This window comes from Eubalaena glacialis, chromosome 14 (genome assembly GCF_028564815.1).
Source record: "Eubalaena glacialis isolate mEubGla1 chromosome 14, mEubGla1.1.hap2.+ XY, whole genome shotgun sequence".
NCBI classification, from domain to species: domain Eukaryota; kingdom Metazoa; phylum Chordata; class Mammalia; order Artiodactyla; family Balaenidae; genus Eubalaena; species Eubalaena glacialis.
The window spans coordinates 39,496,793-39,785,150 of record NC_083729.1 but is presented as its reverse complement, the minus strand read 5'-3'; the positions used below and the strand labels follow the sequence as shown (position 1 = coordinate 39,785,150).

The 288,358-nt window shown below is 47.6% G+C and overlaps 3 protein-coding genes and 1 long non-coding RNA gene across 4 annotated transcripts; 3 read left to right on the top strand and 1 right to left on the bottom strand.

The window, feature by feature from the left end:
- Positions 1–78,673: 78,673 nt before the first annotated feature.
- Positions 78,674–92,479, top strand: CALM2 (calmodulin 2). Its single transcript, XM_061168601.1, has 6 exons — positions 78,674–78,757; positions 84,612–84,642; positions 90,190–90,333; positions 90,426–90,532; positions 90,951–91,086; positions 91,827–92,479. Exons 1-6 carry the CDS (start codon positions 78,755–78,757, stop codon positions 91,853–91,855), a joined length of 450 nt encoding a protein of 149 aa, XP_061024584.1. The 5' UTR covers positions 78,674–78,754; the 3' UTR covers positions 91,856–92,479.
- Positions 92,480–96,591: 4,112 nt separating this feature from the next.
- Positions 96,592–135,678, top strand: STPG4 (sperm-tail PG-rich repeat containing 4). Its single transcript, XM_061168506.1, has 7 exons — positions 96,592–96,627; positions 98,462–98,518; positions 99,662–99,919; positions 112,772–112,836; positions 113,642–113,696; positions 132,805–132,909; positions 135,550–135,678. The coding sequence occupies exons 1-7, from the start codon at positions 96,592–96,594 to the stop codon at positions 135,664–135,666; spliced, it is 693 nt and encodes a 230-aa protein (XP_061024489.1). The 3' UTR covers positions 135,667–135,678.
- A 13,410-nt stretch (positions 135,679–149,088) lies between these two features.
- TTC7A (tetratricopeptide repeat domain 7A) lies at positions 149,089–278,962 on the bottom strand. Its single transcript, XM_061168743.1, has 20 exons — positions 278,491–278,962; positions 256,642–256,805; positions 250,922–251,090; positions 236,425–236,555; positions 233,789–233,904; positions 219,754–219,832; positions 218,786–218,943; positions 218,094–218,157; positions 208,004–208,141; positions 206,326–206,409; positions 202,415–202,519; positions 193,688–193,805; positions 192,147–192,204; positions 190,890–190,962; positions 188,059–188,219; positions 175,579–175,695; positions 172,094–172,191; positions 170,236–170,370; positions 164,189–164,391; positions 149,089–151,356 (listed from the first exon to the last, which is right to left on the bottom strand). The coding sequence occupies exons 1-20, from the start codon at positions 278,672–278,674 to the stop codon at positions 151,135–151,137; spliced, it is 2,577 nt and encodes an 858-aa protein (XP_061024726.1). The 5' UTR covers positions 278,675–278,962; the 3' UTR covers positions 149,089–151,134.
- On the top strand, positions 167,674–169,651 carry LOC133074775 (uncharacterized). The gene is made up of 3 exons (XR_009697233.1): positions 167,674–167,756; positions 169,388–169,494; positions 169,610–169,651. It is a non-coding gene; the product is annotated as an uncharacterized LOC133074775 (long non-coding RNA).
- Positions 278,963–288,358: the final 9,396 nt, after the last annotated feature.

The following is a 288,358-nucleotide window of genomic DNA, read 5'->3' as shown; positions in this document are numbered from 1 at the left end:
AGATTCAACTGGGTGAACTGAGAGGGAAAAAACCCCAATCTTCCAACTCTACCTCCACCCAAAGCCTGCCCCCTAGGCCTTTTCTCCACATCAAACCTGATCCTAGCCCCATCCCAGTTTTCCACTGGCCTCGCACTGCTTATCTCTAGGCTTCTGGAATTTAACACCTGCTTGACCCTCTGCCCCCTCAACCACCCAGCAGGGCCTCCACTCAAGTTTCATGCCTCCCTGACAGGGGAGCAGGCCCATGTTGAGCTGTCTGCCCTCCAGCTTCCCCACCATTTACCTTCCCTTTCTGGAGACTTTGAGTTTACACTACTATGGGACGGTGGCCAAAGAAAGAGACCTGCCTGCAATCAGGAGGTGCAGTTGTATGACCTTGGGCAAGTAATTTAACCTCTCAGAGTCTCAGTTTCCAAAACTGGGATTTTCAGGGGTTGGACTGGATTAATGATTTTTCAAACTGTTTTTCCCAGGAGGGTTCCTCAGAGACTTCACAGACGGCTGGAAGTTGGGGGTTGGGGGTGGGAAGTTGGGTGGTGGGGAGGAAAACCAAGTGGACAGGAACTTCAGGATCTCCCCTACCCGCTTTGATCAGAGAACCCACCTTAATCTGATTAATGGACCAGGCTTCTAAAATGCTGCTGAAAGAGAAAGAGAGAGGGAGAGAGATCGAAAACTCCAGATTAACCATAAGTAGATGATCCAAAAAGATGCTTACAGCTTTAGCATGGTGGAGTCAAAGTCTTTTCTCCCCAGTGGGTTACAGGCCACACAACTGGGGCCCAGTCAATGCCTGTGGAAGGAAGGAAGGAAGGAACAATGGAGACTTTCTGTGGTGTTCCACGTGTGTCTCCTCTTAGCAGCCAGACTGAAAGACTTCATCTTGCATTTCTCTTGCATTCTCCAGAGAGCTCCCAGCACAGGCCTGCAGTCTGGTGTCAAACCCTCTTCCTAATTGGAAGTTGGGGGAGGGGGTAGAAGTTGGGGGAAGGACCTCTGGGAGACAGAGCCTGTAACCCTGACCATAATGTATAATAAAACAAATGCCAAAGCCCAGGGGGCGAGTCCCACCTCCTTTACTACCCCGTGATCTCTGACAGGGGGAAAGGAAGAAGGAGCACCCTAGGGGCAAGAAAGAAAGAGTGCATTGGAGTAGCACTCCCTCCTGGAGAGATTAGGGACCCAATGTGAGACCTCTCTCAGAGGGGGCTGCATCTTCAGGGGATCCTGGAGAGAGGAATTCCCAAACCAGAGGCCACGTGTGACCCACAAATGCTTGCGGGTTTGGTCAGATCATGATAACATCAAGAGTTTTGTTAAAAAAATAAATAATAATTTATTGCTGGTATTAAAAAACAGGTATTTAAAAGAATTTTTTTAAATAAAAATTTAGGTTTCTGGCTTCTTTTGGAAAATTGGAAGAACTGAAAGTGCTGGTCATATATTCCCACTGGGTAAGAGTTGGTTGTACTGAGCATCTGCTACTTTCCTTAAACCTTCACTAAAACATCCGCTTGCTGGTTTGCCACAGTCCCTACCACTCCCTACTGCTCCCTATCGTTATGTCTGGTCTCCTTCTCCCATTTATGCCACTGCCTGGCTCCTGTAGCATCTGAGCTGTGACCTTTGACTTTATCCAAAGAGATTACACCGGCACAGAGAACCATAAGGGCAATATTCCTGGACAGAGGAATATCCCCCTGCTCCTAACACCATTTCATTAGGGAGGCCCCCTTCCTGAAAGAGGTAAATCCTACCACACAGCCTCACAGATCGTGAAGAGCATTCGATTGCCAAAGGGTTTGGAAAAAAATTTGTATAGATCTGCCCAGCTCCCTGTCCCCACAGCCTGCCCCCTCCAGCATCAACAGCTGCCCATTGCATCATCAGTAGCAGCAAATTCAGGCCCCAGTTGCTCGTCCTCTGTGACCCAGGAGAGAGTCAACCTCGTGCCCGGGCCTGGCCTGACCTTGCAGTCTGTTCCATCATCAGGGCCCTTTGCTTTGTGCCTGCTGACCATCATGTTTGGGTAGCCCCTTGCGTGAATACCTGCCTTGGTTTCCTACCAGCCCCAAAAGGCTCTGGGAACTGAGTTGTGCCCTGCCCTCTCATGCGAGGTCTTTGCAGCTGAGTCCCGTCCCTGGAACACCAGCTGCTGCCACCAGACTCCTTCAGCTGCGAGACTGCCTTCCTTCCGCCTCTGCCTATCCCAGAGGCTGGCCTGCTCCCACCCCTTAGAGCAGGCCTTGTCCTGTTGCCTGCCTGGCCCTGTGCAGGATGCTGCCAGCACAGGCAAAGCTTGTTTAGGGAGTGGGGTTTAGGTGGGATTTCAGCCCCCACCCACCCCCCCCTTCAGCCATCACCTTTGTGCACGATCGCACAACTCTGAGTAAGTTCGCCTGGGTCCTGAGCCTGGGCCATCTCTGTTTGGCTTCATCCTCCCACTGACCCAGCTTCATTTCTGATATCCATCCCCCAGTTTCCCAGCATTTCCTTTTCCTCCTCATCTGACACCTAATCCTGGGGCAACAAGAGATGACTATAATAATAATTAACATATTGAGATTCTATCTGAGACAGTATATGAAGCACTGTACATTTATTATTATATTTAATTCTTACAACAACCAGGAAATGTAGAACTGCTGTCCCCATTTTCCAGATGAGGAAACTGAGGCATAGAGAGATCAAGGAATTTTCCCAAGGCCCACCACCAGTGAGTGACAACACTAGGATTCAAACCTAGGTCTGTCTATTGCCAAAGCTTAAGCTCTTAACCTCTCGGCTCTGTCTACCAAATCAAAGAAAACTGGAAATGAGACTCAGAGAAGCCAATAATTTGTTTAAGATCACACAGCTCATCAGTGGTAGAGCTCGAATTCAAAACTCAGGTATGTCTTCTGTCACCAAGTCCAAAGCTCTTTCACCTGCTGTCTCTTTCACGGTTCTGTTTGCCTCTCAGCTCCTGGTATACGCTGGGGCGTTCAGGAAATACTTGCAGACTGAAGGAGTTACCTCATCTAATTTGATATGCCTAGTTATGCCTACTTGTTTTCTCAGAAACTCTCTCCCAATTGCTTCCATATCAGCCAGACTGGTCTTGTCTACAAACAGGTTAGATCTTAACTCAAGTCCCATCCTCCCAAACTGAGGACCTGGAATTCCACCATGGAACAACTTTCCTGTAAGGGGAATAGATGATTATAATGTCCTAACATCTTAGGATAAATGTGTTTTTCAGAAAGTTTTCTGACAAGAGGACCTCGGCGGTATGAGAAACTGAAGTTCTGGTTGGGGGTAGGTTGGGAGAGGACTCAGGGCTGAACCAGGACGTGAAGACAAATTTCACTTAAAGTGATTTTCTGGAGATCAGAGCCTCTTGATCCTGCTTCCCTGAACTCTGAATCTCTGCATTTGACCTCGTCTTTGGGCCCTACAGGCCCCTGGTCCAGGCCCCTCTTCCCAGCTGGGGAGGTTAGCTCAGATATCCCTGGAGAGGACCTGGGGACTGGCAGGGCCCTAGGATAGGGCCAGCGGAAATGCCACCTTCACACAGCAAGTCTTCACACCTGTCCCCTTCAGGTGGTCCTAGGCTTGGCCACAGCCCCCAGGAACAGGCCTGCCAAGTGGCCCCTCTTGTTAGCCTCTCTAATGGACAGTAATTGTGTGAGAGCCTATAAGGGCTGTGGATCCCCAGCTTGCCAGGTGAAAACTGGTTTCTTAGAGGCCTGGGCCAGATTTAGTTCCTGGCAGCCTGGTTGGGATTAAAGACTTTCCAGAACCTTCACTCAATTCAGTTTAAATGAGCAAGGATTTACTTAGCCTCTCTGAGTGCCGGTGCTGTTTCTGAGCACTTCATCTCTCTCCTCCTATTCCAGTCCATTTTCACATCCTGATAGCAGCTGAATTTTCTTAAAGTCAGCGCTGCATAGTGCTCTGAGGCTTCAGAATAAGACAGACTTGGGTTCAATTCTTCTGCCACTCAGTAATTGCATGACACTTACCATAACTGAGCTTCAGTTTCTCCATCTGTAAAACATCAACCTCAGAGGGCTGTATTTGAGAATTAAATGAGATTGTGCATGAGCTTAGAACAGGGTCCATCACCTGGAAGGCCGTGATCAGTCAATGGTAGCAATCAAACCAATAAGCAAATAAAACCATAAAGCCTTCCTGCTCCCATAAAACATTCCTTTGCTCAGATGTCTCCTATAATTCCCTACCACCCCTAGGACAAAATCCTGCCTTCTTCATCTGGCACTCAAGACCTTCCACGTAGGGCCACATTTCAAGTGCTTAACAACCACATGTAGCTTGTGGCTGCCATATTGGACAGCACAGAATAGAATATTTCCATCGTTGTAGAAAGTCTGTTGGGCAGCCCTGCTGTAGGTGATACTATAGTTCACTCACTAACCTGAGCCCCTTTCCTTGGAATAGTTTTCAATAGAGGTATGGGGTAAAAATGGTCAGCACGAGGGTCCTGGAAGGTGGGGAGTGGGCACCACCAGGCCAGGAAAGGGAGTAAACAGAGCTCAGGGAACCGAGGTCAGATCACAGGGGTAGCCATCAATACCCTCACTCCCCAACATCTTTCTTTTTTTCCCCCCATTTTGGCCTTAGCCTCTCCAGGGGTGCCCTTGGAGAGTAAGGAGATAGGGGGCAGTAGAGGGTAGCAGCAGGGGTCTTGGACCTTGTGGGCCTCTGTAATTTACTGTGTGTGAACTTCCTCTCACTGTTTAATTATCTCTACTTCTCCAGCTGTTGGGAGGAGTAAACAATTAACACCCTACCCCTGCCCAGGCACATTGGGAGAGTTTAACCCATGATAGATCCTTTTCTCACATTTAAATAAGCACTGTTTATGAAAATCTGTCTGTCAGAGGGGGTGTGCGTGCATTTGTTTTTAATAAAGAAAAAAAAAAGAAGAAAAATGAGCAGACCATTTTTTACAAGAGCATGTTACCTTAAAGCGCATGCTCCTGCCCCCCAAAAGTTGGGGGAAGGTGGATAGAAGACTGACCATGAGGTGATCATTTCTGAAGCTGAGCTATATTAGTATGAAGGTTCATTAGTCTATTCTCTCACTGTGTATGCTTGAAAATTTTCATAAGAAAACAAGTTTAAAAGCTAAGAGCGTCATCCCACTAAAACTTAATATATCCAAGCAGACCACTTGCCCCCAGATTTCCAAGGAGGTCTCTCTCTGTAACACAAGGTACACCAGTTCCCATGAGCCTGGAGGGGAGCAGGGAGAGTGGGGAGGGGCAGAGGGTGAATGTTCATCCTGGATGTTTCCATCCTGGTATCTGTTTATTTTACAGGGAACCTGAGCCTGTGGTCTCTCAGGTGTCTCTGATTCCTGATGAAAGGATCTGGGGTGTGGGCCCTGGTATCCTGGTGTCCTGGCCCCTGGCCAGGTTTTCCAGTTGCTTCTAGGTCTCAGCCTCCGCTGGTGAGAGCTTCTGTCTCATGGGGCGGGGGTGGCGGGGAGCGCAGCTTGGAGTCCCTCCCAGGCTCTGTCCTGAACCTGCTCAGCCTGCACCTTCCTTCCTTCCTTCCGCTGCAGTTGCTCCTGTTCCCACCCTCCTGCAGCCCGCCGGTAGCTCGCTTTCCTCACCTCTCAGGGCTCCTTTGCTTCCCTAGGCCTTACTTCTCACTTCCTGGGCCACAGCGGGTGTTTCACGGGGCTGGGCAATCAACCCCTCGGGGATCATTCCCTTGAGACCCTGTGCTGCACCCTATTTTGCTCTGTTTCAGTGGCCAGTCTGGTCTCTCTGGTTACAACCTCAGTTCCGGGGCCTAAGCTCTGTTATCTCCTCTTTATTTCCCACAGCACCTACTATAAGGCTGGGTACCCACAGAGGAAAAATGAGTGAATGAATGAATGGGTCTGACAGGCAGTGAGCCCCTCCTTTTTCTACCTGCCACCCGCCACCCCCACTAGGGGCTCTGAGCCAAGATAAGAACCATGAGGGATGGTCTTCCACCCTAATTCAACTAGGCCAGGAGTCAGCCACGGTGATGCTGTCATTCTGTCTGCCTGCCTGTGCTGGTTGGAGATTGAATGATTGCAGCCTGGGAAGGGTGGTGGGTACCCTGAGTCTCCCCAGAGGGATATTGAGAGAGAACTGGAAGAGCAGGAGAGAAGAAAGCGGGGGCGGGTAGAAACAAGGGAGGAAGGGCTGGGGAGGCACAGGGAGGAGGTGGGAGAGAGGGAGAGCTGGGCACAAAGAGAGGGAGGGAGAGAGCCTGGCCTTGCACGTCCCCAGCCCTCTGACGTAGCTGTGCTGATATCCCCTGCACTAATTGCTTCAATTAATAATACTGCTCTATAAAATTTCCGCAGCTGAGAGCGAGTGCAAGGAAGGATGACATAATGCATTAATAATGCAGGCAGCCGATCGAGTTGGGCTCCTGGGGAGCTCCATTAAGGAGCCCGGCTGCCATCTTCGCAGCAGCTAACCCTCGGCCAGGGCGGCCGGCGTCCTTGGGCCTCTGTAGACCGCGGGGCTGCAGAGCTGGAGCCGCAGCGGCGGCGCCAATGGTGGGAGGCCGGGGACGGCTTCAGCCTCCTCTTAAACTCCGGAAGGCACCCCTCCCCCATTCTCTGATCCGGACAACCGATGTAAGTGCTGCTCACGGTGTCCAGATCCGCAGCCCTAAACCCCGCACCTGCCCCTTCCCGGACCCCGGCTCTGATTAGCTACCCCTCCCCCACCGCCACAATGACTGAAGTTCCGAGGCAGCTCTCCCGATGGTTTTTTGCTTTTGTTCTGAAATCTCCGTGCCATTTTTGATCTTTCTATCTGCGTCTTTGTCTTCTCGGCTTTGCCTCTTTGTCCCTGTATTCTTAAGAGCTCTTAGGGAGGTAATCGTCACTCTCAGGACAAAGAACCCGTCGTCCAAAACACATTGAGCTGGTTTCTCTTAAGTCAGCAAGAGCGTCAGCATCACCCAAACCCTCCCTAAGGGTCGGCGGGTGCACAGTCCATCCCCCAGACTGTGCTCAGGCCAGTGTGAGTGTGGAGCCAGGAACAAAGGAGCCGGCAGCGGCGTCCCCATCCTGAAGCTGCAGGTCACTATGCGGGGTTATACTGGTGCAAAGCCAGTTCTCCCATTTACTTGCAGAAACCAGGCCTGGACCATCCCAAACAAACTCACTAATGCAGGACTTCTCATTCTGGGGTTTAAAGAGATACTTTAGAGTGTCCCAGAACCTGTGGAAATTACATGCAATAATATGTAATAATATATGTACAATAATCTTTTTACATATGTACATTTCTCTGATAAGAGCATCTACAACATTCTCTGATTCTCTCGTGGGTGTGTGATGGCCCCAATGGTCCTGAAGCACAGCTCTAACCTCCTTGGGCAGTCAGGCCCTTAGCTAGATCCTTCGTTAACCGAGGCACTTAGATGGACCCTTCTTTCCATCTCTGCCTCCGTGGCTCTAGATAAGGTCCTCTGCTTCTCATCTGGATTTTTGCAGTCAAAGTTTATACCACAAGGGGTCAAGGGTTAGAAATAAAGAAGGCGAGAAGAGGCCCAACATTCATCTAAGACTAAAGTGAGAAGTGAAAGCTCGTGCTTCAATTCTTGGCATCAGAGCACAGGCTGGTGCCTCTGTTTCACAGTAGGACTGAAGTTTGTGTTGGCAACTCAAAGTGTTCTCTAGAACAGCCCTCCTTTCCAAGGAAGGAGAAGGTAGGAGAAAAACATGTGGTGGGCACTTTCTATGTGCGAGGTTCTGTCCTGAACAGTCTGGTGTGATCCCGATCGCATTCCAGGGAGGCAGACCCTCCAGTCCTACTTCACTGGGGAGGAAACGGAGATTCCAAGACGTTCAGAAACTCAAGTAGCAGAGCCAAAATGTGAACCTAAGCCTTTCTGCCACCGAAGTCCAGCTCTTTCCATTACACAGAATTGCCTGGGTTTAAGTAGCTCTTGAGCTCTTGGTCTCTTGGGGGAGGCATTTTCTGGGTGCAATCTTGGCTAATTCCCACCTCCAGGTTCGCATTTCTCGTTGCCTGTTCTCCACCCGTACAAGTCCTACCTTTTTTAAAAAGACCTAACTTAATCTTATTTCCTCCATCAAGCCTTTTTTAGACAATTTCGGCACAGGGGGACCTCTTTGTATGGTGTGAGTAGACGTTAGATATACAAAGGGGTGGGTTGCAGTGGACACTGCTGATTTTTAGCTAACATTCATCTTCCCATTTATTCATGTCTAACAGATTCTAATTTCTATGGGATATTTACTCCTCCATTTAAACTCAGTGGATAGTGATCCCATCCCAGCTCCAAGAGTGGATTGTGGCTGGTCTATGCTAGTCACAGAATCCTACTCCCCTCACCAGTAGTCAGCCTGGGATTGAGCATGTGGCCCAGCTCTGGCCAGTGAGATGAAGGGAGAAATTGCTGGAAAGCTCCTGGGAAAGAGACATGGGAAGAGACAGTTTGTGCTTCTTCAGTAGGATGTTTCCATGTCTGGAATTGCTGTGGACATCCTGCCACCCGACATGAGGATGAAGCCCACTCGAGGATGGCAGAGCAGGAGGGAAAGGACTCCTTGAGCTGTGGTGTCAAACACTCTGAGCCTGCCCTTCCTCTGAACCTGTGCTATGAAAGATAATAAATTCCCTTGCAGTTGAGGACAGTTTGAGTTGAGGTTTTTTGTTACTTGCTGACAAAAACATCATAGCTGATACACTCTCCCTGCTTTAACACACAGTATTTGCACTGTTTGCCTGACACGTATCACATACTGCCTTGTCGTCTTTATTGTATTGTTGTCTTGTGTCGTTACTTAAATTTTTCTGTGTTTATGTCTCGTCTATGAAGTCTACACCACCTTTTCCAGCCCACATAGATGTTCTCTGAATTCTTATAGAGCTTCCAAATAGCAGTCAAATCTCTCATCCATTCATTCCAGAAGTATTTATTGAGCCCCAGTTATGTGCCACACTCTGGGCAAGGGCTGAGGATACAGCAGTGAGCAAGACAGACATGGTCCCCACCCTACAGAGCTTATAATCTGTTATGAAATGTTTGTGTCTCCCCCAAATTCATATGTTGAAATCCTGACCCCTCAATGTGATGGTATTAGGAGGTGGGGTCTTTGGGAGGTATTAAGCAGGTCATGAGTGTAGAGCCCTCATGAATGGAATTCGTGCTCTTATAAAAGGGACCCCAGAGAGTACTCTTGCCTTCTTTCCACCGTGTGAGTCAATAGTCCTCATAGCACTTGACACGACTGATCCCTAAATAAGCATTCACATAAGTGCTAAATTAATGAAGGGATGAATGTGTAAATGGATAGATGGAGCTAAATAAACAGTTAAACATTTTCCTTCCACCTCTCCAGTTGGGAGGTTACAAATGAATCCTTCTCTTGCTGCCAGAATCCTCGTGGTTGGGCCTCAGGAAAAAGGCTTCCTTCAAAAGTGAATGTCCGTGGGGAGTTCCCTGAGCTTCTTCCCTTCTGGTGGTACCCTGACTCCTTTATTGCCCAAGCTGGCTTCATCCTTCTGGCTGAGGGATCTGAAGGAGGGGAGATCCTAGGGTTCCCAGGCACATGTGACCCCGAGCTTTCCAGGCTGGAGCCTCACCTCATTCTCCTCCCCAACTGCACTGATTGGTGGCTGAGTAACCCTCGTGGATTATGCCTCAGGAGCTCTGGCCCTTCTCTTTCCCACTGCGGTGGCTTCCTCTGGCCCAGGAGACCGGATGTGCTCCTGCTAATGGTCTGGAAGTGCTCTCTCCTGCTGACCCAGACTCCCAGGAGGTCTTGAGAGAGGCAGAAGTCTGGAGAGATAACGCAGACTGCTCACTCGCTCCTGGGGTCTAAACTCTGGAAATACTGAGCAGGCCCATGCCTGAAGCAGTCCAGATGACAGCCAGCAAGTTTCGCTGAGGATTATCTAAGTGGGCTGTTAGAGCCCGGACCCTGGGAGGCGGGCAGGGAGGAGGAGCCCAGGAAGGAAGCATCGAGTCCCCTGTGATGTGTCCCTTAAAAATCCATCAGCCAGGCCTATTTGCAGGCAGGAGTGAGGACTTGCCTGCGGCTGGACACAGAGCCTGCCCCGGGGGCCCAGCTTAGCACCTGGACTGGCCTGTGCTCGAATGCCTCCAAGTGTGACCTGGGCTGGTCCTGACCGTCTCTGAGCCTGCAAGTGTTGCAGAGGAGCAGGACAAGTTATGTAACTTCTGGGGCCAGTGCAACATGGAAATGTGGGGTCCCTTATTCAAAATGATTAAGAATTCCAAGATTGTGACAGGATAGCCTTAAGCCAAGCGCAGGGTCCATCTAAGCACCAGCCCTTGGGCAACAACAAGGTCGCCCTCGTGAAGCTGGCCCTACAGAGGGGTTACTGGAGAAAAGTGTGAGTGGGGGGCGAGTCTGTACTAACACCTGTTCACAAGTTAACCACCAACCCTGGGTTTAAAGGAAGGGGCTTTTTTCCCCTTAGGTCTCCTTCCTGGGACCCAGAGGTGCGCACCATTGACCAGGTGAAAGTGAGGGGTGTTTTAGTTTTGTCGGCCTTGGAGTAGAGATTGTGTGTGGAGTGGATCCAAAATGAGGGGGTCTCTGTTAGAGGTCACAGAGCCAAGACACCTTGAGGTGGCCGTTTGTCCCATTGCCTTTGGTTTAAGTTAAGGCACCCAGGAAGCCCTCTTTAGAGTGTAATTCACCTCTGTGCCAAGGATGAAGTAACACATTACCGCCTTGGTGAGAAACAGTCTATAGGACCTTTGGCAATGAGCCTTCAAGGGAGGTCATACAGAGCCAATGTGGAGTTTGTAAAAGTCCTTGGATAGCAAGGCTTTATTCAAATGGCAAAACGTGCTCATACTCTTGAATAGAAAGACTCAATTTTGTAAAAGTGAAAATTTTTCCCTAAATAAATCTAATTCAGTGTCCTTCTAATCAATGTTTTAAATTTGGCCAAAATAGTATTAAAATTGATTTGGGAAAAATAAAGTTGGGAGGAGAACCAGGAGAAATTTAAAAAAAATTTTTTTTAGTAAGAGGATAGGACTTTAGATATTAAAGTACATTTTCAAGGGCACATAAAGGGGCCCCTGGGACCCTCAGCTCGAGCAGGTCCAGAGGATGGTCCTCTTTGTTCCTGTATCCTTGGCCGCTGAGCCCCTGGACCAGGGCTTGGAGGCTGTGCTGCTCAGACCCCAAGCCGCTCTGGCTGCTCTGCCCCGGTGCTGGACAGGGCATTCCGGGAAGCCAGAGGAGTTGCCCACTGCCCACTGCCTTCAGGTTGCTCACAGACACACAGGTGGCTTCAACTCACTGCGGGGCCTTGTTGCAAAACCTCCTCTCCTACAGATGAGACTCATACAGAAATTTGCACCAGTTCCTGGTACCTGGCCTCGCCCTCACCCCAGAGGCTAGGGGAGTCATCCGGCCAAGGAAGGTCTTGAGTAGGAAGGCAGCCTGCTGCGTCAGGCACTGCCGACACATGGAACTAGGCTCCTCTGGGTTATTGGGTGTGGTACACACACTGATTATGACCTGGGTCCTTGTGCTTTGTCTTCTTTGTCTCCACCCAAAATTCAAAGCATTAATGTAAAGGATGGGGAACAATCAGGATCAACATGTGGTTCAGAGGAAAGCTGAACTGATCGAGACTGGGTGTGATGTTTCTCTGCATGTTGGTGGCCTGTCCTCCCTCATCCCTCTCCCCACCCTCCCCTCATTCCCACGGATAACTGAGAGTGAGGACTATTCCAGAAAGCAGTGGGGATCCAGACACGTGGACATCCTTAATCCCTCCAACAGTGTTCCTGGTAGCCCTGAGCTCCATTCCCACAGAGGTCACTTGATTCTCTTGCTTCTCTATGGATTTGCTTGGAGGGCAAATGGTTTGGAGTGAGTGTTGGAAGCAAAATCCCACGGCAGAGGTTTCTCCCCCTTCTGGAAAACATTCTTTGTTTTTGTCAAACACCAAGCATTCAGAGAAAGTTGCCTTTTGTCTCAACTGGGAGCAGACTTTGGTGGGCCTGAGGTGGATTTCTTTTTTTTAAAATAAATTTATTTATTTATTTATTTTTATTTTTGCCTGCATTGGGTCTTTGCTGCTGCACGTGGGCTTTCTCTAGCTGCGGCGAGCGGGGGCTACTCTTCGTTGCAGTGCACGGGCTTCTCATTGCGGTGGCTTCTCTTGTTGCGGAGCACGGGCTCTAGGTGCGCGGGCTTCGGTAGTTGTGGCACGTGGGCTCAGTAGTTGTGGTGCACGGGCTTAGTTGCTCTGTGGCGTGTGGGATCTTCCCAGACCAGGGCTCGAACCTGTGTCCCCTGCACTGGCAGGCGAATTCTCAACCACTGCGCCACCAGGGAAGTCCCCTGAGCTGGATTTTCAATCTTCTTTGCCTGCCTCTGACTCAGGACTGGTGGATGGAGTCATTGCAGGGTCTGGGAGAGAAAAAGCAAATTAGCCGGAGGTATCAGCCCTGCCCCTAGCAGAAGCCTGAGTGGGGTCTGGAGTGTTGACACTCACTGGCTGAGGCTGAGATCAGCTGTCACTGCAGACAGAGCTGTTTCTTATTTTAATACTGCGGCATAAACTGAGAGACTGCAAGTGCAGCTTCCAGCAGGGGCTGCAGCTCAGGGCTCTTAATAGGTCCTTAGAACAGGCCTGCAGAGACTGGCTTCCTGGGAGCCGCAAGAGCTGGGGGCCTCGTGCTCAGCACCACACCCCCTCCTCCCAGTCCCTGCCTGCTGCATTGCGCCATTGATTCAGTGAAGACATCATCCTCACCCCCTTCGGAGAGCAGCTCGCTGCTCTGCTCTGACAATTAGACTAGCTGCTGCAAAGAAGCACTCATCCCCGCTGACATATGGCTTTTTAAAGTGATCAATTGCATTAGCAAATTTCTTATTAGCTCTGCTGTCAGGAGGGAGCTCCAGCCACATAGCTTGCTGAGGTTGATGCATAACTTCCCGGCTGTTAATTACCAATGCCAAGGACTAAAGAGATTCAGAGGCTGGTGAGTGGATGGGTGGAGGCCCCCATTCTCTCTTACCCCTCCCGTAGGAGCTCAGGGAAGCTGGGGCTTGGTGTTGAGCTTCTCAGGTCTGACTCTGCAGTGGCTCTGCACTTTGGACTCCTGATCTTGGGGGGTAGGGCCCAGGATGCCCAGTACCATCTGGGTTGATGGAGGTTGGGTTGTCCAATAGGGCCTCCGGGATTTGGCAGCTTGGAATCTGCACAGCATCTCTTTTGGAGCTGCATTTTCGAGGCAGAGCCTGGACTGCATCCCAGAAAGTTTCTCTGGCCTCTCCTTGTGGGGTTCAAGGCCGCCAATCCTCTTCATTCCTCGTCCCCTCACTCCAGACAGCTCAAGAGTCTCCTCCCTGAAGGTGACCTCATGTCTCCTGCTCAGATCTTCTTTTGGTGACTATCCAAAGAACTGTATATTCAGGATGTTCAACCCCCGACTTCCATGGGCTCAGGCTTCCCTTTTAGATGAGGAATTGCATAAAACTCACACGCATTGGGGAGCGAAATGAGAGGAGGCAAATTTCAATTCCTTGTTTTACCTATTGCCCCAGACTAGTAAAACCATTCGGAGGGTCTCTGATTCCTTTGAGAATCAGACAGAACTAATAGATCTTCGTCCCCAGGAAAAATGCACATACGCACACGTGTGCATTCAGTTTGGGGACCCTCTGCATCCTGTTTATGAATCCCCATTTTATAAGTGCCCTTCCCAAGCCCATGGGAGCAGCTGATCCCTGGGAAGGGACCAAGCAGCTCCTGCCACAAGAAGTGAGGTCGGCTCCTAAAACAGCGGCAGAGCCAGCTCCCCGGGGCAACCCCAGGCCCTGTTTGGGTAAAAGCTGCAAGATGCAATTGCATCATTCTTTGGGTTACATTAGATGTGGTGAGACTGAGACATGGGCTTAGGGCAGCACTGACTTTGTGGTCAGGTCTGCATTAACTACTCCTTCTGAGAAACCTGTTCCTGTGGTTGGGAGGCTGCTGGTCCTGGTGTGTTCCTGCTGAGATGGGAGGTGGGAAGGAGGAGAAGGAAGCAGAGACTGCGGCAGAAAAAAGAGAAGATTCTGAGATGGGTGCGGGGGAGGGCGTGTGTGTGTGTGTGTGTGTGTGTGTGTGTGTGTGTGTGTGTGGAGAGAGAGAGAGAGAAGGGGGTAGGGAAGAGTGCTGAATTCCTCATTATTCAGCCTAAGGATGCTTGAGATGGAATCTCAGAAAAATTGTGAGGATGGATTTGCACTCTTTCACACACACGGCCTCAAATTCTGCATCATCTTGAGCTTTGGTAGGTAGGCGTAATGCTCTGCTCTGTGAAATCAAGAAAACGCTCTCCTTTCTTGTCAGCTCTCAGAAGGCTGGGCTTTAGGAAATCCCCCAGGGAGAGTGGAAAGGTGGAAAGAGGTCCTCTAAGCATGTGACGGGGCTACCAAATTATTTTCCAGGGCCCCAGATTGTTTCCATGACTTCCTGAGGGAAGCAGGAGGGCAAAAGTGCTGTGATAAGACCAGACCCAGCGGGATTATTTTGAGGGATGGAAGACACTGATGGCCAACATGGATTGCCTCCTTCTCTGTATTTAGGAGCATGTCTTAACTTTAGCCCAGACCCTGACACAGCCTCGGGGCCGCAGGCTGTCCAGGGCCCATCCTCACCCTTCCCTCTTGTTCCCTCCTCCCTCCAGGTTGATGCAGTCATGAGCTAGGCTCTTGTTCCAAGCCTAGCCTAGCATCTGCTGGCTTCCCAATCTCCTTCCGGGATGGCCCTGCTTGGGATCCAGCCCCACCAGTCTGACCTGCTCGCCATCCCCTTCAGGCATGTAGTCCCCGTCCCATCATGTCTGTTCCAGTTCTGACACTCGGCTCATTTTTGAGGGCCCCTCCTTTGGTTTTCTAGGTCCACACCGTAGCCCTATCGGCTTTTCCAGCTCCATGTTCCAGAAAGTGGGGCATGACAAGCTCCCCCTCCCACCCCCCCGCCAGTATCCCACGTACTCCTCCCTCACGCTCAGGACAAACATCGATCTGGCCACCAAGGGCGGGTAATCAGAGATGTTGAAAGGGCTCAGGATTTTATGAGCTTGTGAAGAGATGACTCAGGCTGACCTGGTTTCTCTGAGGACCACTGGCCTGGGTTTAAGTCTGTCTTCTCCCTGCCTGTGAGGAATGGCCAAGACTGGGCCCTGAAGCAGAGGGGTCGGTTCAGAGAAAGAAGAACCCTGTTGGCTGCCAAGAAGATGAAATTCTGTAGCGGCTCATGGGTGAAGGGAAAGAAACCCATCTCTGGAAGTGGGTTCCAAACATCTACCATCTGTTCTGTGTGGTCTCTGTGGTCCTCCTTTCCAGCTCGGGGATTCAGGGACTGCTCCCTCTGGCTGCCCCAGCCCATGCCTCTCGCTGATTTATAAAGTTAGGTGTTCTTTGCCTGGGTCTGGGAGAGAGGCAGCATCAGTCACCCAGGAATGTTGGAAGCATGGACCATGGTTCTCTAAGAACTTAACTTCCTTTCAGAAGAGAATTTGCAATGGGGGAAATTGACCCCCCCCACACCCAGTTCCCTGTTCTAAGACCCCTGTTCCCCATAACAACCGGAGCTCCATGGACAGGAGAGAAAACAATTAAAAGCAGCCTCCCCTCCCCGCCCCCAACTCTCTCTGTCCCCTTTATGTGTTTTATTTTTGTCATAGCACCTATCATGATCTTTTATTTATTTGTGTATTTGTTTACTAAGTATTGTCTTATTGTCTCTCTCCCTTTACTACCCCCTCTTCCATTAGGCCTTGTCTTGTTCACTGCCACATGCCCAGCACCCAGCACAGCGCCTGGCCCACAGTCGAGGTGTACAGTCAGTATCTGTTGATATGAGGAGCAGTGGTTAGGATTTGGAGAGGAGACCAGGACCAGGGAAGCCATCAGTGCAGAAAGAGTTAGTGGGACATTTGGCACTGTCCTCTTCATTACTCTTCAGAGGCTTTCCACGGCCAAGTGGATAAAGTCCAGATTTGTTATCCTGACGTGAAAAGCCCCAGTCTGCCTTCCTAGGCTCATTTCTTCCAGCCTCCCCTTAAGCCTCCAATGCTTCAGCCTCTCCAAATTGCTAAATGGTCCCCATATTCCCAAGTTCTTTCGTGTGTGTTCCTGTGCACGTTCCCACCAGAAATGCCTTTTGTGTACACAATTAGGAATTATCATATCTAGTTTTACAATGACTGTGAGGATTGAAGGCTGTAGTATAGAACAAACTCCTAGCACGGTGCTTTGTCAAAATGAAGTCCTCGCTAAATGCTGGTTAGCATCCTTTCCCTTCCTCTCTGTCCAGGGAACCCATCAGCACAGGGGGCCAGTCCTCTGTGAAGTCTCAGGCCCAGGGAATTGAATCACCCCCAGGACTCCACAGTGCTTTGTTCTTCCCACAGTTAGAGACCTGTTAGAGGGTCTGTGTCCCCAAGCTGCCAGCCAGGGCGGAGGCATCTGTGTCTCCTTTGTGCTTAACATGATGCTTGGCACACAGTAGGTGCTAAATAATGTCTGTTGAGTAACTGGAACCAAGGTGGGTCTGGAGGTGTTGGAAAGGAAGGTCAGTATCTGTGCCCTCCTGGGCTGGGAAATTTGGGGGAGGTGGGGGGCGGTGTCTCCCCCCTCCATTAGGAGATGGCCTAATCAGCCTAGATGTACCTAATCTGGGTACACTGGCCATGAAATCAGAATCTGCATCCCAGGCACTACAGCCACATCCAATTTTCCATCAATGAAATATTCAGCCGCTCCACAGCCACGGTCTGCTCTGCTCCTGAAAGGGAGGGGCTCGCACCTGCTCAGTGCCTGTCTCCCACTCTTCCCCTGCACACACCTGCCCTCGATCCCCAGACCAGGCCCTTTGTTATCCTACCTCTGTGCCTTTACTGATGCTCTGTGCCCCAAGCGTCACCCCCCCAAATAAGGACTACCCTTCCTCCTCCTCCTCCTTCCTATCCGGCTCCAACCCACTCTTCCCCAAGGCCTACCATCTCCATGAAATCTTCATTAGAAGTGACCTTTCCCTCCCCTGGACCCCAAACACACATCTGAACAGCAAACACACACTTCACCATCCCAGCCAGGTGGGATTAGTTCTTAACTGGACGCATCCTAGTTCATATGAGATAAAGACCTTTGGCTCAAAACGATGGTTTGCTGCTGCTGAGGCTTTCCCCTCTGTAGACTGGGATTGGGGCTGGGGTAGAAAGAAGGAATGGGAATTTCCAGTGAAAACAATAGGAGACTTTCAGGGACCTCTGCCTGGCTTGGAACCCTAAAGCCTCCCCACTTTAACCAAGGACAATTCTCCAGTCGCCTACTCTAGACCAATTACTCTGCAGGGGCAGGGTGGGGGAAACTTTTTGGTTAAACACACAGTGATCTCCAGCCACAATGCGCTGCATCCGGGAGCACGGTGACTGCTGTTCAATGTGGTGAGTTTGGGGATGTTGTGAGATTGCCAAGTGACACAGCGATGAGCTGAAGGCCATACATGGCAGAAGAAGGGGCATCAGTGAGGGGCCCCTTGGCCAACCCTGTATGATCAGAGCAATAGTACCTGGCTGCATGCATCTTGAAATTAGGTGTGAATAAGATGTTTGAAATCAAGTCTAGTTTTCACACACTACTCGTATGATTTTGATCCTATGGTTCCTAGGTGGCGGTGCCGGCTAGCACATTGCCGCAGAATGGCGTGTGGAGAATGGGGATAAAATTTGGATTTGGAATCAGGGGGATGGGGCTTGAATCCGGGCTCTGCTCTTTGCTCAGCCGAGTGATCACAAGGCAGACCTTTACCTCCCCGAGTATTGGTGTAGACACGCATGTTGAGTGTTTATGTGTGTGATGTGTTTAGCTCTATCCATACAACACTTTCATTTTTTTGAGCATTCTTTATGTGCTAAGACCTATGTCGAACATTTTCTGTTTGGTACCCTCATTTAGTCCCCACAACAACTCTGGGAGGAAGATATTATTATCCCCATCTTAGAGTTGAGCAAACAGAGAATTAAAAGAGAGGTTAAGTAACTTGCCATAAAACCCATTAACTAAAGGGTAAGTCTGGGATTCCACGTCAGGGTTCCCAAGCACTGAAATTTTGCGCTCCTGTAAATGGGAGTAAAAATCTCTCCATCAGTGTGTCTGAAGAGGAAATAGGATAATCTATATGAAAGAGTCTGGTAAACTGTAAAGTATTACTTTCCAAAGGAGAAGACTCAGTTCTTGCCCTCGAGCACTTTATAATACGGATGAACTGATCAATAAGATCTGCGCGGTGCTTACTTAGATGAAACCAGGTGTCAAAATGTCCAGTGCACACCTTCGCTAAGTGATAACTTCTCATCATCACCAATGGGACAAACAGACATGGCATGACTCCTGACACCATGGCATGCCACGGGAAGGACACCGCCTCACCTTCGTAGTATATTCTTGCCTCGGAATATTTAGCCTGGATCAAATCAGACAAATGCAGTTTGTGGGACATTTTTTAAGACTCTTTAAAGATGCCAATGTCATAAACAACAACAACAAAGGCAGGGAGACTGTTCTAGATTAAAGGAAACTAAAGAGACATGACAATTAAATATACTGTGTGAATCTTGATTGTATCCTGGATTTTTTAAAAAAAAGCCATAAAGGATATTTTGGGATAATCAAAGAAATTTAAATATGTTCTATAAGCTAATATTACTGTATCAATGTTAAATTTCTTAGGTGTGATAAGGGTATTGTGCTTATAGGAGGAATTATTGGTGGAATGGTTCTTAAGTGTTTGGGATGAAGTGTCAGGATATCTGTGAATTTTAAATGCTTTTGCAAAAAGAAAGTGTATATATATATATAGTATATAAATATGTGTATATTTATATAAATATTTATATACTTGTATAAAGACAGAAAAAAAACCAAATGACAATGTTAACACTTGGTAAGTCTAGATGAAAGATTTATAGGTTTTCCTGCATTATCTTTTCAAGTTTTCTCTAGGTTTGAAAATTTGCCAGTAAAAATTGAGAAGTTGAGCAAATAGGTTTAATAGGGAGGGCCAGTAACTTGCCATAAAATCCATGAATTAAAGGGCAGATCTGGGACCCAATGCATGTTACAATGATGAGGGGCGATAGCTATTGAAAGAAACCTAGAGCTGAACACCTTTATCATATAAAAAATATCTCCACCAAACATTTCTTTGTTGGCTCCACTTTTTATTCAGTGGGATAGCTTAAGAGGGGGCCCACAGGGTCCCAGGATCTAAGGTAGCTTCTCCACTGTTCTACAGGTGTAACTCTTCTATTTTGTTGTTCATCGGGACTGCTTTCCCTTTGGCTACTGCGTAGTCAAAATAATCCACTGCCCCAGCCTCCGGGTTCCTAGGAGACAAGGATCAACATCCTCACAGAAGCTGGGAATCCTCTGTAGCCCCATGGTTTCCATGGTGCTAACAAAGCCCATCTTTACCCACAGGAGGGACAAAATGCCGAGAAGAGGACCTGCAGCCACCTCGCCTGTGGGCCACTATCAGAGTCACCTAGGATGCTTGTTTAAAATGCCCCATACATAAAGGGCCAGGGCCTGGGAACCTTATTTTAACCAGCACCGCAGGCAACACTGCAGCGCACCAAAGTTTGAGATCTGACAGTCTAGGCTAAAACCCAAACCTCTAAAGCTGGCATTCAATGCCTGCAAAGCTTGGCTGCTCTTACTCCCCAGCATTACCTTCCCCTCCAGCCAGGCCGAAGGGTGCCCTAATCTGCCCTCCAGCCTGGGCCTTTGCGCAGACCCACGCTTCCCTGGAATCCTTCCTCTCTCCCCTCAATCCATGTGATGCCAATTCAGCTTCAAGTCCCGCCTATTCCCAGGAGCCTTCCTGATCACCCCGGCCCACATCCCAAGCGTTGCTCCCTTTCTCTGATTTCATTCAATGTGAAATTGGTGGCACCTGATTTAATACTTTATGATACACTATCTACTACGGTGTTCACTTGCTTTGGTTGAGTTAACGTCATTCTCCTGCCAACCTGTGAGGTTCTCGAGGGCAGGGATCCCATCTTTATCTCTTGCATCCTCCTCAGTTCCTAGGACAAGGTTCAAGTCCCAGGTAGGTCCTCAGAACCAGGTTACTAATAATCGAATTGAAGGAAATTTGGGAGAAGAACAGTGTGAAAGAGAGGCTGTAGGGGAGAAAGAGGAGGGAGAAGATGTGCTCCGGCCGTAGCAGTTTTCATGCAGGGCGTGGCCACTTCCTTTGAGCCTGGGATTCCAGGCTCTGTGGGTGGATGTTGTTAGGGTGACCATCCCTCCCCTCCCCCATAACTATTTGCATTTGGGGCTGGGCTGCTTTGGGGGGTCTCTGCCCCTCCTGCCCCCCCGTAACAATTTGCATCCAGGAATTTACAAAGACGTGAAGGAGCTTTCTGAGAGGAGGCAGGGCCTGGCCACCTTGCCATTTTCCTCCTTTGTTGTTCAAAGTCACCTGTGGTGAACCTGGACCTGGAGGTGTGGGCAGTGGAGCCAGGTTGCAGAATAGTATGGCTGCAGCCCTGAGTAACTGGACTTCTCCCTGAGGCTCTCAGTAATAGTAGTCCTGTAGCTCCTTGGTGACCTACCCGGGATTCCTCCACCGACATCTGCCCAGCTATGCTAGAAGCAGTTGAGACCAGCACGTAGGGCTGCGTGGGGAGAGGGTCACCGTGGATATTTTATCGTAAATGTAAACGGGATCTCCCTTGTAGGCCCAGGAAGGGCAAACCTGCCACATTCACGCTGTTCCCAGATCCGCTTAGGCTGCTCCCTGTCTGGACCGCCCTCTCCCCTGGGTGATGCTTGGTAAACTCCCCAGGGGGACCTGGCTGGATTCCCCACAGTGGGGGAAGACTCTGCTTGAAGGCCTCTGTAAGCAGCTCCGTCTCCTGAGTGAAATGGGAACCATGACTATCTCCCAGGGCTGCGAAAGAGGAAAACCAGATCTTATTCAGGCCAAACAAAGGGCTTGAAATTGTTTTACTTCTGTCTCCCCACATGTCTCCGATAAGGCTGGCAACCTGGAGCCCTCCATCTCGGAGCACCTGGACCAGCGGGTCCCCCGATGGTGCTAAGGGCATGCATCCCAGGCAGAGGGACTGCTCCGAGCCGTCTGGGATGCTTCTCAGCCTCGAGTTCCGGCTCGGACAAAGGATGTACTCAACCATAACGCCCATGGGACCAAAGGCAAGGTGGCAGGAGGAAGCAGAGCTGCAAAGATAGCAGTCGTTGGAGGAGCACGGAAATGTCAGTGACCCTGTGAAACCGAAGCACTGCTTGGAGGTTTGGACAGGGAGAGCCAGGAAGCACCGAGCGGGCTCCTAATGGAAGAAAGGTGAAAAGAGAAAAATCAATGATGCGGGAAGCTTCTCCTCACATCCTTCAAACGGCTGCTGGGGGAAGAGGGGGAAGGCGAGCAGGATCTGGGAATGTATTAGCTGCCTGATCGCGTTACCAAGGGAGTTGTGGAACCCCGGTGCCCGGCGGCCTCTCAGGAGTTGGCAGATAATTACGGATGGATCTCTGGTTTGACACAGCTCCGTCTCAGGGAGAGGGATGGAATATATGACCCCTTCAAGGTCTCCTTATCTGTACCAAAGCAGGTTACCTCAAGACAAAGAGAATTCTGGCAGCTATCATATAATTAGTTGTGTTGTATGCTTCCTTTAGCTTTTAAGAAAATCTCCCAACGAAAGTCCTAAGCGCTCAAGACCACAATGAATTTGGGGAGGTCACTACCCATCCCCAGCTGTCTTTTATTTAAATAATAAAAGCTCCAAGCCCCTGAAATCTTGATGACAGTGGCTTGATGGGTAACAAGAGCAGGATCTTTAGCTTTCATTAGAAACGTCTGTGTTTCTCTTTGGTTAAGGGAGAGCCGAGTATGTTGGAATACTAATGCAGAGTATTTAGATGAGGCTCTTAATTTGAAAAGAATGTGAGAATTAATGCTTGAGTTTAATCGGAGCCTGAATCATCACAGATAGATTTTTACCCTCTTCTCCTTAATCAATTTCACCCTAATTAATTCTTCTGTGGCTAAGTCTTGTTGCATTAGATAGTCTGCTGATTATTTCCACAATCAAGAGACTGTATATTCATGCATTTTTAATAAGGGACGACTGCATCCTTTCTCATAAGTGATCCTGCTGGTTGGCAGTTGCAGCAGCTAAAATAACTATAGAGCAGATTACTTACTTTTAAAGCATTGTTTGCTGTCATATTCATGCTAGGTGACAATTTGGAAGAGCTCCTAAGGCTGCTGTAATCTGGCAGAGGAGCTGGGTATTTAAGTGGCAATTTTCAATGTCAAGTGCTGTTTATTCATAGGTCAATGCCTTTTTTTAAAAAAAATAAACACAGGGGTAATTTGGTCCTGCTGGCTGATGAAGCCATGTGCTACAGGCTTGCAGGCCATTCTAATTCTATGCTTAGTTTAAAAACTTGACTCTTAGAAGGACCTGCTTCTGAAGGCTGCGGGGCACCTTCTGCCTTCAACCATGACTGGTCCAAACGTGGTTGTTCATGTCTGATTATGACTTGTGTGATGGGGTGCTCTCATATCCGACTCTGCAATCTAGAAGGCTTGAAGCAGGGGACACAGTAATTTCAAAGCCTCAGCTGTTTTCTGTTTAACAAGAGGACAAAAGGAAATCCACCTAAGGGAATAGACTGCTTTTTATTTTGGGAAAAACACTGGGCTTTTTGATTATGCAGAGGGAAGGTTGGCATTATTCCGGCATGGACAGGTTAAGACAAGGGGAAAGCAATGGTTATGCATACCAATACAGAAGGCTCTCTTTCTAGTGGGCAGACAGAGCCACCACTCGTGGCAGAATTTCACATGGTGGAGGAGAGGCTTTCCTCTTCTCTCTTGGGGAAAACAGAGTTGGGGCCTGAACTCCAGGCAGGGGAGATCTGGCCAATGACCCTCCTGCCTGTGAGAGTTGAGTTAGCTCTGCAGTCTGATGGTGGCCTGAAGGCAGTGTGGGGCTGGGGGGAGGCATGCAGGGCACCCCAGGCCATGGGTCAGTGGACTCTAGGAGAGCCTATAGGCAATCTCCGACTTAATTGTTTTCCTTCTGTAATTTTAACTCTCTTTTGTCAACCCCAAGCCTTCAGCGGTTTTCTTAACCTTACAGCCTTAAAAAAAAAAAATAAGAGAAGAGCCCGTATCCACATTTGGAACAAAGGTGGGGCAGGAGAACGTGATTTTCCTTTTGACCCCCTACTCTAAAGCCTGTTCAAGGAGACATGGTGGTCCTGGAGCCCACGTGAGGGGCCACAGATTGGCCTCGGGGAAGGAGGAGACTCATGGGATCCAGGGGACGATAGAGGCTCGGGCTGAGGCCTTGCTCAGGTGGGCAGGTGCAGAAGTGGAAAGGGACAGACTTCCTTCCCCATATCCTGGAGAGACCTTCAGAAGGAGAAAGTATGGCTTGCAAATTACACAGCACGGGTTGTTGGCTAGCGGCCATCTGGGTTGCCCTTAATATACACTGCAGTTGGCCAGAGTCTCAGAGGTTCTCCTGCCCTCCCTGCTCTCCACACCAGCTGTTCAGGGAAATTGCCAAACTGTAGTAGCCTCTAGCTCATTTCCCAGGAACGCCACCGCCAGCTGCTCTGCAGAGCTCAGAGCCAGCAATTAGAGGCGCCATTGAACCTTAGGTCATAACTCCCACCCCTACTGCAGATAAGGACACTGACCAATTCTGGGGCCATTACTATCTGCAGTGAAATGATCAAAGGAGGTGAGCTGGCCCCCCAACTCCAGCTCCCACTTCACTGGTAGGGAACCTGGGCTCAGAGAGGTAACATGACTTGTTCAAGGTCACTCTATTGATCAGGGACAGGTTTTTGACTTGGGTCCTAGGTCCCCCAACTCCTAATTCAACACTCTTTCTGGATAGCCCATCACTCAGGTGGATTTCTTTTTTTTTTTTTTTAAGAGTTTTTTGATGTGGACCATTTTTTTTTTTAAGTCTTTATTGAATTTGTTACAATATTGCTTCTGTTTTGGTTTTTTGGCCGCAAGGCATGTGGGATCTTAGCTCCCCGACCAGGGATCGAACCTGCACCCCCTGCATTGAAAGGCAGAGTCTTAACTGCTGGACCATCAGGGAAGTCCCCTCAGCTGAATTTCTTTTTCGCTGGAGAAAAAGGGGCTGGCTCAGGACATCCAGCCAGCTTGCCCTTTATTTACCAGATCGCCAAACACTTGCTCAGGTCTTGTCCTTCCAATCTCCTACGCTCCTTCAGGAGTCTTAAGGACACCTCCTTTGATCATTTCACTACAGATAGTACCAGAATTTTTCAGTTTTCTCATCTGTAATATGGAGATAATAGTAGGAGAGGTGATTATTAATTGAGTTAATTCCATGTAAAGAACTCAGAACAGTGTGTGGCACATAATAAGTGCTCAAAACAGGGTGTATGTGAACTCAACTCATTTTCATTATGTATGAAAGGCTGTGCCCAAAGGAGGCTGCAATCCAATAAGAGTCAAATTTGAGTGGGGAAGGTACTCTGATCCCCAGCATTCATCCGTCAGTCGGTGGTCCCAGAAGCTAGGAAAGGAACAGCAGTACCCTAATAGTTCCCAGTCACCTGCTCTGGTCAAACCAAACCACAGTGTGAAGCCCAGCCCTGAGGCTGTGGGGTGCAGGAGGGGAGAGCGAGAGCAGTGGGTGATGCACTTACACTTTCATATCAAGCCTCCTTGGGTGCTGGCCTCACTTACCAGGTTTAGTTCTGTAACTTCTGTCCTGCGTTTCATAACTGGGGAGCCTCACTCAGGGTGTAGGACCCCAGAAAGGTAAAGGTGTAGTATGGGAGTGGAAGAGGGCAGAGGACCTCCGTTTCCTCTGAGCAGTAGGAACCTCCCAGGCTACATGTAGGGAACTCATTTTGTTTATGTTTTCCTTTATTCTTTGTTCCCCCTTCTCTCCTTTCCTTCATTTTCTGCCTTCCTCTAATGTTAAGTCCCTCACTCCTTGCATCCCAACCCCAGAGCTTATCACAGAAGATAAATCAGACTGAAGGGAGGGGGCAGTTGCGGAGACCATTTCAAGGAAGTGGTTTGACCCCCTCACCAAGGTAAGTAAATCCTTCAGAATTAGCTTGTAAGGTGGACTGGAGAGGAAGGAGATCTTCCAGGGAAGCCTGTAGCCCCAGGGCTGTTGGCTGAGCTCTAGGGCCCCTGGAGACAGATCCAACTCTGTCCCGAGAGCTAGGCTGGCTTTTAGCCCGAGCTGCCTGGTGGTGCTGGAGCACCTGTGAGGCGGTCTCAACTCCGACCTTTGCTCTAAGCTCCCTCAGGCCAGGGACTGGGTCGTAGGTGCTTTTCTTTTCTTTCATTTTAATTTTTATTTTATATTGGAGTATAGTTGATTAACAATGTTGTGTTAGTTTCAGGTGTACAGCAGAGTGATTTGGTTATACATATACATGTATCTATTCTTTTTCAAATTCTTTTCCCATTTAAGTTATTACAGAATATTGAGCAGAGTTCCCTGTGCTGTACAGTAGGTCCTTGTTGGTTATCTATTTTAAATGTAGCAGTGTGTACATCATAGGTGCTTTTTTTTATGTTTTGTTTTTAGAATCAAGTATTTTCTTCATTTTAAACTAGGTTTGTTACTTTTATATATATATATATTTATTTGGTTTCATTGATTCTTAGTTGTGGCATGCGGGCTCGTTAGTTGTGGCATGAGAACTCTTAGTTGCGGCATGCATGTGGGATCTAGTTCCCTGACCAGGGATGGACCCTGGGGCCCCTGCATTGGGAGCGCAGAGCCTTAACCACGGTGCCACCATGGAAGTCCCATCATAGGTGCTTTTAAAGCACAGGATTGGGAGTCCAAAGATCCAGCTTGGCCTGGGGCTGGTCTACATTTGGGCTGTGTGAACTGGGGTGAGCCTTTAACCTCTTTGAACTTCAGCTGTCCTCATTTGTAAAATGGGGAAAATACCTACCTCCTGGGTCTGGCTGAGATAATGTACACTAGTGTTCTGTGAACCGTGAAGTTCAATACTAAGGGTAGTTATGAATACTTTTACTGATTTAAAAAAAAATCATCATTATCATTTCCAGCTCCTCTTGAGGGGCTTCATACAGTGTAGGTGCTCAATAAGTAACTAATTGTGATACTGTGATTTATAATAAGAAATATATATTTCTTCTTCTTCCTTTTCTGGTCTAAGAACTCCTTAAAAACCTTGAAATTTCCTAAGTGATTAGAATGATAAAGGTGCATTTTGTTATTCATAACAAGCCTCTTTCAACCACTTTTGAGTTTATGTGGTGACTTTTAGAAAGCCCATAGGTAACCTAATGCTGGGGGCTGGTTGCCAGGGGAACCAATGTGATTAGAGGGTTGCAACTTTTAGCTGCCCCTCCACCTCTGGGGGAGACTGAATTCAATCACCAATGATCAATAATTTAATCAATCGTGCCTCTGTAACGAAAACTCCTTAAGACCCAAAAGGACAGGGTCCAGAGACCATTCACGTTGGTGAACACGTGGAGATTCGAGAGAGTGGCCCCCCCAGAGAGCAAGGAGGCTCTGTACCCTTTCCCATGTATCTAGCCTTGTGTATCTCTTCCAGCTGTCTGTTCCTGAGTTATATCCTTTTATAATAAACCAGTGATCTAGTAAGTAAAATGTTTTCCTGAGTTCTGTGAACCTCTCTAGCAAATGAATCAAGCCTGAGGAGGGGGTTGTGGGAATCTCTGATCTATATAGCTGGTCATTCAGAAGCACAGTGACAACCTGGACTTGCAACTGGTATCTGAAAAAGGGATGGGGGACAATCTTGTGGGACTGAGCCTTTAACCTGTGGGATCTGATACTATCTCCAGGTAAATAGTGTCAGAATTCAATTAAATTGAAGGATACCCTGCTGGTGTCACAGAATTGGTTTTTAAAAATCTTTTATATAAATATGTATATGTATATATATATATGTATACATTTTTTGAAGCATAGTTGATTTACAATGTTGTGTTAGTTTCAGGTATACAGCACAGTGATTCAGTTTTATATATATATGTCTGTGTGTGTGTATATATATATATATATAATATATATATAAAATATTCTTTTTCAGATTCTTTTCCCTTATAGGAGTATAGTTCCTTGTACTATGCAGTAGGTCATTGTTGGTTATCTATTTAACATATAGTAGTGTGTATATGTTAATCCCAAACTCCTAATTTATCCCTCCCCTGCAAACCTGGATAGTTTGATGGGCGGAAAACCCACACACCTGGTGTCAGAAGTGTAACAGTGTTGTAGTGTAGTATTGAGAGTATAAGAGACATGCAGGACGAGTGCATGTTTTATTTTACACTGACGATGTCAGCTTTTTCTGCATGAAGCTTGCATTGGTCAGCTTAGACTAAATTATTCTGTGTAACAAGCAGTCTCAATCACAAAGGGTTATTTCTTGCTCATATTACTTGTTCATTACTCAACTCTGTTCCATGTCTTCATTCTTAGACTCGGGCTATAGAGGCAGAACCTCTCTGGGGCATGTTTATCTTCTGGGAGAGGAAAAGAACAATGAGGAACAACTCAATGGCTCTCAAAGCTTTATGATGTACATCACTTCCATTGGGAAATGAAGTCACATTCAACGCTGACATCAGTGGGGCAGGAGGTATACTCTTCCTATAGGGAAGAGCACCAGGAAGGGGCAGTGTAGGAGGGGGTAGCAAATAGTTTTAAACAAACAGTAATCTACCCACATAGCAGTTTCATATTTTGAATATACTATGGCTGTAAATATACTAATGTTTAGATAATAATAAACTAAGTATTACAGATTTTGCTGTACATTAAATCCATATGACTCTTGTCTGTCCACCTACATTTTGCCTAACCTTCAATGCCCACATCAAGTCTCACCTCCTCCATGCAGCTTTCTTTACTGATCACAGCATTTATTGCCTCTACAATTCATTCTGCTACTCTTGCCAGCCTTTATTGGCTGCTGTTCTATATGTGTCTTATTTCCCCTAGTAGACAGGGAGTCTTGAGAACAGGGACTCCATTGTATAATCCACGGGGGATCTCAATCTCTTCGTGGAAAGTACTCAGTACATTCTTATGGAGACAAGTTAAATACTTTAGTATGGAATTTTATTTTTAGGAAGTAGTCCTCCATGCTAATGTGACACAATTCCCATTTTGACAGATGGAAAAACTGAGGCTTCAAGAAGTTTAGGGCACGGTCACAATCAGGACTGGCCTCCCAGACTCCTGAGACCACCCCAGCACTCTTATCCCCCAAGCTGCCTTTCACTGCTCCATGGTGTGCATGTCTAAAACATGTTTAATCTTTATGAATCATTTCTGAGACCCATGTTCAGGTCTGTCTGTGATCTGTATCACTGAGGTAAGATAAATGGCATCCACTGGAAGGTCAGCTGCTGAGTATATTGGGTTAAAGGAGCTAAGGAAGTAAATCACTCGGTAAGTGAACTTCGAAAGGCTAAGATGTTAAACTCCAAGCCAACCAGGATTTAATTTATTTGTTCCTGAGGTCAATGCCATTTTTATTGCATGCTAATAAAAGCCTGAGCTCTGTTGCCAAGATTCAAAAGAAATCCTAGTTGTCATTTTTCCCTCCATCGGTAATAAAATGGAGACTGTCAAATTCAGGAAGCCTAGAAGAAAAGGAATAGCGGAGAAAATGCAGAGCATTTCTCCCCTCCCCTGGTCTGTCACCTCTGTATTCAGGACGGATGGAGTCATGTCATCTTCCTCATCTGGGTTGTGGTGCTCTAGGAACAGAGATCCCTTCCTGGGGCCAGCATCCCCCTTTGGGTAGCCAGTTACTTTGGGCCAGAAGGTGGACAACTCGGGGTTTCTGCAGATGTCAAGCTCAGTAGAGGAGCCCCCTCCCCCCAATCTAGAGCCCTTGATTCCCTATCTTTGCTCATCCCAGACTTCTCATGCCCATTCTCTTTAACTAGCAAAGCCACTGCCAACTCCACATGTGCCCAGTTCACTTAGACTCTAAGTCATTCAAAAAGCTTCTTCTCCCCCTGGAATTCGCTCTTCAGTTCTCAGAGTCATGCCATATTCCATGTTTCCTTCAACATCTAATGTAAAGACTACCTGTTCCAGGAAGGATGCCAGGCTTGGATTCATCTGGATGCCATCATTCCAGGGTACCACCCCACTTGAGGACAGTTACACAGAGCTATGTACATGGGATCTGCTTGACATCAGCATGGCACAGGGGAAAGCACACCAGTCAGAGGAGTCAGGAGACTAGGGATCTAGTCTTTTTTTTAAATTAATTAATTTATTTATTTATTTATTTTTGGCTGCATCGGGTCTTTGTTGCTGAGCACGGGCTTTCTCTAGTTGTGGCGAGCGGGGGCTACTCTTCGTTGCGGTGCACAGGCTTCTCATTGCTGTGGCTTCTCTTATTGCGGAGCACAGACTCTAGGCATGCAGGCTTCAGTAGTTGTGGCACACAGGCTCAGTAGTTGTGGCTCACGGGCTCTAGAGTGCAGGCTCAGTAGTTGTGGTGCACGGGCTTAGTTGCTCTGCAGCATGTGGGATCTTCCTGGACCAGGACTCAAACCCGTGTCCCCTGCATTGGCAGGCAGATTCTTAACCACTGTGCCACCAGGGAAGTCCTAGGGATCTAGTCTTACTCTTACAGTTGCTGGATGTGTAGCTTTAGGCAAGTCACTTGATGTCTCTGGGCTGTTTTCCTTATCTACAAATATAAGAGTGCCTACCTTACTGACCTCTTCCAGTGGTTTGTAAGAATCAAGAGCAATGACATGTTCCTTCATTTAACAAATTCTTAATGAGCGAGTGTTCTCTGCTAGATCCTAGGGATACAGCCGTGGATAAGAGGAGCTCAGTTCCCATTTTCTTTTAGCTTACGCTTCAGTAGGGGACATAGGGAATCAAATCATCATCGAAACAACCACGTGTCTTTGTTATCTCTTGCTGTGTAACAAATCACCTCAAAATTCTGTGGCTTAAAACAACAATCATTTTATTATTCCCTGTCTCAGCTAGGTGGTTCTTGCTCAGGGTTTCTCATGCAGTGTCAGCCAGACATTGGCTGGAGCTAGAGCTAGAATCATCTCAAAGGTTTCCTCGCTCACATGTGTGGCCGTTCATACCTGCCCTGTTGGCTGGGATCCCAGATGGACCTGTTGGTTGAAACACCTACAAGTCGTCTTTTCATGTGGCCTGGGCTTCCTCACAGCATGGCAACTGGTTCCCAAACAAGAGAGCAAGGCAGAAGGGCATGGCATTTTTATGACAAACTTGAAAGTCATTTGGCTTCACTTGTGACATGGTCTCCTGGTCAAGGCAGTCACAAAGGCTCGTCTAGATTCAAGGGAAGGGACACAGATCCCACCTCAATGAGAGGAATGGCAACATCATGTCATAAGAAGAGCACATAGGATGGGATGTATTGTGGCAACCATTTTTGTTGGTTTTTTTTTTTGATTTTTTTTTGGCCGCGCTGCGTGGCCTGCGGGATCTTAGTTCCCTGACGAGGGATTGAACCCGTGCCCCCTGCAGTGAAAGTGTGGAGTCTTAACCACTGGACTGCCAGGGAAGTCCCATGGCAGCCATTTCTGGAAAGTACATCTTGTTTCATTACGATAACATGTAAATGCTTGGATGAGTGCCAGGCAAATAGGAAATGGTCAGCCAGTGTTAACTGTTCGCTCTTAGATGCTTTGAAGGAAAATCATGTGATTTCTGATGATTCCTAGAAAGGCCAAAACATTGTGCAAATGTGAGGGATTGGGTTTTTTATTCTGTATTCCATGTACTTTTTTTTTTTTTTAAGCCATTTTAACTTTAAGTTTCTCAAGAGCAGAGACCACACCTTCTCACCTTTTCTGGATTATTTCACTCTTTTGATTCATTACCAGAAAATATCAGCTCCCTCATTGATTGTATAGGTGAGATATAAAGGAGATGTTAAGAAGTGGGGAATAAGGTTGGCCTGTGAGAATGAAACTAGAAAATCAACACATAATGGATGCAGTCATGTGTGTGTGTCTGTTTTATGTATTTAGTTATTTTATAGATATATAAATATATACATACTGCTGTAACATATTGCTGTGTAGCAAACCACCCCAAACCCAATGGCATAGAAGAACAGTCATTTGATTGTTCAGGATTCTGAGGCAGGAATTTAGGCACGGCTCGGCTGGAACACTCATCTTTGCTTCCCTTGGGGTCAGCCGTGGCATCTTAAGAATCAAGACGGCCTTACTCACATATCTGGGTTCTGGCTGTCTACTGGGGCATCTTGGTTCTTTCCTATGTGGCTTCTTATCTTCCACACTCTCTCCATCTGGCCTCTCCAACAGGTTAGCCCAGATTTCTTTCCATGAAAACTAGTTTCCTAGAAGTCAAAAATGGAAGCTGCAAGGACTGTTAAGGCCCAGAAGTCCCAGAATGTCATTTCTACCCTAGGACCAGCCCAGATTCAAGGGGAAGGGAAACAGACTCCATGTTGGATGAGTGGGATTGTTGCAACCATCTTTGGAAATGATCTACACAACATATAACAACAGTGGACATCTGGACCCCCACCATGTGCCAGCTGCTGTTTTAACAGCTTTATGTGCATTAACTCATTCCATCTTCACAACAACTCCATTAAGTAGGGTCCATCAGTAGCCCCATTATGCAGATGGGTAAACTGAGGCAGAGAGTTTCAATAACTTGCCTGATACAGATCGTATGCCCAGAGCCCATGCCCTATGGGCCATTCCTGTGCTCTACTGCTGTTCCTTAAAGAGCTAACAAGGTTCACGGGCTGCACCAGAATAGTCAAAATAATATGAATAACAGCAATTAAACTAACCATCTCTTGAATGGCTAATATCAAGCACAAGGGGCTTTACATAGTTTGGTTACCTCACTGAATCCTCATTTCCATGCCAGAGCCCTGCAAGCTAGCTCTTATTCTCCTTATTTTGTAGATGAGGAAACAGACACAGAGAGGTGAAATCATTTGGATAATTTGCCCAAGCAAGATTTAATAGTAGCCAACTAAGTTGCATTAACCAACCTGGGGACATGTGTGGATAGCAGGGGCAAGGGGGCAGACTCCCCAGCACTGCATGTGGGGCGCATCCTCAGTCCACAGACATCCTGGCCCCGGGCAGGGAGAGGCCTGGGCTGGCAAGGGGCCATCGCAGCCTTCTGCCAGTCACTACCTGGAGTCCCTTCCTCCCTTGCTGTGGCTCCTTGCTCACCACACGGCCTTCTGCCTATAACTCACCTCCCTGCACCGGGTGCCTGGTAAGAAAAGGGACGCAGGCCCGTAGAGGCAGGGGTCCCAGTCTGCTGGGCAGTTTACTCAGGACTCCCGCCCTTGCTGTTCGCTTTGCCTGGAATGCCTCTGATCGTGGCTCTGAGGAGGTGGCCTTACCTTAGCTAAGTGGCCCCCCTTCCTCATATTCCCCACACCTAACCCCGGTGCTTAACATGCTCTATTAATTATTTATAGATTAAAAATATTAACAGACTATTTTTTACAGCAGTTTTGGGTTCATAGCAAAATGGAGCTGAAGGTATGGAGCGTTCCCACATAAGCCCTCCCCTCCGCACCTCCCCCATGCCCCAGTGTGACACCTTTGTTTCCTCGTTATTGACCAAAGGCCATAGTTTACATGAGGCTTCACTCTCTTTGTTGTACATTTTATGGGTTTTGACAAATTTGGAATGGCATATATCCGACATTATAGTATCATACAGAGTAGTTTTATTGCCCTAAAAATCCTCTGTGCTCTGCTTATTTATCCCTGCTTCCCCCAAACTCCTGGCAACCTTTGATCTTTTTACCATAGCTATAGTTTTACCTTTTCCCGAATGTCATGTGGTTAGAATCTTACGGTGTGTGGCCTTTTCAGATGGGCTTCTTTCACTTAGTAATACGCATTTAAGGTTCCTCCACGTCTTTGCATGGTTTATTAGCTCACTTCTTTTTTATGGCTGAATAATATTCCATTGTCTGGATGTTTCACAGTTTATTTATTCATTCACCTTCTGAAGAACATCTTGGTTGCTTCCAAGTTTGGGCAATTATGAATAAAGCTTCTATAAACATTTGTGTGCAGGTTTTTGTGTGGACATAAGTTTTCAGCTCCTCTGGGTAAATATCAAGAAGCTTGACTGCTGGCTCGTGCAGTAAGAGCATGTTTAGATTTGTAAGAAACTGTCAAACTGTCTTCCAGAGTGTCTGTACCATTATATAATCCCACCAGCAATGAATGTGAGTTCCTGTTGCTCCGCAGCCTCACCAGTGTGTAGTGTTGTCATTGTTTTAGATTTTGGCCTTTCTTAATAGGTGTGTAGAGGTATCTCATTGCTGTTTTAACTCACAATGACACACGACGTTGGGCATCTTTTCACATGCTTATGTGCCAACTGTATTTTCTGTGGTGAGGTGTCTATTTGTTCAGATCTTTCCCCCAGTTTTTAATCGAGTTGTTTGTTTTCTTATTGTTGAATTTTAAGAGTTCTTTGTTAACATTTTGGTTAACATTCCTTTTCAGATATATCTTTTGTAAATATTTTCTCCCAGTCTGTGGCTTATTTTCTGATTCTCTTGATAGATGTTTATTTTTTTCTCCCCAATTAAAATGTATGTTCTATGAGATTAGAGGCTTTTATTTATAGCTGCCTAGCACATAGTAGGTATTCATTAAATATTAGAAAGAAGGGAAGAAAGAAAGAGAGAAAGAGAGAAGGAGAGAAAGAAAGAAAGAAAAAGAAAGAAAGAAAGAAAAGAAAGAAAGGAAAAAGGAAGAAAAGAAGAAAAGAAAGAAAGGAGGAAAGAATGAGCATTCTGGTCTATATATCAGTGTTTTATTACTCTGGTTGATGTTAGTCTATCCCTAAAAGACAATCCACCCTCAGCCTGTTGACATCAAGTTTTGGAGCCTGATGAGGGATAGCCTCAGACTCTGGAAAAGTCATCAAGGGATGGTATGGCCTTGGGAACCCTCTTGGGAACCAGCTGGCTTCTTCCCTTGGCACCACTCTCTCTCTTGCTACACATTTTCTTTCTAACATCAGCAGATTGTATTTCTTATGGGTGATTATGGGTCTTCAAAACGGAGACCCTCTCCCGACTATTTTGCCTTCTACAAATGAGTGTGTGGTCATGTCCAGTTTTGCCAGTCTTGTGTCAAAGAGTTCCTAAGGCACTGCCCCAAAGGGACCACTAGCCACTGGCACTGTTGTGGGCCATTTGCATGTAGTTTACTTGGCATTGGCTGCTTTACTCTCCCCAGTTTCTGCCCTTTCCCTCCAGCAGCCTCTGGACTCTGCTGGGCTGTGAGAGTTGATCTGGACCTGGAATTTGTTTTGCTGTATCACCTTCCCCAAAATAGGTGTCAAGTTATTATGTGTTAATCCCCTAGGGACCCCTGCTGTCTCTGGAGCTGGGAAAAGGGTAGATGGGAAGAGATGGGAGTGGTGGTAACATTCTTGATAATACTAATTTTTTGAGCACTTACCCTGTGCTGGCCCCATGCTAAGAACATAATATATGTTATCTCATTTAATGATCAAAAACTCAATAGGACAGGCATATTATTACTATTATCATCCCCATCTTACAGGTGTGACCAAACTGAGTCATAGAGAGGGTAAGTACATTTGCCAAGGTCAGACAGCAAACAAATGGCAGGGCCAGGATTTAAGCTCAGGACCCGTGCCATGATTTGACCACCACAGTATAGCCCTCTGTCTCCCTGCCTGCTACAAAAAGTAATGTCTCTCTTCCTCACAACTCTGCAGAGGACACAAAATTAGCCTTTAGTGCCTGTGATTCCAGCTGCCTGCCTGAACCCTGGAGTCTTCCCCAAGGGTACCCCCCTCATGGAATCCTCTCCAGGCTCTGGTGCTTCCCACGGAGCCTCCCTCCACCCCCAGAGGAAACCTGCAGCTTCAAGGCAAAGGTGTCCCCATCTCACACTCCAGTCCTCCTGGAGCTCTTATTAGCAGTACCTTCTCAAAAGCTATTCAAGGAGACCTTGTGGGTTCCAAAATAGAGTATTTAAATGGTTTATCGCCTCATAAACAGCACTCCGCAAGGACACTGCAGGCCCATGTTGACTGAAATGCTCAGTTCCTGTATTTTCGGGTTCGGATTTACCTTTCCTGGCTGTGGGTACTTCCTTATTCCAGGCAGGCTGACCTTTGTCAGGGGGAGGTTGATGTGCTGGGCTGGCAGACTGCTCCTCCTGCCTTTCTGGGTCTGTGTGATGAGGAGCCAGAGGGACGTTGTTCCTCTCTCCTTCAGTCTGAGTGAGCAGGGTTTATCCAAGGGATAAAAGGCTTGGTGGGGAGGGGAGCAGGAGAAGGGACTAGGAGACCTACAGAATCCAAGAGCCACGTCCTGAGGGTCCTCCAGTGGCGCATCTCCTGGGATAACAGCAGTGGCTAACCGTGTACATTAACCTCCAAGTCCTCACAGCCTCTAGTATCCCCACCCACAGATGAGAAAGCGGAGCCCAGAGATCGACTGTCCCCGGTTATTACACAGCTAACAACTGGATCCACTATAGATGGTTCAAGGAGATTTCAATTCGAGAGGTGAGGGCAGGGTTAAGGGACAAACAAGACTGTTGAGTTACCCAGAGACAAGCAACCGCAAGATGTTCTGAACACCCACAAGCCTAAAGGATGAAGGAGTGGAAGAGTGGGGCCAGAGCTGGGTGAGACCTGGACCCATGCGGGTCGGCCTAGAGTCACAGAGGGACCCAGCCACTGCCAGTACCAGGATCCAAAGCAAGGAGGGAACAGGGAAGAAACACCCCGACTCTCATTTCTCCTGCTCTCCCATCCCTCCCGTGGCTCCCATTGGCCAAACCCATCCAGAATCCAGGTGATGCAGCCTAAAGGGGTCAGTCATCGGGGCACAGAGCAGGAGGGTGGAGGAGGGGATGTGTGTGTGTCTGTGTGTGTGTGTGTGTGTGTGTACGTGAACGGAGTGCAACCAGCATAGCAGTGCAGCCGGATTTTGAGCCGTGAGCTCTTAAGAGTCCTTGTCCTTTGCTGCAGTTCTTTCAAGCCGAGATGCCCTTTTACCATGCAACATCAGATGCACGCACTGGCCTGGCTCACCTAGTTATTAATTAGGATGATCCTTCTCCCACTTTTCCCTTCCTCCTTCCTCCTGTAGGAACCTCTCCCAGAGAATGAAATTGCCTGAACCCAGGCTTCTGGCCAGCTGGATCCCACCACGGCCCTGACTGCTGATTTCATGGTTTTTTTGTTTGTTTTGGGGATTTGTGCTTACTTGGCTCGCTGATGGATCCTGGAGAAATCTCCTCCAGTTTCTAACCAGCCATTTCCCCTCCTCACCTTCCACCAGTATCGGCTCAGTATTTCCCCCTAAGCCTTGTATTTCTCTATGGATTTTGCTGCCCTTATCATGAGCGGTCAGCTGCTGGTGGCATTACCACTGCCCTGTCGCTGTTCTTCTGGGCAGGGACTAGGTGAGTGTTCTGATCGTCCAGGCCAGACAGAAGCTGAGTCAGTGCTGACTCTCTTGGGTGGCACCCCAGATCTGGTGTGAGCCACAAGGGGTGGTTGACTGGAAAGCACTGGAACACTGAAAGGTGGTCCCTCTGATATGTCAGGAAACCACTTTCAGGGCAAGAGGGATGGAGAAGAGTTTATCTTCCACCGTGTCGAATGTGGCACCAACAAAGTGTTGGCTAGAAACTCAGGAACATTTGAAAGGGCCCCCACGAAGTCTGTGAAACTGTATTTTCTATCCGCACGCTTTCATCCAGGTGCGTCCACGTGTCTCTCTTTCCCCTGCAGCTTCTAGACCTGCTAAACGTGGCTGCTCGGAAGGTTGCACCACAACACCATTCCTTGGGGCGGTGGGACTTCTGGTTATCCCTGTCAAACCTGAATTCTTTTTTTTTTTTTTTTTTTAATTTTATTTATTTATTTATTTATTTATTTTTGGCTGTGTTGGGTCTTCGTTTCTGTGCGAGGGCTTTCTCTAGTTGCGGCAAGCGGGGGCCACTCTTCATCGCGGTGCGCGGGCCTCTCGCTATCGCGGCCTCTCTTGTTGCGGAGCACAGGCTCCAGACGCGCAGGCTCAGTAATTGTGGCTCACGGGCCTAGTCGCTCCGCGGCATGTGGGATCCTCCCAGACCAGGGCTCGAACCCGTGTCCCCTGCATTGGCAGGCAGACTCTCAACCACTGCGCCACCAGGGAAGCCCCAAACCTGAATTCTTGACTTCTCACCTACTCCCTTCCACCCACCCACCTGGACACTGATCTCTAGTATCTGTCTGCCTTGCATTTCAATCATCAGCTTTACAAATGATGATGATGATGATGATGATGACGACGAGGATAGCCAACATTTTCCATACTTTAGCTGCTATTCCAAGTACTTTATAAACTCTAGATAATTTTGTCTTCACAACACTATTATTATCCCATTTCACAGGTGAAGATAGCAAGGCTTAAAGAGATCACATGATTTGGCCCAGGTCACACAGCTAGTAAGTCATACACAGATCCTGAATCCAAACCTAGAGAAGCCTCCAGAGCCCACATTCTAGCCATGACTCTGTATTGCCTATTGATGGCAGGGGGTGGGTTCTTCCTTCTTTCTTTTTTTTTTTGAAGGCTTTATTGAATGATAATTGGTATACAATTAATTGTACATATTTAACAATACAAATTGATGAATTCTGACATATGTATACAGCCATGAAACCATTGCTATAATCAAGATAATGAATATGCCTATCACTCCCCAAAGCAACCTTGTGCTCCTTGGTAATCCATCCCTCACTCTCCCCTCCTCCGTTCCTAGGCAACCATTTGTCTGCTTTCCATCTCTATAGATTAATTTGCATTTTCTAGAATTTTATATATGGAAGCAGACAGCATGTCCTTTTTTTTGGTCTGGCTTCTTTCAGCATAATTATTTTGAGGTTCATCCATGTTATTGCGTGTGTCAATAGTTCATCCCTTTTTATTGCTGAGTAGTGTTCCCTTGTACATATATACTAACTTTGTTTATCCGTTCTCCTCTTGATGGATATTTGAATTGTTTCCAGTTTTTGACGATCACAAATAAAACTACTAAGAAAACTCAAGTACAAGCCTTTTGTGGACATGTGCTTTCATTTCCCCAGGGTAAATACCTAGGTGTTGAACGGCTGGATCATATAGTAGGTATATATTTAATACAATAAGAAATGGCCAAACTATTTTCCAAAGTGGTTGTACCATTTTACTTCCCTCTCAGCAGTTTATTAGGAGTTCTTGTTGCTCTATTTCCTTGCCAACATTTGGTATAGTTAGTCATTTTAATTTTAGCCATTCTAGTAGATATATAGCAGTTTCTCATTGTGATTTTAATTTGCGTCTCCCTGATGACTAATTATATTAGACATCTTTTCAGGTCTTATTTGCCATCTATCTATCTACTTTGGTGAAATGTCTGTTCAAATTTTTTGCTCATTTTAAAAATAATTGGATTGTTTGTCTTATTATTGAGTTGTAAGTGTTCTTTATATATTCTGGAACATGTCCTTTGTCAGATAAGGTTTTGCAACTTTTCATATGCAACCTTTTCATTTTTATAACAGCCTCTTTTAAAGACCAGAAGTTTTATTTTATTTTATTTTTTAATTGAAGTATAGTTGATTTACAATGTTGTGTTAGTTTCTGGTATATAGCAAAGTGATTCAGTTTTATATATATATGCATATATATATTCTTTTCCATTATAGTTTATTACAAGATATTGAATACAGTTCCCTGTGCTATACAGTAGGACCTTGCTGTTTATCTATTTGATATATGGTAGTTTGTATCTGCTAATCCCAAACTCCTAATTTATCCCTCTCCCACCCCCTTTCCCCTTGGTAACCATAAATTTGTTTTCTATGTCTGTGAGTCTGTTTCTGCTTTGTAAATAAGTTCATTTATATCATATTTTAGATTCTACATATAAATGATATCATATGATATTTATCTTTCTCTGTCTGGCTTACTTCATTTAGTATGATAATCTCTAGGTCCATCTCTGTCGCTGCAAGTGGCATTATTTCATTCTTTTTTATGGCTGAGTAATATTCCATTGTATATATATACCACATCTTCTTTATCCATTCATCTGTGGATGGACATTTAGGTTGCTTCCATGTCTTGGCTATTGTAAATAGTGCTGCAATGAACATTGGGGTGCATGTAGCTCTTTGAATTATGGTTTCCTCCAGGTGTCTGCCCAGGAGTGAGATTGCTGGATCATATGGTAGCTCTATTTTTAGTTTTTTAAGGAACTCCATACTGTTCTTCATAGTGGCTGTAGCAATTTACATTCCCACCAACAGTGTAGGAAGTTCCCTTTTAAAGAACAAAAGTTTTGAATTTTGAATTTTCTTTGACAGTTTGTGAGTTTTTTTCCCCTGGCAATTGTCTGAAGAGAAGGTATTCTCTCTTTTATTATTATGATTATTGTGGTAAAATATGCATAACATAAAAGCAACATAGTTCCCATTAATGGTTTACTATACTTGAGACCTTAAAGAGATTTAACTAACTGTTCATTTGTTGCAGTTTCTGCTGAATTATTACCATTTTAACTATTTTTAAGTGTACAGTTCAGTGGCATTAAGTACATCACACTGTTATACTTTGTATTTTTTCAATCCTTTTAAAGAATTTTTGGCAAGCTAATGGTCACTGAGACTTTCTCCTGTGTTTTCTAAGGTTTCACAACTTTAGACCTTATAGATCAATTTGAAGTTAAATTTTGCATATGAAATGGTCAAGGTTCATTTTTGTATAGGGTTCAACACTTGTTCCTGTACCATTTGTTGAAAAAATTATCCTTTTTTCATCGAGTTACACTGATACTTTTGTCAAAAATCAATTTTTTTTCCACTATTTTTCTGGTTTGTTTTTCGCTCTAACTCTTGACAGGTTACCTTCTGACTTCACATACTGTCTTCCTGTATAGACTCCCCCACTTGTCACTCTGCACTGATCTGGCTCTGACCTTCCCTCCTCACGGGTTGATAGATTTTTAGTGGTATTTTCCAGATATGACCTAATTCTTGCCTGTCCCCTAAACTGCAGCCAGCCTTGCTGCAGCCTCCCTTGCCTGGGCTCTGTGCCCAGCACCTGGGTCCCACTGCTGCCCACAGCCTTGGTGCCGTCAGAGTCCTGGAGGGCAAGGGCTGCAGATGGGCCCAGCTCAGGGCCCAGGGAACTCTAGCACAGCGGACTTTCCCAGCCAGTTACTCAGGAAACCCTGATACGGGAGCCCAGAGAACCAGCCCTCATAGCAAATGACCTTCTCAAGACCTCCCTGGTCATTGAGGCCCCATTAAATCCAGAAATAAGATATTGCAGACAAAATATTGATGGATAACCTGAACAAGGGAAATGCAGAGCCTTGCAGATCAGTGTTCTCCCATAAGGAAAGAAAACCTTATTAAGCATATCTTTTCAAGCACTATGGAGCCCATGTATCCTTATATGATTTAGAGGCAGAAGAACCGCAGTGGTGATTTCTGCCTAATCAGCCATCATGTCTGATTAACAAAACCTGGAAGAAGCCTTGGGGTGACTTCTTTACATTGTTTAGACTTCTCTGACAATCTGGAAGACTGGGAGAGTGGCTCAAGTTTGTTGAGAGACATCACTCTGTATCCATCAGGGTGGACCCAGGGGATGTTGATCTCAGCAGGGGCTGTGCAGCTTACCTCCCAGACTGTTCATGTTAGACCCTCAAAGCAGTCTGCAAGAAGGACTTCTGGAAGGGTTTTGTTCTGAATTCAGTTAAAAGAGGACACTGCACAGAACATCCAAATCAATGGTAAGGCTTTATCATGTGGCAAAAACATTTTCCACGAGGAATAAAGAATCCCTGTAGTAGCATATGTTCAGGGGAACATTTGAGGGAGGCCATATCCTAGTACAAATATCCCTCCATATCCAAGAGGCTGGAAGGGCAGACACCATGAATGAACATGTCTTGCGTGGGTCCTGGGCTCTGAGTTGTTTCTTCAGCCACTAGCCGCCCTTAGGCTCTTGCCTTTGTGAGCCAGTAGCTCTAGTCTGGGAGGTGGTCAGACGTGAAACAGAGTTTTATGTTAGTGTTGTCCTACCTGGTTCATTCAGGGATGATCCCATTAACACCAAGTCCTAACTCAAGTCCCCACCACCCCTGGCAGGAAGTGGGGATGCACACAGCCTGCTTCGCTTGTGTAGGCCTTGTCAAATGGACAGAGTACGTGGATGTGACTGGGGAAACAGAAGGAAGGAAGGAGGCATGGATTAGCATCATCATACACTCATTTGGCACTTGGCCCTGGGTCTCGTCTCAGAGAAATTAGAACAATGCTCGTCTCTTTCCCGGCTTGCTTGGGAACAGAAGTAAATCAAAGAGGCTTATGCTGGCGCTTGACTCTGACATGCCAGGATGCTAGGGACTTTCATCTTTTCTCAGGCTGTCACTTCCCCAACAATAAGTGCTGTGAGTACCAGGGGGGAGAAATAACCTCCCCTGTTCTGGGAAGTGGTGCGGGTGAGAAAACTGATAGAAAAGTTTTTCATGGTAAGTAAAGTCTTATAAAAAATGAAGCATTTTACAAATGATATGACCACTAAAGGGTTAATATCCAAAATATATAAACAGCTCATACAACTCACCATCAAAAAAAACCAGTCTGATTAAAAAATGGGTAGAAGACCTGAATAGACATTTCCCCGAAGAAGACATACCGATGCCAACAGGCACATGAAAAGATGCTCAACATCAGTAATCACCAGAAAAATGCAAATCAAAACCACAATGAGATATCACTTCCCACCTATCAGAATGACTATCATCAAAAAGACCACAAATAGGACTTCCCTGGTGGTGCAGCAGTTAAGAATCCGCCTGCCAATGCAGGGGACATGGGTTCGAGCCCTGGTTGGGGAAGATGCCACATGCCGCGGAGCAACTAAGCCTGTGCACCACAACTACTGAAGCCCGTGCGCCTGGATCCCATGCTCCGCAACAAAAGAAGCCAGCGCAATGAGAAGCCCACGCACCACAAGGAAGAGTAGCCCCCGGTCTTCGCTAGAGAAAGCCCGCACGCAGCAACGAAGACCCAACGCAGCCAAAAATAATAAATAAATAAATAAATTTATTAAAAAAAAAAGACCACAAATAACAAATGCTGGGGAAGATATGGATTAAAGGGAACTCTTGTACACAGCTGGTGGGAATGTAAATTGGTACAGCCACAGTGGAAAACAGTATGGTGGTTCCTCAAAAAACTAAAAATAGAACTACTGTATGATCCAGAAATTCCAATCCTAGGTATAGATCCAAAGAAAATGCAAACATTAATTCAAAAGATATATGCATCCCAATGCTCATAGCAACATTATTTACAAGTGCCAGGATATGGAAGCAACCTAAGTGTCCATCAACAGATGAATGGATAAGGAAGATGTGGTGTATATACACAATGGAATACTACTCAGCCATTAAAAAGAGTGAAAATTTGCCATTTGCAACAACATGGATAGACTTGGAGGGTATTATGCTTAATCAGACAGAGAAAGACAAATACTATATAATATCACTTACATGTGGAATCTAAAAAATAAAACTAGTGACAGCAAAAAAGAAGCATACTCACAGATATAGAGAACAAACTAGTGGTTACCAGTGGGGAGAGGGAAAAAGAGAGAGGAAAGATAGGGGTAGGGGATTAAGAGGTACAGACTACTATGTATAAAATAAATAAGCTACAAGAATATATTGCACAGCACAGGGAATATAGCCAATATTTTATAATAACTATAAATGGATTATAATCTTTAAAAATTGTGAATACTATGTTGTACACCTGAAACTTATATGATATTGTAAATCAACTATACTGCAATAAAAATAAACAAATAAAATAAAAATATGAAAAAAAGCATTACACATTTTTAAAAAAATATTTATTTATTTTTGGCTGCTTTGGGTCTTCGTTGCTGCACGGGCTTTCTCTAGTTGTGGCGAGCGGGGGCTACTCTTTGTTGTGGTGTGCGGGCTTCTCATTGCAGTGGCTTTTCTTGTTGAGGAGCACGGGCTCTAGGGTGCATTGGCTTCAGTAGTTGTGGCACGTGGGCTCAGTGATTGTGGCTTGCGGGCTCTAGAGTGCAGGCTCAGTAGTTGTGGCACACGGGCTTAGTTGCTCCGCAGCATGTGGGATCTTCCCGGACCAGGGCTCGAACCCATGTCCCCTGCATTGGCAGGCGGATTCTTAACCATTGCCACCGGGGAAGTTGAAGAAAAAGCATTTTACGACACTTCCCCGTGTGCCCAAATTTCCGACCAGACTCACCGGTAGGCAGATTCAGCTGAGGCTTTTGTGATTTGAAATCCAAATGATGTTATAAGAAGAGCACATCTTTGGAGTCAGATAAATCTGGATTAGAATCCTAGCCCCACATCTATCATCTGAGTGTGTTTGGAAAGTCATTTACCGTTGTTTCTTCATCTGTTAAATGGAGTTAATACACAACTCATTGAGTTGTTATGAGGATTTTTTTTTTAAATAATAGCCACTTTTAATTGATTATTTATTTTGTGCACCAGGTACTGTGCTAAACACTTTACATATATTAAATCATGTAATCAGAGCCCATTACTTAAATGGTATAATATTTGCAAAGTGCCTGGTATGTATAAACTCTACAGTATTTGATGCTATTGTGTTATTTCAGAGGTACAAGGAAGGCCTCTTGCTCCTCTCGCTTCCCTCCTCCCCAGACTGTTGATGCTTAATCTGAGAAATGTGGTTGAAAACATAATCATCTCTGGAAAAGAGAAAACACTGGCATTGAAATTAATCCCAAAGTGTAAATGACTGATATATCGCAGAACCTTTCCTGAGAGTAGGTTTTGATGGGGGAAGGATGAAGAGGAGGGCATAGGTAAATACGATCCACACTGAAGATAAAGTGTTGGCGGGCCCTGCCTGAATCACCCACCCGCAATAGCGTTAAGGAGTTTCAAAGCGAGTTTTCATGGGCCAAGAGGGAACTTCCTGTACTTTTTAAAAAAAAACCTGGTTGAGTGGAAATGAAAGGGAATGTCATAAAGAGCTCCGGAGAATTCTGTTTTTGCATCTTTGTTTTTGAGAAGCACCTGGGATGAGGGAGAAGGCAGTCCCTGAGTCTAGGGGAACCTCTGGGGGGTTGCTTGGGCCAGAGCAAAACCTATCTCAGAGAGGTCTCTGGCCATTTCAGTCCAGACTCATCCATCCACCTTGGGGACTCCAGTGTATAAACATATTAAAACTGTATGTTATCGTATTGTATATGGTCATATTTAATAGAATTGATAATACTTCTTTTCGTTCATAATTACTGCTTTGACTCTACATGCACAAACCTGTTTTGTGGTAAGTAATAGAAATCAAAATAGTGTTGGCCATGTAAGAAAATGGTACATTGAAGCCTTGTGGGTTTGATTTGAGACGAATGCTGACACCATGCTTGGAGACCATGTTAAACTATGTGGGCAAGTCTGGCAAGTACTGGCCAAGCATGGCTGCTAACCTGGGGTCAGAGTGGACCACAAGTTGGACAAGCTAAGGATGTACATTGTCACTTTTTAAAGCTAAGGGACCCTGAAAACTGTCAGAATTATCCAATAGTAGAGACCTGAAGGTCTTCCAGTGGGTTTGCAGCTGGGGCAGCTGTCTCTCAGGTGCTTGCCACGGGATAGGATGAAAACATCCTAGTTGTCTGTTTTTATAACTTATAATGTGCTTCCAGGAAGCAGACATCTTCAAGGGCAATTAGAAAGCTTGTAGATTTCTCCAGTGCAAGTCAGTATTGAAGCAAAGTGAAACATTTCCGAGAAAGGGTTCTGGGGAATTTATGTAACGTAATCTCCAAAGATCATATTTATATATTTTACACGTATATATAAACTTCTCCCTACCAGCTCTGCTCTCCTAAGAACCCAGGTCCCACAAAGTCCATACCTTTGGGCTTTTTCGGTTTAGAAAGACATATTTATATGTGTATGCCCTTTTATTTAGGTTTCTTTTCTTCTCTTTGATTTTAAAATTATTTTTTGTATATATTTCAGTAGCCTTTGAGTTTCACCTCTAGAAACAAATATAAAAAGTGATTGTTTACATATCTATTAAATGGCCAAAATCCAAAACACTGCTAACACCAAATGCTGGTGAGGATATGAGGCAACGGGAACTCTCATTCATTGCTGATGGGAATGCAAAAAGGTACAGCCACTTTGGAAGACAGTTTGACAATTTCTTACAAAACTAAACATGCTGTTACCATATGATCCAGCAATTGCACTCCTTGGTATTTACTCAAAGGAGTTGAAAGCTTATGTTTACACAAAAACCTGTACATGATGTTTACATCAACTTTATTCATAATTGCCAAAACTTGGAAGCAATCAAGCTGTCCTTCAGTAGGTGAACGGATAAACTGGTACATCATACAATGAATGATGCTAAAAAGAAATGGCTACCAGGCCATGAAGAGATATAGAGGAAACTTAAATGCATATTACTAAGTGAAAGAAGACCATCTGAAAAGGCCACATACTGTATGATTCCAACTATATGGCATTCTGGAAAAGGCAAAACTATGGAGACAGTAAAAAGATCAATAGTTGCCAGGGATTAGGGAGGGAGGGATGAACAGGTGGAACACAGTGAATTTTTAGGGCAATGAAACTAACTCTGTATGATACATGGTAGATAAATGTCATTGTACATTTGTCCAAACACGTAGAATGTACAACACCAAGAATGAACTCTAAAGCTATGGACTTTGGGTGATAATGATGTATCAGTGTACATCCATCAACTGTGACAAATGCACCACTGTGGTGGAGGGTGCTGATGATGGGGGAGGCTATGCATGTGTTGCGGTAGGGAGTATATGAGATATATCCTCCTAGTCTAGACATAGCCTCTCAATTTTGCTGTGAAACTAAAACTGCTCAATAAAATAGTCTTTTTTAAAACAAAAAAAGTGATTCTGGTTCTTATAGCTGCAGTCAAAAAGTAACACAAGGCAGACTCCTCCAATATTAAAATCATCCATCCAAAGTTCCACTGTCTGTCAGAAGATCTGCAGGTTGGGGGTAGCCGTGAAGAGAAAGAAGGATGAAGCACCGGGCTGCCCAGTTCATATTTGATCACTCATTCATTCATTCATTCATTCATCAAATCCTAACGGAGCACCTATTTTGTGTCATACACTCTGCCAGGTGCTGGGGATACAGCAATGAATAAAACTGACAAAAATCCCTGCCCTCATTGGAGCTTTCTTTCTTTCTTTCTTTCTTTCTTTCTTTCTTTCTTTCTTTCTTTCTTTCTTTCTTTCTTTCTCTTTCTTCCTTCCTTCCTTCCTCTCTTTCTTTCCTTCTTTCTTCCCTTCCCTCCTTCCTTCCTCCCTTCCTTCTTTCTTTCTTTTATTTATTTTTTTGGCTGCGTTGGGTCTTCGCTGGTGCACGTGGGCTTTCTCTAGTTGCAGCAAGTGGGGGCTACTCTTCGTTGTGGTGAGCGTGTGCTTCTCATTGCGGTGGCTTCTCTTGATGCGGTGCTCGGGCTCTAGGCGTGTGGGCTTCAGTAGTTGTGGCGCACGGGCTTAGTTGCTCTGCGGCACGTGGGATCTTCCCGGACCAGGGATCGAACCCATGTCCCCTGCATTGGCAGGTGGATTCTTAACCACTGTGCCACCAGGAAAGTCCCGGTGCTTACTTTCTAGTGGGGGAGATGGCACGGGCAGAGGCCCTGCGGTGGGAGCGTGCCTTGGGTGTTGGAGCAACAGTGAAGATGTCTGTGTGGCTGGGGCAGAGGGGTCAGACAGGGGGAGGAGCAGGGGAGGTGGGAGAGGGATGGGGCCAGACCATGTGTGCTGTGAAGGTCATAGTTAGGGCTTTGGATTTACTCTGAGTGGTGGTATGGGAGCCACTGGGAGGACATGAGCAGAGGAGTGACATGGTCCAAGCTACACTATCACAGCATCCCCCTGGCTGCTGTGTGGAGAATAGACTTCAGGGGCACAAGTGGAAGCGGTGCCTCCAGCGAGGAGGCTGCTGCAATAGTCTGGGCCAAAGACCTTGATGGCTGGACCAGAGTGGTGGCATCGGGTTGGTGAAAAGCATAGTTCCAGTTATGGACGTGCTTTAAAAATTTTTTTTTAATATTTATTTATTCATTTGGCTGTGCCAGGTCTTAGTTGCGGCACGCGGGATCTTTGTTGCCACGTGCGGGATCTTCGTTGCGGCATGCAGGATCTAGTTCCCCGACCAGGGATTGAACCCAGGCCCCCTGCATTGGGAGCACGAGTCTTAACCACTGGACCACCAGGGAAGGCCCCAGATGTGCTTTGAAGGTAGTGCTGGTAGGGTTTGCTGACAGATGGATTGTGTGGCATTACCTGGTCCTAACTTGGTCTAAACTGTGTTTTCATTTAATGACAAATATTGGATCTGCGGGGTCTTCAGCAAACATCAAATCCCACTTACATGAAGTTACAAATGAGGATTTTTCTGGAAGAATATGCAGACCAGAAGGAAAAACTTTAGAAATGGGTTCTGAAAGGATGAGTCTGGGATTTTAGCCCCAGGAGTTATCCTTCAGGTAAGGCCCCATTCATGGGACGAATAGCTCTAGCAGTCTCAATTCAGGATTCAAATTTCAGCGGGAGAGCTAGTAAGGCTACCCTGGGCCACATGGTTATCACTGGATGGAGCCACCAGATGTATGGATGGGTGGGGAGTGGGTAGGGAAAGGTACTTCACACGAGTCAAATTAGGGGCTGAGATCAAAAGAAAGAAGGGGGAAATAGGTACTGGGCAAAAAAACCACCGTTACTTACACTCAATTCCAGCATAGAGTTTAAGAGGTGAATGAAATAGAGGCTCTGGTTTTGACTGACCAGGAAGTGGGCAGGGAAGGAAATCAGCTGGCTCCCTCTGAGCTGATTTGAGGAAAGAGTGCTGGCCTGGTCTGGGCTCTGCTGCTCGCTGGCTGTGCTACTTCAGGCCACGGCTTAACCTCTCTGGCTCCAGGCTCCTATGGACTAGAGCAAATGTTGTAAACCTTGTCTTCATCAAAGACCACCTTGATGGTTTTTCTCATCCCCCCTCCCAAACCGCGCCCCCTACACATTCATGGCCTTATCTTATAGAAATGTACAACATGCATTAGGCTTCTTGGAATTTCCAGACTAGCTGAGGAGGGGGGAGTGTGGACATTGTATTAAAGGGGGCTTGAAGCAGGGAGCGAATGAAACAGGCAAAGTAAATTTCAGGATGTACTGAAATTTTACAGCAGCATTTCATAGGCAGGATTAAGAGTATTTTAATCGTCTCTCCTACTGTTCATTTTCCACCTCTATTGAGACTAAAGAAACTGTGTCCTCAGAAAGGTTTCATCCACCCAGTGCTTTCTAGGCTTCAAGATTCCATTTGCTACATTGTCACCTTGAATTCCCCACTGGGGGTGCCACGCCAGCTGTAAATGTTAACGCAGCAAATTGCACTGGATTTCTCCCCCATCCGCACGGAGCCCTCGGTTTGGAACACACCCCCTCCTCCCCAGCACTTATGCCCACTTACATTTCATATCATCCTATTTAGCACTTGATTACATATTGCCTCGAATTTTCTCCAGCCCACTCCCATCAGAGCCTCCCTCCTTCCAGCGCACCCACTCCTACCTCCCAGGATGCTGGGGTTTCAACTTCCTCAAAACCTGCAGTCTCTTTCCCTTGCCATGTTCTGTCCTTGCATCAGAACCCTACCCTCCTCTTCTTCATTTCCGTCGCTATTTAGCCTAAGCTTCAGGAGCCACGTCGTCACCCTCCTTGGCCTAAACCCTCCCTGCCCTCTGCAGGTCCTGCTGCCGCTGCTTCTGTCTGGCCGTACTCCAGCCTGCTCAGGTCGGCTCTTCCTTCTCTCTGACATCTGGGCTCCTGAGCTCTGCTGGAGAAATCACAGCCCACGCAGATTGGCGCTACTACAGAGACGTCATCTGCCGGCCTCAGTGGCGCTGAGCAGCCTGGAAACCCTTTCAGAGTCCCTGTCAGCAAACTCGTCCTTCCCCACAGTGATTCTTCTAAGCATTTCCCACTCCTTGAGTTTTGCTGAGAAAATAGAAGCCCTCAGGTAGGAATTCCCTCACCCTGATGTATCCCCCCTTCTGCCCTCTTTCATCCTTCCTGCCTCTCCTCCTCTGAGAAGGTGTGGGACTCCCTTACTTGGCCAAAGTTAACCCCTCCTGAGAGCGCCACAGCTGTGGCCCCTCCTTGGCGTCATCAGTTCTCTCTCTTCTCTACCTTCTTTTTCTCTGGCCCATCTTGTCTTTCTCCTGAGCACATAAATACGTTCCCTCTCCATCACACTGAGACTTCCTTCCCAGCCAAACTTCAAGGTATACCTGGTGAGACCATAGCCTGCCATGACCGAAAGTGTGCAAAGGACACGTTGTCAGGTCCATGGTCACTTTCAGCCTGTCTACTTGACTTTGCTGAAGTCATGACACCATTGACCCCTTTCTCTTCTGGCTTCTCTCCCTTCTCTCCACTGTCACCCTCTGTGAACCCTGGTTCTCCTGCTTCCCACCCCCTCACATTCCAACCTTCTTACACTCTGCTTCTCCCCCTCATGCTCTCTTGCTCCTGGCTCAACCCCTCTTCCGCTGGCCACCTTCTGTCTCATCATGGGCCTTAGTGCATTTCTTTCCTCTGTCCGGAATGCCCTTCTCCCTCCTTGCCACCTCACCAGGACAGGTCCTATTCATCTCTTAGGGATCAGCTCAGGTGTTGCCTCATCCCTAAGTCAGTCTTTCATGATCATGCCTCATCTGAATTCCCAAAACACCCTGAGCATGTCTTAGTCTTAGCACTTATCACATTATATTGAAATTATCTATCTATCTGTATCTGCTCCACTAATCTGTCAGCCCCTTGATGCTGGGGACTGAGCCTCTTAGCTCCCATATGCCTGGCACAGCTTGATACACATAATACATGCTCAATTCATTCATGTTTGCTGAATGAGTGAATGAGTTAATGTATTAGTTATCATTCTCAACTAGGCTACTCCAGGGTAGTAGATGTGATCAGTCTTCTCAGAGCATTTTTCGGTGATTTTATATATCTAATATACTTTTTTTTAAAAAAGATTTGTTTATTTATTTATTTTTGGCTGTGTCAGGTCTTAGTTGTGGCACTCGGGATCTTCATTGAGGCATGCGGGATCTTTCGTTGCAGCATGTGGGCTTCTCTCTAGTTGTGGCGGGTGGGTTTTCTCTTCTCTAGTTGTGGCACGCAGGCTCCACGGTGTGTGGGCTGTCTGTAGTTTGCGGCACGCGGGCTCTCTAGTTGAGGCGCACAAGCTCAGTAATTGTGGCACTCGGGCTTTGTTGCCCCGTGGCATGTGGGATCTTAGTTCCCTGACCAGGGATCGAACCTGAGTCCCCTGCATTGTAAGGTGGAATCTTTATCACTGGACCACCAGGGAAGTCCCTATATATCTAATGTACTTTAATTGCAGTAAAATACATACAACATGAAAGTTTAAAGTGTACAACTCAGTGACATTTAGTACCTTCACAATGTTGTGCAACCATACCCACTTTCTAGTTTCAGAACATTTTTATCACCCCAAAAAGGAGACCCTATACCCGTTAAGCAGTCATTCTTCATTCCTGTCTCCCCCAGCTCCTGGCAATCAGGGATCTGCTTTGTCTCTGTGGATTTGCCTGGTCTGGATATTTCATATAAATGGAATCATATGATATGTGGTCTTTTATATCTGTTTTTTTTTTTCACTTAGCATAATGTCTTTCAGGTTCATCCCTGGTGTAACATGTATTACTTCATTTCTTTTTTTATGGGCAAATAGTATCCCATTGTATGGCCAAGTAGCTATACCACATTGTTTAGCCACGCATCAGCTAATGGACATTTGGGTTTTTTCTACCTTCTGGCTGCTGTGAATTGTGCTGCTACAAAGATCTGTGAATGAGTTTTTGTTTCAGCACCTGTTTTCAGTTCTTTGGGATGTATACCCAGGAGTTGAATTGTTGAGTCATTTGGTAATTCTATGTATAATCTATTCAGGAACCACCAAACTCTTTTCCATAGCAACTGCACCATTTTACATGTATATTCATATACCATTTACATTACATGAGGGTTCCAATTTCTCCACATTCTTGCTAACATTTTATATTTTCCTTTTTTTTTTTTTTTAGCGTAGCCATGCTAGTGGGCATGTATGGTAGATATATTTCAAAGTACATGCTCAGCTTAAATGATTCCTATCTATAAATGCTTTATTGTCATCTGTAGAGAGTGGCTCCCAACAGCTGTTTATGCCTAATGGGACCCTGACTCCTGGTCATGGTTGATTGGATCAGGGATTCCTGAGCCAATTTGGGCCAAAAGAGTTCCTTCCATGGGGGCATTGTTTGAGAGAGAGGGATGAGAGGAGAGAGCCTGGGTTCATATGGCTGAAATATGAACTTTAGGAGCTGTGGCAGTCTGTCTTTGATCCCACATGTAGACAGAACAACAGGGGCAACTCCCCAGAAAAAAAAAAAATGGACACAAATACTCAGAGAGAAACAGAAATGAAAGCTGGGGGGAGCACATATCCCCTGAGTTTCTGACAGCCTACAAGTTCCCAGTTCTGGATTTTCCTTGGGCCTGACACATTCTTGCCCTTAGGGCCAATAAATCACCTTTCCATCCTATTGTGGTTAAGCCAGCTCCGGTGAATTTCTATTTCTTGCAAGTAATAGAATCCAGGGCAGCAACAACTCATTGGCACTCTCACAACCTACTTGACTGAAGGGGGGCCTTCAAACTGTAGGCCAAGAGAAAATATCTGTAAGGTTACTTCCATCTTTTTTGTCATTCCTTGTGCTCTCACTGACATTACCTTTGCCCACCAACCCAATGTAAATTTGGAGGCAATCCAGTGTATTAACCTCACCTAATATTCATGAAACATCCTCAAGGGCAGGGTGTCCAGCACTTTGCTACCACCTTGATATGTCTTTTGGCATCTGTTCTAGATTTTTTTCCCCTAATAGCAGAACTCTTTCGTTCAGCTCTCCAAATGTCATGTTTTCTTGATTTGGTGGTCACTGTAACTTTTCCCACTCTTATAGAGCTTTTCAAGGGCAGCAAGGTAACACAGCATGGAGGAAAGGACACTCAGCAGGGAGTTTTGCAAAACCCAATTCCAGTCCTATCCTGCACTTGCTTTGCTCTGTAATGCTGAGTAAATCATGAAATGCTCTTGATCTGTTTTCCCATCTGTGGAAGTGGGAGAGAAAAATAATACTTTCTCTGCCTACTTCACAGAGATGCAAGCTAAAATTAGGTCATGGATGTGAACATGCTATGAGGCAAAGATATATAAACTGCTGTATCTAAAATGGCAATGAATTCCCTTGATTTCTATCCCACTCTCAGACACCAAGTTCGAGGTCCTCGTTTAATAATTACTTGGATTTAACTCTAGTTGTTTTTTCTTTTCTTTTTAATAAATTTATTTTATTTTGTTTTGTTTATTTAGTTGTTTTTTCTTTTCTTTTTAATAAATTTATTTTATTTTGTTTTGTTTATTTATTTTTGGCTGCGTTGGGTCTTCGTTGCTGCCCATGGGCTTTTCTCTAGTTGCGGAGAGCGGGGGCTACTCTTCGTTGCGGTGTGCGGGTTTCTCATTGCGGTGGCTTCTCTTGTTGTGGAGCACGGGATCTAGGTGCGCAGGCTTCAGTAGTTGTGGTGCATGGGCTTAGTTGTTCCGTGGCATGTGGGATCTTCCTGGACCAGGGCTCGAACCCATGTCTCCTGCATTGGCAGGTGGATTCTTAACCACTGCGCCACCAGGGAAGCCCCTTTTCTTTTCTTTTAAGATACATAATGACTATATTAAAAACCTAGAGAGCCCCTGAGAGGTAGAGGCACGCTGCAGACTCCCCTTCGGCCTGGGGTGTCTCCGAAGGCATGCTGGGATGGGACTGATGCCTTTGAAAATTCACCATAGTTCCAACTCTGTAGGGAGACATGACAACTAAATGTAATGTGAAATCGTGGATGAAAATGCAGGAAAAGGGGTCGGGCTGGGCTCTTCTGGGCATGGTGAGCAGTGGACCCCCCATGGGTGCATGACAGGGATGGCAAGCCTGGGGCTCTCTGCCTTGTAGTTTTTTGGTCGTAGGTTAGACAGGTGGTGTCAGTAAGTGGAGACTGAGGAAAGTCATTTTTATGATTGGAAAGCGTTATGCCTTTTCTTCTGCTAGGCCTTTAGTGTTGGTTTTTCATTAATTCTTCATCAGGAGTTAGGCTGCCTTGGAGGATTGTTATTGCTATTGTTACCCTCAGCGTACCACAGACCTCAGATCATGGAGAGATGTCTTATGTTTAGGGTAGAGGCTGGTTTTCCAGAGGGTTTTAATTCGTGTGTCTTTGAATTTCAGTTTTAGCTCTTGGCCTCATGCTGTGCTTCAGTTTAAGAGTCTTTCTTCCAACTCTGCTAGCAGCATCCCACTGCTGTTTGTTACTGATGCTCCGTGGCCTAGTGGTGGGGAGCAGGGGAGAGTGTTTCTGAGGACCTGGTTAATCTTCAGTCCTGGGAAGGCCCTGCGTTGCTGGTATCATGGCGTGGCCTGTTCAGTGCTCCAGCCTTGCCTGTCGTAGTTCCTCCTGTACGTGTTTCTGCCTCTTCCCTGGGAATAGAAGCGTGTGTGTGTTTGTGTGTGTGTGTGTGTGTGTGTGTGTGTGTGTGTGTTTCACCTCCCCTTCCTCGGGACCTTAAGGGTGATAGTCTCTATTACCCTACCCTCTCAGATTAAGACTTTGTTTCCATCTAGGAGATGGGGAGAAAGGTCCAGGAGTGCTCTGTGTCCCAACCACAGCAGCCGCATTGCCTTTCCCCACACCAACTCCATGAGGGAAGCTTCCTCAGAATCCACTGCCATCTTCCCTGTGAGCAATGGTGGAATACTAGGTAAAAAAGCCTTCAAGATGACGTGAACCTCCCACCTTACATACTGTCCCGAGGGGTTGAACACTTCCCAGATCTCCACATTTAACATCCACCGATTCATCACCTACTCTCAGTATATCCAGCGTTGACAAGAAGGGAAATGTTGTGGTCCTCACGACTGGCCTAGTGCAGGAGGTGAGACTAGCACTCTGAAACACTGCATTGTCAGGACTTCCCTGGTGGTGCAGTGGATAAGACTCCGCGCTCCCAATGCAGGGGGCCGGGGTTCGATCCCTGGTCAGGGAACTAGATCCCACACATGCTGCAACTAAGAGTTCACATGCTACAACTAAGGAGCTGGGGAGCTGCAACTAAGGAGCCACCTGCCGCAACTAAGGAGCCCACGAGCCGCAACTAAGTAGCCTGTCTGCCACAACTAAGACCCAGCGCAACCAACTAAATAAAAAAAAAAACAAAACCCAAACAAACAAAAAAACCCCAAAAACAACAAAAAAGAAACTGCACTGTCCACTTCCCAACTTAGCTTGTTAGCCACTTCTTCTGTGTGTTAGGCATAGATTTTTTTACTTTATCTTGAAGAAGAATGATACATTGAAGAATGCTGGTATATGTAAAAAGGAGCAAAGATAAGATGAATCCACACTAAAAAAGACATCTTTATCTTAATTTGTTTGACCAGGTAACAGTTTCTGCCTCTAGGTATAATTTTTTGCTGAAATTCAATGCCTCATGGATCATGTGTTATGGGGAAGACAGTGAAATTAAGGATGTAATCTCCATGCCTTTCTTTGACTTGATTTGCTGCCATGCCCTCTACACATAGTAGAAAACATGTTTTCTAGAAGTGCCAAGATTATATGGTTTTTACAGCTTGAACCTCAGAAAGAGATAGAACTTATCAATTCGAAAATCTTGCCCTGCTTCTTCTGCAGGGATCATTATACTTAGGTTGATTCTATGACATCTTATCATCATTTGTGGTTTGGGGATGGAGAGAATGTCTGTAATACATGGAATGTTCCTTACCCAAGATCACATCCCTCAGTCTAGCTCCAGAGTTTGTGCTCTTAACCACGTGATGCCACTGACAAGATTAAAATGGAGCAAACAGGTTCATTTCCCCTTTCTAAGAGTTGGATGATGTTGAACTGGGAGAGATTACATCTAGACAAGATAGTGACTGTGTTGGATCCACACAGCTCCCTTTCTTGGTCCACAGTGTTGTCGTAACCAGGGAAATTCCCGCTCATCTTTAGAGGTGAAACACTCCAGGCATTTTCCTGCTGCAGTGACACCAGCTTCAATGTGGGTCTCCTCTCCTTTGCCAGTTGCGTAGGAGTCACTCAGCCAGTTCTGAGGCTTTTTTAGTCAGAGGAAGTTGTTCCACGTGTAGCTGTACATTCGGTGTGTTTGTGGGAGGAGGTGAGTTCAGGATTCTCTTACACTGCCGTCTTGGACCCCTTTTTTTCTTTTTTGAATGTGGCTCTGTCTCTTCATCCATTTCTCTTGGACACTGACACACACTTTTAAAATTACAAATAAAGGAAATGAGAGACATGCATCCTGTTCTGTTTTAAGGCAGGCTAACTTCTTGCTATTTCTTAACGACTGTATTTAATTTTCCTTTAACCTAACACGCCATTTCCCAACAAATCTCCACAGTGTACGTATATGGTCCATTAGACAGTGGTTCCCAAACTTGTCTGCACCTTAGACTCAAGGGGAGCTTCAAAAAATACTAATGCCTGTGTCCCACCCCTAGAGATTATGATGTCACTGAACTGCAGTGTGTTCTGGGCTTTGGAAATTTATAAAGATCTCTAAATGATTCCAGTGTGTAGCCAGGTTTGGGAATCACTGTCTTTAAGGTTCTTCTTCTTTTTTTAAAAAATCTAATCATCTTGGGGTTAATTCCCAACTAGGCTCTCATCAGAAGCATTTCCCTTATAAATTAGTGTAGGAAACAACAGGAGATTAATCCTAAATCCATCCTTTCTCCCTACTGTGATTGCCTTGGTCTTCATCAGGTTAATTGAAACCCCTTCTGATAAGTGCAGGGAAAGCATTAATGGAGGCTTCACTTATCTGCACACACATTTCCTATTCTGCTATGTCTTCCCTGCAATAAGTTAGTTATGATTTGCATGATACCTTTTTTTTTTTTTTCCAATTCAAATGGCCTCTCACTATACCTGAGTGGCTGGCTGGGTCTGTCTACCTACTGTCTTCACTTCTGAGTGGACACAATTTCCCTCTCCACTTATGTTATCTCCATCTTCTGGATCTAGCCAGCCAGCTCGGCAAGCTTGTTCCAAGGGTTGCTTGAGCTACACCTCGGACTGAGACATTTCACAATTTGGAGCCAGACTTGGTGAAGCAATTCTACACTTCTGTGTTTGTTTATTCCTCCCTGACTGGGGGCAGACTGAATGTACTGTTGATTCTGTAATATAAGCAAATCCCATTAGGGACCCTCTGGTGGTTATAGCCAATACTATATTGGCTTTCATTAGGAGCTAGGGCAGATACAAACCTGAACACAAATTCTTTGGGACTTTTTGGGCCACCCCCTGACCCAAGGGAATATGTGAACATCATCTCAAATGTGAATCTGTATTCTAAAGTAAAAACTAAGACTACTGTTTTGTCAGGGCATCATCCCCATTTAGCATGAGTCACTGTGTTTCATCGGCCTTGGCCCTCCGGGTTTATAACACCATCTGATTTCCAGGGAGTGGGGATGACAGAAGAATAGATGCTTTCAGTCAAACAAGCGTTACTGAGTTCTGGACTATTTTAGGCCATATGGTGCCACAGCCCATAAAAGTCCTTATTCTCTCCCTTCTTCTCTGGTTCACTACGTCTCTAATTGGCTAGAACCAGAGCATCAACCCCAACCAAGGGTGAGAGTTGAAACTCACCCATGTCATCAATGGAGGGCCCAAATCATTCTTTCTCTTTTAAGAGCTTCTTAATTTTTTTAGTTGCTTAAATTCTTTTATTCTCTGTCTCTTTGAAGAAAGCTATTTTTACATTAAACCATAATCTTAGGTATTTTAAAGAAATTTACCATTACGTTCAATGATTGAAATATAAAGCCATTTTCTCCCACTTTATCTTTGCTTCAGGGACCCAAGAGAAGTCCAGAAATGTATGTGATGCACAAGGCCACAGTTGCTTCTCTAGATTAGGGCAAACAAGGGACATTGTACTTATGTATTATTAATGCAGTATCACTATTAATAATAACCGAATCTATTGAGCATTTACTATGTGCCAGCCACTTTCCTAGGCTCTTTCCACAATTTATTTCAATTACTTCTTGTCCTACCCTATGAAGTAGGTATTATTTATTATCTCCATTTTACGTATGAGGATGTAGAAACTCAGGGAATTTAAAGCTTACACAGCTAGTAAGTGGTGGGATCAGAACTTGAACTTATCCTGACCGCTGCAGAGTCCATGTTCTTAATCTCTAGAGTCTTCTGACATGATCTCGTTCCATGGAAATGTTGTCCTTAAATCCCAGTAACACAGCTTGCTCTGATTGTAAAAACTAAGACCAACCTAGCACAGGGAGATCAGCTCGGTGCTTTGTGGCCACATAGAGGGGTGGGATAGGGAGGGTGGGAGGGAGACGCAGGAGGGAGGAGATATGGGGATGAATGTATACGTATAGCTGATTGACTTTGTTATACAGCAGGAACTAACACACCATTGTAAAGCAATTATACTTCAATAAAGATGTTAAAAAAAAATAAAAATAAATACTAAGGCCAGCATGATTGTTGGGGTTCTAAATGTGAGGGATCAATATTTTAATGCACATATTAGTCACTGGAAGAATCATTATTGATGGGTTCATTGACAGACAGCATTTTATTCACTCAGATTCTGGACAGGGTTCTGGATGTTAGGAGATGATGGAAGGGGGGCTGACTTGGCCTCCTTGGGGGTTCTTCAGCCACGCCTGTGCCGTCACTGTTCATTCACATTCTGCTCTAAAACGCTCCCTTATTTCACAGACCTCACATAAAAGCGATGGAGCTGGCTGACAAGTCTGAGGACTGCTGATGCTTTTGAAGGAAGAAACAGCAATTTCAGAAAATGAATCCTGTGGTTTAGAAAGAAATCATCTGAACTTAAATAAAGAAAGAAAAGAAGAGAAAAAAATTGTTCTCATCACAAAGAAAACAATTTCCTTAGGCCTAGAGAATTATAGTCTATTTATGAAGGCTTCAACCCTCTGAGATATCTAGATTTTGAGTGTCAAAAGGAACCTTTAAAGATAGCTTTTTCATCTGAGTCCTGAATTTTACAGAAAGGAAACTGAGGCTCTGAGAGAGTTTGGGACCATATAACTAGTTAGTGGAAGCGGACTCCCAGTTTTCCTGCCTTTATCTTACTCCTTTTTACTTTTGCTCTTTAAATGACAGGGTATTCATAGGCCACTGGGAAGAAAAAAAACAAGATAGCTTCTGCTTCTGCAAGAAAGGTCAGTGAGAGCTCCGAAACTTCTAGAAAGAGGAGAGTCAAATTATTTAATCTAATTTCAGGAATAGTCTTGATCTTATTAGCTGAAGGACTGAATAAGGAGGCAAAGGCCTTACAAAGCAAGATTTATTACTACTTTCCGTAAAAGCACAGGGAAAATGAATATTGGCTTAATGGGGATTTGGGTCTATAATTTGATTCTTTGCCTCAGCTTAGAGAAACAACCCACAGACAAAAGGTCAATGGATCCTAGTAGTGATCTCCTGAGCCAGTGAGGAAAGGGATCACCTGCCATTTCTCCAGGGACCCCTAGGATCAGAAATCACCTCTGTGGTATGGAAACCTAGAAAGGAAGAAATCCAGTGGACTCTTACTGGCCTGGAAAGTGTGTTAAAAGTGCCAGTGCTTCCTCACCTGACCCTTGAAGCAATTGATAAGATTTTCTTAGTGAGAAAATCTCTAGCAAGGATGTGGCCAATGGTACTAATATTAGTTCCCAGAGGAAGAATTTGGAGGTGAAATGGAGAAAAGAAAGAGGGCTGGGCTGTGTCAATTCAATAAGCACTTACTGGATGCTAACTATGTAGCAGACACCAAGAGATAAATAAAACCTCTCTGTCCCTGGAAACACTTGCAGATGAGTAGGAACTAGCAACTACAGAGGAAATTCTTCCCAGGATTCAGACACCAATATGCAAAACTGTCCGGCATCCCAGCAGCTCATTTCCATTCTGAGACCTTGTTCTGTTACAATTATTGGGCAGCACAGTTCACTCTGTGGGCTACAAAACTCCCCAGCTACTTAGCAGCTCACAGATGTTAACCCAGCAGCTGGGTGCTAGATGAGGCACACACAGCCAGCCAAAATCTCAGGATGCTTGAAAGGAAAAAGAGAAATTCAGAGTCAACTGATGCATCCAGATGTCATTGGTGCAAACAGGCAGCAGGACCTGTCCCAGCCCAGCTCAGAAATTCAGTTCTTGATGGCAGCCTCACTCTATCAAGACTTCAGTTATTGGGACTTCCCTGGTGGTGCAGTGGTTAAGAATCCGCCTGCCAATGCAGAGGACAGGAGTTCGAGCCCTGGTCCGGGAAGATCCCACATGCCGCAGAGCAACTAAGCCCATGCACCACAACTACTGAGCCTGCGCTCTAGAGCCCGCGAGCCACAACTACTGAGCCTCTGCGCCACAACTACTGAAGCCCGTGCACCCTAGAACCCGTGCTCTGCAACAAGAGATGCCATCGCGATGAGAAGCCTGCATGCTGCAACGAGAAGCCTGCACGCTGCAACGAAGAGTAGCCCCTGCTCGCCACAGCTAGAGAAAGCCCGCGCAACAAAGACCCAACGCAGCCAAATAAATAAATAAATAATAAAGAAACAAATTAAAAAAAAAAAAAGACTTCCGTTATTGAGAAAAGGGACTATTTGCTTGTGTTAAAAAAAAATGCATTATCCATCGGGGATCCAATCCAGGCCAGTGCCAGCTGGATCAATCAACCTTTTAAAAATCTTCTTAGGGTAAAGATTCAGCTACAGTCATGAATTAAAGATGTGAGGGAGAGAAAAATAGTGCACAGCTTACAGTGGTTAACACTGGGTTTAAAACCAGTGACACTGCATTAATCTTGTTGAGGCCTAATAGGAATTGAGTAAAATTTGTTTTAACCATTTCTGTTCTGATTGATAAGCATTAAAAATTATTGAATTTTGTGGAAGGTAAGAAGGGGAATGACTTCAGTGGGGAAAGGGGAGGCAAGTCATGGCTAAATCAACTTCTCTTTTTTTTAATTAAAAAACCCCCAGAATTTTCCACCAAACCTGTGTATCTGTTTGCTAAATATTAAATGAGTGCCTTATTGGCCAATTTTACTCATCCCCCTACAGATATATTTTCAAGTCACGAATCCTCCTATACATACACGACAGGAGAGGTAGTAACTGGGGGTATCCATAGCTGTTAGGGTAACTTTTTGTATCCCTAAGTGAATTACCCATTGTTCCTCTGTATTTTTACAGGTAGAGTTATGGCAGAGGTTTCAGGAAACCACAGGCTGGCTTCATAGGTGTGCCTCCAGTGCAGTTACACAGGGCTGCACACTCAAAAGGGACCCACACTTGGCAGTTAATGCTCACCATTCACCGTCTTGAAATTGTTAGTAATTTTATCTTTGATTTTGTTTCTGTAAGTGAATGAGACAATGGAGCATGTGCCCAGGGATTGGTAGCCTTTACCCTCCTGCAGTCCTGTCTTCCTAGCCTTCCTGCCTCCCTGGGATGGATTTTTGACTACCTGCTCCCTATCACCTGGCAACCTGAGCCTCACCTGGCCTCCCCTTCCCCATCCCTGCCTTGTGATCACTGCCACCCTCCACCTGGAGTGATGACCAGGTTGCATCGGTGGGGGGAGGCCTGCCTGCCACTATTGCCTTCTGTTCCTGGCAGGGGTCTGGGTACAGGTGTGGGGAGGGTCCAGGTGGGGTGTGTGCTCATGGCATCTCATGGCAGGGCGAGGTGGCAGCAATCTCTGCCCTGGGCTGGCAATGCCACAGTGGGCAGCCTCTGATCTATGTACTGAGTGCAGCCAGCATGGAGGCTGCAATCTCTCAGGGAGTCACCTGTTGACTGTGGGTTGGGGCAGTGGGCCTATGGGAAGGGGGAGATTGATTTCCTCATCCCTGACCAGGGCCCTGTATTTTCGTTTTTCAATGGACCTGGCTGGCAAGTGGTCAACTTCAAAGACTGTGGAGATGGGAAGAAGCCAACTTCTTGATGAATAGAGTTTTTATATGGCATCTAGCTTGGTATAACACCTGTTAGTAAAAACATTAGTAGAAGAAAATACGTTCCTGCTCTCAAGGGATTTTTAATCTAGTTGGAAATAGATGAAATTGACATAGATGAAATAGCAAGAAGGTTTCATCAAGGATGTGGAATTAGAGAGTGGTCCTGAAAGTAGGATTTAGGTATGGAGGAGAGGAAGGAAGATACCTGGTCTATGTGTTCCAAAATGTAGGGAAGCCACCGGGAAGATCTCACATGCCACAGAGCAGCTAAGCCCGTGCGCCACAACTACTGAGCCTGTGCTCTAGAGCCCACGAGCCACAACTACTGAAGCCCACGCGCCTAGAGCCCGTGCTCCACAAGAAGAGAAGGCACTGCAGTGAGAAGCCCGTGCACCACAACGAAGAGTAGCCCACGCTCGCCACAACTAGAGAAAGCCCGCATGCAGCAATGAAGATCCAACGCAGCCAAAAATAAATAAATAAATAAATTTATAAAAAACAAAACAAAACAAAACAAAATGTAGGGAAGCCAGCGCAACCTCAGAACTTATGCTGACTCGATGACTGTTGCATATTTTGGTTCAAGACCACTCACTCACAGCATTCCAAGGGCAGGACTATCTTGGTAAGAGGGGAAGATATGGGAACAGGCATGGCTGATGTGGATCACTGAGTGAGAGGCCTGACAGAACGGAAGGTGTGGGGTTAAGGTGGGAGGTTGTCTGCACCAACCCTGAATCGTGTCAGGCAAAGGAGGGAAAATGGGTTCAGAGCCTCCCAGCTGTGTGCACTGAGGTGCTTACAGCAGGCTGCTACTATTCAGCACAGCAGGCCACTCCAAGTTCTTCCTAGACCATCTAGGAAAGAACAAAGGGAACTGACCTTGTGCTTAAGATGTAGCGAACTCGAACTTCACAGGGAGCTCAATGATGAGAGGAGAAAGCAAATATTCTCTGGTGAAGGTTGACTTAATTAGCCATTTTAATAATTCATGAGTCTTTAAAATGTTTGCCAGAAGATTCAGAGCTCAGATTCTGCTTCTGGTGTTTAGCTCTGGGTTTTCTCCATCACAAGTTGTGCTGCCTCATGGATCAATGACAGGAGCCTGGGAATGTGAGGTCTGGTTGGCCAGACCGTGCACAGTTCTTAACCCTTTGGGGCTTAAAACCTCTTTGAGAATCTGATGAAAGTTCTGCACCCTTGCCCTAGAAGAATGTTTGTATACACACATTCAGGGCTTTACAGGTTCCCCTGAGGTCCACCCTTGAACTCCAGCTTAAGATCCCTGATTTAGATGATCTCTAAGCACTCAAACATTCTCTTTTAACTTACCCACAAGCACTCTGTCAGGCTGTTAGCTGGAAATGCCGTGACTCTTTGGGCTTGCAGGCAAGCAGCCTCATGTGGCTGTTTCGCAAAGTGAGAGGTGCATACTGCAATATCTGTTCATCAGGCTGAAGTAACAACGCTAATGCAGACAAGAGAACTGGACGAATCCAAAGCCATGAGTCAGCTCCCTCCTGCCACCTGCTAGCAGGCAGTCTGCTGAAGCTGAGGGGGTCAGACAGCCTGGGGCCCTCAAATCCCAGCTCAGTCACTTTCTGGCTGTGACTTGGGGGAGGCACTTAGCCTCTCTTAGCCTCAGTTTCCTCATTTGTAAAATGGGGCCAGTCAGATTTACCCTGTTTCCTCGTGTTCTGAGGGTGAACTAAACCAACCTCTGTAAATCATCATGCATAGGGCCTGGGCCACTAGCGCTCAGGAAAGGGAGTTCGTTCCCCTGATTTTACCCATAAGGAAGAAGAGTGCTGTGAATTTGGGGACACCGTCTTGATTTGATGGTGGGGGAGGGCACAGACTGAGGAGGGGCAGGAAACTCTCTCTCTCTCTCTCTGAACCCCTCCATATGTGGCGCCTCTCCCTTCCCTCATCTCCCATAGGACTCCACGAGGGAACCTAGGAGGGGTGCAGCTCAGGAGGCTGGAGGGGGATCTCGAGTAGCAGCCATGGTCTGAAGCGGCTCCTTGTCTCAACCCCTCTGCCACTGTTCAAGCCTGTGGAGGCTGTGGGAAACGATGAAGGGAGATACTGGGCTTTTTCTGGCTGCAGGCCTGACTGCAGCAGAGGAGAGAGAGAGAGAGAGAAGAGGGGGAGAGATGGATGGCTTCCTTCTCCTCTGTTTCTGAGCAGACAGTCTGTGTGTGATTCAGAAACCCACAGTGAAGCTGGGGCTGGTCCTGCGGGACATGCAGAGCTGGGCATGATGCAACTCCTGCTCTCAAGGACCTTGCAACTTTGCCATGGAAATAAGATAAGCCCCAGGAAGGAAACTGACAAAGGGCTACATTGCTGGATGCAGAACATCCTGTCCAATACAGAGTCCGGGAAGGGTGGGGACAGTGAGGGCAGGATGATGGAAAACAGGTTTCTGCGGTGCCGGGCAACTGACAGGCACTGACTCAGTCTCACAGTCACCCCGCAGCATAGATGCTCGTAGCCTTCGCTGTGCAATGAGGAAACGGAAGCTCAGAGAGTCAGTGACTCAAGCAAAGGCAACCACAGTTATGTGGTGCCAGAGCATTCAAACCAGTTCTTCCTGCCTCTGAGATCCTTTCTTCCGTTCCCCAGCCAGGCTAGCTAGGTGAAACGGGAGACCTCCGAAGCCCTAACCTGAGGCCTGCGAGGCCCTTCCCCAGCTGCCTGCAGTGCTACGCGCGCACGGAGTCCAGCTCGGTAAATATTTGCCCTGTGATTGGGAAGGGGAGAATGCTCCTTTCTTGGCTCTAGGCAGGTCTCGGCAGTTCACGTGCACTGATTACCTTTCTTCCCACATTCCCCCCCCTCAAGGAATCATCATCCCTTCCTTCCCTCAACTGCAAACCAGGCGGAGTGGACTGAGGTGCCTGGCTTCTAGAGAGCCTGTCTCAGACCTGCCTTATGCAGCCCCAGGTCTCCTTGGTCTCATTTCAGATAGCAACCTCTATCCGAAAATCCTAGTTAAGAGAAATACCTTAATAAGGCCGACTTAGGAGGAATAAATGTTTTGAGGCCTTCGCAGCCCCAGTGCCATGGAAGACTGCGTGTGTTTGAGCTCCTAGGAAGGAAGGCATTTTGGATTTTCTGGGGGAAGCCGGCATTCCAGAGACTGACAGTGAATCAGTGAGAAGTAGGTCTACAGCCAGCAGCAGCAGGGAAGCTTCAGCCCGGCTTGGGCCTCTGCCGAGCAGGAACCCCGTCATCCTAGGGAATTTTCTGAGAAGTCTCCTGACCTGATTTGTAGCTGGTGATATGAATGCATTACCCAAAGCTGGGCACCAAGCAGAGAGCAAAATGAGACCCTCTCCATTCATTTCCAGCCATTGATTCAATGATGTTGATGAACTGTGATTTTTAAATGGAAAGGGCTTTGTCATCACGATTTTTCAATAAAATTCTAGCACAGCTCTTTATTTCCTGACTAAGGCCCTAGGGATCTTTTTCACATGTTGGGTATGTCATATTCCCCCGGGTCAGCTTTTATTTCATTGCCATTTTAAGGGTATCAGAGCATGTGGCTAGAATTTACATCTAAATAATAGATTTCTGGATGGTAAAAGCTTGTATTATTACTTACACTTAGTAAAATCCCTTTGGATGGTAAAAACCAGCATAATATTAATTTTTCTTGCTGTCACTTGACAACATGAATTGGTTTTGTGTAAGGACAAGGAGCTCACTGGATTGAATTTAGGAAATCGGCAAAACAAATTTGACTTCAGCGGGTTTGAATGATTACAATGTAATAAACATATAAACGCTAGGAAGCTAATCTATCATTGCTTTCAGTTTTATTTATTTGAGACTCCATCATCGTTGGTATAAACAGGCTTTATGAAAGATTATGGATTCAATTTCCAAATGACCTGTAAATGGCTTTCTATAGAGAGATTACTTGATTTGTTGTTTTCCTGAATAAAACATGTTTTTGCCCAGTGGGATTATACAGCCCATATATTAACATTAGAAGATTATTCTGTTGAGCTTGGCATCTCTGATGTGCAACGTTTGATTTGCTCTGATCTATTTGTCTTCACTCTCTTTAATGCACTGGGACGGAATGCATAACCTCTTAAGACCTGCACTTCAATGAATCATAAGAGAATGCCTGTCTGTGTGGCAGTTCATCATCTGAATGATAATTCTGGTTCCCTTTAAAAATGTTAAAGTGTCTGCTCTTCGAAATAGACTGCAGTGAAAGGCATGAGAGCTGCTCTGGGTCACTGATGGGAAATCATAATTGACCTCAGCTTTGGTCGCATGGTAACAGACTCCCTGGGTATTAGATCATTGCATACCACAGAATTACCAACACACTGCCCTCAAAGTCAGGGGAAATGTTTGCATGTGCAATTCAGAAAGTTACATAGAGTGGACCCTTGTAGAGAGAGGCAGCCTGTCAGGAGAGCTGGAGCCTCTGGGAAGATGGCCTTCCAGAAGCATGCCATATTGTAAAAACCTGTTCAATTTCAATCTTTTCACAAAGGGATTGTAACTTTCACAGCCCTACTAGACTAATGAAAACACTGAAAGGGGAATTAGTATCTACATGAAGTACAGTATCTCAGAATGCTGAGACTGGGGAGGACCTTGGGAGGCCATTCATTTTCATTTTCTGGAGGCCAGTTGGCATATTTTTTTTTTTTTTTTTATAAATTTATTTATTTATTTATTTTTGGCTGCGTTGGGTTTTCATTGTTGGGTCTTCGTTGCTGCGCGCAGGCTTTCTCTAGTTGTGGTGAGCGGGGGCTTCTCTTCATTGTGGTGCACAGGCTTCTCATTGCGGTGGCTTCTCTTGTTTAAGAGCTGGGGCTCTAGGCGCGCGGGCTCCAGTAGTTGCGGCATGTGAGCTCAGTAGTTGTGGCTCGTGGGCTCTAGAGTGCAGGTTCAGTAGTTGTGGCGCACGGGTTTAGTTGCTCCACAGTATGTGGGATCTTCCCGGACCAGGGCTCGAACCCGTGTCCCGTGCATTAGCAGGCGGATTCTTAACCACTGCGCCACCAGGGAAGTCCATCAGTTGGCATATTTTAATGTATGAAAGCTATTGTCTAAAGGGCTAGAAAAGCTAATTGCCCAAAGAGGGAAGATTCTACCTCTCTCCAGGAAACTCCGTTTGTTGCTGTTGTTGCTATTTTACATCATAAAACTCCAGATTGAAGGATACAAAGTTCCAGTGGAGAGGAAGTCATCACCCAACATCAGTTTTGGAAGAAATGATTCCACTGTTAGTGACAGTAGCATGTTCATTCCATAACTCAACAACTTTAACGCAGTCTCCAGTGAAGAGACTTGGGTGTCTCAGATCAAACTAAATCGGGCCACAGGCCAAACTGATTTTAAATGTATTGACTTTAAGATTTTAAGTTGACTCAATAATTCCAAAGTCTAGCAAAGGAATACAAATAGTTAAACTATTCATTCATAAATGTGTGGCGACCTAGGCGTGAGTCAGTACAGATTAGTGCCATGAAAGCAAATCAAATTCCCATCTTAAGGGAGCCTGCCCCTGGATGTAGAGGGTGGTGAGAAGGCTGGAGGACTGCCTGGCTTACTAAGTCCTCACTTCAAACCCCAAACTTCCTCTCCTCTTCTTAAACCCCCCAAATACTAAGTTTGTCATTTTCCACTTCTCCCTGGAAGATAATTCTCTTTCCCCAAGATGCTTTAGATAATCCTAAAGCCCCTCCGGATCACATCAGCGATAAGGCACTACACGCACCCCAGTCTGGCTTTACTCTGATTGGTCTGAGTGTTCCCGTTGTCTTCCTTGTCTTTTTATCTTACAGGTGCCCATGACTGTACCTAGCACATAGTAGATACTCAACTTTTCTTGTTGCTGATAGTTTGTTGACACAATTTTAGAGGATCTGCAAATTCTATATGAACGCAGGACTTAGGTTTGACTCTTAGCAGTAAACCTGCTTTTTCAGCCCCAGCCTCTATTTTCTGTCTGACAAGAGATTATTCCCTTTATCCATCTGGAGCCCACTGTATTCTAGAAACCATAGACTGAAACCCTGCCTTCAGAAAGTTTTTAGGATATTGACATAAAAAAGAACTACTTGGAATTCCTATAAAATGTGTGTTGCCTTGAATTGTATTCTAGTTGTTTATGTTTATAGATTTTGTATCTCCAGTTAGAACAGGGTCTTCCATTTCTTATTTCACATAGTGCCCAGAACAGTGCTGGGCACTAGTAGGTACTTAGTAAGAACCTGGATAATGAATGTATGAATGACTGAACACTGTATTCACAGACAGAAAAGTGCCGTGAATAGATCTGGAGGCCAGATAGAGATGAGTTAGAAATCTAATTCTGAGATCTACCAGCTTGTGTGACTGGGAAAATTATGTAAATCCTTTAAGCTTCAGCTATTCCATCTATAAACTTGGATGGTTGTAGAACTGACCCTGAAAGTTTGCCATGAGGATTAAAAGTGATACACTGTAAAATGCTTAGCACAGAACCTAGAATATAGTGTTTGAAAAATATTAGCTACTATTATAATCAGAAGGGACAAAAACACAGACAGAAAGGTGAGGAGGGTGGGAGATAGGAGTTACTATGGCTGGATTAGAGGGTTAGCAGAATTTTAAAGAGGATGGAGATGGGAGCCAGCCGTGTATAGTATATAAGGGACTAGATTGGGAATCAGGGAAACTGGGTTTTAGACCTGGCTCTTCCTTCAACTAGAAGCAGGACCTTGGGCAAATCACCTCATTTTTAGGGCCTTAATTTCCTCATTAGAAAGTTACATTAAATGACCTCTGAAATCACTTCTCACTCAAACAATGTATAATTTGAGAAAAAAGATTTCTAGGATGTCTCTCTCCCTCTCCTTTGCCCTCCCTGCCCTCACTAAAAGGAACCTTAGAATCAAAAGATTACGTGACTGTTTGCAATCTGAGGTCCAGAGAGGTTATGAACTTACCCCAAGATCACAGAGCAGGTTTGTGGTGACTTCGATACAAATCCCTACCTCCAGAGTCCCTGTGCAGTGATGGGCCCTCTATATGATGTCAAATGACTCAGAGGCAGAAGAGGGAATAGCCAGGAGGCACTTGCTGGGGCAAGGAAAGCATAATGCAGGGCTTGCTGGAAGATAATGCCACAGAAAGGCACAGCTGAAGGAGACCTTTGATCCACAGCTAAGAGTTTTAATAAGATGAAGATAACTAGGAATCACTGGTACATACTAGTATTCTAGTTTTATTTACTATTGATACTAAAAATATAGGAAGTCCAGATAGAATATTTTCAAATACAGAAACTTAAACATGAACACAAGAGAAAAATTAACAAAGGAGTTTTCTATACAAATAGCCAAAATGATAGTCTTATGGGTTCATATGAATATTGGAGTGACCTTTGGGGACCTAGGGCAGTAGCTGCCTTCCTTTTTTCTCTCCTGATCTTGAGGTCACCCTACCCCAAGCATTGAACTCTGAGATTAAAGCAGAGCTTCTGCTCTCCCCCAGTCCTCGCTGTCTTCTTGGAAGCAAACATGTGTGAGGATGAGAGCAGGGGCTTCTGGAAGACGTGGCCTCTCTGTCAAGGGAAGTTGCTGCTGCATCCTGCTGGTTGAGGGTCTGTGCTTTTCTCTTGCCCAGGCCCTGCTTGTTTAAGCTTTCACCTGCAGCTTCCCGATGGCATTTGGAGATTATCCATTTTCCAGTTTGACTCAATGCTCACTTTTTACACCCACCGATAAGACACCTTGGGAGAGGACTGAAGGAGACTCTAAAAGCTGTACAGAGACAGCACTGAGAGCAAGGGTCCAGGATAAGGGCTGAAATGAGAAGGAAAACTTCTGAGGACCTAGGGAGAGCCATTGAAGTGTTTATTGATTGGCTGAGTGCAACAAATACAGAATGATGACTTTTTAAAAGTTTGGAATGAAAAACAAAAAAGGATGCATTTAGAATCTCTGAGGATCCTTGAATAAAATGGCTGATTCCAGTTCTGAGCAGACAAAGTACAAGGTAAACCTGGAACATTTTGTGCCAGAAAGCAAGAAACAACTCAAAAACTGATGGAGATGTGTCAAAAGGACACAGGAGCTGGCATGAACAGTGCATGCTGGCCAAATTTGGGACACCTTGAGCACAAAAAAGTAAAATGCATGTAATTGATAACATTTACACTCAATTTTTAAAAAATACACCAGTTAATAGGAATACTCAGAAAAGGAAAGAAGGGGAGAGGAAAGTACTTCTTTACAAAAAGAATGCCAGCTAATACATATCAAAGGGGTCAAAGAATTAGAAAAACCATTTTACAACATGCAATGTATTTATATTATTAAGCAAGGACCATCAATGGTCCTTTATTTATTAATAAAATTTATTTTATTTATTTTTTTATACAGCAGGTTCTTATTAGTCATCAATTTTAAATACAGCAGTGTATACATGTCAATCCCAATTGCCCAGTTCATCACACCACCATCCCCATCCCCCCACCGCTTCACCCCTTGGTGTCCATACGTTTGTTCTCTACATCTGTGTCTCAATTTCTGCCCTGCAAACTGGTTCATCTGTACCATTTTTCTAGGTTCCACATACATGCGTTAATATACGATATTTGTTTTTCTCTTTCTGACTTACTTCACTCTGTATGACAGTCTCTAGATCCATCCACGTCTCAACAAATGACGCAATTTCATTCCTTTTTATGGCTGAGTAATAGTCCATTGTATATATGTACCACATCTTCTTTAGATGACATCTTAACTAAGTGATCAAATTTATAATCACTAAGAGTGGAACAATGGCTATTATGTGCTCTTGAGATGATGCAGTATGAAATACACAATATTACCTGTGAAGTATTTTTGCCAGAAGTCTTCATCCTGAAACTGTGAAGCCTTTAGAGGAACAAGTTAAATGACACTAGAAGGAAACAATCAGACAAATCTAGAGTGTGGACATTGTGAAAGAAAACTGTAAGGGATTCTTCAAAATATCAATGTCATGAAACAACAAACAAAGGTGGGGAAACGGATCTAGATTAAAAGAATTAAAAGAGTCTAAAGAGACATGAGCTTGCAAAGTGCACTCCTTGTCAGATCTAGTCAGGAAAAATAAAACAGCTATAAAAAACATTTTAGGGACAATTAGGGAAATTCAAGCATAGACTGGATCAAAGATAAAATTAAGGAATTTTTTAAAAATGTGGTAATGGTGTTGTGGTTTTGTAGGAGAATATCCTTAGGAGAAATATGCTGAAATTTAGGGCTGAAGTATAATGTCCATAACTTACTTTCAAATGGTTCATCCAAAAAAATTGCACATCTGTGTGTGTGTGTGTGTATGCACGCGCGCACGTGTGCATGCATGTGTGCGTAGAGAGACAGAGACTGAGAAGGAGAAAGCAAATATGGCAAATGTTAGCCATTGTTGAATCTAAGTGGATAGTATATGAATGGTTTATTGTATTATTCTTTCAACTTTTCTGCCCAAAGTTTAAAAAATAAATTGAGAATCAAATTTCTGAGGAAATATTTGGCAGTTAGAAAAAAAGCTTACATCTGGAAAAACAGAAGCTCTTTTATTCCTGATCAATCCTGTTGTTGTAATAGGGGTACATCTATGTCTTCCCCAGCCTCTACATGAATGGCAGGGGCTGTGACTTACTTCACTTTGGACCCAGTGAACGTGAGAATGTGGCAGTAAGATAAAGGAGATGTTTTCCCTGAGTGACTCCCTTTTTCTCAGGCAGAAGGGAGTCACTTAGGGAAAACATCTCACCAAGTTTAGTTTAGAATATTGAAAAATCTTTTTTCAAAGCAGACAAAGGTTTACTCCAAGTTCCGTGAGCAGAACCTAGAAATATTGGCTAGTCAGATGGGGAATGGAAAACAATGAGAAAGGAAGAGAGGACCCCCAACAATGCCAACTTCCCAGTCTTGAGAATGGGAATCCTGATTTTTACCTGGCAAACCAGACAAAGGATAATAAAAAACCAAGCTAGCATGAAGAAAATGAAATTAAAATTTGAGGTACCACTGTAGAGAATTCAAACATCCATGGAGGCTCCCACACTGCCAACACAATGTGAACCACAACATCAATTACTTCTTTTCTGTGAAACCATTCGAAGTTGAAAGCACAATTTCTTTTAGCTTAATTACGTGGTGATTAATTGCTTTAATTCTTAATTGCATCAAGCTAATATAGTCTAAACGATAAATTCTCTAAATGAGAAAAAAATACAATCCAAAAATTGTATAAACAACTATTGTATAATGACATCCAAAAAATTCCAAGGAAGATGAAAATTACATTTGACTAAGAACATATTTAGCATTTTCAATTTGATTTAACTTACATAAGAAGATCAGAATTATCCTCTGGCTACTTTCTTTTATAAAAAAGATTTCAGTATTCATAAGACAACTCATACTTTGTAAAAATCTTCTGAGTGTTATTAAAGCCACATGAAAAAAGCATATACGAAACAATAATATCTTTGTCTGTCATCCACCTATTCATTCAACAAATTTACTGAGCATCAACTATGTCCCAGTACCATGCAAGGCGGTGAGGGTACTAAGATAGTTAAAGTCCCTGAAGGAACTCAGTCCAGTTGGGGCAACTAACCTGTAAGGAAATAGTACCATAAAGTGTTATAAGGATATTTTTGAGAGAGAGTGATTCTTTCTCTTTGGACCAAGAAGAGAGGGCTGGTGGGGTTAGGAAGACATTACAGGGGATATGATGCTTGGGCCAAGTATAAGTGAATGTGCAGCAAGCAGTGGGAAAGGGAAGAAGGACGTTACAGGCAGAGGGAACAGCAGGAGCAAAGACACAGGTATCTGCAAGTAGTGTGGCTCAGGTGACGGGGTGGAAGGAGGCACTTTTCAATGAGGCCAGAATAAAGGAAAGCAGATCTGGGTGAAAGGATGATGGGTTCAGTGTTTGATGTGATGTTTTAGGGCCTGAGGGCCTCCAGGAGGAGTTGCCAGTAGACATTTTCAGGACTGCAAGAGAGGACCGTATCCTAGCCTCACTTTACAGGGCCCTGCTCTGGCCCTCTTCTAGATGCACACCTCCATACAGGGCCAAGGGGACCTCCCTACCCAGAGCCCATACTCCCCCTACTCAAGACTCCTCTAGGTCCCCAGGATCACAGAACTCCTTGCTCAGGTAGCACAGAGCCTGCTTCCAGGGCCTGTTCTGGCTTCTTTCTCAGGTCTACTCTCCAGGGAGCAGACTGTGTCTATAGGGGGCACGCCCCTAGACCCTGAGGGATGGTCGAAAAGCAGCTATTTTGGGGGCTGTTGATGGACTTGGTTACAAGGACCAGAGTGAGTGCACATATGGATGCCAAACCCCTTGTAGTGTATGTTGGGGCTGAGAGTGAGAGGAGAAACGGTGGGCTGTGGGTTAGAAGATGACTTCCTCACACTTCATGATCTGGTGTGGAAATCTGAAGTTCTACAATTAACCACAGCCTTTGGGTTATTATGAAAGTTTATTTGTCAGGGTAGGAGGATAGAACATATTTTATTTGTTAGCTTGATTTATAACTTTAACACATTTAACATATGCTGTATAAGCCTCCGTTTGTACTCTTGGCTGAGTCCACAAATGTTAGGGTGGGCCTGAGCAGCTGAAAATACTGACCAGGATTTGAGAAGAGATTTTACCTCGGGCCATCCACATTCGGGGGTGATCAGCACAGAGCCACTGCTGTGGGAGTGGGGAGGGTGCCAGAGCGGGCGTCAAAAGTCACAAGAGAAGAGAGCCACAGCCTAAACCTGGAGGCATGCCATCTTTTAAGCAATAGGTGAAGGAGCCAGCCAAGGAGGCTGCAGAGAAACTACCACAGAGGTAGGAGAAATACTAGGGTAATATTCCAGAAGCCAAGCAAGAAGAGTGTTTCAAGAGGAATGGAATGGTCAATAATGTGGACAGTGTACATAAAGTGATCAGCACAGGGCCTGGCCCATGGGGAGCATCAAATCACCAGTGGCTGTGAATGTCATGATGATGACAGAGGTGATGATGGGAGTGACGATGTCTCTGTTCATTTGTGCTTCTTCTCTCTGCTTCAAACACCTTTTCCTCTTTCTTCCCCTTAACCCAAATTCCTATGGATCACATTCTCTAGGAAGTCTTCCTCTCGTCCATGAGGTTGTCCTCCTATGTGCTCCCAGAGTCATTCTTATCATAGCTCATTCTTCTCATTGCACATTTACAGCACATAATAGACTGCTGGTATTTATTGAATAAGTGGTCGTGGTTTCTAGGGTGACCAACCATCCTGGTTTGCCTGGGACTGTGTGGTTTTAGCACTGTAAGTCCTGTGTCCCAGGACGCCCCTTAATCCTAGGCAAACCTATATGGTTAGTCACCCTAAATTGACATCTCAATTTTTTTTGAATGAATAAATGAATGAATGGCAGAGTGTCAATATCAAAGTTAATGACCCTCAACTTTTCCCACATGTATATGAGCATAAGCCCATTCAGTAAGTCTGGAGGATTCAGTGCTTTCTCTGTACTCTTCACTCCTCATCATACTGAGGATGCTGTGGGCGAGACATTCTCATGACCTGGTTGGATTCCTGTCCCAGCTCTGTTTTTCCCCATAGCCCTGGAAGGGGATAGCTTAACTTTCTCAACCAGGGCTCCTTATCTGAACCACAGAACAAGAAGATCATTTGAGTACTATTTTCTGAATTCTCTCCAGGTTGGCACGTAACAAGTTCCATTCTACATGCATAGGAGAGAAGTTGATGCATACTGTTGGTGTCTTAGGGCATTTAGGGCTTAGTTCTTTCACCTGTCGAGAATCACATAGGGCCTACAATCAAGAATGCAACTGTGACTGTCCTCTGCCCTTGTTCATGGCACAGCTGGCTGGAGGAGAGAAACTATGGGAAGGAAGTGTCAAAGGATGGGGCTTGTGTTATCTCTATTCTGCAAATTGAGGAACTGAGGCCTGGAGAGGAAGTGCATTCTCATTTTCCCAGGATGGACAAAGGTAGAAAGCTGTAATATCTCACCAGACAGGAGAGGAAAATAAACAACCAACCACCTTTTAGGCCTTGATGTAATGGTGGTCACCAACTTTGCTTCTCAGCTGGAAGTTGCCAAAGCCAGGCTGTACTGTATGTCATCTTGTGGAAGACAAATTCTCTACAAATAAATTGATTTGGAACAGGCTCAAATACACAAAAACCACAATGGCTTTAAATGTACGTCTTGACTTTTTTTCTCATTTTCTTTCTCTTATTGGAGAGGTCAGCAAGGAAGTTTCTGCAAGAGAGGCCTTACTGAAATTCAACCTAAGAAACCAGAAAGAACTTTTCTGTGTTCTCTTTAACAGACATATTTCATTACCAAATATTTGTTTAAAAGCTCCTTGATTCAATACATACGTCTCTAAGCATGCACCTGTATATTATACTCAAGCTTGTTATACGTTATGCATCAATCCTTTTAAAAATTCATTTTCTAAGATGAGCCGGTTTGCAGGGCAGAAGTTGAGACACAGATGTAGAGAACAGACATATGGACACCAAGGGGGGAAAACTGCGGTGGGGTGGGGATAGTGGTGTGCTGAATTGGGCGATTGGGATTGACATGTATACACTGATGTGTATAAAATTGATGACTAATAAGAACCTGCAGTATAAACAAACAAACAAAACAACTAATACTAAACTTTCATTGGGTTATTTGTATGGAAATATGTTAATATAAATGTTTCAGACATTACATGAAATTTCTAAAAAAAAAAAAAAAAAAAGAAAGGCCATTTGGAATCAATGAATAAACTGAATTATAACATATTTATAAAACATACAACTCTATTATGTACTTTTCCTATACAGTTCATCAAACTAGGCTGACAATATTGAGAAAAGAATTTAAATATAAAAGCCTGTAGCATCCTTTATTATACTGTATGCTAAAGTCCACGCTACTAAATGATTTATTGAAAATAAAAAAAAAAAAAAAATTCATTTTCTAGAAGAAGTGATTATTCGTTTTGTCATTCAATTTCCCATCATTAAAAATTTTATATGTAAAAGCACTGCATACTGATGGGGTAAAAAATTGTTGATAGCCCTTCCATCTGAGGAAGAATCAGGGACAAATTTCTGAGGAAAATCTTGGAAAGACTTGGGCGCCACCACAATGGAGAGTAATGGAATGGTGGCCTTAGGGCTCTGTTTTCAGCTCAATTCTGAAGCAGAGGTACCCACTTTTAAGTAACATTCTCAATGGTACAGTGTATTTCATTTGTGGGGTAACTTAATTAAGCCCACCCTCTCACCCTGTGAAATCATTATATCACATTAGCAAGGACAATAGAAGCATGGGGGTCCTGAGTTTTTACTGAACAGTCATTCATCTGAAAGGAAGGTCACAGGGTTGCCAGTACTAACTGAAAGAGCACTTACTTTGTGTCTGATTTGTATGACTGAAAGAAAGAGAATCCATCTCCGGCCTAGTAAAGGAAATACTTTAGATGGCTTGAGAAAATGCCTAAATTGTTCAAAGCAGGTTAAATTCCACTGAGTCTTTCCAAGTGGGTGCAGATAAGCTGTTAGAGAATATCTTGGTCTTGCTGGGCAGGAAGGTGTTCTGGAAGGATCCTTCTCAGTAGGCAGATTTTACCTTGGCTTGCTGAAAATACTGTTCACTGGGTTTCAAGGGTCCACATGGCTGTGCTTTTTACTGGAAAATTCTAAAGCCTTGATGTAGCCTAAGAGGATTCTTTCTGGACAGTGGTTCTACCAACCTTCTTGAGGAACTGCAGCTTGAGCATGACCCTTAGTTCCTTTCTAACTTCCCAGCACCCTCTCCTGAGATCGGCTGGCCCTGGTAATGCCTAACCACTGACACTCCTCCATTGTGCCATGCAATTGCATGCCTCTGGACCTTTTGCTCTGTTCTTTCTTTCATCTAAACTTGCTTCTCTCTTCCTCCCTGGCTTTCCACTTTTTCCTAGCTCATTATCACGTCAGACTCAATTTAGGAGTCATGTTCTTTGGGAACCCTCTTTGGAACCTCTGTGGTGAGCAAAGGTCCTCTCCTCTGTGCCTTCTAAGCCCCCTCTAAGGTAACAATTACATTATATTCGAATGAGTTTACACAGTAGGTAAACTATTGCTATTCATTTGTTAAATATTCCAGGTTATGCACACCCTTGCTTATTTTGGGTGGGACCAAGGAGTTAATTTTTTTTTTAAATGGGGGGAAATATATGAAACAAGAATGACAGAATGCTGTTAACTGGTAAAGTTGAGTGATGGCTACTTGGTTAAGTGATGGTTATACTTTTCTCTCCACTTGTATATAGCTTATGTCTAAAGTTTTCCAAATAAAAAAGTTCAAAAATTAAAACAAAATTTCATGTGTGATAAAATCCACATAAAATTTACCATCTTAACCATTTTAAAGTGTAGGGTTCAGTGGTACTGAATACCTAATGTTGTGCAACCATCACCAGCATTCATCCCCACAACTCCTTTCATCTCGTCAAACTGAAACTCTTATCTATACCCGCTAAACAATAACTCCCCATTCCCTTTCCCTGACAACCATCATTCTACTTTGTTTCTGTGATTTTGACTATTCTAAATACCTCATATAAATGGAATCATACCGTATTCGTTTTTTTGTGTGAGTTATTTCACTTAGCATAATGTCCTCAAGGTTCATCCATGTTGTGGCATATTACAGAATTTTTAAGGCTGAATAATATTCCATTGTATGTAACAACAAACGTATACCACATTTTGCTTATCCATTCATCCACTGATGGACATTTGGGTTGCTTCCACATTTTAGCTATCGTGAAGAGTGCCATGAACATGGGTGTACCAATATCTCTTCAAGATCCTGCTTTCAGTTCTTTCGGGTATATACCAAGAAGCAGACTTGCTGGATCATATGGTAATTCTATTTTTAATTTTTTAAGGAACTACCATACTATTTCCCACAGTGGCTGTACCATTTTACATTCTCACCAACAGTGCACAAGGGTGCCAGTTCCAAAGAGCTAACTTTTATGTGGCTTTAGAAATGTTCATTTAAATCTGAGAGGTTAGCGACCCAAAGGGGCAAATTCATTATGAAATTCATTGTGACCATATGTATTATGGTTTTATTATAGTAACCACTTGTTGGGTGCCTACCCTGTGCCAGGTACTTTAACATTTTACCCGAACGCCAGACTCTATATGATTCTAATTCTTACAATAATCTTTCAATATAGGTATTATAACCTCCATTTCACAAATGAGGCTAAAGATTAAATAGCTCATCCAAGGCCATACATCTAAGAAAGTGGCCCAAGCGATACTCATACCCAGGTCTCACTCCAAGCCAGAACCCTATTATTCCACAACATCAAGGGGCTATTGGGAGTGACTAACCCCACAGAATCCGGGATACTGCGCTTTTTCAGTGATTTTTTTTTTCTCCCCCGGTAAATTACCCCAGACAAACGCGGCGAAGGGGAAGTATAAACGGAAGACCCTTTCAGATTAGTCAGCTGAGCAGGTGCGTTCGCCCTTACTCAGATATTCGGATTTTGTGAGGGAGTAAAATGGTAAGCGTGTGGCCGCCACGAGGCCAATAACCAAAGCTGAGAAAAAGAGCGCGGGGTAGGGGTTTCACTGGGTCTTTCAGCTTCATTCTTAATCGGCGTTTTCGTAGACCCCTATACCAGGGGCGGGAAAGTGTGCGTACGACTGTGGAGAGAAAGGATGGGTGGAGGAGGAAGACTCTCCAACCAAGCGCAAAACAAGCAACTCCGCCGCCTGGCGCAGTTGCCAAGACAGTGCGGCCAGGGCAGCAACGGCAGCAACGGCAGAAACCACACCGCGTCCCGGCGGCGGTGGCTGCGAGCCCCAGTGACGCATTGCAGGTACGAACCAGCCAATCAGAGGCCGGTTCAACGATCGTCGCGTTACGCGTCGCTACCACGATGCTCTTCCGCGCCGCAAAGTAGCGCCTCTCAGGCGCGACTCCACCGGCCTTTCAACGGCTCGCTGGGAAGCGACACCCACTTACGCCATCCGTTCGCCCCCCTCCCTTTATCTCTTGTATCGTCGACCACACAACTGTGGATAAAGGGGTCTCGAGAGGAGTTGGAGTGGAGGGGGTTGGCCGGGACTCGTTTGTGATGTTCCGTTATCTGGCGTGCGGCGGAGGGATCTGGCGGAGGGAGGTGTTTATGAGGCGCTGGGGGCGGAGGGGGAGAATTAGTCCGAGTGGAGCGAGCGAGCAGAGTGGTTGTGTAGTCGAGTCCCGGAGACCGGTAGCGCTTGCAGCATGGTGAGTGCGTCGCTAAGCTGCCGGCGCTCGGCCTGTGGGGGGAAGAGGCTGAAGCGAATTGACGAAAGAAAGGGAACTTGCCACCCTCACACCCTCCAGGAGTGGTTTTCGCCAGGGGGATGGCGCACATCAGGCTGGGGGCGCCCGCGGCCGTTGTGTCGCAGGTGCTTCCCCACCCCCCATTCTCCTCAGGGTGGTGTCCCCTAGTGTACTGGTGGCCGGGCACACCGCCCCCGGCGCTGCGGAGCTCCTCAGGGGCTGGATGAGGATGGAGCCCGGACGGGGGGCAGGTCGGCCCCCGGGGGAGGCGAGAGTGGAAGGGCGGGGGGGAGCAGGAGCGCAGAAGCTTTGGGTCGGGCATCTCAAAAGGTCAGCCCGGGGCCGGATTCAAAAGCCCAACGGACGGTTGGTGCGGACGCCAGGAAGCGCTTTTGTCCGCGCGCGGCCGCCTTGCGCCGAGGGGGCGGGCGGGAGCGCGCGAGGCCGTCAGCCCGCAGCCCCGCGGGTCGGGCCGGGAGGGGGCGAGGGGCGGGCTCGCTGTGTGGGCCGAGCCCGCGCGGCGCGGGGAGCGGCCGGGGGCGGGGCGGGGCGGGCGCGGGGCTGGGGCCGCAGCCCGCCCGGCTAGGCTCGCGCCTCAGCTGCTGCGCTGGCACCTGCAGGACTGCGGAGGTCTGGGCGGCCCGCGGCGCTGCGAGGCCGGCCGTTCCGGCATAGGTTGGGGAGGGCAGCCTCGGCCGGTTCCCATCCCCCTCTGGCGGCGCGAAGGAAGCTCGGTGAATCCTGATCCTTTTGCTCCCTCTGCGCCTTGAGACCTAATTCCACCTTCCAGGCTGGACATTTAAAATAAAAAAATTTTATAAGTGGTTTTGTCGTTGAAGGAAATGGCTGTATATCTGAAGTCAGGCGCAGCCTCCCGCTACTCATCTCGTTAGAGAAAGCCAGAGGCTCCAGCTAGGGTCTGAAAGGCATTTTCTGTTCACCTACCGAAAGCCAGCTCCGGGGTGACTGTCGTTCTGTTGTGAAAGTCGGTCTTACTCTCTTGTAACAATTAGAAGGATGCCTTTGAGAAGGGCCACAGCCCTCTTCTTGAGTGCTCACGTGCACGCCGAAATGTTAAAGAACCACTACCACACACAGTGTGCCCCGCTCCAACCCCCTTGAAAATAACTGGTATTTCCGTAGAGAAAGTGCCAGATATCTTAACGTGCAGTTTAGTTAATTTGTACAGTAATGGCTGTCAAAGACCGTCGTGAAAGAAGGGGGACAGGGAATTTTTAAAAGCATTTTCCTGTCACTAGAGACCGGAACTCCAGTTCTTTCCTGTTTAAAAAAAAAAAAAAAAACTAATGAGGGCGGTAATTTGCAATACTTATTTTGTCGTTTCTTCTGCCAAGTGGTTACGGGAGATGGGTGTGTCCAGGAGGCAAGGTGACATCTTAAACAGGAGTTGGGAATCCTTGCCAACTGAAACCTCCAGCATGTATGGGTGTGGGGAGAGGAGTTCGCATTTGTTTGATGCACTCTTCCATCTTGATATTCTAAATTATTCTAAATTTGAATGTGCTGGTTGAGTTTACTTTTAGGTGAAACAGGGTGTACACTATAGGCATGTAATTAAGATTCAAAATTGTGGGGTAAATTTTTTTTTTTTAATTTCTCATATGAAAGGAAAGGTTTCTTCCTGATCAGTCTGATAATTGAATGAAGAGCTCAAATGGAGTTTCTTGGTGAGGCATAGAGTTTGTATCTACCCTTCGGGGTCCTTTGCCAAGGGTAGGCTTTTGTAGTTACTGTTCACATCATTGATGTTTGGGGGGGGTTTCAGTTAGTTAAATTGACAGTCATTGTTAACTAATTTGGGAATTGTCCTCAGGTAATTTTATAATTACAAGACCTGACGATTTAAAATCAGGACTCTGTAAAGTCAGAGAATGAACATGTATTTGTTGTGGAAGTGGAATAAGTTTGCTCACATGGCTCTTGGGTTTACATATAGTTGATGCATGCTCATTGAAGGGAGATTGATTGCATTAAGAAGACTTGAGGCTGGGGTGATAAGTAAAAGATGTGAAGAGGTAGAAAATTTGGTCACTTCAGTCTAAATAAATATCCCATCGAACAGCAAGAAGATCTGTTTCTACTAGACTGAAGAAATTCACCAAGGCTCTATTAAAATATAGAAAGTTCTAGATTCAGCTAGAATGATCAAATTAGACCTTTAGTAAAGGTAATTTTTAAGAAGTAATATCTTCTAGCGTTTTCTCTTTTGGGCCAAGATGCCATATAAGTGCTGTTCTATCAGAATGAAAGGTATCTTAAACTCTACTGAAATAATTTAGAGATTGCTTTTGATATAGATAAAACAAATACCCTGATTTCTGAAATTGTAGAAAAATTTTTACTTATGAAGCCTTTGTTGTATCTAAGTAGCACTTGGAGTAAACAGGAATCAATGAAGGGTGGAAGTTTGTTTCATTTCAAGCCTATGGACTGATACACTTACTCAGATAGGAATTTTGGATTATTTTTATTACCACCTACCACTAGATATGCTCCAAGGGTATCCATACCTACTTTTGAATGCCATTTGGAAAATGTTTAATAGGTAAGTAATTTCCTTAAGGTCACACATGTAGTCTAGATTAGTAGTGTTTTTATCAGTGTTGACAAATCACCTGCATTTCTCCAAAATGCAGATTCTAGTCCAGTAGGTCTGAGGTGGAACCTGAGAGTGTACTGATGCCTGGGAGCTTTCTCTAGAGTTGACAAGAGCAATAGGAAGAATTACATCAATATTTGTAGAAACAAAGGAGTAAGAACTAGTCATCTCTCTAGTGAGTTATTTACTGAGACAAACACACATTTTGATGAGCTTGAGTTTTCCCAAAAGTATAATTCTTCTAGTTCTTCTACCAAGAAAATGACTCTCTCCATAGACAATTTATTTGTGTTTCATTGGAAAAGGCTTACAAATTACAGTGCTAGGGAGCTTTGTGTTCTTGCTTTTAGTACGCTTTAATCTGAATGTTGCTGATAAAGGTTGTTTTAAAACCTTGAACTCTGGGTTAGTAGTAAATACAAAAAAATTGTCTTTAAGTTTCCTGAAACATTACAAGCAATATCCAGCACTTTCAGGCTATGTAACTTAGTGTCCTGTTTATTCCTTGAAGCTCATTTGTGGTCTTTACTGAGATCGCAGACAGGATGGTGTGGGGCCATTAAAATTTTGACTTTTCAAGCAAAATTGGATAATTTTAAAGTTTTCTTCCTGAGGCCTTCTCAGCTTTCATACAAATGAGTCTTCTCAAAATCTCTGCCCGCACAACTTGTCGAGAGAAAAATCCCTGCTGTTTCTGCACATAGCAGTCATTCCTTCAGCTTTCACACATGCTGCAGTGTCTTCCACACATTTGGCTTAACTAGTCCTAAACTGATGTGTCCTGCCACATCTGTCCCTGGGCTTGCAACTTGTGGTTTCAGTTTGTGGAAGTAGATTTTCTCATCTTAAAGTTAACATGGAATGTGGTGAGTTTGCTGTAAAGGGCTTGATAATGCCCCACCTGTCTACCTCTGTGTGGAAGTTGAACTAGTCAGGTTGGTGTTTAACATTACATTGTAGGTTCTTTGGTTAATTAATTTATATAAAATAGTTATCACTGAACTCTTTGGGCTAGCCCTTTACATAGCTTCTCACTTACTGTGCACAATAACACTGCAAGGTAGGTATTAATATTCTGTGTCACAGGTGAAGTTGACAATGAGAGGTTGAGTAACATGTCCAAGGTCACAGCTATTGAGTGGCAGAGCTGGGATACTAGCCCAGCGATGACTCAAAGCACCATGCTTTTTTCTTCCACCATGCCATGTTGCCCTTCTTTCAAAAATGATACACGTCCAGCAGAATGGAATGAGACTAGAAGTAAATCATCTATAGTCTCTAACAAAGTAAAAATTAACTCAGTGGATTTACTGGGTTTTAAATCTTATTCCTAGAGAAAACAATCGACTGATTTTATACCAAATACTTGGAGGATTGGGATTTGTAAGGATAAAAGTAGATAATTTTTATTTTATAAACTTCTGCATTTGAGCTTAATTATTGGTTCTTCAATTTTAAGTTACTAGACTTGGCTTTTTTTCTTTTCTTTTTTCTAAAGCAACGAGTTGAGTTTGCATCAAGGTCAAATCAAAATTGTTTATCAGGGAAAGAAACTTCTTTTCTGGGTTTCTTCTCAAATGTTCTCATGCTGTCTCCTAGAGAAAAAAATGTGATGCTATCCTATATTAAGGTTTTATCCTTTCCAGGGGTGTGTTCATTTAAAATGAAAGAAACCAGGCAGGGTTTATTATTCTTCTCATACCAATAAGTGAATGGATTAATCATAGTACACTTGACTTCTGTAGGTAGGAATATTAGATAGGAGGCTATTTCTTGTCAGTGCCTCTGGATATATGTACCAATAAGCAATGAAATGTCCAAGGATGAAGGCCACATGAAGAACAAGGAGGCTTGTTACTTTGCAAATACCTTTATTATATTATGGTGTGCTCTGAATTTAAAATTGAAGGTATTGGATATGTCTGACACCTTAGTGTTTAATTCTGAGTCTACTAGTTAGTAGTTTTGTACTCCCGCTCGCTGAAATTTAACCTGAGCCTCTCTCCCCATCTGTGAGATAGGGTATTAATGATATTACCATTGAGGGTTGTTGTGAAGATTGAATAAAAACAACATATATAATGGGTTTTAGCAGGTGCCTGAATGTGTGTTTTTTTAAGTAAAAACAAGTAACTTTACTCCATTTGCTAAAAACATCACAAATCTTATGCTCACTTTGGAATTTCAAACATAAAGAGAAAATAAGTAGCTGGACTTAACATTTTGTAAGTAATGTACTTCAAATATTCAGAATCCTGGATTCTCTGCAGTTGCATGGCAGGTGAGGAGGAGTAAAAACTGGTACCTTTCATGTTGCTCCAACCAGGACAGCTTGGGTTTTTGTCTTTTTGATAGTTTTGCTTAGTAATTTTTTTGTTGTTGTTGAGGTTTTGAAAATCACATATATGTCCAAGTGAAGTATTTAGCCACTTACAGGGGAATTTTAAATGTAGTCCTTGTTCATTATTTTTGATTCAATGGAGATTTCTGGTGTTAATGGTTTGTATTTACCTGAGGAGGTGAGCTTAAGTTTAGATATCTTAATTTTGAAAAAGGAGACATTTCTATTGGATCTATCCTTGCTTTAGAAGAATACCAATTCCAATTAAACTTTCTAGTATGCTAGATTTGCTTTTTAAAAATTTGTGTAAAATTAGACTTTCAAACGTATTCTGAAATATTTTTGTATCTTAAACTTGGGGGCGTGTTAGCTTAGCTTTGAAGATAAGATGTGTGCATTTTCTGCCCACCTGTTTTTGGTACTAAGGAATGTTGAACTAAGTAAAGTTTATGGAACAGGGTGAACCTTGAATTTTTTTTTGTTTTTAATATTTATTTATTTATGGCTGGGCTGGGTCTTCGTTGCTGCATGCGGGCATTCTCTAGTTGTGGCGAGCACAGGCTACTCTTCGTTGCGGTGCGCGTGCTTCTCATTGTGGCAGCTTGTTGTGGAGCACGGGCTTTAGTAGTTGCAGCACGTGGGCTCCATAGTTGTGGCACACGGGCTTATTTGCTCCGCAGCATGTGGGATCTTCCTGGACCAGGGGTTGAACCCTTGTCGCCTGCATTGGCAGGTGGATTCTTAACCACTGCACCGCCAGGGAAGTCCCACCTTGAATGTTTTTAAACTTGTTTCTGTAAGTGTTAAACTACATACTCTCAAGCCACTTAACTATTTCTTTGATCTCTTTGTAGGCTGACCAGCTGACTGAAGAGCAGATTGCAGGTGAGAAATAACTTTGCTAGATTATACCCATTGGATTTTATTATAAATTGATTCGCTGTTCTCAAAATAAGGTACTTGTATGACAGAATTAATTTTGATCTGTGTAGTAGATGGTAACAAATGAGTGTAATACAGTAATTGAACCTACTCTGGCAAGTGAGAAAGTAAACTTGACTATGAAAGATGTGTGGGGCTAAATGTAATTAAAGACATGTTTTTAGGTTATGTGGATATACTTTTGAGCCTGGTAGGGGTGGTCTTTGTTTTTCTTAAAGATTATCTTGCTGTAAAACATGAATTCTGGGCAGTTTTTAACACTTCAGCGTCATATCAGTCTCCATAGGAAAAGAGGCCAAATAGTAGTTAATAGGTAACTAGAAATGTTATATCAGAAAATGAATGTTGAATTTACCCTGGTTTAAAGTAACTAATATTTTAACCTTAGAATTGCATATATGGTCATTCAGGGAATAACCATTTCTCTAGTGAAAAACTTAGATCCAAAAGTTAGCATTCTGCTTTACAGATGTAGTAATTTGAATTTTATCTTAAAAAGCAGTGATAGCTGTTGAAATCAGTTGTAAGTTTTGTATCCTTTGATTTGCTATGGAAGTATGTGAAATTGCTACATAAAACTTGATGAGATGTTGTCAATATGCCGAACCATTAGTACTTTTGATTTTATTCTACTACTTTGAGAAGGCTAGTTAACATCAAAATGTTGGGGAAACTTAATAAATAGTGTTTTGTTTTTTTGATTGCAGTGTTGAAATGCTTTTCAAACTCTATTCCTTGACTTTGATTTATAGATTTATTAACAAAAGCATCAAGCAGTTTTGACTGCCATAGTTTTCCTGGTAGGCAAGGAATTTCAAGAGCTCAAAATCACTAAAGCTTTTTTTTTTTTTTTTAATGCTAGAGTAAACTGAGAAACCCAGTTGGAACTGAGCTATGTAGCCCATTTAAAGTAAGCTCCACCCCTCATACACAAATTTGGTGGAGCCAGAAATCATTAGTCTCCTAAAATACTCATCACAAAATAGTATTTGCTAGGACTGTGTAAAGTAGAAAGCTATTAGCATTAAGGACCAATTTAAGCAGGTTTTATTTTTATTTCTTACTGTGTGCATTTGACTTAAACTGGGAATTTGCTTTTTAGGGTTGGTAAATTTGCATGTATAGGGTGTGTTGAAGTAGTCAAGCACAGCTTTGGAAATAATTTCTTTCTTCATTTATAAGTGTATTGATGAAATGTAAATTATTCTGGAATAGTTTTCTATATAATGTCTTGAGGAAATGACTTGCGGTATTATTTCCACTCTTAAGTTCTTACCTTCTCTAATACCCCTGTCTTTGCCTTTCATTTCTCGGTAGTCCCAGTCAGGTAGTTCTGCATGGCACAGCATGTTCACTTCAGGATAGAAAATGTATTACTCAAGGTGCCAGTCACATAGTTGATGCTCATTACTCCTCTCCCAAACACACATGCAACTCTTTTAAAAAGTAGTTTGTGTCTGTTAAATATAAGAGGATCAATCCTCTGGCTGATTGCATTTTTGTAAAGAATACTTGTAGTTCATGGAACATTGTCTTTAAGATAAATTCTGTCTTTTCATTGGTTCCTATCATACAATTAAATTTCTAGTGAGTGGTAGGAAAATCTGTTTTAGGTTCTTTCCATACTCTGCCTTTTTCTAGGCTTTTAATAAAGCTGTTCTTGGACCCTAGGTTTTAGTGAACCTTTTAGGTAGAGGAGCCAAAGGTTTTATGCTATTAAAATAAAAATCCTGTGAAATCGCGGACCTTTTTATTTCCTCTGTATCCCCAGTACCTCCCACACAGTAAGGACTGAATAAATATTTCTTTTTTTTAAAATTTTTTTGCCATTTACAGTTTTATTAAATTCCCTTAAACTTTGAATAAATATTTCTTGAATAGATAAATTTTCAAAGAGGTGGGCCACACATATATGTTCTAGAACAGTACCTACCCTATTCCTAAGAATTATTCTGCCTCCTCCCAAAGTCCCCTCTCAATGTCTACCTTTGAGGTGAAGGCAAAAAATTTTTTTAATCTGGTAAATTGTAATTGCTGGTAACCAGTAATATCTTAGAGTCTTAGCTCTACTTGTGCTAACAAGCTTCATACATATAATGCAAGGTTGAATATACTAAGGTACTTCTTCAGTTGGCTTTATCTTCATCTGATAATCATTACTACTTCAGATTTGAAATTCCTCTAACAAATAACTTAGTCTAGAAAAAAGTATGCTTATTGTTTAGGTGAAGTTTCTAGAGTTGTTTACGTTACCCTGGTCTTAAAGAGCAATCCAGAACAGTCTAGTGTGACATCACTAACAAGTTAGTTTTGTTGATGACTCTGCCATGATGTCATTAGTTGTTGGTATTTAATATTTAAAGAAAAAATGTAAAATAATTTTTTTTTCTTTAAAGAAATTTATGCCTAAACCATTAAACTTTTAAAGTTCAGTGTAGGGATAAAACTTATTTGATAAAAAAGTACTAATCTTACTCAACAATAAAGGTCTGGTACATGGCCTTTAAAGGATTAATAAGTTCAGAATTTTATAAATAAATAGAAATTGATAAACAGGCATTTGATTTTTCTTGTGATTGTTTCATGATGACCTGTTTTAATAGAATTATAAATTTATGTAAAAATATTTAGAAAGGTATCCTGGGGTTGCTAATGAACAAATAAAACAAGTAATAGTATGATTTCTGAAAGTTTCAACTTGGGCATAACTAGAATGGATTTTGGGAGGTTCCATCAATTATGTTGAAGATAGCTGTTCCGTGACATTCAGGACCTGTTGTTTTCTTATCGTGTATTGAGGTTTTGACTCCTAGGTTTATATTCAACTCATTCCTGGGAAATACTGTTTAGAATGATGTGCTTCTATACATTAAGATTAAACTGTTCTGAAGCACAGGTGGTGAGCTATAAAAGCAGGTGAAATAAGATTGTACTTTTCAGTTTATTCTTATTTTAAGTTTTTGCAGGTGTTTCTGCCTCTTTAGTGTAAAAATACAAATAGAGATTTGGAATAAACCTTGACCTTCAAAGTATTTTTATTTGTTCCTTTTTGTATGCATGAAGTAAACACTAGTTACAGCATAGAAATGGTTTTATTTTCTGCTTTTCACTTATTCCAGCAAATATTTTAAGAGTTATTAGATGTTTAAACTTCTTGAAATTTAGAACACACATACATAAACTTATAGCATGCATCTTTCAGAATTTGTCCTTTAAGTTAAATCATTTAGTAAAATGATCATGGTTAGTTATACTGGGAATTTTTGTACATAATGGTGGTGTTACACGATAACTGTATTATAGCAGAGAATGTAATGTAAATAAATACAAATCTCTAAGTACTTTAATTTTCTTGGAGCCTAAGTTATTAGGTGATAGATGCTACGGTGTTCCAAACCTAGTAGTTTATATATTTCTAGACAGTATTTGTACATCCTGTTTTTTTAAAAAACCTGAGTGTAAAATGGAAATGTTTTCATCAAATTCTGCTATTTGTAGGACTCTGATTTATTTTTGTCATTGGGTTGGTCTAGGTTAGTACTGCATATTTTCGTAAGATCAGTCAGTAGTTTGGTACTAAGCTTCTGATATCAGGTGAGTTCCTCTGAAGACAAGTAATATTTAAATGGAGTGGAATGTTTAGCACTCAGTAGTAGTAAGTGGCACTTACTACTTACTGAGTGTAGCAAACTATAACTAGTCAGTGATACCTGGTCTAAAGCTAAGCAATTAAAAGAATCAAAGCAGAAGAAAATAATGTGATAATCCAAAACGGTAATAGGACTCAGGTAGTTGTGTGGGTAATTTTAAATAAAGAATCCATTTGGAGGCTATTGTGATAGTCCAGATAAAAGATGATAGGGTCATTAGCCAAAATGTTGGATGTAGAGATGAGCAAAGAATCAGGCAGTATTTAAATAGCAGAATTCAGCAGGCCTTGACAGGTTTCAGGGAAAAAGAATTAAGGTGGCTTTTGTTTGCATTCCTAGGGTTGCTGAGGAGTATAGAATTGATTTTCATTGTCTTCCTTGAGGTCAGCCAGGGAAGATGTCCTGTAGGAGTGAGAAATAAAAATATCATGTTGAGAGAGATGAGTGGACTAAAGATGTGAAGTCTTCATTATTAGTGGGCATAGATGAAATGGCCAAGGAGAGAAAAAAGGATAAGAAAATTGGTCACGTCTATATGTAAGAGACAAATAGGAGCAAGACCCTTGTAAGACCCAAATAGAGCAAGGCAGTAGGAGGTAGAAGGTAAATTACTGTTGTGAAAGCCAAGAGAAGTTTGAGAGTTTTCCAGTGTAGTTGTGGATGCTGCAGGAAAATGAGACCATCTTTTTCTTGACATTTATTAAGTAGTTATTTGCCAGGCATAGTTCTAAGTGCTTTACCTATACTAATTCTTAAATTTAGGAAGTAGGTACAGTTATCCCCACTTAACACACATGAGAAAGCTGCGGCAGAAAATTTGCCCAAGGTTATTTACATTACTAGTAAGTAGCAGAGCTGGAATTTTTTAGCCCAGGCAGTTGAGTTCCAAAGTCCGCTTTTAGTTTCTGTGCTGTATGCTTTTGTGTTTGCTTGTTGACTGGGCCTAATATCTTTGCTAGCTTTGTTAACTAGCTCATTTTTATGCCCTTGCACTACCAAATTAAATCTCTGCTTTAGTTTCTCTGTATTCAGGTATTCTGGACTGTTGCTCCAGTAGCTTTCCATGTAATCTAGTGGTGAATTGAAAGCAACATAATTTCACAAGAAGATCTAAAAGATTTTAGGCAATAATATATCTCACTCTGTTGTAAGCTTGGGATTTTATATTCTGAAGAAAGGTCTAAATTTTGTTTTCAGTGATACAGCACTTAGTTAAAACTGGCCATTCATATCTTGATCATCCCATTGTTAACATCATTATAGATAATTTGGTGATAGTCCCTTCTATCTTCCAGAAAAGGAAGCTAGCCTATTGCAGGTTGTTCTGAAGTTTAAAGTTTTTTGTTTTTAATTTAGTAGGTGATTAAATAGACTTAATTTTAACTTTGGGGATTACTGTAAGTAGTACAGTTGCTATATAGAAGTATGTATTTGGTAACAGTTTTCCTTTTCTATTCTGAGTGTAGGTTAGATATGTAATTTTGAATTGTGTTCCACAGAGCAGCTTCAACAGAAAATAGAGAAGCCAGTCATCTGGGGCTTTGAGTGTTTTCCTCTTTCAACAATAATTTGACTTTTATCTGGACTAGATTTTGGAGTTCCTTGTAAGATTTTAGATGAAAAAACTCTCAGGTAGATCAATATATGAGCATATGATAAGCTAAAAATGTTTGAAATACCACAAGGTTTCCCCACCTAATCCTTCAGGAATCAAAATCCCATTTCAGGTCCTATATCTATATATATGTTTGCTTTGATGGTTGATTAATACATTTCATTTAGGAGGTTACTTTTTTATTGTTAACCTGTACATTTGGATTGTGGTCTCTCTTTCAAACAGAATTCAAAGAAGCTTTTTCACTATTTGACAAGGATGGTGATGGAACTATAACAACAAAGGAGTTGGGAACTGTAATGAGGTCTCTTGGGCAGAATCCCACAGAAGCAGAGTTACAGGACATGATTAATGAGGTGGATGCTGATGGTAAGTCTTTAGTTTTAGGGTTTGGGAAGGGGGAGTTGAAGAAGTGGCATTTAAGTTCTGTTGTAATGTTTCAACTAAACAAACCATTTCAGGTAACGGCACAATTGACTTCCCGGAATTTCTGACAATGATGGCAAGAAAAATGAAAGACACAGACAGTGAAGAAGAAATTAGAGAAGCATTCCGTGTGTTTGATAAGGTAAGTATCCAAAGACTGGATTTGTTCAATTTTAATTTGAGGATTAAAAGGTATCAGGACATCTTAATCTGTGAAGACTTGTTTTTCTGATGATTTACCAACATACTTTAATATCAAGCAAAAGCTTTTTAAGAATTCAGTGTAGACGGAGGTTTCCTAATAACATATATATTGCATTAGTTTTGTGGCGAAAGAGGCATCACTTGACTTTGGAACCAAGAAATTGTGATTTCAATATAGGATATCCTGCTTGACTCTCAGTGACATTTAATATATAGGTCAGCTATTTGTAAACTCTCTTTAGTTTGTATAGATTACTAAAGTATATTTTGCTCCCTAATGTGAAGTTTAATAAACTTCTATTCCAACTCGTTACGTCTATAATTTTGCTTAGACATTTTACTAAATTTTTTTGTAGGATGGTAATGGCTATATTAGTGCAGCAGAGCTCCGCCATGTGATGACAAACCTTGGAGAGAAGTTAACAGATGAAGAGGTTGATGAAATGATCAGGGAAGCAGATATTGATGGTGATGGTCAAGTAAACTATGAAGGTAAGTCTTTCACTGTCACTGCCTTATTCTGTGCTTTGACTTTAAGGTAGAGGTTCTTGTTAGGTATCTGATAGGTCAAAATTAGTGACTTTTCCCCCCCCCAGAAATGGAGATGCTAAAACAGTTACTGATATTTACCAACCTTTTGCTATTCAGAGTGTTGTGTGCAGATTAGGCAACATCATTGTCACCTGAGAACTTTTTAGAACTATTTATTATCAGATCTTACCCCTTTACTTAGAATCTACATTTTAATAAGATTCCTGGGTGATTTCATAATGCACATTAAAGTTTGAGAAGCACTGCACTCCAAACTATGATAAAACAATTTTTGTTAACAATTGTGGAACAGTGTGAAAAGCTTCTTCAGACTAATTTCAAGATCCTCAAAATTAAGGTGACTTTCTTTCATTGGATTCTCCTTCCCTCTAATTAGCTTTAAGTCTAAAATTGTACATGCTTCAGTTCAGAAGTATCATATGTGATATTGAACTAAGAGCAAGAATGCTTTTTATTTGTAATAGCTTATCTAAAGCATTAATTTGGTTTATTCATTAATAATCATAAATAATTTTGGTTTATGAAGGTCCAGCCTTGGCAGTAAACTAGCTTTCCTGTGTACTTTATGATAATTTTGAGGAAAGAAAGGGGAATGGAGACTGCTCAGTGATTGAGTAAATGTGATTGGTTTTGTCAGACTTTTGCCATTGACTCAACATTTTTGTGTACTTCTTTTTCAGAGTTTGTACAAATGATGACAGCAAAGTGAAGACATTGTACAGAATGTGTTAAATTTCTTGTACAAAATTGTTTATTTGCCTTTTCTTTGTTTGTAACTTATCTGTAAAAGGTTTCCCCCTATTGTCAAAAAAAATATGCATGTATAGTAATTAGGACTTCATTCCTCCATGTTTTCTTCCCTTATCTTACTGTCATTGTCCTGAAACCTTATTTTAGAAAAATTGATCAAATAACATGTTGCATGTGGCTTACTCTGGATATATCTAATAAGCCCTTCTGCACATCTAAACTTAGATGGAGTTGGTCAAATGAGGGAACATCTGGGTTATGCCTTTTTTTTTTAAGTAGTTTTCTTTAGGAACTGTCAGCATGTTGTTGTTGAAGTGTGGAGTTGTAACTCTGCGTGGACTATGGACAGTCAACAATATGTACTTAAAAGTTGCACTATTGCAAAACGGGTGTTTTATCCAGGTACTCGTACACTATTTTTTTGTACTGCTGGTCCTGTACCAGAAACATTTTCTTTTATTGTTACTTGCTTTTTAACCTTTGTTTTAGCCACTTAAAGAAAATCTGCTTATGGCACAATTTGCCTCAAATCCATTCCAAGTTGTATATTTGTTTTCCAATAAAAAAATTACAATTTACCCAACTGTTGCTCTGAATCTGAGTCATTTAATTAACTTGAGGTTACATAATTTTGAGAATCAAGTGGGGAGGTGGTTTCTACTTGGTATAATTTAAGTTTAGATAAGTAATTTTTTTGACTACTTAAGACTGTTTGGTTTTTAAATTATGATACTTCCTTCAAAAGGTTTAAGTGAAAGATTAAGAAACCTTTTGTAAGTGTACCTAGCATGGGGACTGGCATAAGGTAGGTATTCAGTGTTGCTGCCTACCTTTTTAATATATTTTTCAACTTTGGCATTTGTTTATCCATATAGACTTCAGCCATGCAGTGATTTTTTTAAATGTTTGTGTTTAAAAACACAAAAAATCCAAATGGGGGGGTGGGTCATTATGTTTTGCCTCTATTTTTTAATGTTTTACTCAGTGCTTTTTAATTCTACTACCAGAAAACAAAGAATTTTCAGTTGTGCCTGCCTATCTGCAACATACTTTACAAATAAGTATCTTTAGTAGTGGATTGACAGTAACTAAACCTTGTTTTAGTATTTGCTTGCTTCTAAACTATTGCTTTCTCTATAAACTACTCTAAGGTAGTTATCAGGGTTTCTGTTTTTCTAACTACCTTTTAAATACTTAAGGAAAGATTGCATAGCAAAGCAGAGCCAAGATTAAAACATTTAAGTATAATAGTTACTTGATTATTACAGCCACAAGGTTTTTAATTTCCCAGGGGCGCAATTTGTTTACTGTGCATCTTTGACTATTTTAATATCACTGTTACTAGTTCTACAGGAAAATGGAAAACTTGATGGTCAGTGAAGGAAAAGAGTTAAGTATGTTTTAGGTAGGATGAAGGAAGTTAACAGGAATTGATCATCCTAACAGGGTATTATTACCTGTTAGGCAGGCAGTACTAATTAGGAAGAGCTTCATTAGATGTAAGAGTTTAGTCAAAGGTGGGAGAAGATTCATGTGTCTAGCTGTTGAGGCACAATAATCTTGAATATTAAACATGGGCTTTGGAGTTTTACTGCAACAGTATTCAGATCATTGCTCTGTATAACTTTGAAGAGGTCAGTATTACCTGAGCCTTGGTTATCTTACCTGTAAAATGGGTGTAATTTACCCAGCTGGTTTCTAACTTTGTTTTTATAATAATGTTAGGTAAAGCATTTAGCATAGTTCCTGGTATTTGCATTAAGTGTTCAATCTATGCTGTTAAATCAGTTATGATCCTTGTAAAATGAGGGAATTGGGCAAAGTTAATATTGGTGCTTTTCCAGTTCCAATGGTTTGAAGTAAAGTTGTTGATAACAAGGTGGAAGGGAAAAACACGTTTTTGGGGTACTTTCGTGTGTCATGTTACTGATTTTATATTCTTGTAATCTTCATAAAAATCACACAGTAAGCATTACATAATCTTACTCAAATCAGGACTATAATTTTAAAACCTTATCTTCAAATCGTACCCGTATTACCTGTTTTATATTAGCAGCATCATGGTAATTGATGATTTTTTCCAAATACTGTCTGTAGCATGTTTGCTTTCAGATGATTCTAACCTAAACTATCACTGTTGCAGTTAAAAGTGATCCTGGAATATGTAGAATATGAAGTATTTTACCTAGAATTTTTATTAAAAATCTGATGCGTAGCAGAGGCACTGTTGATCTCTACGAAGTGTAGTCTCGTATTTGCAAAGAGAAATGGTTCCTCCCTTTAAAACTGCTGTAATGATAACCTGAAAATAAATCTTAAACTTTTCTCAGTGATATTATGCAAGACAGTGTTTTCTTAAGGGGACATTTTGTTTATTCTACATACTTAGTCTGTTTGATTGGTAAAGTCCTTGAAATCATTTACCCATGCTGTTTCTATTTTTGCGATACCCAAAACTATTTTCTCATCTAGGTGTTTCCTTATATTTCACACCTTGCATGGGTTTCTGGACTTCTCTGTACCTTTCATCATATTCAGCCTCTAGGGTACCAGTCCCTAGTCTGCTGAGCCAGTTTTACAGGCTGAGCCAAAATAAGAAAATGAAATGAGGCACAGTGACGGACTGGCTTTATCAGTTTTGTGAAAGTTCTGTTTTTTACTTGTCTCTTGGTCTTACTATTTCAGTTTTTGACTTCAAACCTGGTGCCTGGCTCCTCCCCTCCCCGTTTTTCCTGCTATTTTTAAGGCTGTGTTAAATGAATTCAGAATCCCAGTATTTCAAGAGAGATTTAATGGCGTCCTCCTGTCTCTTGCTACTCAAAAAGACACCCACAGAATCACCTGTGAGAGCTTGTTAGAGATGCGGAAGGTTAGGCCCTGCCCTAGAATCTCAATCAGAATCTTTATTTTAACATTATTTCCTGGTATCTGTATGCACATTAGTTTTTGAAAACCACTGCTGTAGTCCATCCTCTGGTTTTATTTATAAAAGGAAAACTTAACAAATACTCAATTCTTCCTGTGTTCAAAGGGCTGAGAATTAAGACAAAAACCTGTGTTCTGGATATGTTTAAAATTAGGGGAGACATGATTTGTCACAATGAGTCCTGCAATAAAGAGAGGAACAGGGTCCTTTGGGGTATGAGGGATTAGGCCTAGGAGGACTTCTCAGAGGAGGTGACCCTTGAGGTTTGCCAGGCCATCGAAGAAGAGAATAGCATTTCAAGCAGAAGGGCAAGCATATGGGGAGACAATAGAAGTGTGAAGATGGCATGTTTGGGATTTGCAAGTATACATCACATCATGAGGTTCTAATGCGGTGAGACTGGATTGTAAATTTGTAAACTTTGCTTTTGTCCTAAAGGCAGTGATTATATGTTTTGAATGCATTGTGCCAGATGTGGTTCCAGACATTTCACTCAAGTTAATCACCCCATGTAGGTACCAATATATTATCACCTCCTTATAGACAAAGAAGCACAATAAATCAGCAAATGCAGCCAGGGAGAGGAATAATCAATGCAATGATGACAAATAGAGGTCAAGTTTGCTAAGAGCCTGAAAAATCCCCATTGGATTTGGCAACTAGATAACTGGCTAGCTTAGTTACTAAATGCAATTTTAACTGAAAGGTGCCTGCACATGTCAGATTAAGATGGTTTTAGGAAAGTATGGGGGTGGGGGTGAGGAAAGAATTGAATCCACATTACTCTTGAAAGTTTGTGAACGGAAGCAGAAACTCCGTGGTGTAGTGGACAGTGGGGCACTGGAGTCAGACCTGGATTTGAACTCTGGCTCTGCCACTTCTGTGTGATGCAGAGTAAGCTGTGCTAAACTGTCCAAGGAAGCTTGTTTCCTTGTTCATAAATGGGATTAATACCTACTTCACAGGGTCGTTTTGAGGATTAAATATATGTGAAATATTTGGAACACAGCAGATACTCCATAAAATGGAACTGTTAAGCTTAAGGGGACGTTTGTTTTTAAAGATGGTAATGTTTATAGGTTGAGAAGCTACAGCCAAGAGGTTGAAAATGAAGAGGGTCTATACGGATGGTAAAGGGTAATCCGTGGTTTTACAGCCTGTTGTGTCTAGTACTCACTCCACTTCTCAAAAGTGACACCCCCAGAATTTACATCTGGAGGAGTTTAGAAACAATCTTAGGAAGTGGGTGCTATCCAAGGGGGGAAAGTGGTGGAGGGGTGGAGGTGGTGGTGGGATGAATTGGGAGATTGGGATTGACATGTATACACTAATATGTATAAAATAGATAACTAATAAGAACCTGCTGTATAAAAAAATAAATAAAATTCAAAAAATAAAGTGGGTGCTGAGGTTGATTTTTGCCTTAAATCTAAGTATGCGTATCAAGCATGAGGTGATCTGGGAAAGGGCTGATGGAGATCCTGGGGCGCTTAAGCCTTTGCAGGTCTCCCTTGGCGCAGATACTTGCCGAGGGCTCTCTGGCGACTTCCGCGCTCTCTAGGTTTCCTTACCACGCGTGTGCCTGACAGTCTCGACCCATTTCCTCTGCGTGAGGCTTGCTGCGGGCCCTCCAAGCGTGTGCCCGCCTCCCTTCCCCCACATCGGGAGACGAACCTGGCGGGTGCCCTGCGCACGCTCAAGAGCCGGCGGACTGAGGCGCCTCCTGGCAACCGGACGCCAGCCTCGGCCTAGGGAGCGAGGCGGCAGCAATGGACCAGCCAATCATGGCCATCGCCTCCGCCGCAGTAAGGGAAGAAGCGAGGCGGGGCGGCCTCGGTACCGCCTTCCTTCCCTACCCTCCCACCTCCACAACAAAGTTCCCCTCGCCGAGCTCCGTCCCAAGTCCCACCTCTCTCTAATCCCGGGCTCTGGCGGCACTCCGCTTCTCCCTACCTTCACGTCTGCACCTGCAGTCCTTTCTTCCCGATCGGTATTTGAGTGCCACTTCGTTTGCTCTCCTCTTCCCTCGCTCTCCCTTATCCTTCCCATTCGCCCTTTGTTTTCTGTGTTGTTTTTTCCCCCTCTTACCTACTGCTAATTGCACTGGACAACTGTTTTAATAGGGTAATTAGATTTCTTTCACTTTCCCCTCTGTCTGCCCAGAGAATGCGTTTTTCCTTCCTTAGTCTATTGGACACGTTTTTGCCCTGCTTCCTACTTTAGTATTTATAAAATATTTGAAAGTATCTTTGTTTAGTTTTTAAATAAATTTGGGCAAGGGATGTCTAGCCCGTCTTGTGTAAAGTGATTCACCCCTGAAGTGAATTGGAAGTGGGAGATAGGTGAAGTTGAGATCACCTGTCTTGGGCAAAACAAAACAGCAGCTGCCAATTACCTTCCTTTAGATGTATCACGTTTACTTCTCCCTTCTTCCCACCTCATTTCCCTGGTCCTAGGTAGAGGTGGAGACCTGTCTCGACCTGCCTGAAAAAGTTTGATTTCTGTGACTATAAATGTGCAACAGAGAAGATTCAACATAAATCTAATAAAGGGAATGTATAGGAAGAAATTCAGACTTAGCAGTGCGTATGAAACAATGCTTTTTTAGAGAAATGCCTATATTTCATAGTAAAACTAAAGCCCAAGGGTACTTGTAAGTGGATATAAATTGCTAGACAGGAATAATTAATTATATCCGTTGACTGATTAGATTGTTTATTATTTTTAATGCCTTGTTGCTTGAGATAACCTATATTTCATAGTAATAACAGAAGTATTCTAAATGAAAGTAGAACTCAATATTTTAATGATTTTACCTAATGGAAATAGCACAAAAGGAAAAAACAACCATGTTCTGTTGACAGTGAAGCTGAAACAAATATGGGATAATAAGTGGGTGTAAAGTACTTACTATGGAAGACAAGAGCGTCCTTGGAAACTGAAGAGTATCAAAATAATCTGCTTCTTAACTTGACGGATGAGATGTTAAAAATAAAAGCTGCCACTTACTGAGCCCTGGTTGTGGGTACAGGTTTTACAATGCCTTATTTTCATGCCAGGCCTGGTGCCGTTTTTTGTATTCCTAAGAGGAAGCTGAGGTTCATGAGGGTTAACTTGCCTAGTGCTCCTAGCCAGTGGCCGAGCTGGAGTTCAAGCCCAAGTCATAGCATATGTAAATCCAGGAAATGGCAGTGTTCAACATTTGCCATGTCGCCAGGAATTTGTATCCCAATATCCCATTAATTTAATGACTATACATTTTTACCTTGAGCTCCCTGAGCCATAAATCTTAATAACAATTATACTAACACAATTTTGGGTTTATACAACTCTTTTCTTCCTAAGAGCACCAAATTTTGTCACCTCTAATTATTCTCATGACATCTCTGTGAGATGGGGATGTTTATTACTCTAATTTACCCAAAGGGAATTTAGATGTTTAAAAAGCACTTAAGATCATAAAATAGTAATTTAAGGAAATATTACAGGCAAAATTTATCATTATGTAGCTTTTATTTTAATTCAGGCTGACCGGTTTGGTACTGGTATCCATTTCTTCAAGTACATGTTTTATAAGTGATATTTAACTTCCAGGGATCACTTCTAAAATGAATAAGCACATTTTATGTTTATTAATAGAAACCAAGCCGGAAGTCATCTTTTGAAAGAGAAGGATGGTGGAGAATAGCATTAACAGTATGTATATTTTCATCCTTTCCTATTCAAAGTATCCTCATTCTTATTGGTATTATAATCAGTCTAACCTGATTAAGTCACTAATACTTAATTTTAAGAAAACAATGGTTGTTCAAATCTACATGGGCCTTATTTCATATTTATAATTTTAGTATCAGCATATGACTGAGAAACTAACTTTAAATTTTGAATGCAGTAAAAGCTTGGAAGTAAAACAACTCTAGGAATCCAGGTGTTTTACAGGATCTCTTGATAAAGTCAACCTAGTTTATGACCTTGGTGAGATTACACAAGGAAGAAAAAGCATGCATTCTGGAAATGTGTTTGATTTTGGTTGTTATTTTACTTAGATAAAAAGTAAGAGTCTATGATAACTTTTGTTAACATGGTCAATGTATGAAAACAAGACGGTAATATACGAAAGAAAGATGACTGGAAGATCTGCCTCTCAAGATACAGTGTTTCTATATGGCAGAAATATTTTCTGTTCACACCTTTCTATAACAGAGGGGCCTCAGGAGCCAAAGCCTCCTTGGAATTGAACTAATTTTAATGGTAGAACTGAGCTGAGTTCTCAGTGGGAAGATGGCCACAAAAGCAGCAGCAACTAAACTGTCAGGTCTGGCCCTTCAGCCATACTGTGGTTGTGATTTGAAAGTACCAAACCTCTTATGGGACTAATTAGGCCATGTGTTCTGCCAATTCATCCTCAGTCTCGTGTTATCATCCTTTAGCTTCCCACTTGAGGGCTAGAAAGAAACACGTGGTATCTACTAAGCAGAAGTAGGATAACTTCTGTTTAGTCACGAAGCTTATCCTGAGGGGGTCTCATGAGAGGCCTGACATTTACAGTCAAATTGAATCTCAAGATTAAGTATCTCTGAAGCTACTTTTTAAAAAGTTAAAACTTCAACTATGGCCGTAACCCATTTGCTATAATTTAGCGATTGTCTCAGAAAGGAAATCATCATGATTGTCTTGAAATATTGTTCTGGGGGGAGTGTTTACTCTATTTGATAGAATCTTATTAAACTGTAAAACAAAGAGAAATGCTACTTAGGAGTGACCTTTGCAAGAATGATGTTTCAAGAGATGTTAACCAGTTTACACACTGACTTTAAAAATGATGTCAATTCTCCACAGAACACTCCTAATCCTGGCACTTACCACTTGAAAACTTTTATTGAAGAATCTCTATTAAATCCAGTGATAGCAACATACAGTTTTAAAAATGAAGGAAGGAAAAAACCACCTCTTCTGCAAAGAAACGATCTGGTACTAAATGACCTTCCCCAGTACATGCCTCCTGACTTCTTGGACTTGTTAAAGAAGCAAGTGGCCACCTACTCGTTTAAAGACAAACCACGGTCAAACCTCAGCACGCTGGTTTACAGAGATCAGGTAAAGCACTACTAGCAGCTGCTTTTGTATGGGAAAGCTACCAAGAAGCCCCGAGGAAAATATTCTCTATACTTAAGAGTGTATCTTCCCCAGGAGAAACTGAAAACCTGTAGAATGCCTTATTCTGTCCAGAAATCAAACAAAGGGCTGTCTCATTTGCAAATATATCCAGCAAGGTGTATCCCTGTGAGACCTCCTCAACCTAAAGTGAGTACATGCGGAAATTTTTTTTCCCTCGCTGGGAACTGTTGGCAGGATTCCCCTGACTTGGGGTCTTATCTGTGATGGGGCCATGCTTCTGGGGCCATGCCCCATCTCTTCTTTTAAAGAGAAAACTTTGCCTTTCAGTCAGTGGTCCTCTTATTAGAGCGTGAGTATAACTATACACCATAGGGAAGCTTTTGCAAGAATTTCTTGTAGAAATGAGCACCCTGGTACCAGGAGGGTCAGGGTGTACTCTCAGCTCCACCAGTTCATGCATCACATTGAGAATTCAGAGAACTGCTTGCTTATAGCCCTGGGCTAGGCTCTTCTGAGAGAAGATGTTCCTGACTTGGAAATATTTAAATAACAACACAATAGCCCATAGATCAAGTGCTGAGATAAATAGTGTAAGAGGAAATGCCAGGGGGTGGGATTGAAAGTCTGGAAGGCTCCCTGGATTGAGTAGGACTCAAGCTGGACCTTGGATAACATATGACATTCGTGTGGTTCTTAACGGTTTGCTGTGAGTTTCCACATATATTCTCCTAGTAGTTCTTCACAGGCATTCTGAGATAGGCAAAACGGATGTTAATCCCCATTTTGCAGATGAGGAAACTGAGATGAATAGAGACGAAGTAACTGGTTCTGAGGCACATAGCTAATAAAGAGGGGAGGCAGTACTTTTAACGGAGGGCTTCTGAGCCCCAATTTGATGCTTTTTCCAGTCTACCTTGCGCCTCTGGCCTTGAATGAGGGACAGGGTTTCAGGGGGTGGAATCCGAGGGAGGCGTTTCACGGGAGGGGCAGAGCACTGTCTGGGGCCTGCCCAAGGGCCAGAGTTGGGACTTGGACTTTGTTATTTGGGACTTTGGGCCTTAATATCTCCCATTTATAAAGGAGCTAATAATAGTATCAGTCTTCACCACCTTATCAGAATAATATGGTGATAACCTGAGAAGATACATTGCCACAGGAGGTTGAATTAAATGGAAGGGGTGTGGTTAGTAGGGTGGACAAGAAGTCTTCAGCAGGACGAGCACGTGTCGTATCCAACCGTGAACCTTCCTGCAGCTTTGCAAATTATAGCTTTGAAACAGGACAGGATGATAAATGTTCATGGGATAAATCTTATCCCGTTTGGTTCAGTGGATGAATACAAACACTAAATTAGACTTTTATGACTTGGTATCAGGTAACCAGGCAACGTGTGAAATCGTTCTGGCCACCTCCAATACAAAATCATTCTTCGTTAGCCTCCCTCACCATTTACTTCTCTTCTGCTTCCTCTCTTCTGGCTTTTAGAGGTTTCTAAGGGTAGGCCCAGGCCCACTTCTGAAAGGAGAAAACATAGATGGTTGGTGTTAGGCAAAATTTAAAGCTTTAAAAGACCAAAAGAGTGTGGCTTACCCAGAGGGATGGATAAAAACCTTCTGAAAACATACTTTTCCTGTTTCTTTCCTTTCTTTCTCCTCTCTCCCTACCTCCCACAAAGGCTTGAGCTCCAGAAACTGGAAGAATTAAATGTTTTCCTAATTTTCTGTTTCAAAGGCATATAATAATATATTCACAAGAGGAGAGCTATTCAGATGTAACCCTGTTTAGTCACCAATAAAATTCATAATTCTGGTAAAGCAACTATACTCCAATAAAAATTAATTAAAAAAAAAAAAAGAAATCCCTGCCTACTCTAAGGCTGTACACATATTCTCCTATGCTTTCTTCTAGAAACTTTATAGTTCTATCTTTTGCATCTAGGCATATGATCCTGCTTGCATTAAAGTGTTTGTATGAAGTGAAGTAGGAGAAAAAAATTCATAATTCTGTTTTTTTAATAGCAGAACTCAGTAAAATAATAATTGGAATTCGAGGTAGATACAGTATACATTATTGTTATTTATTAAGATAGAACAGCATTCTCAAGCGTCATAATTTTTAATAGAATATTCACATTATACCTTGTTAGTGCTGTTCTTCATTTGTAAGAAAGTTTTTACTATTTTTAACACCTTTATTCTGAAGCATGTAACTCAAGAGGAGAATCTATGTCAAAGAATCATATGTGCATGGATATATTTATATTTATATTCACATTTGAATGTGTATGTGGGTATACTCATCTATATCTGGCTCTTTCCAAAGAGTATTTGATATAGACCTACAACTTTTACAGTACTTTTTTTTTTATTAGAGAAATAATGTTTTTATTTCAGAATATATGTACAGAAGTGGGGCCTTTTCTCTCCATTATATAATTTTATGACCTGCTTTTTCCCAGTGTTGCAGTCATCCCAGTAACCCCTGTGTTACTCCACCTTATTTCTGGATGATTTTAGCTCCCTTTGCACCCTGTCACTCTTTCCACTACTCCTGTCATAATTTCAGTACACGCATAGATGATGATTTTCCAACAATCTGGCTTCTCAGTTTCTTGAACTCTCCTGCACTTCAGCCCTCACTCCTTAAATTTTTTTCAACACCAATCATTTCAACCCTCCTTAATTTCAGTTGCATGCATCCCACTCTGATCACTCTCCCCTGATCTTCTGCCTTACCCACTCTAGTATCCCAACCTCAACAAATTTTCTGTTCCCACCTAGTCTACAATCCATTGATCCCACTGTTGCCCGAAAAATGAGTTTGCCTCCTGGTGGGTGTCGAACCAAAAGATACAACTAAGCCAAAGAGCGGGAGGAGGAAGGATTTATTACTTGCAGCGAGTTAGGAGAAAACAGGTATCTTTCCCAAAGCAGTGTCTCCCCAACACCAAAATTGGGGAAGTCTAAAGCTAAAGGTACATGCATATTCATGAGGGGGCTTGAGCAGAGGAGAATTCAGCGTAGGATCAGGGCAAAGGTCGACAGAGTCCAAGCTTTAGTCGACTGAAGTCAGGAGGGTCAGCATCATCCTTCTATCCTCCACCTGGGTGGAGGCCTTAGTTCCTGCAGAACTCAAAGACGTGTATCAAATTGTTACGTATATCCCTTGAGGAGGAACTGGGACTCTGTTTTATTGCTGACCTATTGTTCCTTGACTGCTTTTCCTCTGTTCCTGCATTTCCTCACTTCCCTTAAGATCATTAATTACCGAGGCCAGGCTTAGATCACAAAATGGCTTAGGCCAAAAATGGCTTCTCTTATGTCAGGAAAGCCATGCCTGGTTCTCTTCCTCTGGGGACTCCCTACCCTATCTGCTTATACTACCACCTTTCATTGCCTCTCAACTTTCAGTGCTTGCTTTCCTTTCAAAGCTGAAGTTAATCATTAGAGTTACTCCCTGCACACGCCCTCAATTCCCTGGCCCCTGATGGTTCATCTTACTTGTTTGGCAAAGCCACAACCCTGGTCAAATCTCTCTTCGAACTTTGAACCTGCATCTGTGTAGCCAAATGACTAGTCTCATTTTAAATTCTTCACCTCCTGTGGGCCCAGAATGGACTTCCCTAGTCTGTTTACTCTCCCATTTTCCTGGGTAGCTTTCTCTCACATCTCCCCTCTTTCCAAACCCCTGACACCTCCTCCTCAATCCTCATTCTTGTTTTCCTCTTCTCAGCCTTTTGGCCGGTTCAGCCCCTCTTCCCTGCCCTCTTCCTGTTGGAGCGCCAGGCACGCAACACCTCTTCCCCATCTACACTCACTCCCCGCTGATCTGATTCAGTCTCAAGGCTTTGAACACCAGTTATTTGTTTGTGATTTCCGAATGTATATCTCCTGCCCAGCCTTCTCTGTTGAACTCCAGACTTGTATATCCAACTGCCTTTTTGACTTCTCCATTTTATGTCGAATTTAGGGTTTCTCACCCTTGGCACTATTGACTCTTGGGTCAGGATAATTCTTTGTGGTAGGGGGCGGTTCTGTAGGATGTTTAGCAGCATTTCAGAATAATTAGATGCCAATTAGCAATCCCCCCTCCCAGTTGTAACAACTGAAACTGTCTCCAGACATTGCCCAAATGTCCCCTGAGGAAGTGGGGAACCAAAAACCAAAAAAACACTCCTGATTGAGAACCTCTGGGTTCAGGCTTTGTGATAGTCGGCGTGATCTCTGAGTGGCTGTTTTCAGGGCCAACACGTTGATGGTGGATAGGCTTCATTTGTGACCTCATCTCTTGTGTCTCCCCTCACTCTCATCCTGCCCCACTGGCCTCATCCTGGCTGCTTCTTGAATTTGCTACTCCCACTCTGACCTCAGGGTCTTTGCACTGGATCTTCCTTCATATGCTCTTATCCCAGATATCTGCATGGCTTACCCCCTCTCCTTCAAGTCTTTGTTCAAGTGTCACCTTCTCAATGAGCCTCATTTAAATTGGCCACCTGACACTCCTGACCTTCCTACCCTGCTCCTTCATTGTTTCCATAGCACCTAGAGCCCTCAGTATACTATATAATTTATTTGCACTTTGCATTTATTATTTGTTGTCTGCCTCCTTCCGTGAGAGTGAAGCTTCATGAGGACATGAATACTTATCCGCTTTGTTCACTGTTATATCTTTGCCTCTAGAACAGTGTCTGATGGTTAATATTTGTTGAATGCATGAATGAATTAATGATTGCTTACATTTCTGAAATCTGACTCGGCCTTACTCATTTTGGTTCCTTGGATGTGTGATTATCTTTGACTGTGTGTTGCTCGTTCCCACTGAAAGGTTGTTTTCATGAATTCCCTAAGATGAAAGCCTTTTTCCTTCAGAGAAGGTTTGCTTTTGGTTCTGCTAATACTTAGGGGAGCTACCAGTTTGGTGCCACTTGAAATACACTGCTTATGTATTCTTGGATCACTCTAGTGATGGGCATTTGGACTGAATCCATGAAAGGAACCAGCCCACGGTTACAGTCTCTCAAGGGTGTGTTTCTTCCCCCTCTCCCAATTCTCCTTAGCACCAAGACAACTCTTTTTGCAGTCCCTAGCATTGGGGTGAGGTGGTAGGTTTGCTTTCAGGAAGTTCCCTTTTAGGGCCTCCAATTCCTGTTGGTAGGACTTCCATTAAATCAGCAACATTGATGGTCCAGGCTTTGGCCTCTGGATCCTTATAGGGCTCTGAAGTTCACTCAAACCCAGCTCTGTTCCTCTGCTGAGTTTGGTCTGGACCAGCATACATCCTCTGAGCAAAACTGGGCCATTTGCCTGTCTGGTTTCTTGCTATCTCTTGGTTTGGGGGGTTTATATTCCTTATTGTCATCAATTTCAAATCTTTTTAAAAGCTCTTGTCTATTTTTATTATTTCAACTCTCATTTCTAGTAGTTGTCTGCAGTGGGAATTTTCATCATCCAAATAACCTAGGCTGCCATTAGCAGAAAGCAGAACTCTTTTTTTCCCTTGGAAGTATATTGTGAATCTTTTCCACACCATCATGTATTCTCTACATCATTTTAAATAGCTGCATAGTGTTCTACTGTAAGGACATAACCTAATACTAATACTGCATAGTCAGGCATTTCCTGCTTTTAGTCAGAGAGTGGAGTTGTTGAGGAAAGGGCATGTAGATGTCTAAGTCTTTTGAGATGCATTGCCAAAATGCCCCACAGAAAAATTGTGCCCCAGTGCCACTCCACCTTGCAGAGTATCAGTCCAGGACCATTTAAAATGCACTGTTTATGTTTTCAACTGGAAACCTGGATCCAGTGATTTAAATGGGAAAGTTTAAAGCCTAAGCTTGAAATCAACATGGTAGGGGAGTTTCAGAGCAACCCAAAGTCAAATAAGTCTGTGCCAGAGTTTCCCTACAATGAAGGGGGCGAGGAGAAGATGGTGACTCTGCCCCAGTCTGTAGGCAATGAGTCAGTACTGGCCAAGGTCAGCCAATGCAGAAGAGTAGAGTGCTATCAGGGAGTGAAGGTGCAAGGGAGTTTCAAGAAACACTGACCACTAACTGCATGGCTTCAACACTCTTGCATCAAAGGGTAAAAATGAGTCATGCTCTCTTATAACGCAATTGAAATGGACATTCTGGTTTAAAAATGAGCAAAGACACCAAAAAAAACTATTAGAACTAATAAATGAATTTGGTAAAGTTGCAGGGTACGAGATTAATATACAGAAATCTGTTGCTTTTCTATGCTCTAATAATGAACTGTCAGAAAGAGAAAGCAAGAAGACAATCTCAGTTAAAATCACAGCAAAAAGCATAAAATACCCAGGAATAAACTTAACCAAGGAGGTGAAAGGCTTATACTCTGAAAACTATAAAATACTGATGAAGGAAATTGAAAGTGATACAAAGAGATGGAAAGATATTTCACATTCATGGCTTGGAAGAATTAGTATGGTTAAAACGTCCATACTTCCCAAAGAAATCTACAGATTTAATGTAATCCCTATGAAAATACCCATGACATTTTTCATATAACTAGAACAAATAATCCTAAAATTTATATGGAACCACAGAAGACCCTGAATAGCCAAAGCAATCTTGAGATAAAAGAACAAAGCCAGAATTATGACTCTCCCTGACTTCAGACTATACTACAAAGCTATAGTGATCAAAACAGCATGGTACTGGCACAAAAACAGACACATAGATTAGTGGAACAGAATAGAGAGCCCAGAAGCAAACCCACGCACTTACGGTCAGTTAAGCTATGACAAAGGAGGCAAGAATATACAATGGGGAAAAGACTGTCTTGTCAGTAAGTGCTGCTGGGAAAACTGGGCAGCTACATGTGAAAGAATGAAATTAGAACATTTTCCCACATCATATACAAAAATAAACTCAATGGATTAAAGACCTAAATGTAAGACCAGAAACCATAAAACTTCTAGAACGAAACATAGGCAGAACACTCTCTGACATAAATTGCTGCAGTATTTTTTTGGATATGTCTCCTCAGGCAAAGGAAACTAAAGCAAAAGTAAACAAATGGGACCTAATTAAATTTAAAAGCTTTTGCACAGCAAAGGAAACCATCAACAAAATGAAAAGACAACCTACTAAACGGGAGAAAATATTTGCAAATGATATGACCAATAAGGAAGGTATTAATATACAAAATAAATAAACAGTTCACACAACTCAATATATAAAAAAAAAAAAAACCCCCAAACCAAGACAATTAAAAATGGTAGAAGACCTGAATAGACATTTTTCCAAAGAAGACATACAGATGGCCAGCAGGCACATGAAAAGATGCTCAACATTGCTAATGATCAGAGAAATGCAAATAAAAATGAACAAATGATACGAGCTAGCAATTCACAAAGAGATATACCAGTTGCTAAAAAACATAAAGTGATGCTTGGCTTCCACTAATTATTAAATAATTACAAAAGAACAAAAGCAGGTAGACACAATTTTTTGCCTGTCAGATGATCAACAATTTAAGTTGGATGATACCCATTATATTGGCAAAGAGAGTACAGAAAGAGATATTCTGTATGCATACAAATTGTTGCAAGTATTTTGGAGGGTGGTTTGACGATTATTGTTCATATTTTAAATGCACATAGGGACCATTCCACTGTCAGGAATTTACCCTAAAAATGGTCTTTTTAAAAAATATATTTATTTTATTTATTTAATTTCTTTATTTTTTTGGGTGCGTCAGGTCTTAGGTGCAGCATGCAGGATCCTTCGTTGCTGCGTGCGAGCTTCTCTAGTTGTGGTGTGCGGTCTTCTCTCTAGTTGTGGTGTGGAGTTTTTTTTTTCTCTCTCTGGTGTGACGCACCGGCTCCAGGCACACGTGGGCTCTATAGTTTGCGGCACACAGGCTCTCTCATTGAGGCGCACGAGCTCAGTAGTTCCTACAAATAGTCTTATTAAAGTACAGTGAGATACTTATATAAAATACTGCAGCATTGTTCATAAATTTATCTAACTAGAGGGCTAGTTATATAATGGTACATCCATACAATGCTGTGCTACTATTAAAAATAATGAGGTATATCTATCTGTGTTGATATGGAAGCATCTCCAAGGTATAGTATTAAATGAAAAAACTCAAGGAACAGACCAATATTTATAGCATAATCCCATTTGTGAAAATAAAAACAAATATATATATGATGTTAAATGCATATTGTTTTCTTGGGTGATACTTAAGCAATCATTAACAGTGGTTTCCATTTAGGAAGCAGAGGTTAAGTAGGGGGCAAAGAGACTTACCTTTAATTTTTTTTTCTTTCTATAGATTTGACTTGTTTTCAGTGTGCAAGTAATAGTCTTTTCAATCATGTTCATTTGTAGAAATCAAAATTTTTTCCAACTAATATTTTTGCTCTTATTTCCTTTCATTTTCCATTTTAAAACTTATTCACTTCCTAGGCTGGAGACATTTCAATGAAAAGCACAATTAAACAAAATTTAAAATTTCCTAAAACTTCTGTCTAGGTTAGCTTTAGCATTGTCTTAGAAGATGAAACTTATGTGAAAAGAAACAAATGTGGTGATTCTGCCCCCCCACCTCCCAATATCTGTTTTAGGTCAAAAGGAGGTAGGCAGGATGGAATGGCACCCCTATTAACTCAGAGAATGAATCCAAGGATCCATTTCAGTGTGTTCAAAAGACATCCTTGAACAGCTGATTGGGAGATGATGGTGGAGAAAATCTAACCGGTTCATTGGTTTTTGTTAGCTGTGTTCATAGCTGCGATCAAGTATCTCTGAAGACATGTTTATTTGCAAAGTGCTCCATGGTAAAATAACGGCCGAAGGAATGAATTTTCAACAGGATGGTTTTTCATTGAGCAAGGTATCAACAGAGAGAAACTTTGTGCCTAGGAGGGGGCTGGCAGGTAATACTTCAGGGAACCGAAGACTTAAGTGTTAGAATAATGAAGAGCAAAGCATACATAAGATGGAACAATTCATCATGCAATTAAGTGAAAAAAAATGGTGCTCAAAGTTGGCTCATTTAGCAGATATTATTTGAGGATGAACTCTCATAGAGCAACTGCAAGGCAGAGCAATGATTGTCACAAGTAAATTTGTGAAGAGAATGGTAAATGAAAGTGAATCTGAAAGACGGATACAGAAGACATCTCAGGGACTGGGACTCACATAGTTTCTGGAGCTGATGAAAATTGCAGGGTGCTGGTAAGAACAACATCATTGGTACCATTAGGCAGACATCTTTTGGAGAAAGTCCAATGTTGTCTATTTCTCAGACCATAAAGATGTCTGGGTGGTGAGTCACTGATACTTCCATGTGAAGCAAGAGACCGTTTCTCAGAGAAGAAGACACACTGGATGAAATTTCCACCAGTAGTACCTAAAAATATTGTACCTGACAGTCTTTTGGCTGCATTCATCTTATGAGTATCCTGATAGGATTTCTAACGGACTGAAAAATCCACCGTAGAAGAGACTGTCTCTCTGCCCGTTGTGAAACATTGCAAACTACCTGGGTGGCTCCACTATCCTTGAGTCTGTGGATATTAGCCCTGAGGTAAGGGAAATAAGGGAGTGTCAGGAACTGGTAAGTACAGAGAGTGGGATGTGTGAAGGAAGGAAGGGAGGGAAGGAAAGAGAATGAGAAGCCAGGGGAAGACTGACCGGACCTCCAGAACTTCCTATGTTCAAGGAGCTGGCAGGGAAGAGTTATATTACCGAATCCTGGGAAGAATCCTTCCCAAAATGGAAGGATTCTACGGTGTTCCTCCTTCTTAGAATCCCTCTCTTGCCTCCCTCAAGGAAGTCTTACCTTCCTTAAAACCCCACTCAAATCTCACTGTCTTTACCATCTTTAGATCCCACAGTTGGATTTATTTATTTAATTATTTCCCCCCAGCTTTATTGAGGTGTAATTGACAAATAAAATCGAATATATTTAAGGTGTACAACATGATGATTTGTTTTATATACACACACACACACACACACACACACACACATATTGTGAAATGATTACCACAATCAAGTTAATTAGCACATCCATCACCTCACACGGTTACCATTTTGTGTGTGTGTGTGATAAGAGCACATAAGATTGGGGACTTCCCTGGCAGTCCAGTGGTTAAGACGCCACACTTCTACTGTGCGGGTTCGATCCCTCGTTGCGGAACTAAGATCCCACATGCCATGCGACACAGCCAAATAATTAAAAGAAAAACAAAAAAACAAAACCACAAAGCACATAAGATCTTCTCTCTTAGCAATTTTCAAGTATACAATACAGTATTATTAACTATAGTCACCATGCTGTACATTTTATCTCCAGAACTTATTCATCTTATAATAAAGTTTGTACCTTTTGACCAACATCTCCCCATTTCCCCCACCTGCCAATCTGGGAACCACCATTTTACTCTCTGTTTCTATGAGTACAACCCTTTTAGATTGCACATATAAGTGTTACAAAACGGTATTTGTCTTTCTCTGGCTTATTCAACTTGGCATAATGTTCTCCAGGTTCATCCATGTTGTTGCAAATGGCAGGCTTTCCTTCTTTTTTATGGCTGAACAACATTCCAATATAGTATATGCATTAAGGGAATATATATCACATTTTCATTATCCATTCACCCATGGATGGGCGCCTAGGTTATTTCCATAGCTCGGTTATTGTGAATAATGCTGCAGTGAACATGGGACTGCAGGTATCTCTTCTAAATATTGATTTTGTTTCCTTCAGATATATACCCAGAAGTGGGATTGCTAGATCATATGGTAGTTCTGTTTTTATTTTTTGAGGAGCCTCCATACTGTTTTCCATAATGGCTATATAATTTTATATTCCCACCAAAGTGCACAAGGGTTCCCTTTTCTCCACATCCTCACCAACACTAGTTATTTCTTGTCTTTTTGATAATAGCCATTCTAACTGGTGTGAGGTGATATCTCATTGTGGTTTTGATTTTCATTTCCCTGATGATTAGTGATGTTGAGCACCTTTCCATGTACTTGTTGGTCATTTGTATGTCTTCTATGGAAAAGTGTCTTATTCAGGTCTTTTGCCCATTTTTAAATTTGATTACTTGTCTTTTTGCTATTGAGTTGTATGAGTTCCTTATATATTTTAGATATTAACACCTTATCAGATATATGGTTTGCAAATATTTTCTCCCATTCCTTAGGTTGCCTTTGCATTTTATTGATTGTTTCCTTGGCTATACTTTGATGTAGTCCCACTTGTTTATTTTTTCTTTTGTTGCCTGTACTTTTGGTGTCATATCTAAAAAAATCATTTCCGAGACCAATGTCAAGGAGATTTTTCTATATGTTTTCTTTTAGGTGTTTTATCATTTCATATGTTATGTTTAAGTATTCAATCATTTTGAGTTAGTATTTGTGCATAAGATAGGGTTTAGTTTTGTTCTTTTGCATGTGGATATCCAGTCTCCCCAATACCATTTATTGAAGGGACTATCCTTTCCCTATTGTGTATTCTTGGTGCCCTTGTCAAAGATTAGTTGACTGTTTCTGTGTGGATTTATTTCTGGGCTCTCTATTTTCTTCCATTAGTCTATGTGTCTCTTTTTTTCTGGTATCATACTGTTTTGATTACTGTAGCTCTGCAATATAGTTTGAAATCAGGAAGTGTGATCTCTCCAGCTTTGTTCTTCTTTCTCAAGATTGCTTTGACTATCTGGTGGGGCCGTTTGTGGTTCCATACTGAATTTAGGATCGTTTCTTCTATATCTTTGAAAAAATGCTACTGGGATTTTGATAGGAATTGCACTGAACCTGTAGATTGCTTTGGATAATATGGATATTTTAACAATATTAATTCTTCTAATCCATAAACATGGGATATCTTTCCATTTATTTGTGTCTTCTTCAGTTTCTTTCATCAGTGTCTTATAGTTTTCAGTGTACAGATCTTCCATCTCCTTAGTTAAATTTATTCCTAAGTATTTTATGTTTTGATGCTATTGTAAATGAGATTGTTTTCGTAATTTCTTTTTCAGATACTTCATTGTTAGTGTATAGGAACTCAACTGATTTTTTTTTTCAACTGATTTTTGTATGTTGTTTTTGTATCCTGCAACTTTACTGAATTTGCTTATTAGTTCAAACAGTTTTTTGGTGGAGTCTTTAGAGTTTTTTATATATAAGATTATGTCATCTGCAAACAGGGACAGTTTTACTTCTTCCTTTCCAATTTGGTTGCCTTTTATTTCTTTTTCTTGCCTAATTACTCTGGCTAGGACTTCCAGTACTGTGTTGAATAGGAATGGAGACATAGGCACCCTTGTCCTGTTCCTGACCTTAGAGGAAATGCTTTTAGCTTTTCACCATTGAGTATGTGATGTTAGCTCTTGGTCACCCAGTTGGGTTAATCTCTCCCTATCCCCGACCTCTCCAATCTTTCTTTTAGTGTCGATTATAGTGTTTTATATTAGCATTGTTTATGTATTATGAGAACACTGCTGTATTCCCCACCATACCTAGCACAGTTCTTTACCAACAGAGCAGGCTCACTAATTGGTGGTCAATTGGATTTGTTGAATCTAGTACATTTAAAATATGATTAATTGTACAGCATTTTTCTCCATACCACTGTAGGCATACTGTCATAATATTCACCATGAAAAGTGAATATCTGTTGAGTGTTTTGAAGCTCTACCTTTGAAAGTGTACCTTTTCCACTCTTAAAATAGAAAATAAATTATATAATGTTGTATGGTAATAAAATAAAGGATTATGAATGATAGATAATAAAGTGAGTTTGAGACCTGTATTAATCTATTATTGGTGTCCTTGTCCATTCTGTGTAGTCAATTCAGCTTTCGCCAGGACAATACGAGCTACTTCCTGCACCAGTTCCCAAGCATGCTTCCAGGTAATTATATACTTATTAAATTGCTTTTACTAGTTTCACTCTTGCCTTTCTATTTACATACTTAACCACCAACACTAATGACTTTTTTTTTGGCTGCATTGGGTCTTCGTTGCCGTGCATGGGCTTCTCATTGTGGTGGCTTCTCTTGTGGAGCACGGGCTCTAGGCACGTGGGCTTCAGTAGTGGCAGCACGTGGGTTCAGTAGTTGTGGTGCGTGGGCTCTAGGGCATGTGGGCTTCAATAGTGTGGCACTCAGGCTTAGTTGCTCCGCGGCATGTGTGATATTCCAGGACCAGGGATCTAACCTGTGTCCCCTGCACTGGCAGATGGATTCTTAACCACTGCACCACCAGGGAAGTCCCAACACTAATGACTTTTAAACCTCATTTATGCCCATCATATTAGATTAGCATTTTTAAAAAATATTTATCATTTATTTATTTGGTTGCGCTGGGTCTTAGTTGCGGCTCACCGGCTCCTCAGTTGCAGCACATGGGCTCCTTAGTTGAGGCAGGTGGGCTCCTTAGTTGTGACTGGTGGGCTCCTTAGTTGTAACACGTGGGCTCCTTGTTGTGGCATGCAAACTCTTAGTTGTGGCATGCATGTGGGATCTAGTTCCCTGACCAGGGATTGAACCCGGGCCCCCTGCACTGGGAGGACGGAGTCCTATCCACTGCGCCACCAGGGAAGTCCCCAGATTAGCATTTTTAAATATTTAATGAGAGACAGGGAATATGTTAAAGATCCTCACATTAAAAAAAAATAGATTTAGAAGATCATATCTTTTTTTGTTTTTTTAATATAGGAGCTTTGTATTTCGTTCTACAGTTCAAAGGTTTCCAACAGGCTGCTTCACTCCTGTAAGTATGTTGGTAGACAATTAACTCATGATGAATTTGATGTTTAAAATATGCCATGATTCCTTTTTGATATATCAAGATTAACATTTCACTCATCGTAGTAGAAAAGCAATGAATGATTAATGTAGTTGATTTAAGATATACTTAAGAGCTTCCCTGGTGGTGCAGTGGTTAAGAATCCGCCTGCCAATGCAGGGGGACACGGGTTCAAGCCCTGGTCCGGGAAGATCCCACATGCCGGGGAGCAACTAAGCCCGTGCGCCACAACTACTGAGCCTGTGCTCTAGAGCCCACGAACCACAACTACTGAAGCCCGTGCACCTAGAGCCCTTGCTCCGCAACAAGAGAAGCCACTGAAATGAGAAGCCTATGTGCAGCAACGAAGACCCAACACAGCCAAAAATAAATAAATTTTTAAAAAAGATATACTTAAAATATATCTAAAGATACACTGGGGATTTCAATAAGTAACCCATTTGTGTCAAGTTATAGAAGAAAAGTAAAGGCTCCTTTACTTTCTTTAGGTCTTGACTCATATGACCTTCTTATTGAGGTCATCTCTAGTCACCTGTTCAGAATTTCCTGTCCCTCTTTCTTGGTTTATTTTTCTGCATAGCACTCATCACTGTCTGATACATTACATTTAAAAATTTACGTATCCTGTTTTTATCTGTCTCCCCCACCAGAATGTAAGCTTCATGAAGGTGGGGATTTTTGTCTGTTTTTGTCCTGTATACCTAGTGCCTAGGAAAATGGCTTACACATAGTGTTTGTTGAATTAATTAATTATTTAAATCATCAAAGATATTCAATATATCACTGTATGAACAGCAAGAAAGAAAAGTAGTCCTAGTTTCTTTCCTTTAAAAAAGGTGAAAATGCTTTCCTGTTTCTAAAAATTTTCAAATATATGTACATGTATTTGATAAAAATGAACTCTTTTAGATAAGTAACTAATCAGTAGGATGCCAAAATATAAAAAAAGAAAGAATGAGAAAATATGAAGTTATTTTGGGGTGTTTTGATGGACTATGATTATTTATTTGTAACTAGAAACTTGAGGGGGAAAAGATACAGCGAGCATATGAAAGAGTAGTTGAGACAACTGAACAGAGCTCAAAAACAGACTCTAGAATATGTAAAATTTTTATATTTGATAAAGATGGTATGACAAATCAGTAGGGAAAGGAAGAGCTATTTTGTGCTAGACAATTGATTAATTAACTTGTAAATATTAGACTCTTCATACCACATATTATAATAAATTCCATATTGATTAAAGAATTAAATACTTTTGAGACTATAAAACCAGGAGAAAATATATTAGCATATATCTAATTTTAGGATAAGGCTGATTTTCTGAGATAACAGCAGTGGATGAATTGCAAAGGAAAAGAAGTCTTAGATTTGATTACATAGCATTTTGAATTTTTTGTACATCAGGGAATAAACTGTAAACAAAGTTCATAGGCAAATGGGAATTAGGAAAAGTATTTTCAACATACATGGCAGATAAACAGTTAATGGCCTTATCTAAAATTCTCTTAATGATTTATAGGAAAAACACCAATAGAAAAGTAAAACGGATGAAGGCAGTGAATAGACAATTCATAAAATAAGAAATTCAGATATCCAATAAAGGTGAAAAAATTTTTATTCACTAATACTTAAGTGTGAGAAACTAAAAAGCTAATTGAAAGCCTTCTGTATGTGGGTGGTGTGGTGGGTTAAATAATAGACCACAAAGATGTGCCCACGTCCTAATGCCCAGAACCTATAAATGTTACCAGATGGCAAAAACTTTGCAGATGTGAGTATGTTAGGGATCTTGAGATGGAAAAATTATCCTGGATTATCCAGTGGGCCCTAAATGCAATCACAAATGTCCTTATAAAACGGAGGCAGAGGGAAGTTTAAGAAAGGAGGAGAAAGCAATGTGACCAGGGAGGTGGAGATTTGAGTGATGCGGCCAAAAGCCAAGGAAGGCGGCACCACCAGAAGCTGGAAGAGGCAGGGAATGGATTCTAACATTCTCCAGAGGGACCACAGGCCTCCCGACACCTTGATTTCAGCTCAGTGAAATTGATGTGGGACTTCTGGCCTCTAGGACTGTGAGAGAGTAAAATTCTGTTGTTTTAAGCCACCAAATTTCTGGTAATTTGTTATAGCAGCCACAGGAAACTAATACAGGTGGGGATTATTTCCAGGTGGATTTCACAGTAGACTGATAAGATGAGGACTGGCTTTTCCCCTCTGTAGCTCATAAATGTTTCTATCTGTTAAGCTTTCTCTTTTGAACTTGTCAGTTGCTTCAGAATGACTCCTCGGCCTCCTGCCTAGGCTATAAGCTAGTTGCCAGTGTTCTGGTTACTGAGTGGGGGAACGGGCTGGGCTGGGGTGGTGGTGTCTCACCATTCGTTGTGCAGAAGTTCTCTCTCTCTTTTTTAATTGAAGTATAGTTGATTTACAATATTTTGTTAGTTTCAGGTGTACAGCAAAGTGATTCTGTTTTATATATATATTTTTTTCAGATTATTTTCAGTTACAGGCTATTACAAGATATTGAATATAGTCCCTGTGCTATACAGTAAATCCTTGTTGCTTATCTGTTTTATGTGTAGTAGTTTATATCTATTAATCCCATACTCCTACTTTATCCTCCCCTCCACCTTTGGTAACCATAAGTTTGTTTTCTATGTCTATTCCTGTTTTGTATATAGATTCCCTTGCATTATTTTTTAGATTCTACATGTGAGTGATATCGTATGGTATTTGTCTTTCTCTTTCTGACTTCGCTTAGTATGATAATCTCTAGGTCCATCCATGTTGCTGCAGATGGCAATATTTCATTCTTTTTTATGGCTGAGTAATATTCCATTGTATATATACATACCACATCTACTTTGTCCATTCATCTGTTGATGGGCATTTGAGTTGTGTCCATGTTTGGCTGTTGTAGATAGTGCTGCTATGAAAATTGGGGTGCATATCTTTCAAATTAGAGTTTTCATGTTTTCCAGGTATGTGCTCAGGGATGAGGTTGCTGGATGGTATGGTAACTCTATTTTTAGTTTTTTAAGGAACCTCCATACTGTTCTCCATAGTGGCTGCACCAACTTACATTCCTACCAACGGTGTAGGAGGATTCCCTTTTCTCCACATTCTCTCCAGCATTTATTATTTGTAGACTTTTTGATCATGGTCATTCCGACCAGTGTGAGGTGATACCTCATTGTAGTTTTGATTTGCAGCAATGCTGAACATCTTTTCATGTGCCTGTTGGCCATCTGTATGTCTAGAAGTTCTCTTAATTCCTGTTTTCAGTAAAATCCCCTGTCCTAACAGTGCCTGGGGCTTCTGGGTCCAGATCTCTGGCTCAGTCTCCCTGGAAACGAAAACCTCCGTCTCCTACAGGGATGAGGGAAGGGTAGCTACCTGACTGCTGGGAGTAGGTAGGTAGGGACCTGGGGAAAAGACACTCAGTCAATCTTCCTGCTTGCAGCCTTACCCTCACCTCCACCTCACAGGTGTCTAAAGCCTGAAATTCCTGAGCTTTTCTTGGATTCTGTGGAGCAAATCAGCCCGCTTCTCATCAGCAGGCCCCCTCCACACACTGGTCTTTAGCTTTCTCCACCCTACCACCTCAGGGACCATTCCTCCATGCCGTTTCACATCTTCCCCAAACACATGATCTTTGTTGGCTGTTGTCTCTTCTCTTGGTTCTGTGTGTGTGTACAGGTGTATATGTCTGGGGGGAGATAGTTGTGCCTTTTTTGTTTGATCGGGGAGGAATGGAGGTAAAGGCATGTGTTCTGCTGGCTTTGGCAGCAAGCAGTCAAGACATCAGTTTTTTTTTTCCCCCCACTGGCTGATACTGTATTTCCTTTGAAATGCATGCTTTAAATGAATGCCATGAGTTAATAATGATTTATTTACTATTAGTAAACAGACTCAGTTAAAATTAATTTGGTTTTAGTTCAGGTTAGGCATCCTGAAGGATAAGCAGCCTGATATGTGAAATAGCACAAAGCAGTTGATTCTGACAGCTTTTGCCTTTGTTCTCATTGCTTTATGGAGGAGGAGTTTTTCGGATATCCTTATTCTGCCGTTTTCATTGATGTCACCTCATTCATCCCATTTTATAAATAAAAGTGATTCACAATTTGGAACATCCTGTCCTTCAACAAAGTGAAAAGAATACTTTCATGGAAAATGTTCCAAGACAAAGAAATAGCTCAGGGCTGTGATTCATTTCAGTCCTAAACACACACTCCCAGAGCAGACTTGTGGGTTTGTTAGATCCATAACCTTGTAAACTGCAGAGAGCAAATGGCTTTGATCCCAACGGTGGGAGATAGTGGCACAGAGTGTGAGTGTGGTGAAGAAATGATGCTTGCTAGGAGAACATCATCCCAGACCTTCCGGAGATAAATGCATTAATCCTTAGGCCTTTATCTGGAAACCGATTTGATCACTTTTATCATTCAGTTTCCTTGTTCTAGATATTAACATCATAGTCATAGAACTGTCAAGGACTCTTAGAACTAGAAGAAACTTAACTACTCTGTTGGGGTCAGTTTTGATGATGGTGATGGCCATCATTCATTGGTTTTCTGGTGCCAGGCACAGTGCTCGGTGACTGACATACCCCATATCATTTCATCCTCACTGCAATGTGGGGAGGGTGCTATTTATCATCTCTCGTTGATAGGTTAGGAAATGGAAGTCAGTGGCCCAAGGTAGAGCCAAGACTTAGACCCAGTCTATGGTGACTCAGAACCTGAGCTGCCCCGTGAGTGAGCTTGACCAAGTGACTTGCTTAATGTCTTTAGATGTGTAGAGCTGATCTGGGGTCAAATCCAAGTGGCAGACATTGTACCGTCTCTGGAGTCACAACTCCCCACTGATGACTGAGGCTTATTCATGGGGCCGGGTTGGCCTGCTTGACCCCGTGTGCAGTGGGATGAGTTCTCTCTCCTGCGAGGCCCACCTGCCAGCCTGCCTACTGGGCCTTGATCATCGAAGATCCTTACGATGGAGAGCCGCAGCTTAGGTTCCTGCTGAGAGCCTTGCTACACTGGCTTTTCTTTTCTTTTTTTAACTTTTTATTTTAATAAATTTATTTATTTAATTTTTTGGCTGCGTTGGGTCTCCGTTGCTGTGAGTGGGCTTTCTCTAGTTGCGGGGAGCGGGGGCTACTCTTCATTGCGGTGCGCGGGCTTCTCAATGCGGTGGCTTCTCTTGTTGCGGAGCACAGGCTGTAGGCACGCGGGCTTCAGTAGTTGTAGCTCGCTGGCTCTAGAGCGCAGGTTCAGTAGTTGTGGCGCATGGGCTTAGTTGCTTCGCAGCACGTGGGATCTTCCTGGACCAGGGCTCAAACCCGTGTTCCCTGCATTGGCAGGCGGATTCTTAACCACTGTGCCACCAGGGAAGCCCTAAAAAATTTTTTATTGAAGTATAGTTTATTTACCATGTTGTATTAGTTTCAGGTGTACAGCAAAGTGATTCAGTTATACCTACACACATATATATGCATATATATATACTTTTTCAGATTCTTTTCCATTTTAGGTTATTACAAGATATTGAGTATAGTTTTCTGTGCTATACAGTAGGTTCTTGTTGGTTATCTATTTTATATATCTATTTTATAGTGTATATATGTTAATCCTAAATTCCTAAAGGACATTTTCAAACATGCAAAAATTCATAAGAATTACCTCCAAGATACCCTTTTTAAAGATGCCATTGGTGATAAAATACAGCAAAACAAAGGAGTAATCCAGAAAGAGGAAGGGATGGGATCCAGGAGAAAGTGGATCCAATTCGGGAAAGTTGTTAAAAGATGTCCCAGGTGGACGACTGTATAGCAGGCTGAGAGAGAAACCAATCCACATTTGAGAAAGAAACTAAAGAACTCCAGAAGGAATGTTTCTAAGGAAAAAGGGACTCAAGAACAGCTGATGTAATGGGAAAATTTAAGAAAGTATGTATAGCAAAGTGTGCAAGTGAAAAAACAAGGCACTAATTAACTCCAGGTAAAACAAAAGACGGTGCAAGACAAGAAATCATATTATATAACTTGACTCTGCAAGGAATAATATTTATTTAGTAAACATTGGTTAGTGATTTAAAATGCTACTTTGAGTGGATAGGGAGAGAGGAATAGTGGATAGAGCAAGAGAGCCATATCTTCATTTATTCCAGGACATCACCAAGAGATAATTTCTAAAATATAAATTAAGGAATAACAATATGAACATATTATTTAGTGATAAGGAAATAACTTCCAGAAGAACAACTAAGAGTTAAAAAATAGCTGTCTTAGGCTCTCTAGAGCCTACTCAGACACGTGTGCCTAAGACGTATGTGGAAAAGATGTTTCTAAGAGTGCTAGTTGCCTAAAAGAATCAGAATAGTATCATTTCAGTGAAAGAACTGTGTTCACCATCCTGTGCTGCATGTTATACACTCTTAAAAACAAAACCCATTAGGGAATGAAATTGGAGAGGGATGAGACCAAAGACTTCTGTTTTTCATTATAAGGCTTTTGGTTCCAGTTGATTTTTAAAACGATTTTTATCTATAAATTTAATAAAATATCTTAAAATTTAAGTAAAAATATATTTAAAAATTTAAGTTAGAATAAAAATGAATGAATAAAATTTGGAAAATATAGAAAATTATATTTTTAAAATTTCCTATTACTCATAAGCAACCAATAATGTTAAGTAATTTTCTCCCTTTTTTTTCTGTGCAGTTTTAAAAACATACTTGTGATTATGGTACACTACAATTTTATATCCTTTTTTTCAATTAGCGTATGTTCCACTTTCATGTTATTAGAAATCCTGTTGAACTTTCTTTTTACTGGGTAAATAATCAAGTTATCACATCTCAGTTTATTCACCCATTCTCCTGTTGATGATTAACCTCGTTTTCAATTATTCCTTACACAGGAGTCTTCATTATCTAAGTATAACTTAACCCACAAAAAAGACCTATTAAGGTGAACCTACTTTAAATGGAATCAAAATTTCAGAGTAATCAATAAAGTTACTGAATTTTACTGAAAAAGAGTTAAACTAAATGAACCTATCTATGAAACAGAAACAGACTCACAGACATAGAGAACAGGCTTGTGGTTGTCAAGGAGGGGGGCAGTGGGGGCAGGATGGATTGAGAGTTTGGGGTTAGCAGATGCAAAGTATTATATATATAAAATGGATAAACAACAAGGTCCTACTGTAGAGCACAGGGAACTATATTCAATATCCTGTGATAAACCATAATGGAAAAGAATTTTAAAAAGAATGTGTATATGTATATATAACTGAATCACTTTGCTGTACAGCAGAAATTAACACAACATTGTAAATAAATCATACTTCAAAAAGGAGTTAAACTAAAAATTATGAAAATATAACTGCAACTATGTACTAAATCATATTAAAAAGGGAAATTGTGTTGATTTTAGTTTATTTTTTCTGACAATATTTTATGATAGTATAGTGACATCCTTCATTTCATATTTGACATTCTAACGAAATCATAAAGAACAAATTTTAGAAAAAAATATTTGAAGGTTCATCAGTTTTCCCAAGGGTGTCTTCTTTGATATTGTAAATCATTCTTTACTGAAGTGCCAATAATGTCACAATCCTTGTCCAGCTTCTCTTCTTTCTTTTTAACTGATCTAACTTTGCTGGATCCTCATTGGTCAATCGAAGACTGTTCCTGTGATTTAGGCACTTCATTACTTACATCAACTTCACGAAATCTTGCATTATTTGGTAAAATTTGCATTTTCATGTGAAGTGGATTTGCATTTTATTTGCAGTGTGTCGTTGAATATCATTTAATGAGGGAGAGAAACTGACTCACAAAGAACCTCACCTGTCTGCAGTGGTGGATGCTAGTGTTAAGCAGGGAGGGATATTTGAATAGGATATAATTTTATTAGTGGTCAGCTCTTTGGAGAATTCTTTTGTGCTATGACAAATTCTGTCTACATTCACAGCTTTGTTATGCAAGGACAATGGTGCTGAATACACAGATCGAAAGACTAATGCTATGATAAGACAACGCATAAAGTCTTTTCTAAACTTAGGAATCATTTTTTATAGATCATCACAAATAGGATTTACTAGAGTAGAGATTATATACAGGTTCTTGATCTGTTTAAAGAAGTATTACATTAATTTATATCTCCACCGGCAATCAAGAGAGTACCGGGGGACTTCCCAGGTGGCGCAGTGGTTAAGAATCCGCCTGCCAGTGCAGGGGACATGGATTCAGACCCTGGTCTGGGAAGATTCCACATGCTGCGGAGCAGCTAAGCCTGTGTGCCACAACTACAGAGCCTGTACTCTAGAGCCCGCGAGCCACAACTACTGAGCCCGCATGCCACAACTACTGAAGCCCACGTGCCTAGAGCCCATGCTCCTCAACAAGAGAAGCCACCACACTGCAACAAAGAGTAGCCCCTGCTCTCCACAACTAGGGAAAAGCCCGCGCGCAGAAATGAAGACCCAATGCAGCCAAAAATAAAAGATAGATAGATAGATAGATAGATAGATAGATAGATAGATAGATAGACAGACAGATAGATTTAAAAAAGGAGAGTACCGGGACTTCCCTGGCGGTCCAGTGGTTGAGACGCTGTGTTCCCAATGCAGGGGAACTAAGATCCCGTGAGCCACAGAGCTCGGCCAAAAAAAAAAAAAAAGAGTGCCTATTTCACAAAGTTTTTATAAATCTTGTTTATCGTTGTTAATTTGATGGTAAAAGAATGATATCTTATTATTTTAATCTGTAGCATCGGAGGCTACACATTCTAATTATTTGTTAGCCAGTTCCTTGTGGCCCTTCTTGCATACTTTCTGGCCACATTCTTTACCCAGTTATCTATTGGGTGGAGCTTTAACATTCTTTTTTGTTGATTTGTATAAACTCTATAGTGAAGAGATATTAACACTTCTATTTGTGGAAGTTTTTCAGGAATTTTTGCCTTTTACTTTGTGTTTTTTTATATACAGAAGTTTAAAATGTAAAATTTTTTTTTTTAAGTTTTTTTGATGTGGGCCATTTTTAAAGTCTTCATTGAATTTGTTACAACATTTCTTCTGTTCTGTGTTTTGGTTTTTTGGCTGCGAGGCATGTGGGATCTTAGCTCCCTGACCAGGGGTGGAACCCACACCTCCTGCATTGGAAGGCGAAGTCTTAACCACTGGACCGCCAGGGAAGTCCCTAAAATGTAAAATGTTTATGTCATCAAATTAGAGAGTTTGTAATCACCTTCTGGAATGTAAGATCCATGAAAGAAGGGGCTGTCTTATTCATCAATGCCCCCAGCACCTAGGACAGTCGCCAAAAATGTGTTGAATGAATGAATGAAACCTATGTATCCTTTCCTTTTCCAAATTTCCAGTTTTCCATTCCTTTTCTTTGTATCCTTTCCACCACTGAAAAAATTCCCTCCAGAGACATGACGTCACTTTAATTTTCTTTGGGTTTTTTTTGGCATTTTGGTTTTTTTTAAACAACTTGTCACTCTTATTCTTCTGAAATGCATTTTGTGTAAGGTCACAGTGTCACTTGAGCCCTGTTGATTTAGGACAGGTTGCCTTACCGTTGGTATACATGAAACCTATGATCACCAGAAATCTGACCTGTAGATCAGGTGCAATAGAGTACGACAACCTATAGACATTCACCAAGTCACTTTAAACCCTTTAGGGAACGAGGCAGTTATAAAAGATGGATACGTACAGGTGTGTATCTCTTCCTTCTTTCTTTCCATCATCTGTGAAAACTAGCTCATTGAAATGTGTTAATCATTTATGCCTAGAATCTCCAGGAGCAGCCTATCAAAAAATGAGTGGATGACCATGTGAAGGCATGGCAGATAACTACACCATTTTTTAGTTGTAAAAAGTACAGTACCTTTGAATTTGAAAATCCTCTAGGGTCTTATGTGCCTGAAGGCCCCTCCATGTGGATGAGCCATTATCACTTGTTAAAAAAATGCAGCCTTCTTGTTTATGTCAAGGATTCCATTGATGAATTACACTTTGTCCCAAGGTGTAGGTGGCTCTCAGGAGAAGCAGTTGGGAAGGGATTTGTCTGGTTGGAAGATGGTTTCTAATCTTCAGATTACAGTGTAAGGTTGTATACTTATTGGCTATTTCAGTTATTGTTGAAATAATAATAATAATTGATTATGGATCAGCATAATTGTTTTGTCCATAGGAAAGACTGTGAGGAGTGTTTATGTGAGCAGTTTGGGATAGACACCAGAAGATATGTTCTACCAAAAGTAAAAAGGGCCCTTTTGTACCCACAGAAAAAAATTGTATTGGAAAATTCTACCAGCCACCATTTCCTTTTAGCACTTTGATAATAATGACCAAGCCCCTCAAATCCCCAGACCCAAAGGCACAGTTCCCTCATAGCAGGATTTTTTTTAAAGAGTAGAAAACAAACTGCAACAAACCCCAGTCATTCTTATCCAAGCAAAGTGGACAAAGTAAAACTTGTCATTTGTGGTTTCTCCTCCCCTCATTCCTCCCTTTAATTTTAGCTTTTATAAATGACTCAATCTCTTGACCTACAAAAAAATTGCATGAATTTTGTTCCCTCCTGAATGCATTTCAAAATTCGGGCATTAAGGATAGCAGATATTCTGCACAACTTCTTTGAACATATAGGGGACACTGATGACTTTATTTAATACTCCCATTAAGGTAAGGAGGAGTAAGGAAGATTTTTGTTTTTCTAAATCTTTTTTCCCCAATATCTACTTGGCATGTGGACCATAACATCAGTGCTTTTTGTGTCTCTTGCTGGTGGGAGTATGTATTGAGCTATTAAAACTGTTTCTGTTAGCCCACTAATTCCATTGTGTGAAAACCCTCATAAAGTGACAATTTATATACAGTAATATTAATCTATACAAAGAATATCATCAAGGGATTATTTATAATAGCAAGATAACAATAGCAACAATCTTGTATTCAGGAGAAAGAGGTAATTTAAAAAGAATATTACATACCTACACAAAGGAATATTTTACAGCTATTAAAACAATTATTGTTAAAATTTATAAAATAGTACCAAAAATATTTATGATCTAATGCATAGTGAAAAAATGCAGGATACAAATTGGTATGTCTATCATGATTAAAATAATGTAAAAAAATTATGTGTATGAAAAAACAGGAAATGCACCAAAATGCTTTTAGTTTCTATGCTGAGGTGTTGTGATTAAGGGTGGTTGTTTGCTTCCTTTCTCTCTTTTGCATTGCTTTTATAATTTTTCAAAATATAATTTTCAAAAGTCAGAAAAACGATAGTTTGAAGAAAAGAGCCATGGAAATGGTCAACATAAAAATCTTTTGTTACTTTAATAAAAATAGTGCCATTACTACTACTTAATTAGGACTCAGTCATTCATATGATTTGGGGCTTCCAACAGTGATTCGCTGAGCAGTTTCTTTTCAGTGATTACTTCTCGCAGTTGTGCATAAAGTGAAAAAATGAGACACACGCATCTTTCCTGACAGTAGGAATAAAATCTTACAATGTCAAATGAAAAAATGGGTTCCTTTTATTTGATATCAGAAGTGTTTCAAGATGTTTCTGTATTTCTTAAAACCGGACAAGCCTATAAAAAATAAGGAAAGGATCAGATAAACAGGGAAGAATCTGTACAGACACAAATGAGCGTTATGTGATTTATCTGTTTTAGTCACATTTGATAGAAGTTTGAAAAGGGGATAGCAGATCCATGGCATACTCCCTGCATTAAAACTAGCGTTATGAAAGAACGCTGAATCATTTCAGTTATTTCTGCATTTCAGGAATTACTTCAATTAAAAACTAAGCTGCTAGTTTAAAATTCCGTGAGGAGCACAGAATTAGTAAACATGGTCACATTGAAAAAAAGCCAAATTTAGGGCACTAATTAGTAAACATGGCCACATTGAAAAAAAGCCAAATGGACGTCTGACTGAATGGAATCTGAAAGTTTAGATGAGTAAAACAGGTCCCAGGGTCAGTCTCCTCAAAGATGAGTTCACTTGTAGGTAACGTTTTTGGAAAGATATAACCTTTCAAATATAACTACAGATGTACTAGGGTTTTTAAGAAGTACGGAGCTTCAGAGGTATCATCAATTCTTTTTTTTTTTTTAATTTATTTATTTTATTTATTTATTTTTGGCTGCGTTGGGTCTTCATTGCTGCGCGCGGGCTTTCTCTAGTTGCGGCGAGTGGGGGCCACTCTCCGTTGCAGTGCACGGGCTTCTCATTGCAGTGGCTTCTCTTGCTTCAGAGCACGGGCTCTAGGCACGCGGGCTTCAGTAGTTGTGGCACGCGGGCTTCAGTAGTTGTGGCTCGTGGGCTCTAGAGCACAGGCTCAGTAGTTGTGGTGCACGGGCTCAGTTGCTCCGCGGCATGTGGGATCTTCCTGGACCAGGGCTCGAACCCGTGTCCCCTGCATTGGCAGGCGGATTCTTAACCACTGCACCACCAAGGAAGCCCAATTCTTAATTTCAAATGTGAATAACTTTTGGCCCCTGCCAGGTTTGTTGCTACCCCACCCACCAGCAGGCATGTCTCCTTTCTCTGAACCTGTAGATCGATAGTTACAGAATTCTAGAATTTCCCAAGTTGGATACACCCTGCCACATGCCTCCTCCTGAATTCCTACAGAGGCAGCTATAGCTCCTCTCTTTGCCCACCACCACACAGGGTTCCACCCTCCTTGTTGGGGCATCTGTTTTATTTTGGGCAGTGTGGTCCAGCTATCACACCCATCTACCACACCAAATTTGGGGGAGATCATTTTTACCACCACGTCTAGTCATTTCAGTTTATGTTGCATATTTCTTATGTTTTACATGTGTATATATAGACATTTGGGGCCATACATTTTATCTCTGACCTTTTCTGTTTTCGAGTATGATTCGTTGAAAGTTGTTTGCGCCTAGGATCAGTAGGGACGGACTGTGTGCTCTTTCTAGGTTCCCTTTAGCTTTATGATTTTAAAGGAAAATAGCTTAGAACTAAGTACTGATACCTCCCAGTGCTGAGAAGCAAGGTCAGTCACTGGTTCTGGCTTCTGCAGCTGAGGTGCTAAGTCATTTGTTTCTAACCCCACTGAGCCTCACTTATTTGTCTGTTAAATGGAGGTAATAGCACTTCCTCCACAGGGCTGTTGTGAGCATCAAATGAGAGGGTATGTGAATGAAGGCTGGGAGCTAGAGATGGTGGCAGGGACGGGGTAACCCTCTGGCCGTGCAGAAGGTCCTTGGGAGCTTGCGGTGGGCAGTGGTGGAGACTGCCTGCTGAGTCTGCTTCAGACCAGGCTGGAGAGGTGCCCTGGATGACCAGCACACCTGCCTGCAAACGAGAAGACTTCAGGAAACTGAGGACTCATAGATTGGACATACATAGGTGACATTTGACAGTTTACATCTGCAATTAAATCGTAAAACCATTCTTAGTGTTAATACACATGTGAAAAAACAACAAAGTGGTAACTGTCACAAGCAAGTTGAATTTCAGGTCCCTAACCCTATTTTTTGACAGGAGCCTATGCACTTTTTATTTTATCCCTGTGATGCCGTGAATTTGTCCCAACAGGGTTAGAATAAACAATATCCTCCTTTCAGGCTTGCCCTGAGGCCCTGCCCCTTTTGATGTTCCCTAATCCTTCCCATTACTTCTTCTTACACGACCCTTCCTCCAGCCTTTTTGCCCTGCAAACTCCTCCTCCTCCTTGTTCTTTTGGTCTTAGCTCAAATGTACTTCTTTAAAGAGCTTCTCAGGCCCCTCAGGCCAGATCAGTTTACCCTCTTACATGCTCTCATGGCACCATATGTGTCCTCTGTGTGATACTCCACACATTCATCATATTTTTGTAAGGTAGACATTCCCTAGTGGAATGTAAACCCCATGAGAGTAGGAAACATGCCTACCTTGTCAATTAAGACTGAGTTCTGCTGCCACTAACAGAGCCCACAGGTAACAATATTAGAAACAAGATAGGAACTTCTTTCTCTCTTATATAAAGTGCCTGCAGTAGGCAGTTTAGGGCTGGTGTGGTAATTCTGCAGCATCAGATTTCTGTGTGCTGCTCTGCTAAGCATTGCTTCCACACCCGTGGTCCCAGAGAGCTGAGAACATGGGACCAGCTAGCAGGCAGGAGGGCAGGGAAGATGGATGAGCTGCCCCCTCCTTTAGGATGCTCCTTAGAATTTGCATACACCTCTTCTACCTCCATCCTATTGGCCAGAAATTAGCTATGTGGCCACACCTAGCTGCAAGGCAGGCTGGGAAATTCAGTCTTTATTCTGGGTGGACATGTGCCCAGTTTAAAATTGTCCTAATACTAAGGAATTAGGAGAACAGAGATTGGGAGACAATCATATACCACTGTATTCCCAACTCCCAGCACAGTGTCTGGCACATTGTATATTGTTTGAATGAAGAAATGAACTGAACATTTACGTATTCATTTGCTAGGGCTACCATAATAAAGGACTATAGACTGAGGTGGTTTAAACAACGGAAATTTATTGTCTCTGTTCTAGAGGCTAGAAGTCCAAGATCAAGGTGCCAGCAGTTTTGGTTCCTTTCGAGTAAGGGAAAGTCAGTTCCATGCCTCTCTCATAGCTTCCTGTGGTCTCCTGGCCATCTTTGGCATTCCTTGGTTTGTAGATCTCTGCCTTCATCTTCACGTGATGTTTTCCCCGTCTGTGTGTCTCTGTGCCCAAAATTCCCCCCTTTTAAAGGATACCATTCATATTGGATTAGGGCCTATCCTAATGACCTCATCTTAACTTACTACATCTGGAATGACCTTATTTCCAAGTAAGGTCACATTGTGAGGTACTGGGAATTCCAAATCCACAGGTCTTAAGAATTTGGGGGGAACACCATTCAACATTCAACGTAATTCAACACACCAAAAACTCATAGGATTTATGGATTTGGGAGAACATAATTCAACACACAAAATCGTGGGGTAATTTCACCTACTCTCACACAGTCTTTCAGAGGCACCTGGCGCCTCTCAATTCCTGAGCGGTGTTGTGTAGATAAGCCAGTCCCATACTCTCAGCCCTGGAGGAGGGGTGTGATCAGTGGCAGGTGAGGGGGTGGCAAGGCTTTTACAAAAGGCCTACAACAGTACTGAGCATTATTGCACATTAGGGGTTGGAACCAAATAGGTCAAGAAGGCCAAGGTGGAGGCTATGCTATGTCTTCCTGGTACGACACGGTCCCAGGCGCACTCCAGAAAAATGAGTGAGACCCATGCATTCCGAGTCCTTTGCAGTAAGTGGAAAGCCCCTGCTCTTTGTAACATCCCACTGAGATCAAACTTACCTAGCACAGGCCAGGTGCACCAAGGGCCTGGTTTGCAATCTTGAAGCCATGCAGCTAGCTCTGCCCTCACTCAGCACCATCCTAGCTCCTCACATCTTCATTTATTCTTTTTTGGTGTTTCTGTTTGCCTGTGTCCCTCACTGGACCATAAACTCCTCTAGGTCAATGATAGTATTTTATTCATCATAAAATACTATCATACATAAAATACTGTGTAATCCCTTAAGGTTAAGATTGTCCTTAAGTAGAAAGTCAATTAGATAAGACTTTTTCAAAGGCAAGAGAAAGATATGATCATCTTACCAGGAGGGTTCAGATGTAATCATGCCCCGAATCGAGGAATGGGAAACTATAAAAGGTTCCTGTCATTTCTTTTGGCAGCAGGTTCTGGGATTCTAGGAAGGTGATAATTCTGTTCTCCCTTGGCACCAGATGTCAACGGTCTTTGAAAAGTTCAGTTTGGGAAACCCAGAGTTGCCAAAGCATGGCCCTGATGATAGGAAGTTTTAAGAAATGGTCCATCCAATTTGTGCAAGAGGTGCTTAGTACTGCTTGATGAACCTGGGTGCCACCCTTCACCCACACATCGTATGTAACGTGGTCCAAAGTTCTGGACCATGCTCAGAGATCGCCAGCAAACCAGAGAGCAGAATCCCCAACTTCAGGGAGGAGTAGGACACAGTTAAATGTCCTTCTCTTTCTTTTTTTAAATCGATATATAGTTGATGTACAATATTATATAAGTTACAAATGTACAATATAGTGATTTACAATTTTTAAAGGGTAGTTATTATAAAATATTGGTCATATTCCCTGTGTGGTACAATATGTCCTTGTAGCTTATTTTATACATAATAGTTTGTACCTCTTAATCTCCTATCCCTATATTACCCCTCCCTGTCCTCCTTGTCTTAAACCCCCCTCTCGTTGAACTGGGTCCATTTCTCAACACACATTCAGAGGCATCCTGGACCAAGTCCCCTTCCCTCCTTTCAGCTCTGCCCACTTGCTATCCTCGGTTAGGGCAGAATCGGGGACTCTGCTGGAGCTGCTTCCCACCCATTGCAGGGCCCTGGCCTGACCATTACTTCTCACTTAGAGCAGGATTCCTGTGGCTTCTGGAATATGAACTTGTAACACATGGGGGGCAAATAGCATTTAGTAACTTCTTTCTTCCCTAAGTCTCAGGCCCTTTGATTCAGATGACCAGGCACATGCAGGCAGGCTGCTGGATGGCGTAAGCACACATCAGGGCTTTGCCAGGCCTGGCACCTGGCCTCCCAAGCAGCTCATGACTTGGAAGCTTAGAAGTGAAAGCCACATGAGGCTTGGGGGGAAAGGGTGCAGGTCACAGCGTTTCTTAGCCATCCCGCAGACAGCTAGGCTGTCGTAGGCATAGAGTCAGTGGTAGCACCCTCAGCAGCATCTTTTGCCCCAGCTACCACTTTGGCTTAAGAGCTTGCATTTCTTACGGCCAAACCAAAGGGACTTTGTGCAAACCGTTCCTGTCCAGATTTCCCCGACTTTCTATGCCTGTGTTCTTATGGTGGCTTGGACTTCTCCAGTGGGAGTGCAGAGGTTGGTCACGTCGTACGGAGAGCCTTGCCCTGACAGCGATCTTTGTCCCATGGATGCATCAGGTTGAAAACATTGCTATTTTCATCTCTCTGCCATGAACTGTAAAATGATGAGGTGCATCCCTTGATTATCAGATTTGTGCTTGGCTGATAATAACAGACTTCACTCGTGGTGGATAATTGAGAATGGCAGCTCTAATCATGCTGCTGTGCCACCCAAAGGAGAACAGGGTTTTGAAAGCCTTGCTCTTAAATCCTGAGGAGGGGCTGCAGTTGGTGCTTGTTCAGCCAAAGCCATTGAGCTACCTTGTGGCTCAGCCTCATGTGTTACAGGATCTTACAGGAACATTTCTGTTCTAACCTTACTGCTCATTTTATTTTTTTCCCTACCCCCTTTTTCACTTACCCAATTTCCATACTCATTTATCTATACATTAGGTATAATTTTTTTTCATATTTCAAGAGTACTTAAGTCCATCATAGAAAAATTAGAAACTGCCAGTAAGCAAAAAAAAAAAAAAGTTTCTTTTTACTCAACATGCTACCACCTGGAGAAAACTACTGTCAGTGAACATTCCATTCCCAGTTTTTTTATGCACATTTTTTAAAGCTTGCATTGTTCACTTAACAATATTTGGGAATAGTGTTTATGTCCCTAAAAATTCATCAACCTGGATGGCTGGATGGAAGAATCACAATTTATTTAACCAGGCATACGTCATTGGTCATTCCATTTATTTCCAATTTTCAACTTTTAGAAACAATGTTATAGTGAATGTCTCTGTGGCCAAATATTTGCATACATTCTCAATTGTTTTCTTAGGAAGAATTCCTAAAAATGGAATTGCTGGGTCAAAATGATAAATATATATTATCTTTAACTTTGTACTGTAGAAAGTTTAAAAATATATACCTCGTAGACAGAACCCCCATGTACCCATTCGAAAATGACCAGCTCCTGGCCAGTCCATACCCCACCCACTTCCCCTAGTTCCTGTGTTGTTTAGAAACAGATCCAAGACATCATGCCAGAAAGACTCTTTTCTGTCAAATAGTACAGGTATTTGAAAATGGGAGAGGAAAAGAAGTGAATTGCTAGAAAAGAAAAAAAGGTTAACATTTTGTCTGTGTTATCTACTGTGCTGTTTGGGCTGTGTTCATTTTCCTGCCATACCTGGGCTCAGGACTCATCATTTGTCTTCTGGATTCCTGCAACAATCTTGTAACCAGACTCCTTTCTTCTTTCTCTCCCTTTGGATAGGTATATCTGTTTTTAAGCTGTTTCATAGCTTGCCAAATTGTGCTTCAGAAAGGCTAATCAAATTAATACTTCCACCAGAGTCATAGGAGTGTCCATGCTGTGGATAAAGTTTTCCTCCCTCCTTCCCTCCCTCCCTTCCTCCCTTCCTCCCTTCCTCCTTCCCTCTCTTCCTTCCTCCCTCCCTCCCTTTCTTCCTCCCTCCCTCCCTCCCTCTCTTTCTTTCCTGGCCCCCACAAAAGTATCTCTTTGTTTTAATTACACCTTATTTGGTTATTAATGACCTTAAAGCCTGCCCCAGCACCCAATTTCCCCACTGCATTTCCTCTTTGTGAATTGCCTTTTGCTAACTTTTCTTTTGAGGTGTTTGTCTTTTTAAAATTGTGTTCATGCATTTCTGTTAACCTCATAGCATTGTATCAATACTTAGGTCAGTGAATTGCTCTGAATACTTTTTTTTTTTTTGGACTAAGAGAACATATACTGCGTTTATATGAAAGACTAAGTATGTTTTTATAAAGCTAACAGCTCAGAGCAGCAAGTCACCATCAACAGAGGGACAAAAATGGAGCGAGGCCTGCAGGGGTGGGCAGGGGGCCTGGGAGAGGGGAGGGCATCCAGGCAGGGACAGGGGACACTTCCGCAGGTCACCTAACTCCAGTCTTCACAGTCATCCATGAGGCAGGTAAAGCAGATATTATTCCCATTCACAGTGGCTTGTGCCAGGGCACACCTTAATAAGATCTTCCGAGCCCCAATCCAGGGATTTTTCTACCCTGTCACACTGATTCATATGCTTATTCATAAAAGGCAAATATAGCATCAAAATATATCTGATATCACTATTTATGAAACACTTAAAAAAATTTTTTTTTCTACAGCGTGAAGGCCCAGGACCAGGTCATTATAACTTGAAAATACCTTCAGTAAGTTCTGTTACTTCCTGTTTTCAATCCAGAGTACCTCGATTCTTGCCTGCCTGTTCAGTAAGTATCCTAAAAGACAGATGTGGTTGTAGGTTTTGTGGCTGGTGGGTGGGTGGGGAGTGGGCATTGGGGGTCGGATCGGGGTAGCAGAGTTATATACAATTCTAGTATATATACACTAAAATTGCTTATCAAGGCAGCAAAGGGCATAGAGCTCACTCGGCAAGCCCTCGGCCAGCTTCAGGCTCAGAGTGACTCCAGACCTGAAGCCCGTGGCTGAATTATGGGTCCAGATGAGAACAGCCAGCACAGTAATTAGCCATCGGTGTTATGTCCTGGATGCTCTGGGGGGAAACTCCTTTAATGAATTGAAGCCAGCAGTGGGCACAGGCTGCCCCCGCCCATCCAGAACTGCCATTCTTCATGTATGCGTCTTCTGGGAGCAAAAAGTCACAGCAGAAACGTTATGATTGAACCAAAGGGGACCATTAAGGCCTGAGCCATCATCCTGCCCCCAAGGACTCGGGACAGACAGGGAAGAGGCTCAAGTTCATGGAGATACATAAAGAAGGTGGATTCTGGGAGTGTGCGAGAGCCTCTGGAGGCCTAGAGAAGACCAAGAAAGATGGCAAAAGCATAACATGGGGCTTATGAAAGTGGCTAGGGCTGTTGTATGTTTAACGCTAAAAGTGTGAATTCCCTTGGCCTTGTTGTTCCCAGCCAGCACCTCAGTCTGAAAGTCCCCCAAACTCAGTGGTTTGTAGCCTTATTGGAGATGGTTAGGAAGACAGAAACACGAATTCTGCTCATAAGAAAATGGCACCACCCCGGGGTGGGGGGCGAACAAAGAGGGTGGGAGGAGCTGGGGCGGTGGGCAGGAGACAGCTGCCTGCAGGTCACCTCCCCCAGCACCCCCTGGGTTGTCCCAGGCCATCTCGCTGCAGAGCTGCCAGCTGCAGTGCTACAGTGTGGCAGCAGTGTGGTCTTTCTCTGGAGGAATACTGGGGAGGCCCCACCAATAATATTAAAAACAGACCAACGGCAGGAGGCTAGTGGATCCGTTCAGTGGATCCTCACACCCTAGTGGCATTATCATTATCCAAACACAGATTTTTGTCGGAGCTCACAGGTCTGAGCTTCCTCAGGAAGTTGGAGTCATGCTAACCAAGCTCCAAGGAGACTGACGGAGAAGCCGGAAGGTGTGGTATTCATTTACAAGTGTCCAGCAAGGGGGCTGGTGTCTGGGGCCGCTGCTCTGTGGAGCGTCTCCCCTTGTAGGAAACTCGGAAGGAAGCCGACGACAATCAGAAATTTGCTTGGTGACAGTGGAATCGGGGCTGGGGGACAGAGCCGGATGTTCTCAAGGTCTGAGAACCACAACCAGTAGCCTCCTGAGGGGTGGCCTTGCGAGGCCCAGGCCCACGAAGCTCCTGTTTGGGGACTGGCCTTCCAGGACTCCACACGCATGCTGCTTCCTCATTAAGAGCACTAATAAAGGCTTCAGCTTCCTTTGACGTCTGGCCAGGAGTTGATTAGATTTCCAGGCTGCTCCTCTGCTCTTGGCAAGGGAAACATCCTGTCGTTTAAAGCAGCTTCTGCAGGCAGCTGATCTCATCCACTCTGGGCTGACGCTCTAGTAATCCTGTTTCCACTCTCACTGTTTCCTGAAGAGATAACAAAGTGCAAGGAAGGATGGCAATGACAAGTAGGTGATGATAGGGGATAATAATAGCGGTGGTAGCCAGCGTGTGGAGCAATACTTGCTGCCAGCCTGGTGGTGCTGTCTGTCCCTGGGGGCCCCCAGTGAACCTCAAAACCTCATGTGCTGGGTGAGGCGCGGGAAGCACGTGGCCCAGGGTCATATTGAGCCGTCGGTGGTGGGACTAGGACTCAAATCCAGCCCCGTCTGACATTAAAACCCTTCCCTTAACGATAACCAGAGACACCAGTGTGTCTCTAAGATAAAATATTGGGGCGTTCAGGAATATGTGGATGCACCTCAGCATGGGCAGCACTGACCTCAGAAATCAAAGTCTTCATCTATGAGAATGACATTCATTTATATCTTATCACTACAGAAGAGAAGCTTTGTTTAAATAATTGGCTAAATAATTTTTCAAGAATTTCATCAAAATGAAAACATGGCTTTTCAAAATTAGAACTCGTCAGTCCCTTGAGAATACACCCCTCTGAGCCCGAGGTCCACAGCCCCTGGTAGTAAAGCACCTTACTCTATTATACTGGGGAAAACGATGGAAACACACGAGTTTGGGCTTTTGAGGTCAACCACCCAGGTTCAGAATCCATCCTCTCCAACCCATTACCACTAGACTGAGGTCATTGAGGGCGGGGGGTGGGGGGACGGGGAGACGCTGGCATCCGCAGGGACGGGGTGCCCTGGAGAAAGCGTGCCCTGAGGTGTGGGTGGGATGTGAGCCCGCCTCCCCTGGGCTGTCACTTGCTTGGCCTCTCTTCTCTCAGCACCTCTGCAGCCTTGGGGAGAGCCGTGGACAGGATCAGGTCTCAGCCCCAAGGACAGGCTCCAATTCCAGGCTGCATAGGCCCCAGCCCCGGCCACTGTGGCCCTCGTCTCCCTCCGTGGGTATTTGCCAGCCACGTCTGAGCCCACAGCCAGGCTCGGAAGGCTTCGGGTTCTGGTGTCACTATCTCATCACTCCCTGTTTTCTGTTGTGTTTTCAGAAAACGCCAGGCCCAGGAGCATACACATCTTCAGCCCAATTCCCCAAGCAGCCCCGGACCATAGCCAAAATGGGCCGAGAACATAGCCTTTTCTTCAACAACACAATTGGCTTTTAAAATAAACCCATCTTGGCCCTAAGCGACTTCGAGTTTTAGTAAGTTCTTATGTTTAGAAAACTCTATTTTGTCCCTTCTTTAGGAGGGTTTGACCACAGACCATAATCAATGGCCTTGGGGGACCACCCAGCCCGCTTATCTGGAATAGTCCCAGCAAAATGTCCAGTTCACGTGCAGAAGTTTCCTGGTTTGAACAATCAGTTATATGTTCCCTCTGTGTATTGTCAGAGGGTGTATCCCCAGAGGCTGTGCCCCTGAGCTGCTCTCACAGCACCTGGACGGGCCCTGATATGTCAGGTGGGCTCTGTGCGACCTTGGGCTCTCTGGCTGGGTCTCCAGTGCACTGGGGTTATCATGCCTCACAGACTCATGGAGACTTTCTTGGGGGGTCGGCATTCAGCCAAGGCCAACCCGAGCTTGACGGGATCCCAACAGATGGTTCTTTCTCTTTCTCAACTCCCTGAAGAGAACAATATTGATTCAACCTGACGAGCATTTGTGGTTTCAAGTCAACAGAAATATTTTGAGGATCTGCTCCGTGCCAGGTGCTGTGCTGGGGTTAGGGAGTGGAGGTTGAAACAAAGATGAACAAGGCATGTGACCGAGTTTAGGGAGGGTTGGAGGGGAGACAAGGCCAGAAAGGTAGTTTGGAAGAGTTCCCAGCTTGAGGAAGGCTTTGAAAACCATGCCAAGAGCCTCCTTCCGGTCACCTTGTGTGTGCAGCTCAGGGGTGGCCGTCATGTGGATGGCAGTTCCACCAGCAAGATAGGCCCTAGTCTCGGGAAACTGCGAGATCACCACGCCCGGTGTGTAGAGGAGCAAATTCTGACAACAAAGGCCACAACAGGCACTCAGAGCAGGGACAGGGCAGCACGGCCCGAGCAGGGAAGGACGGCTGGGTGCAGGAGGCAGCTTGGCTGGTACCCAAGGGACCAGGAGGCCGAGATAGGCAGAGAGGAGAGGGAGGAAGATGGAGGGCAAGGAACCCCGTTTGGGCGAAAAACAGGAAGAAACATTTGCTGGAGGGGAACAGAGGGAGCCTGGCCCAACTAGAGTGGAGGGTGCAGATGGGGGCGGGAGGGGGCTTGGGCAACCCCCAGACCACAGGCCAAGCAGTCAGTCCTGCTCTGGGAGCTCCAGCCAGACGGACCCTATGCTGGACAGCCGGGGTCTCGTGAAGGATGGGCAGACTAGAGTCATTAATCAATAATAGGAAGGAATCTTTTTCTTTTTAACTAAAAGAAAGAAGAAGAAGAAAACCTAATATAAATCCCTATATTTTATTATATTAAAAAAAACCCCAGCTCTCTTCTCTAGTCATATAAATGCCATTATAAAGTGGGCGTTGGGCGCAAGGAAGGGGAGGTCATCATCTCCCTGGGTTTATCCGCGTCTCACATTTGTGGAAGAAACTCCCTGCACTGTGTTCCTTCAGAGCAGAAAACGGCCCCTTGGAAGATGAGGCAGATGCCTCAGGGGTGGCAGCTCCTGTCCCACTCTGATCAGCAGAGGGCTGCAGGGCAGAGAGTTCCCAATTTTATTCTCCAAGTGGGTCAAAGGCCCCTGCAGGATCAGAAGGTAACGCTGGCAGTTCTGACAGAGCGTGTTTCTCTAGGAAGCAGTGTGTCAGGTTGTGCCTGGCGCTCAGGGCAGCAGTTCTAGAGAGAGGGAGGCGAGAGGCGGTCATGTCTGTCTTGGGGCTCGTGGGTGGAAGGTTAGGGGAACCCCTCACACTGGCAAGGGCAGGAGGGAGCTTGTGTTGCAGGTATGTGGGGTATCTCCCCGACAGCAGTGTGAACCAGGGGCGGGCAGGAACCGCCTCTCCCTCTGTCTCCCCTCTGCTTCTCCCTCAGGCCAGCCTCTTCCCAGGCTTAGGGTCTAATGCAGCCTTCTCCTCGCATCACTTCCTGATCCCACGCCCTAAAGAACGTAAGCAGCCCCTCCTGGTTCCAGTATCAGGTTCCCAGGAGACAGAATCCAGTTGGCCAGCTTGGGTCAGGGGTCTACCCTTGGGCCCTCCAGCTGTGGCCAGGAGGGCCTAGACCCTTGGTGCAGACATAGCTGCAGGGGCCAGCTGTGCCGGGGTGGAGGGCAGCTCCCCTGTGTTCTAGAAGAGAATGAAGACCCTTTCAGAATAAGAAGGAGAGGGCGTCTCCTGCCTGACCTGCAAGAAGGGGGCTTGGGAGGCCTGCAGAGACGTCACCTGGAGGCGGAACCGCTGGAGAACACTCCGCAGGGCCACCCTTGAGTTTCCAGTCCCGGCACTAACTTTGCCCTTGGCTCCTGTGACTTCTGTCTTCTTTCTGGAGCTGGGGGTACCCCAGCCCTGTGCTCCTGTCCAGTCTTGCCACCTGCCCATAATGCAGCCTCCCCCTGCTCTGTGTCTCCTCTGTGGTGATGTGACAGAGGCGTTTCCCTAGGTGCTAGCAGAGGGGCTGGCAGGCACCAGGCGGCCAGGAGAGCAGTGATTTGCTTCTCTTCTTTGACATATTCCAGCATTTTTTATAGAATCTCATACAGGTAGGGAGAGGCTTTCCCAAATAGACCAGAGAGATTCTGGATGGCTTTTTCCTGCCACAAGCCTAAAAACTGGGACAATGTTGGAAGAGCAGGGCCTCCTTCTGTCCTTTCCAACATGGAGAGATTGGACAGACTGGGGTTGACTTTGAGCTTGAGCTTTGAGACTGGGATATAAACACCTAGCAGCTACGGCTGTTGTATGCATCCAGTGACAGGTCCAAACTGACTTAGAAAAGCCAAGAGCCGGCAGATGGAAGGGAATGTGGTGTTTATCCTATGTCCCGAGGGGCCTTCCTTGCAGGGTCCCTCCTCCATCCCCCATGGACCGCTGTGACACTGGCTTCTTGAGGTCCCGGCCCTGGCTTCCCTGGGCATCCTGCTGTTCCTCTCCCCTCCCCCACCCACACGCCAACTGCCCTCTGAATTTGGCTGCAACCAAAGCAAATGGTTTTCTTGGCTGCAAATATCTTCTGCTGTTGCCATGTGAAATTCCCTCTGCGTTAAGTCAGAGCATGTCAAAAGTCACAGCACTCATGGGGACAGCTTGTCCTCCCCCCCGCATCTCTTTCCCTCCTTCCTCACCCCCACTGGCACCCCCACCCCCATTGCTTTCTGGACCCACAGGGGACACCTTGCAGACCTGGAGACCTAGGGCCATAGGTTGCTCAGGTGACCAGCCCGGCCTCCAGCATCACCTCTCATCTGCTCGGTACCACCCGCCTCAAAGCAGCACACAGCTGCCTGGACTCCGGTCCCTGCGGCTAGGATTTCTTTGAAAGTCCTATTATCTTGAAAACACATTCTACAAGTTCAGAATCAGTTGTTCTAAGCTGCATTTTAGAATCCCCGGGGGAGACTTTACAAAGCTCAGTGCCTGGCAGCTCCCAAACAGATCACATCAAACTCTCTTGGGTAGGACTCAGGCCCAGTATTTTTTTAATGTGCCTCCCCATCCCCGCCCCCCCCCCCAGGTGATTGCAATGATCAGCCAAGGTTGAGAACCGCTGCTGAGATGGTGTGAAGGCACCAATCACCAATAACTCTGGGCGGGGCCACAGGTAGTTCCCCCCACCCCTGAAGGTTTAAGAAGACTTCGCTGTTGCCCTAGGAAGTCATGCTCCAGCTAAGAAGAGGTTAGTCCGTGTTAGCATCTGGCTGAGTCCTAAGGAAAGAGGATGGCGCCGGGCCGGATGGTCTGAGTGAAGTAAGTTCCTGGAACGTTACTGGTGGAGGTCATTCTGCGTAGAGAGGTCAGCAGGGCCCTGAACTCAGGCACCTCTCGCCGGCCTGACTCTTGGCTGGGCTTCTCACAGATCTTTGGTTTTGGCCAAGGGCGGGGCTGCAGGCGTACAGAGCCTGCCAGGCCCAAAGGGAGGGGTTTGGGTTCCGGATTCAAGGCCGCAGGGACCGGGTGGGCTTGTGGGGGCCAGTGCCAGAGACCCAGACCCTGGCCCAGCTCACCCTACCGTCTCCCCAGAGAAGGGGCGACTCTGGATGGCAGGAGGGGCCAAGGCTGACGGAGGCCTGGATGTTAGGGGTGGCGAGTAGGTGAGGGGGTGGGGGACAGAAGGAGGAGGAGCCAGAGGAAGGGGAGGCCCAGGGGGTGGACTCGTGGAGGATGTCTCTCAGCAGGTGCTTCGCGTTGCCTTGTTGACAACACCCTTAGCTCTATCAGAGCCCAGAAAAGTGTGTCACCCTTTTGAAGAGAGATGGGGGCTCAGAGAGGCCCATCCATCAGGGGAGGGAGGTGGCAATGTGGCTGCTTTGGGTCGGAGTGTGGCTTAGTCCCTGAGAAGTGTAGGCAGGAAGGGAGCTCAGGCCCAGTGACACTGCATCTCTGGTCACCAGAGTGGGCTCGGGGTGGGGGCGGAGGGGGAGGAGCCAGGGAACTGAGCGACCTGGGAGGGGGCAGGGTTGGATGGCAAGGCAGTGCACTGGAGCTGTGCAGGTCACAAGCAGAGCTCTGGGCTTGATGAGGGCTGGCCTTTGTCCCCTCACCCCCTTTCTGAAGTCCCGGAGCTCAGAGGTCCTGCATGGTAACTGAGGGCCATCACGGAGAAAGGAAGTTGCTGGAGCTTCTCTTATTCATCAGGACCAGAGGGGACGCTTGGAAACACGCCAGGCAGGGTCACAGCTGTTGAGGCTTCTAATCCCCAACCCGTCCTGGGCTGGGCATGGGAGCTGGATTGCAGAGAACCTGTGTGCCGGGGGTAGCTAGCTGTGGAAACTGACCATCTGTGTTAGTTTCCCATGGCTGCTGTAACAAATTTCCATAGACTTTGGTGCTTAAAACAACACAAATTTATTCTCTTACAGTTCAGGAGGTCAGGGGTCCCCAAATCAGTCTCACTGGGCTAAAGTCAAGGTGTTGGCAGGCTGGTTCCAGAAGGAGTCTCTTTCTGGAAGCTCTGAGAGGAGAATATTTTCTTCTCTTTTTTAGCTTCTGGAGACCACCTGCATTCTGTTGCTCATGGCCGCTTCCTCAAATCACTCCAAACTCCTGCTCGCACAATCACATCCACTCCTGACTCTGACCCCCCCTGTTTTCCTCTCCTCTTGTAAGGATCCTTGTGATTATATTGGGCCCACCTGGATACTCTCCCCATCTCAAGACCCTTAACTTAATCACGTTTGCAAAGTCCCTTTACCATGTGAAAGAACATACTCACAGGTTCTGGGGATTAGACATGGACACCTTCGGGAGGGCGTTATTCAGTATTCCACACCATCTATCTGACTTGTAGCTGGGATAGGATGTGAGGCATCCTTTTGCCTGAAATGCTACTCTCCCCTGGCCCTTCATGTGCTATCTTCACCTTCCCCAGTCTTCCCCAAGCTGGTTGGTGCTTCTCCTAAGGGCTCCAGTAGTCCCCAGATCCTTGCCTGAGGCCAGCGTTGGATTGTGGGCTCTGAGATCATAGAGTTGGGATCTACTGGGACATCGGTGAATTTCCCAGTGCCTAGTACAGTGTTAGCACATAGTAGATGCTCACTGAATACTATATTTTACTGAGGTATAGTTGATACAACATTACGTAAGTTTCAGGTGTAAAACATATTGATTTACAATTTTAAAGATTATACTCCCATTTATAGTTATTATAAAATATCGGCTATATTCCCTGTGTTGTACTATATATGCTTGTAGCTTATTTATTTTATACATGGTAGTTTGTACCTCTTAATCCTCTATGCCTATCTTGCCCCTTTCCTCTCCCCACTGGTAACCACTAGTTCATTCTCTATATCTGTAAATCTGTTTATTTTTTTGTTATATGCACTAGTTTGTATTAGTTTTTGGATTCCACATATAAGTGATATCATACAGTATTTGTCTTTCTCTGTCTGACATATTTCACTGAGCATAATACCCTCCAGGTCCATCCATGTTGTTGCAAATGGCAAAATTTCACTTTTTTATGGCCGAGTAGTATTCTATTGTGTATATACGTGCCACATCTTCTTTATCCTTTCATCTGTTGATGGACACTTAGGTTGCTTCCCTATCTTGGCACTTGTAAATAATGCTGCTATGAACATTGGGGTGCATGTATCTTTTTGAATTAGTGTTTTTGGTTTTTGTTTTGTTTTTTTTCTTTTTGGATATATATGCAGAAGGAGAATTGCTGAGTCATGTGGTCGTCCTATTTTTAGCTTTTTGAGAAGCCTCCATACTGTTTTCCACAGTGGCTGCACCAGTTTACATTCCCACCAACAGTGTAGGAGCATTCCCATTTCTCTACATCCTTGCCAACATTTGTTATTTGTGTTCTTTTTGATGGTAGCCATTCTGACAGATCTGATATCTCATTGTGGTTTTAATTTGCATTTCTCTGATGATTAACGATGTTGAGCATCTTTTCATGTTCGTGTGTCTTCTTTGGAGAAATGTCTATTAAGGTTTTCTCCCCATTTCTTAATCAAGTTGTTTGTTTTTTTTGATGTTGAGTTGTATGAGCTGTTTATATAGTTTGGATATTAACCCCTTATTGGTCATATCATTTGCAAATATTTTCTCCCATTCAGTAGGTTGTCTTTTTGTTTTGTCATAGGTTTCCTTTGCTGTGCAAAAGCTTTTACGTTTAATTAGGTCCCATTTGTTTATTTTTGCTTTTATTTCTTTTGGCTTAGGAGACAGATCCAAAAAAATATTGGTATGATTTATGTCAAAGAGTGTTCTGCTTATGTTTTCTTCTGGGAGTTTTATGGTTTCTGGTGTTACCTTTAGGTCTTTAATCCATTTGGAGTTTATTTTTGTATATGATGTGGGAAAAGTGTTCTAATTTCATTCTTTTACATGTAGCTGTCTAGTTTTCCCCACACCACTTACTGAAGAGATGGTCTTTCCCCCATTGTATATTCTTGCCTCCTTTGTCATAGATTAATTGACCATAAGTTCGTGGATTTATTAATGGGCAGTCTGTTTTGTTCCATTGATCTATGTGTCTGTTTCTGTGCCAGTACCATACTGTTTCGATTACTGTAGCTTTGTAGTATAGTCTGAAAGTCAGGGAGTGTGATACCTCCAGTTTTGTTCTTCTTTCTCAAGATTGTTTTGGCTATTTGGAGTCTTTTGTGTTTCATAAAATCTTTTATATTATGGAAGTTCCTTTGATTATTTTGAACCACAAAGAATTGTCTAGGGAAGGGCTGTTAGCCTGAATATCATCAGTCATTTTTGGTGTTTGATGCTGACAAAAGTCACCTGATGAAATAAGTTTTTAAAAAGAGGAGGTAAAGAAACTTAGTACTGATTTTTTTTTAATTTTTAATTTAATTTAATTTAATTTTTTGGCTGCACTGGGTCTTCGTTGTTGCGCGAGGGCTTTCTCTAGTTGTGGCGAGCGGGGGCTACTCTTCGTTGAGGTGTGCGGGCTTCTCATTGTGGTGGCTTCTCTTGATGCAGAGCGTGGGCTCTAGGGCACAAAGCCTTCAGTAGTTGGCGGCGCACGGGCTTAGTTGCTCCGCGGCATGTGGGATCTTCCCGGACCAGGGATTGAACCTGTGTCCCCTGCGTTGGCAGGCGGATTCTTAACCACTGTGCCACCAGGGAAGTCCCTTAGCACTGATTTTAGAAATCATTCCTGGAGGTTTGACCTTAAGATTGTAGGTGTTAGATGTTATAAACAAGCTCTCTAAGATCACTTAAAAAGCAGTAACGTTGGGAGTTCCCTGGTGGTCCAGTGGTTAGGACTCAGCACTTCCATTGCCGTGGGTCCAGGTTCATTCCCTGGTTGGGGAACTAAGATCCCGCAAGCTGTGAGGAGCAGCCAAAAGTTAAAAAAATAAAAAATAAAAAAAGTAAAAAAGCAGTTGCATTAAAAGTTACATTCTGGGGAATGGGGTTGGGTGGGGAGAGAATGCTCCTAATGTTTTACATATGGTACTTATGGCTCCAGTTAAAATCTCCAGTAGCCACATTATTCCAAAAATTTAAATGTGCCCTATCTTATATGGAAATGAAAATGAAGCTTCTGGAAAGTTGTGTTTAATGACCCACATATCTATAGTGCAGATGAAGATCCTAATGGCAAAGATGCATGAGTATTTCTAAAATAATTTCTAGAATGGGATTAAACATACGTGTAACTCTATTAAGAAAATATAATGGATTGAGACCAACTGTAGGTCCTTGAACAGCCATAACAGACTCAGGAGGGCTAAGGTTTCTCTTTGGAGCCCTGTCCCAGGCACCCCCAGGGTGAAGCGCTGGGATGGTGTGTGTGCTGGGCAAGAGGGAAGGCTAAGGTCAGCCGGTGGGTGGGGCCAAAGTGGCCTCACTCCACATTTGTACCCCAAGCCTCCCACTGGCAGGAGAGCCCCCCTAAAGGCCAGCCGGTGTCCCGCTCCTGAGGGCACGTGTAGGTGTGGCTGAGCCCAGGTGTGTGGGATGTGGGGGCCACACCCGGGAAGCAGAACCCCCAGGGCCTGTGTGCCGGCCTGAGTGTTCTGACAAAGCATAAGGGTCCCATGAGGTGAGTGGTGAGAGGTGCAGGGGGGGAGGGAGGGAGGGAGAGAAACTTCTGGAAGGTGTGGGAACTGGGTCTTGAAGAACAAGGGGCACAAGGTGAATTCTGGGAAGAGGCCCAGTAGGAGTGGAGTGGATGTGGGAGAGCGTGGGTCATTGTGGGCACAGGAGACACCCTCACAGGTAGGGCGAGGGCCCAGGATGGGGTGTTCCCAGCTCAGAGGAGATGCTGTCTGGATGGACGAGAGTGCCTGGCCCCAGGCTAGCAACTGCCGGGGCCCTCTGTGCGCTCACGCCAGCCTGCACTGGGCCAGGCCGTCACAGCCCCTGCACCCTTGGCGGGGTGCTCTCAGGGGTGTGGGTGTGAGTGATGTAGGGGGCCCCACTCACAGCCAGTGAGCCGGGGGCCTTGTTGGGGGTTGGGTAGTGAGCTCTGGGCTCCTGGGCACGAGACAGGTGAGAGGGAGCTTGCAGCGGCCTCCTCCTTCTGGGCCCAAGCTGAGGCCTTGGAGCTCGCAGTCAGTTACAGAGACTGCCCCAGCTGCTGAGACCTGGGGACGGGGAGCTGGGGAAGCCACCTATGCTCTGACCTCCGCACAGAGAAGGCACCAATCTCAGGTGTCAGAGCTGACACCTGAGGCCAGTTAGTCTTTGTGACAGTGTCCCTATGGCTGCTCTGATCCCCGTTTCAGCGTACACGCGCCTCCTCTGGTTGGCGGGTGTCCCAGGAAGAATGCCATAGACAGAGGTTCTCGCACGCAGACCGCCCGAGTGTTGATCACTCACTGCCCTGGTGGCTGGGGGCCTCGGGCAGGTCACCTCACCTTCCTGCACTGCCTTCCCTCCCCTCCCCTGTGAGATGGGCTTTCGCCATGCCCACCGGTGCCCCTTTGCTTCGGGTCAGAGCCCCTCCCCCCATAGGCGGGTGCCCTGGCATGCGCCCCTCCACCCCCAAAGGCTGGTCTCCAGGTGCACACTGAGAGGAGACCTGGGGAAGGAGAGTGTGCCTCTCTGGGGATGGGCAGGGCCACCAGGAACAAACACACTCGAGGTCCCTTAAGTCATCAGTGGGTCATTGCAAGGACCGAGGAGAAGATTCAGATGGGAGTCTTGACTTCAGGCTGCAGGAGCTGGAAAGGTTGTCTGGGATAGAATGGAGCTCTCTTGCATCCATCATCTTTTGCCCCCTTGAAAATGGGCATCCGTTTCTTTTGATTGGAGAGCTCCATCTTTATGGAGATTCACCTGCTCTGCATTTTTCTATCTTCTTGCCCAGCTGTTCTTCCTTCTTGCCTCTGGCCCTTGGCTTCTGCCGCTTTTCAGCCTCTGCTCCCACCACCAACTGCTTCTGTCTCTGTCCCAACTCATACCGCAGAGGCCAGACCCTCTGCAGCCTTCAGCACTGTCAATGTCATGCAAGGCAAGGAGAGGTGGAGGGACCGTTCCTCATTAAAGGAGACTAAAGAGATGTGACAACTAAGTGGAATATGTGACCCCGGCCAGGGGAAGACAGTGCTACAAGGAACAGTGGTGACAAACTGGCATATGGACGGGAGAGGAGAGAAAAATACTGTGTCGGGGTTAAATTCCCTCATTTGTGAACTGTGCTGTGGTTATGTAAGACAAGGACCTTTGTTCTTAGCGAAAACACACTGAATTATTAAAGGGTAAAGGGGCATGATTTATGCAACCTGGTTGCATAAAATATGGTTCGGAAAAATATATGTTTTTAAAAGAGGCCCACAATGACTGACTTCTTGCCAAATTCCAAAGAGACAGTTAAGGGGGAAGAGAATGAGTGAGAGTGTGAGAGAGCAGGGACGGTCACCACCAGTCTGGGGGTCTCTGTGTGGGACGCCCAGGCCACCTCATAGGCTGTGGGCCAGTGCACAGAGGAGGAACTTTGGTTCTAGAAACCACCCATGGCCCAGTCAGCTGGTGGGCAGGACAGTGGGGTCACATGGCCCAGCGCACAGCTCCCATGGTGACCTTTTCTTGTTTCTGGGTTGCCTGGCATCTTGAGAACCCTCTTGCTCTTTGGGGGACTTTGCAGCTTGTTGAGTGGTCTCTGTTGAAGGAACCTCCTCTCCGGCTGCAGAAGGGGCAAGGGTGGCAGGCAGCACTGAGCATCGGCCGTTCTCCCCAGCTGGAGGATTCCTGGTGATGCACGTTTCCATGGATCCCAGAGGGGTCATTCGGCTGCCTCAGTGACGGGCACTGCCTGCCTCTCTCCCATCATCTGGTGAGCTGGTGCTAGCTCTGTGGGTGAGGACCTTACTCTCAGCTTTGCCATATTCCTAGCTGTGAGTGGAGGCGCCATGATCTCGTCACCTTTCATGGGGACAAAACCCACTTCCCTAGGTTGTTGACTACCAAAGGAGCAACGTCGGAGAGGGAGTCCACCGATAAGCAAAGTGCCTTATGCCTAGTATAGTGCAGGGAGAATGTTAGGATTGTCATTGTCATCAAGAGTCAGGACAGGAGCCCCCATGATGTACCATAAAGTGACAATGATAGGGAAGGGGTGGGGTGGGTGTTCAAGGGGATGTGAGTTCTGTTGTCTTCCTCCTCCGGGGGGACCTGCATCGTACCGAGTGCCCAGGAGGGCAGGGCTTGAGGGAATGATGGGCTGATGCAGGGTCTCAGAAGGGGCCCGTTACTGCTCACCCGGAACTCTAGCTGCTCAAGCAGCCATATTTTGTGTCCTGAGGCCCATCCCCTGGTCACAGCTGGTTGTTCTTAGGGACCCACGGAAAAATGAGTGGGACCAGTGGGATCCTCTCATCCAAGAATCTAAGCGCAGATGCACAGAGGGGGGTTGCTTCAGCACTGGAGGTGGAAGGCCTGCCAGGGTATGTAGATTGAACGTAGTCCCATGGGAGCATCTCTGAGTGAGCGAGGTCAGCCAGCAGGGAGAGGAGGAGGGAGGAGGCGGGGCAGAGAAAATCATCACACAGGAATCCAGTGGTTATTATGGGCCAGGCACTGTTCTAGGCTCTTTCCATGTTTTTTCTCACTTAATCATCATGACAGTCCACAAAGCAGGCACTATTCCAGGGTTATTCTTACTTTACAGATGAGGAGACAGGCACAGAGAGGGTAGGTGACTTGCTCAAGGGCACAGGGCCAGCCAGTGGTAGAGTGGCCTTCGAGCTCAGTCTGGGTGCTGACTCCATCACCAAAGACGGATGCATGGCTGCCTCGGCCCCGTATCTGTGCACTGCAGTCCCTGCCCTAGGGCTCCAGGGAACCCCCCTTGTCTCTTTCCTGGGGCTACCTTCAGTGGGTCTCTGCTTTTTGCAACTGAGAGAGCTTGATGAAAATTCGAAGGAGTTTCTGGCATGGGATACTTTCCCAGTAGGACCTCCCTAGCTTCCAGAATCCAAGTCTGCACCACGTGGGTTGGTCCCACAGGTCGCTTATGTGTGAGGCTCATTGACTGTGGGTTGTCATCAAGAGCTGGCAGCACGGGCTGGGGGATATTTGTTTAGCTGGATGCTTCCCGAAAACCAGGCCAAGAAATATTTGCACAGTGACATCTGAGTGCTCCGGTCGGGGGTGTGAATGCAGCAGTGAGTACTTTGGTAGGAGTCTGGGGGTGGTGGCTGAAATTCCATTCATACCTGTGCCTGCAGATAAACACTATTAATACTGCAGGGCTGTGGGCTGGAGGTCCATGGGGGTGACAGTGCAACCGAGTCTTAGCCCCAAACTCCAGCCCTTGTTTTGGTACAATGGGTTGGACACGGGGCTGGCTCCCTCCCTCTCCAGGGAGGGCTCGAGTGTGAATGAGGGGTCTGCAGATGGGGAACTGGAGGTCAGGAAGTGCCTGGATCTCCACCACTGCCTGACTTTCCAACATCTGACCAATCTGAGGTCAGCTCAGCAAAGCCCTCCTCAGGGACAGGAAGGCCGCCCCTCCCTGCCCCTCCCTGCCCCTCCCTCCAGATTCCCTCCAGTCTCATCCCTGTAGGATGAGCTTTTCTAGGCCTTTCTCCCAGGCTGGCAGACAAGTGACACCATCTATAGCCTAAAGCAGCCTTTAATTCTCACCCCAGGGGGCCGTGAGCTGGCGGGTGAGGGTGTGTGACAAGTAATCTGATACTAATTGTTAAACCACTAAAGACTAAACGTGTTTTCCAAAAAGTATCACAGGGAAATCAAAGCTGGGCACCCAGGAGCTCCAAGAAGGGCCCTTCCTCACTAGAACAGCAAAACCATAACCCCGATAATAGGGCTGAGGATCAGGGTGGAGGTGGCCAGGGTGCTGAGCGGGCAGCTCTAAGCCAGCCTCCGAGTTCGAGGGGAAGCCTTAAGGGCAGCTGTTTTCAGACTGTGTGGGTGCAGCCTTGGGGGTCCATCAGATAATCCCTTGGGGTGCACGAAGAAAACAGGGCTTCTGTGTAAACTGATGTCATCCTTTGATACGCATTTTATAACGTATATAGTGTATTTGTATGTGGCATAACTTCTATTAGGAGAATATCAGTATGGACTTTTCAGAGCAGGTGGCTGATCCGGATGTGGCCTGTATTCTCACCACACACCCCTTCCCTGGCGCTTTCCCCCAGGTGCTGAAGATGCTCCATTGGCAGTGCCCTTGGGGCAGTCTCTCCTCTTCAGGTGGCAAGTCTGGCCCTGGCTTCTCCCAGCCAGGCTCTGGAGGCAGCAGGGGTCTCCGGCCCTGCCTGGACCCTTCTGCTGCCTCCCACCCCCTTCCAGGCTTTGGCCATGCCTCCGCAAGGCTTTAGCACCCTCCCCAAGCCCTCATCACAATCTCCTCAGTGGGCCCCTCCCTCCCACTGCCCTCCCCACCTGTGCGTCCCCGCCCCGGCCTTCATGACCTTTCAGGCCTCTGCCTCTTCTCCAGGGCTCCCTCAAGGCCTGTCCCATGGGTACCTGGTAGATAAATGAACACACTGCTTCACACAAACCTGCTTTCCCTTCATGGGCCTCTTTATTCAAGACCTTTGTTTTGAATTGTCAAGCAACTTGCCCGGCCCCGCTGAGGCTTCCTATAAGGAATGCTTCAAGTCAAAATGCATTTGTTGCCTTTGCCGTTCCTTACCAAGGACTCACTACCAACATCTTTGGGCATCCCAATGTAAACCAACAGCATTTGCTTTTTCTTTTTTTTTTTCTAACAGAATTCCAGAATAAAAATAGATCTCTATCATATATATATATATTTATACACATACATACACATATAGAGATCCTTCAACCAGGCGGGATGAAGGATCTGGTGTCCTTACAGTGTCCCTTGGCCTGGCATGGGAAGGCTAGAGGCACAGGCTCTCCCTGGTAGCACCTGGGGGTGTGTAGTGCTGAGCCAGGGCTGGGAGGAGGGTGGGTCTCCAACAGCCTCTCGCCTCGCCTCCGAGGAACAGACCAGGCTCTGACAAACCAGGGCAGCCCTCACCCGACCTTTCCACACACCTTCAAGTGAGAGATGTACCACACGGGGCTTTAAAACTGAAACCCAAAGTGCAGATAAGAAAGGACTTCCCTGATAGGCCCGTGGGGGCTGCCTTCCTGGGGATAGTTCCAAGAGCATCACGCAGCAGGGCTAGGGGAGCCAGCAGGGAAGACACCCACCCACCAGCACCCCCGGGACCCCGGTAGAGACGGGTGTCACATACACAGAGGCCTGCACAACCAGGGAGGGGCTAGGCTCCGGCCCTTCCTTGGGTCTCTAATTACAGTCCCTGTTTGGCCCCAGGCAGGGGGAACCAAATGGCCAGGGCGGGACTTGGGTCACCCAAGAGGGCCTGAGGTGAAAATGGGCTGTGGATGGTGAGCGGTGTTAAGGGCAGTCCTAGAGATTGCCAATCTCCACATTATAACCCCTACAGGGATCTATACTGTACCCATTGCCCAGAAAGGTAAGGCGTGAAGCAATGAGGTGTTGATGCAAGGAAGGGCTGGGTCCAGCAGCCATGTTTGTATCCTAGGGGCTACAGCCCAGGGCCTGAGGAGGTGGCTGAAGCCTGTTTCTAGAGAGGTGGAGGTGGGCAGAAATGGAAGTTTAGTTAGGGCCAGAACTCAGTGCCCCTGGCCAGACACCAGAGGCCCCAAAGGCACTTGGCAACAGAGGGGAAGAGTATAGGTGGGCCCAAGCAAAGAGGGGCAAGGCCAGGCACTGTCCACTAACTTAAACCTGGGAGAGGACCCAGAGGTCCATCCTCTTCCCGCTTGCCAGCAGATTCTTCAAGCCATGACTGCCCTGGGCACGACCTGAGAGTGGGGTGTGAGGCCAGGGCCATGGGGCTCCCCCAGGCACAGAGGCCTGGTGAGGGCAGGTGGTGAAGTACAGCTATGAGGCTCCCCCACTAGCGCTCTTGGGGAACAAGTCCAGTCACCATGACTCTAAGTCACTTAGGGTTCAAGCAGACTGCCTCCCGAGGGGCCAAGGAAGGAACCCAGGAGAACCCTCTCGGCCCAGCCAAAGGGCAGCTCATGGGGTTCATCTTTGGCGTGGGGAGCAGACAGCTGAGGTTCGAGACTAAAGCTTGTGCAAAGCCGGGAAATCCAGGGTCAGAGATATTGAAGGAGGGTGGCAGGTACAGTACAGGGGCTTTTAGACAGGTGGGGGGAGGTACCCAAGCCTCACAGACCCTTACTGCACATTTAGATGATGCACAGATACGCTGGAGAGCGTCCCCCGTGTTGATGTGGCCTCCCAGCTACTTCCTTGCTCATAAACTCCATGAAGTCTGAATCCAAGGAACAAGGGATTTGTTTTTGATGCAGATCTGGTCCACCCTGCTCCAGATGAGCAGCTCTCAGTCCCAGCTGGCCCTGGAGGGAAAGCAGGGGTGGGGGGGTGGGGGGAGGCGAGGAGAACTAGGGCTGCAGCCTGCAGACATGTTCCCTAGAGATGGATTTCCCTGAGGCCCCGTACCTCCCCTGACCCACGCTCCCTGCTGCCCGCCTGCCCGCTGGGCAGCTCCCTCCCTCCCAGAAGCTTCGAGGCCGTGTCAGAGCTCTCTGGGGATGATGGAGAAGGGCAGCACTGGGCTGCTGGCCTCCAGTTCGAGGGCGGTGAGAAAGCAGTCGACGGCGGCCTCGCTCTGGCCCTGGGCCTGCAGCACCTCGCCCAGGCCCTGCCATGCCTCGTGGCAGGTGCTCTGCCTCTCCACGGCGTCCCGTAGCACCTTCTGGGCCAGGCTCCTATGGCCCAGCTGACTCAGCATCACACCCTGGGGAGCAAGCACAGGGCGGGGTGAGTGAGGCTGTCCCGGGGCAGGGGCATCCTGGCCATCGAGGTAAGGAGTGGAAGCAGCGTGGCCACGAGCCAGAGAGGGCTCTGCATCTCGGGCTCGGGTACTGTCAAGTGACCGTGCCCTTGACCCATGCAAACCCTCCCTGTGTCCGTCCCAGCCTTGCTTCCAGCCCGGCCTCCCGGGTCACCCACCGTGGCAGCTCTGATCCTCCTTGCCCCAGGGGATGGACTTTAAGGTCAGCAGACCTGGCTTCGAGTCTCCCCATTACAGCTGAGGGATCCCGGGCAAGTCACCCCTCTCTGGCCCTCAGTTTCCTCATCTGTAAATGGGAAAGACCACTGTGCCCGCCTCTAGGGTTGTTGTGAAGTTTACACGACAGTATAGGCAAAGCACTTGAACAGTGCCTGACGTGCGTGAGCTCTCAGTCAACGGATCTGTTACCCCAAGGCCCCGTGCTGCACTGTGGCACTGCCCTTCTCCCCAGGGACCTGTGAGACCAAGGAGTGTGCGCTACAGGCCTGGGGAGGACCTCAAGCCTGTGGGTGAATGGACAGCTCCTGTGCCTGCAACAGTAGCCTGTCTTCCTGGGACCTAAAGCCCATCCCAGCCTGGCCAGGCAGGTGAGGGTCGCAGGAGGAGAGTCAGATGGCCGGGGAACCAGGGACAGATGCTGGGTGAAAGGAGGGCCTCTGGGAGGGGGATCAGGGCTGCCTGGGAAGCTTGGCCCTGTTGTTTGAAGAGATAGAGGAAGTGACAGGAACTGTCACAGAGTTGGGAAGTAAAACTGGCACCTTGTCCCCCTCTACGTCCACCCACACTGGGAGGGATGTGGGGAGGCGGGGAGGCCAGGGTGGTGAGCGGGGGAAGGGCCGGGGTCCTCTTTCGACCTCCAGTCCCAGAAAGACTGCTTTGCACCATCCCACCAATCTGTGTCCCAGCCCTCGAAGGTGCCATAGGATAGCAGCACGGGGGGCCATCCTCTCATTCAGACATGAGGTAAAGCCCAAACAACAGCGACTTTCTGGACAGGCGGGGGCCGAGATGGGGGTGGGGAGCTGCCTTCTGTGTGCCTGGAGCCCCCTCTCGGGTGCCCGCCCACTGACGGCCATGTACATTTTTAGCTGGAACATTTTCCTCCTCACCGCACTCCCCAGAGTTAGGCCCTCCGTTGCTATGGAGACCCACTGGGGAAGATGCACATGGCTGATTTCATAAAGTCTTCCGAGGGCTTGGAATACGACCAATTAGGCAAGAGTGAAAGATGGTGCTCAGGAAGCCCTAGGAAAAGCCTCCCCCTCTGAAGGCGCTGGCTGGCGGTCTGGTGGCCAGGGGGAGGGAAAGGAAGGGGAGCTCTTCAACCGAGGGCGAAGCTGTCCCTAGGGGACCACAGGGATGGGGGGAGGACACGGGAACCAGGGGCAGGGTAGAGCCTCAGGCAGGGCTCCTGGATCTGGCCAGATGGGTGCAGTGCTGACTCAGGGCTGCCCAGGACCAGTGGGCAGTGTCCAGTCTGGCCAGCAGGGCTCCAGGCCAAGCTGCTCTGTCCACATGGCCTGGGAGCTGGACCCTGAGCAGCTCATGATGGAACAGGGCCCACAAGGAGGAGGGCAGGAAGGCGAGACGACAGGCCGCCAGACACCAAAATTAAGCACCAAAAATGGAAGGTTTGAGCCCTGTGAGTGCTGCCCATGGGGGAGCAACAGAGGACAGATGGGGAAGGCCAGCAGGGCCACCCAGGGCGGGGGCGGGGCCACAGTGGCTTTTACACACCAAGTTTTCTATATTGAGCTTCCATGTGAGATTTTTGTTGGAAAAGAGGGCTTTATAGCTAAAAACAAGTTTGAAAACCCCTGATCTCAAGAAGTGTGTAGGTGTTTGGGAAGGGGCCAGATGTGTCTGCAGGCTGAACAGGGTGTGTATATGTGTGTGTGTGTGTGTGTGTGTGTGTGTGTGTGTGTTGGTTTTACTCATGGTTTAGGAGGTTTGTGGCAGGCTCCTCTGTATGTTCTATGTAGAGGGAAAAAGCCCAGGGCTGCACAGCCGGAAGACCTGGCCGGGTTGGAATCCCAGCTGTGCCACTGACAAGTGCCATGACCATGGGCAAGTGGCCCATTTTCTTTGAGCTGCTGTGTCCTCATCTGTAAACCAGGGGATAGAACAGTCCTACGTCGTAGGCTATTGTGAGGATTCTGCAAGGATGAATTTGAAATTATATAGCAGGGTGCATGGTGGGCTGACAGCAAATGGAAGTGTCCCCAGGATGAACAGAGGGTTCTGGGTAGAGGGGCAGGGAGGGCACAGAAGAGCGGATTTCTCTGGAGGGCAAGGCTCCCTGTGAGGGAAGACTGTGGGCTGGCGTGGGCTTGGATCACATCCCCCCAACCCTGGGGTGCTGACCTGAGAGCCTGAAAGGAGACACCGGGGTCAGGGTGGGGTCTGGAGGCCCAGGGCCTGTAACAGGATCTGCTGCCACCTGCCCGAGACACCAGCCTGTTGGGTTCATGTTTGGTAGCAACTCGGAGCTGTTTGCTGCCTGACAACTGGGCGGGGCCCTGCCCCAGGAGGATGTGAGGTCTCACCTGCTCTCCCACAGCCCGGTGCTGAGCCGAGGGCCCGCCGTCAGTCACCCCACCCCCAGCTGCCCCGAGAACAGGTCTCCAGGGAGATGGTGGGAACACAGAACTGGTGTCTCAATTCCATCCAAATATCCCGGCTGACTCCTTCCCTCCCTGCGCCGAGAGAGGAGACCAGACCTGCTAAGTGACTCTCAGCTTCTGACGCTTGACCTGGGAGATGCCATCGCCATGCTGCCCACACAGGGATTAGAACGAAGTGCGAGTCGCTGATGGTGGTGGAGCTCAGGGAGGGGCAGGGCTATGGGGCAAGTCCCCAGAAATTCCCGAGGTCATCCATTCCCTCTTCCTGAGATCCAGGAAGGAGGGAGCATCTGGCCTCATCTCATCCACCGGGGACCCTGCTCCTCTAGGAAGTCTTTCTTGCCTAAGGACAGCACCTGCTGCCACACCACCGCCTTGAGACTATGCTCCTCTCGAATGCCACCCCTGACCCCACCCCCTTAGGCTGAGAGAGACAGGGTCCCCAGCTCCTGCCTGCTCCGTGATTTCCCACAGGACAGCAGCTCAAAAGAGTTTGGGGGGATGGGGGTGGTCCCGGATGCAAAGCCAGGCACACCAGAGGCCTTTATGCATACTTAGTGACCTGCTTAGGGCCACAAAGGCAGGCAGCCTGAGGGCCGCCTCCCTGGCTAGGGTCTGGTCTCCAGTTTGTATGGAGACTCCGAAGGGACTCTCCCTGTTAGGAACCCAGGTTCTCTGGGGAAGTACAGGTTGGGGTCAGGAGCCGCAGCCTGGGACGGGGATGAAGGGGAGCGGGGGTCCTGCCTGCCTTTTGGAGAATTACCACTGCACACCATCTCAACCGGTTAATTCAGTGCCTGACGCTGTCCCCCAGAGGGGAGGGGCGGCAGGAAGGTCCCGGCTGTGTGAGCCCTTTTCTTCTTTGGGGGGAGGGCGGCCCTGGGAAGCAGCCCCGAGTGCTAGGCCAGCTGCAGGCCAGGCTGAGGGCTCCCTCCCCACCCCTACCCTCAAGTATTTATAGAAGTTATTTTGGGAATTTTCTTTCTGAGCTCAAGGCACATTCCTGGGATTCTATAACAGCCTTTCCAGCTGGGAAGCCGGGAATCAGCTGGAGGCTGCTGGAGCCTCCCGGTCCCTGGAGCCCCCTGCTTGGGGACCATGGGGCTGCAGGAAGGAGTCCATGGCGGGACAACCTCTGAGGCTGCTCCAAGGCTCCCTCCCTTCACCCACCCCAGGGGGGGATGGGAGGGGAGGGGGGCTGACACACCCTTCAGGGAGGCCCACGTTCCAGCCGAGCTCAGGCTCTCTCCATGCACTCCCGGATCCTCCCAGGTGTGTCAGCCCCTACCTGTCCAACCGCACTGGGAATGAGGAATCCGTCCCGGCTGACAACCTAGCCCACACATCACCACATCCCGCCTGGAGCTGCGGCAGCTCCAGGCCCACAGGCTGGTCCTACCTCCTTGCTGGGGGGAAGGGTATGACTCCTTCTAGACGCACCCGATGCCTGGCTGATGAGCTCCCACCCAGAGCTCCCCTGGGCTCTCACAGGACAAGGCCTCGGCTGAGAGAGCCCCCAGACTCACTCAGAGCCCAGCCTAGCTAGGGGGCTTCTGGGGCAGCAGAGGTGGCTGTGCTCTTCACATGCCAGAACTCATGCCTGTCCCTTTCTCCTCCTGGGGCCTCCGCAGGTGAGATGTCGTGAACACCAGCGGGCCTCTCGGCTGGGGGTGGTGTCTGTCTTCAGAGGGCCACAGCCAGGCTCAAGGACAAGCACCGGCTTGGTCAGAGGGCGGGCACAGCCTGCGGGGGAGGGGGCCTTGCCAGTCCCACTTCTAGGCAGGGGGCTGGGCCTTTTCGGGTTGGTTTCAGGCTCTGGGCTGGCTGGGGGCTCTGCCCACCCTGGAGCACGGCCAGGCCCACAGGGCCAGGTCAGGAAGCTGCAGCAAGGCCTCTGGACTTTGGATTCTAGAAGTGAACACCCTGTGATGGACAGCGAGAAGGGGACCCCATGGCAGATGCTCCTCTCTAAGCAGGAACCAGAGCCGAAGGGGGGTGGTGATGGCCTATTTGTGGGGTGTGCTGGCCTTCTGCACAAGGGGAAAGGCCTGAACCCTGCTACACCATCCAGACGTGTCTGTCTTTCCGACCACTGATTCTGGGGTTAAATTAAGCCAGCAGTGCTTAACCCTGGCTCTGAGCTGAGTCTGTGACACTGCCAGAAAGCTTCCTGTCCACTTCCTCATCAGGGTTGGTGTGGACTTGAGGAGTCCACACACCGGCCTAAGGTTTGCCTAAAGTCCTGGGTCAGAGGCAGGGGACCCGCCTCCACGAGCCCAGGGCGTGGGCTCAGGGTGAGTGCTGGGGCTGTGCCAGCACGGGCATGAGGCGGGCTGGGGGCGGCCGCTGGACACAGGAGGCCCAGGCTGAGGGGACACGCCCTGGCACCTCCCATCCCTCCTCCCTTCTCCACTTCCCCATCAGGGAATGCAGACCTCAGGCAGCACTGCGGAGGGACCAGGAAGAGAGCTCACAATAAAACCACTGCACTAGGAGGTCACATGGCCAAGCAGACATTCCTATTGAGTTTTCCTGCCACACAGAAGCAATATTCCTGCCCCACCGGAGCTGGGGAGACTCTGCTGACGAGGGGCTGTGTGTGTGCAAGAACTCAGCTTCTACACACACACACACACACACACACACACACACGCGCGCAAGACTTCCAGGTCCTCCCATTGCCTCAGGCTGCCTGGACCCTCTCAGCCCTCTGCCACGGCTCAGGAAGCCAACAAAGAAGGAGAAGTCTAGGGCAGGTGGGCTGTCCTGGACGCGGAGGCATGGGGCCCTGGAACCAGAGACCTTGCTGTTCTATGTACTGCCCGCCTCATCCAGCGTCAGGGAACCTCCAGAGGGCCGGGTGCCGAGTTTCACTTCTCAGCTGCTTAGGACACCTTTCCTCCTTCAAGTCAGGAAGCAGTGGCTGAACCAGCCTAACAAGACTATGGGCCCGAGCGTAGGGCCTCCCCGAGCCTGGCCTTTCCTGTTCTTCCTCTCCAGCAGCCTCAGGGCCCAGCATGCCCCTTTAGCTGCAGAGTCTCACCCGACATATGCGACGGCAAGAGGGGGTCTCAAATCCCCCTCGTCCCTCAACGCAGACTCTAGCTCACTGGGCCGGCTGCCCTCGCTCTCAGCCAAGGTCAGCCTGGCCTCACACTGTGCACAGTCTTGTCCCATCCGCAGGGCAGCTGGGGCTGATGTCCCAGACCTCTGTGCCTTGGTCAGAGTCGCTTGGTGGACTCAGAGGACGGAGAGGCTTGGCTACAATGAGCGTCTGGGGCTCGGCTCTGAGCATCCCCTTCCCTCTGCAAACCAAGAGCATCTGAACCTGGCCCGGGAGCCACACTTTGAAATGAAAAAGGCGAAAGTAAAAGCTTTCACACAGCAAAGGAAACCATAAGCACAATGAAAAGACAACCCACAGAATGGGAGAAAATATTTGCAAATGATGCGACCGACAGGGATTAATCTCCAAAATATACAAATAGCTCATGCAGCTCAACAGCAAAAAAACAACCCAATCAAGAAATGGGCAAAAGATCTAAAAAGACATTTCTCCAAAGAAGACATACAGATGGCCAAAAAGCACAAGAAAAGACGCTCAACATCGCTAATTATTAGAGAAATGCAAATCAAAACTACAATGAAGTATCACCTCACACCGGTCAGAATGGCCATCATCAAAAAAATCTACAAACAATAAATGCTGGAGAGGGTGTGGAGAAAAGGGAACCCTCTTGCACTGTTGGTGGGAATGTAAATTGGTGCAGCCACTATGGAGAACAGTATGGAGGTTCCTTAAAAAACTAAAAATAGAATTACCATATGATCCAGCAATCCCACTCCTGGGCATATATCTAGAGAAAACCATCATTTGAAAAGATACATGCACCCCAATGTTCACAGCAGCACGATTTACAATAGCCAAGACATGTAAACAACCTAAATGTCCATCAACAGAGGAATGGATAAAGAAGATGTGGTACATATACACAATGGACTATTTACTCAGCCATAAAAAAGAATGAAATAATGCCATTTGCAGCAACATGGATGGACCTGGAGATGATCATACTAAGCGAACTAAGTCAGGCAGAGAAAGACAAATATCATATGATACCACTTATATGTGCGATCTGAAAAAATGATACAAATGAATTTATTTACAAAACACAGACTTAAAAAACAAACTTATGGGGCTTCCCTGGTGGCGCAGTGGTTGAGAATCTGCCTGCTAATGCAGGCAGGGGACACGGGTTCGAGCCCTGGTCTGGGAAGATCCCACATGCCACGGAGCGACTAGGCCTGTGAGCCATAACTACTGAGCCTGCGCGTCTGGAGCTTGTGCTCCACAACAAGAGAGGCCGCGACAGTGAGAGGCCCGCGCACCGCGATGAAGAGTGGCCCCCGCTCGCCGCAACTAGAGAAAGCCCTCGCACAGAAACGAAGATCCAACACAGCCAAAAATAAATAAACAAATAACTTTTAAAAAACAAAAAAACAAACTTATGGTTACCAATGGGGAAAGGTGGGGGGCAGGGATAAATTAGAAAGTTTGGATTAACATATACATACTATTATATATAAAACAGATATTCAACAAGGATCTACTGTATAGCACAGGGAAATCTACTCAGTATGCTGTAATAACCTAAATGGGAAAAGAATCTGAAAAAGAGTGGATATATGTATATGTATAACTGAATCACTTTGCTGTACACCTGAAAGTAACAGAACACTGTAAATCAAACATACTCCAATATAAAAAATAAATTAAAAAATAATCAAAAAAGAAAAAGGTAAAAGTAACCCTGTCTACTGGGCCATTAACTTACAGAATTCTTTAACCTAATCCTAACAAGAGCCCTAGGTGCTTGGCGTCACAAGTCCCACGTTACAGAGGGGGACACTGAGGTTCTGGGAGGTTGAACTTGGCCAAGGTTAAATGGTGCGTGTAGGCAAAGTGGAACTCAAGTCCAGGTCAGTCATACTCGAATGCTGTGCTCCAACCTCCAGACATGATACTGGGGGCTTAAAAACCATCCCAGCCAACCAGCCCCAGAGGCAACCCCGAAGGCAGCTCTGCTGGCACCACGGGCCACCCAACAGCACACGGAAATTTGGGCCAATGACCCTTGTCCCATGGCAGTGAGGTCAAGCAGCCCAGTCAAAGGTGGGGCTCAAGCTCAGGCCACCTGCTCTTCCACATGAATGGTGGCAAAAATACCCAGTGTTGACTTATCTTTTCACAGCTCTCGGCTCGTCCCCTAAAACTACCCCTTCAGGTCACAAGGGCCTGAATTATTATCCCCATCTGATAGAAGAGAAACTGAACTGGCGAGGGGAAGTAATCTCCAAGTGCCCCCATAACTTGAAGGCTGGCAGGGCTGATTGCATGTCTCAGACCTCTCCTGTCTGGTCCTACCCTCCGGGATTGGGGATAGGACCAGTCAGGGGAGGGTGGGTGGAGCTCTGTGCTGCCAGAGTTCACCTCTTTGACCTTAGAGACCACAGCCTTCCAGGTTAGATTCCTGGAGCACCTGCTAAAGGCCCAACCCAGAACCTCAGGTTTGGGTGGGGCAGAGCCCTGGTCCTTGCTGACTCAGGCCCCGCCTTGGGGAGGGAGAGGGATGGTGGGAGGGAGCTTCTGGGGCTTAAGTCGTGAAGTGACACACCGCAGCCTGGAGAGAGGGAGGCAAGAAGCTCTGGGGCCAACTGGGGGTGGCCACACGCCATGGCCGTGCCCCAAGTCCACTTAAAGACAACAATGCTGGGAGCCAGAGGGAACGAATGCAGGGGAATAATTCATCACCAGCTCTCATCAGAGGGAACGAATGCAGGGGGAATAATTCATCACCAGCTCTCATCAGAGGGCAACAGATGACAGAAACACTTGTCTTCCTGTCTTTCCAGGGGCATCTGGAGAGAGGATAGGCCAGGTCACGCAGCCAGGATTGCTTCAGAAATCACATCTCTGGGAATTAACACGACAGGAGCCAAAGCTTACGCAGGGCTGTCTCCCCCTACTGCTGGGGTGTCCGAGGTGGAAAGGGTTCTGGGGAGAGGGGGCAGCAGGCGCTAGGGCTCTGTCCCAAGAAGAAAGCATGACCAGGGGCAGAGGCCAGTGAAGAGCAGGGAAGCCTGCCCAGAGAGGGGCCAGGAAACCACTACCTCCCAGGATCTGTCCCTGGGAGAGGAGGGCGGGGCGCCAACCACCACAAACACAGATGGCAGGGACGCAGCCACGCCTGCCCACTCCTGGCTGAGGCTTTCAAGCTATCCCTTGCAGTGAGACAGGCTGCACCAAAGCATCCACAGTCCCGGCTCAGCCAAGTGGAGGGCAGGGAGAGTGAGGCAGTCTGTGGCCAGGGCTAGTGACCCTCCTGCCATTAAGGTCAGGTGACCTCCAAGGAGCCCCCTCTTGGGAGGGTTCTCAGGGACTTGATGACTCCATCAGTCACTCCTGGGCTCCTTGCCTTCCCTAAGCATCCCTGCTCCCTTGGAGGTCCCCTCTCGGCCAAGCCCATGGAGCCTTCTCTGAAAAACAGTGTCACCCGAGGGACAATTCCTCTGCTGATCTTGGGAAGGACGCTGCTTCCTTTCTCAGGTTTCCTCAGGGACAGGCAGGTAAAGTTCAGGTTTCCCCTTCCTAACTAGATTCTCTGCCAGTAAATTAAGTTCTGAGCAGCCAGGCTGAGTGAGTGGGGTTTCCGGCTACCTGGAGGGGAGGCTGAGACGGAGCTGGCAGAGACCGTCAGGACCTGCTCCTGGGATTTCACTGGGAATTTCCATTGGCAGAGAGCACATCTTTCTCCTTCCGCACCTGGCAGTCTCCCAAAGCCACCTGGCCATCCCTGAGCCTGGTGGAGGCGGCAGCCTGCGGGATCGGGGCTTGAGGGCACAGACTCCTCAGGGACGCTGCTGTGCGCGCGGCGGGAACTCTCTGCTGGCACAGCACTGCCGAAGAGGTGTCTCTTTCCTGCCTGATCTGGGTGGAAAAGCCTGAGCTGAGCCCAGGGTGGAGCTGGAACCATGGAAACGTCCCCATCACATCCAGTGCCGGGAGGGCAGCAGGACAGGAAGAGCAGAGAATATGCTTCTGGGCCAAAGTTCAAGTTCTTGGAAGCCTGAACCCCAGCTCCTGAAAACAACAGCCCTCCCCTCCCAGAGGCTTTCTCCAGCCTGTCTCCAAATCTCCTGTCCCTGTACAAAGCCCGGGAGAGGCCACAAGGCCGGCCTCCTGGTGTTGGACCATCCTGCCCAGGAACTGCAGGGCAGAACCGGGCACGCAACACAGCTCACTGAGTGCATCTCTGCCCTCCTCTCTCCGGAACTCGGAGCGTGGGACTCAGCCACTAAATCAGGGGGCTCACTGAGGAACCCAGAGCTCTTCCAGACCAGGCTATGGGTGGCCATGCTCTCAGGGGAGGGCTGTGTCTCCTTCCCCTTGTACCTAGCAGACGCCGATGTCCTCAAAGAGCCACAGTGGCATGGCAAGGCCAGGATGTTCTCCCTGGGAAACTGCCTTGGCAATGACTCCATTGGGGGGGGGGTGTGTGTACCAGTTCCCCTCCATATTCCTTTTTCTGGATAATTCTCCAAGCATGCACCAACCTCACGCTGAAACAACTGCTGTGTCTCTCTTATTCGCTACTGACTATTTTTAGATTTGTGAATCTAAGGGATTCACATCAAATCTAAGGGATTTGTGAATCCCTTACGTAAGTGCCAAGCTGACTTAGACCGACGGGGAGTGACTCCCATCATGCAGTACCATGGTGAAAAAGATCCCAAGACCCCATCTGTGCTCAGTGGGAAAAAATGCTGTGACGGATAAGCGACGTCTGTCACGGGCGAGGGACTGGAGAGTGTGGCATGTGTTGTGTTCTGTCTTTTCTGATATTGCACTGCAGACTTTCAGAAGCACTCTCACATGCGTCACCTCATTTGATTAGAACAACACTGGTCTAGTAATGATGAAGCTCATTATTCATTTATAAAAGGAGACATCAGGAGCATGGAAGTTAAGTGTGTCTTTTCCTAAATCACCCAAGTGAATTAGGGCCAGAGCCGGGATTAGATTCCAGATGTCCTGAGTCTGAGGACTGTACAGGGAAGACACTTAGCTCAGGGAACACTGGAGTCCAACAAGCCAAAGTGTTCGCATGTCTTTGGGAAAACAGTGCTTAGTAAATCTTCCCCAGGCTTGAAATTTGCTATTCTTTATGCATATGTGTGGGATGCTGGCAGGAACACAGAGTGTGGAAAGGGGATGGGCTGCCCACGCTGGAGCCGACTGCCCCTCTGGTTGCTTGTAATTTAACAGTGGGCAGTCCTTTCTCCAATTATATCAAATCAGCAAGGCACCCCAGGAAGAGAAAAGGGACCTTTTCAGAAACATCTGTAGGGAGCCACTCCGGACAACTTATTCAGTTACCATGGAAACCCACCCTTGCAAACTGCTTCAGTTTCAGGAAAATAGCTACAAACAATAATAAGCATAAATGAAAAATGGTACATGTTGCTTCAAAATTGTACTTGTTATTGGATTTGGTCGGGTTTTCGAGACCGAGACGGCAGGCTCATATCCACGAACACAGGGAAAGGCAGCCATCTGCCTGGCTGCAGGCCTAACGACAGAGCCCACATCCCCCCTCCCAGATCCCTAATCAAGTTTCTGGATGTGACCTCCGGGGAGGCATTTATCAGAGGAGCTAATGTCTGAATTGCAGGAGGAAGGAGGATGTGCCTTGCAAAAAACAAACATTTGCTGAGCCGACAGGAAGGCAACATGGTGCCATGTGGAGGGAACCTGGACCAGGCCAAGATGTTGCTACATGGGCCTGAGCTAGAAATCCTTTAAGAGATCAGGCTGAGATGGGAATCTCTGTTCTAGTCTGTTTTCAAGGACTCTCGGGGTTAGCAAGGACCTTATAAAGATGACCTGGTCCAGCTCCTCCCGCATGTGATATTTACATTCTCTGGACAACATCCTCACCAGTTGATTCATGAGTCTGTGCTTAGACTATGCCAAGAGTTAAATCGTTTTTCCTGACACTGAGCTGACATCTAACTCCTCGTAGCTTCTACTCACGAACAAATCAGACCCCTTTTGTCAATGATAATCCTTCAGCCACCTGGAGCCATGCTCCTGATGCTTCCGTGTTCTCCATGGGGCAGACATCAGTGATACCCTCACGGCCATTCTCCTCAGAGAGCTCTCAAAGTGAGATATCTGAGGTGGAACCCAGACCCTGAGACTGGGAAAGACTGTGTTGCTGTGGGCTCCTAAATTATACTTCAGAAATCACTGTGCATATGCAGGCCTGTACACTTTCAATCACTACATTTATCCTGATGCCTGCTCTCTGAAAGCAGATAAGGAAGGCAAGGAAAAACAGTCTTCCCTAGGGTATGCTATACCACCTGTTAGAGAGATGTTTCCTGGACCAGAGAATCCCCATTGCACAGGTAAGTAAAACTGAGGTTCCAAGAAGGGGCTGACTTGCCCACGATCACCCAGGAAGAGAATGGCAAGGCCAGGACAAAAGCACCAGCATCCTGCTCCCAGCCTCTGAACCTTCTCACAGGAGAGTCACTGAGCCCTGGGCACCCAAGTCCTGGGCTCCATGTCCTAGGATTAGGGGCTGCTGGCCCCTCTTAGCACCCCGAGGCCATTCTCAATGTGTGCTTGAGTCAGGCCTGACATGATAGCCCACCCCAAAACATCGCCTGAATCCCACAAGGAGGCATGGAGCTCCTCTCAAATGGGCAAGGCAGCCCCGTGATCAGGGAGGGCCTGGGGACCCCGAAAAAAAGCATTTTGGTATCTGCCTAGAGTCTCCAGGGCAGGGACCTGATGAGTAACAGTGAAAACCTTTGGGGCTCGATCGCCTTACAGAAACACAGCAAAAGGAAGTCACAAAGAATCAACCAATCCTCCTCATCCCCTTAGGCAGGCTCTGATTGAAGGGGGATGGCCTGTCTCTACAAGAACAGAGAATGGTCTCTGTTCTCCCAACAGAGCAGGAAGGAAGCCACCTCCCCCTGGACAGCAGGTGACAGTGGCAGCAGGGCACTGTATGCAGTGGAGGCTGGGGGGTAGGGAGGGGGGCCCTGAGGCCTTCGGAGCGGGTGCGGGGCTGACTCACCAGGCTATGCATGATGCGCACGCCGTCGGGGTTCACTGTGAGCGCCTCCTTGTACAGCTGCTTGGCCTCCTCCAAGCTGCCCTTCATCTCGGCCAGCCGGCCCCGCATGTAGAGCACCGAGTGTGACGTGGGGAAGAGGCCCGCTGCCTCCTGGATGCAGAAGCCTGCTTCCTTGAGGTGCCGCTGCTCCATGAACAGCTCGGCTGTGAAACCAGAAGGGCAGGTGAGGCGGTGGGAAAAGTCAGAGGCAGCGGCCCCCTCCCGCATCCGACCGTCAGCCCCCGGAGTTTAGGAACTGGTCTTGGGTGATGGAAACCATCCCACCGAGACACAGCACGGGACTGGCTTGCTCTGGGGAGTGGCGGTAGCACCAGGCCGCAGTTTCTGAGTGCTGACTCTGTGTCAAGTTCATGATCTGTGCTGCACGCAGACCGACTCCACCAACACTCACAAAACCCTATGTGAACAACGCACTTCTACTACCCACTTCAGGGAGGAGGAAACGGGCACAGAGAGGGTAAGGAACTTGCGTAAGGCCACAGGGAGAGTAAGCGATGGAGCCAGGGTTTGCACTGGGCTGTCTGACTTCAGAGCCTGGCAGTGGGGACATGAGTGGGGTCCCCTGCAGCTAAGCGTTTGCTCGGGTGACTCTTCTGTCCCGTCACTTCACCTATTCATCACGTATCTGGGAACAGGGGGCGGGAGGCAGATGAGGTCGCTTTCCAGGGAGGGCGGCTGACTAAAGAGCTAATCCACCTGCGTGATCAGGACGAGGACGGCCAAGTGATGCTACCAAGGAGGGGTGGGAGGAAGGAGGCCCAGGGAGCGCCCGCGGAGGGCAGGGCTGGGGCTCACACTGAGGAGCTACAAACCCGCCTGCACTTACTGAGAGCTGACCGTGGGCCAAGCAAGCATCTCTTCTCATTTAATTCTCAGGAGTCTGGGAGAGAGACTCTCCCGCACCCCAGGCTGACACACCAGGCTGAGAGAGGGAGGGCCTCACCCCAGTCCCTCGGTTGGAAGGGGCAGCTCCTGGCCTCCCTCCAAACTCGGGACTTTCTGTCGCATGGAGAGGAATCAGGGACGCACACGCCTTTCAAACAACACGTGGGGAAGATCCGCTCCACAACCAGTTTGCCTTCTTCCACCCAGATCCGTAGAAAATAGGGCAGTTTCTCCAATTGCGGGCCCACCCACACAGACGCGCATTTCAAACCCACGCTGCACAGGTACACACCCACTGGAGGTACCCTCAGAAGCGCGGAGCATCGGAGGTGCCTCGCAGCCCACTCAGCCTTCGTCTCGTGGCAGCGTGGGTTCGGCTGCCCCACACAGATGGGAGGGAGCACAGAAGGGCAAGCAGAGCCGGGCTGGGGGCTTTGCCAAGAGCTGTTCCCAGCACAGGCCGAGAGCTGAGGTTACACGAGTTCACATTAGGTCTGGGGGCTGGGGGCTGGGGGCGGATAACAGACTCCCCAAAGAAAGCTCCCAGAAAAGGTGGAAGACCTGGGCCCAGGCAGCCCGTCTTCTGCTTCCAACAAGAAGCAGGAAGGAGGCCTAAGGCCTTGACTGTAGCGCACAGCACAGTGGGCGCTCAGCATGAATGTGGTCTAAGGTCCACTGTAATCAAAGTAGCTTGAATGCTGCAGAAGGCATTCTGAGCAGGGTACTCTTTTTCTCCTCTGGAGTTGAGAATTTGGGAGAATCAGAGAATTAATTAAACTCAGAGGAGCCAGGTTCCCATGATAAGGTGCGAGAGAAGCACAGGCTCTTGTCCTCAGAGACGGCCTGAATTGGAGATTCCCACGGTGGAAAACTTGGAAGGCCAGGCCAGGAGGGGTGGGCTTCGAACCCGGGGCCCGGCAGGGAGGGCTGGCTATCTCAGCCTCGCTCTCCTCTGCTCTGCTGTTGTGTTCCCTTCCGGACCTGCCGCCTGGGGCTCTCCGCCGGCTGCCTTCATACGTATGTCCAATGTCCAGCTGCTGAGGACTGACCGTGCCTGGCCCTCCCATGAGAAGGAGAAAGAGGAGAGGGGGGGAAAGCAGAGCAGCTGAGCCACCAAACCACTGGAGTGACCGAGGGCAGTGGAGTGACAAGTGCCATCGCTGAGTGTTCTGGGCGCTCAGATGGGGTCAGGCTAGCTGTGCTGGTGTGGTCAGGGAAGTCTTCCTGGGGGGGGCGGCATCTGAGCTGGGGCCTGAAGGCACAGGGACACTTGGACTGGCAGAGAGGAGAAGGGAGGCTGTGCTGACCTGGAGGGCTGGGCCCCACTGTGGCAGGACTTTTCAGGGTCACAGAGGAGAAGGGAGAAGCAGAAGGAAGTGTGTGGTGTGAGTGCTGGGCGTGGGGAGGCCTGTCCTGCACCAGCCCCTGGGGCTGCTTCCTGCATTGCCAGGAGCTGAGCTCAGAGGCCGGCTCTCCACTCCCCTGGACCTTGTCCCAGCAGACACTCCCCAGGCCTGGCCCACCTGCCCACCTGGTCCTGGCCCGCCTCATTAAGCTGTTTACAACTTGCTGCCCTGTCTCCTGAGCCCCATCTCTGGAGGCTGGCCCTGGTCCTTCCCTTGGGAACTCCTCACAGTGCCTTCACATCAACAGATTTCAATTACAGGGATCTCCACCTTCTTTCTTCCTCGGGGCCCTGGGCCTTGTCCTGGGCCCACACCAGAGAACATACCCTGAAAAATAGGTAGGACTGCTCTGCTCCGATGGACTTCATTACCAGTTAGGCAGGAACAGACACAGAACAGAGCCAGAGAAGTGAGGTCTCCTGAGGGCTCCTGGCTGCCTTACAGATAGCCCCTGGCAGGCCCAGCCTCCAGGGCGGGGTGCCTGACCTACACACAGACCCACAGGTCTGGGGGCTGCAATGCACCCCTTTTTCCTAGCCCCAGCGTCCCTGGGCAGTTGTTTTACCCAACATGGTGCTCCCCAGACAGCCGGCCTCGGCTGCAGCAGGAGCCGCGTGGCACGGTGCCCACCCACTGCCCGATCCTCTACCTCCCAGTCCTGGCTGCCAGGGCCCCGAGGTGCCCACACCCACCCCGGCCTCCCCTGCCAGGGCTGGATGAGCAACCACTGTTACTGGATTTTCCTTGAATTCTCATAGTCGAGGTCACCACTCCAGCAAACAGGGGCCTTACTGCCCCCTCCGTGTCAGAGGTCCCTCTCTGATCCCCTTGGTTCCTTCTCTCTCCCCCTCCCTTCTGGTTTTCACTTCTCTCGTCTCCCTCTCTGCCTGCTCCTGACCTCCTCTCCTGTCTGTCTGTCTCGGCTTTTCTTCTTCCTTCCATCTCTCTCCACCCATCCTCCTCTGTGCTTTCTCTCAGCAGGCTCCAAATGGAAAACATCTGTTCCCTGGAGCTTTGCAACAGTCCCTTTTATTATTTTTTTCTGAGGCATCCTGATTTAACCCTGCACCCAGAGCTGGCTCCAGTCTTCCTGCCTGTCTTGCCAGTGCTGAGCCCTCTTTGCAGGAAGGAAGGCCTTGCTCGGCTGCCGCTGAGCGGAGGAGCAGAGTGAGGGAGGGCCCAGGACCACGCTTAAGGCCTTGTAGGGGCCTCGCCAGGTGAGACGCGCTTCCTAGAGGCCCTCTGTGAGGCCCCAGAAAGGAGGGGGGACCACCCGAGCTAAAAGGGCAGGGGCCCCCAGGGCAGGAGAGAAGGTTAGACCCTAAAAAGAATACACCTTGAGCCCCAGGGGGGGGTCCCCAAAACTGTCCCCTAAAGGAAATAAGCAGTTCCCCATGGAGCGAACCCTCAGGACATATGGATGCCCAGAAAAAAGGAGAAGGAAGGGTGGGGGAGGAGAAATGAGAGAGAAGAGCAGGGGGCTGGAAGGGAGACCGGCCAGGAGAGTAACACAGAGAATCCAAAGGTCTGAAGGGATTTTTCGGGTTGGTCTGAGACCCTCCGTCCCTGGGATGCAGAGAGGGGCACTGTTTTCCTCAGGCCACGCGGGTGTCAGGGCTGTACGGGCCTGGGCTCCCGACTTCCTGTCCCGGGAGAGCTCTCCTCACGGACTCAGGAGGAGGGGTTGACGGGCAGAGGGGAGGGAAGAAGGACAACCAGGAGCAAAGGAAAAGAGGACATGGGAAGCAGGCACAGAAGGCCGGAGGGAGAAGGGCAGGGAGCTGGGAAAGAATGGAGAGTGGAGGAAGATAAGGGAAGAAAGGAGGAGGAAAGAAGGAAACAGAAGAATGAGAGGAGCCTGTCGGACCAAGGGTCAGACGTAGCTTCTGTCTCAACTACATCTTTATAATAAATACGCTCTTTAGACACAGCTCTGACTGCCCTACCCCAGGTCCCCAGTCTGCCCAGCCGACAGCAGGGGTAGCTTCCACCTTCGGGGCCACCTAAAGAGCCAGGGCAGCCCAGACAGGGTGGATCTGCCATTTGGGAGCTGGGACTCGAGCTAACTTCCCCTGACCCAGGGAAAGCCCACGGCCGCCTGTGAGCCCCTGGACCTCCAGGGCAGGGGAACTCTCCCTACACCTATTTCCCTCTCTCTAGCACGTTGTTAGCTCCCAGAGACATGAGCTGCAGTGAGAGAGAAAGGTGGGCCATCCTGCCCTTCTGGAAGGCATCTCTGGACACTCAGGATCCTGGAGCATCTATGGGGCCGGGTGCCTCTCTCATTTTCACACGAACCCACTGCCAAAGAGGCAACATTTTTGAAACTCATCTCTCAGGCGGAAACCCTCCGTGAGGCTTCTCACATCAGACTGGAATGGAAAAGAGGCTTGAAGAGGGAGGGGAGGAGGATGACAGTTGGGAGATGAAGGATATAACATTTCCCAGCCTAAGACTGGGTTAATGATGGAACTTACTGCCAAAACAGACTGAGATGCAATTTATCTTGAACCAGACTAGGGCCTTGTTTGTTATCCCTCTGGATTTTTCAAAGTTCCTCTTCCTACTTCAGATGTAACAAGCTGACGGTGGAGCACAGCCCCATATCCCTAGCATCCTAAGGGAGCCTGATGTGCTAACTGGGGCAATATTTGCATTATTAACATGCTTTCCGGTCTAGTCTTTCTGTGAATCCTGGTCCAACTTTTCCCCCCATATTTAGAGCCTGTGGAGGGGAGAGCGGGGGCGTCCTGCATACTAATGTGTCCATATGTGAAATCCATGCAGCGGGGAACCTTAGATCCTCAATCAACAAGCACATTCTAACTCTGACTTGCAAAATCCGCAGGTCCCAGGAACGGAATATCTACTTTGCCTCTTCTCCATCTCCCCTCGGGGCTATCAGCACCACCCCCTTGCTGGAGAGGGCGCAGATAGAAGGGTAATCAGTAAAAGGTGAGGAGCTTCACTCCTGGGTCAAGGGAGCATGTTGGCCTGGTGCATTTTTAGGATTCCACTTATCCTAACCGCCTTCTTCTTTCTTTTGCTGCTGCCATTTTATCTCATTCAGGTACATCTCCGGCCTTGATTCTCTCTTTTTTCACTCTAATCCACCTCTCACACCACTGTGGGATTAAATTTTCTATCACTTCAGCGAGTCACTCCTCAGCATCCCTTAGCCAAACACCAAGGAACCTCACCGCTGGGGGTACCACGCTGCCTCTGCCTCTACCGTCATTATAGTGGACAGGACAGAAGCCCAGAACCATTTACCGAGCACCTACTATGTGCTAACTGCTTGACACACACTAGCTCATTTTAGATCAGGACAGGCAGTAAGTGAGCTGTGCAACTCTGAAGCCGCCGGCCTCCCCAATACTAACAGACCTTCAAACTCCATGGTGGCAACGGTGCCCACTAGCTGTCAAGAGAGACTGTCACTCGAATGGCAACCCTAGGGTTACCAGCCCTCTGCCTTCAACGAACTTGACCACCAGGCCTCGCTTTCTTGGGGCCAGCACACCTCACCTCTGCTCTAGCTCTCCCGTGAGTTCTCGGGGGTTTGAGTCCTAACTAGCTTTCCTCAGGACACAGATCCCCGACCTTGGGCTGCCAGGGCGGACCCGGAGGAGCCAGAGGGGGCCCTGGTGGCCCACAGGCAGGGGGGTGGGTGTCACTGGGGCTGGGGACACTCACCAGCCTGGAGCCAGATCTGTTCCAGCGTGGTCCATAGCTGCATGGGGCCCTGCTTCAGAACCGAGCTGGGCACGGTCAGCTCCGACATGGCCTCCTCCAACCGGGAGGCCGCGATGGAAGATGCCCGCCGAGAACCTGCAGAGCAAGGTGGGAGGGGCTGAGCCACAGAGTCTGAGTGCCCCACTGCAGGCCCCAGGACAGAGGCTGCGCAGCCCCTCAGGACCGACAGGGCACACCAAGTCAGGGCAGGGCAGCCTGGCCCAGCAGCCGCAAAACAGCACACAGACCCACTAGGAGGGGCCCACCTCCTATCCTCACCCAGGCCGGAGAGAGGAGCTTTCTGAGGGGCAATCAGGCGGTGAGCCCACTTCTAGGAGTTAATCACTAGGGAAGAACACCATGAATGTCGGCAACTGCGGGCATTCTACCACTGCCTGGGATACCGAAGACAGAAATGGCCTGACTGTCCGCCAACTGGGATTGATTAAAAATAAGTGAGAGTATAATCATACAAGACTATGCAGTCATTAAAATAACGATGCATAAATATGGGTATCGATGCAGAAAGAGGCTGACATTATACAGTTTGGTAAAAAGAAGCAGATTGCAAAAGAGTATGATCATATTTTTACAAACAAGAAAATATGGACATGTTTCTGAAAGTCTGAAAGGCCATTTATTAAGGTCTGAGTGATGAACTGACGGATGACTTTTCCTTTCTTCCTTTTACATTTTTACCTTCTGTTTTCACAAGTGCCTATTATTTCTTTATAGAAAGGTCCCATTGGTGGTTGGGCTGTGAAGGATCCTTGGGTAGCAGCTCAGGCCAGACCCTGTGCCCTCTGGAGAACTTCTCCATGTGGCAGTTCAGAGTGACATGGGTCCCTGTTCAGGATATATAAGGCGTTGACATTTACAATTCACATGCAGGTGAAATGCGAGCACTTTTTTCCCTCTCTCTCAGAGGCAGTAAAGGCTCCAATAAACTCAGGAGACCTCAGGGCAAACCACAGATGATTTCAGTTTATAAGGCGGGTGTATATAGAGTCCTAATAACCTTGTCCAGGGTTTTTCCCTCTCTAATTGCAAGGGAGCTACACTCTCCGTCACCATTGCCTCCTCGGAGTCTGCAGCTCCACGTCCAGCCCAGCAATCCTCAGACCTGCCTCTCAAGTCAGGTGCTGGGCGTGGCTTCGGAAATCAGCTCCATCACTTGACAATGAAGGCGCAACTTGGTTCACCGCCACAGAAGTGGAAAAGATGAGCAATGCCACCAAATACAACTCCCTCATGCTTCCATTCCCGTGACTAATTCTGCTTGTGTTTTTGAGGAAGGTGTTTGCTTTAATCAGGTCCTGGGTTAAAACATGTCAGTTTGCAGATCTTGAACTTGTTTGAATTTCACAAGTCATGGATGTCAGGATGAGTTTTTCCAGGAAACAACAGTCAGCTTTGGGTTTGCAGTTGTAAACAGAAGCTCAGCCCTTCCTTTCTACTTGATGGATCTACTGTGGACATTATCATGGCAGACCTTGGCCTTGAGCTTTAGCCTAAAGGGAAACGGTTTCCGTACTCCACAGCCACCTCTCCACCCCAGTCTCCCCAACTCTCTTCACTCCCCACACAGGGGGTGGGGTCCTTCCCTCGCCTACACCAGCTGCCCACTTCCTGCCCCAGGGCCAGCAGCCATCCGGCCAAGATGGGCCCTAAAGAGGCCCGAGGTCGGCTCCTTAGCACAGGCCCCTCAGCACAGCGGCCGGCAGGAGGTGGGGTGGGTTTGACCAGGCGGGCAGATGCTCAGGCTGGGAGAGGGAGCTGTGGGCTCACGTGGACGGCTGCCCACAGGGCACATTCTTACCGGAGTCTGCATCGTGGGCATCGGGCAGAGTCAAGTGCATGCCACTCTGCTTCTTCAGTGTGAGGCCCTCGCCGAGGCTGCCATCCTTTTCCAGGCCTCTGGAAGGTAAGGGAGGGCCAGGCCCCGGTGAGGCGGAGGGGGCTGGCATGGAGAATGAGAGGAGCCTTATGCCAGGCAGGCTCTGGGGCTGAGAGTTCAGGCCCGAGAACAGAGCCAAAGACCACTAGGAAGGATGGAGACAACCAGAGCAGCAGGCCAGATCAGACCTCAGGCTTGGGATTCTAGAATCTGGCTCACCCCAGATGCTAAACTGACATGTTATTCCTGATCACACACTCACACAGGGTGTCCGCTGTGTGCCTGTGGGGCCGTCAGCCTCCTCACTAGTCCCTAACGCTGCCACATTTTGTTTCCAAAGCTACATGCTTACTCATGCTGCTGCCACCGAGCAGGTTCTCGCCGTTCTTCTCGGTCCACCCAAACCCCGCATTGTTTAGAACCCAGCCCGGGGGCCCATATCCATCTAGAGGCCTCCTGTGGCTCCCCTGCCCTCACGCTGCCTTCCCTCCCTGCTCTCCATCAGCGTGGATCCCAGCACCACGTACGCCGAGGATGAGAACCTCTCCCATCCATCTATTCCCTCTTCTACTTTTCGTTACCCTCTCAACGTCTAGCAGAGAGCCAGGCAGAGAGCGGGCACTGTGGACTGGCTTCCAAGGGAAGCCTGGTTTTGCAGCCCCCCACCTTCCAGGGAAGGAAGGCCCAGATGCCACTCCCTGCCTCAGGTTCCCCCTCCCCGGGGCTGCCAGGGTGGCCCCGGAAGAGCCAGAGGGGGCCCGAGGGTGGGAGATAAACAAGCCCCCCCCAGTTCCCCAGGTCCCTGCAGCTCCCACAGGGCTAGGGAGGCTCCTCTTTTCTCAAGAGTGGGATACGGGGGGACCACCAGCTCAGAAAGGCAGCACAACTGGCTGTGCCCATCCTGGGGCACACACAGCCCCCAGGCAGCCCCTGCCCACTGCTGGGGGGGTGGTCTGTGGCCTTGAACCTGCTGGCTGGGGAAGCTTAGAGGACTGAGGCAGAAAGGGCAGGAGAGGAGAAGGCAGGCCCAGCTGGGGGCCAGAGGCCTCCTCCCTTCAGAGGGGCACCAAGACGATGGTCCCACAAATAACACCAGGGCCGGGGTATCCTTGCCATCCTAACTCCGGTTCACGTTGAACTTGGTTCTTTGGGTGCACAGCCATCTTTGTGGGCATTAGAGGAAACCATCCACAAAAACACAGTTGGTCGGGCTGGTTCCCACCTCTCACACCCCCTTCTCATTCCCGGGAGGCACCTGAGTACAGTGCAAAAGAGCCAAGGACACTGGGGGAGAGCCACGGGGCTGCGCTCCTTAGCAATGTGACCCTCGGCAAAGCTACTTAACCTTTCTAGATCTTAGTCCTCTCTTCTTGAGATGATCACAGTTATTTTGTGGAGTTAATGAGCATGAGAATGTCCACCTCACAAGGTCGTTGTGAGGACTAAATGAGAACGTGGGCAAGTGCCCAGCCTGTGCTGGCCTGGAACGGATGCACAGACACAGCTTCTCGTCCTGAAGCGGGCTCTCCTAGGGCTCCAGAAAGAGCTCATCTTGGGGACCTCTTGCCTCCTGGTCCTAGGCCCCTACCCTGAAGAACCTGACAGCCAGATGGAAGGAGACAGTCCAAGTTGAGCGTTTAACAAAGACCCAGATGGAGAGAGGGCTGCGCTGGGGCATCAGAGGCTGGGCACTGGAGGCTCCTGGAGGGGCCGTGTGGGCTGGCCCCAGGCAGAGCAGAGGAAGGAGGCCAGGGAGCAGAGCGGGAGGTGGAGCCGGCAGGGTGGGGCAGGGCAGGCCAGACCTTCAGGCTGTGGATTCTGGCCTTGATCCTTGATTGTCCCAACCCAGATTTTACAAGTCCTAGTTTCTGCTCTGTGGCTCCAGGTTCAGAAAGAATGCTCCCTCTTCTTGGGCAAGCCAGGAGGGGATTGGATCCAACCCTTTGGTCCCCACAATTTGCCTGCAGGTAGCTGGCCAGGCTGAGCTCTGCTCCACCCTGGGTTGGTGGGGCCGGGGGGTGTTTGCCGGGGGGTTCCCCAGAGATGAGGCTGTGGGTGGTGACTTGAAAAGACCCCAAGGCAAACCCGACCGCCCCACCCTGGAGAGCACCTGACAGCTCCACAGCTCTGCTGCTCCCGCAGGGGTGGCACAGGCTAAGCCCTACACGCTGGAGACGAGGCTGCAGCTCAGAGGGGCCCCATCATGATCTCCTGGATGAGCAGGCAACCGGCCACCCGGCTAAGAGGCGCTCTCTGCCAGCGGGACCTGTCACAGCCAGTGAGTGGCAGAGCGAGGGGCATCCAAATGCGGGCCCCCCTCACACCAGAGTCTGGCCCTCACCCTCACAGCACCCAGTTGCCAGGTGGTTCCCCATTTTCCTTCTGAAAAGTCCCTCACCCCAGAGCCGCCTGCTGGCAGCTTCCACCCACCAGTCCTGCTGGGCCCTGGAATCTCCCAAGCCCAAAGGCCTGCAAAGAGAGGGCTGACCCTACCCTGCCCAAGGATTTTACTCCATCAGATTATCCTGGGGCCTCCTCTGTAAATTGCACCTTTAGAGATATTCCTCTGGGGATTGTAAGAGGCTGCTGGGCTGCCAGAGTCCCTGTGAAAATACATATACCTACCAGAGTGGGGTCCCTTGAGGAGATGACACAGCCAGACAAGGGGAGGAGGTGGTACCAGGGGACCGGGAAGGGGCAGTGCACCGCCCCACTCGGAAATGAGGCCCATTTCTGCTTTGGGCTGTATAGGCTGAGCCCAGGTGTCCCAGTAGGTCTGAGCAAAGACTTTCTGCAGATTCAGCCTGGACAAGAGTGCCCTGCTCTGGCCCAGGAGAATCCCAGAGCTTGGGCTGGGAACTGGAGAAGGAGATGGGATGTGTGGGGACAGTGGGTGAGTGGGGAGGAGTGGGGCCCCTTTTAGAACTCGGCTTCCTCCTCCCCTCCTCTCCCAGCTTCCAAATGGAACCAGGAAAGAAGTGACAGGCTCCATAGGCTGGGGCTCAGGAGATCCAGGTTCAAGCTCCACCACTACCATTTACAGGAGAGTGGCTCTGGCATGTTATATAAGGTCTCTGAGTCCCAGTTTACCCCCTGGGGTGAGGTAAAATCTGACAGTGGATAAGATAAAAGCAGCTGATGGGGGAGATGCTTAATAATGTTTTCTCTTCCTTCTTACCCCTCTGAACTTTAGTTTCCTAAACAGCCTCTTTCTGTCCTTCATAGAGGATTGTCAAAAGGTTAAAATTAGAGCAGGGATGTAAAAGGCCCCAGAAGCAGTAAGTCCCATTCCCTCATTCAAACATCCTCAGCACCTCCACCCACCAGGCATCATGGCCACTCAGCTGTGTGCTGTTGCCTTGGCAACCACCGCCTCCCAACTCCATCTGGAGGGACCCGCCACTCACCCCAGCTGGGAGAAGCTGTACAGGGTCTGCCACAGCCGCAGCATCTGTCTGCAGGTCACAAGGGCTTCCTCTGGGCCTTTCAGTATCTGCTCCAGCTTCACCTTGGTGAACATCAGGCTGTGGGGAGAGAGAGCCGCAGTCAGAATGCCTGAGGGGGCCCCCTTCCCCTGGCTTTCCTCCCAGGGTGGAACCCCAAGGGATTCTGCCCACCTCCCCAGCCCTCAGAAGGCAGAGTGCCCACAAGCACAGTGGCCTCAGCTGTACCCCAGGACCACGTGTTCTCTCTGTGCCTCAGTTTCTCCATCCTCTCTGCCAAAGCGCAGAGCACTCTTCTGCATTCACCAGTGTCCCTGTCGCTCACGCTTGTCCCCTGATGGTGTACTATCCCGCCCACACTCTGAAGCACTGTCCAGCATGGTTACGGTCTTGCTTTCTTTGCCCCTCCTCTCCCTCCACACCCTCGGCTCTGCAGCATCCTCACTGAACACGTGCCTATCTTTTTACTTATATGGCCCACCAGGCCCATGATGGGACCTTATATAAGAGACAGACCCAGAAGCAAACTTTGACTCAAGGAATGAGGCTAAGCAAGGAACTGGTGAAAAGGTCACAGAAGGGCAGGGTTCTGCTTTACGCCTCGCCAGCAGGCAACAGGTACTCAGTTAACATCTCCTAATTGAATGCAAACTGTATCCTGACCCTGTATACCTGAGGAGGGTTAGGTTTTACTCTGTCAAAGGATTCTTCCCTGGATAGCCCAAACTTGCCAGCCTTCCTTATACATTCAATAGGATGAAAGTGACATGAAGTCTTATTCTGTCACCGTTTAGGAACAACCTCAGAATCTCTCTCAACCCCCAATCCTGAAGTCTTCTGGGGTAAGAACGGTGGGGATGTGGCCCTGAGAGGGGCTGGGAAGAGAGGGAAAGTGCTGGCCCACGGGGAGGCAGGACACAGGGCTGGCTGGCTGCCTCCCTCTGCCCAGGACACAGACAGACCAGCAGAACACTGGCTCAGCATGACCAGGACGGGGTCTGGATGCCCTGTGGTGCCAAGTGATAGATCTTTAACTGCTGGGGAGTCTGGGGTCCTGGGGAGGGTCAAGGCAGTGGCTGTTTACCCACACATATGGAAGTACTGCCATCTTTTTACCACGGGTACTGCCAGCCACACTGACGCGCACCAGCTGCCTGGCAGCCTGCGGAGAACCTGGCCGAGCCACTGAGGCCCAAACGAGGCTACGACTCCTCGTTCTCACTGGGTGGTGAGCAGTGACGCCCTTCCGTTCACGGCACTGCTTTTGGGCAAACCCAAGTATCAGGCCCTGAATTTGATTGCTGCCTGGTGGTGCTGCCGGCCCACCTGAGGGTGGCACACAGGCCCTCGTGGATCACGGAAGCCGAGTCCTGCGTGGAGACAGGGTGCACCCCCATGACCGAGGCTGCAGCAGAGGGCAGGCCCCACACTGGGAGGCCAGGCCTCCATCTGGGGGCTTCTCCCTCTGACCTTCCCCCTCAGTCAGGGCCCTGGCCTCCCCTGCTTGCACTGAGTCCTGGGCCTCCAGCCTCACAAAGGACTTGGATGGCTTCACTCCATTCCTTTCTTCTCACACCTTGTTTTTCTCGGATTGTGACTTGTTGGTAGAGAATAAAAAGGGTGGAATTTGCCTCTTTTCAGTGGAGAGGGTTTGGGTTCTGGGCAAGTATTATTTTTCTTCCTCACTTTCCCTCAAAAATCCATGTCCCTTCTCCGCCCCTGCTCACAGGGTCGTCCCCACCACCACATGGCCTCTCCTCTCCTTTTTCACCCCTTCCCCCATGCTCAACTGTAAATCCCACCTCCCCCAGGAAGCCTTCCCAGACTCTCAGGATGCCCTGCGCCCTCCTTAGAACATTTACTAACGAATCGCCCAGCAGGCCTATGAGGTTCAGAGGGCAGAAAGTGTGGTCCCCACACTGCAGACTGCACGGGCCTGGTCAGGAACGTGGTCTCAGTACCCCGGTGGGAGCTGCTGGGGACCCTGGTCCTGCCATCCCCACTCCCCTTTCCCGGACTCTCAAAAGGTCCAACACTCCACAAGTATTAGGAGCCTCTGCTTCAGGAACATGAAATAGAAGACACAATTTCTGCCTTCAAGGTGACAATCAGTGCTAAAAATGACAAATTGCCCAGAGAATCCAGGGCTGTATTTTTGGATCAGACTCAGTGCAAGGAAAGAACAGATGAGGGGTCTTGCAGGGGCTGGTGTCTGATGAAGAGGAGGGTGGGGTGGGATATGGTTGGGAGCTGGGGGAGGGAAGAGAAGCATGGGGGAGGGGGAGGGCCTGCGGCTGGAACAGGTGTTGGTGCAAAGCTCCTCCCCCTGGAGGGTTGGGACACTAAGGCTTAGTCCACTCCAAGGCTGCACCTCCCCGGGGCAGGGCCACTGGGAGCCGTCCTGGGCAGACCAGCCCTGCAGCATTCCCCTGCTCCCAAATCTCCCCAGACAGGCCTCCTCTGCAGCTCGTCCCTCTCCGCCCCGGCCCTTCCCCCTACTGCAGGGGTCCGTGGGAGACCTGACCACATCGTATGCCCGGAACAGAAGTGGCTGAAAGCTGAGCTGGCATTACAGTGACTTCTACCAACGCAGACTCTGACATTCCATTAGCATGAGTGACCCAGAGTGGAATTTCTCAACCCAACCACATCCTTTCCGGGCTGGGGCAAGCACTCCAACAGTCACCCTCTGGTTGGATCCCTCACTCCCAGATCCTGGGAGGCTCCAGATTAGCTCCTGAGATTTCCTTGGTCTCGCAGTTCAGCACTGCCAGAACCGTCTTCCTCAACAAGGGGCCCTGCCCTGACTGTCCGTGCCACCTTCCATCCCTGCCACCTCTCCCCATGACCTTGGGTACCTGTGGGCTGCTCACAGGGCATAAGCGGCTCACTGCAGTGCAGGACAGGCTTTATTCCACACTGTCGCCCCTGCTGGGGCTCACCCTTCCTCTCTGACATCCGGCCAACTCCTAACCAGATGTCACCCTCTGACCTTCTGTGCGTCCCCATGGGGGCTGCACCCCGCCCCACCCGCCATGGCCTTTACTACATCGTGGGGACGTAGTCATCCACACACAGCGGCCACGCCTCTAATTCACCACTGAACTCTTTCCGCCTGGCAACGGGGATCAGCAAACAACCCCACTCCTTGCCACTCTTCTGAGACAACCAAACCACTGGTCCTGCTGGAGCACAGGGCTCCCTCTCCATCCCATCTGCCAGGATGGGTGGCCCAGTTCTTCACACAATGGTACGAGGAGGCTGGCAGTGCCCTAGGGTGCCACTGTGGCTGGTGGGGTCCACACCAACAGGCCAAAGCCTCATCAGAGCACCGTACTTCGGGGATGGGGCCGTGTGGAGGCCGCTGCAGTGAGGGCTGGGGAACAGAGGGGGTGAGTCCGGGCTCCCTGCTCCCTTCAAACAGCCCAGCCCCTGGCATACCTGTTTTATATGCTGAATGAGTCTAAAATGTCATCGGAAGAAAGGATTCTGAGACTTAAAAAAAAACCCACAATTTTAATCCAACGGTTCCAGTCCTCCTCCAAGAAGCGTGGCCACCCCTGCCCTTCTCTGAACGCTCAGGACAATCTTCAGTTAGCACTTAATTACTCTCTCTCATATATGTATGTATGTGTGTGTGTGTACACACACTTTTTTCTTTTTTGCCACATAGGCTTATGCTTTTAACAATGAAGATAAACTCATATCAAGCACTGAAATATTCAAACACTCTAGAAACAGTGTGCAGCCAGTCCTGCCTATAGATGGTAAAACTACCATTTATCTTGTCCTGTGTCCTGCCGCGTGTCCCCACCTGGATGACAACTGCCTGCAGGACAGGACCCTGCCTCCCTCCATGTCAGTGCCCTCCTCGCCTCCCCAGTGCCTGGCACAGAGCTGAGCACATGGTGTCCGTTTAGCTTAACACTATGAAAATGCGTGTTGTTACAACCCTCCAGCCACGCTCTGCGCCTCGCAATCCATGGTGAAACAGAGCCGGCTTGTGGCAGCCCCACGTCCCGCTGCTGGCTCCTGGCTAGGAGGCAGGCGAGCAATCTGCTCACTGATGCCTCAGAACTGCAGAGAAGGCTGGACTCACACAGCCCACAAGCAAAGTGCTGGCTGATTCCACTTTAAGCTGTCCAGAAGCAAAGTTTCCCAGGGCCTGGGGAGGAACAGGGAGTTCTGGACGTGACATGAAAGCATCTGGCTCCATGTGACTGGGGGTCTTCATCCCAGAGGACGGTCACCCAGGCAGAGCCAAAAGCACAACTGAGGAGAGTCTCTGAGACAGGAAGGCTGGGGTATTGGAATCTTGCAGCCCTCCAACGACCTGACAAAAGCCATTCCGGGAGAGGAATGGCCACATTGCTGTCCTGACCCTGCACTGTAACGTCACTCGGTAGACAGACGCTGGCCCAGGAGTGAGAAACCTGAGCCAAAGTCCCAGCTTTGCTGCTACCCAGCTGGGCATGTGACAGGTTCCAAACCTGTGAAATAGGAGTGGAGTCTCTTGCCCTGTCTGCCCCAGGGACTCCTGCAGGATGAACTGTGATGACCCAGAAGCAGCAGCTGAGAAACCCACAGCTGTACTAAGTCCTTAAGCACAGGCCTGCCCAAGGCTCAGGGAAGGAATTCCTTTAAAAATGCAGACCTAGCAGACCCCCAAAAGCAGTGTCCAGGCCAGGTGTCTCTGAAGGCTCTCAGAAAACCCCAGAGCTTCATGGCCTGTTCAGCAAGGCAGGTGGCACCTTTGGCTCCAGGTGGCTCCTGGGACCAAAGATGGGCATGAGAAAGGAAGAGGATCAGAGGGGAGGGACAGAGCCACAGCCAACCCGGTCAGGGTGAACGAACCTCGGCCGTGACCTTGTCTTGCAAGCACCTTCCTGTTTTCTAAGATGTAGAATAAACACTGAGGTCTTTTAAGGCCAAACGCTCGCCGCCATTACATCTGAAGGCAGATGTGAAAGTGAGAGTTCTCTCCGGGGAAGGCAAAGGAGCAAGCGTCAGTGTAAACGCCATGCCCTCTGTCCCCGCTGCAGGGGTGAGGCTGCTGGGCTGCGGGGAGGAGAGTCCTGGGTCCTGGCACTCTGAGCACTCCAAAGGCTGAGGCATGTGCACCCTGTTCCTAGCAAGGAGGCCCAGTGTAGCCCCGGGCCCACCCTCTAAGAGCGCACGCCCTCCCTCACGGCCACTGGAGCCTTGGCAGCCCACGCCGGCCACCTTCCGAGTCACCTATATGGGTCAGCACCTGGGGCCAAACACAGGTGCCCATCGGAACTGAACAGAGCCAGCCCCTGCTGAACCGTGAACGATCTCAGCCCTGCAGTCAGTCAGTCTGTCTGTCTGCATCCGGGCCAGCCCTCCTCCAGTGGGGGAAGAGAGACACCAGTGAGGTCAGCGTCTCTGGGTGTCGCCACAGGTCACTGGCTTTGCCAATCTTCGTGATCGCTCTGGCCAAGGACTGATGATGGAGGTTCCCAGGGGAAAGCTCGGGTGGGCCTAGCACCCGCCTCCTCTCTCTCCTCCCAGGCCCTGCCTGGCTTGAACTCCTGGGCCAGGATCAGCCTGCTAATTATTTGTCAAAAGGATTAAGACTTGGAGCTATTCCCATTTGAGGCTAAGACAAATCATTTCTTTCCACTGCTGTGAAGAGGAACCATCTCAGGGTGGGCCTCCTCAGAACTGGGTGAGCATGAGCCTTTCCAAAACCTTTTTTTTTTAAAAAAGAATTATTTTGTAAACGGGGGATATTTTTGTGACAGCAGTTCTGGCTAAGCAAGCACTGTCCTGGGGTCAGAGGTCATCTCGTCCATCCCCCTCACCCAGGGCCTCCAACCATCTTCCCCGGTGTTCCCTCCCTGCTGCTCACCCCAGCACCCCACGCTCGGTGGCAGGGGGATGCTGGCAGAGCAGAGCTGGCTGCAGGGAAGGACATGGGCTGTGTGGGAGGCACGCACAACGGGCCCACGTTTTTACTTTCATGTTCCTTGAAAGAAGTTCCCTATAAAATTTACAGCATGTGCAATAAACACTTGAACACGGTACCTGCTGTGTACCTGAGGGAACCACCTCTGGCCCCTGACTCACTCCTCAGCAAACAGGAGGATGTCGTGCTGAAACACGGCCTTTGGCATCAGGCAATGCAGGTACACCTCCGGGTCCTGCTGCTTCCTAGCAGGAGCCTTCACCTCTCTGAGCTCTACCGGATGTTGGTAAAGCAGGGACAGTAACGGCACCACCAAGGAGGGCTGTTGGGAGGACTAAGGGCAACAGAAACTGTCAAGGCAGCTGGCCCCGGTGCACAGCCACCCCTCAAGAAAGGTCAGCCCTCATCCTGAGACCGCTCCATCATTACCGGTCTTTCCTACCAGACCCTACGCTCGGGGCAGAACCACGTCTTTCTTATCTCTGTCTCCCCAGTGCCTCACCTAATGTCACTCAACACATCTTTGTTGGATAACAGAAAAAGAAAGCTGAGTCACAAGGACTCACCGAGGCCTGGAAAGCTGTAGGGTCCCCATGACCAGGAACCAAGGAAACAAAGCTGCAGAGCATCCTGCAGAAACTCTCTCCTCTGGTCCCACTGCCCCATGTGTGCGTTCCAGGGCCCTGGCTTCTGGCTCCTGGCCCTCTGTAGTGGGGGAGAGGGTGGCGGCAGGTATGGTGAATGCACAAAAGGGGGTATTATCTCTTTAAAGGACAGTAATTAGTAATTCCAGCTGATGGCTGTGCTGCATTGTTTTAATGAAGAGTTCTATTTTTATAGAAAACACATAATTGAGTGGAAAAAGCAGGCTATTCTCTGAGTCAGGCGGCCACGCCTCTGGAAAGTCTAACTCCTCAGCCAGGAGGCCAGAGCCTGCATGCAGCGTGGGCTTCTACAGGAAGCGGGTCTTGTCCCGGAAAACGGGGCCCAAGTCTGATGACCCAAGTTCAAATCCCAGCTTCCCTTCTCGTAGCCATGTACCCTCTGGCCAGTCATTTCAACTTCTCAGAGCTTCAGTTTCTTATCTGTAAAATGGGAATGACAGTATCACTACACCCTGGGGGCTGTTATGAGGAAACAACGCACATAAAAGGCCTAGCACTTCATAAATGGTTCAGTCCACATATGACCTGTCATTACTACTTACCTAGCCCCTATTATGTACAGTTGCTTACTTAAGCCCTCTGTGCCTCTGTTTCCTCATCTGGAAAGTGGGAGTAACAATAGTTCCTACACCTCCCACAGTTGCTGAGGGGATTAAATGAGTTAATGCACGAAAAGTGCTTAGAGCAGTGCCTGGCACAGAGCAAGCACTGGGTGTGTTGTTATTTTGTTATTATTGAAGCACTTGGGGTTCAAGCATACCAGGGTGGTTCAGTCAATCAGCTGCCTTGGGTTCTAGTTCCTGCTTTGCCACTCATCAGCTTTCTGACCTTGAGAGACCATCTAACTCTCCCGTTAGTTTCTTTACCTTTAGAGTAGGAGGGCTGTAAAGCCCAAAAAGTAAACAAATCAAACCAAAGCAATGACAAAACATGGTGAAGGGGTATGAGAGCGCTCTGAGGGCTGTAAGAGCCAACATCCCCATGTGTTCCCTTCCCTCCTTCCAGAACAACGAACAAAACAACTCCTACGGTCTACCCATCGGGGGTCTAGTGGTGTGCTGGGTGTCCAGCTGTGGGTTCCCTACAGGGAGGAAGGGGAGGCAGAGGACAGGCCATAATCTCTGCCCCAAAGGTGCTTCCACACTCTCAGGCAAGCTCAAGAAACACATCCAAGGCAATTAGGAAACAGAAGAAGAAAATCAGATACTCAGTTGAGTGGTTCAGCTCTGAGTACAGGAGCTTCAAGGCCTAAAGTGGAGCCCAAGGGGAGTCTCTGAGGATGGGCAGGATTTGGAAGCAAGGCGAGGTAAGGAGGGTACTTCTTGGGGCTGGACTGGCAGGGACAGGACTGAAGGCCTGGAGGTGGGGCTCAGAGGCCCCATCCATAGCCCAGGATGGGCGGCAGGGAGAAGGGGAGGAGCAGCCCGTATGTGAGTAGGAATCAGCCACTCCCTCGCCTCCAAGGGCTGTAATCACCTGGCTCTCACCCTGGCCAGGTCACAGGTCTCAGGCTCCTCTAAATGCCACGCCTCTGGGAGAGACTCCACCAGGGCAATTAACTGACTAAGCTCACACACTTGCTCTTTGAGGATATTATTTTAAAGCTCTAACAGGAGGGACCTCCCTAAAAGGGAGAGGGCCACAGTTAGGCCCATCTTTATTATCTTCCCATAGACTAATCCCTAACTTGCAACGGACACTTATGGCAGCTTTTCTTAGCCCTAAAAAACCAGTAATTTTTCCTTGGTTCTGGAGGATTACACTGACTCATGTCCCCCAGTCTTTTAAGGTTCACACTGATCCTCTACCTCTGAATGAATTCATTCAATGTGATACGACGTTTAAAATCGACAGCCCATAAGCTTCCACATCCAGGAGTTAGCACCTCGTTGCTTCAAAAGCTCTGGCCCACCCGCAGAACAGCCGCCTGCGCCCATGGCACCCCCAGCCTTATCTGTGCTGACCGATGGCCGGCCCAGCTTCCCTCAGCTGCAGGTCACCTCCAGTTACCCCCAGGTGACTCTCCAAACACAAATTCTTGACCTTGAAAGATATGAACACAAACCACACAGAGCCATTCCATAACCATTTTGGGGTGGAAGAACTTCCAGAAAGCAGGTCCTTAGATGGAACAAAAGTTGGCTCCCAGCCAGGTATAAGACACCAAGAAGGAAACACCTTGGTCTTGGTCTATAATCTCTGCCCAGTGAGCAGACCTGGGGACCCGAAGACCACCCACTGCAGAGGGGAGGCCAGCCCTACTTCATGGGCACGAATTCGCCTCCTGAGCCCTCTCCCGGGGGCAGAAAGGCTGGGCCACTCTTGCTTGAAAGCCAAGGGCCCCAGGCCACAGTGCCTGCCACCAGAAAATGTTGACAGGCGTGAGGATCAGGGAGCGAAGAGCTAAAAGGGCTTTAAAACAAAGAATTCCTTTTGGAAAAACCTGCAAATATCTGTCTTCCTTCCTTTCCTTCCTCTTCCCCAAACAAAATAACCTAGATCATCGACCCTGCTAGCTGGAGCGTGAGCAGAGGGCTACAGGGAGACTGAAGACCCTCTGACCGCAGTGTCACGTGGAGCGAGGTCTCAGGAGGGCTGCAAAGAACCACCAGCGAAGGGAAACGCTGAATGTCAGGCTAGCTTCACCGATGAGGAACTGACCTTTGGGGAAGAGTGTGCCGGTGCCAGTGATTATGCCTGGTTTAACACTTCCCTCCACCACATGGCCTGCAAGTTTACCCCATGGCTCCTGTCCTCATCAGGGGATGTGGCAGCCAAAAATGTTTCATGAACCTGGCAAAGTGATAAACTATGTTTGTGCTAATACCTTTGATTCCAGCCCCCTCACTGGAGTGCTGGTATTTTAAGCGTCCCTTTGATCTACTCCAACTCCCTAATAAGAACCATCCAATAAACACGCTGGGTTTAAGTCAGAGACATTAACAGAAGCCCCAGGACTCTGATCCCTTCTGCTCGGTGGAATGCACCACTAGAAATTTATCACACGCAACCTGAGAAAAAGGTGAGGCAGGCCAGGGAGAGATCAGAGGGGTACCCTCGAGGCCAACTTGGCCTTAGCCGGATTCAGTCACGGTCTGGCCCCAGCTAATGCCTAGTTTATCAGCTCAAACATTTTCCAAAACAGCCCAGGTTTCCTGGGGGAGATGCTGTGACTGGTTCCATTTGCTTACAAGTGGTGAGCTCTGGCTTGTCAAGAGGGCCATATAGCTCCTGCTCTGGGGAGAGCTCCCTAGGAGCTCCGACACCCCTTCCCCCAGGACCTTCCAAGGCCCCCAGGACCTGGGCTGGGCTGGCCAGAAACCCAAGAGGGGTGGGAGGAGGCGGCCCTGCCACCGAGGGGAGGGGAAGGGAAGGGCAAACCAGTTTGCTCCTCTTCTGTCAGCCCGATAGCCTGGGCTTTCAAAACCGGTCTGGCAGGCTGCCAGGTCTGGGGTGGGAGCAGTGACTGACAGGCTGGTTATTGGAAAGCTCCCATCATTAGCCCAGGAATGTTGTTTGGTTACTATGGCGACCTCCCCTACAAGCGGCCTGACTAAAGCACAAGGAATCTGCTACCTAAAACCAGCACCCCATGGAGCCCATGGCTTCAGGGACCAAGCTTAGCAGTGGCCTGTTCCCCGTGACCCTCCCGGCTGAGCCTCCCAATCCCAGGACTGGAGAAGGGACCAGCAAAGGCATCTCCAAGCTTGCTGTGGGGATCTCTTGCATTCCGAGGCCTGGCCTGGCTTGGAACCCAGGTGCAAATAGGGAGCCTGCTGCCCCCTTGAGGCCCCCGGCAAACTGGCCAGCAATGGCCAGGCCAGCACATGTGTCCAGGGCTCCGTCGGAAGCCCTCAGGATTTCAGGAAGCTGCTCGGGTGTCTGGTTCCCACCATGCCAGTTTCCCACTGTCCCCGCAGGCCCATCAGTCTCTGCCTCACCACGTTTCTGCCTTTTAAAACTCAAGCTCCATTAACTAAAGGTCACCCCACAGCTTGGAAATCAAGATCCTCTGCTTTGCTTTCTAATCCCTGAATTCAGGAGGATTTTCAAAAGTCAACTCCACGAAAGCTGGGTTTTTCTCCTGGAGTCTTGAGTCTGCCCCCCAGGAACGGCAACCTCCTGTGCAGCTAAGGAGCTTGAACACCTTTTCACAGCTTCCCCTGCCCTCATGTGCAGGATGCCCTCCCCCACCTCCCGGCCCACTGCAGGCACTTGCCTCCCTCGGGTCCCAGGTCCCAGCCTTACACTGTGGACCATCTTCCAGACCCACCCCCACTGCTGTCCTTGAAGCCAGTTGTAAATTGACTGTGAGATCTTTTCTTGTCTGAGTCTCACAACAGTCCTTGGAGGCAGGACAGATGTCAGTCTTTCAGCAGCTGAGAAGATGCAGGGGCAAGCTGCTGGAGGCACCACAGGTGACAGCCAGGGACCTGCTGTGGCTCCCACATGGGGACAAGCGCAAGAGGAAAGGGGTCTATTCCACCCACCAGCATCCCCCTGGGCCAGGCCTCCCAGACCCCTGACATCAGCCTGCCAGCCTCTCCTACACTAAGGCAGTCTCTGCAGAAAAGAAGAGCCTCTACAAGGTCTCAGCCACCTGGGACCAACGAGGCACTGGGTGGCAGACAGACCCAGACCAGGGGCCTTTAAGTGCCTGCAATACAGACCTTGTTGAGGACGCTGAGGTCAGGGCGAAGGGGGCTGACTTTTTTGTTTGGCTGCAGTGATATTTACTGGATCAGGGGTTTAATTAACTGGAGCCACATGCAGCTTGTTCCCAATGCAGGGCACAGCTGGAGAAGCAGGATGCACTTTCAGTTGAAGAGCAATGACATTCTTCAGTGATCCCTGACCAGTAATGGACTCAGCGACACTTCCTGCTAATCCAGGGGTCTCATCCATGGGGAAAAGTATGGACTTATTTGCAAAGAGTCATGGTCACACCCTAGGGTCACTCCACAGGGCTGGGTGGTAGGTGGATTTTCCACCCCCCACTCAACTCGTGCAGTCAGATGGGAGACGCTGGCACGGGAGGATCCTGCACTGGGCTGGGGGCACCGAGGGGCCAGCATGTGGGCCCCCTTCCCTGGCTTCCACAGGACAGCTCTGCTCCCATCTGTTCATGGTTTCCACCTGCGTGCAAGATTTCACTCAGAAAAAGGACAGTGTCTGATGCCTGGCCCAGCCTCTTGTTTCTTCTGTGACATGCACTCTGACCCAGGGGCCGGGTGAGGCGACCCCTCCCCACTCTAGGATTCTAACCCTCTCATCGTGACAGTTTCTGTTTCTACCGAAGCGTAACCGATAATAAACACACACAGGCACACTCATACACACATATGTGCACACACATGGCTGGCAGCAGACCGTGCGTCAGACCCTGCCAGATAGGCATGAGGATGGAGCTTGGAAAAAAGCCAGGTAACTGGTACTGGAAGAGGAGGACCTTTGTCCTTCGTGTATTTGTATAAAAGTAAAAAATAAACTTCTACACAGTAGGTCTTGCTGTATTATATTTGGGATTAGGTAACTAATCCCTTGTCTGCACAGGTTGTTTTATCTACGTGTAGTATTCCCTAAGCGACCTGTATTTTAAAGTGAACTGATTTCAGTTTTAGTAATCTCTCAAATGCAGGGTGGAGACCAAGAGCCAGGGCTGTCTCCCGAATACAAACAGGCTACATGGAGCTGCCCTCGCACCCCACACCAGGTGTGTGCCCTCTGCTCACACCTGGCCAGAACAGAATGCCAGAGCCAGGCTCCACGCCCACAGGTCCCCGCCCCACCTTGACGCTCAGTGTGTGCACGACCAGCCCGCCAGCCCAGCAGTGTCCATGGGGAACTCACTTGAAGTTCTCGGGATACTCCGTGATGGCCATGTTGATGACGTCCAGGGCATGCTGATAGTGTTTCTGGGCGGAGAAAAGGAGCGCCAGCAGGTGGAGGGCATTGGCGTCATCCTTGCACACTTTCAGGGCCTCCTGCAGCTGCTCCATGGCGCTGGAGATCTGCCGGAGACAACTGCCAGCTGAGCGACCTTCCCCAAGGCCCACACCTCTCCCCGGACTCTGGGGCCAGGTGCCAGCCAACAAGGGTGCAGCAGACTCAAGTGAGACCCCAGGCACTGTGGGGCAGGCAGGGGCTCTGATGAGAAAACATCCCCCCCAAATCACATGGCCAAGAGGGATCTGCTGTCCAAAGTCAGGCCCTGGAAGCTAGTGCTGTCCCCACGCAAGAGGGAAAAGAGGGGCAGGTTCACAGTGTACCACGAAGGATCAGCCGGGAAGCACCAACTAAACCGGAGGAGTGGGGCTGTGAGGAGAGGCCACCCGGACCACTAGCTACAGAACTCTTCTCCGAACCTGTTCACGCAGTGATGGGGGCTGACAGACAAATGCTGCCTCCTACTCAGAGGCTCACAGTGGCAAGAGCTTAGGCTCTGGGGTCAGATGGGGGCATGGATCCCAGCTCTGCCACTTCCTAGCTGGCGCCCAGGGCAGGGGACTTGGCCTGTCTGAGCTGCAGTCCTTACGCTGCAAAATGAGGATAACGGTCATACCTATAACAGTGGCTGAGAGGGTGAGACGACGTAGGAAAAATGTCCTGCTGAGCATCGAACACATTTGAAAACGTGAGTTTCCCTCTTCAAGCCCCCAAAGCCCAGGCAGCTAATGAACAGGTAAGATCCTTTCTTCCAGTCCTGAGGGACTCTATCCACACCAGGACCCCATCCTCCCAGGAACCTCAGGAGCCCTTTTCAGAAAGTCTTGTTCTTCACCAAACCTCAGACCCCGGTCTCCAATGCTCCTTGAGGGGCCTACAGGACACAGGTCAGCTGGGGCCTCTGGTCCCTGGCGTGCCTGGCACGTGCCTCGTCCCCACCCGGCCTCTGCACAGGCTGTGGGCACTACTGCCAGGCCCAGAGTCCTCCCACGGGGACCTCCCTTTGAGGAAAGGTCATGGAAAGTAAAGGAAGAAGCTAAGGTCAGTGTGGCTCCTGGCTTGGCTTGCCCGTGCCTCCCCAAGGCTGCTCCTGCCCCGTTATTCTGGGCTGGGTGTCCAAATCCTCGGCCCTCACGACTTGAGCAGCTATGCATGCTCTGGGCAGGATGGGCCAGAGGAGCTCAGAGACCCAGGCAGGCAGGACTAGCTTAGAGTTCGTTCAGGGACCTTCAACCCCCTGAGGTTACCAAGATCTGGGTCCCCAAGGAAAATGGGTGCCAGACTCCACTGGCCTGGCCCAGTCATCTCTCTGGGAGGACAGACGCCATTCATCAGAGGTGGCTGAATACTTAAAGATATTAAAACATGCATCACCAAAGGTTTATCAGGAACTTGATTGGCAAGGAAAGCACCGGTTCTTTTACAGAGGGCTAAAAATAAACTGGTCTCGGGTATCTTTGCGTCCATGCTCCTGGGAGCACCAGAGCAGACTGATGTTTCTGGAGAGAGCAGCAGAGAGGTACGAAGTGCCTCCTCCAGGACCTGGAAGTCAGGAGCCAGGGGCACAGGGGGAGAGGGGCTGGAAACACAGCTCCCTGAAGATGAGACCAAGGGCTAGAAGTTGACATCGACCAGTAAAACCAACCACCAGGCCGGTGGACAAGGCTCCAAGTGCCCAGTCTCTAAATGGGACAGGGGAACAGGATACTTAGAGCCCCATGGGGTTGCTTCACTGGGTCAGAGTGGGCTCTGGAGCAGACACTGTGCTGGCCTGGCCAGTTCCCAGTTCCTGAGCTCAGGAGAGCTTCAGCGCCTCAGGTGTCAAATGGGGCCACCGGCGCCCTCCTCATCAGATGCAGGGCTCGCCCAGGCCAGTGGGGGTACAGCAGCACCCTCGTCAGCCAGGCTGCCTGTCACCTGACCGCGAGCAGATGGGGGCTCTGTGGACTCCTCTCCAACAGTCTGGAGCCCAGCCCGGGTCCCTGCTGGCTTGTCTGCAGTTCCCGAGTGGCCCAGCGTCCACGCTCACCCGATCAAAGCCACCGAGAGGTCCTGCTTCACACAGAGCACCAGCCTGAGGGGCACAGGTGAAAGCAGAGACTCTGAGGGGCCTGGGCGATGGGAGCTCTTGCTCGTTTCTGAAAGGCAACTGGCTGGGTGGGTTGCCCGGCCTCACTCCCTGGACAGACCAGTGTCCTCTCAGCACCAACAGCTCAGCTTGGAGAAGGAAGGTGGGTCGGCCCGGAGAGCCATGTAGGTCGAAGGTGGTTGGCGGACAGCAGGCCCCCGTCAGCCCCCAGAGGCCGAGCCTGCCGGTGGCGTCCACAGGGTCGGAGGAAAGCTTTGGGTCACACAGAAACAGCTCCACACGCCAATCACTCTACTCCTCCAGACCCCTGGGGAAAGCTCAACAGAAGGTGAGGACACAAGCAAATGTTTATTGTGGTCACGTGTCAACTTCTCAGGAGACAGACATATTGTAGGAGGAGTGAGGGCAGAGAATAACCCCTTCCTGTGGGCCCACCATGGGCCAGGGGCTTTACCACATTAGCTGACTTAATCCTTACTAGGCCCCTCTGAGGTGGAGTATGAAGGTGCTGACATAGCAGACAAGGAAATAGAGGCTCAGAGAGGTCAAGTCACTTGCAAAGGGTCACACAGCTGATAAAGGCAGTGGGGCCAGGAGAAGATCAGCAGCCCCCAGAGACCTGGGTGTTAGAACCGTGAGGACTCACCTGGCGGACGAGGGCCAGCTGCAGGGAGACATAGAGGATGACCTGGGGGTCACCGGGCGCCAGCTGCTGGGCTCTGTATGGGGCAAGGGAGCAGCAAGTCAGCCATCAAGGTCAACAACCAGTGTGTGACGTGGGTCTCCAGCATGCCCACACTGTGCTGGGTGCTGCAGGGCCAAATGTTGGAGATTCTGCCTGGGCCCGCTTTGGAGGGTGCCCCGCGGGAGACGATGGCTGGGGCAGAAAGCCCACGGGCAGCCCAAGGCAGGGGCAGTGGGTGCCGAGAGGGCTGGCTCTGGCTGAGGTGGGGGCCGTCTGGGAGGACAGGACTGGTGGGTGGGGGAAGCCCCTCTCCTCCGGACAGCTGTTGACCCGGCTGTGGCCTGGTACAGAGCCTGGAGTCTGCCCTCTCCGCCGCGGGACAGAAGGGAACAGTTTCCGGAGGACGTGGGGCTCGGATGGCCTCTCTGCGCAAGAAGCGCTGGGAATGAAGAGCCAGCGGGGGAGGGAAGGAGATATCCCCTGATCCTGGGAGTTCAGAGGGGGTTTGCCAGGATGGGCCTCTCCTTACACCCTGGGCTTGAGAACAGCCTGCCCCAGAGGGGAGCTCCCAGGAAGCTGGCATAAGGAGTCCAGGGCAGGCCCCTACCCAGCAGCCGCCATCCGTGCTCTGAGGGAGCAAGACACGCGGGGCTCATGGGGAAGAGCCCTGCGATGGGCCAGAGGAAGGAAGGGGAGGGATGCTCAGGTGGGTCCCCAGGCTGTGGTGGAGAGGGGGCTCAGCCAGGATGGGCCTGGGGAGGGAGGAAGGGCTGCCGCTGGGGGAGGGGCTTCTCTGCCTCCCCCTCCCTCCCTCCCTCCTGGACTCTGGGCTCCCAGGAAATCTCTGTGAGGACTTGGGGTAGGGGTCCTCACAGCCCTCAGGTTGCAGAGGGGCTGGGAGGAGGCAAACACTCTTTCTGAGTCCCTGCTATACTTGTAGGTCACTGTGCAAGGTGCTTTCCTGCTATAGCTCACGTCCCCTGAGCTCAGCAGGACGGGAGCTGAGCCTGGGGGGAGCTCTACTCGTGTGGAAGGGCTCAACCCGCCCACCCAACCCCAAAGGCCTGTCCCTGCTTCCTGTGTGAGTTCTCAGAGCCTCGGTTTGCTGGTCAACAACATGGGGACAGAAACCTTTGCTCTGTCTACACCAGGGGATCTCCTGAGAGAACATGAGAACGAGCCACCTCGAGCCAACACAGCCATTCGGGCCTCCCTCACCTCTCCAGCGTCTGCAGTGCTTTCCGGTGCAATTCATCTTGCTTGGATTTCAGAGTCGCTGCAGGAGACAGGATGGAGACGAAGCCATGAGGGGCTGCTGGAGGGGGGCTGACCCAGCTCTGTCCCACCCAGGGCACAGAGCTCTGCAGGGAGAGCCCCCACCAGGACCCCGTCTGGCAAATGCTCGCGCTCAAGCAGCTCCGGAATGGTGCCACCCTCTGCCCTGGTTACTGGGGGAAGGGGTGCAGTGTCACCCTGGTCCTAGCCTCCTGGCATGATTCTTGACACAATAGATCCTTGTACTCCTTTGCCTTCCTTGCCACCTGGGCCACACTGACCCTTCCAAAGGCCCAAGCCTCTAGCGAAAAGTTACCACCTCTGTCCTGGCCACATGCCTCCCTGGGCTTCCTTACTGATGAGGCTTCTTCTTTTCTAACCATTTCAACCAATTTCAAGTGGACGATTCCGTGGCATTAAGTACATTCGCCATGTCGTGCTACCATCACCACCATCCGTCTCCAGATCTTTCTTATTGTCCCTAACAGACTGTCTGTACCCACTGAACACTAAATCCCCTCCCACGAGGCCACCAGAAACCTCTATTATACTTTCCCCATGAGGCTTCTCGATTTAACCCAAACCGGGCACCTTTCTGGTAAATTAAATCATCTTTAAATGCGGTAACACAGGCATTCGAAGCCTTAGCAGCACACTGAACCCCTGGGAAGCTTTAAAATGACTGTTGTCAGGCTCCAACCAGACCAGGTCAAGATGCTGCTGGCATGGATGGATGTCAGGGGTCCCCAGCTTATAAAGCAGCCCTGCTTCTAGAGGATTAAAGGCACGTGGAGGGTCTCTGGACTCTGACTGAGGGACTGATGACTCCCTCACTTGACCAGTGTGTAGGGACCCCGGGTTCCTTATCAGAGCCTCACCGATACCTTGAAGAGACAGTGACTACAGTCACTCAAGAACAAGGAGCCGGCACGGCACCAGGATCTCACCCCTCTTCCTCCCCTCGTCGTGCAAGTGCCAGCTGTTCTTACCTCTCATTGTGCGGGGCCTCTGAAGCCTGCTCCCAGGGGCTGGCATTCAGGCGGTGTGTGTTGGGGCTGATTACTATTCCGGGTTTGGTCTGGGTGGGGGCCTATCACTCCCTTTCCCTCAGGCTGCAAGGATACAGAAGTAGGTGGCTGCTGATCCCTGGGGGAACACACGGCTGAGCCGGCGGGGTTCGGGACAGAACGCCAGACTCCAGGCAGCAAACCCACGCACCAAGCGCAAGTATTCAGTAAACGCCTGCTGTGTACCCAGCTCTATGCCATGCACTGGGGGGATTTAAAAGACCCCAGAAGATGACAGTGGTGCTGACGGTAAAGGTGAACCAGAAAGAAGACACTGTGCGGTCAAGGGCTGGTGGCGCATCACAGACGGCAAGTGCCACAGGAGTTCCAGGGGCAGAGGTCAGCATGGGCTGTGCCGGGGGGCCATTAGGAGGCCTGAGTCACCCCGAGCAGAGGCTCCTAGGCCCCAGCACTCACCGTCGGTGGCCTGCAGGCTGTAGGTGAGACCCAGTGCCAGGTAGCCCTTGGAGAGGAACTCCCCGGCTTCCTCGCCGAGCTGGATCACCATCATGGCGAAGCACTGCGCCTCCTTCAGCTGCAAAGAGGAGAGGCGCAGGTCACTGAGGAGGGCCACCATTCATAGTCGCCAGCCCGGGACCCTCAGAACTGCAATTCCTCGCGCCCGACCACAAAGGCCAGGCGCCTTCCCGAGGCCACACAGTCACTGAATGGAAGGAGAGCTGTTTCTTCCACAAGCAACAACCTGGACCTTTTCCCCCACCCAGAGGCCTTGTGCTCAAGATCACGGGACGCCACCTCTCACAGGGAAAGCTTCCCTTGCTCCAAGGATCCAGCTCCCCGACAGCTGCTCTGCTGAGAGCCTGGACCCAGGAGCAGGCCAGTCTGTGCCAGCTCCTTTCCTCACTCAGCCCGTGTCTGTCCCTGCCCCGCTCGGCAGAGAGAAGGAAGCCGGGAGCGGGGGGCAGGCAGGGCTCGGGGACTGGGCCTCCGGGACACCGCCAACCCTGCAGAGCGGGCAGGCCACCACGCTGGCTCCGGCTGTGGCCTTGCTCCCTGACACCGGGAGCTCTAACTTTTCAGGGGAAAAAGGCCTGGGGTTGTTTTTGTCCTGAGAGCAGGAGGGACTGTTCCAGTTGGAAAGGGACCAACTGGCGCAGGTCACGTGTGGACACATCACACACAACATGTGACACGGAGAGAGGGGCACACAGGCAGCCCTCTGGGGCACCCACGGCAGGCAGGCCTGTTGGGAGGCAGGGAACAGCTGGGGGCCTCAGCTGTGCCCACTCAGGGCCCACAGGCCTCCCAGAGGTCCCCTCCCTCCTACCCACCCAGGAATGTCATCTGCCCGTGTGCCTGCTGTGGCAGTGTCACCAAGAACAACTGGTACCGCCCCCAACCAAGGGGCTGAATGATTCATAGCCCCACTGCCGCCCAGGTGTCAGGGCCCCCTTGTGTGGAACATCTCTCCTCCCCCATCCGGAGGGGCCCACAAAGTGAAGCTGGGTTCTGGCACCCCAGCCAGTGAGCCCACACTCTGCTCCCGTCCCTGCTCAGGCCCACCCCACCCAGCAGGAGAGGGACAGCTCTGTGCATCTTGTGGCCTCACCACTGGCCACCGCTGGTGGCACTGGTGGACTCTCCCTCCTTGGAGTATGAGGGGACCCTGAGATAGAGGCCATTAGCCGTGGGGAGGCGAGTTGGGCTGAGTTCACCATTTGGACACAGCCACGGTGAGCTATGTGCAGGAAAAAGGCTGATGGAGCAGAGAACCCACTGAACAGAGGGGATAAAAACCCTCAAACTACAAGAGAGGCAGAGCAGGTGAGGTGACAGCCCAGAGAGAGATGGTGGGAGGGGGGCTGAATCTCAGTGGCCTGGCCACCATCCCGGACAAATGCCGACAATGGCAGCTCTCTAGCCCCCTTGTGGTAGAGCTCAAGCTGCCAGCCTGGGTAGTGGGCCACCTCCAGGTTGGTGGGCTGATCACCGAAAGGACATGGGAGTCTGGGGAGCTGGGCCTGTAACACCATCAGGCCTGAGGTCTTGGGCTTCGGGGGAGGCAGCAGCTCAGTAAACCCCACGGCTGCCTGCTGCCCAGTGTTGGCTGGCCGGGTGGACCCAAGTCTGTAGATGCGGAGATCTGTCCCCCGGAGCACGTGGCCCAGCAGGACTCAGGAGAGCTGCGGGGCCCTGAAGTCAGAGCCAGGCTGAGCAAAAAGCACAGGACAAGCCCCGAGACACAGGCTTGGCCCGACAGACATGGGACCTTGAGCAAGTCACTTCATTTCTGTGTCCCAAAGGGACTTATCCGCAAAATGGGGAGCCAGACTCTCTCCCCCAATGTAACTACTCTTCCCTACAAACCTCCACTGAGGCTTCTGCAGCACCAGGCTCTATGCTGGGCCTGGCTGGGGAGGCCCAATGACACGGGGGCAGGATGCCCAGATGAGCACGCACGGAATCCCTAACGAGGAAGAGACCCCACAGGACAAGGTGGCTCTTAATTAAGGCTCTACTGTATGGTGCTGGCCTGGGGCCATGGGAGCTCCAAGAGCAGGCAACCTCCTGGCTGGGGTTGTCCAAGGAGGCCTCGTGGCAGAGGGCGGGCAGAAGGCACCAAGGGAAGGGTAAGTGAGCGACAGCATCTTGCCCCCTTGTTAATATCCCTACTGCTGGTGCGCCTGGTCTCCCACACTGTCTTTAGGCATCATTATGCCCCATTCAAACAGGAGAGAGCTTTTTTATAAACCACCAAGTACGAATTATAAATAGAATTCAGAAACCTTGTGCACTCCATGTGCATACACTCTTCTCACGGCCATGTCCTTCTCCTCAGCAAATGCCAGCTTCTATCTCCTGCAACCCATGTAGACAGGGTGCCAGGAACAAAGCTCAGCAATTATTGGCAAACAGGGAAAAGTTACTCTCCAATTTATATATATCATATTCTGGATTAATAAAGCTCACCATCCTTTAGCTTTACAAAGTGACAACGTACATCCTTAGCTTGTCCAACTTGTGGTCCACTCTGACCCCAGGTTAGTAGCTGTCCTTGGCCAGTACTTGCCAGCCTTGCCCACATAGTTTAAAATGGTCTTTAAGTGTGGTGTCAGCATCTGTCTCAAATCAAACCCACAAGGCTTCAGTGTACCATTTTCTTACATGGCCGACACCATTTTGATTTCTCTTACCTACCACAAAACAGTTTTTTGCATGTGGAGTCATGTGATTATGAACGAAAAGAAGTATTATCAATTCTATTAAATATGATAATATACAATATGATAACATACAGTATTAACATATTTATACATGGGTGCTCTAACTAGCTAGCAAAAGGGAAGAATGTCGCATTAAAAATCAACAAAAAACCCCAGTATGTATGTATTTCAAATATAAATTAAAAAATATATACATAATGCACAATTCCCGCTCATCTAAGACAGGAGTGGGAATCCTAAAGCCCTTGAAAATATGGCTTTGCCACCTTTGTTCTGAAGTATGATAATCCCACCTAAATCCAGAGTCAGCACCATGCCCATGGGTAAATTTTCCATGCAGAGAGCAGGACGGCCTAGCAGCTTAGAACACAAGCTCTGGGGCCAGGCTTCCTGGGCTCAAATCCTGGCGTGGCTATTTACTGTGTGACCTTGGGCAAGTCACTTCACTTTGCTGTGCCTCAGTTCCCTCTTCTGTAAAATGAGGATAACAGGCGTGTGTCTCACACGGCTGCGGGGAGGACTGAATGAGATAAAGACACAATGAATGCTCAGAACAGTGCTTGAATAAACATAAACTACTATTATTATTATTGGTTGTGATTTTAGATCTATAGTTAATCTTCCAGAGTTTTTTTTAAGTCTCAGCCTAATACATGTGGCGAGTGCCATCTGAATAGAGTCCCTGTCCCCTAAGGCTACATGAGCTCACTGACAAATTAGGAAGTGGCATCAAAGACCCTCCTGGAATCCAGAGAGGGGGCACCGCTGTCTGCCTTTTGTCTCTGGCCTGACCCTTCGTCTCAGATAAGGAGCAACTCTACACAAGGACAGCGGGGTCTCCCTGTGCAATCCGCTGTGCCAGGTCGGTCAACCTCTCTGTCCCGTGGTCTGGGACACACATACGTGTAACCACCCACCTACCCTGTCACAATACTCACCTCTACTGGGGGTAATACACTCGGATATTTTCTATGCTATTCCCTGATTGTCTATTTCTTTTTTGAAAAAGTTCTATTTCACAATCCACTAATGGGTCTCAACCTACAATGTGAAAAGTAAATTGTTGATTGATCCACCCAGCGCCTGCCCATCTACAACCACCCAGCCGTCTAGTACCTCACTTGCCCTTTCCAATCTCCACATACTTCCTCCTGTGGCCTCCAAAGTTAACAGCTAATGGCTCTGGAGTTGTGCCGCTGCTTCTGCAAGATTTGCTCGGGTTACAGCACTGGGACGTCCTTGCTCATCAAGATACTTCTAGGGTGAGGGGTTTCCAAAGCTTTCAACCATTCTCCTCCTACACTGCTTTTTCATACCTCCTTTCCTGTGGAGGCCATGTAACTTTGTCACAAAACCCAGGTGGAGATTCTCTCCCTCTTCCTTCCTTGCAATTCTAGAGCGGTTGGGTGCCCACCCGGCGTGTCATAGCACGGCAGCCACTTGATGGAATGGGTGTCTTACAGCTGAGGTTCTGAGGCACAGGGTGCTTAGGGGACCTATCCAAGGTCACCTGGCTGGTAAGTGAGAGAACTGAATTTCCAACCCAGGTCTTCTGAGTCTACATTTGGATCTTTCTGAGCTGCCTGATTCACGGCTGCCTTCCGTGGGTCTTCATTTTTCTCCTCTCTGTCCCTTTGGGAAAAGGATGCATCGAAGGATGTAACGTTTTGACCCTTTGCTTTTGCTTTCTGTAAGTACGGAAAGCGTTCCCATGGCTTTCCAAGTTCCTGCACCTCTCCAGTTCTCCTCGTTTGGTCCCCACACAGATAGGCTCCTGGCTCGTAGGCTCTGCTCCTGCTCAGGCTGCCTGGTTCGTCTCGCAGTGGGCCAAAGAGCTCGTACCCCTGGGATCTTCACCTCTTCTTCCCTCCCTGGGAACCAGAGAAAGGTCATTTCTGAGCCCCCAGAGCTCTGCTTAAACAGCACCTCCAGTTTCTTCTTAGTTGCTTCCCATAGGATCCAGGACCTGTTGTTATCTGCTCTACTGAAAATGCACTTTTTTCTTCCTGGAAGGAACAGGTACTCTTCCTAATTTCCACAAGCTCGTGGCAGGAGAGCTGGCATTCTTTCTGGCCTCCTGAACACTTAATCCATCTTCCTGGCCCTCCCCATCCCTGAATCTCAAAAATGAAGGCAAAAACACAGAGGCGCATCCTTTCTGAGAGTCTGCTATTTTGAAGGGGCTGTCACAGGGATGGCTGCCATTTACCAGGTACCTCCCACATGCTAAATAAGCAGGGACACTGCTCAGCTCTGGCAGTCAGAGCCACCCTGTAACGGTGGATGTGACTGTTTCCAGGTTACTGATGAGGCACAGAGAGGGTAAATTACTCACCCAAAGTCACACAGCTAGGAATCTGAACCCTATCCTCTCAGCCTCCAAAGCCCGCACTCTTTCCACCATCCCATCCCACCCCCTTAGGGGAAGAGGCCGAGGGACAGCACCACAGACCTTTCCAAAGATGAGCATGGCCTGCTTCTCCATTCCACAACCTCCTCTCCTTCTGTGTGTGACACACATGCACACCCCCATCTCCTATCCTCCTAGAAAGGTTTCAACTTTTTTAATTAAATGAATTTGAACTAACTGTGTTTGGAGGGATATGAAAAAATATTTACAGCTCCCTTTTCTCCTGCCCCAAATAACTGGCTGGGGACCCCAGCAAGACGCTGGCCATGCTGAGGCAGGAGGCTGCCCCACTGCTGTCACTGGGTCAGAGCCTGGGATGCCCTCCCCCACCGAGGCGAGCCTCAGGCTAAGCAGCGGGGCCAGTGCTCTCAACCCCAGGGCAGCCAGCATGGGCCCATGCAGGCACCTCTGCCCAGGCCCCTCCTCACCCACCCTCACCCAGGGGCAACCTTGATCTCAGACCCAGACCCAGTCTGGCGCATCCTACACTGGCTCTGGGCATAAGCACAGGACACGGGGACAGCAGGTGCTCCACCTCTGGGCACACGGCCACCTGGTCTGCTTTCACCCAGCACAACTCGTTTTTTCAGTGTCCCAGTTTCAGCCTCCCTTCCTGCAACCAGGGCCAAACTGTTTATCCCCAGATCTTGGGCCCCTGCTCATGGGGCTTGGCTGGGCAATGGCTGGGCCTGCTGGGGGCTGATGTGAGCCAGGACAGCTGCGAAGGCAGGAGGCGGAGGTGGCATCAGTCGCCTTTCAGGATCTGTGCCCCGTTATAAGCACCAGCACCCCTCTGCCCGCCTGTCAGACCCATTCTTCCTGCTCGCGGCCTTGAGGACAGAAAGTGCTGGGCTGCCCCTCTCCTGGCCTCCTAGGAGAACAGGCTGCCCCGGGCCACCTACAGCCTGCTCTCAGCCCAGCACCAACCCAGGGAGCCAGGGAGAACCGTGAGCCAGATGTAGGCTTCCCACACCTGTCCCTCGTGGACTGCTGAAGCAGGTGTCATTCTGTATTTCTGAACACCTACTATGTGCAGGGTTCTTTGTGGGAGAGAAGGGCTGAGGGTGTGAGAAACAGTAAGTGAAGAAGCTCCCCATTTAGATAAAAAGGCAAGTACCAAACAAGGCAGAATTCCCCGACAAGTGACTGTGCTCATTGGCAAGTAGGATCCATCCAGTAAGCACTAGGCATTAACTCTGAGCCAGGGTTTCAAGAAAGAAGAGAGTGAGTTCCTGCCTTCAAGAAACACACATGCAATGCCTTGTGCTAAGTGTCCAAGGCAGGTAGGGAGGTACAGAAGGTTTTGTTCCAGGGCAGGGAAGGCTGCCTGGAGCCCACCCCCAGCCCTCCAGCAGGACCACGCTCTAGCCTGTACCCGATTTAAACCCTGGCTCAAACCAGCCCCCAAACCCAAATAAACTTCTCCGCTGAGGTTAAACGACTCACTCTCCTCCCCAATTCTGATGTTGAGTCTGCATGTTTAAGTTTCCTTTTGGGCTTTTCTATTTATGTTGTCATTGATTACTTTGCTCCTAACTCATCTGTTTTCAATTTGGACTGATTGGATCCTAATTTTATTACCATGTAATCTGAATGCACATAATCACTGTAATTATGCTGCTGAGGGAAACAGCTTCTCCGCTGCGGGAAGACCTACATTTAGGGTTTCCCAGCAAGGGCGGCCATTGGCTGGGTGGACCCACAGCCAACTCAGAGCTGGCAGCCCTTGGGAGCACAGATGCCCTCCCCGCCCCACCCTTGGCGAGGCGGGTATTTGGGCTTCATCCCAGGGATGCACTTGAGGCCCCTCTCAGGAGCCCTGGGAACACACAGGGGTGTGAGCCACGGGTCAGCGAGCCCACCCTCTGCATCCTCCGGCTCACGCCACCACCCACTGCTGCAATGCACTCAGACCGGGTCCCCACTCTGCCGGCACCCACATCTCAACGGCACCCTACCCTCTAGGGTGTAAGATGCTAACAGTCTCCCTAAAAACACTTGGGGGACGAGTTTCCCCACTAATCATGCGGCTGAGGAAAGCAAGCTGTGATGGAAGGGCCCGCCACTGGCCCACCTCGGACCCCAGGCCATGGCCTCCTCCTCCTGGAAGCCTCCCTGACCTGTCCAGCCTCTCCATACTTTATGTCATTTACGCCACATATGAGGAACAGTGAAACTCTTACCCACCTCATCACGATGCCTCTTCCAAATGCCTAGAGCCTATTATAGATCAGTCTTACAGAAAAACATCATAAAGCCTGGGGCCAAAAGCCATGCTTTTCCCTCCCCCACAGTCGTTTGGGGCCAAGGCAGGGCCATGTGTGCATATCATACATGGGAACCTGAGGACCAGGGAACAGAGGGAAAGGTGCTGCTTCCTCCCCCCTCCACCAATCGTGCGAGGGAGTCAGTCCCTGCAGCAGAGGGGGGATGAGGCCCGCTGGGCGGTGAGGCAGGGACCCCTCGGAGAGGGTCCTCAGGATACCTGGCGGAGTCTCCCTTCCCAGGACTGGAGGAGTTGGAGAGGCTGCTAATTCTGAAGTGCCTGCTGTAGGCACCTGGAGCCTGGCCCCTTTGCCTTGGAACAAGCTGGACACCCGACAGCAAGGGTAGGCTGGGGTGTCACGACATCAGGAAGGGGAGGACCATGTATGGGAGAAGCTCCCCCTTTGGGAGACGCTGGGCCAATGAAGGAACTGGGCTTATTTAGCCTGAAGAGAGGAGGTGTGGGTGGGGCTGACAGCCAACACATGGGAGAGATGCTGCACTGTTCTATGTCACTCAAGAGGGTGGAAATAGGACCTCCCCTGACATCAGGAGGCTGATGTGGACCTGAGGAAGCCAGGAATGTAGGCAAGGGAGCTCCCAGTGAGAGGAGACACGCGTGCAGAGGCCCCGCCGCTAGACCCCCCAGGCTGGAAGCAGCAGCCCAGGGAGTCTGGCGGAGGGGAGCACCAAGGCGAGGCCTGGGGCTCTGGGTTCCTGGCCCAGGGCTCTTTGCTCACTCCCCCTGCTGACCTCCTCGAGCTAAAGTGCTGCTGGGCAGAGGGCACATGTTGAGCTCATCTTTAGTTCAGCCGCCTCAGCAGAGTGGTAAGCAGGCAGCTGAGCACAAGGCAGGGACCAGGGGGCTGGAGCCCAGAGGAAGGAGGGGGCTGACAGAGAGGCCACCTTCCCATTGACCCAGAGCTGGTTCTGACTCCAAATGGTGCGTTGGCCCAGGTAACTCCAAGGTCCTGCCAACTGCCCCTGCTGCTGGGCAGGTGGGGGGCACCCCAACTTTTGACTCCACATTTGGCTCCCTGGAGACATTCAAGGCTGAACCACAAACCTGACACCATCCTGAGTTGGGGATGGAGGCTGGAGTCTTCTCAGAAGCCATTCTTCACCCCCCTCTCCCCTCCAGGCCTGTCCGCCTCGAAGCTCCCCATGCTCCCCCACCCCTTATACACACAGCGAGATGTGCACACGATCACCTGGAGCCCACCTGCCACCATCCTCCCACAGGAAGCCGCCAGGACCTGGGCCCTGACCCCGTAGCTCACTCACCCAGTGCAGGGACCCTATGCAGAGCTTGGCGGCCATCAGGGGCACCGTGGGGTCCGAGGGCCGCAGCTTCACGCACTCCCGCAGCAGCGACACGGCATAGGATGACTGCAGGAGAAAGGGTGGGCAACACAGTCACTTGCAGCCCTGGGCTGCGGCAGACTGGGTGCCTCATGCCCACAGTGGGGGCAGCTCCCAAACAGCCAGCCCCGGTTCTGTGCCCCGTTCCTCCTAAGCCAGGAAGAGGCCCAGCGGGAGGAGCCCAGGCGGTGGTGGCAGGCAAGTTCCTCCCGGGTCTCAGTTTCCTCATCTGGAAAATGAAGGCTGTGACCCTTGCCCAGAAGTGATGTGATAAGAGCTAAGGTGACAACAGAGGGAAGCTCTTCAAAAGGAATTCAAATGTGAACCACAGAAATTTTAGAGGTAGAAGGAATTCTCTCAGACCCCTGAGTTCAACACCCTCAGTTTATAGGTGGCAAGATGAGGATAAACCCACATGGGGACTGGAGGCAGGACCGGTGGTGGGGAGTGGGGGGAGCATAAAGGCCGGCAGAGAAGAAGCAGGAGAGAAGCCATGGAGATGGGGCCACACTAGACGTGCTGAGGATGGCCAAGTGCGGAAGGTCTGCAAAACCCAGCCCACAGGCCAAATCTGGCCCTCTGCCTGCTTTTGTAAATAAAGTTTTATTGGAACTTGGCCACGTCCATTCATGTGGATATTGCCTATGGCTGCTTTCGTGACGCAAAGGCAGAGTGGAGTAGTTCCCACAGAGACTGGCCCACAAAGTCAAAAATGTTTACTCTCTGACACTTTACAGAAAGTTTGCTGACCCCTGTTATAACTGTTTTATAAATATGAAGTCATTTGCTTTTCACAGCTCTCCTATGAGGTAGGTTGCTATGTCCCTATTTACAGATGAGGAAACTGAAATGCAGAGAAGTTAAATAGTGTGTTTGAAGCCACACTGCCCCTAAGTGGCTGAGCTGGGGTTTGAGCAGTCTGGCTCTAAGCTTGTAACCACTGCCCTATGCTGCCTCTGTGGTGGCTACCTTGGCCAGAGAGGAGGCCTCTCTCTCCCTGTTCTACACACACACACACACACACACACACACACACACGGGGCGAGTGTGTGTAAGTACAATTCCCACAAGCTGGGCCCTTCAGTGGGCCAAGCTCCCCACTGTTAGTTAGCTCTCATCCTCCCCGGCCACTCCAGGCCCCGCTGGGGAAATGGGGGATCTAGAGGACTCTCCTGTCCACAGCACAGTGTGGAGACTGGCTGATGCAGACCTGGGGCCCCACTGGCCTGTGTCCACTCTGGACCCCTGCCTTTCTCTAGCTCCCTTTCCTTTCCCCCCTGAGAAAGGAGAGCTTTTCTCAGCCCCAAGCATGGGGCTGGGGGATGCGGGGTCACTGCACGGAGGGGGAAGAGGCCACGGCTCTTGCCTGTCAGGTGCCCACAGGAAGGCTGGGGAGAGAGGACAAAGTCCCCACCACACTGTTGTCTCATGAAAGAAGAGGGTATGAGACCAAGAGGGTGTTAGCATATGACCAGCTGGGACGCTGGGAGGCTGCGGGGGAGGGAGGGACTCGGCCTGGGCGACGGAGGCCGGTGAGGGGCTTTGCAAGAGCTGCCAGGCCACCCCCCTCTCCGGAGACCCTCTCCTCTGAAGGTCACTCCCAGCTCCCTCAGCATGGCCCCCTCTGCCCACACACTCCAGCAGGCCTGCCCCCTCCCTGGCTGCTGACCTCTGCATCCCTGAAGCACGGGCTTCTCTAACCCTGACCCTCCATGTCCCACCCCTACCCAGACCACAAAACACTGCTATTTAAGGAGCCATCTGAGGACTCCGCAGTCGGAGCTGCCGGCTCTTTTTTTTTTTTTTGTCATTCTGGTTACCTAGCAACGCAGCCACTGTGATTGCCGAGGAGACCAAGAGGAGTGACCTAAATCATGCCACGGAACTCCTCCTCTCTTCCTGCAGGTGGAGGTGCCAGATATATTGATATCCGCTCCGCCTCACCTTCTGCGCACAATCACAGGTACAGAACCTTGATTCCCACCTTAGGCTCTTGGCACAGGCGAGGTCTGGCCACGCTTCCGAGGGCTGCCTGAGCCAACCTGGCAGACTGATCTGGTGCGCGGGGTTCCTGAGGGGCAGGGGGTGGAGAGTGCGCTTCCAGAACAATCTCCTGCTGCACTGAATGCAGGGGTGGGTGTAACCCAGCCTGTGGGGCCTCACGCATGAGGAACTCACTGATCACCCCAACTTCCTGCCTGTAAGGCCATTCTTGTATGCACCTTGCTGGTCTGGGAAGGAGCCGGGCCAGGACACCAGCTCCCCGGATCTTGGGGTATGCCAGGCTGCGTCTGGACCTCTCTGAGCCTGGCTCTTCTCAGTAAGGAGGTTGAAGACCCTGTAATGTGACACCTTTTCCTGAGACTGGGGGGGTTTCCAGGAGCACCCCCAGAAATTAAAGCTAACTTCTGAGCGCAGTGCACTCTTCTGAGGAGGGGTCACCACTTTCTTCAGCATCTCAAAGGGGTCCATGACCCACAGAAGGGTGAGAACCTGGCCCTGGGCCTCTTGGACCATACTCACTATTACAAGACTAGAGGCTCTTTCTCTGTTCCCTGGAGGTGGCAAGAAGCTGTCGCAAGCCACTGCGAGCCGTCTGCCCAGGCTCCATATGAGCTCCAGCACCTCGCCATCCCGATGGCCTCGCCCTATCTGTGTTCTGAACTCTGAGCCTCGACAAGACCCTGCAGAGTGCAGAGCCAGGGTACGTCATGTCATATGACTTCAGGATGCTCGGGGAGGTGGCCAATGTGATGGGGGAAGGGGAAGAGGTTTGGGAAGACAAATGCCTGGCAAAGTAAGGGGGGTGCAGAGAAGGCTCCCACTTGATTCTCGGCTTCACCTCTCCGGGCCCTTCCCACCTGTCAGGCTGCAGCGCCTGCCCTTCTTGCCCTTTCCTGCCAGGACCTGGCCACCCTCCATTCACGGAGGAGCTGCTGGCAAGGCTGGGAGGGCCCTCCTCAGAGATGGCTGCGGGGCTAAAAATGGCAGGTGGCGCAGACGGGTCGGGGCGGGGGGGGGCAGGGAGGAATCCCCTCAGCCCCACAAATGGGCTCCGGGTGTTACAGCTCTTGGAACCATCTGCGAGCTCATGCCTCCTTACTTCCTGCCTTCGTAGCATCCTCGGCCCCAACACCCGCAGCGCCCAGCTCCGGAAAGGTTTTCCTTTCATGTCACTGCTGAGAATAGCGGCTTATGTAAGTGTGATTCTCATGGGAGGGAAAACCAGTGGGTGCTGGGGCAGGGCTTGGCGGGTGGAGAGCAAACGCAGCTCTGGAAACTGGAATAAGGTCAGCCCCGTGCTGAGCAGGGCTCCTCCTGACCACCCCCTGCCACGTCCTCCTCTCCTCGCAGCGCTCCCTCCACACTCCCTCAGGGGAGGGGGGCCCCTGCTCCCTCCTAGGTGAGTTCCGGATGTCCTTTCCTGATGCCACGCTCCCTCCTGGGCAGGAAGAGAGCTGCGGCCCAAATGGAACAACGTTCCCCTCGCCTGGAACCCATGTCCATGCCTGCCTCAGGCAGTCACATCAACCAACTCACAGGCGGAAATGCTACGATGCCCCAGGCGTGCACATATACTCAGAGAAAAGCATCCACATACACACCTGCCTACCTGGCACAGTCGTAACTCACAGGTAGGCACCAGATTCACACAGGGGTCTGTGTGTGACCCTTCATGCCCCTCATTCCCTGGAGATTAAAATCAGCTGCTGGACAATATTTCTGAATCACTGCCCTGCCCTCCACCCACCTCTGGGAGGGACTAGAGGAGAGCAGACCACCCTCCCCCGCCAAGGGTGAGTGTACAACCCCCAGCGCACCCTGGGTCTTACCTTCCCACAAGCCACCATGGAGAGGGCCACTTGGTACCAAAGGTGAAATTCTCCAAATGCAAACTTCATGGCTCGCTCCAGGCACTGGGGAGAGGGAGACGGTCAGTACTTACCCTCCAGGGGTCCTCCCCACACCGGCTCACCCCATACCCTTCCAGGGGAATCTCTGCCCAAGTTGCTTCCCGCAGGAGGTCGCCAGAGCTCGTACTTGGTTCCTGTCGGAAAACTCCAGGGGTAACCTGTCTCTGCCACTCGCATGCTGTGTGACCTTGTGCAAGTCTCTCACCCTCTCTGGCCCTCGGTTCCCACCTCCATATCATGTGAACACCTCACAAGGGCGATGGCGAAAAGCAAATGAGATTTGTTAAAGTGCTTTCAAAATGTAAACATCCAATAAAAATAATAACAGCTGACAATTCTTCTCACTATTGTGCCTGGCACCATACTCAGCTTTCTACGTGTATTAACTCATTTACTCTTCCCAACAACCCAGTGAAGCGGGTTCTCTAATTACCCCCACTTCACGGATGAAGAAGCTGAAGCTTAGTAAATGACTTGCCACCGTCATAGGGCCAGTCAGTGGCAGACGTACTGACTCCAAAGCCCGTGCATAAAACGCTGCCCAAATGTACAGGCTTCCTTCCGCTCTTCTCTACGACCACCGAGAAAAACCGTCTGCTCCCTGGCCACTCTGATCCTGGGCCCCTCAAAGTCAGGCGCTGCCTGTGAGATCTGACCGTCACCATGAGAAGTGGTTCCAGGTGACAGAGGCAGAAGCCAGCATCCGAGGCCAGGATTCACTGTGTGGCCATGGTCAGGCGGGTGGGGGACAGTGGTGAGGGGTACAGGACCACACAGCAGGTACGTTCAGAGCTTGGTGGCCTGGGTCCCCCCGTGCTGGCTCAACTGCACCCCCTGCACCATCCTGGGCAGAAACCCACCTCTCTGGGCCTCGCCTTCCTCACTGGTGAACTTGAGAGACCACTTATCCCCCCATGTTAAAGAAGGTATCTTCTGGAAGCACCTCGCACGGTGCCTCGGCGTGAGCAAGGGCTCAGCAGGAGTGACCGCCCCTCCTCTCGGGAGCCCTCCCAAACATATGCAAAGAGAATCTGCCACCAAGAGGGCCACCTGTACAAGGAGCCGAGGGCCCCCGAGCCACCCTTGATCCCAGCCTGGATCTGAAAGCTCAAAAATGTGCACAAGCCATTCGCACTGTGGGGAGGGGGCAGGAGAGAGCAGCAGCTCTGTGCTCCTGGTCCCCACATCCTGGAGAGGGACCACCCTCTGGGCCCAGCCCATGGAGCGCTGCCCCGGCAGTGTTTGCCCAATACAGTGGGCATGCTCTGTCTAGCCAGGGTGGGAGGGGGATCCAGGCTCCCGACCACACCCAGCTCAGAACCCTGTCAGGACAGGTAGTCACAAAACACCAGCATCACCTCTGGGGGAACCTGGGGGGTGGATAATTTTCCTCTTGTGCTTCTCTATACAACACCATGCGTTCTTTCACAAGAAAAAACACATGAAAATATCTGTAAAACAAACAAACAAAAACCACCCTGCCAGTGAAGGGCAGCCCTCTCGGCACTGGAAATAAGACAGTCCCCAGCTGGGTCTCCCAAGAACAGAGCTGTACCCCTTGGTGGAGGCAGGGGAGGGGCAGCGGAGGAAGCGGTACCTCGGAGAGCATGACGTACTGGCCCCTCCTGCCCAGCGTGATGCTCAGGAGGTCGTAGATGGCCGCAGCGTTCCTCAGGCTCACTGCCCGGTCCTCCTGCTGCTCCGGTGCCCGGCTCAGCACCACATCCCGAGTAGCCTGTGGGGAGACACGGTTTAGGAAAGAGCAAGGACAGAAAATGAGCAGGTGCCTGTCCCCACAGGGCCCCTGCCTCTGAGGCCCAGTGACCGTCGCCCTTTCGCCGCTGACCCAGGCCACACTCCTAGAACCAGCCAGAGCCTTTCCCCACCCCCAAGACAGAGAGCAAACCCTCCACCCACAGCCCAGGCTGTGGTAAGACAGCAGTCCTGAGGGCCCATGCTCCTGATCTTCAGTGTTTTATTCTGCAAACAGTCAAATCTACAGAAAAGCCAAAAGAATAGTACCACAGCAGTAAACCCAATTGTTAACATTGACCACACTGGCTTTGTCTCTCTAATGATGATAATAGCAGTAGTAATAGTAGTCAGTTAAGGCAACTTGGCCTTTCATCCCTAAAGAAAAGAGGACATTCTTTCTATAACCATAACAGAAATGCCAAATTCAGGAAGTGGAACACCATTATTTCTATTCTCTAATACCAGCTCATACCCAGATTTCACCGCCTGTCCCATGGATGGCCTTTCTGGTAGAGTCATCGTGCCAGGATCCAATCCAGGATTGGTGCCATGTCTCTCGTGCCTCCTTTCATGGGAAGAGTCCTGCAGCCCTTGCCTGGCTCCAGGATACTGGCATTATTGAGGATACAGGCCAGCTGTTCTGGGGAACAGCTCCTTGTGTGTTTGTAACCGTCCACTCACAGAAAGAGCTTCAGATAGTATCTGGAACTGACTAGATCAGGTGGGCGGCTCTGCAGCTTGACTCACAGGACAGGAGTTTGGGCTGTGGCCCCTCCGTGCCCTCTTCTCTTCCTCTGCAGGCCCCCCAAGTCCCTCTGATAAGGAACCCCATACTTCCTTCCCATCACCCCTGCGTCCAGCCCAGACCTATCCCTGACTCCTTCTGACTACGGAACTCTCCTCTCTGTCCCTCCTCAAAACCCGGGGTCTCTGTGCTTGGCATCTGGCACTCAGGAGTCCAGTAGCTCAGAGCTGCCTGGGCGGGGCGGGGTTTGCTGCTCAGGGAGGGGAGGGGCGAGGGAAAACGTGCTTTAGGAGTGGGCAATTCTGTACGATCTGAAGGGGGGAACTCTGTATCACCCCATCAGGGTGAAATCTCCCCATCAGGAACTGGGGACCCTCTTGTTCTGTGGCCTGTGGTCCCACCCTCTCTTGTACACTCACACCCTGGGGACAGCACTCAGGCTCGGGAGTAGATAAACAGGAGTCATGGGGACCCCCCGCAGGGCGGGGACTAGGCTGGGGATGCTCTGGGCCCCCCATGTCTCCTACACACAGACACACACACAGACACACAGACACACAGACACACACACACACACACACACACACACACACTGAGGGCTATGCCTGAGATGAAGCAAAGCTGGGTTCTGGCCAGACGCCCCCACTGGCTGCTCCCAGCATCCTCCCCTCTCCTGCCTCTTCTCCCCTCTGCCAAAGGGGTCTCTTCCCAGCATCCCCCTCCGTCTATAGAAGAGGCTGAACCCCCTTCCATGAGTTGGGACTCGCCCTCCTCTACTTCCCCACAAAGCACTGCAGATCCAAGAACTTGGCCTTTTTGACAGAATAAAAGGGACCTGCTGACTCTTAAAACCCAGATCCCCATTGGTCAGGTTCAAGCAATGCGTCCACAGGTGGTCCTCACAACCTTCTTCCAGGCAGGACTACTATCCCCTCCTCCAGGTCAGGGGCTGAGGCTCCCAAGGGTGATGACTGCAGAGGCAGAAGGTCAACAGCCTTTGGACTGTAGGCTCTGGACGTGTCCTACCGTGCAGGCCTGAAGCGCATTCCCATAGAGGCTTCTAGAAGCCAAAATGTCTATAAGACCCAAGGACGTGACTCACCCAGGGGGGCATTTCAGTAAGGGAGGCCGGTGGCCAGGGGTCCCGATGGCTGCCCCTCCAGGCACAATAGGCAAGGGCTGCCCACCGCCCCGACGGGCATGGACCTGCCCCAGGAGAGGGTGCCAGGGATGCCAGGATATCCCCAGAAAGGCTGAGCACCAGTGCCAGCCTGGTAAACAAGAGCTGACAGTCAGGTGCCAAAGGGTTAAGGGAGAGGAATGGAGAGGGAAAGTGCCAGAGAAATCCCCCTCCTTCCTGGCGATATCCACCCACACAGGCACCAACAGGAAGAGAGAAGAGATTCTAAGGAGAGCCATGGCAGGAACTATTTCACTGAGGAGCACAAAACTCACTCTGCGCCTGGCCGTGGACCTCCCCACTCCTCCACCTCCAGCAACGCCCCAGCTCTCGCCGCCCTGGGTGGGCCCCGGAGAGGCGGCCCCCACCAGGCAGCAATGGGGGTGGGGTCGGGGGCAGGAGGTCAGGGAATGAGAGGATGGGAGACACAGTCCCTGCACTCAGGGAGGGGCTATGGAAACGGGACGCAGCAGCAGTACACAACAAACGCAGTGAGTGGATCTGACCTAGAACTCTGGTGGGAGGGAGAGGTCCTGATGGAAGGCTGCCTGCAGGGGTGGCCTTCCTGCAGGACACATCCAGGGTCGGGGAGCCACCCATGCAGACTAGTCTCATGCAGGGGATGGTGAGCAGTGAGCTCTGGTCGGCCTATCCTCCAGGTGCAGCCCCTGCCAGACCCCAACTCCCAACTCCCCTCCTTTCTATGGCTGCCATGAGACCCTGCCCACCTGGCCAGCTTCTCTCCACTAGCTCCCAAGTCCTTCCCTGCAGCTCCCTCTCCTCACCAAGGCCCATCTTTGTTCCGTCTGTCAATGTGGATGCCTTCTGGCTCCTCAAACTCAATTCAAGGATCCCTTCCTTATGCCACTGTCCCTGACTTATCTCAGCAGGTGAGGCTGGCCACCCCCCTCGTCTTCTCCCAACCCTGGGAACACACCCGGGCCCCTGCACACCCACTGGCTCATGGGTTCTCGGGGCAGGGATGCATCTCGCTCATCTCTAGCCTCCCAGCCCCAGCACAGGCCTGCACACAGCACTCTCAAGTGACATTAGAAAGAGAAGGATCTCTGGGCCTGGTGTGGAAACTTCCTCCTGTTGCCCTAGACCTTGACCTTTAAGAGAACAGTGTCTCTGAATGTGTGTGCCTGGTGGGAGGGAGGCATGGATTTCCAGCTCTGAGCAAGCATTAGGTCAGAAGGACAGGAACAGAAGAGGGGCTCACAGCAGCATCTCCTCTGCCTGGGGACCGCCCCCCAACACACAGACAGTGGGGAAGGCATCTTCTCGGGGGTCCTCAGGACTTGGCACTTGTGCCAAGAGGGAAGCGTGGGTCCCCAAAGTAAAGCCAAAAGCAGAAGTTTGCCGAGTGGTTGCTATGGCTTTGGGGCAGGGCTGCAGTGAAATGCTCCCGTGCTTGCAGGGCAGCTGGGCAGCGTGTGTACGTAACCATGCAACAGGGTAGGGTGGGGTGGGGAGAACTGGGGCAGAAAAAAAGGAAGCCTCGGGGGGCTGGCAACAGGGTAGGAATTCACGTGCAGCTCAGGGGCCAGAGCAGGCCTCAGTGCACAGGGCCTCAGACCCTCTGGGGGCTTCAAGTCCCCGCCCAGGGCACCCCAGGTGTCCCATTCTCTCCTCTGCTGCACTCACCTCCCTCAGGCCACACAATGCTCCCAGCTCCATCAGCAACCTGCCTTGAACTAGTCCCAGTCACGCTCTTTCCCTTCCACCATTTAAACGTCCTCACATGGAAATCCTCCAGATCAGATGCAGTGAGAGACATGAATTATGCAGAAACTAAATGGTCTTCTCACCACCATACTCCTTACTGGTTTTGGGATAATGGCAGGCTATTCTCCTGTTTTCCCCTGCAAAACCCCCAGGCCCCCCACCTCTGGGGGTGCCCTACTCTTATTTAATCCATGAATTTAATCCCAGGCAGGGCTCAGCAGCTGTCCCTGAGACAAGCTCCTAGCCTTGGACCCTCTGCTGTCCTCCCAGGGGCAGTCTCCCCAGACTAAGGGACGTTCACCCCAGGCCTCAAGCAGGTCAGAAGAGGAAAAGCCAAAGAAACCTGGTCCTCCCCACTCCCCCATCATCCAGTGTGACCCACTTGTGGTCTTTGGACACGTAGCCATGAAGCAAATATGGGGCCTTAAGAAAACGCCCACAAGGGCAACGCCATTCGCCGAGGTGGGGCAGCCCACGTGACACCTCAGGCAAGATGGTTCTTGCTCAAATAGCCATCCCTCATGTGTGTGCCATGCATTTTAGGAACTTAATTATCACTGCCATGATCTCACAGTAACCCCACGGAGGGGCAGGATGAAACTGCTGATGTCCCCTTTGCAGGCAGGGAAACTGAGCCCCAGAGGGTGTACTAACGTGTGCGGGGTCTCCAGGAATTAAGGCTGAACCTCCGATAGCCAGTCCAGGATGGCTTCTGCTGCCCTGAGCACCTGCTGCCTCGTGGGCTCCTCTGCCAGCCCTGGTCCCCACCCTCTGCTGGCTGCAGGGCCACAGACAGCACTGACCTTCACTTCACCCAGCCCCATTTCTCCTCTGATCCTGGACACAAGCAGGGTAGGAGAAGGAAAGGGAACTAACTTGTAGAGCACTTTGTAAGTGGTATCTCATAATGCTGACAACAACCATCTCCCGTTCTATTGTCCTATTTTACAGATGAGAAAACTGAGGCCCAGAGAGACCAGGGAGTCTCCTCAAGGCATACAGATAGGGGGTTTAGGACCCAGATTAGAACCTAGACATTCTGACTTCACTCCTGCCTCTTCCCCTGCCTCCAGGTGCTTCCAAGGAAGTGTCCACTAGCCCCGCCCATGCCATCAGAGGCTCTCAGATGTCTCTGCTTAGGGAAGCACCAAAGCAAAACACAGGCTGGACTTTCTCAGTCAGGCCTCAGGTGCTGCTTCTCTGCAGAGAACAAGCACCTTGGACCACGTCAGCCCTGTTCTCAGGGACAACCTCTCTGCTGGCCAAGGACCCAGCTTCAGGGCCCGCTGTTCACCTCCCTCAACAATCACCCCAGAAAGGAGTCTCCTGGTGGCATCAGTGCCTGGCCCCTGCCCCTCTTCTCTGGAGGATGCTGTCACGTTCTGCTCGTGCTGTCACCCCCACCGGCAGACACCATCACCACCGGCTCTCGAGCCGCCAGTCCACAGAGCCAAGAAATAACATGCTCTGCCATGTCCCATCTACACAGCGACTCCGGCCAGGCCCCCGCCAGCCCACGCTCCTGCACATCGGGCTCCTACAGCAGAAATCTTCCTGCCAACGAGGGCACGAGGCTCTCCCACCTCCACTGCTCCAAGGGTTCTGAGCTGGCAGCATTAACAGACCCTTTCCGCTTGCAGCCTGCAGCACAGCAGGGCCTCGTGTTAGAGCAAACCAGGCGCCAGAAGCTGGAACAATCTGTGCTCATCTGCTGAGTCCCAAATGGAATCAAGCCCAAGAAGCGTTTTTGTTTTTTTTTTTTTTAACCAAACAGTATCCTCAAACCAATTTTTCTCCCAACCAGACCTGAATCTAAATGTTTTCTAAAATTAATGACTCAGAACCAGGTAGTCATCAGGACAAAACGAATACATGTTCAACACCCACAATGTACCAGCCACCTTCGTGCTCATTTTCTTACTTCATCCACCCAATTCCTGCAAGAGAGACCTTATTAGCCCCACTTTACAGAAAACTGAGGATCAGGGAGGTAAGAGATTTGCCCAGGCTACACAGGTTGTGAATGGCCAATTCAAGATTCAAATCGCTGGATGCCTGATGTTGGGCATGGATGGCAGTTATTTTGTTAACCTGCAGGATCCCAGGCCCCAGGGGCTTACCCATCCCCCCACCCTCTCTCAGCCCAAGCCTCTGTGTCCTTTCAGCTCCCGAAAGCCTGACACCAGCAGCAGCTTCTCCCCCAGCTGAACGAAACAGGGGCTCGAGGATTCAGTTTGCTCTAACACATATTTTTATGCCTTAGATCAAGATTTGAGAAATGGCAGAGTCCTGTACCTCCTGGTTACCCAACTGAGAAAATCAGGCTGATTTTGACACATGGTTCTTTCAAAAACTAGTCAGAAAGAGAAAAACAAATACCGTATGCTAACACATATATATAGAATCTAAAAAAAAAAAAAAAGTTTCTGAAGAACCTAGGGGCAGGACAGGACTAAAGACGCAGACGTAGAGAATGGATTTGAGGACACGGGGAGGGGGAAGGGTAAGCTGGGACGAAGTCAGAGAGGGGCATGGACATATATACACTACCAAATGTAAAACAGATAGCTAGTGGGAAGCAGCCGCATAGCACAGGGAGATCAGCTCAGTGCTTTGTGACCACCTAGAGGGGTGGGATAGGGAGGGTGGGAGGGAGACGCAAGAGGGAGGGCATATGGGGATGTATGTATACGTATAGCTGATTCACTTTGTTATACAGCAGAAACTAACACACCATTGTAGAGCAATTATATTCCAATAAAGATGTTTAAAAAAAAAAAAACTAGAATATGCATTTGAGGTTCAGCAGACTGAGATAATTCCTTCTGGTTTGGGGACGAGGATTTCCTCCGTGTCTCCAGACACATGTTCCACTGGGTAGGAGGACGCCTGGGACAAGCGCTGTGATTTAACTATTCCTCATTCTACCCCCAGTGCTGAGCACAGCTCTGCACACTGTTGCTGCTCAAACAAGACTGGATGGTGGAGAGATGAGTAGGTGGGTGGGTGGATGGGTAGGTGGATGGGCATTTTTAAGTGTCCTTTTGGTCCTGAAAACTCAAAACTGAGTCCAAAACACAAATCTCCTTTAGCCAGTTATAACTCATGTCCCTTGCGTTTCTGTGAAAGCATTTGTAAGGTTTCTATTTACCTCTTGAAAGACAAGGGCTGTCCTATTCATTCTGATCACACTCAGCCCGAAACAAAAACCATACTTCAGGTACCAACCCCACACCCAGATCCCATGCAGCCTACTCCTCTGAGTTCCAAACCACAAAATAGGGGTGGACGTGCTCAGGAAACCTGCAAACACCCTTTCCTGGAGCAGCTAGCTCTGGCGACCCTGGAAGTGGAGAGCTGTGATGATTATGCCTCCTGGGCTGGTTGTGCTGCAATAGCTGTTACTGCCGCATAAAGAATTCTGCAGGGATTAGGAGAACCCAAGGAGCAGCCAAGGCAGCTGCTGCTTCTAGAGGTTTCTCCCTATCATCTGTAGCCAAACCCAGCCAGCATTAAAGGGAGATGAGGAAAACCCTGCTGGTACATGGAGGCCAGGCTGAGCCTCAGGGGTCAGGTGAAGGGTCAGAGCAGGAGCGTGGCGCCCACATCTGATGGAGAATGTGACCTGCAGGAAAGGAGGGGGTAAAATAAGAGCAAGTGAGAAGTCAGAGGAGGTCTGGTCACTGAAAAACTGCGCAGAGCCACAGTGGCCAGATCCAGATCCCAGGTGGAAAACCCTCAATAGATGAGACACCAAAGCTATGTCCATCGCCAACATCCTCCCCCAAATACCTGAAGCTTCTAGATGTGTGACAGGCTGGGTGTGAGCAGGAGGAAACCAGCCAGCCAGCCCTGGAAGAGTGCCTCCTCCCAGCTACGGCACACTCGGCATCTGAGCACTTCTGCTGCTGTGCAGGCCACAGGGAATTCCCACGACACCTGCCTGGCCAGCCGGCCTGGATCCCCCGAGTTGCCGGTGGAGGCCAGCCGGCCACATATCCTCTTGAAAGAGCTGCTTAGAGGGAAACCACCTTGGCTCCAAGTATGGGTCACCTTTTAGTAAAAGGCCATTCTCTACTCTGAGATATACGGGCAGCTTGAGGGTTTGGGGGGAATAACTTTAATGGAAAGGCATCTCAGCTCTGGTTCTGGGCACCCGGATCAAGCAATGGCCACAGAAAATACTTAGGGAGACAGAGCCCAGCCTCTATCCCTGCCAGGGAGAAAAATGCTGACCATTCTCACACAGACAGCCAAGGCCTTCCTTGTTTACAAAGCCCTCGCCAAGCTCTGTCGCACTTGATCCTCAAAGTTACCCCCTTGACCCTTTGACAGATGAGAAAACCAAGACTTAGAGCAGTCGGTGAATCACAGACGTGATTTGAATCATGGCTGCAAGGATTATTAGTATGTGACCTTGACCAAGACATGTACCTGTCTTGGACCTTACTTTTCTCATCTGTAAGATGGGAACATATTAGTATTAGACTGAATCATATGAAATTGTTATTTTTCAAACCGCTCAACACAATGCCTACCTAGATGAGATAATCAGCTTGGAATCTGGCAGAGAAAGGACCTAAGAAACGTTCCCATTTTCACCTTTTTACTTCCCACCTGCAGACAACACTGTAACCCTCAGCATAGGAAAGTGACAATAATGACCTGTGTTTCCCGAGACAGGTGAGTTCTGTGCAGTCACACCTGATGGTGTAGGTGCTGAGATGGCTGAGGTGTGTGAAGGGGGCAGGGAGAGGATACCCGTCTATGGCTGAGGTTCCATAATTAAAAACTGGGGTTCCGTCTGTGAGAAGTACACTGTTCTCCCATGAAAATCAGATCTGGCACTTGGTACCTCTACCTCCACATTGGGCTAACCAGCTAGATGTCCCCACCCAGCAGCAACCACCTAACCTCCACACAAGCACGCACCGTGCAAACCTTTCAGGACCATGTCCCGGCCAGTTTGTCCTCGGGATCCATATATCCACGCCCCTTCCCCGGCACTCTTGGATCCGAATGGACCCCGCCTGGCTGGGGAAGGATACACTCTCTCACCCCCGAGTCCAGTGTCCCTCTTCCTGTCTACTTGCTGGGGGACCTGCTCAGCCAGAGGCAACCCACTGACCAGAGGTCTCTAAACAAACCCTGGCATCACACAGTCCCAGGTTTCCAAAGGGACATTTGTTTCTGGCTATTTGGGGACCCAGTTCCTTAAACTCCACTTTCACACACTGCTCTCAGGTGCATCATTTTAAAAAACCTAGCTCTCAACCCGGGGGTCCCCAGCTCATAAGCTCTGAGGGGCCCCTCAGTCACAGGACACCTGGCTTTGCTGCTCTTGTCCACCCTTCCTTCAGCCCCCTTGGACCACCCATCCTTCATCTCACCACCTCCCGGACCACCCAACACACTTCTCCCCGACACTGAGCCTCCACGGCACGTGTGTGTGTGTGTGTGTGTGCGTGCGCATGTGTGTTTGCCCGGGGCAGGAGAAGCGGGTCTTGTGAAAAAAATCTAGAGAGCATTTCACATGTGCTCTATCCGGCACACCTTACCCGCTCCGCCTTATTTTTCCACAGCACTTAGACATCGCAACCCTGGGTAGTTGAGTAGTTAATTCATTTATTGCCCACCTCCCTCACTAGAATGTAAGCTCCATGAGGGCGGGGAGTTTTCTCCGTTTTGTTTGCTGCTACTTCTCTGGCATCTAGAACAGGGCCTGGCACAAAGTGGATGACACTCTGTATTAAGAGTGGCATGAATGAGTGGATCCCTTGTACAGGCACCTCACCTCTGTGAGTTACTATCACCTTAGAGGTGGGAGCTGAGGCTCACAGAGCTTAGGTGATCTGCCCAGGGCCCTCAGCTACTGAGTGGCAGGGCCGGAACCTGAATCCAGGCCTCCCGCCGTGAAAGTACACGTTCCTTCTACTCCCTTCCATCATCACCGACCCAGCACAGAACTGTTCATGCAACATTCTGTTGACTGGCTGATGATACCTTTTGTAATTCCAGACGCAGGAGGTGGGAATTTGTTAGCTCGCCCAGTCCCTACTCGTTTAGGGGTAGGACCCAGGCCCCCGAATGCAGCCTTGTACTCCACACCTAAATCTCATGAGGGAGCCGCACCCCCTGAGTGGGGAACAGAGGCCTGCTTCAGGGACATCCCTGGGGGCTGCTTCAGGGACATCCCTGGGGGCTGGGCTTGGCCAGGACCTGGTGGCCTGTGCCCAAGCCCCACAGCTTTATTCCACGGGCCAGAGGCCTTGAGCTCACCATGGATTCGCTGATGAGTAGCAGCAGCAGGGCTTCCTCAATGTTATCCTTCGGGCAGTAGAGGCTGCAAGACACAAATGGCAGCCTGGCTCCAGCACGGCCCTCCGAAGCTGCACGGCTGGCCTGCCACGCCGGCCCTTCTGCCCCGGAGTCAGCACCAGCCCTGGTAAGGTGACCTTCTCCTGCATAATTCACAGGCACAGGATCCCACCTGCAGCTCTTTATCATGCCCCAGAGTCATGGATCTGAAAGCCTACGGTGGGCGAGGGCTGGAAATACTGCAATGCTCTTGAGGGGGATGCCCCTTCCAGCCCCCAGCACTGCATGAAGCGGCTGGGGCCAGCAGCAGACAAGAGCGAGAAAGAAGCTCACAGACCCCACCTTTGATTACTGGCACAAACACGACAGACAGTGCATTAAGACCATTAGGAAGGCAGGTACCCCCCTCCCCCCGCCCGCCAAATAATTTGTTTGGCCTTTGGGTGCCTTAGAGGACGCCCCCTCAACCCCCCGCCCCGAGAGCTGCCTTCTCTAGTCTATGTGGCTCCTGCTGCTTCTGAAGAGCCTGCCTGGCAGGGAGCTGGGTGGCGGCTGCAGGAGAGCATGGGGCAGAGAGAGGGGCCGCCAGTGGGGACCGAACCCTGGGGACGGTGGCCTGAGCCTGGCGTGGTCCCCAGAGCAGATAGGCTTACTTGTCTCCTTCGTAGAGTTGAGGTTTCCGCAGGGCCTGCGTGATGAAGGAATTCTCCTCCTTGCTCATGAACTCGGGTAGCGGGTGGGACAGGGGGCTCCAGTAGCATTCCTCGCTCAGGGAGTGCAGCAGGACCCCTGCCAGGTGCTTGGCTGCCATCTGGCAGAGAGGGAGGAACTCAGATGTAGGCACATGCTGGCTCTGCCCGGCCGCGGCCTGCCGTGCCCTCCACTCACCATCCAGCCAAATCTGCCTGCTTGCAAATTGCTGCCCCTCCAGGAGGTCCACCACTGTGCCCCAAGGAGCCCCCTTGCTTCTCTGTGCCTCCAGCACTGAGCTGCCCCACCCCTTCTGTTGGCCTGTGATGGCTCCGACTTCATCTTTTGTCCTCTCTCTTCTCCTAGACAAGAGGTACATTTCCTCCTCCTCCTGGCCCCATGGAGCCCAGCACAGCTCTGAGTATTCACAGCCCTTGCAGAGCATAAAGCCCTCAGCGCAAGCAGCTCTCTCCACCAGATACCTTTCTGATATTTGACCGAAAAGTCTAGAGTGAGAAGCAGCTGTGGCTCTGATTAGGGGTAGAAGCCTAAGAAGGTAGGCCTGAATTGGGGCAGGAAAGCAAGCCAAGGTTATTTATTAAGATCATAAACAAGTCCCTAAGAATTAGCACACCACCTTGCTAGGAAGGGATGACAGGAGGTTTCAGCATTGATCTAACATGAGGGGCTATGTGCAGTGCTGCGATGAGAAGGATGCTGAGGGTGTGTCCCAGGCTTGGAGGAAAAGAATGCTGAGATTGACTAGCAATGTCTGCCATGAGCATGATAGGGAGAGGAGAAGCACACACTCGACATATTGTTATCCCTGATTCAGAGGCTGCCTGCTAGGATTTCTGCTGCCTCCCACTGAAATCAATCCCTGAATAAACCAGCCACAGCCAGCACCCAGCCCTGGGGCCTCCTCCATTACCACTTTGAAGTTCTGAGTTGCTTTGGTCTCCACAGTGCGTAGGACCTCCCGGAGTTCTCTCATGCCTTTCACGATGTTCCTAGCGGGAAGACAGTAGAAGCAGGGTCATTACCAGCCTAGTTCCCACAAAGACATCCTCATCAAACCTGCAGACACTAGGAGGAGCCTGCCCATTTGAGTGTTATTTGAAAACATCCAATAATTGGTATGAAAGGTCAGAATTGTTAACACCAGGATCCTAGAGGCCCAGGACATCAGTGATCAAAGAATAGAAAGGATCCTTCTCCACCGTAGCCCTCTAGAAACCCAGGCCTCCAGTTTACCACCAGAAAGAGACCAAGATCGAGTATTTCAAACAAGATGTTATCTTGGCCCAAGTGCTTTGGGCTGGTGCCAGACTTTCTGACTTCAGTCAACCTCAAATTCTCCATCTTCATCTGTCACATCCGGTCTACACTGGAATCCATCCTTACCTCTCAATCCCTAGCACCAGGGCCGTAGACTGGCCTGCATCACCTGGGGCCTAGATGACAGTGACAGCTGGTCTCACCCCCTCCAGTCAGCCCTCTGTGCCTTAAAGTCATTTGCAAGCTTTTTAAAGTGTGATCCATAGTAAGAAATACACCTGACATTGCAACCCTGTATATATGCACACACTGCTTACATAAAACTGAAGTTTCCTGATATATTACCTATCTCTACTATGTGCAATGCAATCCACTCTGATATTTTCTATTTTACGCCTCCCACTACTTCCCCATTTTAAAAATGCTGGCGGCAGCCCACCAAACAGATCTTGCAACCCACTGATGGGTGTGGCCTGAGTTTGAAAAACCACTCCCACTGCCCCTTGAGGGCTCTACTGACATGCAAAAGTCATCTTGTTCCTTCCCATGTTGGCCTTTTGTCGGTGCCCCCAGGCTTACAGAATTCAGTCTAGGCCCTCAGTACGGTGTCCCAGCGCTGTCGGGTCTGCCCCTTGCCTCTCTCCCATCTCATCTCCCACCACTCAAGTCCTTTCTGAACAACCGTTCACAGTTCGCTATGTCAAGTCTTGGAACAGGCTTCCCCTACTGCCTTAAAGAGCCCTTCTCCTACTCATCCTTAAAAAAACTTGTGTTTTTATACATCACTTTCCAACATCACTTCCTCCTTGCAGCCTTCCCTGGGCCCCTCCCCACACCCACCCCTCCTGACTGCATAGCTTTTGCCCCATGTTAACTCCTCTTTTGAAGCAAGCATGGCATTGCAGTCATTTTCCATTTACAGGCTGACCCCTTTCCCACTGTGCACCCCCTGAGGGCAGTCTTGTTCCTGAAGCTCAGCCCGGGCATGTGTGCTCAGCAAATGTCTGAGGACTGCCGTCCTCACTTGTTCCGGGGGGTTCCCTAGATCAATAGCTCGCAAGGGAAAGCAGAGGCTCCCAGGCCAGCAAGTTTAGAAATGAAAGATCACAGAGGGTGAAAGGCCAAAGGTGGCAGCCGGGAAAGTCACGTGAGCCCCTCCTGCAGCTTTCATGCGTGAAATAGATTCCTGGGGGCTCTGAAGCTTGGAGGCATAAAAGGACAGGAGATCAATTCCTTGCCTTCTGGGAACCTCTGGTTTCATACAAGCAAGCCCCAAATGTGCAAACAACCAACACTATGAACTCAGACTCCTGTTTGTAAGGCTGAGAATGGAGACAAAGACCTGGGGGATAGAGTCAGAGTCACAACGATATTCCCTAGCCTGCCTAGAGCTTCTGAAGAACCAGGAGGGGCAAGCAGCACAGGGCTCCACAGGGTCCTTAGAGATGGTTCATGCCTGGGCAGTGCTACTGAGGGCAGAGCTCACCTCTGTGGGCTATGCACGGCCCTCTCCTCTATAAAATCAGGTCTTCAGTTGCAATCAGCATCTCCCAGACTTCTGTCATCTGCATACCACATCTACAATTTTTGCTACTAGCTGTACACCATCAGTGTTATTATTTTGTGTAATACTTTTCTTTATATCTTCTTTCTTTTTACTTCAGTAGATACCTCACCTTAATCAAGCATACCTGAAATCATGGACTTGGTATACTAGTTGTTTTGTTTCAGCTTCCTCCCCCAATACACACTCAATTTAGGAATGAGAACTGCAATTTTAACAAGATCTTGTGCCTCCAAAGTTGTATATTTTTACTATTTTCAAATCTATAAGGGACTCTGGCATCTAAATAAGCTCCCAGGAATTCTTTAGCAAAGCAAATAATCACCTTTAGGCATCTTTTGGGTAAATCCCAGTTTTTATTGAATGCAGGTAAAGAGAAAAACCAACATAGGTTCCAGTGGCCAGGGCTAGACAGGGAGAGATCTGGGCTCCTGGCTGGTGCCGACCTGTTCTGAAATGTCGGGAATGCCCGTCCGCCTCAGCTCAGCCCTCTGGGAAATGGGAAACTAGATGGGGTTTCTCCCACCAGCTTGAGTAATCCTGTCCCGGGTCTAAACTGCCAGTGCCAAGTAGAGCTGGGGCTTTTCTGAGCCCTGTGAGAGGCCAGCTTGAAAGATCTTTTTGTTCTGGTCTCTCACACTGACCTTTCTGAGCAAAGCTGCCACTTTCCAAACAGGGCCTCAAACAAATCCTGGCCCAGAATCAGGCTGCATGTGGAGAAGCCAGGAGGTCATGGATTCCAACTCAAGTAAACTCTGGCTGGCCAGGAGCAGAGAAAGAGGATATGTGCATGCAGGGATGGGTCAAGGGAAACAGCTCATCTTAGGGGGGCCTCCAGGGGAGCCATGCAAGGAGGCGGCAAGCTCCCCCAGGCCCCTGGTCAGCAGTAGGCAGTGGGGCAGATTTTTCCAAAGCACTTCATCTTATCCAGTCGTTGCAACTTCTAATGAGGTTGGTGAGGGGAGCTTCACATTCCCGGGTACCAGCACAATGCTTGGAATATAGAAGGCACTCAAGAAATCATTGTGGGAACTTCCCTGGTGGCGCAGTGGTTAAGAATCCACCTGCCAATGCAGGGGACACGGGTTCAAGCCCTGGTCCGGGAAGATCCCACATGCCGCAGAGCAACTAAGCCCATGCGCCACAACTACTGAGCCTGTGCTCTAGAGCCCGAGAGCCACAACTACTGAGCCCATGTGCCACAACCACTGAAGCCCGCGCGCCTACAGCCCGTGCTCCACAAGAGAAGCCACCACAATGAGAAGCCTGCACACCGCAACAAAGAGTAGCCCCCCGCTCAGCACAACTAGAGAAACCTCACGCACAGCAACGAAGACCCAACACAGCCAAAAATAAATAAATAAATAAATTTATTAAAAAAAAAGAAAAGAAATCATTGTGGAATAAATAAATCCTCATTTTCCAGTCACAAAATTAAAGCCTGGAAGATGCCTGCCTTTTCAGGCCGTCACTCACCCAAGGGGAGAGATGGGTTCACTGCAGGTATCAAGTGGTTCAGATTTCACTCCCTTTTAACTAACAAAACCCTTGAGAAAGACAATGGCACAGTCCTCCCCCAGCGCTGCAGTTATTTTCCTTTCCTGGCTATTTGAACTCCAGGACTCCCTCAACTAAATCTTTACAAAGTGCCTACTGTATACTAAGTGCCTGGATACTGTACACCAAGTGTCCTGTTCTCAACAGGCATCCAACTAATGCAGAGAGAAAGAATTAAGAGACCGAATGAGTGAATGAATAGCTTATTCACAGCCCTGCACATAAGGAGCTCACGGTCTGTAAAATTAGACACGCTCATGGTTTATTCAAGAGCTTAGCAAAATATTTTGCATACAGTAGGTGCTCAACAAATTTTGGGGGGGCGGATTTTGTTGGATTTCAAACAGAGAATGAGAAAATGCATGGAATTTTTCACTGAATGGAACCTAAACAGGCTCTGGTACGTACGACACTGGCCAGAAGTCCCCGTTTCAGGGCTGGCATTGCTAATTATGTATGAGAGGTTTCCGGTCAAAGACCCAGAAATGCTCAGCCAGTTGGCAGATCCCAACAGCTAGAGGGTTGAATCAGGAGACAAGGTCAGGTGAAGTTCAAATGGTTATGAAGCTATTCCTTCTTGCCACAGACTCACATTATCAGTTTCAAATGTGAAACTGATAGCTCCCTCTTCACTCCCAGCCCCAGAAAAAGGCTGTGACACTTCCTTTGCAGGACACTGAAGACATCCAGGCGAGGGGAGCTTTCTAGTGAGGTGGGGTATGGGCGGTGGGTGCTGACAATAAATAAAGGCTGTGCATTAAGAGACGCTGGAAGGATGTGCTCTCTCCGATGGGCCTCAGAGGTCTCCCTGTGCCCAAAGAGGTCTCTTCTGTGACCACCAGGAGGCTCTCCTGGGCTTCACTGTTGGGTGATTCTGGCCCCTGAATGCCCCTGAGAGCCTTCTGTCTTGTGCCCTCCCCCAGCGCTGCAGATACTGGGTGGTTGCTAAGAATACAAAATTACTACTGACTGAACACACCCCTTACGGGGTCATACCCAACAGCAGGTTTTCTAAGGTGCCTACATACACACACACACACACACACACACACACACACACACACACACACAGCAGAAAGGGAGAGTGTCTTCATAAGGCCGCACAACCTGCCAAGCCCTGGGCAACTCCCTCAGAAAACACTCTCTTCTCTATTGTTTGGTTTTGGTACAATGAGCATATATTGCTTTAGTGATTAAAACAAATTTTTTTAAGAGCATGCACAAAACATGCAGCCCACCTGGTTCAACACACATGGCCCAAGCTCACTCTCAGCCCTGAGCCAAGAATGGGCTCTGTAGGTCAAGGGAGAAGAGAAAAAACCACCCCAAAGAGAAATGGCCTCTTGCTTGCTGTGGGGGAAGGAGCCAAGTTGGCTCACGTCCTTTTTTTTTTTTTTTTTTTTTTGATTTATTTTTGGCTGCGTTGGGTCTTCGTTGCTGTGCGCGGGCTTTCTCTAGTTGCGGCGCGCGGGCTTCTCATTGCGGTGGCTTCTCTTGCCGCAGAGCACGGGCTCTAGGCGTGCGGGCTTCAGTAGTTGCAGCACGTGGGCTCAGTAGTCGTGGCCCATGGGCTTAGTTGCTCCGCGGCATGTGGGATCTTCCTGGACCAGGGCTCGAACCCGTGTCCCCTGCATTGGCAGGCGGATTCTTAACCACTGCGCCACCAGGGAAGCCCCGGCTCACATTCTTTTCTTGGGAGATACTCAGAGACCCGGTCCTAGTGAGGTCAGGGTCATCAACAGATTCCCTGGCATTGCACCACCCCCAGGTGTCCCCTGCTGCCTCACCCCTGGGCTGCTTTGTGCAAAGGAGAACCAAGCCTCCCCCACAGCCAAGACCCTGGGCCCAGCAGCCATCAACCCCCCAGTCCAACAGAAAGCTGCCTCCTGGCAGGGGCATCCACAGAACTGCCCGGGGCGAGGCTCCAACCAGAGTCCACGGCTGCCCTCTGGTGGCAGTGAGGGGAAGCGGACCCCAGGTAGGGGCCTCCCAACTCCTGACTTTCAGGCCAGCACTTTCAATCCCAGGTCAATTAGGCAGAGCAAGGGGCAGGAGTCAGCTGGGGGAATTAACTGCTGGATCAATAGGGCAAGGCCCTTGGGAAAAATGAATGTCCCTCAGACACTGAATGAGTAAGTGGGCAGCATAAGGGAGGCCCAGGCCTCACCGAAGCTCAGAATTAAAGGAGAAGCACTGTCTGGAGGCCGAGAAGACATCACCCACATTACACAGTGGAGAACACCACACCCTGTAAATTATGTCAAACCCTCAACTGGAGGGACAAGTTGGACCCTGGGAAGAGCACTGCTTGTGGCCACCTGGCCCCTGGGGCTGAGCACCCCATTCTCAGCAAGGGCTCCGCTGGGCCGTCTGGAACCTGGGTCCACCCCATGCCCACACAGGAATGAGCTCAGGCTCTCAGGTTAGAGCCCAGAATCTGTGAAGCAGATCCCACCACCTCTTCCTGTTCGTCAGGCCCTAAGGAACCTCTTCTAACACCCAGCAGCGCCTGAGCCCTGGGGGCTCCATTCCACCTGGCCCCTCAGGATGAAACGTCTCTCTAGAGTCCACCCCGTCCCAGGCAGCACTCGCACCTCTCTGCCTTCCTTTCCTCTCGTACAGAGCGCTGTCCATCGTCAACATCTGGATCCCACACCGTCATTTCCCCACTGGGACGTGAGCTCCGTGAAGAGGGTCCTCATCACTCCATGGGCTCTCGGAGGCCAGCTGGGAAATGAGCTGCTGGGCTTTTCCACCTTGGCGCCGTCCCCCCTACTGGGCTGTGACCTCTCTGAACACAGGGGAGGGTTTCTCCCCAACCCTTCCCAAACACCGCAAGAGCCCAGGCAAGTGCGGGTGAGTTTAACCTGCAGGAAATGGCTCTGGAGCCCTTTAAAAGACTCTCCAGAGCTGCCCTGGAGAAGGTGACCCAATATCAGGCGTCTGAGTCCCAATCTCCCCCTGACCTCCTGCCTCTCACGCCTTGGGCTAAGACAGTGGTTCTCAAGTGGGGGCGATTTTGCCCCCTACCCCCAGCCCAGGCCACTTTTCAGTGTCTGGAGACATTTTTGGTTGTCACACTTGCGGGGTGGGGGGTTCTACTGGCATCTACTGGTGGAGGCCAGGGTTGCTGCTAAAACCTACAGTGTACAGGACAGGCTCCCACAACAAAGGAGATCTGGCTCAAAACGTCAGCAGTGCTGAGGCTGAGAAACCCGGGCTAAGGCGACTTTTTTTATTAACTTCCTAATAATGACAAATGTATAAGAAAAATACTGGAACTGGTGACTCACCCAGGAAGATGTAACTTTGACCTGAAGACCATGATACATAATTACAGGAGCTCACTGATGCAGACCTACTGTGGGTGGGTGGTATCCTGGGCCCGGGACTATGTAATGAGCATGGCCTCAGGCTGTGGGGTTGGGCAGACACAGTTCAGCACCAGGCTCCTGGCAATACCACCTGTTAGCCTTGTGACCTTGGGCAAGTTACTTAACCTCTCCTTCAGGAAAATGGGGATATTACTAGTTCCAACTTCACAGGATTACACGTAAAGGCATTAGCATTCTGCCTGACGTGCAGTAAGTATTCAACATTAGCTACTATCAAGAGGAAAGGTGTAAAGAAATTATTTAAAGCCTGCCCAGGCACCCAGGGCTACTTTATATATGTCACATTCCAGGGCTACCGCCGGGCTGGATGTGTTCACAGGAAACTGAGAGAGGGGCTGAGTTGTTCCCACGTGTCCTGGGAACTACTCCTCACACTCAGGCTTTCAAATATTTGGGCTGTTTGCTTGGAAAGAAATGATGATCCAGTTTCCATTCCTCTTTATTTGGGAATAAAGGGCGGGGGTGGGGAGGGAGTCAGCATCAGCTTTAAGGACTGAAATTTGTGCTTCAGGAAGAAGAGGACAAAGACAGGGGAACAAAGTGAGAGCAACAGAAAACTAACTAAAATTACTTGGGCTTTCCTGGAGGGATGACGGTTGGTTAATGCCTCTGCCCACAACCGGCACGCGCGCGCGCGCACACACACACACACACACACACACACACACACACACACACACACACACACACACACACGCCCTGAGTGCGCAGAACAAAGACAGGGCAGGAAGCAGGCCCACCCTCTGAGAATGTGACTCAGGGTCCCAGAGAAGGAAGGAGAGCCGTAACTCAGCACATCAAGGATCAGCCCCATCACCGGGGCCCTGTCCTTCCACACACCCCACAGGTACCCAGGCTGCCCTTTGACACCCCCAAAACTGGAAACGGCATGGGTTTCCAGGCCGCTCAGATCTAAAGCTGGAATCCCAGTGGGTGAGGTTGGGCAAGTGACTCTCTGAGCCCCAGCCCCTCACTAGTGGGCTGGGGTCACATGACCTCCTTCACAGAGTGTTGTACACAGAGCATGTGGTCCAGCCTAGCACACAGCATGTCCTTGATAACTGCTGGCTCTCTCCCTCTTTCCCTCCTGGCTGTCCTGGACGCTCACCTTGACCTCATCATATCTGCAGAGAAGCTGGTGTGGGGAAGGGAGCGGCTGTCCTGGACGCTCACCTTGACCTCATTCATATCTGCAAAGAAGCTGGTGTGGGGAAGGGAGCAGGCAGCCCTGAGGGGTGGAGGTGGGGGGACCTCAGCGGAGAGGGAGTTAATAGGGCTCTGAATTCCGTACTCCAGTGTCTTTTCGTTCCCTCCCTCCTCTTGGACCCTCACACCCTGGGATGCAGGACAAACAGACACCCCCCATTAGAGGTGGGGGTGGGGAGTAGAAGAGGAACTTGCTCAGGATCACTGAGTGGCTTCTACTCCCCGGCCCTGCCCTGACGCCCACCAACTCTTCAAACCAGAAGCTGGGACCACGCATACCAAGTAGAGGCAGACTCGGGGGAACAAACGTTAGGCTGTGAGCACCTCGGGGGCGGCAGCAGGGTCTTAACTGCTGGGTTTCTGCTGTGGGCAGTGTAGACTGGTGGTTAATGGTGTCAGACAGTACCGGCACACACAACCCTGGCTCTGTCCAGGACAAGTCACATATGTTCTCTGTGCCTCAGTTTTCCCATCTGTAAAATGGGGGTGCTAACAACAGCACCTACCTCAGAGGGCTCCTGGAAAGACTAAAGACACATACCAGCAAAGCACTTAAGTGCCTGGCACAAATTCAGCTCTTAATAGGTGGCACGTATTAGTATAACAAATATTTGTTAAATGAATGAATGAAGGACACAGAACACTAAAATTAGAACTGTCCCCTCCCCACAAAATCTACTCCATGGGACTCCCATATGGAAGAAGAGCACCTCTTCTGCAAGAGGCCTTGGGAGGGAGAACCTCTTAAACAGAGAGCAGGCATCAGCAAACTCTTTTCTTTAAAGGATCAGGGAGTAAATATTTCAGGATTAGCCATCTGATCTCAATCCCAACTTCTCCGCTCTGAGGGTGAGACAGTATGTAAATGAATGGGTGTGGCTATGTGCCAAAAAAACTTTATTTGCAAAAACAGGGTGACGACAGTCTCCAGCTAAAGAGAAGCAGCTGGGTGGCAGCTGCCTGGGAAGTAAAAACAGGAACCAGCCTGCTAGGCCACCATGTCACTGAAACTGAAATTCAGTAACTGAATAGGAACAAACAAGCCATGGTGGAGCTAGAGCAGAGGCAGCGTGCGTGACCCGGTGACTCCCCCCCGCCCCACCCCACTGGCCACAGAGTGGTTGGTCGGAGGCACCCAGGGCTCCCAGGCCAGTCCCACCCTTGGGAGGTAAACCACCTTGGCTCTCTGGGCCTCCCGATCCTCATGTCCCAAACGGGACACCACTGCCTCCCTGGCCTAGCACTTGAGAAATTTTTTTTTTTTTAAGTGTAAACTTTAAGCTTGAGGCAGCAGTCCATCCAGCTGTGGACTGCCTCAAAAAAATAATAATACAAATAAATGATAATACTGCCTTAGATTTTCTAAGCAGCTGTGACAAACCAGGTGCTCTGGTGGCTGTTCATATATGAGGAGAGAGCAAGGAGAGAGCCTTTTTCCTGGCCGGGACCTTCTCCCTGCTCTTACCATCTGGAGGACAGGATTCGTGCGGCACCCCGCCTCCTCTAACACGAGGGCAGGGTGGTGAGAGAGAAGGAGGACACAGGCCTCCTCCAGGCCGGGGTCCAGCTGGGGCAGGACTGCCTCCCCCCAGGCCCACGCCCACCCCCAGCCATCTCAGCCACCTCTGCTTCCTGGGAATGGCCTCACCATGGCCTGCTCTGCATTCTGGACAAAGACTCCACTTCCCTCTCTTCCAGGCATTGAGGGCTGAAGCTCGGGGGGCTTCCAACACCCCGAATGGGATGTAGCTCTGATGGGACAGGGATGCCTGCTGGATGGAAAAGCTGCCTGGGCCAGAAACTGCGTTTCAGCCCAGCTGTTCCCCTTGGAGTCCCGGAGCGCTGGTTCCTAAAGAGCGGTCCCCAGAGACCCACCCCAAACAAGGGCTCCATGTCAAACGAAACTGAAAACTTTACATGTCTTTGCCTCCTCCTGAAAATTGACTATCTGCAACCATGCTCCTTGGAATTCCTATTCTAAAGGGTCTGAGAAGCCTTTAACCCAATGTTTCCCAAGTGTATTTGGCCTTGGACCCTCCCAAGTTCCCCATCCTGGAATCCTCAGCCTCATCCTACCTCTTCTGCCCCACCCAGACTCCTCCTGTCTCTGGGAATCTCCCCTCCCTCGGGGCCCAGCTCAAGGATGACTGTCCCAGCCACACAGCCCACCAAGCCCTAAGCCCACCTGCAGGCGTGGGCTTGGCACCTTCCCCTGATGCCACAGGGAGCGACTTCATGCAGAAGAGAGATTAGCAGGAACAGAAAAGAGGCTCCCAACCAAGCCCTGAGTGGAAAAAGCAGGCTACAAAGCAGCAGTACTATAAGATACTATTTTGTTGTTGTTTAAAAAAAAGAAAAGAAAAAAATATACCTGCATATCTGTACATAGAAAAATGTGAAAAGACATACATCAAAATGTTAATAGTGATTACCTAGAATACGGGGCCAGCAAATTTTTTTCTGTAAAGAGCCAGACAGTAAACATTTTAGGCTTGGAGTCATATAACTTTGCAGTTGTTGCTCTAAAGCAGCCATAGATATAGAAGATACCTAAACCAACGGGCAAGCTGTGTTCCAAAAAACTTTACAAAAGCAGGTGACTGGCCAGAAGGTCATAATCTGCCAGTCCCTGATCTAAAGACTGAATATGTGATTTTTAAATTGCCCATTTTATATTTTTATGTATTTTCCAAGTTTTCCACCATAAACATTATAATTATATTACTTACATAAACTAGGAGGGAGGGAGGGATCAATGAATTATGCATTTTGGGGAGGGAGGGATAAATTAGGAGTTTGGGACTAAAATATACACACTACTATATATAAAAGAGATAACCAACAAGGACCTACTGTATAGCACAGGAAACTATACTCAATATTTTGTATTAACCTATAAGGGGAAAAGAACCTGAAAAAGAATACACACATATATATATCTGAATCACTTTGCTGTACACCTGAAACTAAAACATTGTAAATCAACTATACTTCAATTAAAATTTTTTAAAAATAAATTATGTATTTTTAAAGGTGCAAACAATTAAAACATAGAAATCTAATGAACCTCACTCCTAAAAAAAGTGCAAATTTAAAATGACGCTGAACCAATAAGGACCTACTGTATAGCACAGGGACCTATATACCCAATCACTTGTAATAACCTATAACGGAAAAGAATCTGAAAAAGGATATATATATATATATATGTACGTATACATATATATAAAACTGAAACACTTTCCTGTATACCTGAAACTGCCAACATTATAAATCAAATATACTTCAACAGAAATTATTTTAAAAAACAAAAGAAGTAATTACCTTCCAAGTACCAACACTGGAAAAGTGAATAGATAAATATCATCTCCCCCACCAACAATAATGATGCTGAGAGAGTATATTTCACCAACCAAGCCTAATAAAACATCAAAAAGCTTGCACTAATCCTCCTACACTGTTGGAAGGAATGTAAACTGGTACAGCCACTATGGAGAACAGTATGAAAGTTCTTTAAAAAACTAAAAATAGAGTTACCATATGATCCAGTGATTCCACTCCTGGGCATGTGTCTGGAGAAAACTATAATTCAGACAGATACACGCACCCCAATGGTCATTGCAGCGCTATTTACAAAAGCCAAGATGTGGAAACAACCTAAATGTCCATCGACAGATGAATGGATAAAGAAGATGTGGCACATATATACAATGGAATACTATTCAGCCATAAAAAGAATGAAATAATGCCATTTGCAGCAACATGCATGCACCTAGAGATTATCATATTAAGTGAAGTAAGTCAAAGACAGATATCATATGATATCATTTATATGTGGAATCTAAAAAAATGATACAAAGGAATTATTTATAAAACAGAAATAGACTCACAGACATAGAAAACAAACTTATGGTTACCAAAGGGGGAAGGTGGGGCAGGGATAAACTAGGAGTTTGGGATTAGCAGATACACGCTACTATATATAAAATAGCTAAACAACAAGGACCTACTGTATAACACAGGGAACTACACTCAATATCTCGTAATAACCTATAATAGAAAAGAACCTAAAAAAGGACATTATATATATACACACACACATACACATACATGTATGACTGAATCACTTTGCTGTATACCTGAAACCAACACAACACTGTAGATCAGCTATATTTCAATAAAAACTTTAAAAAAAAAAGCTTGCACTATGTTGTGAGGGCTTACGAAGCAGCCTCTCTCCCACATCTTGATGGCACAGAAACTGAAACAACCTCTATGAGGTCCAAGTTGGCAACCTCTACCCAAATGACCAGCGTTCGTACCTTCTGACCCAGAACTTTCCTGTCTCGGAATCCACCCTACAGACAGACTCCCACTGAAACAATGCATAGGTATGGTTCTGTTCTGGACTCTGGCATACGCTGAAAAGAGCCCAAGTCTGGAAGTGACCTATCTGTTCCTCGGTTGGGAACTGAGTAAACAAATTGTAGGAGATCTGTACTATACGATACTACAAACACTATGCAGCAGTGCAAAGAAAAGGCAGCTCTGATGCGGAACCATCTCCAAGAGATATATTTTGAATGAAAAAAGGCAAAGGGGAGAATACGCATTTAAAAAATGAAGAAAATAATATATGCGTATAATCGCTTGTGTATGCTGCTAACTATCATGGAATGATACAGGAGCCTAGGAACACTGCCTACAGAGGAACCAGGAGGCAGGGGATGGAGATGGAAGGGAAACTTCTTATTGTCTAGTCTTCTGTACCTTTTTAATTTGGTATCCTGTGCAAGAATCATCTATTCCAAAAAATGTTAAATGAAAAGGATGAATAAAGTGAAATTTAACAAAATAAATCATACCAAAAACAAAATAGGGGCTTCAAAGGACTCTAGCCAGTCAGAGCAAAGAAAGCTCTGTGATCCTGACCCTCCATTTCCTCACCTGTGGGGAGGAGGGAACACCTGTGTGGCTGGCCCACCTCCACCTGGGAGGCTCGAGAGGGGCGAGACGTGTGCCCAGCCTCCACGGTGACTGGCTGCACTCGGCACACATGAGTCCCTCCGCTCGCCCAGATGTCCTCACGGCCCCAGCCCACGGTGTCTGCAGAGGGTAGTAATGATGCTGAGGAGGGAGCCGATGAGGCACGGGAAACCCAGGCCCCCACCTGCTAGTCTCCACCCTGGTGGAGGCATTCAGCCCTGCAGAACCGCCGGAGAGCCACGGTTGCCAGCAACACGCCCTCCTGGTCCTGTCGCTTCTCCCTCCATCTCCACCACCACCAACGCACCCACGAAACACCACCAGCCCCTCCCGCCCAGATGGAAGCATACACCAGACTCTTCACAGAGGGAGGGTGCCTTGCTTAACCCCAACGAGCAAAAGACTAAGAAAGGGGTTCTGGGCACCATGTTCTTGGGTCCCAGGACCCTCCAGTCAACGCACAGAACGAGCTTCCTGCCACCTCACCAGCAGGGCAGTCGCACCCCCAAAATGATGCCAGGCCTTTACTTTCACCACACTTCCCCTTGGATCTCACAGCCCTGTGAAAGTTGGAATAATCAGGAATCACCTTTTCCATTAAATTTTGGGAAGAAAGAGGCTCAGAGAAGCAAAATGACTTTAGCTGACACTTCAGGCGACAGTGACCACCTCCAGACCACCCAGCTCACTGTCCTTCACTCTTTCCCACACCATCATCGGGCTCCCAGAACTCCCCCTTCTAAAGATGACCATCCCCAACATGTGCAGGCTTTATTGCTTCAGCAGCTTCCTGAAGCTCGGCCCTTCCCCCGAGGGCCTGGGCAAGCTCAGTCTGACAAGACGGGAACAAGCCAGCCCCCATCGTCCTCTCCAGGGAGCCCGCACACACACAGCCCAGAGAAGAGGGAGGCCTGACCAATGTCAGCAGCTCCCAGGCCTGAAAGAAATGTCCGGGTCCCGCTCAGCTGCCAGCGACCTACCCCTTCTTCAGGTTTGTCACGTAAGCGCTCTGGAGTGCAGCTTCCAGGAAGTAGGTGAGCTCGTAGTCGACCGGGTGAGATACTTTCAGGTGCCGGGATGTGGTGTTACTTGTGATCTGGGAAGGGGAACACAGAGAGAGCCACTGTCTGCAAGTTCCGAGGCCGAGAGGCCAGGGCCAGGGTCAGCCCAGGCAGAGGTGGCGGCCCCATCGCCGCCCAAGCCCCCAGCCACCTTAGGGGCACGTAGGGCAATACTCAGACCAAACTCAACCTAACTTGCTTTAATTCAAAATAGGTCTAAAGCACTCTCCCCGTGCAAATGCTGGATGCCCATAACAGCCCTACAAGGCTGGTTTTATCTGCACCTTATAGATGAGGAAATTGAGGCTCAGAAAGTGCCCGAGGACACAAAGCTGGCCTGGGCCTGGACCGCAAACTCAAGTCTGGCCAGCTACACATTCCAGGCTCTTTCTACTACTTACTGGTGCATTCTTTCAACACTCGAGTGCCTACCAGACGCCAGACACTGCACTGTCCCTGTCACATAACCATGTAACCTCAGAACAGCCCAACAGCTGACCCCCGGTTCGTGGGAAAGCTGAGGAACAATTGTTATTAACTGAGCTGTCGCTTAAGCCTCAGCTCTGAGAGGGTCACCCAGCCCCACCGAGATGGGCCTGCCTTCACTATGCTACCTCCCTCTCTGATGTGAGGGGAAAAAAAAAAATCAACGAGCCATCCACCTTATGTTTCAGAAACTGAAATAGGTTTTAGAGAGATTCTTAGTTCCTCAGAGGTTGGCGCTGGGTCTTAGGAGGGACGTCCAGCTTTGCAGCGCACCGGGTACACAGGGTTCTATGGCCTGCCCTCCCTCGACCCGAGATAACCAGCTATCGGGGCCCATTTGTCCACCCCGTGTCCCTGGGGCACTGGTTCCAGCCCTGGACACCATTCCAGCTCATCACCTTAATCCCCCTTTAAGAGTCCAAAACCCAGGCTTCTGACTGAATGGGTGACTTTCACTTTTTCATGAAAGCTTCCTCCAAACTATATGTAATTCAAACATGAAGAGCTCCTGAAACATTGCATGTGACCTTGGCAGAGGTCAACTCAAGTCTCCACGTGGACCTCTGCCAGGGAGTACACTCGAGTCCTGTTTCTGCTGAGCCGCCCAATCACTTCTTTCCCGCTGAAGTCCGGCCAAGCAGAGGGACTCTAGGACGGTGACTCTCGACAGGGGGGCAATTTTGCCCCTGAGACATTTGGCAATATCTGGAGACACTTTTGGTTGTCACAGTTGGAGGGGGGTTGGCTGCTGGCAGCCCACAGGTAGAAGCCGGGAGTGCTGCTGGACATTCTACACAGGGCAGCCCCACAATGAAGAATTATCTGGCCCCAAACGTCAGAAGTCTTGAGGCTGAGAATCCTGCTCCATGGGAGCTGACCTGGCCTGAGGAGGACGCCTCCAAAATGGTCCGTCACAAAAACAGGTGCTGGGTTGATATTTTGGCATTTGCCAAAGTAGGTGAGGTTCAAATATCTCCTGGGTGCTGAGTCTCTCAGCTCGTGCCCACCTCCTCTGTCTGGATGCCAATCCTAAATCTCCTCTGCCATAGAGCCTGCCATCTAGCATCTACTAAACAACAGAAGGCTTAAGCACCACCCCAAAGTCACAAGTCATACAGGGTCCAAACCCTGCCAACGCCACTTATAACTGTCTGAGCTCTGGGAAGCTATTTAACTCTCCACACCTGAGTTTCCTCACCTACAAAATGGGAATAACAATCGTAACCTGTTGCAGTTGGTTACTATTTGAAGGTTAAATTAGAGAACAACTGTAAAGTACTCAAAGTAGTGCCTGAGGTGAAAACAGGGATGCAGTAACTGTAAGTATCTTTGTTGAATATGGCTGCTTGTACCCCCCCCATTAAACCAGGAGTCCCCAGAAGGGAAGAACTGGGGTAACATCACAGTATGCTGCTAACACCTGGAACTGCTGTCCTGTTGACAGTTCGTTCAGGCCCCCCGAAGCAGAAGCTGGGAGATAAGTAGGCCTGAGAATTTCCAGACCCCTGTGGCCAGCTCTGCCAGCCTCTGCAAGGCTTTAAGAATGGGCCTCCTCCTCCCTAAAGGGTCCAGTAGGGAGCTTCCGGAGCACCTGAGAGCTGGGAAGAGTGTCTACAAGGACCGGCCTGACTGTACCCTTCCAAGGGAAGAGTAGTGGGCAAATGGCTTAATCTCTCTAAACCTCATGTGTTAAACAGGGATGAATGTAATACCTACTTCAGAGAGCTGCTGTGAGGGGTAAACAAGTTAATGAACACAACAGGGCTGTCACATTTTTGGTCGTACAAGCTGAGCTCACCAAGGAGGTTCCCAGCCGCTCGCAGGTGGCGTGGACTCTTCTGTTTATTAAAACTCTTTTCTGGCAGTAGAGAGTCTCATGCTTACAGAATCAGGATACTATAATGAGTTTTCCAATGGATAAAGCAGAGCATCTTCAGGGCAGGTGGAGGGTCCTCTTTTCTAATTTGCACAAGCGGGACCTACGGTTTTAGTGGGGTGAGGGGGGTTGCATAGATACAGGTGCTCAGTAGAGGGCAGTGATGACCATGGGGCTATTATTTCCAGCTCACCTTCTCCAATTCCTGCAGGAACACCTGAGCGATCCAGCAGGCCCTCTCGAAACAGGTGATCACTTCCTCCTCCCTCTCGGTCAGACGGTGGCGGGAGGCGATGGAGTTGGGTAGGCGTTCCAGGGAGAGGCCTGCGGGAGGAGGGGAGCACCTCGGACCTGCCCTTCTCGCCAGGGGGGAGGGGGACCCAACTCCAGGCCCCTCCCAGGGGCCCAGGGTGGGCTCATCCGAGGAGACTCTGGAGCAGCCAGTGGGAGGTGGAGGTCCTGGGAGGGGAAGGAGGGGGCTAAAGCGAGGATGGTATTAGCAGCGGCTGGGATCAAGCGGTGGACAGACAGCAGGCACCCATGCCCCACGTGGGGAACCACACTGGTGGCACCCCCATGCCCAACTCCTGCCTGGCCTTCCAGGCAGTGCCTGCTGGAAGCAATCCTGACCCCTCCTCCCAGTTGCTAGAAGAGACCCCTACCCAGGCACTCACCATGTTTACATCATGGAGTAGTTATTTACATCTAGCTCTTCTCTCCCCCAATAGTTCAATGGGGGCAAAATGAGCCTGTTTGGACTGCCACAGTCCCTAGCATGTGGTAGATGACTTGATTACACAGCATTTATATGCACCCCTCCCGTGGAACCAAACAGCTTCTACCCCACCTAAGTCAGGCGCTTGGGTCCTATGTGCCTGCAGTGGAATTTGCTGTTTTTGCGTCCCTGGCATCCATTTCCCATTCTTTCCACAGCAGCACCTCTCCTTCCCTTTGAGCACCCATCGTGCAGCCTCGCTCAGCCCCTGTGGTTCACAGGGCCAAGACCCCGCCCCACCTCAAAGGCAGGCACGTGATCCAGGCTGACCCATCATCAGGGCCACAGTGATTGGCTAAGGGTGTGCACGTGGCCTGGTCTGGGCCGAGAAGACCCAATCCCAGAATTCTTACCCCTTCCACTGGGCTTGTTAAGCTGTTAAGAGACCAGCCTGGAAATGTTAGGGAAAGGCTGCCTTAAAATGAAGCTACATAACGTGAATGTCATTAACATGATTGTACACTTGAAAATGGTTAAAGTGGTATATTTTATGTTTTGTGTTTTTTACCAAAATTGAAAAAATTTTAAATATAAAAGCATAGCTCTAAAGCAAAAAAAGAAAAAAACCCAAAACTATAAGAAACCAAGAAGGGAAAGCTGTAAAGGGAAACAACTATATTTATGTCTGGTTTTTTGTCTTTTGCTTTTTTTTTTTTGAGACAGGAAAAAGATTGAATAAACTCTTAGTCATGAAAAAAAACAAACGAAGTCTACACAGAACAGACATGAGACTTGATGGAAAAGGGCAGATTCCTAAAGACACTGTTTGAACACCTTGCCTGAAGCACTTACCCCCTGAAACTTCCCAGTATATGCACCAATAAACCCTTTCCCCCATTTTCTCAGGGAGGGGTGGGGTCAAAGTCCACTTAAATTGTGTTGCTGTCACGTGCAACTCACAGTCCTGACTAGAGAGCACTGTCCTAGACTGCGGTTCTCGGTGGGCAGAACCCAGATCTTTCTCATCTTTGTGCCCACACAGTACTTTATATGTAGTAGGTACTCAAGATGAAGTGACTGAAGGTCCAAGAAAAGAATCCTCAACTCTCTCCTGCGCTTTGGCCCCAATATCCAACTGATGACCAAGCCCTTAACATTTCAAGCCTCCCCTCCCCTTCCCTTCTCTTATCTCCTTATTTTAGGCTTTATCTCTTGAGTGGATGACCACCTTGGCCTCCTAGCTAGCCTCCCTGCCTCCAGTCTCACTCTCATCCACCCTGCTCAAGGATCCCAAGGTGATCCTTCTAAAACTCCACTGCTTAAAACCCTCCACTGGGGTCCCCATTGCTACAGGGTGAGGTCCAAATTCCTGACATTCCATACCTTGCCCTCCAAGATCCATCCCTGTCACCTCCCCAGCCTTGTCTCTCATCATGTTATAGATCAAATGTTTGTGTCCCCTTGAAAGTCATAAAGTCATATGTTGAAAACCTAATGCCCAAGGTGATGGTATTAGGAGGCGGGGCCTTGGGGAGGTGATTATGTCCTGAGGGTGGAGCCCTCATGATAGGGATTAGTGTCCTTATAAAAGAGACCCCAGAGAGCCCCTTCCGTCATGTGAGCACACAGCAAGAAGTTGGCAGCCTGCAACCTGAAAGAGGGCTCTCACCAGAACCTGACCATGCTGGTGCCTTGATCTCAGACTTCCAGCCTCCAGGACTGTGAGAAATAAGTGTCTGTTGGGTATAAGCCACCCAATCTGTGGTGCTCTGTTCTAGCAGCCTGAGCTGACTACGACACCATACCTGCTGCATCCACACCCGGCCTCCTGCTCCCAAATGCTGACTGTGCTCAGGTTGCTCCTCTTGCCTGGAATGTGCCCTCCACCCCACCCCCCAGAGGCCACCCAAAATTACAGCTCACCTTCTGCCACTGAGTGTCCCCTCCTCTATGGAGCCCCCCCGATACACCCTGGTATAACCAACCGTTCTCTCCTTGGGCCCTGATCTACACTTTACGTATTCCTGCCCCACCATTTTGTTATACTTATTTGTTCACGTGTTTGCTCAGCCAGACTATAGGCTCCTTAAAGGCATCAACCTTAACACGTTCACCTTTCTATAAGCTGGCACACAGGAGGCACTCAGCAAGCACTGGCTGGCTGTAGAAACGACAACCCTGACAGTGTCTGACAAAGTACTAAGTACTCTACAAACACAAGGTAAAGAAATACTGCTGTTCTTGGCTAGATTCCCAACTAATATGGTTTCAGTGACCTTGCCCTCTGCCAGACTGGGGTGTGAATGGGTCCAAAGGTCGGGATGCCTCGGCCTGGGGAAAGGTGGGCACAGACCGTGAAGGCCCTTGCTCAACACAAAGACTCAGTTACCCGGGTCACCAAGTGTCAACGTGCCTCCTGCCAAATGACTCATGACCAGGAAGGGATTAAGGGGGAGGAGGAACAGAGGGCGCACTGGAGAAGACGTGGCGAGAAGGCAGGAGAAGGCCGGTCCCCCCTGCTCACTGCCGGCACTGGCCCAGCCACTCCTCTCCAGACCCATGGCCCCCGTGTACCCTACAGGACAGTGGGACATAGAAACTGTTCAGGGCCTGGCCTGGAAGCCAAGTGGAAATGGCAGGAGGGCACAGCCAACTCCAGAAGACACAGAGAGGGTCTGTTTTAACACATCCTTGGGCTCCTCCCCACCCCCCCAGAGACGTGCTGCTGGCTGGGTTCCCTCCTGCCCCACCTCTGGGCCCAGAACTGGGATGGACCAGGTTCAGGCTGCCAGTCCCAAGCCTCCGGTGGGCTGGCCACGGCAAAGCGGTGAATTCAGCAGTGTCTGTCTGTGGGGCCGCCACATTCCCCGCGCTCCATTTGTTCCTCCTGCGCCCAGCAGGGGCCTCTCCATAAGGCTTCTCTGAGAATTCTAAATCCCATCCTCCTTGAAAGCTCACAGCAAACCACCTCTTCTCCGAAGGCTTCTTAAGTCTCCCGACTTCAGAGCCAGCAGGACGTTTTAGCTGCGCCTCCTCTGCGTATGCCTTTCCCCTACATTGTGACCATCCTCTCTGCCCATTTCTGGTTGATCTTTGCACCCAGCGAGAGCAAGGCCTGGTGCTTAGTGAGTGGATGGACACACAGACGAACACACACATTCACTCATGTCGAGTGTAGAGGCCGGTGGGGTTTCTCCCTCTCCATCTAAAAAACGGTTCTTGCGGAATTCATAAACAAACCGTGGCATATTTATACAATGGAATACTACTCAGAAATAAACAAAAGGACACACTCTTGATACATACAAGACGGGTGAATCTCTCAGAACTTATATTGTGCAGAAGAAGCTAGATATCAAAAAGTACAGGCCATATGATTTCAGTTATATGACATTCAAAACAAGGGCAAAATTATAATCTATATTAACAGAAACCAACCAGTCATTGCCTGGGGTGGGTTTGGGGAGGGGATCAGTTGGCCAAGGACCTGAGGGCATTTTCTGGGGTGATGGAAATGTTCTTTGTCTTTATTGCAGTGTTGGTTACACGGGTATCTATACTTGACAAACTCATCAAATTACACACTTAAGATCTATGTACTGTGTAAAAATATATCTAAAAATAATAAATATATTCCTTTTTGAAAGGAAGCAATTATGATTCCAGAGAACTAATGAAGATCAAAGTAAAGGGGCTCCAGTCACTGAGGTAGTGGTCTGTGAAAAAACTTCTAACATACAGCAGACCAAAAAGCTTCCTGGAGCCGGCGACGGCTCTTCCTAGTGAGGCTCACAGTCCAGTCACCCAGCTCTGCCCATAAAAAGAGGCTTCTCTGTCCGCCTGCCAATGCAGGGGACACGGGTTCGAGCCCTGGTCCGGGAAGATCCCACGTGCCGCGGAGCAACTAAGCCCGTGCGCCACACCTACTGAGCCTGCGCTCTAGAGCCCACGAGCCACAATTACTGAAGCCCACGTGCCACAACTACTGAAGCCTGTGCGCCTAGAGCCTGTGCTCTGCAACAAGAGAAGCCACTGCAATGAGAAGCCCATGCACCGCAACGAAGAGTAGCAGCCAAAAATAAATAAATTTATAAAAAAAAAAAAGAGGTTTCTTTGCCTTATATTTGCTTTTTGAGTCATATGACGAGCCATTTTCCTGTCACAAACATCTGATGGGAAATCTACCGGGGATTCCAACCCTCGGGTTCCTTCATCTTCTGCCCTGTGTGTTTCTGCACAAGTGGCCAGACCACAACACTAGGTCCAAGATGGAGACGGGCTGCTTCTGAGCCCGCCCCCAAAGGATCCCAGTGGATCCCAGCCCTGTTGAGCGGGCAGGAAGCCAGAGGCGGCCAGGAAGCACGGGCACTGCCTCCTGATTCCCACTGGCAGAGGGGCCTTTATGTGAAAACACCCAGTCCTGAGAGCCAGGGGAGGTCCCCTTTCAAGAGGAGCGCTTGCTTTTTCATTAACTTTGAACTTCCGGTTTGGAGGCAAACTGACCCTGGCACAGCTCAACACCCAGGCTGGTCCGGGCCTCATCGGTCTCAGTGACTCATCACATCCCAAACAGCAGCCCTTCCAAGAAGCCCCGCCCTTGGAGCCCTGGGCCCTGGATGCGGAGATGGAGAGCATGATGCCTTCCCTGTAATGGAACTTTCCAGATGGGTGGACCCCCTCCCTCCTGCCTACCCAGCTGGTCCAAAAGCACAGGGCAACCGAGAGGCGTAGGCCCTGTGGGGGTGGAGGATGCGGGGGAGGAAGAAATGCAAGTCATTGCTTCAGCCTTCAGGGAGGAAGCCTCAAGGCCAGGTTGGGAAGAACCCTTATAAATCACACTCAAAAGTGGGCAACTGTGGGAATATAGAATTGTACAGCTGCTGTGGAAAACAGTCTGGCCATTCCTCAGAAGATTAAAAACAGAATTACCATATGATCCAACAACTCTACTTCTGGGTATATATGCAAAAGAATTGAAAAGAGGGTCTAGAAGAGATATGTGTACTACACCCATGATCATAGCAGCATTATTCACAGCAGCAAAAAGGTAGAAGCAACCCAAGCGTCCAATGATGGATGAATAGATAAAGAAAATGTAGGATAGGACTTCCCTCGTGGCACAGTGGTTAAGAATCCACCTGCCAATGCAGGGGACGTGGGTTCAATTCCCTGGTCTGGGAAGATCCCACATGCTGCGGAGCAACTAAGCCTGTGCGCCACAACTACTAAGCCTGTGCTCTAGAGCCCGCAAGCCGCAACTACTGAGCCCACGTGCCTAGAGCCTGTGCTCCACAACAAGAGAAGCCACCACAATGAGAAGCCTGCTCACCACAACGAAGAGTAGCCCCTGCTCACTGCAACTAGAGAAAGCCCGCGTGCAGCAACGAAGACCCAATGCAACCAAAAAAAAAAGAAGAAACCATTATTTAAAAAAAAAAATTGTAGTATATACACACAATGGAATATTATTCAGCCTTAAAAAAGAAGGAAATCCTGCCATATGCAACAACATGGATGAACCTTAAGGACATTATGCTAAGTGAAATAAACCAGTCACAAAAGACAAAGTCTGTATGATTCCACTTCTGTGAGGTACCTAGAGTAGTCAAACTCATAGAGACAGAAAATAGAATGGTGACTGCCAGGGGCTGGGGGAGGAGAATGGAAAACTGTTTACTGGGTGCAGAGTTTCAATTTTGCAAGATAAAGTGTTCTGGAGATTGGTTGCACAACAACATGAATGTACTTAACACTACTGAACTGTACACTTAAAAATTTTTAGGATAATAACTTTTGTTATGTGTATTTCACTGCAGCTAAAAAAATTCTTAATGGTTAAGATGTTAAATTTTACATTACATTTTACCAATTGAAAAAAAAAAAGCAGACAATTTGACTCCTTGTATCAAAGTTTCTGAAAAGTGTACACATTTCAATCCAGTAACTCTACTTCTAGAAATTTATCCTTAAAAAAATAATGTACACAAAAAATGCAAAAGTTGAGCTTCAAGGATATCCAGTGCAGTATTGTTTATAATGGCAAAAAAAAAAAAAAATGAGATTTAACCTACAGGTTCAATAACAGGAGACAAGTTTGCTAAACTACAATAGGTTCTTACAATGAAATGCTATAAAGCTACTTTATGTAGTGATGTAGATGTATACTAGAAACTATTTCGTAAAATATTAACTTTAAAAAACAAGCGTATAAAATATATGATTGTATGAACTTATTTTCATTTAAAACATAAAAACTTATAGGATAAAAGACTGGAAGGATATACCTCAAAATGTTTAGAGAGATCTTAGTCTCAGTTTCCCCAAGGACAAAATAAGATCACTAACAATGCCCACCTCATAGGGTAGCTGTGAAAATTAAATTAGATGGATCTTACAAAGAACAGAAAGTACGCTCTCAGAAAACGTTTCAAGTGATGCTCAAAATGACCTCTTATGTAGGGGTTTAGCCTTTCCCTAGAATGACAAATGAGAAATCTAATTCAGGGAGAAGATATTCCTTCCAACACCCCTCAGCTCAAAGTGCCAACTAGATCCAGGTCTTCTGGCTTCAACACCGTCCGTTCTCTCGGCCCAGACTCCATGCGTCTTTCCTTACCCTCGGTAACCCACCAGGGGTTCCCATATCTCAGGCTTCTGGCCAGCGCATGGGGGCCTGCCTTTCACATGTGTATCCAATGGCTGAATTATAGCTGTCTAACCTGGCAGGGATGGGCCCTAGTGTCGGTGCTGGTTTCTCAAATACACCCCTCAAAACCCTGTCCATACTCCATACCTCCACCGACTGCTCTCTGGGGTGACCTCCAATGATGGAGGAAAGGCCTGCCAGGAGAAGATGCAGGGAAAGCACTCCAACTCCCCATGGTCTCCCTCCATGAGTCCACTTAGCCTCCTGCCCTGTTTCGTATCTCGCAGCCCAGGCAGAACCTCAATGAAGGCTTGGTAAGCACACAATTAACACACCCAGCCTCCTTCCAAGACACCCTCGTCTGCTCACTCCTCTCCATCTGGAGGCCAGCCTCTCACTCCGTGTACCACAGGCTGGGGCCAGGGCAGCAGCACCAAAAGTGCTGACCTGCTTCCCCACAAGGCAGACGGCCCACGCCCCTCTGAGAAGGAAGCCAAAATAAACAGTTAATTCCTGCCATACCAGGACTAAAAAGAAACCCAAACCAATATCCCACCATGTCCTGCCCTAGGAGCAGCCTGGTGTTCTTTTAGTTTTGAAAGTTTTACTAAAGCCATAAAATCCCAGCTGAGAGCAGAGGAGCTGGGGGTTTCAGAGGCTGAAAGAACAGAAAAAAAGAAAAAAAAAAAATCTTGAGGGGTGAGGAGAAGAGAATTTGCAGATCATAATTCTCACAGCTGCCTAATGTTTTTTACATTTTTACTTTTCACAGCACCTTCACAATTTAGCATCTCACTGCCGTATTTTGGGTGAACCGGGGGCATTTTCCTTCATAGCCAGGCAGGTCTTCTATCGGTCAGCCAGCAGGCAAGCCTGCCCAGAGTGGCCTCGCTGGTGCTGGGCTGTGAACAAGGGGCAAAGGAGTTTGCTAGGCTGAAACACAGGGCAGCACTGGTTTTCAAGGGGCCCACAGACACAACAAGCCCCAAATTAGGCAGCAACGACTAGGTCTTTAGGGCTCAGGGCAGGACTCATGGCTGGAGAAATGGGGGGTCATTCCCCACATCATTACCACGTTGAGCGAGCGCCAGAGAAAGGGAAGCAACACAGGCCGGAGGAGAGAAGGAAGCCGTTTGCCACAGAACGGCCCTCTGAGAAGTGGACAAAGACCCTGGCGCTTTTGGGGGCTGAACTGGGTGAGGCTTGAGATGTCGAAAGAACAGTCCCTGAAGCATCCTGCACGTCCGTCATAGCTGGGGCTACCCCTTAGGACTCAAACCAACAGAAAAGAGGACGGTCTGTCACCTGGATCTACAATGGCTTTGCCTAGTCTAGGGCCCAGAGCGCTCCGCTCCAGATGGACCCAGACAGCGTGTTGACCAACAGGTGAGCTGATTTTACGGGAAACAGGCTGGGCCACACTTCGTGGTATGGCTACCTAAGGCCAAAGTTCTGGAACACCAGCAAAAGGGAGACCCTGAGCCTTCCTGCTGGGCTCTCAATGCCCCCTCATTTCCCAGTCCTCCCATGCACAACCTCTCTTAGCTCCAAAAGGGTATGACAACACCCCACTCCAAACAAGCCACCTCCATTTCCCAGGAGCCTCCCTCTGGATTTTTCCTTTACCTGGAAGGCACCTCTTCCACTCATCTGCAGCTGGTTCCTCCTAAAGTTCAGCCTCACCTCCCAGCTCACTGTGGGAAGGCCCCACAGTGAGCTGGGTCTCACTCACTTCCCTCTCTGGAACAGAGTGTGTCAGTCAAACAAGTACTCCCTGAGCATCAGGGACGAGCCCCAAAGCCAGAATCAGAGAGAGCCAAGTTCAAATCCTCACCTGGTCACTACTGGTGTAACCCGAGGAGAGTCAATTCTGCCTGAGCTCTGGGGTTCTGCCCTCCATACCTTTCACCTACTTTGGTAACAGCACCCTGATTTTCCTTCAAGGAACCATTCTTCCAACTCAGTCCACAAGATTCAAGTGGGGAAATCCCACCCCGGGCACCAAACCAGCCACCTAAATGCTGGTCACTGAAATTGGTTCCAGGGTGGGCATGAGACCAAACCAGGTCAATGAGAACCTTCCCCAAGGCATTCTCTCCTCCTGAGGTTGTGAGTTTAGGCTGCAGGACCACGTAAACCTGGAGCTGTTGAGAAAGACCACAACATGTGGAGTCCCTGGATCCAGCTATGTTTGATGCTATCTGCCCCCAACGACCTACTAGTTACATAGGCCCATACATCTTCAGTCCCTCCCCCTTTTGGTTGTTGCTTTTCCAGCTAGTTGGGGTTGCATTTTTGTCATTACAGCCGTAAGTCTGATTATACAGAAACCAATCCCTAGAAGCATGATGTCAGAGGAACAATTCCTGAAGTGCAGGACTGGCTGAGCTGAGGTCACGTATGGGAGTGAGGATTTTGCCATTTCTCAGCTAAGAAACTGGAATTCCAGATACAAGGCGGCAGCAATGCCAGTTGAAATGCAGCCTATTTTGTCTTGAGGCGAGACCTTGGGCCACGAAGGCTGGAGCTTTAGGATATCTAGTAGAACATTTCAGGGTAATTAGCCTGTGTTGGGGCCCACAGTAAGGCCTACAGAAAGGGGCAAGCTGCACTCCCGGCAGCCGTTTGGAATGACACAGCTTTGCAAACAGGCCCTTTTTGCCTGTGGACAAAAATAGAGACGGCTGAGAATCAAATCAGACAATCGGAGTTGGCAGTTCTCTGCTCCTGCTGAAGGTAATGCTGGAAGGGGCAAGAAAACCGGACCCCATCAGGAGCTAAGGCTGCGGCCCGGGAAAGGCCTGATTCCTCCAGGACCCCCCCAAAGAACCCTGCTGTGGGTCTAACCTTGCTAGAGTCCCCCATGTCCCAAAGGCCCACTTAGGGCCCCCTCTGGGCTACCCTCAGGGGCAGAATGACAGTGCCCAAAGGCATCATCCATCCTGGGCAGCCCCCAGGCTCTGCAGTAAGTGCCAGGAACCTACCTCTCCTTTCTCAGGGCTCCTGGACGTCCCATACCCTCCTCTGTCTGTGCGAATGCATCTCAGAGGTAACCCCTCTGGAGGGGTCCTCTGTCATAGGCAGGACTCAGGCTTGGGAGACAACCACTGGCCACCAGACCGAGCTCTGCTATTCACAGGCTGCACGATCGTGGGCAAGCCTCAGTTTCTCCATCCATACAGTGGGCATATAACAACTCCCTCCCATTCTACAGAGATCAACTGAAAGTTAACCCACCAGCCAACAAATATCAATACTTATTAAACAAGAGTTCCAGGGCAGTGTTTCTCAAACTGTAAGGTGCAAACACATCACCTGGGAATGCTGTTAAAATGTAAATTCTGATTCAATACGTCTGGTGAGGGGCCTGAGAGTCTACATTTCTAGACTCCTGGGTGGTGCACATGTGATAATCCTGCACCCTTACCACGTCCCTGCCCCCGACAATCATACGTTCAGGTTCCAGAGGGGAAGGGTCCACACCTCAAGTTTCTGGGTATACCATCGAAGTCAGGTACACCAGAGGAGCTTGGAAGACTGGGGAAGGAGGGACCAAATGGGGGATTGTGCTAGGCAGGGGAAGGGCCCTCAGCCCTGCCAGGGCTGGCAGGTGACTTGGGAGCAGCTGGCCACAGGACAGGCCAGACCCATTAACCTGGCAGCCAGGAGGAGCTAGAGGCAGGACCTGGGGAGAGGGAGTTCTTCCTCCAAAGCCAGAGGCCCCAACAGGGCCCAGCCCACCTCCCGGGGGCCAACATGAGGCCCTAAAATCCAGGCCTCCACTCCTGGCAGGACCAGGTCAGTCTGAGCCCAGCTGTGATGTTGGGGGACAGTTTGCTCAGACAGGGAAGTGAAGCTATTTTATTTTTCTATCTTAGTGAAAAATCTGTGGTGTTCATATTGTTTCTAAACAAACTTGACGTGGACAGTAACCTTCTTCCCCTTGGAGACGTTGGAGGGTCACATATCACCCACCTCCCCACCAAGCAATATATACATATGTGCATGTCATGTTTCTGCACTTCAAGCAAGAGAAACCCACGACTGCTTCAACTGCCCCCTTCTCTCAAGCTCCTGGGACAGTGTCTGAAGCCCTCCCTGGGAATCAGAAAGCATCTTCTGGTCTAATCCATGTCCCCTCGACTTCAGAGCAAGGCCACATCCTTGTGAGTGACCCGCCAGAGGACGCCCTGCCAAGTCCCTCTGCTCTGAAGGGGAAAGCAGGTGCACTGAGTATGTCTTTTGTGGGTGAAGAGACCCAGAGTCTGCTCTTGAGACACCCATACACACGCCCCCACTGAGCCTCCAGGCCTGGCTGCTCAGGCCCCTCCCACCATGACACACTGCCCCGCCCTCCTCCCGCCAACCAGGTGTGCCTGAGAGCTCAACTCCCTGCCCCACTGGAAGGTACCAAGTGGAACCATGGAGCAGAATACAGTGCAAGATGATAAATGAGCTGAGATGTAATGGCCTGGCCAGGCCGAGTGCTGGGGAGAAGGCTCCCACAGGAGGCCGCCTGGCATCTGACAGAGCCTGAAAAGAGGCAGCCTGGTGGCAGGGCATTCTGGTTCACACACAAACTGACATTTCACTTTCACCAGCCTCAGTTTTCTCATCTGTAACCTGAGAGTTGGCCTAGATCATTTCTATGTTTCCTTTCAGTCTAGAATTCTGAGCAGCACCATCAAGGGGTGTTTACAAGCTCTGGCTGCCTGGGTTCAAATCCTGGCTCTGCCAATTGCAGTGAAATCCACAAGAGTCCCTTCACCTCTCTACTCGTAACTCCTGGGCTGTAACATGGGAATGAAGAGAACACCTACTCGGGGAGGGGGGTTACTGTGTGGATTGAATGAGGGCATACCTGGCATGGAGTGTTTAATAAATATGTATTATTATTCTGTGAACTCTGTGGCATGCTGCTGCCACCATTCTTCTTATGGCCTGAATGTCTGTGTCCCCTCAAATTCATATGTTGTAGCTTTAACCCGAAATGTGATGGTATTTGGAGGTGGTGCCTTTGGAAGGTAATTAGGGTTAGATGAGGTCTTGAGGGTGGGGACTTCATGATGGGATTAGTGGCTTTATAAGAAGGCAAAGAGAGAGGGATCTCTCCATGAGCACCCATGGAGGAAAGGTCACGTGAGGACATAGCAAGAAGGCGGCCATCTGCAACCCAAGGAGAGAGCCCTCACCAGACACCAACACTGCTGGTACATGGATCTTGGATTTCCCAGCCTCTAGAACTGTGAGAAATAAATTCCTATTGTTTAAGCCATCCAGTCTATGATATTTTGTTATGGCAACCTAGCAGACTAAGACAAGCCCCATGCTCATAAATGAAGTCAGGACCAATGACCAGCCATCCCCATCCCCTACTCTCTGCATTGGGAGCCACACCAGTCCCGCCAAACCCAGGAAAATCAACACCATGCACACCCTGGAGGCCACGTGCACAGTCTCAAGCACACACAGGGTCAGATGAACCTCAGCATGCTGAGCAGCAGGGCGCAGGCATTGCGACAGGACAGGGAGGACGGGCAGAGAGGAGGCAAGCAAGTGGGAAGCCTAGTGCAGTCAGTGGGGGCGGGGAGCCAGTACAGCCCATGACTGAGCAGCCCACGCCAGGAACACCCAGCTCCTTACCTCCCCTGCAGCACCTGTGACCACCGGGCCTGTGTTCCCCCAAGAAGCTGGAGGCGTGCTGGAAAGAGTAGAGAGCAGGAGACAGGGAGCAGTAGGTACCGAGCCAGGTCTACAGGAAAAAGTGCCGGAAAGGAGCCCTAAGAAAGGGTGTTAGGTTCAGGAGTCCATGGCATAAGTGGTTTCCAAGAGGCCAGAAAGACCCAAATGCCAAAAGAAGATTACCCCCAAGACCAGCCTGTACTGGGGGCACAGAGCAGGGGATGAGAGAGCAAAGGGAGAAGACCCCACACACTGGACTGTCCCAGATGGGCACCTGCCTCCCACAGGCTGGCACCAGGTCTGTCTGGGGGAAGATCTCAGCAGATTTCCTGGGATTGTGTGAACAGTCTCTCAATGGGGAAAGGGACCCAGGGACCCACAGGTGGACAAACAGCTCTCAAGAAGCCCCATCGGCCATGGTTTAAGGAGGCTGTGCCCTGCACAGATGTCATAGTCAATCTCCCAGGACCCAAAGGACACAGAGGCGTGGGAGTGGGGACTCATAGTCCAAGGCCAATGTCAGAGAGTGGAGGTTCCAATCCTGGATCCACCACAAATCTCTGGGTAACTCCAGGTAAGGTACATCCCCTCTCTGAGCCTCAGTTTCCCTGTATATAAGATGGGAGAATGTCCCCATCTATAAGAGAAAAGAAGGTGACAAATACTTTACCAACACCAGACACCAAATCCCCACAGGGTCACATGTGTTTCTAGACTTTTCTCTGGGGGTTGGTTTGTGCTGGAATAAAGAGATGATCAAACATCCAAGATTCCTGGCAACAGTGTGGACAGAGGGGCTCCTGGGACCTCACTGCCACTAAGAGCCACCACTCAGGCTCTGTGATCCCAGGATTCAAGGATTCAGGGAAGAAGGAGCCTGAAGCACAAAGTCTGGGGGAGGGCTTTTACTGCCATGTAACACCTTCAGGGTCAGTTCAAGGGCACTCTTTCCCCAGGTGGGCATCCACAGCGCCCATGATGAAATTCCTACATCACTGACCCTGTGTGCCTGGCTCTCCACCACAGCATCACTCGCCCTGGGAACTGGCTCTGACCTGCCTATCACAGGATCCCAGCATTGCCTCCCTGGACCGCTCACTGCAGGTACCCAGCAAATACCTGAGGAGAGCCAGGCTGCTCTGCGCCATCGAGCACCTGATCTGTAGCCAACGCCAGTCACTAGTGCCACTCTAACGACGGGTGGCACGCTTTTAAAGCCTCTCACCCTGGTTACACAACTGATTCCTCTTTTTCATGGTAACCCTGTGAGGGCAGGTATTACGACCCTGTCTTTCAGGTAAATCCACTGAGGCCAAGAAAGGTGAAGAGCTATATGCCCAAGGGCACACAGTCAGGTGACTATTTGTCGACAGAGCCAGGGCAGGAACCTGAGTCTTCCGACCTGACATCCGGCCCGGCGCCTGCCATCAGCCGGCATGTGCTGATGTGGCTGGTTACCCTGGCATCCACCTGGCTGGTCAGTGCCTGGGCACTCCCGGGGGTTAAGTATCTTAAACGCTGCTCTGCAGGCCCACCCTCAACACAGCACTGCTGCCCTGCAGCTGCCACCCGCTCCCGGCACATGGGGGCCAGAGTGTAACGAGCTGCGCACAATGCTGGGGAGACCCGGCCGGTGCTCACACCTACCTTTGATGACAAAGGCCTCTGCCAGCAGCCGCATCTGATACAGGGGCTTATTCTCCATGGACATGTCATCAATCCCGGCCCGCGCGTACATGCTGATGGCATCTCGGTACGAGCCCTCCACGTAATGCAGCTTGCCCAGGATCAGCATGGCCTCACACATGTACTGCGGCTGAAAGGCCAAGGACCACGTCAGCAGGGTCCTGCCCCAGAGACCCCGGCCCCACCCCCACCGGGGACCTGAGAATGAACGCTCTCCTCACCGAGCCATGAGGGTTTGCCTACGATCCTGCTCAGAACTCCCCTCCTCTTCCAGGAAGCGTTCCCGACCCTCAAACACATGTGGGTAGCTCCCCTCTCTGCACACCTGCAGTCCGTGGCCTGCAGTCCATGGCCTATGTTGTGGCTCTTAGTGACATTCTTATACGAGTCCCTAATTGTTTCATGTGCGTGTACCTTATGCCCCCAACTAGACTGCGGGCAGCTTGCAGACTGGCCCTGACTCCTCTCTCCTGAAGCTCCCAGAAGCTTCGGCCCAAGGCTGGCACTCAGTTCAGGCACTTGTTCTTACCACAAGTGGGCAGTCAGGGGCCCAGCCAAGTTTTGCGGGGCCTAAAGCTTATATAACTGGGGGGCTCCTCTATATATGCATATATGTACAAATATATAACTAGGTGAAAGGCCTTGGAAAGAGTCCTGCAGGTGAGGCAGCTGAAGCCCACACTCAAAGCAGCAGAACCCCTGCGGGGAGACGGCCACAGCAGCAGCATGGACAGAAGACAGGGGGAGAGTGAAGGCCCATGAGGCCACTGCCCTCATCTTATCAGAATCAAGTGCCTGCATTCAAACTGGTTTTCTTTCCCCTACTTGATCAAGTGCTGCTTACGCCCAAATCTCCACCCCATACAAGGACTATTAGGGCCTCCCTCAGAGCCCAAGGACGTGTGGTCAGCCCTGCCTGAGAGTCCTGGCCTTGGACACAGGCCCAGAGCTCCCACCTTCTGAGGCCACTCCACCTCCATGTCTGTGCTCAGCCGACCCACCACCCTCTTGGCCAGGCTCTGGGTGCCACCCCTGCCACACAGCATCAATTCTGTCCACGGAGCTCCCAGGAGGTGCAGTGCTGGTCAGCACCCCGGCCTCTGTCACCAACAGGAAGGTGTTGCCCCTGATTCCCTGCAGGGAGACCAGAGTCTGGGGAACCTGTGACCCCAGGGGAGGCGTCCACCACTCCTCGCCATCTACTGCCCTCTCAGAAGCCAACGAAGAGAAATGGAACACGGCAAAGCCAAATTCTCCTTCCTCACTGGTCTTTGGTTTTTGGAAATACATGTTCTTCCTTTGCTCACACAAGCCCCCATCTAGAACAGTCTTCCCTTCCCCTCGGTCTATCCAGATCCTCCTCTATCCTTCGGAGCCTTGCTCAGGCCCACCTCCTCCTAGAAGCCTCCCTGACTACCAGAGAGCTCCCTTCTGCTGACCTCCTACAACGTCTCTACCAAGTGGACCCACTGGGCCCCTGCATGCCTGGCCTGTTGACTAGTGATTAACTCTCAAAGGCTGAATTTTTCAAGGGGATTTGCTAGTCTCCCCAAATAGGTTGCCTACACCCTGGGCCAGGGCCACAGATCACACACCCCCAGAGGCGTGTGGCCCACAGTCCCTCAAGCTGAGCAACAGCTCTGCCATCCCTGCTCCCCTGGTCTCAAGCCACAGGCACATTTCCTCCCTGCTCTGGCCTGGTTTTCCCTATTGCTGAGGGTGAGAAAATAACAGCCACCCCTCAACTCCCAGCACAGCAATGCCAAGAGCATTAATAGGGCAAAGTCCAGAAAACAGCTTTGAACTTTTCTTTAGAAAGGAGCTAGATAAACACAGGCCATGAGTAATTATTATTATTATCCTGTCCTACTATAAAGGGGGAAAAGGGCAGCTAAGCTCAGGACACGTTTCAGGGCAAGAAGACAGGGTGTAGCTCAGAGTGGTTCCTGGTGGATCAAAGACAGTTGACAACAGAGCTTCCACCAAGCTGGCAGAAAATTAAGGACAATGTGGTGAATGTTTCTAAAGCTAAAGTTATACTATTTAAAACGTTACCCTTAATTCTTAAGCACATCTGTCTTGTGTTTCAGTGTTGTTTTTTCTTTTACAGAGTGATGGTTATAGAAGATGGTATGGTTTTGTTGTTGTGTTTTGGGGCTTTTTTAATGTCCTTAATTGGCAGAGTGAAAAGTTGGCTACACTCAGCAGGACCCATGCCTCTGAATTTGAACCTGGCCTGTCAATCCAACAGTCAGGGAACCACAGAGCCCAGGCCCTGTGGAAGGATGCTATGCAGGAAGTCACTGGGTCTGGGGAATAGTCCCTCTGCTGGGAGGGTCAGGCGTGTCATCTAGTCTTTTTGTGCCTCATTGTCTCTGTCAATAAATAGGGAAGAATGACCTCATGTGGATACCCAGGTAAGAGGAAGAAGAGATGAGGAAATACTACACAGATGCAAAATGAGACCTGCAAAAGCAGGAGTGGCAACATCACCACCAACGTTAGCTCAGGTTTCTCAGTCATTATTTCATTTCTACTCCAGCACTACGGAGACAGCACCAGGAAATGGCAAACAGCATGAGAACTTGGGAGCAGAGGCAAATAGGCCTGCGTTCAAGACCTGCACTGTGGTCCTTGGCTAAGTGACTAACCTCTCCTAGGTCTCAGTTTCTTCATCTGGAAAATGGGGATAATAGTAAATACCATTGCAGAAGGTTACAGAGAGGCACCAGTGAGAGGGTGCAAAGCCTGGCACTCACTGCATAACAGAAGTTAGGACAAATGGCTCATTTTCACCAGCCTCCAAAGCACTGAGCTGTATAAGATCTCAGAGGTGACTAAGAGTAGAAAGTTCCAAACTACCCTGAGGAGGCGCCCCAGGACCCACGTCTCCTCCTCATCCCATCAGAGCTACTCGGGATGCAGGGGAATCCACCTGAGATTTCATCTGCTGCCAGGAAAGAGCATCCCCCCAGCCTGGCCTTTGGAGTAAGATAGAGAATCCCACAAACTATTTTTAATATTTTATTTTGCCTGATCAACAGCAAGTTTTTGGCCTTGGCTCGGAAAACAGTGAATTTCTCGATTTCATTGGTGCCTATATATGTCTTTGATTAATAAAGCATGGTAAATTTTTTTTTTTTAAACATCTTTATTGAAGTATAATTGCTTTACAATGGTGTGTTACTTTCTGCTTTATAACAAAGTGAATCAGTTATACATATACATATGTTCCCATATCTCTCCCCTCTTGCATCTCCCTCCCTCCCACCCTCCCTATCCCACCCCTATAGGTGGTCACAAAGCACAGAGCTGATCTCCCTGTGCTATGCGGCTGCTTCCCACTAGCTATCTATTTTACATTTGGTAGTGTATATATGTCCATGACACTCTCTCACCCTGTCATATCTCACCCCTCCCCCTCCCCATATCCTCAAGTCCATTCTCTAGGTAAATTTTTTTAATTAACTGCTAGCCATTTTTTAATTTTTAATTTTATTTTTTTGGTCACACAGCGCAGCTTGCGGGATCTCAGTTCCCTGACCAGGGATTGAACCCGGGCCACAGCAGTGAAAGCCCAGAATCCTAACCGCTAGGCCACCAGGGAACTCCCAAGCATGGTAAAATTTGTACTTAATAAATGTGATATGGTAGACAAAATAGTTTTCACAATAATACACGTGGATACCATTCAGTCAATACAAAGAATGAGGTACTGGCATGCAGAAAGCTTCAAGTGAAAGTTTTCAGTGCAAAAGAGCAACTTGACAAATATGAATCCTATGACTAATAAGAAAAGAAAGCTCCACGCATGTGTATGTGTGTTTGTTAACGCACAAAGAAAGCATATGGGATTCACACCAAATGGTGACCAGCGCTCAACTCTGGGGATGGAAGTGGGCATGGGGGTAGGGGTGGAAACAAGGATGTATTTATTATTCAAACTCTTCATTTATTTAGTGAATTTTTTTTACAATAAGCCTGAGTCATTTTTATTTTAAAAAGAATTTTTAAATATATAATAGAGTCTACTGGAAAGAAAAAAATTAAAACGGTCTTGGTGGGAAAAGCTTGAGACCCATCAATCAAGTCCAACCATTTTGATTGGCAGATGAGGAACTGGAGGGCCCAGGATATCAGGGGACAGGCTCAGGGTTAAGCAGTTATTTTAATCCGAGACAAAACCTCCCAGAGCTACAATAATCCCTGTCAAGGAGTCTAAATGCAGTTACCTTAAACTTCCAGTATAGTCTCCCCACACTGCTTACAGAAAACGCCCCCCACTTCTTGGCCTGCTGTTCCAGTCCCGCTCTCTCGCCCTAATGTCCCTTTACACCAATTACACACCAGTCCCTTACACTCTTGCTAACTGACATACTTTAAGGAAATTCTTCTAAGAGGAGCTCTTTGATTATACACTGCTTCTGTAGCTTGGAATGCCTTGTCTTATCTGTGTATGTCCACATCCTGACCTCCTTCAAGGTCCAGCCCCCAGATGGGTCCAATTCCAGCACTACCATAATCCTGAGGTGACTCCCCACCTCACCCCAGGGAGTGTCCCCCTCACACTTGCCTCCCCATGTACGCTACTCCTGTAGCATGTGTCACAGTACACCTTGAATAATTTTTTAATAGGACTATCTTCCCAGTAGCCTTGCAACCTCCCTGAGGGCAGGGTCCATGCTGGACTCATCTTTATTGCCCTCAAAGTACATAACACAATGCCTTGCACATAGTAGGTTCCAATAAAATATTTAAGTCAGGAAATATATTACTTTGGAACATCTCTTGAAAAATCATTTCCCCTTTGGGTCTCTAATGACACACCCATACTTCTATTATAGTTCAGGATACATGGTAATTGAGAACAATTTCAAACTTGAAAGTGCCTTAGAATCACCAAGAGAGCTTGTTAAAATGCAGGTTCTGAATCAGATTTTGCATTCTTAACCAGCTCCCAGATGATGCCCATACTGCGGGTGGGTGGACCATGCTTTGAGCAGTAAAGGTCTAAAGAAAGCTGTGACTATACTTCCCTATATACTGCCCCTCAGTGCCTTGCATATAGTAGTTGCTCAATAAATGCACGTGGACTCGAACTGGCTTGCCATGTTATGGAGTGCTTCCGTTGCTAGCCAACTCAGAATGTTTGCCTGTTTCCAACTAGATCATACATTCACTGAGGTTTTATTTCCCTGAGATCCTCAAAGAAGCCAAAGGACCAGGCACAAACCAGGTCAACCAAACGCTGTGTAATAGAAATATATAACTTCGGCCACAAGTGCAAGCCACAACTGTAATTTAGATTTTTCTAGTAAACACTTCTAGTCACATTAAAAAAGGTAAAAATAGGTAAAATTAATTTTAATAATACATTTTATTTAATATATTCTAAATATTATCATTTGAATATGTAATCAATATAAAGAATTGATGCTCTTTTGTATTCCGTGTTTTGTACTAAGTCTTCGAAATCCAGTGTGTGTTTCACACTCACAGCACAGGTCAGTTTGGACAAGCCATGTGGTTAGTGGCTACTGTACTGAACAGGGCAGGCCAACCCTTAAGGGACACTTGCTGCTCAGGTGACCAAATGACCCCAGGAGGTCCTCACAGCAGAGACAAGGCAGGAGAGAGGAGAGACAGCTCCAGGCTGGGTGGGTGGGGGGTCTACAACTTACCGGCAGCCTCCCGTGATTAAGGATACTGCTCAGATAGTTTCTGGCTTCATTCATCTTTGGCTCACTCTTCTCCAGCAGAGGGATAGAGTCTTTTACCTTGGCGTGGTTCTCCTTCAAACACTGCTCCAGGAGGGCCTCGGCCAGGAGCAATTGCCCAAAGCCATCTGGAAAACAGGGCAGGGATCAGAGTGGCTACGTGAGGACAGTAGTCCCCTGAACATGGCAGATGTGAAGACTGGTACACGTCCCTGTACCCATCCAACGACCCCCAACCTAGCATTTGAATGGCTTGGATCTGAGAAAATAAAGACATAGTTTCTATGCACTTAAACAGCCTTTAAAGAAAAAACACACATTCTACCACGGTCACAGCACAAACTGCCCCCTTGGGTTTATTTTCTGTAGTTCAGTGTTTGAGGAGGTGGAGTTCCCAGGACTTGGAACAAGCCCAGAATTTCAGAATTTAAAATGAGGGACAGAGATTGGTTCAAGATGGCGGAGTGGAAGGATGTGCGCTCACTCCCTCTTGCGAGAGCACCAGAATCACAACTAACTGCTGAATAATCATTGACAGGAGGATGCTGGAACTCACCAAAAAAGATGCCCCACATCAAAGGACAGCAGAGAAGCCACAATGAGATGGTAGAAGGGGTGCAATCACAATAAAATCAAATCCCATGGCTGCTGGGTGGGTGACTCACAAACTGGAAAACACTTATACCACAGAAGTCCACCCATTGGAGTGAAGGTTCTGAGCCCCACGTCAGGCTTCCCAACCTGGGGGTCCAGCAACGGGAGGAGGAATTCCCAGAAAATCAGACTTTGAAGGCTGGCAGGATTTGATTGCGGGACTTCGACAGGACTGGGGGAAAGGGAGACTCCACTTTTGGAGGGCACACACAAAGTAGTGTGCGCATCAGGACCCAGGAGAAGGAGCAGTGACCCTATAGGCGACTGAACCAGACCTACCTGCTAGTGTTGGAGGGTCTCCTGCAGATGCAGGGAGTGGCTGTGGCTCACCATGGGGACAAGAACACTGGCAGCAGAAGTTCTGGGAAGTACTCCTTGGTGAGAGCCCTCCCAGAGTCCACCATTAGCCCCACAAAAGAGCAGGTAGGCTGCAGTGCTGGGTCACCTCACGCCAAAAAACCAACAGAGGGCTTCCCTGGTGGCGCAGTGGTTGAGAATCTCCCTGCCAATGCAAGGGACACGGGTTCGAGCCCTGGTCTGGGAAGATCCCACGTGCCACGAAGCAGCTGGGCCCATGAGCCACAATTACTGAGCCTGCGCGTCTGGAGTCTGTGCTCCGCAGCAAGAGAGGCCACGATAGTGAGAGGCCCGCGCACCGCGATGAAGAGTGGCCCCCGCTTGCCACAACTAGAGAAAGCCCTTGCACAGAAACGAAGACCCAACACAGCCATAAATAAATAAATAAATACTTCTAAAAAATAAATAAATAAGAAATAAAACTTACCATTAAAAAAAAAAAAAAACCAACAGAGAGGGAACTCAGCCCCACCCATCAGCAGACAAGCGGATTAAAGTTTTACTGAGCTCTGCCCACCGGAGCAACACCCAGCTCTACCCACCACCAGTCTCTCCCATCAGGAAGGTTGCACAAGGCTCTTAGATAGCCTCATCCACCAGAGGGCAGACAACAGAAGCAAGAAGAACTAAAATCCTGCAGCCTGTGGAACGAAAACCACATTCACAGAAAGACAGACAAAATGAAAAGGCAGAGGACTATGTACCAGATGAAGGAACAAGATAAAACCCCAGAAAAACAACTGGATGAAGTTGAGATAGGCAACCTTCCAGAAAAAGAGTTCAAAATAATGACAGTGAAGATTATCCAGGACCTTGGAAAAAGAATGGAGGCAAAGATTGAGAAGATGCAAGAAATGTTTAACAAAGACCTAGAAGAATTAAAGAACAAACACCTAAAAGAATTAAAAAATGAACAGAGATGAACAATACAATAACTGAAAGGAAAAATACACTGGAAGGAATCAATAGCAGAGTAACTGAGGCAGAAGAACGGATAAGTGACCTGGAAGACGGAATGGTGGAATTCACTGCCATGGAACAGAAAAAAGAAAAAAGAATGAAAAGAAACGAAGACAGCCTAAGAGACCTCTGGGACAACATTAAACACAACAACATTCGCATTATAGGGGTCCCAGAAGAAGAGAGAGAGAAAGGACCCAAGAAAATATTTGAAGAGATTATAGTAGAAAACTTCCCTAACATGGGAAAGGAAATAGCCACCCAAGTCCAGGAAGTGCAGAGAGTCCCAGGCAAGATAAACCCAAGGAGAAACACGCCGAGACACATAGTAATCAAATTGACAAAAATTAAAGACAAAGAAAAATTATTAAAAGCAACAAGGGAAAAACGACAAATAACATACAAGGGAACTCCCATAAGGTTAACAGCTGATTTCTCAGCAGAAACTCTACAAGCCAGAAGGGAGTGGCACGATATATCTAAAGTGATGAAAGGGAAGAACCTACAACCAAGATTACTCTACCTGGCAAGGATCTCAATCAGATTTGATGGAGAAATCAAAACTTTTACAGACAAGCAAAAGCTAAGAAAATTCAGCACCACCAAAAAAGCTCTACAGCAAATGCTAAAGGAACTTCTCTAAGTGGGAAATGCAAGAGAAGAAAAGGACCTACAAAACAAACCCAAAACAATTTAAAAAATGGTAATAGTAACATACATATCGATAATTACCTTAAATGTGAATGGATTAAATGCTCCAACCAAAAGACACAGGGTCGCTGAATGGATACAAAAACAAGACCCATATATATGCTGTCTACAAGAGACCCACTTCAGACCTAGGGACACATACAGACTGAAAGTGAGGGGATGGAAAAAGACATTCCATGCAAATGGAAATCAAAAGAAAGTTGGAGTAGCAATACTCATATCAGATAAAATAGACTTTAAAATAAAGAACGTTACAAGAGACAAAGGACACTACATAATGATCAAGGGATCAATCCAAGAAGAAGATATAACAATTATAAATATATGTGCACCCAACACAGGAGCACCACAATACATAAGGCAAATGCTAACAGCTATAAAAGAGGAAATCGACAGTAACACAATAATAGTGGGGGACTTTAACATCTCCCTTACACCAACTGACAGATCATCCAGACAGAAAATTACTAAGGAAACACAAGCTTTAAATGACACAATAGACCAGATAGATTTAATTGATATTTATAGGACATTCCATCCGAAAACAGCAGATTACACTTTCTTCTCAAGTGCACACAGAACATTCTCCAGGATAGATCACATCTTGGGTCACAAATCAAGCCTCAGTAAATTCAAGAAAATTGAAATCATATCAAGCATCTTTTCTGACCACCATGCTATGAGATTAGAACTCAATTAAGGGGAAAAAAACGTAAAAAACACAAACACAGGGAGGCTAAACAATATGTTATTAAATAACCAAGAGATCACTGAAGAAATCAGAGGAAATCAAAAAATACCTAGAGACAAATGACTATGAAAACACAACGATCCAAAACCTATGGGATGCAGCAAAAGCAGTTTTAAGTGGGAAGTTTATAGCAATACAATCCTACCTCAAGAAACAAGAAAAATCTCAAATAAACAATCTAACCTTACACCTAAAGGAACTAGAGAAAGAAGAACAAACAAAACCCAAAGTTAGTAGAAGGAAAGAAATCATAAAGATCAGAGCAGAAAGAAATGAAATAGAAACAAAGAAAACAATAACAAAGATCAATAAAACTAAAAGCTGGTTCTTGGAGAAGATAAACAAAATTGATAAACCTTTAGCCAGACTCATCAAGAAAAAGAGGGAGAGGACTCAAATCAATAAAATTAGAAATGAAAAAGGAGAAGTTACAACAGACACTGCAGAAATAAAAAGCATCCTAAGAGACTACTACAAGCAACTCTATGCCAATAAAATGGACAACCTGGAAGAAATGGACAAATTCTTAGAAAGGTATAACCTTCCAAGACTGAAGCAGGAAGAAATAGAAAATACAAACAGACCAATCACAAGTCATGAAACTGAAACTGTGATTAAAAATCTTCCAACAAACAAAAGTCCAGGACCAGATGGCTTCACAGGTGAATTCTCTCAAATAGTTAGAGAAGAGCTAACACCCATCCTTCTCAAACTCTTCCAAAAAATTGCAGAGGGAGGAACACTCCCAAACTCATTCTATGAGGCCACCATCACCCTGATACAAAAACCAGACAAAGATACTACAAAAAAAGAAAATTACAGACCAATATCACTGATGAATATAGATGCAAAAATCCTCAACAAAATACTAGCAAACAGAATCCAACAACACATTAAAAGGATCACACACCATGATCAAGTGGGATTTATCCCAAGGATGCAAGGATTCTTCAGCATATGCAAATCAATCAATGTGATACACCATATTAACAAACTGAAGAATAAAAACCCTATGATCATCTCAATAAATGCATAAAAAGCTTTTGACAAAATTCAACACCCATTTATGACAATAACTCTCCAGTAAGTGGGCATAGAGGGAACCTACCTCAACATAATAAAGGCCATATACAACAAACCCACAGCAAACATCATTCTCAATGGTGAAAAACTGAAAGCATTTCCTCTAAGATCAGGAACAAGACAGGATGTCCACTCTCGCCACTATTATTCAACATAGTTTTGGAAGTCCTAGCCACAGCAATGAGACGAAAAAGAAATACAAATTGGAAAAGAAGAAGTAAAACTGTCATTGTTTGGAGATGACATGATACTATACATAGAGAATCCTAAAGATGCCACCTGAAAACTACTAGAGTTAATCAACGAATTTGGTAAAGTTGCAGGATACAAAATTAATGCACAGAAATCTCTTGCATTCCTATACCCTAACAACAAAAGATCAGAAAGAGAAATTAAGGAAACAATCCCATTCACCACTGCAACAAAAAGAATAAAATACCTAGGAATAAACCTACCTAGTGAGGTAAAAGACCTGTACTCAGAAAACTATAAGACACTGATGAAAGAAATCAAAGATGACACAAACAGATGGAGAGATATATCATGTTCTTGGATTGGAAGAATCAATATTGTGAAAATGACTATACTACTCAAAGCAATCTACAGAGTCAGGGAAAGATGGCGGAAAAGTAAGACGCGGAGATCACCTTCCTTCCCCCAGATACAGTAGAAATACATCTACACGTGGAACTGCTCCTACAGAACACCCACTGAACGCTGGCAGAAGACGTCAGACCTCCCAAAAGGCAAGAAAATCCCCACGTACTTGGGTAGGGCAAAAGAAAAAAGAAATAACAGAGACAAAAGAATAGGGACGGGACCTGCACCAGTGGGAGGGAGCTGTGAAGGAGGAAAGGTTTCCACACACTAGGAAGCCCCTTCGTGGGCAGAGACTGCGGGTGGCAGAGGGGGGAAGCTTCAGAGCCACGGAGGAGAGCGCAGCCACAGGGGTGCGGAGGGCAAAGCGGAGAGATTCCCGCACAGAGGATCGGCGCCGAGTAGCACTCACCAGCCCGAGAGGCTTGTCTGCTCAGCCGCTGGGGCGGACGGGGGCTGGGAGCTGAGGCTCGGGCTTCGGTGCTAGCCGAGAGGGAGTCCGGGAAAAAGACTGCAGCTGCCGAAGAGGCAAGAGACTTTTTCTTGCCTCTTTGTTTCGTGGCGCGCAAGGAGAGGGGATTCAGAGCACCGCCTAAACGAGCTCCAGAGACGGGCGCGAGCCGCGGCTATCAGCGCGGATCCCACAGCAACAGGGGCGCAGAGGGAAAAACGGAGAGACTCCCGCACAGAGGCTCGGCGCCGAGCAGCACTCACCAGCCCGAGAGGCTTGTCTGCTCACCCGCCGGGGCAGGCGGGGGCTGGGAGCTGAGGCTCGGGCTTCCGTCGGATCGCAGGGAGGGGACTGGGGTTGGCGGCGTGAACACAGCCTGAAGGGGCTGGCGCACCACAGCTAGCCGGGAGGGAGCCCGAGAAAAAGTCTGCAGCTGCAGAAGAGGCAAGAGACTTTTTCTTGCCTCTTTGTTTCACGGCGCGCAAGGAGAGGGGATTCAGAGCGCCACTTAAACGAACTCCAGAGACGGGCGCGAGCCGCGGCGATCAGCGCGGACCCCAGAGGCGGGCATGAGACGCTAAGGCTGCTGCTGCCACCACCAAAAAGCCTGTGTGCGAGCACAGGTCACTCTTCACACCGCCCCGCCCGGGAGCCAGTGCAGCCCGCCAGGCCAGGCTCCCGTGATCCGGGGACAACTTCCCCGGGAGAGCGCACGGCGCGCCTCAGGCTGCTGCAACGTCACGCCGGCTTCTGCCGCCGCAGGCTCGCCCCGCCTCCTCCGCACCGCTCCCTCCCCCCGGCCTGACTGAGCCAGAGCCCCCGAATCAGCTGCTCCTTTAACCCCGTTCTGTCTGGGCGGGGAACAGACGCCCTCAGGCGACCTACATGCAGAGGCGGGTCCAAATCCAAAGCTGAACCCCGGGAGCTGTACGAACAAAGAAGAGAAAGGGAAATCTCTCCCAGCAGCCTCAGAAGCAGCGGATTAAAGCCCCACAAACAACTCGATGTGCCTGCGTCTGTTGAATACCTGAATAGACAACGAATCATCCCAAATTTAGGAGGTGGACTTTGGGAGCAGGATATATTAATTTTTCCCCTTTTCCTTTTTTTGTGAGTGTATATGTGTATGCATCTGGGTGAGATTTTGTCTGTATAGTTTTGCTCTCACCGTTAGTCCTAGGGTTAGGCCCGTCCTTTTTTATTTTTTTTAATTTTTATTTTTTACTTAAAAAATTTTTTTTCTTTTTTCCCTAATAAATGGTTTCTTAATAATTTTTTCCTTATTTTCTATTTTTAAAAAATTAAAAAAAAATTTTTTAGTAAGTTTTTTCATATTTTTTATTTTAAAAAATTAAAAAAATTTTTTCTTAATAAATTTTTTTCTTAATATTTTTTTCTTATTTTTTATTATAAAAAATTAATAAATCTATTTTAAAAATTAAAAAAAATTTTTCTTAATAAATTTATTCTTAATAATTTTTTTTTCTTATTTTTCATTATAATAGCTTTATTTTATTTTATTTTATCCTCCTTCTTTCTTTCTTTCTATTTTTTCTCCCTTTTATTCTGAGCTGTGTGGATAAAAGTCTCTTGGTGCTCCAGCCAGGCATCAGGGCTGTGCCTCTGAGGTGGGAGAGCCAACTTCAGGACACTGGTCCACAAGAGACCTCCCAGCTCCACGTAATACCAAACGGCGAAAATCTCTCAGAGATCTCCATCTCAACATCAAGACCCAGCTTCACTCAACGACCAGCAAGCTACAGTGCTGGACACCCTATGCCAAACAACTAGCAAGACAGGAACACAGCCCCATCCATTAACAGAGAGGCTGCCTAAAATCATAATAAGGCCACAGACACCCCAAAACACACCACCAGACGTGGACGTGCCCACCAGAGAGACAAGATCCAGCCTCATCCACCAGAACACAGGCACTAGTTCCCTCCACCAGGAAACCTACACAACCCACTGAACCAACCTTAGCCACTGGGGACAGATACCAAAAACAACGGGAACTACGAACCTGCAGCCTGTGAAAAGGAGACCCCAAACACAGTAAGATAAGCAAAATGAGACGACAGAAAAACACACAGCAGATGAAGGAGCAGGGTCAAAACACACCAGACCTAACAAATGAAGAGGAAATAGGCAGTCTACCTGAAAAAGAATTCAGAATAATGATAGTAAGGATGATCCAAAATCTTGGAAATAGAATAGACAAAATGCAAGAAACATTTAACAAGGACGTACAAGAACTAAAGAGGAACCAAGCAACGATGAAAAGCACAATAAATGAAATTAAAAATACTCTAGATGGGATCAATAGCAGAATAACTGAGGCAGAAGAACGGATAAGCGACCAGGAAGATAAAATGGTGGAAATAACTACTGCAGAGCAGAATAAAGAAAAATGAATGAAAAGAACTGAGGACAGTCTCAGAGACCTCTGGGACAACATTAAACGCACCAACATTCGAATTATAGGGGTCCCAGAAGAAGAAGAGAAAAAGAAAGGGACTGAGAAAATATTTGAAGAGATTATAGTTGAAAACTTCCCTAATATGGGAAAGGAAATAGTTAATCAAGTCCTGGAAGCACAGAGAGTCCCATACAGGATAAATCCAAGGAGAAACACACCAAGACACATATTAATCAAACTATCAAAAATTAAATATAAAGAAAACATATTAAAAGCAGCAAGGGAAAAACAACAAATAACACACAAGGGCATCCCCATAAGGTTAACAGCTGATCTTTCAGCAGAAACTCTGCAAGCCAGAAGGGAGTGGCAGGATATACTTAAAGTGATGAAGGAGAAAAACCTACAACCAAGATTACTCTACCCAGCAAGGATCTCATTCAGATTTGATGGAGAAATTAAAACCTTTACAGACAAGCAAAAGCTGAGAGAGTTCAGCACCACCAAACCAGCTTTACAACAAATGCTAAAGGAACTTCTCTAGGCAAGAAACACAAGAGAAGGAAAACACCTACAATAACAAACCCAAAACATTTAAGAAAATGGGAATAGGAACATACATATCGATAATAACCTTAAATGTAAATGGATTAAATGCTCCCACCAAAAGACACAGACTGGCTGAATGGATACAAAAACAAGACCCATATATATGCTGTCTACAAGAGACCCACTTCAGACCTAGAGACACATACAGACTGAAAGTGAGGGGATGGAAAAAGATATTCCATGCAAATGGAAATCAAAAGAAAGCTGGAGTAGCAATTCTCATATCAGACAAAATAGACTTTAAAATAAAGACTATTACAAGAGACAAAGAAGGACACTATATAATGATCAAGGGATCGATCCAAGAGGAAGGTATAACAATTGTAAATATTTATGCACCCAACATAGGAGCACCTCAATACATAAGGCAAATACTAACAGCCATAAAAGGGGAAATCGACAGTAACACAATCATAGTAGGGGACTTTAACACCCCACTTTCACCAATGGACAGATCATCCAAAATGAAAATAAATAAGGAAACACAAGCTTTAAATGATACATTAAACAAGATGGACTTAATTGATATTTATAGGACATTCCACCCAAAAACAACAGAATACACATTTTTCTCAAGTGCTCATGGAACATTCTCCAGGATAGATCATGTCTTGGGTCACAAATCAAGCCTTGGTAAATTTAAAAAAATTGAAATCGTATCAAGTATCTTTTCTGACCACAACGCTATGAGACTAGATATCAATTACAGGAAAAGATCTGTAAAAAATACAAACACATGGAGGCTACACAATACACTACTTAATAACGAAGCGATCCCTGAAGAAATCAAAGGGGAAATCAAAAAATACCTAGAAACAAATGACAATGGAGACACGACGACCCAAAACCTATGGGATGCAGCAAAAGCAGTTCTAAGAGGGAAGTTTATAGCAATACAAGCCTACATCAAGAAACAGGAAACATCTCGAATAAACAACCTAACCTTGCACCTAAAGCAGTTAGAGAAAGAAGAACAAAAAACCCCAAAGCTAGCAGAAGGAAAGAAATCATAAAGATCAGATCAGAAATAAATGAAAAAGAAATGAAGGAAACAATAGCAAAAATCAATGAAACTAAAAGCTGGTTCTTTGAGAAGATAAACAAAATTGATAAACCATTGGCCAGACTCATCAAGAGAAAAAGGGAGAAGACTCAAATCAATAGAATTAGAAATGAAAAAGCAGAAGTAACCACTGACACTGCAGAAATAAAAACGATCATGAGAGATTACTACAAGCAACTCTATGCCAATAAAATGGACAACCTGGAAGAAATGGACAGATTCTTAGAAATGCACAACCTGCCGAGACTGAACCAGGAAGAAATAGAAAATATGAACAGACCAATCACAAGCACTGAAATTGAAACTGTGATTAAAAATCTTCCAACACACAAAAGCCCAGGACCAGATGGCTTCACAGGCGAATTCTATCAAACATTTAGAGAAGAGCTAACACCTATCCTTCTCAAACTCTTCCAAAATATTGCAGAGGGAGGAACACTCCCCAACTCATTCTACGAGGCCACCATCACCCTGATACCAAAACCAGACAAAGATGTCACAAAGAAAGAAAACTACAGGCCAATATCACTGATGAACATAGATGCAAAAATCCTCAACAAAATACTAGCAAACTGAATCCAACAGCACATTAAAAGGATTATACACCATGATCAAGTGGGGTTTATTCCAGGAATGCAAGGATTCTTCAATATACGCAAATCAATCAATGTGATATATCATATTAACAAATTGAAGGAGAAAAACCATATGATCATCTCAATAGATGCAGAGAAAGCTTTCAACAAAATTCAACACCCATTTATGATAAAAGCCCTGCAGAAAGTAGGCATAGAGGGAACTTTCCTCAACATAATAAAGGCCATATATGACAAACCCACAGCCAACATTGTCCTCAATGGTGAAAAACTGAAACCATTTCCACTAAGATCAGGAACAAGACAAGGCTGCCCACTCTCACCACTATTATTCAACATAGTTTTGGAATTGTTAGCCACAGCAATCAGAGAAGAAAAAGAAATAAAAGGAATCCAAATCGGAAAGGAAGAAGTAAAGCTGTCACTGTTTGCAGATGACATGATACTATACATAGAGAATCCTAAAGATGCTACCAGAAAACTACTAGAGCTAATCAATGAATTTGGTAAAGTAGCAGGATACAAAATTAATGCACAGAAATCTCTTGCATTCCTATACACTAATGATGAAAAATCTGAAAGTGAAATTAAGAAAACACTCCTGTTTACCACTGCAACAAAAAGAATAAAATATCTAGGAATAAACCTACCTAAGGAGACAAAAGACCTGTATGCAGAAAATTATAGGACACTGATGAAAGAAATTAAAGATGATACAAATAGATGGAGAGATATACCATGTTCTTGGATTGGAAGAATCAACATTGTGAAAATGACTCTGCTACCCAAAACAATCCACAGATTCAATGCAATCCCTATCAAACTACCACTGGCATTTTTCACAGAACTAGAACAAAAAATTTCACAATTTGTATGGAAACACAAAAGACCCCGAATAGCCAAAGCAATCTTGAGAACGAAAAATGGAGCTGGAGGAATCAGACTCCCTGACTTCAGACTATATTACAAAGCTACAGTAATCAAGACAGTTTGGTACTGGCACAAAAACAGAAATATAGATCAATGGAACAGGATAGAAAGCCCAGAGATAAGCCCACGCACATATGGTCACCTTATCTTTGATAAAGGAGGCAAGAATATACAGTGGAGAAAAGACAGCCTCTTCAAGAAGTGGTGCTGGGAAAATTGGACAGGTACATGTAAAAGTATGAAATTAGAACACTCCCTGACACCATACACAAAAATAAACTCAAAATGGATTAAAGACCTAAGTGTAAGGCCAGACACTATCAAACTCTTAGAGGAAAACATAGGCAGAACACTCTACGACATAAATCACAGCAAGATCCTTTTTGACCCAGCTCCTAGAGAAATGGAAATAAAAACACAAATAAACAAATGGGACCTAATGAAACTTAAAAGCTTTTGCACAGCAAAGGAAACCATAAACAAGACCAAAAGACAACCCTCAGAATGGGAGAAAATATTTGCAAATGAAGCAACTGACAAAGGATTAATCTCCAAGATTTACAAGCAGCTCATGCAGCTCAATAACAAAAAAACAAACAACCCAATCCAAAAATGGGCAGAAGACCTAAATAGAACTTTCTCCAAAGAAGATATACAGATTGCCAACAGACACATGAAAGAATGCTCAACATCATTAATCATTAGAGAAATGCAAATCAAAACTACAATGAGGTATCATCTCACACCGGTCAGAATGGCCATCATCAAAAAATCTAGAAACAATAAATGCTGGAGAGGGTGTGGAGAAAAGGGAACACTCTTGCACTGTTGGTGGGAATGTAAATTGATACAGCCACTATGGAGAACAGTATGGAGGTTCCTTAAAAAACTAAAAATAGAACTACCGTACGACCCAGCAATCCCACTACTGGGCATATACCCTGAGAAAACCATAATTCAGAAAGAGTCATGTACCAAAATATTCATTGCAGCTCTGTTTACAATAGCCAGGACATGGAAGCAACCTAGGTGTCCATCATCGGATGAATGGATAAAGAAGATGTGGCACATATATACAATGGAATATTACTCAGCCATAAAAAGAAATGAAATGGAGGTGTTTGTAATGAGGTGGATGGAGTTAGAGTCTGTCATACAGAGTGAAGTAAGTCAGAAAGAGAAAAACAAATACAGTATGCTAACACATATATATGGAATCTAAGGACAAAAAAAAAAAAGGTCATGAAGAACCTAGTGGCAAGATGGGAATAAAGACACAGACCTACTAGAGAATGGACTTGAGGATATGGGGAGGGGGAGGGGTGAGATGTGACAGGGTGAGAGAGTGTCATGGACATATATACACTACCAAATGTAAAATAGATAGCTAGTGGGAAGCAGCCATATAGCACAGGGAGATCAGCTCGGTGCTTTGTGACCACCTAGAGGGGTGGGATAGGGAGGGTGGGAGGGAGGGAGATGCAAGAGGAAAGAGATATGGGAACATATGTATATGTATAACTGAATCACTTTGTTATAAAGCAGAAAGTAACACACCATTGTAAAGCAATTATACTTCAATAAAGATGTTTAAAAAAAAAAAAGCAATCTACAGATTCAATGCAATCCGTATCAAATTACCAATGGCATTTTTTACAGAACTAGAACAAAAAATCTTAAAATTTGTATGGAGACACAAAAGACCCCGAATAGCCAAAGCAATCTTGAGGGAAAAAAATGGAGCTGGAGGAATCAGACTCCCTGACTTCAGACTATACTACAAAGCTACAGTAATCAAGACAATATGGTACTGGCACAAAAACAGAAACATAGATCAATGGAACAGGATAGAAAGCCCAGAGACAGACCCACACACTTATGGTCAACTAATCTATGACAAAGAAGGCAAGGATATACAATGGAGAAAAGACAGCCTGTTCAATAAGTGGTGCTGGGAAAACTGGACAGCTACATGTAAAAGAGTGAAATTAGAACACTCCCTAACACCATACACAAAAATAAACTCAAAATGGATTAAAGACTTAAATGTAAGACTGGACACTATAAAACTCTTAGAGGAAGATATAGGAAGAACACTCTTTGACATAAATCACAGCAAGATATTTTTTGACCCACCTCCTAGAGTAATGGAAATAAAAACAAAAATAAACAAATGGGACCTAATGAAACTTCAAAGCTTTTGCACAGCAAAGGAAACCATAAACAAGACCAAAAGACAACCCTCAGAATGGGAGAAAATATTTGCAAAAAATCAACGGACAAAGGGTTAATCTCCAAAATATATAAACAGCTCATGCAGCTCAATATTAAAAAAACAAACAACCCAATCCAAAAATGGGCAGAAGACCTAAACAGACATCTCTCCAAAGAAGACATACAGATGGCCAAGAGACAGATGAAAAGCTGCTCAACATCACTAATTATTAGAGAAATGCAAATCAAAACTACAATGAGGTATCACCTCACACCAGTTAGAATGGGCATCATCAGGAAATCTACAAACAACAAATGCTGGAGAGGGTGTGGAGAAAAGGGAACACTCTTGCACTGTTGGTGGGAATGTAAATTGATACAGCCACTATGGAGAACAGTATGGAGGTTCCTTAAAAAACTAAAAATAGAACTACCGTACGACCCAGCAATCCCACTACTGGGCATATACCCAGAGAAAACCATAATTCAAAAAGACACATGCACCCCAGTGTTCATTGCAGCACTGTTTACAATAGCCAGGTCACGGAAGCAACCTAAGTGTCCATCGACAGACAAGTGGATAAAGAAGATGTGGTACGTATATACAATGGAATATTACTCAGCCATAAAAAGGAACGAAACTGGGTCATTTGTAGAGATGTGGATGGACCTAGAGACTGTCATACAGAGTGAAGTAAGTCAGAAAGAGAAAAACAGATATCGTATATTAACGCATATATGTGGAATCTAGAAAAATGGTACAGATGAACCAGTTTGCAGGGCAGAAATAGAGACACAGATGTAGAGAAACAAACGTATGGACACCAAGGGGGGAAAGCGGTGGGGGGGTTGTGGTGAGATGAATTGGGAGATTGGGATTGACATGTATACACTAATATGTATAAAATGGATAACTAATAAGAACCTGCTGTATAAAAAATAAATAAAATTCAAAATAAAATAAAATAAAATTTAAAAAAAGGAAAAAAAAAAATGAGGGACAAAGTCACACCCATGCTCCAAGGTGATAAGTTCTTACACAAGGAAGGAATTCCCTCCAAACAACTGAAGAGGAAAAATATACAAGGTGGCTTAATAACACATTGTCAGGTGCTCCTATCTTCCATGTAGCAGAATTGGTTTTCTCTGTTATTAAGGTATTTTAGCATGACCCAGGGATAACCTAGCAACCAAGGAGAGTTAAGGTCGGAAGCAGATTTACTGGTGTAGCACGGCAATCCTTGGCACTTTCTGGAGTTCCCGCACACGTTAGCTCGTCCACAGACCTCACCCCTTGGCTAATGATTTCATACTGCTTGGTTTAATTTGCTGTCTCCCCCACAGCACTGAAAACTGCAGTCCTGGAACCACCGTATCCCTGCTACCTACAGCAGGGGCAACCTGAGTGGGGTGGGATCCAGGTGCTCAGGGTGCAGGGTTTGAGGTTGAGGGTGGTTTCAGGACCGCCTTGGGTGGCTGTGATTGGTGACTGGCTCCTGGCCTGTCCCCCTCGAACAGAGCAAGGACCACTTAATACAGGCACCCAATAAATAGCTGTTGAGTAATGGGATCCTTTCCACTCTCCCATGGGGAAGCCCCGAGGCTCAGGGAGTTCTGTGCCCATCCAAAATGCCATCAGGGGGGCTTCCCTGGTGGCACAGTGGTTAAGAATCTGCCTACCAATGCAGGGGACATGGGTTCGAGCCCTGGTCCGGGAAGATCCCACATGCCGCGGAGCAACTAAGCCTGTGCACCACAACTACTGAGCCTGTGCTCTAGAACCTACGAGCCACAACTACCAAGCCCGTGCACCACAGCTACTGAAGCCCGCGTGCCTAGAGCCCATGCTCCGCAACAAGAGAAGCCACCGCGATGGGAAGCCCACGCACCACAACGAAGAGTAGCCCCCGCTCGCCACAACTAGAGAAAGCCAGTGCAGCAACAAAGACCCAATGCAGCCAAAAATAAAATAAAATACATAAATTTATTAAAAAAACAAAATGCCTCCAGGAACATGTGCTCAATCCCACGTCCTCTAGTGCCCTTCCTGCTGCCAGGATGGCATTCTCAGACCTACTCAGAATGCCACTCACTCCTTACTCTCAGGACCACTGCAGTTTGCTCACAACTCAAAGCCACAGGTGTAAAATTGCATGTCCCTGAATAACTGTGTCTCTTCGTAAGGGAGATTCCCCACAGAGAGCATCCCGGAAGCCCAGATCCCAGAGAACAGTCACAGGAGATGTTCCCTCTGAGGATGCCACAGCCTAGTAGCCCATCCTTTGCTACCTACCTCATGATTTCTAAAAGTAACATTAGGAGGAAATGGCCAAAAATGATGGTTCAAACTATCATCCATCACTAGTGGGACAGAAGTTGGTAGAACCTCTACAAAGGGCAACTTGGCGACATATATCAAAATTATTTCTTGCACATCCCCATTGACTCAGCAATCCCATGCCTACAGATGTCCTCGAACATGTGTAAAACGACCAACATATAAGGTCATTCCTGCAGCGTTGTTTATAATAGCAGAAAACCAGAGAAAACTTTATGTCCATCAACAGAAGGCTGATTAAATAAAGCATGATATATCCATTAAAAGGGACACCATGCCACCATATAAAGGAATGAGGAGGCTCTGTATGGGCTGTCATGACATGAACTTCAAGATAAACTGATTAGAAAGTAGAGCACACACAGTGGACCACTGTGCATTTACGCATGAAAATATGTAAAAGGATAACACAAACATCTGCTAACTTTTCTACCTTACAGGGACGGGGGCAGAGATGGAGGGAGGCTTTTCACTCGTTACTTTTGGGTACCTTTGAAAGGTTGACCCATGTGAATATATTACCTAGTCAAAAATAAAATTTAAATCGACCCAAGAATAGAAGGAATCTTCTACATTTCCAAAAGCTCAGCCAGGAGGGGGAGTGGGCTGCTTAGAAGTGGGTGCCTAAGCAGCATTCCTGAGCTGTGGGCCACTTGGCAATTGGCTGTCCCCTTCTAATCTGTTTTGCATCTGTAAAACCTGAGGTAGAGTTATGAACCTGCTCCTTCCCAGGGAACCTCATCCCTCCCCAGGCTCCACTTCCCGGGCTGGTCCCGCCCCTCTGCCGTCAGGTGCAGCGGTGCGCACAGCTCCCGCCCCCCAAATCTGCGGGTGCCAGTCTGCAGCCCAGACTTCCGGCCACCGGGTCCCGCCTCCGCCACCCAGCTGCCCGGCCCAGAGCTCCCTAGGGTTCCTTGGCTCCTTTCCTTTCATGCCAAGAGAAACCAGCTTCCTTCTAGTCAAACCTCAATCTTGAAATACTCCCCAGGGCCCACACCTCTCCTCAAAATGTCCTCTGAACACATGCTGCTCAAAGTGTGGTCCGTGGGCTGGGGTGGGTCTGTGCCTGTTTGTGACCCAGTCCCGCGGGGTGAGTGCAGAAATTTAGAGTATATGTTCAGAAACGTTGATAACCATGTGCCAGAATAAGTGTTGAATCAAATACTAAAAAATTGGTGGTGGGGGGAGCGGTTATCAGTTTATGTATTTTAAGAAAGTATCAGAACACAACAGATTGGGAATCTTAAAAAAAAAAACCAGAACATAAAACTGAGCCTTCACCACAGACCATTTGAGAAGCACTGCTCTAAACTTCAAAAGTGTCTTTTACTGAAAAAGGGGGGCTGGTATTTGCTGATGGCCCACTGAGTACCAGGTACTTTATTATATAGTATCATTTAATCTGCACAGCCCTGAAAGGTAGAAATTATTCCCATTTTATAGATGACAATAAAGATGCAATGTTGTTATGGTCACAACCCACATAACATAACACAGCCAAAGAACAGTCTCTCTTCCCCACATCCCACGCAGAGCAGAGCTCCTGACAGTTTGGAAATGAAGAACAGTCTAAGAGCTGTAAACAGTAGGTTAAAAAACTAATCGTAATTCCAAGGGCAGGAATAAGAGTAGTTCTCACTGTCACACACTTGTGAGTTTCAGACTGTTTTGTAGATTAACACTCCGGATCCTTCTCCAGAGCCTTTTTGCCCTCCCCTCTTCACACCCCACTCAGTCTCTCTGTTTTTCCGTTTAGCAGACACTCAAGTAGATATCGGGGATTTACTTTCTTTTCTTCCTTGTCCAACCCTCCTCCCTGCTCCACATTTTCCATCCCACTGTTCTCAACTGGTCAGTCTATGGAACTGAAGGGTAGTTTGGAATGAAAAGTTCTAGGCTTTCAGTTGTTAAATAAGAATCCAGGTGGATCGAGGCTTTCCTATCCTTCTCCAAAGGTAAAACAGATTGCTCTTCATCATCTTATTGTCCGAAACCTACTCCCTATCGTGGTTTGGGTAAAGTGTTCCAGCTTCTCCCTTGCTGGGGCATTAGGAAGGCCTTCCTCACGGACAGTGCAACAGACTCTGGGAGCCTGGCTCCTGATTCTGGCAGCCCAGCCCAGCTCTCTGCTCTTAGCAGAGGCCCAAAGGAAGTCCCCACTTAGTGGCCCGCCCAGTCTCCCCACCTTGTTTAGGAGGCCTCTGGCGGCTAGCTTCCTCTTCACTCCCACCCCTCTCCAGGCCTCTCGCCGCGTGCCAGTTCACAGGGACCCACTTCAAGGATACCGGCCTCCTCCCCAGAACCCATATTTGCAGGGCAGTGCTCCCCATTCTTCCACCTGCCAATTCAGTCAGGAAAGGTGGTTCCAGCTGGCAGACCAGGTGCTCAGACCAGACCCTTCCCTACTGGGTCAAATGGGGACACGGTGGTCTCTGCAGCTGCTCACTTCGCAGGACTGCAAAGGGCTGGGACCTTCCAACCGCGGCAAGAGGAGGAAGAGGGCAAAACTAGTGAGAGGCCACCTGCCTCAAACGTACTCCCGCTAACTTCAACTGAAAAAAATGCTCAGAACAATCTCCAGTTTTTTTTAAAAAAAATCACTAATTAAAAAAAAAAGATAGGGGATGACTACAGATTAGGAGAGACTCCAGATGGATGGAGAGAGTAGCAGATGTGATTAAAGCAAGTATAGTAAAAGAATATTCGAATCTAGGTGGTGGGAATACAGGTGTTTACTGCAAAATTCTTTCAACTTTTTGTATGTTTGAAATTTTCATAATAAAAGGTTGGGAATAAAAGAAAGATTCAACCCATTAACCAAATGCAATGTGTGGCCTTATCTGGATCCTGATTCTAGCAAACAAACTGTAAAATTAAATAATTAGATGAGGGGGAGCTGTAATAAAAATATGGTAGTTTTATTTTTCAAAAGAGTTCTTGTTTAATAAATACATACTGAAATATTGCAACATGGGGGAGAAATGGCCCAGGGTGTAGCTCAAACAAAACTATTCATGAGTTTGTGATCACTGACACTGGTTGATGGATATATGGGATTCATTTTTCTCTCTACTTTTTTGACGTTTTGGAGATTTTTCTTAATAAAGTTTTTTTTGTTTTTTTTTTTTAACCACTTGGATGGGGCTCTTTGTTTTTACATGAACAAAACCCATCACAGCTAGCCACCCTGTGGGGTCCCCCTGCTCCATCCTGACCAAATCTAAACCGGATGTGAGTTTGAAAGAAAATGTACAAACAGTAGTAACCACCTTCCCCCTGGGCAAGTGGTGGGGAGCAGCCTCCCCAGACAGGAAAAGGGGGTAGGGGCCCCTTCTGCGGGAGCATCTCCTGATCCTTCACTCCCACCAGACCAGAAAGAGGTCTCCCCCTCCAGCTGGGTCTTCCCCTCCTGCTCCCTGGAGTGAAACCCATGTTCTGGGGGCTATTCTTCGTTTCTTTGGGAAATCCCACAGATACAGCAGGGCCTCAGTCTGTAAAACAGGGTTCAGCTGGGGTTCATCCTCCTCCCTCAGCACCTTCCTCACCTCTCCCAAATTATGTAATTATGTTGAAGCTTCTGGTCATTGAGTCTAACAGACCAGGTGGGACTTTTAAGAATCTCCCTCCTGGGCTGCAGGGGGCTCAGTGTCCACACCCCCTCAAAAAACAGGCCCTTAATCCCTCCAGTGATCAAGGAACCCAGTGGAGAGAGAACCAAAATAGCAGACAATCCAAAAAATGCCCTAAGCCTGGGCTTCGGGAGTCATTTGTTTTCCTTCCTTATGTGTGTCTGTGTGTGCACGTGCGTGCAGGCATGTGTGCGTTTTGGGATAAATGTATCTGGAAATAACAATGGAAGAAAATCGCTCATAGGACCAAACCCCAAAATTGGCAGGAGAGACCCCACTGACCTTAGCCTCCCTCTTTGTGCTGGTCAGTTCCCACAATGAAGCCAACCCAGGCTCCACACTCCTCCCTCTGTCACTAGTAGACCTGGTGTCAGGGACTCCGGTTTGGGTACAGTCTCTGCCACATACTCATTATGTGACCTTTCTGGGCCTTGATGTCTAAAATGGGGACAATAATTCCTGCCCTACCCACAGGGCTGTTTACAAAAAAAGTTTTTTTCAAATAGAAGAAGCACTTTATAACTATACCATACCATTTATAAACTATGCCATACCAGTGCTTCCCAATAATCCATAGAATACGGTCAAAGTAAGTTTGAGAAATGTGGTGTTTATACTCTAACCTTGGCTTGAACATCATACGCAGGTGAGCATATTAAAGGCTCTGAGAAGTCCTGCAGTTAAAAAAGATCAGTTTAACAATATTGAATCTGTTAGGTCTAATGACTTAGCTTTTTTGGCTCCCAAAACCCTTTTATCCTAGAATACCAAGGAATTACTCAATCTCCTTGAGATCTCTAAAGAACAGCTTAGGAAGTAAAGCCCTGGATAGACTCTAGGCGGCCCCGGTTCCTGTCTTGGGCCCAGCATGCTTCTCTGTGGTGCTACCAACCTCACCCAGATTCCCACACCTTGACCAGGCCCCAGTGCCCTCTGCATGGGTCATCCTCCATTCCACCCTCACCAGCCCCACCCCACCACATCACCCCACACAGGGGACAGAGGGGAACCTGAAATTTATCTGTCCTTCCCTGGAAGGCGGGGTCTCATCAGTTTCTCCCAAACATGAATCTTTAGCTCTGGCCACTACCCCTCACTGCCACGCTCAGACCTACCTCAAAGCCTCAAACCGACTGTCCATCCCTGCCACCTAGCCCCCTCAATGTCCATCTATCCTTCCTCCTCATTGGGCAAACACACTCTGCCCTTCCCAACACCAGTTAGAGGCCAGTACCAGTTCTGCTGCTTCCTGAAACCTCCTCTTCCTCTAAGCACCATAATCTAACACAATTGCCCTCTGATCGCCCGTCTGCCTTCCCATCCATTTTGTCAACTCTTCAAGCTGGGATTTTGTGTTATACTTCTTGGAGAGGTAATGGTGCAAGTGGTTAAAAGGATGTACTCAGAAACCTGGGTTCAAATCCTGGTTCCACCACTTACTGGCTGGATGATCAAGTTACTTAAGTTCTCTGTGCCTCAGTTTCTTTATCTGTAAGTGGCAAACAAGAGTACCTGCTTCATAGGGTTGTTGGGAGAAACTGAGTTGATTACAGTGCTTAGTACACTGGCACACAGTGAGTGAGCGACTTAGCTATTACTGTTACTATTATCGTTATCATTCTGTCTCCTCACAGAGCCTTCCACAGGCTGGGCAGTCTTTAAAACTCGTTATATCTGTATTTATTTACTCCCTGCCTCCTTCCACAAAGGCTCTAAAGTTGGCTGCGCACAAAGAGAGGGCTCAGGGAGGGCTCTCCAGGCTGAGCTGAAGGCACCAGGAACAGGTTTGAGGTTGGAGACTGGGGCGGGGTGTTCCCCCACTGCCACATCAGGGTGCCTTCCTGCCCCAGCACAAGAGTCCAGCCCAGCCAAACCAGCCCTACTGCTAAAGCCACAGACTGCCAGGGCTAGATGCGTCCCGAGCCAGAACTCAGAAGAAGAAACTGAGGCTTACCAGGCCTCTTTCCCACTTCTCCACCACTCCACCCTGGCGCTCGTCAAGCCCCCAACCATACTGGCTGTGCACAGAGCTTCGCCGTCAATTTGACTTGGGGGAAAGAGGGGGAGGGCAAGGAGAGACAGGCACAGCCTTCACCTGACGGAGTTTAGGAACCGGAATGGGGGTTGGAGGGGCGGCGCAAGAGTCCGGCCTAAGCCCCAATCTGATGCGTGCCGAAACCACCATTTCACAGCAGTCCGAGCAGCCCACATGATCCGAAAGGGCAGAGGGCAAAAGCCGTTTCTCTCTTTTCTCCAAAGCACCCTGCATGTGAGTTTTCTCCTTGGGCAGAAGAACCTTCCTTACTACCCTGGTTGCTCGTAAGACCAGCACTGTAGGAAGGGTAATACCGAAAGCAGCCACCGCCGGCCCCACGCAGTCGGGGCCCGCTTCCTGGAGGAGGCGCCTTTCGCGCACTCCGCGCTTGTGAACCGGCCCCTTCCCTCACTCACCGGTGTCCACAGAGGTGAGCACGGCGTTCGGGCTGGCTCGCCGGCCGCCCGCGCCGCCGGGCACGACTAGCGTCTGCATATGCCGGACCAGCTCTGGCATGCGGTCCCAGTGGCCCTCGGCGCGGCAGCGCTCCAGCTCGCTCTCCATCTTCAGGTGGGAGCCGTGCGCGCCCTTCGCAGCCATCTTCGAGCGGGCGCTGTCATGGGAGGTGCGGCCGAGAAGTGGAGACTCGGCCGGGGGCGGCGTCCCGGCTGGGGCACACACGCGGGCGGGGTCGACCCGGGCGCGAGCGGCGGCCGGGGCCCGGGTGGCAGCGGGGGCCCGGGCGGCGGCCGGCGGGCAGCAGCCGCAGCACCCAGCGCACCGCCCGGCGTCTCCGGGCTGGGGCTCCGGCTGAGCGGCCCGGACGCGTCCAGGAGCAGCCTCAGCCTCTGCTGCAGCAGCTCCTGGCGCCGCCGCCGCCGCCGCCGCCGCCGCCGCCGCCGCCGCCGCCGCCGCCGCCGCAGCTGCTGCCACAGCTCCCGCCCCAGGCCTGGGCGCCGCCAGCTGCGGACCCGCCCCCGGCCGCGGCTCCACCCCCGCGGGGGCGTGGCGCGGCCTGGCGAGCCGGGCGCGCGGGCCGCCAACGCGGCTACAGCAGCCAGGCGCGTGCTGGGTGCTCGCGGCCGTCCGCTCCGCCGCCGCCACCGCCGACTCGGCGCTCACTTCAATGCTGCGCGGAGCCCCGGCGCTCGGGGGCGCCTCGCTCCCCACCCCCTCCCCATCCCATCGTGGCTCTTGGCCTGGGAGACCCCCGCCCCGACGACCCGGCTTTATGTGGTGGCCCCGTCACCACCGCTGTCCGGCACGTCACAAATCCCGGGAGAGGCCGGCCGGCCGGTCACTCCCAACTCCTAGAGCGAGCCTCCCCGGAGAGCCGCCGGCTGCCGCCCGGGTCCCGCCCTGCTGGGCCGCGCGAGCCTTGCGCGCCACCCGCGGGGCTCTCGGGAGAACCCTCCGGTTCGGAGTCCAGCGACTCTCAGGACGCCTCCACTGCGAGAGACTTGAACGTTGTTTTTTCAGAGCGGAGTTCCTCTTTCCAACCTGTCTCCCCCCACCCCAACTGGCAGGCCTGTCCTCTGCGGAATCCCGTTGCTCTGGATTTCTTAAACTTTTTAAGCTGTTTCTCCAACTTGGTATTTACATATTTCTTAATTCTGGTGTCTGAAGACTGTGATCAAAGCTGTACCGAGCTCTAGGACTTAGCCCGGTGCTGTGGGGACTAAGAAGTTCAAAGGATTACAGGGCGGCCTCGGGGGCAGAGGCGGACGACACCCTCTACCTGACACTGGTTATGGTGGCCCCGCCTCGGGGCGACCCCAGCGTACAGTGCCGTATGGGGATGGAGGCCATCACTCAAGAAATCACAGCGAGACCAAAGCGACAAAACAAAACTATTTAAGTGACATAGTGCATGGCACAGACCGAAGATTCCAGAATACGTGAGAGTTAGAGCAAGCTTTTAAGTGTCAGGAGACTCACTGCTTCGTGCTTCTAGACAACTGTAACCGTGGGAAGTTTTTGTCAAGTGGAGCTCAGGCTCCTGGGCCGTTTGCCCCTGCACCCACAAGGGGTTATCTGTTGAAGGCAGCCTTCCTACCCCGCACCTGCCCCCCTTGTCGCCCCCAACTCCCCCCTACCCCCCCCGCGCCCCCCCCCCCCCGTGGATATCCTTTTCTCTAGGTTTCAAATGCTGCTCCATTCCTTGTTTGGGGGGCAGACTTCCTCACCTTGGCTGCTGCTCTGGGGTCTGTCCTGAGCTCTTAGAGACCAGGAGATAGATGAAGGAAAATGGGGACAGCTTTGGCAGTTTATTCAATTTACGCAAACTCCTCGTCACCTACTCCTGTCAACTGCTCTAGCCAGCTTTTTGTTACCCTTTGCCTGCCCTTGCTGGTCACCAGAACCAGACTTCACTTGGAGAGAGGTGTGCGTGTCCTTTGGGTGAGGGTGGCCTGAGGACACCCTGCGATTTGCCCCAATCTGGCATTCCCCAGAGTCAGCCCTAGGGCAGGCAAAGAAAAGCAGAGCTGATAAGAGGAATCCTGACAAAATAAGGAAAACTTCTCTCCTCCCTCTTTTCTCTCCAATCCTTTGCCAACCCCTCCCCCAGTTTGCTGGACTCCAGGGAACTAACTGAAGGGGTATTGCTGCCTGTTTCTTCCGCGGGTGCATCAATATTTGTGTGGGCATGGGGCATGGGAGGGAGGAACACAGCATCATGGTGAAAGCTTATGACAAACTGCCCCTCAGCACCACAGAACACATGCTGGACCCCTTCATGGCTCTTTTCCAGCAGAGACAGGACCCTAGCCCATTAGTGACCAACATCTTTCAGGGGAGTAAGAGGCTGTAGGAACAAGAACAAAGAACAACCATGATCCAATCAGTAATATTTGCCAAAATCAATGACAAATAGAAAGTGTGGTGGTTGTTTTTATTTTTTAATAATCTGGGATTTCTCAGATGAGAGTTTAGGACACATTCTGATAAAGACCACTGTCATTTGCCAGCTCAAAAATGCTACCGAAATAACTTGCTGATCAAGTGAAGCTGAGTTCATTGCTTACCAGAGTGAGGGAGAGCACTGCCTTGACAATCTTTGTAGCATCTCAGAGAAAGGAAGGAAGTTTGCAGGAGGTAAATCGACTTAATGAGAGGTGTGTATTTTCCGGGAGCAACAAAGATGGTACAGCACAAGGGACCATCTGGTTTAAAGGAGACTCTAAAGCCAAGCCAATAGGAGACTATTTGTTTAGCTGCTGCCCCTCAACAAAGTGGGAAGCTCTTGCCATTGGATCGCAAGAGAGGCTAAGCTATTAGTCTTTATTCTCATGAAGTTAAGGGCTTAGTGAGATCTCTGATTTACTTATAGGTTGAAAGGCTTATGATGTTTAGTTAGGCCCACAGTAGGAGGGTATTGAACACCTCATTTGAACTCACAAAAAACAAGTTCATGTTTGTTCTCAGAGAAAAGGTTTGGTTACCAGAGACTTGGGCAAGTCAAATAATGGTATGGGAGTTTCAGAAAACTTGGGAACACACAGCCTGCAGTGGCCAGTAAGACTCAGGAATCCTCATAATTGTCTCTTAGTTGGCCGGGTACCTTTTGCACAGCTGGTTGTCTGGATTAAGAGATTTGCCTCCATGGAATAAATCTTGTCTTAGGTCATGCACTTTCCTTTGACAAATTGTTAACTTCTCTCTGGAAACCATATGCCCTCCCTGAGCTAAAAGAGGAAGCAGAGAGATGAATCAGCCTTAGAGCTTGCCTCATCTTTGGAACAAGAAAGATTATCCACATATTGGCTAAGAATAGGGTCACAGGGCAATTTAAAGCTCTGGAGGTCCTGGTTGAGGACTTGTGAAAAGTAGGAGGGCGTCTCAGAAACTGAGGCATACCAGTCCAAGTATGTTGTTGATTTTCCTTGGAGAAGACAGGTATTAACTTTTGATTTAAAGAGACACCAAAGAAAGCACAACAGAGTTCTACAATTGTACAACACGTGGTCAGTCTCCTTAGGCCTTGAGGATAAAACAGTATTTGAGTTTGGTTCTAAAGGGAAGTGGAGAGTGACTTATTTATGGCCCCAGGGACCTAAGTGACTGGAAGGATAGGAGTATTACAAGGACTAGGATGAGGTATGAAGACTCCTTTCTCTTTATGGCTTTTGATTTTAGTTTTATTCCTTCCTTAGTGCCTTGTTTTAAAGGCTATTGTGCAAGCTTGGGTAGAGGTTTAGGTGGGTCAGTCTGAACCTTGATGGGTTTAGTTCTAGTAGAATGTCAGTGGAATTGTTTGCCCACAAGAGAGCTTCAATCTATGTTTGATTTACACACAAAAGTACTGGCAAATCTATATCCAAATTAGCCAGGACCTCATTATGAACAGGGAGGTCCTCAGGGACTGAAGGGAAGAGGCTGTCAGGAGAGCATTTAATGTGGCAATTCCATTCACGCAGTAAATCCCTTGCTATTAAGTTAATGAGTGTAGTGTCACAAAGGAGAAAAGAACATTCCTTGGTTAAAAGTACAGGGCTGATGGTTAAGTGTTGGGGCCTAGGGAAGGTGTGGTTTTAGATATTTAGGATTATTAGATAGATGCCTGACCAAGTAGTTTGTTGACTCCAAGGAAAGGGCTGTACAGAGGGTCCCTGACTTATGATGGTTTGATTTCTTCCAACTTTAAGGTGGTAGGAAAGTGATACCAGTTTGGTGGAAACCACCCTTCGAATTTTGAATTTTGGTCTTTTTCCCCAGGCTAGCAAAGTGCGGCGGTAAGATCCTCTCTCATGATGCTGGGCAGGGCAGGGCAGGGCATCGAGTGGCAGCTTCCAGTCAGCCACGTGATCACAAGGGGAAACAACCAATACACTTATAACCATTCTGTACCCACACAATCATTCTGTTTTTCACTTTCAGTACAGTAGTCAATAAATTACAAGAGATATTCAATACTTTATTATAAAATAGGCTTTGTGTTAGATGATTTTGCCCAATCGCAGGCTAATTAATGTAAGTTCTGAGCACATTTAAGGGTGGCAAGACTAAGCTATGATGGTAGGTTAGGTTTACTAAATGCATTTTTGACTTAGGATATTTTCAACTTATGATGGGTTTATCGGGATGTAACCCCATTATAAGTTGAGGAAGACCTGTATAATAGTGTTCAGGTTTAAGATTGATATTATTGTGACCATATCAATCAAAATTGTAAGATTGTCTTTTAATTTTTAGAGAAATGTTTCCTTGTGGGTTTGCGGGTAGAATGGGAAATTGAACACCTTCATTGATAACTTCTTTCTTTCTTTACCCTTTAGTTTCTTAGTTCTAGAGCTCTTTTAAAATAGAGCTCTTTCAAGGTTTTGGAGGTCTGGCCATGAGCCTATTTCCCACCCTACTTTTTGCTTGCATATTAAATCCCCTATTTCTGCTTTCAGGCCATTCACAAAAAGATAAGAGGGAGAGCCAGGGTCACATCTGCTTCAAGATTTACTACTGAATGCTGTCACAACGTATTAAAGAACCTATCCCTAAAGTCTCCATCAGGCTTCTCTTTTTTTGGCTTGAAGAACTGAATCAGAACACTAATTTCACAGGAAAGGCAGAGGATAGCCTCCAAAAGTCCTTGACCGACATCTGCAGTGTTTCTAAGTCCCTTCAGCTTCCTATACAATTCAAGGTCTTTTAAGTCATCATTGGAGGTCTTCCCATTCTGACTTTTTCATCGAACTTTTTGCAACATATGCACTAATTGGTATATATCTGGCCACTCTGGATTACATGTGCCTCAAACTATTCTAAATTCCTCTGCAATGTTCTATCTTATCTAGGCCTTGGAGAGTCTTAGGCAATGGCTTTCAGCTGAGAATGGAACCAGAGCTTAATATTCACCATAAGAGTTTTTCTCTGTGCTGAAGGAGGTTTCCCTTAAAGAGGTTAAGTGAGGTTTGGGGTACCTGGCCGGCTGGGAGGGAAGGAGAGGGGGTCAGAGGGAGAGATGGGGCAGCAGTAGGTGGAAGAATGTAGGATAGAGGAAGAGGAATAGTGTGTTTGAGTTGTGATTTGTGGGAGATCTAAAAGACAGATAGTTTTAAGTTGTTCATATTTTTCTTTTGCTTTGGCCAAGGAATCTGTTAAGGAGGCAATTTTGGAATCCAATTTCTTTTGGATGCTTCCTCATGCTAATAAAAAAACGAAGACCATTGGATGTTTGGAATTATGTTCCCTTTTCCTTCAAAGGCACTTCTCAAGTGAATAACTTTGCTCGTATCAAAAGTTCTTATAGTGGCCACTGTAATTCTGAATTATCCTTGGTGAAATGATGCTATTTAGAAAGATAAGTGCACAAATTTGGGCAATAGCATCAATACAGGTAAGATGCAGAAGTTGGGTCCAAGGAAGGCATGGACTGAGGTTTATACTAAGACTGGGAATGTCAGTGGAGAGTTGCTTGTGTATCCTGTGGCTTGGGGACCCCCAACCTCACAGCTAGACCTTACCCAATGGCAACTCTGTTGAACTTACAGTTCTCAGCAGATGAAGGGTGTGGAGAGATCTCTGCTTATCCAAACTCTCACAGACAAAACTAGTGTGAGGAAAGTTCTCATAAGGTGTTGATCAGTGGCCTGAGACAATTTTTCCTTGGGCTGGCTTAGGGACGGACTTATTGGGACCCACACCTGTCCTCTTCACCATAAACTTTATTCTAATATATGCACAACAATAAACGACCAGGACGGACATAGACAAATAGTTGCCTGGTTAGTGATAAGGCAGATATGCACCAAGGAGAAAAGATTTTCAAATATGGTCAGGTAATCAAAGGATTCCTGAAAAGGTTCCTTATTGCTAGGAGACAAAATAGATTCAGTATTTGGGGAGCTCAATAAAAAGGAGACTTAAAATAAGAAATTGGAACTTGGGCCCAGGACAAGCCTTACATCCCTCACTAGTGAAGCCTGAAAGACCCCTGAGGGGATCGAGGGCCTCAGAAGGGGACACGGTTTCTGAATCAGGGGTCTTGCGCTGCAGTGGTGAAGGGGGTCTCCATTGGATCTCGGTGGGCCTCAATAATTGAATGGTGGCTCCCTGAAAATACCCTCAAAACAACTTTGTGATAATGTAAAGCTGAGTTCTCATCGCAAGAAGGGAGAACACTAACTACTCTGCAGAGCCAGAGTACCATCTAAAATGGGGAGGCAAAGTCGGGATATTTAGGAAGTGTTGGAGTCTATTTGAAGGGAGCTCTTCCAGTGAGGGGGCTTGATTAGGGACTGGACAAGAATCATGATACAATAGTTGAGGATTATTAGGGCAAGGGGAGGGTTTTGAGGCAAGGATTTCAGAGTCTTAGAGAGTGGTTGGATGCAAAATATTGAAAAGTCGCAAAGTTCATTTAAATGTTTTTCTTCTTGAAATTTCTGCAAAAAATGATAGTTACAACTTTTATTTTCCTGGGCAAGAGTTTCCTGCAATAGAAAAGTCATGTCAGTGTCAACAGTAAGCTGTCAGGATGTTTGGTTCTTCCTATGCACTCACTCAAAGATGTATTATATATGATTATTCCAACATCCCCTTGCCGCCATCAAATCACTCCTATTTATACTGGTTATCACAGTGGCCATGAGTCGTTAGGCCATCCAGAGGGAGAGAGAGCCTGATGAAGAGATGTTCTCCCACCTCTTCAGATGTTCTCGCCAGCCTCTTCTTTCACACTATTGTATTTGCCATTTGGGGTTCCCAACAGGAACCCTAAATACTAACTTTGAATATGAATTAAACCTTTAGTTCACAGTCAACAGTCCCTTCATCCACCAGGTCATCAGGGTATGTGATGTAGAGCAGAATGACAACTGCCTTCCCAGTCTTCTGTAGTCATAGCCCAAATCCTTATATACAGAAACCAACTTTTTTTTTTTTTTTTTTTTTTTTAATTTATTTATTTATTTATTTTTGACTGTGTTGGGTCTTCGTTTCTGTGCGAGGGCTTTCTCTAGTTGTGGCAAGTGAGGGCCACTCTTCATCACGGTGCGCGGGCCTCTCACTATCGCGGCCTCTCTTGTTGCGGAGCACAGGCTCCAGACGCGCAGGCTCAGCAATCGTGGCTCACAGGCCCAGTTGCTCCGTGGCATGTGGGATCTTCCCAGACCAGGGCTCGAACCCGTGTCCCCTGCATTGGCAGGCAGATTCTCAACCACTGCGCCACCAGGGAAGCCCCAGAAACCAACTTTTACTTATTACCATGATTATTGGCTCATAGCATTTCTGGCCCATGATGTAACTCATGTCTTAATCATCAGTGCTGTGGACTGGCTAGCCCAACCAGCCCTCCTAGAATGTTGACATGAATTCTGCCAGGGGCTGGCTTGTATGGTCGGTCTTTCCCTTTGACAGCTGCCAGAAAAGCTGTGAGTGATCACTAGATAAGGAAAAAGGCCGTACAAAGGCAAGTTTCAAAACCATGAATTCTTTGTGCTTGTGCGTAATTAGTAATTATTTGTTATGTTTTTTATTTTATTTTATTTGTTCCTTCCAGTTTTATTGAGATATAAGTGACGTACAGCTCTGTATAAGTTAAAGTGTACAGCATAATGATTTGACTTACATACAGCAAAGTTTAATGAAATCCATCATCTCACAGAGATACAAAATAAAAGAAAAAGAAAAAAAATACTTTTTTCCTCATGAGAACTCTTAGGATTTACTCTCTTAACTTTCATATATAGCATACAGCAGTGTTAATTATATTTATCATATTATACATTACATCCCTAGTACTTATTAATCTTATAACTGGAAACTTGTACTTTTTGACTACCTTTATCCAATTCCCTTCCCCCCAGTTATGTTAATTTTAGAATCCTAGAACATTAAAAGTTTTCCTAGGCCTGGGAGATGAGAGCTCTGGAGTGTCTCCTATCTCCACCCACCCACTTCATGATTGAGATACTAGCACCTCCCTCCATGCACGAAACTCCCTCCCATCAGCCTGTCTGTTCTGTTCCCTGGGCTCCCAGGTGACACCTGCTTCTCTTTGGTGGCTTTTGTGGCATCTTGCAGGACTGCTGCAGTGGTACCCTCCCAAGAATGGGGGCCCATCCTTCCTCCTAGCCTTGGTCAGTACTGGTTCCCTGCCCAGTTACTGCCATCCTGGGGAGAGAAGCCAGCCTCACCCACCAGCAACCAGAGCCTTTTCAGCTCACCTTAGCTGGTCTGATTTTAAGTCCCACCACTCCTAAGGCCAACCTGAGTGTCTGCCCTTCAGTGATTATAGCACTTTTAGGCCTTAAACAATAGCTTTGCTCTATCTGCTTTTCAAATCTTTCTTTTCTATCTGTTTAAAAACATTTTTTATTGTGAAAAATAACACAATTAAAGGAAAGTATCTAAAACATAATTATTATAAAGCACCTTTTTTAAAAATTGAAGTATAGTTGATTTACAATATTATTGTTAGTTTCAGGTATACTACATAGTGATTCAATATTTTTATAATTATGCTCTATTTAAAGTTATAATAAAATATTGACTATATTCCCTGTGCTAGACTAAAGCAAACTCTTGTTTACCACCAACTAGAGTCAAGAAATAGAGTTTTACCAGCTTGCTAGAAGTCCCCCTTTATATCCCTTCCCAAACACAACCCCAGCCCTCGTAAAGGTAACTGCTAGCTTTTATGGTAATTACTCCATTGCTTTCTGATATCCTTTATTAGATTTAGGAAGTTCCTTCTATTCCTAGTTAAAAGAATTTTTTAAAAAATTATGATTGAAGTTGATTTTTACAAATACATTTTTTTACATTTTTTGAGATAGTCATAATTTTTCTCCTTTAAATTTATTAATATGGTGAAATACTTTGATTTGCAAATGTTAAACCATCTTGCATTTCTAGAATAAGATCAATCTAGTTGTATTAGCTTCCTATTGCTTCTTTAACAAATTACCAAACACATAGTGGCTTAAAACTAGCACATTTGTTATCTTACAATTCTTGAGGTCAGAAGGCCAGAGTGGGTCTTAGGAGCTAAATCAAGGTGTTGGCTTAGAGCTGCACTTCTGGAGGTTCAAGGGGAGAACATGTTTCCTTATCTTTAGCAGCTTCTAGAGGCCAGCTGCATTCCATGGCTGGTGACCCCCTTCCCCCATCTTCAAAGATCATCACTCCAATCTGTGCTTCCATGGTCACATCTTCTCTCAGACTCTGATCCTCCTGCCTTCCTCTTATAAGGACTCCTGTGATTACATTGGGCCCACAGGGATACTACAAGATAATCTGCCCAGCTCATGGCCCTTAATTTAATCACATCTACAAAGTCCCTTTTGC

Excerpts from the sequence above, each read along its gene's own strand:
- CALM2 (XM_061168601.1), top strand. Across the intron at positions 84,643-90,189 it reads GACTGAAGAGCAGATTGCAG|AATTCAAAGAAGCTTTTTCA; the intron begins GTGAGAAATAAC and ends TCTTTCAAACAG. Across the intron at positions 90,533-90,950 it reads CATTCCGTGTGTTTGATAAG|GATGGTAATGGCTATATTAG; the intron begins GTAAGTATCCAA and ends ATTTTTTTGTAG.
- STPG4 (XM_061168506.1), top strand. The coding sequence starts at position 96,592 with ATGGACCAGCCAATCATGGCCATCGCCTCCGCCGCA. Across the intron at positions 98,519-99,661 it reads GGTGGAGAATAGCATTAACA|AACACTCCTAATCCTGGCAC; the intron begins GTATGTATATTT and ends AATTCTCCACAG. Across the intron at positions 132,910-135,549 it reads GATTCTTGCCTGCCTGTTCA|AAAACGCCAGGCCCAGGAGC; the intron begins GTAAGTATCCTA and ends TTGTGTTTTCAG.
- TTC7A (XM_061168743.1), bottom strand. The coding sequence starts at position 278,674 with ATGGCTGCGAAGGGCGCGCACGGCTCCCACCTGAAGATGGAGAGCGAG. Across the intron at positions 256,806-278,490 it reads GCTCACCTCTGTGGACACCG|ATGGCTTTGGGCAATTGCTC; the intron begins GTGAGTGAGGGA and ends CCTGTTTTCCAG. Across the intron at positions 188,220-190,889 it reads AGCTGGCCCTCGTCCGCCAG|ATCTCCAGCGCCATGGAGCA; the intron begins GTGAGTCCTCAC and ends TGTCTCCGGCAG.